Source organism: Rhyacophila brunnea, unplaced genomic scaffold (assembly GCF_057557595.1).
Source record: "Rhyacophila brunnea isolate RB1 unplaced genomic scaffold, BYU_Rbru_1.0 scaffold_5, whole genome shotgun sequence".
NCBI classification, from domain to species: Eukaryota; Metazoa; Arthropoda; class Insecta; order Trichoptera; family Rhyacophilidae; genus Rhyacophila; species Rhyacophila brunnea.
Genome location: NW_028233170.1, coordinates 3,611,365 through 3,855,157, shown reverse-complemented (window position 1 = coordinate 3,855,157; position 243,793 = coordinate 3,611,365). Strand labels below are relative to the sequence as shown.

The window sequence follows — 243,793 nt, the reverse complement described above, 5'->3', positions numbered from 1 at the left end:
TAAAATAATAGAAGTGCCGATTTGATGAAATTGGTATTGACAAAAACAAGGTATGGATAGTGAAACAAATTAAGAAATATCCAGTGACTGTTCAATATAACAGCAGTATGTCGCACCGTGAGTGTAAAACTAAGGCATCTGCAAATTTTTCAATTTCGAGATTAAATGCAAAAGTTGTGAACTTGATAATGTAAAAGTGAAGTAACCCAAAGAACATGCAATATAATGTAGATATAAAGCAAATATTATGGTTTTCTTTTAGAAACTCTATTTCTCCTAACAAAACGAAGACTTCAAACCCTAATATATCCAAAATATTTTTTTTGCAGATGCCTTGGTTTTACACTCACGGTACGACGTATTCACAAGTAAATCAAAAACATTATTTATTTGTGGAAAACTCTTATTTGTAATTTTATTTACAGATTTTTTTCCTAAAACGTATTTACAGTAAAAACAAAACAATGATTCGGTTGGTCGATGGTGTGCGTGCGGATGTTTTGTTTTAGTGCTACTAATTACCTGGCAGCCGATGTACTTGTAGCGCTGACGACGGTATACGTATTTGTACGCATACAATCCACCAACCGAATCATTGTTTTGTTTTTACTGCACATTGACGCAAGAAAATATAACATATTGCATAATTTTTGTCGCTTTCCTTTTGAACCACTTGGATTGTATTTTCAGGTATTTTATCGGACGTTATTGAATGAGAAATGAAAAATGCACATTCATGATGCATCCATTTGGAACACAGTACAAAGGGCAGAGCGATGGAGATGTCAATTTTATAAGTTAGCGCCCCACTCTGAAATAGTGTTAAAATTGATATTGCGAATGCTTACATTAATACTTCCTATCTTATCATGAAAATAATACATAGTTTGTATTTAGACCAAGCCAGTCTTGTCAGTAAATAATATCAAGTATCCCGAATACCATAAGTTTTTTTTCCCGTGCAAATAAAAATAAAACGTTTTATAAAAAAATGTTTTATTGGTAAAATAAGTAGTAAAACAAGTTGATGTAAAAATACACGGTTAATGTTAGTTAAATAAGAAATGGTGAGGAGAAGTCTTTATATACATACAAGTGAAATGATATCATTTTTAACAAGTGAACTCATGCTAAATCATCCGTTTAAATTAATTTAATTAAAACTAGTATAATATGTCAATGCATGTATTTATATTTTTGATAACACCAAAATAAAGTTTAAATAATAATATATACATGACACTCGATACCTATTGCTAAAAATGGATTCGCATAACACATAAAAAATTGATTTGTCTACTTATAAAATGTTCAAAAGTGACTTATTTCAAATAAAGATTTACTTTCTAATATATACAAAAATATCTGATTGTGAGTATAGTTACTCAATGGCACCGCTACCTATCTGAGGGGATTCTAACACCTCCAGTCGCGTAGAATCTGAAAACAAAAACAGAGATCATTTAAAAACTAAATACGTAACCTTAACTTGTTTTTAAACAAAAATTAAAAGAATGTATAGGTAATTTTAAGGATAGTATAATAATTATTAGAGCCGTAGTGAAATGGTAGGCAACAGTAGCGTGTGGTGACTTTTTCTTGTAGGGATGCTGTTGGTACACGGGCGGCTGATGAAGTAACAAAGTAGTACATATAGTATGTGTTATTACAAAGTGGTATGTAACTCTCATATTCAAAAATATTAGAAGAAAGAAAATTTAAGGTGACGCATCAGTGAAACGGCAAATAATTTTCAACTGTAGGCGCGACGAAATTTTGGACTCGCTCGCATTCAGTGAGAGAACGTCGAGCTAGAAACACGTCACTTTGCTTCGTGATGGCGACGGGCCAATTAATTCTTAAATCGTGTAAAGATGACTAAAAACGTTACCCATTTACTTTAAAAAGAAAACATGTCAATGAATATATTATTATTGTTACTAATAGAACAATAAACAGAACATAAAATGGACGTATGTTGGATTTATATGACAAATAATATTTCGTTTGACAGGTGTCATTTGCACCCGCGACCCGCAATCCGCGCATCGCCTAGCAACGATCTTTTTAGACCGTGCCTCAATTGATGTACGGCCTTAATAGAAATTGCTATATTTCGCAATGAATGTATAATGTATATTGCATAGTACTTTTTCGATTATTTCTAGGGATGTTTCGCATCTATAAATCGCACGTCACTGGTAGCCAACTTAGTTGTTTTCCTATAGATTCAATCCATGTGTATGTAAATTTTTTGAAACACTGCAAGCATGCGGGACACCATGAATCAGTCTCAAGTTCTTATCGGTGCGCGTATTTCGTATAAGTCGACATTTTTGTAAGGTTAAAACATTAAAAATATGTACGTGCTGAATTTATTTTTGTAAAAGTAAAATACATAGTACAGACGATTCCGCTTAATTGGACCACCGGTTTATTGGGGAATTCACTTTTTTGGGACAAAACTCAAGGAACGGAAACCAAACCAACAATAATTTATATTGCTTAATTGCGCTGCTCATTAGGCTTGAAGGACTCTACCACCACCATACTGTATTCAGTTACTGCTATACCGCCTCGCATGTGCAGCGTATTGTATAAATTTGCTTACAAAAACAAGACAGATTGCACTTGATACATTTTGCAGAATTAAATTGTGTGATCCTAACAAGATCATATGGGCCTCCACAGGGTGAAGGTTTGTATTAACAGATTTTGTTTTAACGAGAAATGGATGTCAGCCACTTGCTTAACCTATTAGGTCCATACTCTGACTCTACATAAATTGAAAAACAATGTGTACTTGCCAGACGCAGGATTCGAACCTGGGACTCATGACGTTATAGGCCGACGCTTAAGCCTTTGCGGCCATCGCATATGTACCTACTTATTATTTTATTTTAGAATTTATTATTCTCCTGGCTATTGTATAGAAATGTCTTTTTTTTAAAGGAAATATTCCACGAAAATGACAGGAATTGGCTGAAATCGATAAGCATGTCCCACCCGTAGTCATGGATTTAGTTGTAAGTCTAAACCATTTTTTTCCATTGTGTTGACTCGGTGTGCGTCAGTGCTTTGTAATGTTTTGTGAATGTCAATTGAATTACAGTAAACTTGACGAGTTTCAGTTGCATTATTTGTACGTGCCAAACTCAACACTTCTGTTGAATTGAATTGGCTCAATAGTGAAAGCTACAATGTTTTTTTTTTGTTTGACTTAGAATAAGAACCCAATGGATTTGGTAAATAACACACCTTTCCTTGTAAAAAGTCCATTGATATAACTTCCAGTTTTTGAAAGTCCATAGAGATTAAATTTTATCGTTAAATTATGAACTGCCAGAAGCCAATGATTTTTAATAATTAATATTGACTTTTTTTAATAAAGACAAATTAATAAAAATCTCAATTACCTATATCTTCACTCAGTAGCTGGCTTAACTGTTGCTCCAAGGACTGGTGAATTTTATCCTTGTCGGGGATCGATTCGGGTCCCTTCAATGGAAATATTTCTTCCGTGGACATCATGCCGTCCTCTAAATACTCAAACGATTCGAGATTTATATCAGCGGATACTAATGCGGTACGGAAGATGTCCATGCGGCCCGGCCTACTCATGCTTTTGACTGAACAGCTCTGCCCCGAATTGCTCATGGGCTGTGCACTCTCAGAGTCCATCGTAGGGTTGCTTCCCTCTTTCGATCCTTGTGCGCTTTTACTCTTAACGGAAGCTTTACTTAATGACTGGGCGTTGTGTTCGGTTTGTACTTTAAATTTGCTCAAGAGCCGGCTTGGTGTCTTTCCTAAGTCTTTAGATAATACGAACGGAGAATCGTTGCTAGACGAACCCTCATCCTGCAATTGGCTGAGCAACGTTCTACTCGCTTGGCTAATTGACGTATGAGGAGTATACAACTCATTAGCATCTAGAAAAAAAAAAATTTATGAACGAGATTACCACAAATATACTACTAGATGAATAGTAACAAGTCTTATATTTCCAAATATTGCTGTTTGCATTGTAACAAATAGCATTTTTTTAATTGATCATGATTCAATCTTGCCTATGATTTTTAGATATTCTGAAAACTAGATATTAGTAGTATTATAAAAATCAGTCAAATTAAATAAGTAAATTTGGAAATACACAACTCAAATAAGCACACGCATTAATAAATTGTGAATTTGTAATTGAATTTCAAAATGTACTTAAATTTTCCACATAGAAATTATTATGAAATGATTTAAATTAAATATTAAATAACATTTTGATTTCTTAATTTATAATTTACAAACAAAAATGAAATTGCATCTCAAGCATAAATTATAATAATAAATAATAAACTAGGTACTGTTAATAATTTTGTTTGGAAGGTTTCAATCTTGTTTAATTCACACCTGTGTTTACGGGATTCCTAATGAGAGAATCATCACCAGTGGTATGTTGAATCATTTTCTTCTCGCTGTGCTGCGCGGCGGGCATATATTCGTCAGTGTCACTGTCACTCGATTCCTCTAATTCCATATTGGCCTCGTCACTTTTATTGATTTTAGACTTGTCGGTGGCATTGTCCAATTCCATATCCCAGTCGGTGATAACGGAAGACACCGTTTGATCTTCGGATGCTTTATTCCGACTAGATATCTTTTGCAATTCCTGGTCTTCCGAGAAAGAATCGTTAGACTTCATCGTGTCGCTTATGTGAACGGCTCCTATCAAACTGTCGGCCGTAGACTCCATCGAGTCCGCATTGCAGACATCGTCCGGCAATTGATTATGAAATAATACTGGCGTATCTTCAGTTATGATCGTGTGCTTCGCTTTTAAATCTAGGTGATCATTGGGGGTGAGGGCGGCGGTGGCTTCGTCTCCTTCGAGATATTCCTGTCCACCGCTTCCGTGCTCCAACTGATCGTTTCTCAATTCTAATACTATTACATTACCAGGATTTTTACTAACATTTAATGAGCTATCCATGGCGGAAGCCTCTTGTAGATCTCTATGTGAGACGACAGAAGTCGCCTGCGGGACGGACGGATTCGTCCGTTTACCCGACATTACTATTTTAGAGAGATCTTTTCCATTTTTTGTAAACGTGATGGGCCCCTTGCCGAGTGTGTTGCCCTTTTGCACAAGGATAACGTTCCCTTTAGCACCGGCAGGGCGGATGATGGCTTGGCCGGAAGACTTCGATGACATTTGTACATTTGGGGGAAGTTTATTAATGGCGCCATCTCCGCTCATCACGTTGGGTTTGATATGCATTAACGATTCTTTGGAAATAATCTTTGTCGTCAGGATATTTGAAGAGGTAGTTCCCGACATGACAGTGACATTGCTAGATTTGGGAGCGGCGCTGACTGACTGACCGCTGACAGGAACCAGTTTCATGGTTGGCCTGCCGGGGATGCCTTTAACCTGCAGAAGAGGCATCGTCTGGCCCGTTTTGCCACGAGATTTCGCCGGGACGACCACCATCTTTTGACCGCTCTTGGGATTGAGAAGGAAAGTCTTCGTGGACAACTTCATTTCCGAATTGTTTATCGAGACTCCTTTGGAGGGCGTCCCATCATCGCCCTTATGTATTTGGTTACCTAATTCGACATCCTTGACGGCATTGAAAGTATTCTGGCCAGAAATGATGAGGTTTTTGGCGGATGCATTACTCAGACTCCGCTGCAAGATGCCGGGCTGAGCGGGCGAAGGCGCATGGCTCTTGGACACTATCATAATCTTCTCCATCATGGTATTCGTTGAGAGCGATTTCGATGTGGGAGTCGGCGGAGTTTGCGCTTTCTGCGGTATCTGCTGTACAATCTTAGTGGTGATGAGTTTTCCGCTTGAGTTAAACAGTTTTTGGGAGACATTCTGCGGTGGCGCAACCACCATTTGACGATTTTGTAAAACTTTGATTCCGCTGATTTCTGAGGGTTTAGATATGACCTGCATGTTGCTGACTTGTATTTTGTGCGATGAATTGTCCCCGATGGTGTCCCCTTTCTTCTTTATGATGAGGTGGCAAGGTTTTCCAGAAACACTTTGTTGTACTTTTGCGATGGTGGGGGAGGCGGGTAATAGGACGGTCCCCTGTCCGCTGACAGGGACGCACGGCATTTCGTCACGGGACGGGGAAGGAGAGGAGACTTCGCGGGGAGCGGGCGGCGGCTGGGTAAGCAGCTGCATAGTAGGAGATTCTAAAATGTTGGAGGCCACATGGCTCTGTTTGGCTTCACTGTGATCTTCTATATTGACGTTTTTCCCCAGTGACTGTATGAAGTTAGCCTGGAAGTCAGAGGTCTGTGTTTTCATCGCGCCGGTGTCTAGTAGATTTTGAATGTTGAGGGCTTGGGATCCGGCCATGTGGTGATCGTTGGGCGATTTGATGCCGCTCCGGACCTGGTGATGCGGAATGGCGACCTGTCCTGACTGCTTATTATGCTTGCTCTGCAGGGATCTCTGTTTTGAAATGCTGGATTTGGATGCGTGGTTAGATTTCCCTGGTATTTTTCCCGTTTGGCCATATGAATTTTTTCCATATTGATTAGCTGATTTGGCTAGAAATACAAAGTTTTTTTAAATAAGTAAAATTATACAAACATTGTTTACACAGTAGAATAAGTAGATTATTAAATAACTTACATAACGTTACAAATAACCAAATTTTCCAGAAATAATTCTGTTCTTTGGGAAATAATAACCACTAAATTGATTTTTTTTTAGGATGATAATTTTTTCTTTCTCCCTGTAAACTGAGACAAGAAACTGCAATGGTAAATTTTGAGTACCTGACTACTATTATTATTTCAATAGTTTAGATCGAGCTACAGTAAATCCTTTTTTATTTGTAATTGACAGGAGCGAAAATCGAAAAAAAAAAAATTACAATACACAGAATGTGCAGCAAAAAAAAACACTAAAACTTTGAAAAAAGTTTTCTTTTGTTGTAATTCTGTAACAATTTCTTTCAGATTTAAATCAGTGGTTACTATTATGGTTCATTAATCGAATTAAGTAGTGAAAATTGCTATAAATAAATGTTATGAATTTTGGTGAATATTTTGATTTACAGCAAATTTAGAATTAACTTAATATCATGGGGTTTTATTGTATTAATTCAAATTAAGTATTGAAAGCCAAATTACCTGTAGGTGTTTTTGAATAATTATTATAATATTGTGATATGTTAAGGTATCTTTGCTGGGTTGGACGTTGGTGTTGGGTGGAACTGTCGGCACGACTTCTTTTACGCGGTGGTCCATCATCATTCGATACCTTCTAAACAAAAATTATGCCATGAAACACTCAGTACATAACATCTAAAGAAATTTAACTACTACAAAAGAGGGAGCGATATAAAGTTTTGTATTCAAACATTTGATAGCACAGAACGGCGGAAAACTCTCGATTGCGCGCATTATCCGTACATGAAGAGAACAAAATTTCAATATAACGCAGGTATCAATTATTTTCTACTGCCAATCAACCAGAAGGGGACGGGGACACAAGTAAAGAAGAAACTTTCAATTGCAAATTTGCTTATCAAATTGCATTGGACATATCACGGCACTGACTTTATTGGAATACATCATCTAAAATAATATTCCACAAAATATGTTACAGGGGTGGTATTCAAACTTTTTCATTTCACGGCATCCATACGTGTATAAAGTTTATTTCACAGTGCTTTAAAAATATATATTCAATGTTGAAAATTTTCGCTTCAGCATCAGATACGAGAACTTTTTTTAGCTTTTCCGAGCTGCCAATCAAAAGTGTTTCTATTGAAATCAGATGTAAGAGTTTTTTTTTCTCCATATGAGCAATATTATTTGATAAATAAACTTAAAATTAAGGATGAATTGTCACAGAAGCGAAAAACTAGTTTTATTACCACCCGAAGAAAACAAGAAAGAAGCATATGAATTAACATTGTGTTCATAGAACAAGCCGCATTTAAGAAAGATTTTTGGAATTATTATTTTTTAAGCTACAATCGCAACGAGCACTTAATAAGTTACACTATTTTAAAAGAATATAATAATTAACATTTCAGATCGTTTCAGTTTTTCATTTACCCATGCCCTTTCACATCATTAACCTAAATAATCAAAGAATATACAGCATCAAAAAATTGACATTCTCTGGTTTTACGTGTTTAAGCGTTTTTATTGAACTCATTTAGTGGTAACACCGCGACTGGCGCATTTGGAATACTTGGCCATTAGATATAATTAACGTGTTATCCAAGCTTTCATTGGCCTTATACCTTCGTTTACACGTGCATGGATTTACTGTTGACAATAAGTATTATAGCGACCGTAACAAGAAAATGTATGGGTAAACATGTATTATCCTGCAGTTGCAAGCTTGCATACTACATGAATCAAAAAAGAACCTTCCGGCAAAAAACCGAACTATACTCATTTTGAGGTTAACCGATTTTCACTACCTGTCAAATAGTACCATAAAAATAAATGACAACATCGCGTCTCGCTTACTCTTGAAGAATGAGATTGGAGAGACAGTCAGCACTTTTAAGTGTAAACAGTTATTCTCAATAGTTTAAAATACGCTGCCAGTAAATCCATGCACCTGCACTATTAGATAACCTTTCCTCAACTTCATTTTCACTATATATTTTAATAGCTACATCCTTATAGAAGGTTTTCTTTCAACAACTTTGATAAAACAAATTAAAGAAAATGACATGATGAATATTAAACATATAAAAAATTTGCCAGTATACTACTAAATCCCGTGTTATATAAAGGAATAAAGGTACATAGGGATTATTATACCATACTTTTTGAATAAAAAAAATAATGATAATTATTTTACATTTATAGGGACCTATTTATAGATAAGGTCAACGACATTTACAGGGAATATAGTAAGGCGATTTGATATGCGCATCACTTTGTAACAGAGCCAGCATAATAAATAATTTGTTTGCTTGCATTTCATTTCGTTGAACGAATCTATCATTAATACATTGTAAAAATTATTTTTTTTCCCACAAAAAACAAAATGAAATGAAAATAACTCTCGATCCAAAAGCGACGTGAAAAAACCAAACCGACAATAGGATACATAAATGCAGTACCTACTATATTAAAATGACATACTAAAATTCAATGCAAATTGTGGGGTAAATAAATATGCACATCTAACATGAATTTATAATATATATGTTACGCCGAATGTGCGAAATTGACTATTACATGAAATGGGCTAAATTTTGCCTAAATCATGAAAAATGCAAGCCCGCTGCCTTATTCATGAATTGGACAAAATATCTGGTGAGTGCGTGAATTCGCCAGTAATTTTTCTGCCTTGTTCATGCATTGGACAAATTAGATAGTAGCGCTACGGTGGTATTTTTTGCAACTAAACTAAATGTGTGAAATGCTCGTGGATTGGTCAAAATGTATGTATATTATCTATGGTCAAAATAGATGGTCGCGCTATGGTGGTGTTTTTTGCAACTAATCAAACTAACCAAATGTGTCAAATGTCATTGATTATAATTTAAAAATATACCAATCAATAAATACAATGACGTTCATATCCATTTACTATGCGCAAAAAAACTAGAACTATAATATGATAACGGATGAATTTTATTAAAAGGTATTTTCGCGATTTGATTCGTGCTTGGGTATCGAACGTGCAATGGTCGATTGTATGTTTTTGATAGTTTGTTGACACTTGTTAGCTAACCTCAAAATGGACATTCAGTTGAATAATTCAGAATTTCAAAACCTAACCTAACCTAAATTAACCTAACCCAACCTAACCTAATAATAATAATATTATATTATGTCCAATTATAACTAATAAAACCATCCGTATTAAATTTACTTTTTCTACTGTCATGTTGACAGTTTAAGAATTCCATGCCCTGGCGAATTCATGTACTCAGCAGAAAATTTACATAATTCATGAATAAGGCAACAGGCTTGACTATTACATGAATTAGCCAAAATTTAGCCCATTTCATGTAATAGTCAATTTCGCACATTTGGCGTAACATATATAAAATCACTCTGACAATATTAATATTCACAAATTTTGTTTAATTTACTAATTGAACTGGTTTTTACGTGGTACAACTCCATTATAATGGTCTACGATAATTGAGATATCTATGTTGACAACCTAACAAACCTATCAACAGAACGGGCAAAAAATATCTAACCCTAAAATTACCTCACAATCTACAAATTGTGACAGAAAAAGGTATACTCTTGTTAAACTTATCTCTGTCATCCACACAATAGTGGGTAGTTCCTGTTTATTTATTTATTAAATGTTATCATTACAAAAAAAAAAAAAATATGGATATCCGAGTATTATTTGAGGTAGTAGGTATACTGTGTACACACAAAAAAGGTTAACAACCTCATAAAATCTATTTTTTTTTATTGTGTACAATCTAATATTAACCGTCTTATGAAGAGGTTACGGGAAATGAATGTTGGCCACTTGCTCAACCTATTTGGTCAATACTATGGGTCCGAACACACATTGAAAAACAAAACGTGAATATACCAGACCCAGGATACAAACCCAAGACCCACAACTTCATGAGCAGACACTTTACCACTTGCACATCGTGCCACATATTTAACGTTTTGGTCACTTCACTATATTAACACTACATGTTATAAATCATTTTTTAATCACAAAACCATCAAAAACACATTTTTATATTATTTTTAACATACAGTAGAACCTCAAATATCTGGATTTCACTATGATCATCAGATTCAAATTGGTATAAACAAAAAACAAACATGGGTGAAACTTTCAAAAATGCATGAAAAAATGTTCCGGAAGTGAAAACGATTTTTTTAAATTTTTTTGGTTATCTGGGGTACCGTTGTTCTCAATTAGTCAAGATAATCAAGGTTCTACTGTAGTTATCAAAAGATAGTTTCTTTAATGGCTTCATCCGATGGAATAAGCATAATGTATTCACCTTGAGCCATTGATCCCACATAACAACGGGTGGGTAACTTCCTTCGGAAGTGTTCTTTCCTTTGAGGGCATACACATTTGGACTTTTCCCACTTTCTGCAGTGGCCGCAGACGTCTCGTCGAGCTCCATATCTTCGGGCGTAGCTTCTACGGGACTTTTGGGGGAAACGGGGGCAGCTTTACGCTCCGTCTTCAATGAGAACTTTTCATTCTCAACGGCGACTTCTTTAATTGCTTCATCAGCTATCGCTGTATACATCGTCTGAGGTATACCTCGCGGTAAAATTGGTATCTCACGCCTACCTTCAGTGAACCAACCCATGTCGGTGTTCGGGCCTGACAATCTATAAAAAAATAAACAATTTATGTTATATATTTTATGTAAATTTTAATTTTAATCGATTATTGGGAATAGAATAACAAAAGCTAGCGACGGAAACTGCCAAATAACCGTAGATACACGAGAAACGCACGATTTTAAAATGATACCTTCACAAAATATTTCACTTCATACAATGTTTGGTTTTGATATTTACAATAATATTGGCGAAATTGACTTACTGTTGAGCGATAGTTCCAAGTAATTCATCGTTCGAAACGCGTCGGGCCTCCGCTGAATGGCGATCGTTGCTTATACTCAAGGCGGAGCGAATTTCTTCGAGTAACTTTTTTCTGTCATCTACTAAGGCTCCTTGAGCTCTGAATACACTTATCATGCTAGTGTACGCTTCCAATTCTGCATAAACGGGAGAGAAAATACATGTGAGTGACATTAAATGCATTATCGTTTCATATTATAGCGATTTTTAGACATAAATAAAGTATTCGTGTTTCATTAAGTAAAGGAGGGAAAAATGAAATATCATTTGTGCAAAAAGCAATATATTACCGAGTCTTCGAAGCGCCCGCCTGCAGTCATCTCGGGTCATGTCATGCAGTATGGGCCACATTATAACAAATTTTCTAAATCCCTTCGGTTTCTCACAAATTCCATTAAAAAGAATTGGGTTTATTTTAGAAGAGAAACAATTGGCAAACCTCCATACTGTTTACTTCAAACGCCAATCCGTTCATCTTTGACACTTGGGCTTTGGATGCGGAATAATAACGGGATGCGTTCATTTCAAGCGTTATTTACACTTAGCCAGCAATGACGTGTATTACTACTAATATGTAGCCGAAAATAGGCTTTTCTGAATTTTTCTCAGCTTAATAATTTATTATAAAAACTATAATTTATATTTTTAAGTACGAATCGATAAATTTATTATGTTTATCAGATCAAATATGTAATTTATAAAGTTTTATTATTTTATAGGTAGGTATGGTAAATTTTTATTAATTTAGGTGTATTTGGTACCTAAATACCAAAAATAAGTTGTAAAATGTGCTTTTATACTAAAATAACTCACAATGTTTAACAGAAAACAATAAAACCACTGTTTTCATTAACGATATATTTTTTTAAACTGCCTCAAAAATGTTTTCAATGATATTCAAGTAAAAATAATAAAATTAAAAGTTGTAGATAGGTAGGTAGGTATATCTTTTATTTTCTTTGTTCAAGTAAATAATATGCATTATTAAATAATTAGAAAAGGGATTATATTGTAAGACGTGACTGGCTGCTAAAAAGATATTAACGTATCGATTTAAAGTTAATATTAACTAATCGATTAATTAATTATTGACAAGCCAAAAGACCGCGGTTTACCGACATTAATGTACAATCTAGATGCCGGCGCTCCATTGGCACGCAAGTCAGACGATTTACAGTCTTCGGACTTTTTTTTCGCGTGGAGCACCCCAGGTCTGCGGACTTTTTAATCCGCAGACCAGGCTCGTTGGATTTCAAACATGTTTGATATTTTACTCGCCGAGCCGCTGAAATTCGTACGTTCACCACGCTTTACCGTCACATTATTTATATCTATGCCGACGGACGACAGCGCCATCATTATTTTACTGTCATTCAAAGTGTTCGGACATCTCACATCGATAACAACAATGGTAGATCTACGAGTGCATTCTAAAAGTTTCTTGGAAGATTTTATTAGTTGTTTTAAAGACAACCCATCGTTGTGGAAGACGACCAGCCCACTATACAAGAATCGTGATGCCAAGTCCTTGGCGTATGCGGAACTTTTGGAGATTTTAATCAAGGTGGAGCCGCAGGCAAGGGTCGACGATGTTAAAAAGAAAATACAGACATTGAGGTCGGGTTACAGAAAGGAGAGAAATAAAGTAAGGACATCATATCGAAGCGGAGCCGGCACAGACGCAGTTTATCTACCCAAACTGTGGTACTATAAAAATTTGGAGTTCTTGAACGACTAAATGGAAGGTACGTAGGAATGCTTTAAAGCTATTTATTATACACGTGCAGATTATGAAATTGTCGTACCTAGCTCTGAAAGTGACATCGCATTAGATTAGCTACTATTAAGCAATTAAAACATACAGCTATGAATCATTTCTAGTCACAATAAAATTATTTATTCTTTGCTGAGGTAGGTAAGAAATAATAATATATAGGTACGATCATGGCGGTGGAAGCGCGGCTTATTGAGTCGTGGTCGGGTCCCAGGTTCAAATCCTGGGTCTGACAAGTACACATTGAATTTCAATTTGTGTATGAGTCAGAGTATGGACCTAATATGTTGAGCAAGTGGCTGACATCCATTTCTCGTAAAAACAAAATCTGTCAATACAAACCTCCACTCCGTGGAGGTCCATATTATGATCGGACATGGTCGAAAGAAGAAGAAAAGAAATGATCATAAAATCAAAAATCGCTCGAGTTAGGTTCCTTCAGAGACAATCAATAAATCATCAATCAAAATTAATGGTACAGTTTGGTTATGAGGAATACAGCGGAAAACACATTTTGAAAATACCCGATATACTGGATTACACCAATTATACCAATATCAATATTAACCGTATGAAGGAATGGGTACTTAGGGGAGAGATAATAAAAAACAAGTTTGAGTATTATGTTGTATTTTAACAATTTACATTTTGTTTTACAGAATCGAGCTCAATATCCAGCATGGTGGACGATTTGGAAAACATGTCTCCTGATGAGAGTTACTCCAACTCGTTAAACAACGAAGATTGTATTGAGGTAAAACATTTTAACTAAATTGTTACATTGGTTTAATTTATCTATTGCTTATCATACTTTCTTGCCATGTGACAGCCCCGGTAGTATTAAAATATTTTTCGAAATCTCCTCGCGCTTTCTTAGCATTGGCAGTCGAGTTCCAATTAGTCGTTGCTTCCAAAGGCGCTAAGGTGTCCTGTGACCTCAGTCCGAGCTCTATTAAACCTGTCTCAGGATTTTCCCTATCAAGGTCATGAGAAGGAGTATAAGTATGTGTTGATTTGCGACGAAGAAAGTTGTGCAGCACACAGCAAGTTAATACAACTGTATTGATATTTTCAATTTTCATGTTTATTGGAGCTTGAAAAATGCGGAATCTAGCAGCTAAAATGCCAAAAACATTTTCTATAATTCGCCTGGCTCTGCATGTCCGATAATTATATATTCTTTTACTGTGATTTAATTGCCTTTGTGAATACGGCTTTATGAAATCGTTACGTAATGCAAAGGCTTCATCGCCAATATAAACAAATGGCAGTGCATCAGAATTAGCAGTAGGTTTTTTTGGTGCAGGTATTTTTAATCTGCCTTCGTCTAAACGTTTGAAAAAATCAGATTTTCTCAGTACGCCTCCATCAGAAATACGTCCATTTGTTCCAACATCAACATAAATAAATTCATAATTAGCATTTGCAATCGCCATCAAAACAATGCTGTGGAAATGTTTGTAATTATAAAAGTGGGAGCCGGCGCCTGCAGGTGGCACGATAGCAATGTGTTTCCCATCAACTGCGCCCAGGCAATTTGGAAATTGCCATTTACTATTAAATTCTTCTGCAATCGTCTCCATTTCTTCGTGCGTATCAGGGAACTGCAACAAAAAATAATCAACATTTTATTTACAGATAGAATATTCGCCTTCAACATCCACGTTGTCGACTACTCCAAGGTCGAATCTCAATAGAGCACCAGAACCCCCATCGTTCAAACGAAAAAAATCGAATGATAGCGCCAACAAAGTGTTAGAATTAATCACCGACAAACTAAGCAAGACTGAAGATGAATTTGATGTTTTTGGCAAAATTATGGCCATGAAACTACGATCGATGTCACAGGGACAAAGATTGCTGGCCGAGAAGCTGATGCATGAAGTTGCCTTTATGGGACAAAGTGACAAAATAATGCCAGCAACTACTGTTCATACTCAACCAGTTTATCGTATATTAAGCAAAAATGTACAAAAGCCGGTATAATAAATTAATGTTTTTTGTATGAATAAATATCTTGTAAAAATATTTGTTTTTTGTTTGTTTTTATGCCTATAAACCCTAGCTTAAGCGATACAACAAATGGTAAGTATTTGAGCTATGTTAGCAAACCTATATTATTATGTGGCCTCATTTAGAAATCAAATTCCATGCTTGCTTTTCGAAGAATATGACTAGTATTACAATACATTCAACAGGAATAATTAAGCAGCTTGCTTACAGCCTATATGGAGAGTCCTGGCTAGGTACAGCATTCTAATGGTCTATTGAATATTTAGCATGTCAACGATGGCCTTATTTGTGACTATATATATACCTATCTCAAATGCATCTTGTCTGCCATTCTTATGATGTTGCCGTCTATGATTTATATAGGTAAAACAATCCACTAAACGTTCACTTTATAAGACCAACCAATGTCTACTTGTTAATGATATATTTGTAAATTTGCCCAACTTTATTAGATGACGTATAATATAATACACACCTTGAAATATTCTCCTTTCAAAACGTCAATGATGACTTGGCAAGTTTCGGGAATTATCTTGCCCAGAGTTTGTCTTCCAATCGCAGTTCTATAATGCAAGTCAGTGAATGTTCCGCCGGCAGCCAAAAATCGCAGGGTTGCACATAATCTATCATGAGGAGAAATAGCTTCCCTCATCATAGTATTTTTTTTTTTAATAAATGGGGAGACCAAATTATACAGTTCTGTGTATACATCCTCCGACATTCGCAAATAATTGCGGAAATCGCTCGGTTGCAAACGCAATTCTCGTATTAAATTTGTGTGGGATAATGTCGTTCGTTTCCTTATCCAATGTTTCACCCAGTATTTGTGTACCCTTTGCTTCGTTATTACATTATCTGCCACCCAATAACCCAAAAAACATAAATCGTCGGTATCATTTAACGCCATCACGATTTAACTGTCAGATATACGTATATTATCTATGCTGTCAAAGTCGACTGTTTTACTCGTCAAATTAATTATATACTCGTTTCGTTGAACGTCTGTTGGCCAGTAGCAGAACGTAGAAAAATCTGAAGACTTATTGTCGTCGGACTTTTGGCTCGCCAATGGAGCGCTGGCATTAGGTATATTATAGGTACCTATCATAAATGAGAAATGTTGTGTCAATATTTTACGGCAGATGAACATAATATTGTCAGTGTTAGGTACCTATGATAGGAAAACAAATGTTTTTGTGAATATCAAATTCAACAATTTACTAATATTTGTTATGTTGCAAAGTTCGACTTTGTTTGTACCTAATCAAATTTGAAAACATTATATTGATGCATTTTATATTTTCGTATATTGACTCACATCAGTACTCAATTTAACAAAAACAAACAACAAAATCCAAGGCGACAGTAATAGTAGATCGTATCTACATACCCATAATAGATTCATACCCATACCATGTCCGATTTTAAGAAAACCATGTGGGTCTCCACACTAGAGTGAAGGTTGTACCTAGGTACCTATTAACAGATTTTAGCCACTTGCTCAGTCTAAAAGGTACATACTCTGGATCCAAACACATATTGAAAAATAACATGTGCTTTCTTGTTGCCAGACCCGAGATTGGAGGCCGAAACACACGACTTATTAATATATTGACTCGTCATCCGCTCGGCTGTTATGGGAGTCTTAATATTTATAATTATTATACCTAGGTAGGTACCTATTTCTTAATATTTTTTGTGGTACCTAGGTAATTTATATTTTGTGGTTATTTATATAATATTATATCATAGCAAAAATATTAATAAATAGGTGCCTACCTAGCTTGTAGTATTGTTATTCAATTTAGGAATACTCTAATAATAATTATTATTATATTATACCTATAATTTATCTGCGCATGTTGAAAATCTTTCATTCAAGGACATTGATTTTTATCAGTAGCCATCAATGACATTATTAATGGACAACGCACTCAGTACAGTAGCTAGCAAGTAAATTCGCGCATAGCGACATTCGCACATGTATAGGTGGACGTCACGCAATTTCCATTATGCGATATCACGCATCGGGAATTTATAGCAATATCAACTTTATTGTAATGGCGTAAGAACAGTGTTTCTAGTGTCAATGTTCATTTGAGCGAACCCGTTCGAACCAAACCATTCGCCAGACCCGACAAAGAGCGTCGGGAATTTATAGCAATATCACCTTTATTGTAATGGCGTTAGAACAGATTATGTCATTCGGCAGACCCGACAAAAAAGTGAGTGTCATTTTTTTTGTCTAGATGCTTCGTCCATCTTAATGTCATTGGTAGCCACAATATATAGGTAGGTAGGTAGGTAATATGAATAATATTGGTTGTGGTCCATCTAAAGTCGAAAATTGATATGAAATCTTAGGTGACAATTTATTGCACTGACTTAACTTTTATTATGTAAAGATTTCAACATATTATAGGTACATCACCTACTCAACTAATTGACAGACAGTACATATCGTCACCGTTTTAGCAAAACCATCTATGTGCACTTTCTCAAATTGTGCAGGAGAAGGATAAAACTGAATAAAAAATAATGTTACATTTAAACATTAAAATTATGAAGAATGCTTTATTATAATCAGAAAATGGTCTAAGATTATTATTTTGTTTACAAAAATCTTTTATTTTTAATACAAAAATAATAAAAATACAGTTTGTGATGTCACATTATTAATGCAATAGTGAGATGATATTATATTTATAAGTTCGTTTACTTTCTATTAGCAGGTTTAAATGTTAGGTTATCGTAGAAATAGTGGTGATCTTTCTCTATTACACTTTTTAATTCCTGAAGATGTATGTATTTCGACTGTGATATTGGCAATGATTCGTTATATATATTATAAAGGCAGTCAAACGGTTGCACTGATAAAGTTGAGTTTGTAAAAGATTGTTCCATCTGGTAGATACTGTAACATTTTAATATCATATACAACAGGATCTCCGATTCGTTTTCCTGGTCTGATTGAACTTAATCCAGATTTAATCTTATCCATAATTCTTAAAAATTAAAAATCAATGACATTAATTTTATAAGGTTGTTTTGGTCTTGCTAGCCGCATACGTGCTATATAATCAGATGGTGAATATATTGGAGGCTTAAAATACTTTTCTTAGGTGGCATGTGCACTATCGGCCTCTATCATGGTGTGGCCTTTTTCCAGAAAAAGCTGTTGAATCTCGATGTTTTTTCTCTCTAAAGATATAACTTAGAGCAGTAGCGAATAATTTATTTCGGTTTTGATATCCACACCCATCCGATATTAGAATTATTTCATTGTATTGTCTTGCTTTCGATGAGATGAGACAAATTCATTAGAAGATACATTATGAAGAATGTATATGGTGAAATTGTGTAGTTGCAGCTTTTGTTTATAATACATTTGTGCCTGTGTTTTGGACATAGCAGCACACTTTGGAGATCCATTGTGATTACTAACCGTGCAGTAATACTTCTGGTACTCTCCTTCATTTAATTTTTGGTCTTCTAGCATCTTTTTTTTTTTTTTAATAATGTGGCTATTGTATTCCATTTCTGAAACATTCTTCATTTTATAACTACAGCAGATGGCAGTGATGGCACACTGATCTTTACGTGGTTGGTGGATACTGATTTTTTGGTGGTAAATATACTGGAGTATATTCTGCTGCTTTATGACCATTTTCCAGAGACCATTTTTTATATTCATCATGCATTTGTATTTTGGATCGGAAACACAATTCCACATACACCCTGGAGGTATTTTCTCTGCAATAATGGCTGGGAACTTTGGAATTAGATCCAACCATAATGTAACATTTTTCCACAAATCTCTCCGTTTTGATTTTTGGTTGCACTACCAATTATTTATCTTCAGTCAGATTCTTATTACTTGTCACTGTTGCTTTCAATTGGCCACTGTCATCGAGACGTTTGTAGTTGTTTATCCAACTTTTAAATTAATTCTCGCCTATACCCTATTGACCATGTAGGCATCTTCCAGAAATTATTGAATATTTCCTCTCTCTCTTTTTGAGAAAGCATCTTTCAAACCGTCGTGCAAGACCATAATGCATAGAATATAACATAGAAACAAACTATGTGTAGCCAAACTGTAAAAAAACTCTCGATATCAAAATACCATCTATATGTTACTATATATACACATAGTTGTTTTTGTGAACCGTGGTTTTTGAACCTTACACATAGCTGTTTTTTACTTTTTGAAATAACTTCGGAGCGAGTTTACCCAACACATAGATCATTTTACTGGCCTATAGAGAAAAAAATAAGGAATGACTTGGTATTTAAAAGTCATTTTTGATAAAAGTGACACATAGATGGTTTTGCATCTAATAATATACAAATTTAATACTTTGCTTGTGCTTATAAACCTACGGTCTTACTCACATGTCGATCATACGCATTAGCCATAATAAATCGTATTAATGAAATAAAAATAATTAATTCTTTATGGTCAATTATTGTGAAAATGAAATGATAGTCTATAGACAAACTTATTTGAAATTAAATCATTTAACGGAATAAATACATTTTCCTTGTGTCACTTTCATGTTTATAATAGACTTTTAGTTTGTTACTGTAATGATAAAATTGTGATGTAAATTTTCTCATATATTCTGAAATAATCATTATTAAAAATGGGACATGTTGATGAAGCAATTGAATATCTTAATGATTTGAACAGAGGAGTGAAGTTCAATCAGATGAAATTTGAAGAAAGTTTAAAAACAATACAATCATATTCTAAGAGGAAAGGGTTTTCTGACGAACTCCTTAAAGAACTAGTTGAATCATGGCTGAAATTAAATATTCGTAAGTACTTACATGGTTAATTTTCAATGTAGGTATCGTGGGATGGTTGTCAAACATGGAATGTTTATTTTCGTAAAACTTCTACTGTAAAGAAAAATGAAATATGTTTCTTTTAATTTCAAGCTATTGGTAAATGGTCTTCGATTGGATATTCACTTATTCCTGAAAAGAGAATTAGTGATGATATCATTCTGCAAGTTATTCATTGGATTCTAAGCAATCACAAACGCAAAGAAACCTGTCCAAAAGCAGTCGTTGCCTTGAGTTGGATCTTAGGTAAGTTGACTTTAGTTATACTGTTAAATTTCAGATAAGTGCATGCCTACGTACAACATCCTTGTTATTATTGATTTATTTATCCTATATTCAGAGGTTATTTTAGAACACAATACAAACGAAATATCAAAAGTTTGTCGACATATGGAAGAAATAAAAGAAAGATATTTTATTATCGTAATCATATTAATTTACTCATAATATCATAATCATATTAACTATTTAGTTTTATTGATTAATTTCGAGATTGCTATCTAGAACTAATTGATCTTCGGTATTGAATTACGAGACTCCTTCCATTGTTGCCAGATGCCGGACGTCATCTAGCATCAAAAATTTTCACTCGTTTAATTGCGTTTGCAATAGTACAATAATTATAAAAAGATGACTTAAAAACTCTATGCATGCATTCAAAAAGAACCCATTCCAATGAATATGAATACAAGGCAAATCACGATTACTTCAAATTTAGTGTACATATCTTTATGAAACAAATGAGATTTAAAAATTTTCATGTACTCATGAAGACGCCCTTTTATATTATGATAATCGTGCAAAGTCCATGATCAGTTTCGACTCACCTTCATCATAGCAATATAAAATCCCATTGGCTAAAAACCGCTCAGTACTAATTAGCCTTATTGGCTACATACTGATTAATACCATTAGGTCGACCAATGAACAGCCTCGATTGCCTTACGAATTCTCAGATATTATATATGCATCAAACCAATGATAATTTAACTAAAAGCCTATTGTATATTATAGTAAGTCAATGTATGTAACCATATTATATTGTGCATTCGATGGCCGTATGGCTCGGATCATCTCGCGAAAAAAAGAAAAAAGAGAAAAAAGTACATTATAAATATAAATAATATTCATGTCTTATGCAAATACGATACAAATGTTTATAGAAAATTGATGTAAATATCCTAGTCAGTTTTACCAACTAAATTATATCAAGAAATTGCACTTAATTAATATTAATTTATTACTGAAGTAAGTCTTAATTTTTTCCTTATTTTCAGGGTTACTCGATTTTAATTTGATAAACTCGAACGTTCTCGACGTTTACTATGAATTTTTCTTTTCTCTGCTTTCTTCAAAACGATTGGTGAGTAAATTAACCATTGTGTGTATAGATTACCAGTGTAAGTTTTCCGCTGAGTGCGGGCGCTACATGTTAACATCTGGCCATAGCCCCCACATCTTGAAGCAGGCCCCCAGACCGGGATCTTTGGCGGGCCCCCTTACCTATCGCTAGGGTTAAAGGCAGTGGAACTTTTTACAGAATCGTTTTCTAAATGTTGTTTCAGATAAAATTAAAGGCATTCCGTGTATTTTTAGCGATTTTTTTGTATTGAATAAATCCATTTGAATCATGGAGTTGTCGAATATCGACACAATAATCAAAAATTGCATCACACAACTAGACATTTTAAAATGTTAAAACCTTACAAATAAAATAGCGCCGCAGGCGGCTTTTTTCTACATTAGGACAAATTTGTGATGTGTGTTTATATATCAATTATCAGGTCAACCCACCACGCTGGGCCCCCAGGCTAGAGCCCTGTCAGTCCCCCCTTTGTGGGGGCCATGCATCTGGCATATTATCATTTAGTATTTATTATTCTGTGATGAGTTTAGTTCCAAATTCAATCACAGGATGACTTATGTTGGTATAACAATAGATATATGTCGATTCTTGTTTAAAAGCCGGTGGTTACATAATATAAAATATATACACAAAACTTAATCCACATTATAGTCAGGACTGGTTTCGTCTGCTTACATCGGGGATCGGGGGTCAGCAGTAAATTGCCCCACGAGGTTAAGCTCAGTAATTTTGGCAAGAATTAGCTTAGTATTATTGTTCCAACCATTTATTCAATGAACCATCATTATTTTAATTATACATACACAATGAGGTTGAAATTTTTCTCTGTGTTCACGGAGACACCCTTACAAATAAAAAATTGTACAGTTCAGCCGAGTTTAGTTTCAGTTTGGACTCACCTATACATTAGCAATATAATACCATCGGCTGTGAACTGTTCCATCTAATCAGCTGACACTTCAATAGCTGCATACCAATATGCTGATCAATGAACGGCCCTGATTGTCTTATGAAATGTCAGAAATTATGTATAATAATATGTAATTTCATATTTAAATTATACTTATGTGAATTTAGTCAAAAGCCAAATCAAGTACAGCATAAAAATATGTTAAAACAGGCTGCTATCTTTGTGAATATACTTCACAGGTATACACAATAGGTACTGAAACTCAATTCAATATAAATAAAAAGGATTTCAAATTATATACAGTGTATTGTGAAATTTTAGTATTGCAAACAAATATCAGTGCGGAATACATTTTGTTGCAGTTTGTACAATCTTTTCGTTTATTTTCAGAGTCCCCTGGCAGGAAAATTTGTGTACAACTTTACCAAGTCGCAAGACATCTCGCGAGTGAAGGCGTGTCATATCTTGGAATTGATCAAAACCCGTCGACAACCAAAGGTAGTAATTTTGACTTGGTCCTCGGTAATTATGCCTTTACTTAATTTGGAATAGCCTCAGAAATATACCAATTGGAAGAGTCCTTGACTATACGGGATTCAAACTCACGTCTATCAGCGCCGTCTACGCCGGACGAGTGCTTTACCAATTATTCAACCTCTTACTTAATTACAATCAATGTAGATAATTCTTAACAACCAAGCATTCCAACACTATTAAAACGTTTATTTTTGGTGTCCGAGATATGTAACAACTTTGTTACTTATTATATTCACTGTGATCATTCCTGTCAATGCCATTGACGTGTGACTAACCTAAAAATTGATGGCACATGCACAATGCACTGTAATTTCATGTGACATTCAACCCAATGTTTCTATAATATATTGTATAATAGTAATCTGGAGATTCATTCCTGGGATGTTATAAATATAATAGCGCTTGTACACGTGCATGGATTTACTGGCACCAATTAATAGTGTGTAAATTAAACTATCGCGATTATAACTGTTTACACGTAATAATGCTGCTGTCTCGCCAATCTCATTCTTCAAGCGTAAGCGAAACGCGGTGTTGTCATTGTATGGTGCTATTGACTAGTGAAAATTGGTAAACATCAGAAGTGTTCTGCACGATGTAGTTTTTTTTCCCGGCAGGTTTGCCACTATCGTTTTACTGCGCATGCGCATACGTCATGCAAGTTCCAACTATTACGTGAAAATTCAGAAGCTTGTGAACTTTTTTGATCCATGTATGTAATCTTGCACGATAATACAAAATAATGGTAAATGGTATAATTCTACATAATCTCCATGTGGGGTACATTGTTATTGTAAATTTTTGAAAATATGCATATCCCATTGAGGTATTAAATAAATAGAGGGGCAAGGAATCGGCTTTCTCATACAACTGAATGAAGCAGGCCAACAATAGCAGACAACTTACGAGAAATAGTGACGTGATAAAAAAAATGCAGGGCATCACGGTGAATTTACTTTGGTCATTATAACGTACCCATATAATGATAATGTTAACGTGCAAATTGTGCCGCAAATTGATTACCAGCCTGAATCACCATATTTTTTCACCATCGTAGCCTGCTTTACCACACTTTCATATAACCTGCTGCCTCTAGGCATATCCTGTTGATTGGCCTAATATCCCAGGTTATGTAAGTTTTGAAATATGCCTTTTCGAAAAACTGTTATTTAAAAATTTTGTTGTTTACATGTTTTATGTTTTGATTATTGTAGCACGCCATGCATTTAATTGCATTACTGGGTCTATTCAAGTCGTATAGACCGGAATGCGTCCCAGAAGATATATCTTCGGTTTCAATCAATAACGCCTTTCCAAAGATTAACAAATCGCTTTCAGAAGGATTTTTCGAAGCTAATGTGAGTAAGATGGATTAGAAAGTCTTATTGTGAATACATATAAAATAATATTGATTTTATTTACTTATTCATTTAATTTTTTGTCTATGTTTACAGGCAAGATGTAATGCTCATATTAATTTATCTCCTCAGAGTAGATTGACCTGGTGGACAGGGAATTACAGCAAAGTTAGTATTTCAGTTACACAATAAATAATCTATTATATAGAATGGGCATGTCCAAAACATTTATGTGTTTTTCTCAAAGCCTGGGTGTTTGTGATTGTTCAAAATTACTAACAACCACCTTGTACGAAAAAGCAAGGATATGGTTATTAATAATTCAAAAAAAAAAAAAAATGGGCATGTCCAACTTTAAGTAGGCGGCTGTGATCTACTATCTATTATCAAAAGTGGCAGTGATCTAACCACACTCCAATAATTCCCTTTATTCTGCTCAGCTTATAGTAACAATAATAACAAATGATAATTATTGCTTCCACGAAACCTGAAAAGTTTATTTTGGTATTCTTTTGGGCACTCTTTTTTTCACTATAAGACTTAACACAATGCTTGCGGGCACTTTTAATTAATTTTGGAAATAACATGTTATTTGCAATACAATTACCACAAACACAATTTTGTGCGCCCCCAAAACATTGAGTTTTAAACACACACTTATAATTTTTTATTAAATTAACACGGAGAGACCTATAAAATTATTAACTTTTTCGTCATACAGAGATTTTTATCAAACTACATAATGGTTAACAGGAAACTTCACTTCAGTTTAAAATGCGGGGATTCACATTTTCTCTTTCTCTCACTCCTGCAGCAGGCCATGAGTGATATAATATGAATCAAGTGATGCAACGTAGTAAAGTGGGGTTCCAATGGTTAATTTAAAAACGACTTTCACTTAAGTAGGTTAAGAAAATATATTTCAATGAAATCATATTGTATTACAACTGAATGTACACGCCTTTCACATTTTCACGACTCAATTCCTATAGTGCGTTGATGCGTTGGATATGCCTGATATTGCAATATCTTTATAGCTGGTAGTGTCGGAGACTCGATGCTACAATGATTATTTAGCGTCCAATTTGACTTGTAAAGACAGAATTAAATTATGAACATTTTTAACAACGATTTAGTGCCATAAGCTACGCAAATTATTGATTTATTAGCCTGTATTTAAATTAGGTACAGGATTAAAATTTTATGACAAATATTTTCTATGCGATGGTTTTACTCTATAGTGTAATAACATAACATCAATTTTTCTAACAACCCACATCCATATCAAAGATGAGTAGGTATGCAACTAGTTAGGCACAATTAGGTGATCATTGTTTAGTAACGTGGATTAGTTTTACACGTAGATCGATTAACGAATTGTTACGTTTCGAATGTGTTAGGTAGTAATTCGCACTCGCACAACCACACCATATTCTGGTTGGCCCGTATGAGTCATACTTTGTTTATAGGGAGCGTCATGTTCAAACATTACTATGTCAATGCTTGGTGTGCCATGAGGGTTTGACAGAGGGTCAAATATGCCACTTAACATGTTTTAATTAATCAATTTTTTTATTTAATGAATAATAGACAAAATTTAAAACCTACACAATTTCGAACACCTCAGAAACAACATACATATTACATTAATATCTAATAGGTATGTTGATTGTTAGTTAATTTTATGTGTGATTAGGTATTGTGCAGCTGACTAAATTGTTACAGCATATGGGCCCAAATCCGATGGTTCAAGTCCCGCTCGGCACCAACATTTTTGCTATAACATAACTGTTTCTGATATCTTTTGAATGTTTTATAACACGTTTTGAATTTTTTAGACATCTCAAAGCAAAAAGGTGAAGCATCTTTTACCTGATTTGGAATACATTCAAGCGGGATCCGCTATATATTCAAAGAACTCCGAAAATAAAACATGTCTGGACTTTTTAAGGTGAGTTTGAATGTAAAATATGTACTACAGTAAAATCCTGTTAATTCGAAATCGATGGGATTGAAAATCGAAAAATAATCGAAATAACGAAATACAAAATGTATGGCAAAAAACAGTAAAATTTCCTCTTCTGTTTCAATTTCTTCTAGATTAATAATATCAGTAGTGACTATTATGTTTTAATTTGCAGTGAATTTAGAATTAATCGTGTTCGTATTAACATGGTTTTACTATATGTAAAACAAAAGTTAATCTTTAGATTCCTTTGAGGCATCCATTGCATGTGGCCGAGCCACGTACAATATTTCTGTCTTCACTTGTAACCTGATAATAGCTTTTTTTGAGCTAAATTTCCTCATTCCTCATTCCCGACAAAGTCATATCTTTGAAGACATCGAAAATACCAATTTATCGTCATTACCTTGAAAGGAAATCTGTAAATCGTACCAAATATTATATTTATAGGAGTAAGACTGACCTTTGGTATGTTTCATCATTCTGTTTAATATTATTTTTCTTTTCAGTACTCACGAGCTAATGGTCCATCATCTGGGTCGGAATATTGATATTCCTGCGAATATATTATCGCTGCTCGTCAACGATGCCGGCTCGCACATAATTCTGTTCTCACCCCCTGATGTTCAGTCACGATTCTCACAAACATTATACCACGTACTATACAATAGTGAGTGTTTTCATAATTAATTTTATATTTATTTACTTCGCCGTGTCATGCAAACAATCGGAGATGCAAATATTTGGATTAAATGCAGAGCAATAACAAGTCATGTACAACTGCATCATAATAAAACAAAACAAGAACTACTCGGCCAACGATTTCTCATTTTGAAGACAGAATGAACCAGCCTACTTTCAATTTCATTGTTCCCGATGAGGAAGACATATTTTATATAATGAAAATGTCATACGTATAATAAATATACATAATTTGAAACATCGTTTTTGTAGAAAGAAAAAAAATATGACACCCGACGGGACTTGAACCAGTATCTGCTGGATTCGCGCCAATATGTTTTACCATTAAACTATGGACGCAATGTATATCGTATCTTTTTTTCCAAAAACTTGGTCGTAAAGTGACGTATTGGAGTCCGACAACTATAACTTGTCTCATGATGTGAGTATTGCCGGTGTATTGCGAGCTATTAGTTCTCCAAACCGCCGCACGTCAAGTTATAGTTGTCGTTCCACACAAAATTACGCACATAGTTGTATCTTACTTACTCTTTGGATATCATATTGTTTAACCTGTAATTATTTTCAGATTTTCTATGCAGCAAAGCAATTCTGTCATATCAGGAAAAGAAATTCTTTTTGGAACGGGTTTCATTGTTTCAATGCCGCCTCTCGCAAGGCATTCCTGTCGTTTCAAGGTTTTTGGTGCAGTATATTTCTACGTGGAACGGAGTAGATTTCTTTGATGAGGTCAGTCTATAATTCATCATAAGTTAGTCACGTAATAGCAAAGATATTGTACTATGCCTAAAGGGGAGCTTTATGAACGATTATTATTACAACAGTTTGTATTTCTGGAACGTTGTGGTTGAATCGGTAGCTACAGAATATTAATATCTTATCACATTGAATCATATATTTTTTATATATCATATATACCCTAATTTCGTGTTTCCTGTATGGAAATAATTTAAAAAATTCAAGGTTCATGATGGCATTCGATGAAGAAAGTTTTTTTCTCTGAAAACCAATATAGAAACAAAACAATTTTTTTGAATGAGTCATTAAATCGAATGTGGGATTATTTATTTTAATTCTATACAGAAACATATGGGATGATCTTTGTGGAACTGTAATTTATTCATTGAGCCATTACATACTAAATTTTATTAGATTTTATTATTATAATGTTTTAGACATTCACTGCTGTTAATAGTAATAGATTTTTGGGTTGTCACTGTGTGTTCTTCATTCTTCTTGACAACCCAAAAATCTATTAGGCTAAAACAAAAAAATCTCATTTCTATAAAAAAATTTAGGTTTTTTTTAAAATATCTTAGAAGAAGTTTTGAATTATTTCCACAGTGAACTAGGATATCGATATGTGTGTGAAGTTTGATACAAATTAATTGGCAATGCAAAATTATATAATATTATATATATCCGTCTATAATTTAATATTTATTTTAGATCCTGTCGTTACTAGAGTGGATTTCCATTGAATCGTTTGACACTTTCTACGACTGTATCTTGGAGTTTGTCGAATCGCTCTTTCTGACAAACGATGCCTCGTATAGATGCGTTTGGCTCCACACAATTAAGAGGATGTACATTAATATTGTAAGTTAATTTAATCTGCTATCCTTTTTTGCTAAGGACACAAAGCATACACATTCATCCCTCAATTTAATCAGGGGATGGGGATCTTTTTTGGGTGTTATCACAAAATATATTTGTGTACTACGTATTATCCGTATATATCTATATTATATGTTTTTGTTTTTTTAATCTCATAGAATTCGGATAAGTAACTCAAAAGAGCACTTACATTCAATGATTTTTTAAGAGACTAGTCATAAATATGAAGAGTATGCTTACTAAATAATACTTATTGTGCAATTTTATTTATTGATCCTTCATTACCCCCAAGATTTTCATGTTTACCCCACTTGTAGTCCAGTCATATTAGGATTTTTACTTACTAGCAATAACTCCCCTAAAAGGGAGACTTTGTATACGCATATTATGTAGTTGGTGCACACCAAAAATCAACTGCTCTACAGTCACCATCTTGGAAAATGGCTGACGGTTTTTTTGCTTTTCAGCCATACCTCATTAACTGCTGAAAATATTGAAAAATGTTTTAAACAAAAGTTGTAAGTTAATTTTAACGTATGCAACTGTGAACTGTTAAAATTAATTGAAATTGGCATGAATAATGATTAATAATTCAAAATACTAATATGTACATTAGAGTTGGCACTCTCCATCATAGAATTTACAGAGATGGTGATCGTTCAAAATATTCTGCAAAATGACGAAACCATAGACTAAATTTGTCACCGTGATAGCGTGACAGTCGCGACATGCATCTCAATACCATCACAACTTTAATAGCAATACAAAAATATTGAATACTTTATAAACAGTTCTATTTTTTCAGCATGACGCGATGAATTCTGGTAGAAAGCTCTTGTTCTTGAATAGAGATGAAACCATCGATTCTTTGGAATTCTTGAACAAACTGTCGTTAGTTATCGATGAACTCTGTGAGAAATCTGTCAACACTATGCCAGGTATGACAATAAATTGTTTTCTTTTTTTACAATTATATTACAATACATTTTATTATGTATTACCTATATCCAATAATGTGTTAAAATGTAAACAATCATTTGATGGTGGTACTGTACCTACTTAATTCGGTCCTGTACATTGTTCTGTATAAAGCCAATCTCAAGTTGATCAAGTTATTGATATATTATGTAGTTGCCGTTGCAAAAATGTCCCTGCATAACATGCCATAATATACGAACGCTACTTAAAATTACACGGGAAGTGTCATCTGTTGGAGACGTGGAGGGTATCTTCATGCACATGGGTGAATTTTTTCCCTGTATGTATGTTTATTACTTTGGTTAAGAAAAATGCTTAGCATTTGTAGGAAAGTTCACATTATTATCGCCTGCATTTGTAAAGCACGCAAGTATTTCGCATGCGCATGCGTAAATATTTTCCCTGTATGTATGTTTATGAATTTTATCGCCTGCTATACATATGCGATCCTGCAAAACAATGCGTTCTGCCTTCACTGACCACGTTTGTATTATAACGTGATTTTGGTTATGAGTCAAACGTCATGTTTCGTGTTAGAAATGGTTATAAATAAAAATATGTAATAAAATCCGTACGTAACAGATTCAAGTTTTCACTTTTAATAATTGAAGGCATCCGCCAAACAACAATAAGGGGCACATTTCAATAAATTTGAGGAATAAGAAAAACATTTAATCAAACATGTTTACAAAAAAATAATATTTTTTATTTATTGATATTATATTAATATAGAAAACATGGACTTCTATACTTCTTGATTTCATAGAATCTTCCTTTTTCTGCAATTATTTAATTGATTAATGTCACTAAATGCCAAGCTAACACCACTAACATCCGTCATATTTGTTTGCTTATCGTTGTTCTTGGATTAAGCAGTTTTCAAAACCTTGAAGCACCATCTAGGAGTGAAGAACAAACCTTTTCGATTCATTCGATTCAAAACGTTCACTCTACTTATCATTGTTTTATACTTAACTCAATATGCTAAATACGTGCCGCTTATCGTTGTTCGGGGGGCGTGCCTTCAATTTATGGATTTTACTGTTTGAGTGATCTAAAATTGCATTGAAATACTTGCGGGCTTTACAAATGCTGGCGATAATAATGTGAACTTTCCTACAAATGAATTTGCAATGCGAAATGACTTGCAGCTAATTTAACACATTGGATTAAAACATTCCCTGCTACTTGTGTCACGGTGCGAATATATTTCCATTAGATAGTGTCGTATCTTAAGACTTAACTCTTTCTATACATATATCTAAATCGAAAATTTAAAAAATAAAAATTTCAATATGTGTCATATCACTAACATGTATTAGCTAACGAATTCCGCGAATGTGTTAAATATTAGTCCATGAGTTCTTGTTAGTTTCATATATATTTTGGCTTTGTCTAGTAAAAGTTTCCTGTAATGGCTTTGCACTTGATCACGTATTTATGTATCTAATTAAACAATTTACAGAGAGCTCAATGCTGCATCATGCTTTTCTGGATACATACATTCAAATAGCGGAAGTGCAGGAGAAGTCCACTCTTCCTCTTTGGACTGTTGTTCCCACGTGTCTCGCTTACAATACCCTGTGTTCACTGAGTGGATACTCCATCAACAGAATACTTGGACTTCTTTTAAGGTATGCGAATGATGGAAACTTTATATTGATGTAACAATATCAAAAAGTGCAAAATGATTGTATTTGGTGTGTGATCGTCTATTCCTGACACTCCTTCACTCAATGTTTTGCGCTCATTGCAAAAACCATTTTCAAGAAATAATATGATACAGTGTATCAATGCGAATGTTGCTTTGAGGAGCCAATGCGTAGCAGTGGCAAAGGGTGGAGGTAGGCTGTTAAGATCAGCCATAAATAGTGCACACTAAGCTTTGTCAGTCATACGTATTTGTTTTCATTGAAATAAGACTACAATTTACAGACGGTGATGGTTAGTTTTTAAAATTCAATTAAACCCTGCGAAAACAAGCCATAATAAATAATAGTCAAAATATACTTATCTATCTATAAAATATCTAAAATTATGCAATTAATTCATATATAACTTTGGATATTTTATAGATGGAATAATATTTTTTATCTATTATAGTTTGGTTTAAGCAGGGCTTAATTAATTTGAGCAAATGAACCAACAATATTGTGTAATATGTATCCAACGAAAATAAATAAGTATGAATGAAAAAGTGTGCACAATTTTGTCGTATCGCCCAAAGTATAACAAAACTATTATGGTTTGGTTTAGGCAGAGTTAATTTGATTTTTTAAAACTAACCAACACCATTTGTAAATGATTGTAGCCTTAATTCAATTAAAGCAAATACGTATGACTAACAAAGTGTAATTTGCACTATTTATAGCGGATCTTAACAGCCTACCTCCACCCTTCGCTACTGGCGCGAAGTAATACTAAAGTTGCTTTTTCACCCTTTGCGATGACAGGCTGCATGATCCATCCTCTTATCTTCTTGTTACATACTCTTTAAGTCATACCATTGCGCACACCTAGTATCAGCCACAAGAATCTGCGTCTAATGGGCGGAATTTGGGCACGAGTGGGCATTAATTATTTATGTAATGATTTTCAGATACCGACTCATTTACGAAAAAATCAAAGCGAGTCACGGAAAAGAGTTCATAAAACATCAGATAATGGTGACGCAGAGCTACAGCATCGACTTCATCAACTCGCTGTGGTACGGGGATTTGGTGAAAGGAAGAAAGGACGGCCTCGTGCTGAGCAGCTTGCCGATGAATGTTGCCGAATATCTCGACAACAATATAAACGAAGCGGATAAGCTTTTAGATATAGGCCACCATATTGCTTTTGCTGCGTTCACTTACATTCACCTCCCGTCAGATGTCGCCGATAGCATCGATATGCCTTTGTGGTTGAATTCGTTCATCGCGCCGAACTTTGATGACATGTACACTTACATTGTTACCGTGCTGGAGCAGGATAATGCAATGCTTAATGTTTCTGATTGATTCTGCCGTCATTGGATTAGTTCATAGAATAGCTTAACAATATTTTGAATAGTGTATTATTTTTTTTAACCTATATTTCTTGGTGGAATAATCGTAAGACATCTTGACAGACAGATAAAACCGTTGTAAATGAAAAATTGTGGACTTTGCGACCTGTGTATTTCAGCTTCGACACAACTTGTGACCAGGCTGTTCAAATCTTTTCTAACAATGACGAGATATGTTCTGTGATGCCAAGTTTTTACACGATGTAACACAATCAAAATCTTTAATATATGAAGGGTTATCTGTATATATTATATTATAAGAACATGTTATGTCACATTTTAGATTTTTTTAAATTGGCAAGCAGTCTCGTAAGTCGAACTGAGTACTATAATAAATCAATAATCATTTTCACTTCTAATTGCTTGAAGTTGGAATAAAAAGTCATATATAAGAATGACTAATTCTATTGGCAACACTGGTAGTTGATAGTAGGCTTTTTAGTAAGTTATTTTATTTTAGGGTATGTATATCTAGTACATAGCTTATGTTGTAAATATCGCCTATCCAATATCCAAGGTATGGTTTTAGTTGTAATTTTCTATTTAAAAGTGTGTAATTTTAGTTTTATAATTATTAGTGTTAATGATATATCTACTAGGTAATGTATTATTAAACTCCTCAAACGAATGAATTATAAACTTTTAATAACCATGAACCCTCCATCCTTTACGAGACCATATTTTCATTTTAGTAGCTTCAAATTTAATGATAATACCTATGTGACAACAAATCCTAAACGTTTGCCATCAAGCGTTACTTTATTTTATGTTTTACCCTCCAAGTCTTAACACCATAAAGAATGATGGAGTGAGGACTATGGCCCCACATCCTGAAGCAGCTCCCCCTACCTATCAAGGTTAAGGACAGTGATACAAGACAAGGACAGGGATATGATGTTCTACTAGTGTTCCCCAAATCCCGAAATGATTCCGCGAGGTAAAAATGAATGGTATTCTGTGTATTTTTAGGGATTTTTTGTATTTTAAAACGTTTTTATAAGCTCGTATTCTTATTTGTCCGGTGGTTGATTATCTGGTAAAATCTTGCAATCGATTTTTAACTAACTTCCCGACTAGCTAGACATTTGAAACTTTAATATATCAGAACACGGTGCCAATGCATTCTTTAATACTTTTGCCATCTTTAAGTAGAATTGAATTCATTTTCAGCTAATTCTGTTTTTTATGAAAAGTTATTTCGGAAGAAATCCGTAATCCAATCCACTATTATTGGTTGCTAACTAGGTCGTCCTAAATTATTAATATATATCTGCGTTACTATGGAAATCAAAATGACATTTCAGTATTCAGTTTTTCTATATTTGTTTGTTTGTTTGATTTTTATTTACTTCATAATATCAAGTACAAGCTTGAGCATATTGAGCATAATAATTCAACAGATAATTTAAAAACGTTGTATATAAAAAGTTCGTTTTATCTTGTAATTATTTTAAATAAATCCACTTAAGGCGAATTCTTTGCCTCAATTTACGATCAAATGTGACTTCAACGCCATCTAAAGGCATCTACAGGCATCTACCATGAATTTCTAAAAATGTGTTACTAAAAACTTTCGTCGATCACAACCAGATGGCAATAAAATATAAAATAAAATATTGTGTGTCGCCACATATTAAAAATTATAAGCTTGATAAAAATGCATTTAAATTTATTATATATTTATTTACCTATGTAAAAATATTTACAATTAATATTTCCACATAAAATATTTACAATTCTAACATGTCGATTTGATTTAAAGTGTTTATGATTTTTACATTTTGTTTACCGTAGTTATTTTTACAGTGGCAATACAAGGGTATCCTGTCCAGTCAATGAACCAGATTTTTTTACGTTGTCAATACGAATTAATATAAATATTTTTCTACAGTAAAATTCATTTATAGTAGTAAATGAACATTTAAGTACAAATGTTTATAAGATTGAGTTTAATCTTGTACAATTGACAATTACATCGAATTTCTACTAGAGGTGGAATAAAAGAATGATATGAAATGAATAGCAAAACAAATGCCATTCGAATTATTATTAAACAAAATAAGGAATATACAGTTGTACTTGGTTATTACTAGGAAGGTTGGACCGGCTGAATTTGCTCGTTATAAGCGGTACTCGTTATATCAGAGAATAGGTATTTTTATTGTCGGCGAAAACAACAATTAGACACTTAACTAGTGTCATAAACGTAATCTGTCCCCGGCGGCATCCTGTCCGATCGGATTTTATTGCTTAGGGTCGAAATGTCTTTAAACGATCAACACATTACCAGTATTTTAGCTCGGTATATCCGATAAGTATCTCGTTATAACAGTGAATAAAAATGTATGGAGAAAATCATATACCAAATGTCAACGACTGTTTCCTCATTACATCCGAGATCTCGCTATGTCTGAGATTGTAATAACCGAGTTCGACTGTAGTTATAATTATGACAATGTCGATATTATATAGACATCCCAATTCATTTCGTTTCAACCATGTCCGATCCTAATGGGTTCATATGGGCCTCCACAGAGTGGACGGTTTGTATTAACTAACTAACTATATCTGAGATAAGAATAAAGTAAGACACGCAACGAATTGAATAAAAAAGAAGTTGGAGGTAAGAAAAAACGTAAATAAACATGCGAACAAATCTTGATAAGCAAACCCAAGGACAAAATAAGTGACAAATTAAAAAAAAAATTGTAAAACGTAAGAAAAAAATTTAGAATTTGAAGTAAGTGCACCACTGATTACATAATATTCTAAGAAAAAGACAGAACGTTATTTCTTTGAAAAAATCTAATGTCGATTTTAAAGAACAGTGCAAGATAAAATAAAAGATAGTTTTATTTATTTTACCTATAAATGTGTAAGTGAAATGGATTTGGAGATATAAAAAGAAACCTTATTGGCCCAGTGATTTCTAGGTAATTCCCTGAAGATCTCGAATAAATAATTAAAAATTATCAACACCTATACCATATTCCTAGGTATCTACTATGATTGAAAAGTAGATCTTAATTTTTTGTATTTATGATTGCTTCATAAAAAAACAATATTTACGACTTTATGATGTAGCAGATAAATGAGCAACTAAATAGTGATCCAAATATTATGAAAAGTTCAACTATCAAAGCATCACGGCATAAAATTAGTAATACCACGGTTATACACAATTTATTGTACCTACCTATTGTTATAATTTTCTTAGTTCATTTAATCGTTTTTAATTTAATTTATTTTCAAATTCACCTCTTATGTGTTCATTCACTGAATTGTTTACCCTATATTTTATGGAGAATAATAATAACTTCTATTTTCTACATACTAAATTATCAACCTCCACTTTTTGACAGGACGGCATACAGTTATATAGGCACGTAGATAATAATTTTAAGGCCGTAGACAGGAATGAACGTTTGATGGCCCAAATATAGTATAATAGTATGTATGTAATTAAAGTTAGGGTACAAGTCGGTTATCCTGGATACAGCGGCAAAGACATTTTGAAAATAGCCTATATACTGGATTATTTGTTAGGATTACCTAATCTAACTTAAACTAACCCAAACTAACAAATAATCCAGTATATCGGCTATTTTCAAAATGTGTTTGCCGCTGTATCCAGGATAAACATATAGAACAAAAGTTAGTGAAGTGGAAGTTTGTCGAGGCTGTTTTGATCGGGTTAATTTGTCTTTGAATAATATTGTGACTAGAAATTTTAACAATTCTTATTATTTTTAACATTGTATATTGTTCATAATTTTCGCGACTACCACGTGAATAGACGATTTTTTTTTACTTATAACATTTTAAACACTTAACATAAATATGGATAAATTGTACAGTTACTAGACAAAGATTAAATTTGATGTGTGTCAGAAGTATCTTAGGCATTTTCGCTCGTATGCTTTCTTTATATTATTATGAAACTATATTTATTTTAAAATCGCTTTATAAAAGGTAGGTACGTCAAAACAGTAATAAATATCTGAAATAATTACACAACACTATTTCAGAAAGTGGAGGTTGATATATGTAGTCCATTGACATATGCTCCAATATCGCAAACAAAAATTATTGACAGCAGAATTAACACAGTTTTTGTCTTCGTACCTGGCGAACCTTTATTTTCAATGTATGTGTGTGTGTATGTATTTTTTAATCTATGCAAGTACTGTTTCAAAAATAGTTCGATTTATTTCCGCGTTAGCAGCATATGTCGATAAAGTCTTGTCAAATATTCATTTTATTTACAATCGATTCGTTAATATACAAAAATACAAGATTAAATTTAAATAACTAGCCTAAAAATTAATAAATAATATTTTTAATAGAAACGCTAAGCGTTTTTTGCGATAAATTATGTCTGAACCGAGATGTTTCGATTTTAATTGCATGCTTTCTAACCTCTAAATCGATGTTTTTTAAATTTGAAAAAAAAGATATAAGGATATAATAAATTCCAATTAACGTTTAGCGTTTCCCTAGGTAATAGATTTACGTACATTTTTATCGTAATTTTGATAATAAATCTTATGTCATTCATTCTTACCACCCGATAGAAATGTACCGAATTTGACACGTATTTTTGGTATATAGAACTCCACGATACATCTTAATTTTTTATTTTATTTTTCTCATTACTTTTGAATATATATTTACCGATTAATAAACTTTTCTAGCTATTTTTCGATAACAACTTTACATAGAGACATCACCTTAATTATTGAGTTATCGGCATTAGGCATCATAATTATTATGAACCACTAATCGCGTCCCCCTTTTGTGGTAGGCAAGTAACATGCGACCCTTCGACATATTGGATAAATAGCCATTGTTGTTAGTCTAGAAACACGCTACAAAAAGTTATAAAATAAAATTCTAAATGTGAATTATCATTTAGCTGCATCAATCATCATATCACATCAAATTGCACCACACAGACACATGTTATAAAATGTTAATATTCTTTCAGTAAAATAGCCGCCGCACTTAACTGGTCGACCCGTAACGCCAGGACCCCAGGCTGGAGCCCATGGTGCTGACACTGCTTTTCTATATTTTGTTCAAACCTGCCGTAGCTCGCTGTACAATGCCAATTCTTCAATTTTTCTCCTTTTCACAATCTCTGGTGCTTGTAATGCAAGAGTCCAGACAAACAGTCATTAATTTTTGTCTCCAGTCTTTGAAATGTGTTGTTTTTTCGATATATGATCACGATTTTTTTTGTGATACCATCATTTCATCACCTAGGGGTCAATCGGCTTTCCACTTCTGCGTGTTTAAATCTTTTCTATATATTAGGCGTATCTTGCGAATTCTATTTTTCATAACTTTATTCAAGGATGATCTGGGTAATGGATGTACATAATATTATCTACGTGCAAAAGGAAAAAGGATTTAAATCTAAAATCACTACTTTTCAGTAGATCCAAAACGAGATTGAATTTTGGATATTTTTTTATGGGAATTCCTGCGTTTCTTTGTGGTATTTATTAATTCATCATTTTTAGTACAATTTATATTATGCTATTTAATACATTAACATAAGTATTTTACTTGTTTAGAGAGAATTGAAGATGAAATGGACATATACTTAATGTATTAAATGAGAATACCTTTTCAGATACCCTGTTTAAACATCTATCGACTAACTCATCGATATATCCTCAGTTATTTTTTGTGTTATGTCCAATCCATTACAAGAATAGTCTCGACTGTGTTTATTGAAGAGGATAAGGGATTTGTGTATAATGAAAAGAATCTTATTATTTTGAATACATACTATTTTATTTTTCACACTGTTTTATTTGTAGTATTACAATATGGTCATTTAAAACTGTAAATATAATAGTATTACAAAACTTACAAAGGTAAACATTTTTTATAATGACCACACAAAATCTTTGCTTCAAGTATAAATCTTCCACATGTTTAAAAAAATGGTTTTCTTTCTATGAAATCGTAGGTAGATATTCTATTTCGGGGAAATTCTATTATTGTGAATATCTAAACATTGATAATTCATAAAAATCTCTTTATTCGATTAATGCAATTGTTCTAAGCCAAATCCGGCCTTCTGCTATGTATAATTCACGAAAAATTCAAGCTCTACCGATATTTATTAAGTTTTTTTTTAAATTCACAATCAAAGAATGTATTTATTCACCAATTTATCCACCGACGACCACATTTAATTTCATCAATGTTTCCATATCACCAACAACAGTACAAAAATTTATGGCAATCTAATTATTAATACTTATCCAATTAAAACTAGTAATAATAGTAAAAGTATGTCATTAGTATCTATTTATAATATGGATTTAATAAATAATTTCACAGCCTTATAAAATATATACAACACCGACTTCTTATCAAGTAGAATACAAATCAACAGAATATTATATATGATTTCTATTTAAGTATGTGACCGGTATTCTGTCGTTTTTTTTAATAATGTGTATTAGTCATCGTTAATCGAATTGAGAAAAATATATTTAAAAAACACGGAACATAGATATTATTACATTTTGTTTGTGCAGAAACTATTTTTGAAAAATTTAATTATCGAAAGTCTAGTGTACTCTACTAAATAACGAGTTATCCAAACTCCTGTCCTAACAGTATCATTAATTATATCTCATTATAAAATTTACTCAAATACACAATAAGTTATCTACTTATAAAATCCTAAATTATTTCATATCAATATATTCCTTATTCTATTCAGTTGTTTTAAATCATTCGCAAGTAACTTCAGTTGTAATCACAGAGTACAACTTTAGGCCATTCATAATTATTTATTACAAAATTCATTTGGTTAAGAAAAATGCTTAGCATTAAAAATGACATTAATTTTATATCAAAATGAATGTGTTTCATTACTCTATTGTCTTTATTTGGCTGATCCAGTATTAATTATATTATTAAATATCATTGTGAATAATAATTATTATTCCACGATTTTTATTATTCCTGGACCATTAACCGACAGATAATATTATAAATACTATATATTTTCGAATACCATGACTTTCCAAGTCTAAATATAAGTGTGAAATTACATATTATTAAAAAAAAAGATTTTTGGAAGAGAAGAAAGAAGAGGTTTGAAAATAATGTTGTTTTTGCTTTCTTCATAGTAAAGTTGCCAACACAACTTTGATAGGTGAATACTCTATGGTTTTAATTAAAAGCAAAGTTTTTAGTATTCCAATTATAAACAGTGTACAGACCTACAAACTTATCTAAAGCCACTGTTGAAAACTACCCAATCAAGACTCGCAACTGGACAGAATCTGACATATGAATGACGTTTTCAAAATGGCGTCCATATGGTAGTTCGTAGTTCCATTTTTGACCGTTCTTTAAATAAGTTTGTAGGACTGTAGGTATATTATACATCCATATGTACTGAGGACAGTATAATAATGAGATTTGTTTTAAAAACCATTACACTTTCACATTCAGGAGAGATAACAATATTAAATAATATATCTAGGCTGTTCCACATTCAGCATAAGTAGGTTCAATAGGTATACCTTTTATTAGAATGTGTATAATCTTTTTAGCATTAGCAATATTTTGAACTACAAAAATCGTGATAACTGTGTAATAATTCACACTAGAATTCTTTCCTCTTAAAAAATCGGCCTGAATAATATTATGAAATTTAAATAATCTCACATATTTGGTGGGCGGAATATTAATTTGAATTGAAATCATCACATGTCAAGATTGGGCAGACGTGAGTTATTATGAAGGTGTTTCATAAAATTTATTTTTAAGATTCTGTTTTGTGTTCAGCCATTTGCTGCCAAGGGATTGTTAAAAAATTAAATTTCGAAAGCATGAAATTGTTGCCATTTTGTATGCAAATAAAAATAACAATAATGTTATGATTTTGTTATGAACCACCGAATGTTTTTGATTTCTTCATGAAATATGCTATAATGTCATATTTTTATCACAAAATATGAATTTAGCAATTGGAAGAGAAATTCAAAACTGGTGGCACCATATTGTACTATTATTCGTAAATGATAATAATATTGTTTATGGTATTAATGAAAATTCTTTTATTTGTAGAAAAAAGAATGCAATAATAAATGTGTTTTTAAATAATCAAATATTTGTTTTGACGGACTGGTAGGGTATTGAACAATGTTCATAGTTTTTATTTCACATGGCAATCAATTTCATGCTAATATATTTTTCAGTTTTCCTCACACATAATTGCTTTTTAAAAAATTTCATTTCTTAAATCTCATTAGACACTGATAAACCTACATACAAATAAAAAATTTCATTAGTTTAGTTTCTTTAGTCCACACAACTGCGATATGTCATAAGAAATAACATTTTTAACATTTCCGTCGTCCTTTCAAAAATTCAATATTATAATTTAACACATCTAATTGGTCTAAAATTATAATCTAATAATTTAATTCGTATAAAATCTTAAGAGTATTTATTTTTGAGTGCTATAAAATTCTTATTGTAACATCTCAATAGATTTAAGAAGTCACTCCGTTTTATATTTCATCCGAGCTGGGGGGCCATGATAAAACGGAGTAGTACACCTATTATTTATTATCCATTAGTATTACTGGTCATCCGATGGATTTATCCCAAAACGCTTCTCTTTACCCTTTTTCTAATGGTTTGCCATTTTGCTGATCGCCACAAAAATTAAGCGATAATGTTCACAAGCGGCAACCACAAAATCAAACTCGTGCATCGAATTATATCAGAAAATTCGAATCACAACAAATAATATATACAATTAGGTACCTAGCTTTAGAAAGTTTTTGGCATGTATGCCATCATAATTGATTTAACAAATCAATGAATAATAATTATTCTTGGGCAAGGAATATTAAAGAGAATGCCAAAAAAGTTTTAGGTACATTATATTCATATGCCATATATATTTTTGAGTTAGCTATTTGAAAAAAGAATCTATAGGTATCTTATATCAATTTACTCAGTTTAAATAGGTACATTATAAATTTAAGGTTGGTATATACAGTACGTAAATTTGTAGGTGACTGAAGTAGCGTTCCATTTTCAAATATTGTTATTCGATGACAGTTTACATCATAAAGAAGGGTGCAATCGCGTGTCCCGATACGGCGTATAATCGCCGCCAAAATAATTCATTTCTCTCGCAATAAGGTGTACGGTAGCAATTCACGGCACCGGAGTGGCGCAGTGTTCAGCGTGGGCCCCCGCCGGCAGTCACAGGGACGCCGTCGCGGTGAAATTCTGACGCCGCTTCAGGACGCGCGACCGGTGCAGGTCGGACTTGTGGCACACGACAACGGTGCCTCCCTGCTGTTGGTTGTTGGCGTTCTTCCCTCCGGTGGAGTTTCCGCCCCCGATCAGGGTGCCGATCATCTTTGAGACAGAGAATTTTCTTGACTTTGTCGACGATTGCAGCGCTCTGCATTCGGTGACGAGGAATTCAAACGCTTGATAGAGATCGGAGCTGTTTTCTGCTACGCTCACTTCGTAGAAGGGGCAGCCGTTTTGAATTGCTGTTGTGCGCCCCTCGATTTCCTCCACCTGTAACAATCAGAGAATAGAAAATAATTAATTATTTTCAATATTTTTGGACATAAAACTTCATCAGGAGATATAATATTATAGTATTTGTTCACTATAAAGGTAGGAAAGCTCTCGAACTCGAATAAGAATGACAATTTATCGGTTCTAACTTAGTAAGTAGGTCATTCTAGTTCACCACTAGACCACATGATTGCAGGGAAATGTTCTGCAATTTGGTCGCCAACCTTCAACAAAAGACTAGTTCATCACCTTAGTCTGTTTTAATTATATTCTTGTTCTGAGGTACTGACGTTTCAAATAATATTGATTAGGTACCGTAAAATCCACAGTAGGTAATGGTCGTCAATAGATCAGCTGCATTATATTATCAATGTTCCGCAATTATAATATTAAACCGTCCCCATGATAAAAAAATGTTACTTTTTAAGAAGTTTTTAAGATTGATAGTGGCCGTTTAAAATATCAGCCAAGATTAATATATTTGTCTTCCTTTTTACAGTCACCTGCAATTTTTTCGACGTATATTACCGATTTAAAATACCTATACTTCCATTAATTTTACTTCTCATGAAAAGTTGATAAAGATGGAAGCACGGAAGGTAGGTCATTGACCTGTGCTGGCCAGTGAAATATTTATACGCCAGACTCGATTAACAGGGATGGACGTTGGCTGGTAAATTGATTTACCAGGAGAACTAAGTTTTCTCGGAAAATATGGAATGTTTCTGACGGAAAGTCTGGAAAAATATGGCTGGTAGGATTTGCAATGAAATATGAAATACGTACCTACTTACTACATACATTTAAATTAAATATATACTTGAAAACCGCCAAATAATATCGATCTGGTTATGTGTCGCACCATTTAGACATTTAGCAATGAGGAAATCAACTCAAGAAAATCGGAATTCTACCTAACCAATAATAAACATTACGAATTTAGTGAAAATTCAAATATTGTTCTTTTTCTGGTTTGAACTTTCAAAACGTCCCGCTATAATCGAACCCGGAAGTCAATCGTTATGGATAAAAATAATACAGCTAATTTCATTATCTCGTGATTCTAGAATTAATTAAGATTCGTATAGCTATGTACTTATTTGACGGAAATTCTATAAATACAGAAAAAATATTGTATTACGTATATAAATCGAAACTCCTCTCTCGAATCGAAATCATTCCTCCAACAAAATTAATTACATAGTAGATACCTGTTTTATCGACATATCCATGTAATATAATTAATGAATTAAAAGAATTTTAGAATTTTGAACTTAAATCACTATTATTCTAAAAATACAAAATAATTATAGCCTATAATTATTGATAGCGACAATCCACGACTTCATCCGCGTGAAATAAGGAAAGAAATAGTATACTGCTAGACTGATTCGTATTATTAATAATTATTCGATTTCTATGCGCACTTCTCTACTACGCCTCACTTCGTATTGTGTTTTGAGATGTCGAGAATTGAGATGAAAGTCTATTAAAAGTATAAATTAATGGAGTCTGTAAATTATGCAAGTTTTCGTATTATAGGGCCTGTAGTTTTGGGCTAAAGAGACACGCATTCAGACACTATTATAGCAGGAGTTCACAAACTTTTTCGTCAAAGGGACAATTTTTAAATCAAAAGTATTAGCGGGTAAATATTTTCTGTTTTTGAAGAACATAATTAAAAAAAAAAAATTCATTGTGTAAACTTATATTTTTAACTAAATATAAATTATTATTAGTCTTATTTATATACTAAAAAATAATAGGTATTTTAATTAATTTTTCCACCATGTCATTTGTGCAATTGTTTGTTTGAAGCTAAATCCTGTAATCTAGGTTCAAATTTTGTGGTGTGAATACGCAAAACAGATGCGATATGCTTATCTGTTAAGTTTGATTTAATTGTAGAACATGTTTTTTCACAAATACCTATAGATAGGTACTTCCAAGTAAAGAAGCCATTTGATTCTTGCCAGAGGATATTAAATTTTAAATGTAATTTTTAATATTTGATATGAAGAATAAAAAATAATACAGGATATCAAAAATCTCGCGTGAGACGTCATCGAAAAGTCACGCGGAACACACTTTGTGAACCCCTACTCGATAGATATTAAATTATTGTATTTAAGAAAATCATTTATTTATTTACAGAATACGGATAAGCCCAAAATGTAGATTTTAATAAAAGTTCGCGAAAATAATCTACAAAGCCTTATTCCTTGACACGGCAGCGTCTTCACTTGGTGACAATTTGAATTGACCGTAGTATAGTATTAAAAGTTAATTGATTGTTTATGTATGTAGGTATTGGAGAGAAGTGGGCAGATCCACGATATGGTGAATGGATGTCTACAGAAATTGTCTATATTTCATTTTCTCAGAAAATTTCGACGTCTGTAAATTGGAGAAAATCTCTTAAAAAGAATGACTCCCAGCTTGAATAATTTAAAACAACCAAAGGCTGCCTGGCAACAGAAGCGATATTATTCAAATGAGTCGCCTAAAATATTAGTGTCGAAAAATACATTCATTTTTGTAGGAAGCGGCCTGTGAAAATTTTATAAGGAAGTTGACTTTAACTGTTTTCTTTATGTGAATAACGAACAACGGAAGTCTCGCTTTGTTCACGCGGAAATGATTTTTACTTATTATTTTGTTAAGCTCATCTTTACTTGAATTTAAAAAGGCCTCCGGAGCCTATCGTTTTTAAAGTATCTAATTTATTCGTGAAAATATATTAAACCTGAGATTTAGACATTAATTAATATTCCGGATTATAATAATATGTCTAAAACTGTGATGGTAAATAATAGTACTTACATTCCTGTGGCGAAGGGTGGAGGTAGGCAGTTAAGTTCTGGTATAAATAGTGCGCACTAAACTTTGTCAGTCATACGTATCTATTTTTATTGAACTAAGATTACATTTTTAGTTTTTAAAATTCGATTAAACCCTGCTTAACCAAGCCATAATACATAATAGTCAAAAAATATTCGTCTATCTATAAAATATCTAAAATTATGCACATTAAATCATACATAATTTTGGGTATTTTATAAATAGAATAATATTTTGTATCTATTATGCTTTGGTTTAGGCAGGGTTAATGAATTTTAAGAAAACTAACCAACACCACCTGTATGTATGTATTATTAATTCAACGAAAACAAATAACTATGTGAAAAAGTGTGCAATGTTTTTGTCGGATCGCCCATAGCATACCAAAACTATTATGCTTTGGTTTAAGTAAGGTTTAATTGACTTTTAATTACAAACCAGCACTATCTGTAAATTGTAGTGTGCACTATTTTATGTCGGATCTTAACAGCCTACCTCCACCCTTCGCCACTGGTACATTCAAATAGCCGTATATGAAAATAAAACATGTAGATAGGTAGGTTAGGTATCTACACTACCTACTAGTATTTCCCTGCCCAAGTAATAATGAGATGTCAAGAAGTAATAATGTTCCATTTATATTTCGGAGCCATTCATTGGTCGGCATATTAGTATTAAATGGTATGCAGCCAATGAGATATCGACTGATTAGTAAGATGAGATTTTCTATCGGATTTGCCCAAACTGATAGTGGGAAATGTACGATTTTCGTATGTAAGAATGTCCCCATGAACGTAGTGAAAAAATCAAATTTTATTCATACCTACTGTTTGTTATAACCATATAACGGATTATTGATAATTGCGTGTTCCCTGGTGATAATAACTATAAAAACAATGTTGCGGTTTCAACTGTTTCTATGGCGTATGCGATATTGTTTTCATGGCCTATAAAAATGTGGTAAGTACGAAAAAGTTTCCCCTCTCCTAGTAGTCATTCGCGGAACAATAGAATTTCCAACGAATGATATATTATGTATATTTTATAGCATTCACACAATATCATTATTCTGCCAGTTGGTGTTAAGACCGATTCCGAGTATTTTTTTCGGTTTGTTAATAATAATTTTACTAGCCGCCTTACATATGGATCGCGTGATATGAGTTTATTTATTTCCCTCAAAGCCTCAAAGCTTTCATAGAACACCTTAACACTTATTCCCAAAATATGATTATAATTTTATTCTATTCTTGGAAATCAATTTTCTAATGAATTTCACCCAAATTTGCTGTTTATAAATACAGTTTTTTTCATAAATACATATTATATTACTATACGGCACAAATAAAGGCCGGAGTGAATTATTTTTTTGCCAAATCACGTAGGTAAATAAATATACCGGTAGTAGGCCAGACAGTAAAATAATATAATAATATATCACTCATAATGGTTATCGATACATGAATAATATGTAAATGGTTATGGTAAATAGATAGATACAGGTAGATGTTTAGGTATAGATTTTCACCACCAACCACCCAAGTAGTAACAGAATAAATAGCCTGTACATAAAATATACACACATTACATCAACTATAATGCTAACACCAAAATGTTCGATATTTGAATTATTTTCTTTCAACATTGTTTTAATAATTATTAGTGTTGGGATAATCGAAATAAATTTACTTTTGGTTTGCCATAGTGAAAAAAAAATCAGCAGTTGGATAGTATTTAAATTTTAAATTGCAGATATTCACACATAATATTATATTTTATTATTTAGACTAGATTCTACGTAGGTAAACATATAACATTTTACTATTATGTTCATTATGACATAACCTTTCAAAATGCCGTTCATCATATCTAAGACTTGAATAATTCACGTAGAAAGATAATATATAATAAATAATGATGTCTTAGAAAATTTCTGAAGAAAATGCATCGACCCACGCAGGATTATGAGACTATCGTGATGGAAAATTCTCTACGCCATTGCGTGTATTGTATTAATATTATTTCTACCTCTTAATAATAATATTGTTATCAACAACCTTCTTAGAAAATATGACATGTTATTGTGCCTGTTATATGATCATGTAAATGAAAACTAAAGAGAAAACAATATGTCAAATGATAAAATATTATCATTTCTTTTTTGCGGTTGTTTTTTTTTCGTTTAGATTTACGTAATAAATATTTATAATAATTTATATAACATCTTAAGATATCTGATATGATACAAAAAGAATATAATATAGTCCTAAATGGATAAACTTGACATTGCGGATAGAATTCTTAGTTCTAATATCAATTTCCAGGACAATATTATAATGATATTATATTAATTTAAAAAAATAATATGTGTCACAGTCAATGTTATCTATTTAGGTATTTTTTAATGTAGAATTAAGAAAAGTTAATTTCATAAATAAATTATAATTATTATATAGAAACTATTTTTTTATACGATAATTATGTATCATAGACAAAAAAATGTACACGGAAGTATCGTTTTACGACGTTCTCGATTTAGTACTTCCGATGGCCGCATCATAAAAAAGTATTTTATTGTCTTTGAAATATGTATTTCAAAAATCGAAATAGATTATCGCCTCACATTTTTTTTCTCCATTGTTTAATGAGTTGTGAAGTTTGAAGGTATATCAAACATGTTATACATTTTATATTAATTATTAATGATATATCTAATTTTATTATACATATTAAATTGGACGCTTGATATTATAAAAACTTGACATTTTTATCTTTGTATTACCTACGTTAATAGTTAGTTTATCAGTATTAAAAGATAATGACTTTGTAATAACATAGTTATTCAATACTGTAAGAGGGTTAACATACATTTCTTAGACAAAACTAAGTACCCAATTAGCATTATAATAAGTATATGTAATTTAAACATTATGGAGTTATCACTAAACTAACAGATGGTTATTATGTTTTGATTGGAAGTTTTTCTTACCTCTCTGAGGTGTTCGAGATCAGCTTTATTGGCTAGAAGTGCCAGGGGTCCAGTTCCTTGACGAACCTTGTGGAGGGCTGCGAGGGTGTCTGATGCATGTTGGAAACTTCTTCGGTCTGTGATGGCGTAGACCACTAAACATGCGTCAGCCCATTGGACCTGATAAAAGAAGTAGAAATAACACATTAAATTTGTGCCAATGTATTTAGAGTTTATACAAAGAAATGTCTCATATTATTTGATAAAAGTTGTATTTCCAAAGTAAACGTAAATATTTTTTTTTATTTATTTAATGACCTGATCGTAACACCGTTTAGTAATAATTAAGGTAATTTAAACTTTGATTTAAAATAAAAAAGCTGACTGCCAAAATCAATGCAATTTGTGAAGCGCTTTAAAAATGTTAAACCTTCTAGTTGATTTCGTTGTAATTAAATAGGACACACATAGTTTAGTTGATAGAGCACATAAGCGCGAATCCAGTGAACGCATGTTTGAATCCCGCTGAATGTGAATTTATTCTACTTATATACATTTCTCTGAGGTGTTTTCAAATTATGAATGTAATACAGTGAGTGTTGTTATTTTAGTAAAAAAATAATATTTATATTTTCTTCTATTTGAATTTGGAATAAAAATCATTGATGAAATTAACTTTGGGAATTTTTCATTTGATTTTAAATCTATCGTCATACTAACAAAATTTACGGTAATTACATGAACATTGTAAACAACGAACTAGCAACGATGAGTAAGACAGAAAAATCTTTATCCAAGGCTTGATTCGGAAATTACTAATGTTTTGCATACTGTAAGAAGCCATCAATTATTACAAAACTGTAAGTATGCCGAACGATTAAATAAATCTTTCATTACTTAGCGTCTAACACATAGTTTCATTGCTTACAAAGTTTGCTAACTCTCTGCTTCATTATATCAGCCAGCCAATAGAGAGCGATGCGAATAGATGCTAATAAATTATAATTAGTCGATGTATGCGTGTTCTTACCTGTTCGATTGGAAAGCCGTCTTCTCCCTCCCCGGAAACGTCTATGATTTCCACTTCCAGGGGGTTGTTGTTTATGGTAATGGTCTGTCTGTATAGGAGGTCTGAAACAATTGGAAAGAGAATAAACTGTTATTATACGATGTTATAATCCATTAACGAACAAAAGACGACCTTTATAAAACTCTTTGCATGCAGACACGGATCGGGATAGGTGAGTATTGGCATTGATATGAAATGTATCTACGCAGTTTTTTTAATCAATCGAATTATTATATTACGTAGGTTGGGTGTAGCTAAATAATTACATAATATTTTATGCTCTTTCATCATCATCATCAGCCTGAATCTATCCACTGCTGGATGAAGACCTCTCCAAGCTGATTCCACTTTTCTCGGTCATGTGCGTTGCGTTGCCACGTACTTCCGCAGAACTTTATCATTTCATCGATCCAGCGGCCTCTAGGTCTACTTTGCGGACGTTTTGTACCTATTGGATACCACTGGATGACTAAATTTATCCAACGATTGTCCCCTCTTTGAGCTACGTGTCCAGCCCTTCTCCATTTGAGGCTTTTAATGAACTTTATTCACTTCGCAAACCCTTGTCTGCTTCGTTATCCACTCATTCATCTTTTGTCCTTTCGCGTTATGCCCAGCATGCACCTCTCCATACCACATTGTGCCACTATAAGTTCTGGATCTCTCTTTTACGTAGGGTCCATGTTTCACACGCATATATGATTACGGGAAGTACACACTGGTTGAACACTTTGCGCTTTAGGCATAGTGAAAGGTCACTTTTGAAGACATTATTCAGGCGGCCAAAAGCACTCCAGACTGGCTTTACTATGGTACATTAGTAACTAAAAATGTATTAGTAAACGAATTAAACTCATTACATTAATCTGGACAAATAAATTAAATAATTATTGATAGAATAAGATAGTTATCTTTTTTGTGGCAATTGTCGTAAAGCAATCTTTATACCTAATATATTATGATGGATACAAAGTGATACTTATTTTATAAATAAGATATCTATATTAGGTATATTTGACTATGGCAGTTAATAACAATATTATATTGCAGTAGTTTAAGTTAGTCAATTATTACGTACAATTTATCGTGTCTAATTATATTAATAGACATTAAAACGATTAAATATCTTCAGTTATTCCAGAAGGTTATTATATTATAAAATTAATAATATTACTGCCAAGGACTTCCATTTGAAGTACATATATTTTATATTATTACAAACTCATAATTAGATACAAATTTGGCATACAATTAATAAGTTGTTCGTATAAAGCTGTCATTGGCTTAAAACCACCAAGAGTATTTTATTTCAAACAGAAAGTATCTATTAATACACCGATATTGATAAATAATGTAAATTTACTCTTCAGTATTAAAAAATATACCTTCTTCTTATATTTATCCTTGTGATTATTGACAATGGTCTGAAAGAACACTTGCCTTCCGCGATGAGTGCCACTCGACTTAGACGAATGGATACTATGTAAGAGAAGTTAGTGAGCTATTTTAGAACGACTTTCTTAACTGCGTTTCGCCTTTTTCTTTTTCGCTTATCTGTTTGGAATACCTACGTGAAATTCCTGTGTTGAACCCGAAATAGTAATGTCAAACGGTAGGGAAAGGTACTCGAGACGCTTTAATGAATAAATTATTAATAAAGACATAATTGACAAACAATAATAACATGAAAATCATTATTTTAATCAAGGTATACTATATTTAGATTGTTTGTGTATTTTTGGGAAATGTAATATATGGTTTATTTATATCAAAATAACAGGCGAATAACAATAATTCTATAATGATTGTGGAACAATATGTTACTCTCTTGCAAGTGATTCCGTATTAACATTTTCTCTCTTATCGCGATGACAATATTTTCAAATTATAACCCAAAAAGTGATGAAACTTGTGCATTCATGTTACCAATTTAGTATGACTACGATATCTCAAAATCTTACTTCGTGACAAAATAAAACTTTGCAGTAAGTCATTACTTATGTAAAGTGGTCAAATAGCAACGGTGGAGTGGTGAGGTGAGGTGCGGGTTGAGGGGTGTGTACATTTATTCAACGGTTGTCTATGCATGTAGGCGGATAATACGGATTTAAATATATACAATCAATGCTGTATATTTATATTAGTAATTAAGGTGACATTGTAACGTTATGTGTGACATATTGTAATTGATGGTTGCGGGCAACACTAGACGATAAAGTTGTGTGAAATATTGTTTATGTAAAGATTAGGTGGATAATTCGAATTTAAATATAGTATGCAATCAATGATGTCTTGGTTCCTACAAAGGCCAATTATTATCTTGCTTTTAGAAAAATTGCGGCGTCTTACTGCAGACGTGAAGATCTCTTCACATAAGTTTTACAGTCCGCATGATTAGGTTCGTTTGTTAAATATACCTTAAATTCTTTTAATTCTCTCCCCAGCACTTTCATTAAACTCAGTCAGAGCTCACTTAGGAGCGTAGCAACCTTAGTCTTGGGTATTTACTCCCAGGAAATTCCCTGTCATACATTAAATAGATGGATTCACATCGCCACTGTAGGGTCCAGTGATACGCTCTATTAAGACCGAGTGTGGTGGGGGCGGGTTTGGTTTGGACGGATTAACTTCAATGTATATTTATATATTAATATGTCAGTATTGGTAATTGATATGTAATTGTAACGTTATGTATTATAATAATATGTAATCGATGGTTGCGGGCAACACTAGACGATAAAGTCTTGTGAAGTATTGTTTCTGTGGCGGCCTGTGTTGCCATCCGGTGACTGGAATAATAATTCCGAGCATGTATCAGAACGTGCAAGACTATAGACCCGCGGAGATATAATACAAAAGGCGCCGGAAAATGTCTTCCGGGTTTTGAAAGAAACGATCCGGTTGTTGCCCACCTAAGACGTAACAAAACATTGACATATTATTATTTTGGACGTGCTGTGGCATCTGAGAAACGTTGATCTTGAAGGAAACAATGCGGCCGGATTAAACAGACACGAAACGAAGAGGTTTTCCAATAGTAACTTATAAATAAATACGCGGCTATTTTTATTCGAATACCATTAGTTGTACATATTCTATTATGAGATTTTAATTCAGACGATAAATAAGAACACTAAAGTTGTGATCAAATTGAGATGCACGTCATGTCACTGTTACACTGTCACGGTGACAATTGTTTTAGTCTATGGTTTCGTCATTTTGCTGAATATTTTGAACGATCACTACCTGTCTAAATTCAATTATAGAGAGTGCCAACTCAAATGTATCAGTATTTTGAATTATTATGAATTGTTCTTGCTAATTTCAATTAATTTTAACAGTTTCTACGTTTGCGTACGATAAAATTACTAACGATGTTATAAATCCATGGATAATATTTTGAACAGAACCCAACTTGCAGATCATAGATAATATTCTTATAGAAAATACATAGTGCCAACCACTAAAAACAAAAACGTGATTTTGACATGATTTGAAAAAATGTAGACACCTAAAAAAAGATAAAAAACGTTCAAACGTCATGCAGATGTCGATGCAGTGCGGTTCAACGTGAGATAACCTTAGTGTTGTTTTGATGATTTCGGCAGATTTTGCCAACTAACAATGTACGTTTAAATGTTCAAAATGTGCTACGGGATAAGAGCATCAGTCTGATAACATTTTAAGCACAAAGAAAAACGACATTATACACTTTTCCCGTAGCAGCAGCTTACTGTGACGTCACGTGATAGTAAGCAACATGCACCTCAATTTGATCAGAGCTTAACAGTTTTCAATAATCTGTAATAATTATTTATTCTAAATCTCATCTAATATTACTATTTAAAGAAAAATTTTATATATCTTTATGTTTTCTTAATGTTTTTTGTGTAATAGAAAAATGATCTTATTTTATAAAGAACATAATATTATGAAACGATATATGGAAAGGAGTTATAATAAAACTAAACAAAAATATTTGCCATAATATAAAAAATAGCTGAGTTAATAAATATATGGTGTGTCAGTGAACGGAAGAAAGCCTTCGCATATATTTAGAGTAGGAGTTATTTGTGGGGATTGAGTGAAAGTTGGAGGATAAACAGGTCCATAAATTATGCTGGATGATAAACTTTAATAGGCCACTTGTCTTGTATTAACTATTCGTTAAAATCGCCAGGGGTTTTCATTTTTTGAGCCGCTAACTTTAACTAGCTTCTCAAAATATAATAATGTTCAAGTAGTCAAGTTTTCTATTGTTACAGCCAATAAAGAAAGCATTTTAATTTAATTATAATAAGTACATTGAAGAAGTATCTAAACAAATTATGCTAAAAACGGTTTTTAACGAATTCGGAAAACCTATTATAAATATAGAACATTTAATTATTATGTAAGGTTGGATAGTTTGGGTAACAGAAAAAAATGTTGGTAGGGCACCGAATAAGAAAAGATGATACAATAGTCGCGATATATATATATATAAACACCGTCGGAGATAGCGGCCAAAGAACACAGAAAATATATACAGAAGATATTACCTCTGCCAGAAAATGAAAATAAATCATCATAAAAAGAGGTATACTAACTAAATAGTAATTTGTGAAATAGTATAAAATAAACCGTTGAAAAACTATATTTATGTATGTGCTATCGGTATCATACTAAATTTAATGGTTATATAAATAATATGTTATTGAGATAGATCTAGATAATTCACATGTTGTTTTTCAATATGTGTGTTGACTCCAAAACATGGACTAAATAAGTTGTCCAAATGGCTAATATCCATTTATTACAAAAATCTGTTAAGTATGAAACTATTTCGCAAGTCTGCCAAATGCACAGCGGATTTTAGAGAGTAAATTAATCTATAAATGTAAATAAATACGTCGAAATTAGTAATTTTTAAATATTTATTTGATTTATATTGTTATTTTTGCATGTACATACTTTTAATAAATAAGCCTGAAAACTGATTTAAAATTCTTAATTATGGTAATATACATAGGTACTTACTTTACGCGATTTTATTTGACTGTTAAATTATTTCGCGGTATATGTATAATATCTATGACTGCGGTCCACACATTCGTAACCCCGTACAAGAGATTCGAACATGGAACTTCCGCCTACAACGAATGTGTGTCAATGTTCCCGCTGAACTTCGACGGGGTTGGCACTTCTGCGTGTTATGACAGGCGCCAACTTAAAGAGGAGTATCCACCGATCATTTCATTACTTTCCATTTCCCGGAAGCACTTCGAAACGGCGGGAAAACGGCCGGCCGCCATTTTTACTGCGAGGGATTAAGCGGCAATTCGAATTTGATGGTGAATAAAGTTCGATTAATTTTATTGAGTTTGGAGTTTTTCTCCCCGATAAAACGATGAAGTATTTTTATTCGATCATCGTTGGTAAATGCAGCATTTAAAATTTAAATGTAGCTGAGTTAAGATAAAATATTGAATTACTACTGAACTATTTCGTATTGATTTGTTTGTATTGCCATGATGAATGAGGTACGTGGAGGCCCGGGGCGCTGACATGTTTGGAGGCCTTTTAATTTTACATATCCGATAAATCACCAACGTTAAAAATATAGGTAACAATATTGATAAGTACCTATACTAATAATTATGTTGCCATATTTTTTTTCATTTACTCTTTTAATAATTTTGTAATTTCTGATGAAGCGACTGCCTTCATTTGATGGAAATTTGCTATGTCAAAAATCAGATAGTTATTATGTTAAAATAAAATATTATATTTAAATATTATATTTTAAGCTACTGACTGAAACATTGAAGCTGTGATATTATAAAACTGCGCCATTAGATTCTTCAAGTATGATATTCGCAATCTGATCGAAACTATTTTTAATTGTATGTATTTTTTTGTACCCAGATGGACAAATAAAAAATTGTTCATTCTTTCAAGTGCGTAAGTAAATTTTTACTAGATACGACTGGTTTATTTGACAAATATATGCCATCAATCGTATTCATTTACCGACAATTAGGGGTAACATACAAGTGACACAGTATTGTACAAGTATATCCATTCCCGCGTAAATGTGGTATTTTTAGCATGCATCACATGTTAAAAATTTTCGAATTGAGTTGCGTTCCAATTGCATTATACTTGAATTGAAATTGAAAATGACAGTAACATAATCCGTTACAAATACATAATATTCAAAAAGTCAGATACTGCCCAATTATAAACCCGATTTCTCAATATAGAAAATGCCATAATGTGTTGTTCTTGTCAAGGAATATATTTTCTTGATTATTATTATTATCATTAATACAAAAATATGACACATTTAGATCATCTGTCTGTCAATGTCTTAATTAACCATCACATTATTTGACAAATGAACGGGGTAGACTACAATATTTTTATACATACAGTCGGTTATTTTATATGTTGATTGCTTGAATAAGCGTTTGAATAGATTGGCTGGGGAACTTAATTGTATTTCCGGATTCTGCAAGAAACGCTATTTGTTACATAAGAAGTATTTCTTCAACAGCTCAATCAAACCGTCACACTTTGAGTGGGGTGTTGTAAAGGAATTTAATCCACGTCTTTTTGCAAAGGTCTTATCTTATAATATAAGAAAGAAAAAAGAAATGTGAAACTTATCTACCGTATATGTACGATAGTTTTCCGAGAGTTCGTTGACTCTTTGTCTTTTCTTCTTTCGTTCAACTGATAGAAAATTACGGAATTTCGTATCATTTTTCACTCTCTTGTGCTGTTTTTCAATTAATGAAGCCAACTAAAGGTTTTTTGCTCAGTGTTTCCTTACATGCTACGGAATACATATTATAGTATGTTACCTAACGATACAATGTGATCGTAGCACGAAACGTATCGATACGTGACTCATCGAGGGTGAATTTAGAAAAATGAACAAAGACGTTAAAACATGCATAATAATAATACTTAAAGAAAAGTTTTTTAAGCGATCGCTTCGCCACAGGAGTATGTACAAATATATTAAAAAGATTTATATATTCCACAACCAAGTGAAAACATTCAATGAATGTTAGTATTTAATAATTACAAGATAAAAAGAACTTTTTATATACCACGTTTTTAAATTTTCTGTTGAATCATATAAGCTTGACAATTCTATGTATTAATAAAAACTTTTTATTGTGCTTGATAGAAATACTGAATAAATATTATAAAATAGAGGAATGTCATTTTGACATTTCATATTGTTTTCCATAGTAACGCACGTATATACTAATAATTTAGTTGCTAGGATCCCCTTAGCAACGCATAATAGTGAGTAGTAAATATTACGTTTAACATTTTTTTTCCAAAACATACAAAACAGAATTAACTGAAATTGAATTGAATTCTGCTTAAATATGGCCAAAAGTATTAAAAGAATGCATTGTCGCCGTGTTCTGATATATTCTAAAAGTTTCAAATGTCTAGCTAGTCGGGAAGTTTGTTAAAAATCTTGGACAAACAAGAATACGAGCTATTAAAACGTGGTAAAAATAGTTTATAACGTTGCTAAAGGGGGCCTCCAAACCTGTAAGTGCCTTGATCTTCTACACACCTAAAGTAAATGATATCGATATGTATAATTAATGTAAAATTAAATGAATATTGAAGCTATATTAGCAAAATTATACAATTTATTAAGCTATTGTCTACGCTTACAAAGACTATCAATCCATACGAAAAATGAAAAGCAACGCATTTTTATAAAACTTAAATATTTTTTTTCCGAGAAATAATGAAATGAATACAACGTCCTTGTGATGGTGGTGTGAATGAATAATTATATTTAAAAACACGTTGATTTGTCTTGTGACCATACACTGTAATAATAATAATTGTCCGTAATGAAGCCTTTTATGTAGAAAATCTCGTAATGTTTCATTAAAATTGTCCCAGTTTTCTTTGAAATAACTAAATGACCGATGGCATGTTTTATTAATTACCATTACCTATGCTATCTGAGGCATTAATTTGCAAGCTCTACCGGCACATGATAATTAAACATATCCATCGGCCGGTTCCTGGAATCTCACTACAATTAACCTATTTTGCTATACTTGGAGATGGTTATGTTTGCATCACTGTAATAAACAAAACAAAGTTGATTTCGGCCTTGATGTGTTGCGTAATTTCGCTAAAAGGTTTACAACTAAATAAATAAAATTGTCTATGGTACCTATATCCTCGCAATTAGCAAAACTAGTTCGTTCTTTATTTAAGCTGCAGACAAAAGAAAATATAATCCGTTGAAAAACATATCATATTATTTGAATAAGTTATTTTTATAGTAACGGAAACACTAAGTAAAAAAAATAATAACATAAAAAAATATTTCGAGAGATTTGCCATTTAATAAAATTGGTTATACTCAATCATATTGTTGACTAGAATGATTGAAATGAATATATATTTATTTTATATTCCAGAGTTGTAGATATCGTCATGGCGTAGGCCGTAGCGGTTTCCGTAGAGGTCGTAGATCTTAGCTAACATGCAACTTAGCGTTTGTATTATTCTAAAAATCAATATATTCTTATCAGTGTGTGCTTGGGCAGATCATTAACATGTGTTTTATGAGGTCAAACAACATTTTTTTTATTAATACATTGGCTTATCAGCTTATCACAAACAATTATTTATGAAGTTAATGTAAAGACCACGTGAATATAATAGTATATTATAATGTTATTTTTCTATACAAAGATTTCAGCTTTGGAAATTTTATTGATATAGTATCCTAATATTATGATCATTAGATAATAATACATACCAATAATTACGGGTTTACCATAGACAATTTAGTAATCGAATGGGTAATAAGTAATTTTATTGGTAATGTATTAAATGAAACTGTTATATTTTATGACTGCCGCCATTAGCTGTCATCTGTCAACCATTTCATCTAACTTCAGCAAAAGTTGCAGCTATTTTATAGTCACTACTACGAGTATATACAAACGCTCACAGAGAAGATATTCGGAGGGGTAGTCAATTAAAAAAAATATTTATAATATTTTAGGTAGATGTTTATAGGTATAACTTTCAAAAATATGTAAGAAATTCATTATAATGGGGTTAAAAAAGTAAACGTTGTTATTTTTACAATAGGGTAGTTAAAGTCAAATATATTCAATATGTAACTTCGATTATGAGTAAATGAATTGAAGGTGTTGGTCACTTTTGCAAAGTATTGTGACAATCCACAGTGCCAAACAAACAGCTACGTATTGTCATTTCACTTTGTTCTCGTGATAAATGGACATCTTATTCTTTAAAAGGAATGTGTGGTCAACACGCCAAGAAGACAATGAAAGAAAACTAGACAATGCGGTACTTATTTGAAAAGAGCAATGGCCGCACACCACCATTGATTGCCGATTACCTTTTGCTATTTCGTTTATTTTGTAAGGCGAGAAAACTCTCCCAAAATAAACATTCATTTATTGTTATTGACCCGACGGACGAAATTCTGGGAAACCTTTTCAATTTGTTTATTGTGTGTTGTTTATTTTTACATCTGAAGTAGAACTACGTCGAATACACTATTCTTTTAACGATTGATAATTATAAGTAAATTGCTTCAATAACTTTTGAAAAATTATTTTGACACATTGTTTCTCAAATTAATTGAGCGTCATCTTTATATATTCATAAGCGTATCTCGTTTTATTCTGCATTCCAACATAGATATATATATATTTATACTATCGACCGAAGGTACTTGATGGAATTTGAATTTAAAATTCTAATGGATTTAAGTTTTCTACTATTCCATTTGAGTCGTTTTTTGCGACCCGGGTTTCGCCTTTCGGTATCTTCAGGCACTATGTGCACTCACAAAAAGGAAAATACACATTGACAACGAATACAGTTAACTCTAACTTATATAGGTAAATATGTTCAAAGGCCCGTAACGCCCTTTCGGCAGACTTCCCATGTTATGAAGATAAGCCCATCTAAATGCTTTATAAGAGAGTTATATCACTTATTAACAATATATCAATTAAACCTGCAGTCTGAATTTCATTATTTAATCGACGAGTAAATAAAAATCCTCATCTATACGATGACTTATTTATGATATGTATATTATTTAAATTGTATAATATCAGTCTTCAAGTAACTTATTTCGAGATTGTAATCACCATATGTATCTATGCAATGGGGGAGGTATATGTCTTAGTAAACGTTCAAGTTCCCTTATTAAAATGTTGGTAATAATAATATTATCTGTATATAATAATATGTATGTATTACCTCTGAAAATATGTTACCAGGATGAAAATGTTCAATAAAAACTTCACAATAAATAAAAAAAGTTTGTGCTTCCTTATATGGAAACATTTTACTTAACCTTGAAATACATTTCAAATTTCGAATTTTCGAATGAAAACAGGAACATTCAATTTTTATTATTAGAATATTCTTTCTGTGTTTTCTGTTTTTATTAATTTTGATCATCACAGATAAATTTAATATAGTGTCACAAAGTGGAGAAATGTGTTTACCAACACGTTTAAAGAGGACGGACGGCAGTATCGAAAATTTTGGCAAAACACTCGAAGCTCTTTGCCGGGTACTTAAATTAATTTCCCGAAACAAATTGGCGCCCGATAAAAAATACGTAGCACCCACCGCGCGATATTTAATATGACAGAATAAACGAATATGGCCGCGTAAAACGCTCGAATTTGTCACTTTAATAGTTTTATAATACGTAAGTGTTGTGGAACGAGATGACCGTGTTTTTCATATCAACTCTCGTCGCGTTGTCTTGCCTCCGTGGATGGATGATGGCGCCCGGAGCCGTGTTAATCTCTCCGCGGAATAACTCTTTAAAAGACTGTCGCCGCTGTATATTAGTGCCGGATTATTTATATACCGCACTAAATAAACGCGTTAAAAACACACTAGTGAATTCCATCAACGGTTGTATTCGCTACCTGTTTTAAAGCGTCGTTTCTTTGATAGTGGTGGGGTTTCCTGACGCGTGGTAGGCATTTGCTTCATCTGGATTTTTGCATATTTTTTTACAATTTAATTATTAATTTTTATTGATTCTACTCATAGTTACCATCAAACGCAGAAAACTGGCATAATTCAGCTTTATTTTTTGCAATTACATAACCTCGGGGACCTGATATGACTTAGGGAGGTGTGGGTTACTGCAAGTTTGTCGTCAGTCTTCCATAGAAGACGGCACGAAATAAACTATTCATTATATTATTATAATTTATTTATTTTTGCAAATACTACGAAACACTAGAGAATGTTATTATAGTAATGCTATTGACCGAAGGTACTTGATGTAATTTGAATTAAAATTCTAATATATTTAAGTTTTGTACCATTCCCTTTGAGTCGTTTTTTGCGAGCCGAGTTTCACCTTTCGGCATCTTCAGGCACTTTGTACACTCACCAAAAGGCAAATAAACACTGACAACGAATACTATTAACTCTAACTTATATAACATATCAATACAATAAAGTTGGTAAAAACTCCATTACCTACCTATCAAGTCAAGGGTCACAATAAAAAAATATAACAAACAAATTATGAATAGTTTATAAAAAAAAAACCCGGTGCTGTTCGGTTATCAGGAATACAGCGGAAAACACATTTTGAAAATAGCAGATAAACTGGATTATTTGTTAGGTTAACCTAACCAAAACAAACCTAACCTAACCTAACCCAAACTAACAAATAATCCAGTTTATCTGCTATTTTCAAAATGTGTTTTCCGTATCAATAATAATACACTCGATAAGTGTATAATAAATCATCAAAACCTAATAATAGATCATTAGTAATTATAAACAATAAAAATACTACACTCAATATACGTCCTTATTTAATATATTAAAGTAAGCAATATTATACAGTATAGGTAACGTAAACTCGGGTTATTTGACTGTGCAGAGTTATTCCTACTATGTAGCTAATGAACCATCTCGATTATGGTGCTTAACGATATCTTCAAGGGCAAAAGCCTGCAATTTCGCCACTGCGCGCCATTGATACGTCCAAGGATTATCAGGCCTTTTAATGAAAGTGTCAAGTGACAGGCGAGTTTCTGCAGAGCTTAGGCGTCGCTGAACTGGGAGGTAAAGGCCAGCGCCGCGACGCCCCAGAGCGTTCGCCTCTGGTCACACGTGATACGGTTATACACTTCAAAAAGCTCATAAGCACCGCATGAGATAAGTTTCAGTTCAAAGCGCTATCTGAGTAAAAGTCACTTAATTATTGCACAGGCATGTTGATACCAGCATATGAGTGAATTGAACTATAAAATATTAAAACATTGTAAAAGTCATTGAAAACAAAAATATTTGTAAAATTTGCTTCTAAAAATTAAGAATATAATATATCATTTAAATATAGACTATTAATTATTGTAATTGTCTAAAAAGGTAATATAATTCATAATATATTAAGGTTCTAATCAGATAAATCCGTAAACTTTCTAAGAAAGGTGCATTATAATTCCCAGTCTTTTCTCATCATATGAATCAATTTACCATGATTACATAATATTAATGCTATAAAAGAGTATTTTGTTGTAAACGTCGTCGAATTAAAATTAAGAGTAAAGCCATATTTTGATACATACAATGTCCGTGGTTACTGTTTATGACTTTTATACAAATTATTATTTTATCTACGCGTAAATTATACATTTAATTTAAGGTTTATTCTCCGAACTGTCTTTCGGAAATTGCGTATATTTTATGAATTTAAAAATTATAATTAGAATCTATGATTCAATTGTAAAAAAGGTTCCTATAAAATGTATTGGAATTCATTTCTAGTCTATATATATATATATATATATATATATATTATCAAAGTTAAGATTTGTGTGAGTTTTTTCCTACTTGGCCTCAACTTACATCCACATAAATTATTATAAAAACAATACAAAGTTTGTTTGTTCAAATTACCTTTCCTGCCAATTCCAATTTCGAATTTTCACAACAGATACATTTTGCATATTTTGGATTCGATTAATTTTTTTTTTATTTGATTTTGTCATGTCGTATGCCTAGATGAAGACAATATTTTAATATTAAAAAACATAAAAATGTATATCGATCAATAAAACAACTTTGTTCGAAACCGGGTACTTCAGCTAGTAATATATATACATTTTGTAAATGCGGCCATAACACACGCTTTATTTATATTTAATAATGAATTTATAGTTGTTTTTTATTATATCTAGCTATAGTTGATGTGAATGTTAAATACATATTCTTTAAAATAATATGTATAATTAAATTACCTTGAGCTAATATGCTTTTTTCTAAACAACGGTTTTCAGATACATTTGTCAAATGCTTTGAGCTAGAAATCGTTATTAATTGCTATATTACAAATTATTTTGCGGTGTATCAATTTAAAAATAAACATTACCGTTATTAATAAGCAAGCTGTTGAAGTATTTGTTTGGTGCATTTGTGATAAGTAATTTATCACTGCGATGTTACGCCTTTCCAACATGAATTTTCCTGAGATTCTGGCGTCTGCTTAGTAACAACGATGATGTTATAAGATTAATGTAAAATAAACAGTTTTGACGAATACAACGACGAGAAATTAAACTTGGGTGTTTGAGTGACAATGTAATAGTTTTTGAGTGACACAACAAGTGGGCTTGCATTATTAGAATAATAATATTTAATAACATTCTGTATAGACGAACAAAGTTCCACTGAAGATTTTAGAGACCGAAAAGTGATTTTTATAATTACACTATTTTTTATTTAATCATACAAATGTAGTGTTCGTTATTGAACATATATAATTAAGAACACATAAGAAATAACTAATTTACTGAAGTATAAAAAAAATAATTAAAAATCATTAGCAAGTGCAAATTTATTAAAACTAATATTTTTAAAATTCCCTGCGCATGTATTCTAGACTGTTACAATAAGTACTTAATAAATACTTCGATACAAACCTACCCTAGATAGCTGCCGTGGCGGCCAAAAATAGTCTTGTGTATATAATAGATTCGCTGAACCCAGTTTTCGATGCAAGAATATGTTTTCAAATGTCTACATATGGTTTTGTAAGTCTTTTAAACGTTATCATGACGTTTTTTTCTAAAGATTCTGCCACATTGAGGACATTCTGAATTTAGTCAAATCATTCGCAAATGGATAGCGAGCTCTCGTTGCGAAGTTTCATCTCCCGTAATGTTATACCTCCAATTATCTAGAGCTATCGAATTTAAATATATTTTCCATCGCTGATTGTATAATAATATACCATTTGTGTTCTTTGAGTTAATTAACTATCAAACATTTTTTTAGGCGAGGGTTTCCACACGCCAACAATATGACCCAAGGCGAATAAATACGTTATCTTAATATTTTATTATTAAAACATCTAAATTTAGTTACAGCCTGCTGCCGTAAGTCGTGCATTGAATCCTTTTATGTCACCCGGTCCATCAACCGCCGTCGCGCCGATCATTCGACGTGCCGCGACGCCCAAAAATTCCCCCTCGAATCTTATACCAGCGTCCCTTCCGTCTAGTTGTCGTCGGCGTCGATTTTCTCATTTCCACATCCTGTACGCTGCAACTATATAATTTGATAAAATAAATAACACGGCAGTGTGGTTGATTCTGAGATTTATGTCGTCCGTTATTTTATTTACATTCATTCATTATACACTCACGTTTTATGAATTTCATTTTTAGATAAATATTTGACAGTATCATAACACTGTCTTATAAATATCTTATATTTAAATAGTGGTAAGAGGTATTTACATAATATTATACATCACAAAAAATGTATTTATATTAATCATCTACGTAAATGTAAGGCTATTCAATTCTTTTTTCAATGTTTTAACATAAGCGTAGTTAATTACATTATTTTTAAATACCTTATTATAGATAGCATTATTCTAAACTGCCTTTTATTATTTATACTTTATATAACTCCTTCAAATGCGTGAGTCTGTTTTAGGATTTAGCCAAAGGTTTTCTAAGACGAGAAATATTGCAGAACTTAATAATGGAGAGAGCTTGAGAAGACATCTATCCAGCAGTGGATTGAAATAGACCGATGATAATGATTTTTACTTCTTCGTGGGTTCATTTGTTTTACAATCCGTATATAATAATTTTCATGTTCCCACCAATACTATCACTCGTAACTCTACGGTCTTCATGATACCCCGTCGCAGGACGGATGTGATGTTTCATGATGCTGTGTATCGTGCAATTAACTTATTTGATGGCATCATAAAGGTTGATTTATTTTTTATTTATCATGTTTGCGGACGTGTTAAATAGGTTAAATTTATAATTGTATTTATCATTTTACTTATAAGCACCTACTTTCTTGTTATATTGGTTGTTATTTGTAATTAAGTTATTTTTATAATTTGTATGTATTACGTATTAAGACGCATTGGCCAATCGCTGTAATGCCATTATACTCTTTTCTAAATAAATAAATAAATATTTCATGTTTTTTGTGTATAAATATCGTTATAATAGACGGATGAAATTGACCCAGTTCGTAATTAAGTCATATGGATTTTTTCTGATATAATTGGTGTTCGTTAAGAATTGATATTTAACAAAATTGATGTGATCTATAATGATCAATTATTATAAAGTAAAATATACAAGTGGTATGCGGTAGATATAATGTAGTAAAAATAATGTGTTAAATAATGATTTTGTAGAAGTGTATATTTTACCAAAATTCCAGCGATAAAACTATTTTTCGTAGCCGTACTTATTACGTTTGAAATAATGTAGTCGTTGACGCCGACTAAACCACAAAAATACATAAAAAAAACATCGCCGACAAATTTGACTATTCCACAAAGGCTTTTATGTTTATCGATGTTCTTTCCTAATAAAATATTTGCACAAAAACTTGGCATTATTGCCACAGCGAAAAAAGTATCGGATAAAAAAAAATAGTTAGCCTGCAGATAAAAAAGAAACTAGAGATTTTGTGTTGCCATGCCACGATCCACATAAATATTCGTTCCTTACATGTACATTATATTTCATGTCGGTGTGTACCGTTTTGCATTGGCGGATCAAAATTATTCGATCGTAAATTTTATTAGAATATTTTATAAAAAAAATAACGTTTTTACGCGGGTTAAAATATGTGTTTTAAATACATTTATAATATTTAACTGATTTTGTGTCTGTAATTGTCTTAGTTATATCTTTTCATTCTACTTTTCTGTATTGAGAAGCCCATAGTATTGTCTATTTGGTTGGACCATCGTGTAGTAGCCTCACTTTTCCGTGTAGATTATCGATGTTTTGATAGATGGGTGATACTTAATTATTGTGTAGGTAAAGATTATATTTGTAAAGAGATTGAAGAATAAGTATGATAAAAGAATTCACGTAAAAATCATATTGTAACATCGATCAAATAGTGGGTTTAAAATAAATTATGTAAATAATAATGAATGATATATCAATAATTTTTGTAAGTATAACATGTCATGTCTGAAAAATATCTGAGTAGTCTAGATGTGTTGTTCACTGGTAGCGTTGAAGAAATGCGGCAGTGAAGGCATGCGCCATGTGGAGAAAAATTATTAAGTAAGCGACTGAACGAATGGTGACTAATGGACGGTTATTGTTTGCATGGAGATCACTCAGTAATGAGACAATGGATATGAAGAGACATAATTTACTGTTAAACAAAAAATATAGATGATTTCGAAATCGTAACACTCATTTTACATTATACGGTTTTGACCGTACGGCAAAAAATCGAACGGCGACATTCTTTTAGTGGCGTGAAGAAGAGCATGGTCCTTTTCACATTACGCGGCAACGGTAAAAAACGGAAACGGCGCCGTATAGCAGCCGTTTATTTTCAATGTAAGCACGGTGCCCGGACGGTCACGTGTCGGTGTACGTGACATTATGCACGCTTTCATATTAGACGGTTTTAAATCGTACCTACGGTCAGTCGATTCATTATAACCAAACAGCACCACAACTGAGGTTGTGCCGAAAAAAACCGTGCATAAACCGTATAGTGAGAGTGTGAATGTAAAGAGTGTGAATTTGTTGCCGATTCCGATTTTTACCGTTTGGTTTATTTTTTTCGTACGGTCATAACCGTATAATATGAAAGGAGGGTAATTTTCTTCTTATGCTGAAGTCGTCCGATGTGCCACTGTCAAAGTCTAGTTTTGCATAATGGCAACTTTTTTCCCAGCGGAGCGCAAGAGAGACGACAGAGTGGTCTTTTTGAAAAGAAATAAAACGGGGAAACATTATTGCCGCAGACGGGGTAAGTTTTCGCTTAGGCGCCAGGGGAAAAATCACAATGGCCGTCTTCGCCGTAATGGCGAGTAGCAGCCATGCTCGGCCACGGTGCTAAAAGAATGGCGAATGTGAATGCGAGATTTCCCGCGTTTCTGTTCTGGGAAGGCATTGCTAAAATGAATGTAACGGAATAATATGTGATTTTTTAAAGAATGTTTGAAGAAGTTTGACTAGGAAATTCATGTGATTATTTATTCTATAAAATAATTATTTACAATACAAACATTTTTGTGTATTAATATTTATTATAAATGTAAATAAAAAATAGCGGAAAGGGTTCCGAGCGACGCAATGCAATTGCAACTGCTGCAATCGAAACACTGTCGGTGATAGTAACCGGAATATACAATACTCACATTACCACACACCCAGTTGCTTCCTGCGCATGGAAAAATATAAGATCTGCGCAACTTAATTGTAGATGTTGATTCCGTTTCATGGAGTATTTTTTTACAACATGGTTAATTGTCTTTTCATATTGATAGATTATAATATAAACGTTTTAGTTTCAAAAAATGAGTATCGTTGATCTACTTTATGAGATATTTGAGTTTGTAAATTATATTATCTGACGTATTATTATTCGACTATATTTATATAATCGACAAAAAATGGTTTTACGCTTGGCCGATTGTGGTAAGATTAAATAATTCAGATATTCTTGAGCGGCTAAAACAGCAAGATATTTGTTTTATTTTTTATTATTTAATAATCTTCTTCAGAGTCCAATTGTGTGTGTTTTTTGCCGCGTGCATTCCAGCCAGTAATACGACATCGCTGAAAGATGTCCAAGGGTCTAATACTCTCACCGAATTGAAAAACTTCAGCTGTTAAATGTACGTCCGCTTGGCGGTGTTTGTTTAAAGACAAGAATAATAATATGCTCCGTAAATAGTGATGGCTTTCTGTTGACACACGTTATGTGTAGTGTTGGTAATCTGGAAAATGCATTATGCAGGCGAGAGAAAGAATGTCTTCTTTCTTTCAAATGAATTGGGAATAAACGACTATTATAAAATATATTTTCTTTTCAACAGTTTACGAGTTTTAAATTTTGCCACCAAAATAACAACAGCGCATCTATTCTATACACAGCACTGCTTTCGGCCGCTATGGCAGCTATCTAGAGTAGGTTTGTATCAAAGTATTACCATTTATTGTAACAATTAAAATAGGTAAGTTGTAATTGTTACAATAAGTGCTATTTATTAAAAGCACCTCTCTTGGCTATGCTAAATTTTAGAGTGAGATAGACAGTTTTGACTGTTAAGACGGCTAACTTATTGTAAGTACTAGTACTATTTATTGTAGTAATACTTCGATATAAACCTACCCTAGATAGCTGCCGTAGCAGTCTTGTGTACTGAATAGCTGCGCTAATGCAGACAGAAATACAATTATTGTTGTGTTATCCACAAGTGGCATTATCATGGGATTCATTATAATACTGTTTTTGTAATATTTAATACCACTATAATGATATTTTTTTTGTTAAAAAACTAATTCAAAAAGAATTGGCACAAATAGTGTCTTTAATATTCCTAAATAATTTTATTAATACGTTATTTTGTTTCTGAAAGAGTTATATCATTTTGCATTGGCCAGGTTACGTTATTATATCAATGGCGCCTGTTTAAAAATACACGAAAATCTTGAAAAAAGAACTTTTATTGATATTTTAGTTTGGTTCCTTTAGCTAGTGTTGTTTACTGTCGTGTCACATAATCCACGAATTTACGATTTAAGATAAAATAAATTGCAACTCGGTCCTTTATTTTTATTGTCCAGGTAACGACGTATTGACGGTAGATGGCCAGTGATATTATGTATTGCGAATGCGAATCGAAAATCTTGTATGACAAATTTAATTTAGTTATCTCGGTCCAACGCTGGTGGATTTATTATATCTGTAAATCACAGAACATAAAAAAATATAACGTGTATTTCAAATTCTTGAAGTCTGCATCTTAAAATTTATTGGGTACCTGTCGGTTAGGGTTGGCAGTGGTGAAAAATGGTTTAAACTTAAATACCGGTTATTAAAAAAAAACTATTTTAAAAATAGAATTCACGATAAAGCATCACCACGAAATGTGAACCATGTATTGTGAATAATAATATAATTTTATATTCAATATTCCGGTAAAACGATGCATGAACCTTTAATATGTATACACTTTTATTTTATTTGGAAAGTCTATACTTAGTGATAGAAGTTCTGACATAACCAGTTTTGAAATTTTAAAAGGTGCCAAATACCCGGTACAGCAGTCCCTGCTATCAGTGTTGCCATAAATACAAAACAGATCGCGAAATCGTTCAGGGAAAATGTGATTCACAGGTTTGACCTCATTCCCGTAGTTGTTTTATTCAAGATGTAACCTCGGTAATTGTGAGGTTGCAGGAATCGGTTTCAGGAACAAAAATATAATGGAAGCCTTGCCCGAAAGGTAATGTTTCAGTTTGGCTAATGGTTGCTCGTTAACAAGAAAATTTGATAATAATGAACACATTTTGGCTTTCTTACTTTCATTAGTGGGAACGTGCCATTGTGCATGCTTCCACGAATCAATTATCAGCACTACTTGACAATTGTCTAAAAGGGAATACAATAATATATAGTTACACATTTCGTCATTCGAATTTAGAACGAAATAAAATGATATTCATTATTGTTATTTTATAGATTTATTATTCTTGCCGTGGTAAAAAAAAAACCTGCCAAAGAGGTTCCCAGAGGGGGACATCTAATTATTAGTAGGTATATTATTCCCCGAATTTCTACCGTACATTGTTTTTTTATTATTCTGAAACCTTGTAAAGAATTACGAAAGTAAGCTAGCTGATACCTACTTGTATATAATTTATTTACCTTAGGGAATATTGAAGGACACGATAAGAGAAAGTCTACCTGACAAGAAGAAAAGTCAATAATGGAACTTTCATACGCGAAAACTTTCTCAATAAGAGCTTAAGAACTTTTTATATTGCGTAGAGCAACTTATCGAAATAAAGAAAACAGGGTAATAAACAATTTAGGTAGAAAACACATTTTCCCAGAGCCACGTGGCTCTTGAAAACATACTAAAAAAATATTGCGTTTATATTATTCGCGCGAGACCAGAGACAATGAAACAGAGCGGAGCGCCCACGACTGGAAAAAGCTAACGAGGAACTTTCTGAATTAAAAAAAAATTGGCAATACTTAATCATTTTTTAAAAATATATTATGATCATTATAAATAAGTGATGATTATAAATTCATTTGAATTAAAATCATACAGTAGATAATGGTGTTACTGTTATATTATTGGAATATAATGATATTCGAACCTTACTGAGATGTTTGTTTTAAATTTAAAAATATTATTTTAGACTATGTAATGGTCATAATGTCTGTAAGATCAATCAATGTTGCTAGTGCTATTTATATAATACGAATTTAAAAAAAAATTGTATAGTGTTGCTATATCGTCAAGATGAGTTTGGTTTTATAATATACCTATTAATTATTTTTTAATCTTATATAAGTATTACATGAAAGGTTATGGTCGATTATGATTAACTATTCTGCACTAGGCATAACAATTGGCAACGGTTAAAAGAAACTATACACATTTTTAAACGTGTATGTTTGTAGGAAAATATTATTTTTATAATATTCAAACTTGTAATGCGTATTACAATTTGCAGTTATGCCAAGATATTGTCGGAACAGCTGACTCAAAGCGGTTCCACTTCGTCCAAGGCTCGCTTTATTCACCGTGCCGGAAAATGCGAAGCTTTGTCTTATAGGATGTAAATTAATGATTATTCTTCAGGTAATAAGTGTGATAAAATGATTTGAAGCATAAGAAAATGTTTAATATCCAACAAGTAACGGTATGTATATATACTATCGTTTACCGATCGGCCAAAAGAAAGCTATGTGCTTTTCTTCTTTAGATGTATGTTTTATATTTTTCACTGTACTACCATACGTCTGACCATTACACCCGAATAAGATAGATTAACCGCATGGGAGGCGAACCTAGCCTCTGAAGGTATCAAAGATTGGGTAAAGCCAGCAGAGCATCTCCCACCCTGAGCCAGTCTCGGGTACCGTATATGGAAGCCCTAAACAGACTGAGAACCATGGTAGGGCGCACTCGAAACAACATGGTGAAGTGGGGGTTCTCCGATGACCAAACCTGCAAGTGCGGTGAAATGCAAAGCATGGAGCACCTTTTTTCATACAAGGCTTGCCCAGTAAGCTGCAATTTCGACGAGATCCTACAAGCCGAGGAAAATGGTGTTGCCTTCGCCAGCTATTGAAGACCCGAAACGATGAAGAAGACTGTACTAAGAGGCAATTATGAGTATTATAAATGATAATTTAATTGTAAAGACTACGAATCATTAGCCAAAATTATTTAGCTAATTTAAATGCTATTATAAAATGATGCATTTGAGATATCGTGCTGTCAGGAAATGTTTCGCATTTCTTTTACGGTCAGGCGTTCAAATGTTTCTATACTGGAAGGTATCAAAGAACGTTTACCAGCCAACTGTAAGAGGAAGAAACACGTTCTTTAATTCTTAGATCACATAGTAAGAAGAGACCCAAGCAACTCGGAGAGATTGCGACTTCCAGATGGAGCGACTTCACCAAGAAAGCGATCGCTCTAGATAGAAGGAGATTGTTGGCAACATCTGTAATTTTAGTGATCACCATCCTGAGTAATGGGGTAAAAAATATGAAGAGATTATAGTAGTAATATAGATTTATATTGTAGCAAAAAGGCTTGTTTATCTAATGAATTATAATAAGAAAGTAGCCCCCGATTTTATAACTATAATAATATTACTGTTTCTACACAAAATTTATTTGTCATGAAATATTCAACTGTTTTTTATAATGAAATGTTAAAATAAAAATGTTTTCGAGCGAGTTTGATATCTCGTTAGTTGTATTAGTATGAGTAAGTAGCTTTATTAGATTCAAAGAAACCCCGCGCATATTATAATTTAAGTGGTCGTCCCTTTTTTGAAAAAGGGTTTATCATATATTTTGTACTCATGTGTACCAACTAGGGATTCCAATCCCGGGATCCCGAATCCCGGGATCCCGGGATCCCGAGCTATTTTCGATACCTATGAATCCCGGGATTGATAAACATAATCCCGGGATTTCGGGATTGATTTTTTTATCAATTTTTATGGAAAATAAAATAAAAGCGAAAATATAACAGAAAGAATACTTTTAATAAAAAAATAACTACATTAGAAATAAACTGAGTTTGAATGAAGTTTGATTTATACCCATGTGTAGGTTGCCGATTCATTTTATTTTTTCACATAAATTATTAAAAATGGAAAGATTGGACAATGCTTCGCACTTTTAACAAAGTAATTCCACCATGATATCATACGTTTTACGGCAGTTTCATATTTGTCTGACTAATTAGATTTATGAAGCGGAAAGGCCATAAGTACGCCATGATTATTTGCTTAACTATTTTAAATCTCGCTAATCCATTCATTAAGTCTTTACTATCAGAAACAGCAATCTCCTATTAAATTCACATTATTATTTAAATTACAATATTATTTACTCCGTTAAACTTGTGTATTTCCAAGATTGAACGTATACAATATTAACAATAAATGTCTTAAATAGTATAAATTATACTAGATTTATTTTTGACCGATTTCATCAATGTTATTTGTAAATATAAAAATTTTATATTAACAATGGAAAAAATGTCAATCCCGGGACCAGTCCCGGGATCCCGGGATTGTCGAATTGTAATCCCGAAATCCCGGGATCAGAATTTTGGCTCGGGATTGGATTCCCTAGTACCAACCTAGAATAAAAAAAAAACTCGAGAATATAACTCGTACGTTGGTTCAAAGCGAATCGCTTACGCCACTTTTTATGTGAAATTGTCTTTGGTATTGCAAAGAAATGCGACCGCGCCCGTACATTGACTAAATCAGGTTCGTTCACATCATATCGGTTATATTATATTTATTATATTTGCGAGCGATGCTCTTAGATATATGCTTTCGTTCGGTGTTTGTATATGCATAATATGAAATGCTAGCAAAAAGTGGCGTGGCATATTGTAGTATCTATCTAACAGCCAAATAATAGAAAATCGACAACAACAAAAAGAGTTTAAAAATAACTAGAGAATTAAAATTACCAAAAAATAAATCTATTATCAAACAATGTTCTGTTTTGACCTTGTTTCCTTTTTTGCAAGACTTACAAGATGTACCTATGTATATTATATTTATTTGTTTGAAAATGGTTTCATTTAAAAAGTATGTGCAACAAAATCTCATAAAATATATGGTTGCATATTTGTTATTGCTTCATGTAGTTTGTATGCAGAATGTAATGCTAAATTTACGATCGTAGAATGGCATGAATGTTTCCTAAATATGATGGATATTTCAAAAATAGCACTCCAAAACGGTGCTTTCAAAAGTAAGAATTCGCCAATATGTCAAAATATAATATTACCGTCGTAAATTTAAGAAAAAGTTTTTAAAAATAAATGGGAAACGTTGACCCCAGTCAATGCACGCTACTGTTTCTACCGCAGCCCGACCTTTCATTGACATCGTTCTAATTGCACGATGTATTTTTTTTAATGTTTCGGAGAGATAACAGGTGCCAACGGTTGGCGCTTAGCACTTTGCATGCAATTGCATCAATTAGTTAATTCATTATTAACAAAAGATAGCAGTGCATTTTTCTTGACAATTTTAAAGAAAACTAAATTAGAAACGTATAGATATTTGTCTCTCTCGCTCTTATACAACATAAAATAATATAAGCGGTAGCTACCTATAAAATAGTTATCTCAGGTGGTATTCACTATATTCACTGATGCTGTGTATCGTGCGATTTACTTATTTGATGGCACCATAAAGGTTGATTTATTTTTTATTAACTATACAACTATATCATGTTTGTGGACGTGTTAAATAGGTTACATTTATAATTGCATTTATCATTTTACTTTAATATCGACATAAGCACATACTTTCTTTTCTACTTTCTTGTTATATTGGTTGTTATTTGTAATTAAGTCATTTTTATTTGTATTTATTATGTATTATGGCGCACTGACCAATCGCTGTAATGCCGTAATACTCTTTTCTAAATAAATAAAATAAAAAATAAATAAATATTCTTCTTCTTTCGACCATGTCCCGATCCTAATAGGATCATATAGGCATCCAAGGAGTGGAGGTTTGTATTAAAAGATTTTTATTTTTACGAGAAATGGATGTCAACCACTTGCTCAACCTATTAGGTCCATACTCTGACTCATACACAAATTGAAAAACAATATGCGTACTTGCCAGACCCAGGATTCGAACCTGGGCCCTCGACACTATAGACCGGCGCTTAAGCCACGCGGCCATCGTGGGTGATTAATATTGATTGGATAAATATACTTATCACAATTATTGTAAATTTGAGTTTACGTAATGCAATGAAGAGAGGGGGAGAGAGAGAGAAGCTATATATTGTTAGAAAAGGATGTCAGGTACTTTTTTAATATTAGGAAAACGATAATTAATCCGGAAAATATTTCATTTAATATTATTAAACGGAATTAATATTATTGTGATAAAAGTACCGTATTGAAAATATTATATTCATCTCAAGTAAAACTCTCTTCGAGGTCAATTAGTACAGTCAATTTGACTCAAGTAAAAGTATCTTTATCGTATATAACAAAATTAGAGAGTGTTTTAGTGTCATTGTCCGCCATATTGAAGTGTAATAAAGCAATATTTTCTCAAATGTCTGCCCCTTGATAGCTATGACTTCTTCTCAAATTGTGCGCTGGCATTGTTTTAAGTGCACGAAGTTGTTAATTAATATTCCACCTCTCGTGGTACACCCATTTCAAACGGTGTTACAATCAGAATTCTCGAAAATTTGTTAATTGACTACACTACGGCCCAATTAATCGTTAAAAGCAGCCATTGTCTTTGCAATATTAAAACTTGATTGTGTTATGTTGCTCGCGGAATTTTCATGAACTAAATTAATAATAGTATTTGAAAAATGTTCCATAGCTTAAAAATGTCTATGGTAACATTTTTGAATTTATACTTCTTTTGGCGCGTTTGGGAAATCATATCAGAGTGTATTTTTGGCGTGTGACATGTAACACATAATTTATTTTTTCACACGAAAAAAAACGCACTCGATTGGATTCGAACCACCGATTGTTCGGTTATCAGCCGAACGCATGACCATTACGCCATAGTATGATACTGCAATCGTGACGATTATAAAATATAATATTATAGTTTAGAATTGTTCCGTTGTCTAAGAAGCGAATTTATTGTTGTCGGCCATTTGCAATTACTTACGTAAAAAAACGATTAAAAGTCAGAGTTGGTACCTACTTTAAAAATAAAAACAACGAGAAACCATTATATAATTTAGTAATATAAGTTAAAGTACATAGAAATAAACTAACGGCGTTCCAATAAGCGGTCTTTTTTCTTGAGTGTGTAATTGAACAAGATAATTAAGAGCCAGTCAAAGAATCTAGTTTATCACAAGTTTTGTTTTTATTGTGTTACGCCAAAGAAGTATAACTTCAAACGCGCGTACATAAGTACACACATCGATTTTTTTCATTGCTGTGTTACCTACTATTTAAATTTCGAACACGTATTAAATCATCTGGCATTTTTTAATAATTAATACATGGTTCGTTGTACGCAAAACAGTTTCAGATAATTTCATGTAAATATATTATGGCTAAACCATAGATGTGAGGAAAATACTAAAACTGTAGTTTATCGAGTATATAAATGGATCGAAAAGTCAACGATCGAATCCAAAAAGTACGCATTAATTCGCGGGCAACGTCCCGGCGCGAAAAAAAAATATGCTTGAAAAATCTGCAAAGTTGCAAAATGTATCAAAAACTTTTCTTAGTCGTATTACTCTTGCAAATAAATCTGTCGAAGTTTATAATATGAATATTGATGAGTTAAATAATAAAGTTTATTTTGAATAAATCAGCGCTTTTGGTTTGTGGTGATTGTGTGTTGGTACATTACATATAATTATTTATTTTACGAGAATTGGAATTGAATAAAATACACCTGTATTCTTTTTTTGAATCGTCAAGCGGTATTCTATTTAGGAACCAAATTAACTAATAGACGTTACGTATATATATTATACATATTTCCACTTTCTGACATATCGCAGCCATTCATCTAGATTCCGAATTCAAATTGGATGTGTCATCCCAGATGTGTTCCCGCCTCTCAAGATGGGATAGCCCAAGAGAGAGACACGCGTCCGGCGCGTTGGTGAGACAGGGACAGGTGTATTTGACCCGGCGGCTGTCTCTATTTATATTTACGAAAGCACACGATCTATTACGAAACTTGCAAAGCGAAATACCGTCTGCAAAATGCATTCCTCTATGGTCAGCAGGGATGTATCCGGCAACGTCGGGAAACTCGGAAAATTTCATGCTACATCATCGGAATTTTCATATAATATGTTTCGCTCAAATCAAAGTTATAACAGATATTATTTATTGCTGAAAAGATAATTTTGAATAAAAATCCTAACATCTAGTGCTAACAACGCGACCGGCGCGTTTGCAGTAGTTGCTCATTAGATATAATTAACATGATATTTAAATGTGGTAATAATATTGGGGTGGCATATTCAGCATTGAAAACCGTAGATATTACAAATTTACTCAATGAATCATACAAATTTCAGTATAATTTATAATATGATGCAAGTAATCTAAAGACCACCATTATTATAGAATCAAAATATTTGTAGATTTCACGAAAAATTTTTCTGTTAATTAATATTTAAACTAGAAAATTCCGAAATAAAACTGTTGATTGTTAGTTTATGGTTGATAGATTTTTATGATTATTATATTACGCAATATTGATGTTTTAAAATTTAATATTTTTACAGTCTGTCAGTAATTATTAATATTATCATAATACATATTATCATAATTAATATGTAGTAAGTATATGAATGTTGGAATATATAGGTAATAAAACAAAATGATATTACAGTCTGTTTCATGACTAAGCGATATAGCTGCAGCCCTGTTGGTAGTCCCCATGAGATTCTGAGAAACATTTTGAAGCCAATGTCATGACACTCGCCTCTTTTGAATGTTTTCTTTCGAAACAGCGTGCATTATTATGATTTTTTTGACAAGTTTATCATAAACATACGCGACGTATATTAATACAATATGCATTTTCAGTCTAAACGGTATCTCAAAATGCAATGGAAAATTCTTTAACACCATTGCGCAAAAAGAGATTTAATTTACTTACCGATATTTTTTATATTGAAGCAACTTTATCAAACAGTTTCATACGTTATTTATGTTATGACATTAAAAAATATTTTGCGAGCGCGCGAAGCATTGTTAAGTTGGTAAATATAAATATTAAGAGCGCTCAGTTGTCATATCGATTTTCCTACATACGCAATGGCGGCCATTTTTTATGATCATTGCGATTACTTACTAGACAGCAGTTGTAAACGGTTTACGCAAATTTTACATGATTTTTCAACCAAATAATTGTTTTTTTATATTACCTGCAAATTGGCAAATGAATGTCATATCAGTACATAGCGTGAAGTTATTAGCAAATGAATCTGTAATAAAAAGTCACTTGTAGCTAACTTAATTAATGGACTAGTGGTCCTTTTTTTGCTTCAATTTCATACATATATGTTCTATATTTTCTAGGTTTTTCAACATCTTTGCATTTTATAATTTTAGTGTTTTTATTGTACATAACATATTTACAGCACAAGCAACGTATATATCAAAAGTAATATTGGCGCACTTCGCCATTTAAAATGATTTATATATTATTATAAATTATAAAATATATTTACATGTTTCGAAAAATGTTGGCCGAAAAAATTACATAAAAACACATTATATATATATTATGTCTACAAATCAATTTAATTTGCATTCATGGGAAGTTTTCTTTTTGATGTATCTGACTGAGAAATTTCAATGTCGGTTAATTTTAGCCGCCTTTCGTGTTAACAGCATTATAATTTTTTTTACGTATTGTTTGTTAAAATTAATACCATTATTTAAGGAATTTCAAATATGCATTCTCTGCAGTCGGTCTGTATAGGTATTTGATGGAGAGTTTTCGTTTATTTTTTTATACATCTAGATTAGCTGGATGATGTTGCCAGCTTGTTGAAAAGTCAGGAAGGCGCCATGATGGTTTTTTATTCGAGATCGTAAACTTTCTTTTCAGAAGAAGTGGAAAAATGCGGAAATATATTATTTTACTGTTGCTAACGGTTCGCCCAGAATGCATTTTCTTTTAAATATCATTAGTAAGATGAATTATGTGACGATAGCATTGCTAGGAATGTTTTTTTTAAATTTATTTTAAACATACCGATAGGGTTAATTTTCTGTATTAAAAGAATACAACAGGTTTGAATTACGATCTGTCCAATTTAAATATTTAAACATAAATAAGAATATTTCGCATGGCATTCCATTTTTGAATTCAAATATTATTTAACCATTGAAATAAAAAAAATAAAGTTTTTCTTTTATTTAAACTAGGGTGAGTGATGAACACTGTATATGACGACCCAAAAATATATGTGCTACGTACATTAGTTGCATCGGTGCAACAACTTTATTGTCATTATGTAGAGCTTGCGGGTAATTAAATTGAGTCTGGCGCCGACATGCCATCCCAGATTCGTTTTGCTCTTGTTTGGCCTGCTTTAAGGGTGAACTTGCCTTATACTCGCAGAATTTATACGCCAATTAAACAGACCATTAAATTCTAGGATTTAACGACATAAAAAGAAATGCAATTTCGGAATGTTGGAACTATTTTGATCAGTAACTACATCAATATTAAATGTTCAACGCAGTCTATATAATGGAGTACATTATTATAACTTGGCTATATTAATTATATTGTTTATAGTCATTTTTTAAATTAAAATACATATATTTTGGTATTAATACCAAGTTATCTATATTAATAATTAATAATATCTACTTAAAAGAAGAGATAATATTTATAATGAATGGTTAATTAACTTCACTCTACATAACCATTATCCGATGTCTTTATAAAGCCCATAATACTCGTAATAAGTACAATAAAAAAGTACCACTTGTTTCAAGTATGTATAATATAATTGATTATATAAGTTACGGAAAAGATTTTTGTATTCATGGCAATATTTTTAGTATCTGTGATATTATGTGATATATGCAAAGAGATGGGGAGGAGTCCAATCTCTTTGGATATATGTGATATTCATTGTTTTATTATAACGTTCTATTTTTGAAATCAAAGAAAAATCACAGAATATTTCTCTGTGTTGTCATCTATGAATTTCTCAATAACAATAGTGCTGAGATAACTAATTATTGTTACCTCGTGACAATTTCACTGACACTCGTGTATGAAGTTCGCCAAGCTGATCTGACAATAGAGTTATTTGTATTGTGACTGGTCGAATGGGCCGGGCCTACTAGACGAGTCTATCTGGACTCTCTTGCTAACAGACAGTACATAATATAAATTACTATGTCAAACTTATACAAAACAAAGCGTAGGCCAAAGGCGTAGACAAGCTATCCGTCATTTTGATTAAAAAATATATTTTTATCAAAAATTGTAGACAAATGATTTGAAGTGACGACGTAAAAGTACTAATGAATGATTATCTGTTATACTCAAAGACGATGAATAAAGCAATATGAAGGAAAAATATCATTATGCATTGAAGATTCATTTATAGTAATGAGTAAACATTCAAAACATTTAAACGATCAATCATAAAAAGTCGCTTGTATGCTATTACCTATCTATACAGTTTTCCATCATTCTGTTAAAATGGCTCAATAAATACGTCAATCACACTAAAAATGGTCTAGAATCATCATAAAGACACAATATGAATTTATCCAAGGTATGGTTCTCCTAGACTCTAGACTAGAGTATATGGACACCACGCGGCATATCCAAGAATCCCTGTCCCTCGCCAATCGATAGACCCGTCGCCAAAATCCGGTTGGTTTGGTAGGCAGGTTAGGTTAGGTTAGGTTAGGTTTGAGGCATCCATTGCACGTGTTTCAGCTAGCACCAACATGGTTTCTATCCATAGGTGTGATGAGAAATGGCCTCATTACACCTATGGATATTTAATGGGATCATTAAATGGAAATTAATCTCCTCGTTAATCTAAAAGTCACATTATCATACACACATTTGTACCTGCTGCTCTAAGCCAAAGTTTAGTCCCTATATGTAATAAGAGTTTGTATGTAAATCGTTAGAAAATGCTTCGACTATGAATAGTAAAGAGGCGTAATTGTTATGAATAGCTCTCATCACAATATGGTATTTACGTTTTTTCATAAACACAGATGTTTAGCTAATGTAAAAATATTTTGCGATATTAATAATTCTCTGTTTTTCTATTGCCGATTTTCACGGCACACCACTGTTTCGCGAATCCACCTATTAAATTGGCACAATATTGTATATTTTACCGTGTCGGTTGTCTCTGAACATGTAAATAATAATAATAAGATATACACATACAAGCATAATATATATACAGTACACACGTCGGAGAAAATTTAAACGACAGAATTTTCGCATGACGGGACGTAGGTGTAAAAATTGAAATACCTATTGAAGATTTTAAGCAAGAGACATACAAAACACACGCACAAATACATATATATCTGATTTCAAATGTTTACAGTCATACTGAAAAATGTTGTGAGATATGAATCACTTGTGTTGATATATTTTCTACTGGAATTAATTTACGCGAATTCTTATGATGACACAGTATGATTACAGTCCAAAATGAGGTGATTTGATATTTTTAGTACATTATTTATGGATTTGTATATTTTAAACATAATACTGCTTTATTTACAGATATTATGCACCATAGAGGTGCTAAATTTGTCTTTTATATTCTCCGAAGCAAAATATACTATATTAATAATATAATGAGCTGCATATGAATTATAAGCATGGGCTGGTCATTATGTTATGTTATATTATATTTATTATATGAACCAAGTAGCTACTAAGGACGTGGTTATTAATATACGTAATATTTTCATGGATGATATAGGTACAATAGGCATCCATTAAATTGATTTTCCGGTAAATTCTCAGAAGTAATTCTCTCAATTTCATCTTTTATCACACTTGTGAGATAATAATAATAGTAATCATGCAATTAAATAAATTGTCTTGCCATTTGCAATAAATCAATTGACCAGAGGGTGATGTTGCCAATGCTAAGGATTCCCTCTGTTTCGTAAAAGGTCAAGAAAATCTATATGGCTTTGTTGACAGACTAGATAATTTATGGTAATGTCAGAGAAGCTCTGAATAATATTATAATATGGGTATACAAATCAACATGCCATTTTATTATTTGAATATATAACTATAATATCGATTAATAAGGCCATAAACAAAAGAGTTTGTTGCATTAAAATGGTAGAATAAATCATTCGCATACAATTTTATTATTCGAATATAGAACTAAAGTTTCATTTGTTTTCTTTTATTGGAAGCTACAGAAACAAAATAATTGTTATATTTTGTAAAACTAGTAGAATTAATATTACACAGAATATCCAGGTAAATATTTTATTTATTTTTATATTATATACTTACTTAAAAATATATTGTTTAATTGATTGTGATCAGCAATGCCAATGTATGTAGATGCTATGATATTTTAGATGTATTACGATTATGTATTATCTGTCACAATTCATTCATTGATTTTGGTGCCAAGGATTTATCGTGAAATATTTGCTTCAATTGAAGGCAAAAGTTAATTGCACCCATTAATAAATTAAGTAATAATAAATCAAATATATAAATGTGTAAAATTATTGGCGATGTAGTGGATAGGTTGATTTAAAAAGAGATGCTGTTTGTGTAGGAGGTATTTAAGTAGAATGTATATACAAAATGTTGCAATTAAATTTCTAACTTCATAATATCAATCTAATGAAAAATGTCCATACACGTGTTGAACTTTGCACTTTGTAAATCTATTTGATGCCTGGAAACGTGCAGCATATGAAGGAAATTGTTTTCGTATACATTTATGTACATGCCGCCGTACAATATAATATATTAACAAGTATAATATGCTTATAAACTTTAGGTTTAGGTCAAATACATGTTTATATAAAATTGACTCAAATTACACTGTAGAAAAAGTATTCTTCCAAAATGAAGAATTTAGATTTTATTTCTTAATAATGTAAGAATTAATATTTGGAGTTAGAAATTAAGACTTTATAACATGTGTTGGCTATATAAATTATTTAATTAAATAATTATTAATAAATTCACTTTTTAATTCTTTACTGTTTTTTCTATGAACAATAAATATCATTTTCACATACAGAAAAAATATAATATAAGAATAAATCATACGTTTATAGAGCTGGTCTTAAAATAACCCACTAATAATAATAGCTAACTATAGCGTCGTGGGTCTCAGGTATTGTGTATGAGTCAGAGTATGGACCTAATAGGTTGAGCAAGTGGATGACATCCATTTCTCGTAAAAACAAAATCTGTTAATACAAACCTCCACTTTGTGGAGGGCCATATGATCCTATTAGGATCGGACAAGGTCGAAAGAAAGGTAGAAGAATAATTATTAATGGTCGATAATATAATAGTGCTTCATGTATTCATATTATAATTGTGTAATAATTTATGTTATTCTTTTTATGAGCACAATATTATTTTGATCTGTCAAACTTTATAAATGTTTTTGTATCATTTTTTTTTTAATAATTTTGATATAATTCTATGTACGTTTATTATAACGTATTTAGGCTTTGTCGTTACGATATTATAATATTTGGCTCATCATTAAAAAATGCAAATGATTTATTTTTCATGTGCTCGGGGATCACCACCTATCCACATTGATTAAATATTGGCATATCCATCCGTTCTCCAACTGGGGCGTGTCTTTTTGACGGTCCGCGGGATCAGAGACGTGACTCACATCCAAATGCACGATTCCACAACCGTTTATCAAATTTACGATATATGCCTACCAGTTTGAAAGCGGGTTCAATGGCTTGTATTTTAAACAACATATATATATATGTCTATGTTGGAAGCTATCGAGAATTTCCAATAATGAGTTTGCATGCAAAATAATTTCCCGAAACGTGTGATTAGAATAATTGGGAGAAGAGTGTTGAAAAGTAGATCCATCATGTTCGATATTAAAGTCAGCAAGTATACCAACCAAATAATAATATTAGAATCAAACGAACTTAATAATATCATTAACACGTACATCTAATATAATTATATCATTTATGATTTCAGTAAAAATCTATTACCTACTTATTTGGTTGTAAAACAACAAAAAATAAATCAGTTGAAAAGTAAATATATTTATTGTATATATTGCTATACACAACTATACTTTCTTATACGTTATAATTAAAACACAACGTATCAATTTATTAGGATTATTAAAATCCCTTGACATATCATATTTATATAATTTTATATTTTCTAAAAAAATAAGCCTGAAATGCGCACCAATCTTATACGACGTTCCAATTTTAAAAACGTTCTTTTGAAGTCGTTGACAGATAAACAGAAACAAATGAAAATAGTTTTGTTGTCATTCGCATAACACAGTGAAAAAAATGTTGTTAATTAAATTTTACTTGCATATTATTACCTATAGTGTGGTGGTTTCTTAAAATAATGATGTCGGAATATTTTGCAAGCATGAAAAAGATTCCTTGGAAGGTTTTAAAATACGTTCTAGAGATTTGGATATATTATGCATTAATTATTGTGAAAATAATACTTTTACATAATATGCATAGGGCATAAGGTAATCTTTTTCTATTATTTTACATGAGGCACGCTCCAAAATAATATGTATCTGGATAAAGACTTTACATAATTTTATGTTGTCGTACATTTTTGGATGGGTTTTCCATCTAGTGCCTATAAAATTTACTATTGTTTACTTGAAAATGTAAACAATTGGTTATTTCAGACCGAATTAGTAAAGAATTCCTTTAAATAGAATACGACGTGTTCTAAAATTATAATATGTCATTACTTGAAATTGAAAGGTTTCATCAAAATAAAAATAACGGCTATAAATACACGATTAATTTAAGCCGGCGAAAAAATGTCGCTCTAATTGAAGTAAAAATAAACAATGCCTATACTTAGAATAAATAAATCCACGTGGAAAAACCAAACAATCCTGTTTTCTAATTTAACTTTTGCCTATTTTATTAAATTGATATGGTTTCATTATCATTTAAAAATAAGCACAAATTAGAGAACGATAAAAATAAAATATCTATTGTATTTATACTTGCATAATATTATTATGTTTTTTTAAAGAAAAGGTTTTTTGAATTACAAAATTGCCATTGTATTCAGAATGGGTGTATTATTAAATATAGCATTTCTTTTGTTTTATCATGTTTTCATGCAGTTTTTTTATATTATAATATATATTATATTATATATTACACATCTGTTATTGACAAACGTATATTTGATACATTGTTATATTTAGTTTTTAGGCCTTTCAGGATATATCTATTGTATACAAATAAAATTGGGATTCAAGTGATATTACAAAAATATTTGACAAGGGTAAAGTAGGACATCTTTACGACTAGCGTATGATGTCATATTATAATATGTTGAAAAAGTGATATACATATTGTATGTAAAAAAATCACAACATTCATTATAAATACAAATACATAGTAAAATGCTATCATTATTATTTTAGAAAATGATGTGAGTTATTTTTAAAATTACTTATATAATTTTTAACGTTGATTTTGTAAGATTTTCTCGAGAATCAAAGCCTTGAAATGAAAGCAATTAGATGCATAACAGGTAAAAACCTCAGATCCGAGAATTTTGCAAAGTTGAGAATGTATCGAGATGGTAAAAATAAAGTAGATCGAACCATACCTCCTAAAAGAAAGCTGCGTGTCAACTTTGAAAAATATCAATGTGTGAATTAAAAATTATATGGATTGTGATTAAGAATGATATGAGATGATTTTTATTGGCAATTTTTGAGAGGATGACTTATGAGTATAATCCTATCTTTCGTTATTTCACGATAAGTAGGTACGCAAAATACGCAAGATAATATTATGATAGTATTTACAATAAAATTGATCCACTTATTAGTCAATCTACCATAGAATACAAATGATACAAAATGTGTAATTGAATTTTGTCAGAAACAATTTTTTCCATTGTATAACAATCCAGCTATCGTTATTAAAATTTTCATTGATACTGACTTTAAACTGGTAATAAATTAAAATAAATAAAAGTTTTGACAATGATAAAACAGATATCTACGCATATATTATTATCATTATAGAAGCATGCTACTGTGACCTATTTCCGGTCGAGGTGAACATATTATCTGGACCTCGTGTCAAATAAATTTTATCCAATTTGTTAGAAATGTGAAATTGAAACAAATGCATAAATATATTATTATGTTCGTGAAAAATAATTAAAGCAACGGTTCCATACTGAACTTTTGAAAACGTGCATCTATCAAATAAATGGCTCACGTCTGTTGGGAAAACTGATAAATTATTTTCTACCAAATGTTATGAGAATTTTAGATAGTTGATCATTTGAAATTTTTTATATATACATCAATTAGTTAAGTATTAATAAATTTGTGAATTATGCAAATTAGAAAATATGTAATTAGATAGAAATAGACAGGCAAAACTACCCACAGATTATCATTCTATGTGGAAAGGTGGCTGGGCTTCAACAAAACTCTGAATAAAACAGACTTGATGTTCTACACCAAAACTAAGAAAAAGAATAAGTAATAATTACAAGATAAAAAGAACTTTTTATATACCACGTTTTTAAATTTTCTGTTGAATCATATAAACTTGACAATTCTATGTATTAGTAACAACTTTTTATTGTACTTGATAGAAATACTGAATAAATATAGAATACTGAATTGTCATTTTGACATTTCATATTGATTTACATAGTAACGCACGTATATATTAATAATTTAGTTGCTAGGACCCCCTTAGCAACCAACAATAATAACTTTCCATACAAAACAGAATTAACTGAAAATTAATTCAATTCTGCTTAAAAATGGCTAAAAGTATTAAAATAATGCATTGTCGTCGTGTTCTGATATATTCTAAAAGTTTCAAATGTCTCTAGGCGAGAAGTTAGTTAAAAATCTTCAATCGTCCAATACAAATCTTGGACAAACAAGAAAACATTAGTACTGGACAAACAAGAATACGAGCCAATAAAAACGTGTTAAAAATTAGTGACTTGTACTGTTAAAATAAAAACTATTTACTTAACTGTAAATTAATATGGTGATGTATGAGCATCGATCATATAAACACTTAGATTATCATGACGTTAAAATTTTCATCAAAACCCAATGCATGTGGTGTGCTATTTATGTGATACAGATTGTAATCAATCATCGATGTCACTTTTAGTGACTTTATGGTTAAGAATGATAGAAAAAGTGGAGCGGACTGTCGAATAAAATGGTGGAACGATTATCTTTAGGCGGCTAGGATCCGCTCAACGGTGTAGCGCCATAAAAGCAGAAAACAAGGATACACCAATTGAATTAACACATGGAATATCTAGAAAAAATGTTGAAGATATTGAATTTGAGATGTTTACATAATAATTTCAAAGAAGCAGCAACAATCTGCATAGTCTCAGGTAATATTGATTACTTTAATGAACATTTCGCCGTGAACATTTTCAAAATATTCTCAATTAAAAGTGTTTATGGATATACGGACCGGATTATTTATAATTAACGCGTATAATAGTTATTGTATGGAAATTGAAAATGGGTGAATCATATCTAATTTGGTGGACCATCCCAGATAAAATTCTGCAATATAACATATCTAGGTAGGTAACACATTAACGAAGCGTTATTTTCAGTATCAGGAAAATATTTATGGTAAATGGGAGGATAATCCGGGGCGAAAAATACTCTAACGTGGGTGCATCAAAACATAAATTTAAAATTAGATTTTTTATTATCGAAAAGAACTGTGACGCTTGCGTATGCCAACATTTCAAACATTTTTTTGACATAAGCAATTAAAAAAAAATCGGGGTGTGCACTTATGTACGCGCGTTAGAAGTTATACTTCTTTGGCGTAACAAAACAAAAACAAAACTTGTGATAAACTAGATTCTTTGACTAGCTCTTAATTATCTTGTTAAATTACACACTCAAGAAAAAGGACCGCGTATTGGAACGCCGTTGGTTTATTTCCATACACTTATATTACTAAATTATATAATTACTTAAGGTTGTTTTTATTTTTAAAGTAACAACTGCCACTATGACGTTTAATAGTTTGTTTACGTAAGGAATTGTAAATGGCCGACAATCATAAATTTGCTGCCTAGGCAACGGAATAATTCTAAACTATAATATTATACTGTATAATTGTCACGATTGCAGTATCATACTGTGGCGTAAAGGTAGTGCGTTCAGCTGATAACCGAACAATCCGTGGTTCGAATCCAATCGAGTGCGTTTTTTTGTGTGAAAAAATAAATTATGTATTACATGTCACACGCCGAAAATTCACTCTGATCTGATTTCCCAAACGCGCCAAAAGAAGTATAACTTCAAAAATAATTCAATGCATCGATTTTCATTTGTTTATAACTTTACTGACATTCAAAAGTTTTATTTAAAAACAAATGAACTGTACGTTATTTAAATAATGAATTGCGGCAATTTAAATTTTTTAAGTAGGGCATTGTTTTTAAAACGAAGGAAAACAAACTTATGACTCGAATCTGGTTGAATGTTGAGTGTTGCCTGACGTTTGTTATCTTTATACACCATCTAAATGTTTTTTTTGCGCATTTAATTTTACAAACATGAATAATATTCTCAACGAAATAAAACGTGAAAATATGTACTTCTTTGTTGATTACTTTCGAGGCTTCTTCATTTTTATTTTATGTAAATTATACAAAAGAAATTGTTTGGTTATGTTATTAAAAATATATTTAATAGGTACTTAATGTGATATTTTAACATGGTTATATTATTATTATGTGGAAAATGCAGAAGAAAACACTACAAATCCATAAAATATACCTACTAACCAATGTTATTCATTTTACAATTTGAATAAGCAGCCATATAAATAAATACAAACACACATCGCAAATGTCTAAAACTTTGAGATATATTAATATTTTTTTATTTAACTTTTATGTTAAAAAGTATTTTGATAGTTATAGGGCAACCAAAATATTCACCCAGCTTATAAATACCAGATAGCTACGAGTATTAAGTTATAGTTTATCTGTAAGCTTAGATATAATAATATTATAATGGGTCATGAAAAAACAAACAAATGTTTGAAGAAATTCTGTAGAGTATCCATTTATGGTCAAGGGGACACTTTTAACGTGTGATGATTTGTGATTCATGCAAAAAGTTTTGAAGACTCAACCGCGTGCATGTGTGAATGAAGTGTTCATGGAATTATTATGCGGAATAGCGCGGAATTCATCTTTATATCGAAGAAAAAAGTCGGAGAGCGTTCGCGATCCTGTTTATTTTCATTGCTGCGTAGGAAGAGGAATCTCGCGAAAGCCGACATCTTGTTTGGTGCATAGACATTTCTCCAACCGAGCACGCTGCTCTCAAATGCTTGACAGCGGTGACATACCTACTAGTAGTGTTATTACCGGAGAGTTTAATATTGTAATTTTAGTAAATTATATTATTTTATATATAAGTATATAACTTAAATGATTTTAAATAAACATTATTATTATTATTATTAAAAACGATACTATCGACTGAGAATACTGTATGTATCAGTAGCGAAGGGTAGAGGGTATGATGTTAAGATCTGAGATAATTGATGCACACTTTTTGTCAGTCATATTTATTTGTTTTCATTGAACTAAGAATACAATTTCGAGATGGCGATGGTTAGTTTTTAAATTTATAAACCCTTCTTAAACCAAATCGTAATAGTTTAGGTATGCTATGGGCAATCCGACAAAAATAGTGCACACTTTTTCAGTCATACTATTTGTTTTTGTTGAATTAAGAACACATATTGCAGATGGTGTTGGTTAGTTTTTTTAATTCATTAAGCCCTGCATAAACCAAAACCGATAAATAATATTAATACGATAAATACGATAAACAATCGTCTATAAAATATCTTAAATTATGCATGGCTTAATGGCATAATTTGAGATATTTCTCTATTATCTACTGTGGCTTGGATTTGGCAGGGTTTAATTGAATTTTAAAATCTAATAAATACTATCTACCCATTGTAGTCCTAGTTCAATGAAAACAAATACGTTTGCCTGATAAAGTATAATGTCCACTATTTATGTCAGATCTTAACAGCCTACCACCACCCTTCGCCACTGGTATAAATGTATATATGTAGTATGTTAAAATTTTGCGTCTATTGGGGATTCGTTATTAATAAAGAAAATGTATACATATTTTATTTTTACTAACAATGGCATAATATATTTTTTTTATTTAAAGAAGTCAAATATAAAATAAAAGTTTAATGAAGCAGAGATGGGTGTAAAACTGTTGTTTGATATTATTCGCTCTCCCGGTTTTCCCACGCCGTACGTAAGTGTGAACGAGTCTTCAGGACCGAAATAACAATAAAGAATTTGGAGAGAAATAACATAAGCACTGCGGACACTCTTTGGGGGAAAATGACGTCGAGGAAGTAATGTGTGAATGGAAGTTTAAGTAACCGTCCACTAATGACGACGAAGTTATTTGGACAATAATGATGTAAATAATATTTTAATTTTAGACAGAGAGATTTCGATCACAATATACACTGACAACTGTTTTCATAAACAACTTGATTTGGAGTACGTATTTTTTTTATGTACGGACATATTAATACTGTCGTGAAATGTTGTATCTGTAATATATGGCCGTATGTTTAAGACCGTCCAACATCTTTGGGTCGTATAGTACTGACATAAAATTGATGTCTAAATAAAACACGGTTCTTGTCGGTTTACACTTTAAAGGAAACCAACAGCAAACAAATCTTGAAAATAGCCGATATACTGGATTATTTGTTAGGTTAGGTCAGGTTAGATTAGGTTTGGTTAGGTTAGGTGAAGTTAGGTTTTCATTCTTGAATTCATTAAATTTAATTATTGGTCATATTGAATCTAATAAAATTGGAAACCGTATAGTATACGTTCATCTCTTTCCCATAAGAAAGCTCATGGCAAACTGTGCCACGGTGTAATATTTTACGTACAATTTACATGTAATCCATACAAGTACCATTAAATATAGTATATTAAATAAGGGTATTCCTATTAATGTGAACGCATGCGGTGAATCAAACGATAGATGAAACGTAGCCACTAATAATTACATGACGTAGGCACAGACAAGCCACTTCCAAAATAATGTAGTAAAATTATTTAAGCAGCATCGCACTTTGATTGTATCTACTAAAATATTCGGATACTAAACATATGACGTTTATCACTGGTGACGTCAGAATTTTTGGCGCTTCTGAATAACCTCTCCCAACGCGTTTTCCGAAGCACCAACGCATGGAATTAAAATAATAATATTCCAATTTTTTACACTACATTTACAAAGTTATGACACACGGTCTTCATATTAACTACCCAGAATGAAAGCTTGATTTAGTGCTTTTATTTATAATTTATTTATTTTCATGCAGTGACCAAATTGATTCATAATAAATAATGTCGTATTCAAGGATAATCAACTTTCTAGATGACGTATTTTACTATGATTTATGATGGGTTGAATTAGATTTTGTAAATTTTATTAAAAATATTTTTAACTAATCTAGACTACTAGTACACAGTGCTTTTAATAGATATTTGTATCTAAAAAGAAGAGTGACATAGGTCTTAATCTTTTTTCAACACTACAGTAAGTCATGCCCCAATGATTGATTCACTACCTACTATTGGTAGTGAAGCAACAGTGTAAGTAGCAATGGCAAAGGGTGGAGGTAAACTGTTAAAATCGGCCATAAATAGTGCACACTAAATTTTGTGGGTCATACGTATTTGTTTTCATTGAAATAATACTACAATTTACAGATAGTGTTAGTTTTTAAAATTCAATTAAGCCCTGCGAAAACCAAGCCATAATAAATATCTAAAGTTATGCAATTGAATCATTCATTATTTTGAATATTTTTTATAAATAGAATAATATTTTTTATCTATTATGGTTTGGTTTAGGCAGGGTTTAATGAATTTAAAAAAAACTGAACGAACAATATTTGTAATATGTATTCGTAATAGAACGAAAACAAATACGTATAAATGGAAAAGTGTGCACAATTTGGTCGTATCGCCCAAAATATACCAAAACTATTATGGTTTGGTTTAGGCAGGGTTTAATTGATTTTTAAAAACTAACCGACACCGTCTGTAAATTATAGTCTTATAAATACAAATACGTATGACTAACAAAGTTTAATGTGCTCTATTTTTGACCGATCTTAACAGCCTTCCTCTACCCTTCGCTACTGGTAAGTATCAATGAGACAATTAGAGAAACACCAAGGATTTAATTAAATCATATAAATATATTATGTAATCACCGCAAGTGGAATGTCTTATTGGGTCTTTGGTAACTCTAAATAGATGTACATTGCCATATATAGTTGTACAAAATTCAATTTTATATAATTTTTCCTTTCACATACACATATATCTTTTACCTAATTAATAAGCACATAAACAAAATATAATACAGTTTAAAAAGAATAAAATAGAACACATTCGAATCAAGAACATCTGGCGGTAAAAATCAGGTACCGAACCATAAATCTGTTAATATAAATCTAGATGAAATTCGCATTAACCTTTTTAAAAAATGTGGAAAAAATATTAAAATAAAAATTCATGTATTGAGTTACCTACACGTAATTATGATACAATGTGTTTATCTTTACGATTTTCCCATTAATGTTTTTAGTATCTTATTATTTCTGTTAAAGTATCTGTTTAGTATAACAACACATTAACAACATATTAATTTGAAATATTGGCGGATAAAAGAAAGAAGAGGAAACGTTGTTATTGTGTATATATATATGAAGATTAAGACATGTTTAATTTGTAATAATCTTTTAATAACTAATTTAATAAATAATATGATAAAATTATAAATTTTTAATTAAGTACTTCTTTTATTCAACGAATAATTCACAAGATTTAAGAATATACCATTCTAATTATAGAACATACATAATTTTGAAAACACTTTTGAGAAAATATATCATAACCAATAGAAAAAATCTTTTTGAAAAAAGTAAGACACCCGGCAGGAATCGAACCTGCAACTCTTGGGTTTACGCCCCGTCCTCGCATTATCCACTATGCTACAAGGTGACATACTAATTTGGACAAATTTTAATTATTGGCCTTTTAATACCTGCTCATCAGCGCTCCTCTAAATCAAGCTACTATTGGCAATCGGTTTTTGTTCGGCGTTTTTCAAAATTATGTATGTTCAAAATCATAAATATTTAACGTCGCGAAATATGCATGAAATAAATGACTTCACTAGACTAACATACCTACTAATTTAGGTAGGTATAATAAAATCGTGTTAGTTGAAGTATTGTCCGCAAGTCAACAAATCGGAAATGTCATAAAATTGAAATCAATTAGGGTTCGATTTCGTTTTGGCGCCATTTCACGAGTAATGCATCCGTTGACAAAATGGCCGCCCGCTGCAAGGCCGACCGCGCCATTCGTAAGGTCAAGTGCAGCGAGGAAAATAATAATTGAATGAAAATGCTTTTCAAAGACAAAGCGTTAGTCACGAAGTTTTTCGAATGCATACCAGATGATCGCGTTTCACGGCGGACGTTCCCGCGCAGTTGTGTGATTTGAATTACAATATGGTGTTGCTAGAGAATAAAATGTGTGTCATAGAAAATGATCTTAAAAGTTATTTATGATTAGACTAGTGTAGAGAAATAATTATTGTTTGTTTAATATTATTTTCATTAACCCATTGGAGACCGAGTTCATTTTTGAGTATCACTTAACTAAAATCGATATACTTAACTCATTTATTATTCATTTAATTCAAATAAATCCTTTAAATATTTGTAGGTATTGAATTATTTTATTATTTATTTCTATTTTAAGTTAATTTTGTGTATCAGTGGAATCAATAAAACATGTAAAATATACGATTTTGTATTTTTTAGCCCTTTTTTATACAAAATGACAAAAGTAAAAAGTCTATGATAGAATTAAATGATAAAATAAAGATATACTAAAACTAAAGTTTATAATACTGTTATATGTTTTTTACTCACTCAAACAAGTCATACCTACCAAACTGGTCATTATTTGGAAAAATTTAAAAATTTATTATTAACTTAAATAATTAAAAAAAATATATATAGGACTCTATATAACTAACACTATAAAATGATGGCTACATCTATTATTAAGTAACTTCAACTTAAAAAAAATCAAAACATGATTAAAAATAATTGATTTTCACCATGTCCTGCACCCTGTAACAGTGGCGCCAAATTGGCGCCGATTGTCTCCAGTGGATTAATAACGTAAGTTGCCACTGAAAACCATGAACATCAGTTGGAAATTGATGGTGAATGTTTCATTTCAGACTAAATATGAAAATACCAAGAGGACGACCATGAGCTCGATGGATCCATAAGATAATCAACTTTAGTGGAAGTATTTGGCAATGACAGTAAGAATAGCTCTTAAATTTACGTTATTTAAATAGTTATATTAGTGAAATTAGACAGTAAGATAATTATTGACATCAACCGTTTCAAACTATGTAAAACAAAAAATCAACAAGTTTAGTTTGCCCTAATTTTAAATAATATGCTTAGTTGGTTGAGAGGTAAATTATTAAGTGGTTTTCGATATTAGACTCGGCGAACAAGAGTCAAATTATTTCGTATTAAAATTTCATTCCCATTGCCAATAAGTGTCAAGCCGTTCTTGTAGCCTAGTTATGATTCTGTTCACCGGATGCTCGCGAATACAAAATTACAACGGGCATCTCTTTGCAAGTGCCAAAAACCACACAAAAATTCTGGCTCTCACCAACGTCGGCCTATTGAGATGTTTCAATGTTGCTATGAAGCCAATTCTTTGTCCAACGAAAGGATTTTTGAGTAAATTATGAGTATCGGTCGTGATTATTATTCTGTTGATTTCGATTTCTTCGAAAAGTGAATGAATAAGCAAGAATTTGAGCATTCCCGGTTTTATAGCTGATATGTTTGGCTTGCACATGTTTTTGTAATAATCGGAATTATAAACATTATAAGAGGGTCATTAAAATGATTCAATGGAATACAATTTACGACTAAATTATGTAGCGTCTTTTTTAGTTCAAAATAACATCCTCATATTGAATGATTTTATTGATTTTTATATGAAAGCGATGGATTAATAAGAGATAGAAACAATAAAATTGCATGTGAAAACTAAATATTTGAGATAGGAACATTAAATACGAATTGAATCCAAATTAAGCAGTTAATGATTCTCTAGCATTAAAGATTGTTTGGCTATGTAAATAATATTAAAATGGTATTTATAGAAGTCGGTGAGCTTTTTACTAATTTTTGAATGCACCAAAAATCTATTATCGTATATAAAAAATAATATTGTTTTACTCACACATTTCCGATTTCAACAATAATAATAAAAATTTGGACAATTCTGAATATTACATATTATTTCAAAGCAAAAGTGTATTCAAAATAATTAAAAATAAAAGTGTATAACAATTATTATGTTACCTATTAAGGATATTATTTTCCGGAAATCAACAACTTGGAAAGAGTGCGATTTTGCTCGGAAACGTTTGCGTCACTAATGTGAAAAAGAATAAGTAACCTTGTAGAAGTATTTGTAAACATAAACACTATTATAAGATTTCTCTGCATCTAATAAAAGATATTTCTAAAATGTGTTCTAAAATTCTCAGAAATTAAATACTACATACTAGTGTTTTATGCAACGTTTTTCATTCATTAAAATTATCTAAAATCGAATGCAAAATCAATTTAAACAATAAAGGATTACAATACTGTTTTCAGAAGATGCATTAAAATATTCTATTGCAGGGTAGTGGTATGTAAATAATATACTGATGACTATGCCCATACTATTTTATTATATTTTAGTGAGTAGTGAAAAGTGTTGGCATACATTCGCAAACACGTGCTCGTAATAGTCAATAATTTCATATTATTAAACCATAGAGAATGAAAATAGTGCACGGTTCTCACAACATAATAATATACAACGTTCAGTGACTACTGTTTGATACATATAATTTGAAAAATGATGTTCGAAATTTTTACGTGGCGGCAAATTTCATAAATTTAAAAATGATACCTTATTATGATTACAGACCTACAATCTTATCTATAAAATGGTCAAAAATGGAACTACGAATTACCAAAGGACGCCATATTGAAAAACGTCATTAAAATGTCAGATTTCGTCCAATTACGAGTCGTGATTGGGTAGTTTTCGTCAGTGGCTCCCCCATCCCATTCTTCAGATAAGTTTGTAGGTCTGTAAGTAGTTTTTGTTTCAAATTATTAGCGATAATAATTCGTCAGTCATTTGTTTTAAAACAACGCGCGTGACCTTTAAAAACACGCTTTTTGAATTACCAAATAGCCATCTTTTGCAGTACTTATTCATTCTGTGTCAATATTGCTAAATAAATAAGATAGCAGACCGATTTTATTGTTTTGGAAAGGTTGTGACATTTCGAAATCGGCAGATATATCGGTTGGTAAATGAAACATTTTTTGAAAGTATATAATAATCCTCCACGTGTTTTAGGCCCACCACCCGTTACGTCATCATACCCTTATATGCATATATCGTGGCGAAACAAAAGAGATGTACCTACCCATCAATATTGTAATGGGAAGAATTTGAATAAGATCCTGGTTTGAATGACGTGTACTAGAATGTGCGGGTTTTCTATTTATTTTAATATTGCAACTCTTTGGTTGAGCATATATCGAGGGCTTAGTGTCAAACAACACTATCTACAAAAGTACAACTTTACAGGAGAGTAATTAAAGGATAAAAATTGTTATTTTAGATTCTTGTAACTTAACAAGGGAAATGTTTATTTAAAACCTAATGTTAATATTTTATAATTTATTGTGTATTGTACATTTATCTTGCTTATGATGATGTTAAAATGTATAGGGATAGTTTTGAAAAAATATGAAAACAAGGGTAACTTATGTAATTAGCGTTAAACTTTACTGACGATTTAATAAGAAATTAGAAAAGATTGACATAACGTTGTTTGACTATCATGTAGCCGTAAATGTAAAATAACGTTATCTAAAAAAAAGCACTTTTTTATAGATAACGTTGTCTGACTTTAAGCACTCGATATTATACAAGATATTCTCTATTATTGTATGGAGATGATGAAAGTACAATAATTTTAAATATAGAGTATTTTGCATTTGAGAGCGCATTTGAGATATTGAATAGGTTTAATAAAAGAATTAGACTCACCAGTGTTTGATCTGTATTCGCCAATGAATCTTCTGGTCAAATATCGAACTGTCAACGCTGAAAACAAAAAACATTTACTTTAGTTAAGTAATTCAAATAAAGTACAGAGTAAGTATATAAAATATTTTATATACAAATATTTATAAGCCTTCTTTTATATACAAACTTAATTCGAATTCAGAAAAATATTTATTAGAACAAAAAAATATTGATGCATGGTATTCTAGCCAATGTGGTTTACCAATGTAACCAACTGCACGATACCTACATTATCACAATACGAAATAACTATGTTTCCGAGGTTTTATCAAATTTCGGCGATAATATTTTGTGATTTTGAATCAATATTTATTAAAAAGTATTTATATATGAAAGCAAAGTTAAAAAACAGATATAAATGTTAATAATTAAATGAACTGTATGTAATTTCGCATTGCAGAAATTTTGAATGAAACATCATATTATCACAAAATGCGTTATATCGTCTCTGTTCTGGCAGAACACACTAACTGGAGAATAATAGTTTTGAGTAATTTGACTTTGAAGTTGTTAAAATGTTTGAAATGGTCTATAATGTGAGTTTATTAAGTAATCGTAAAAAGGATGACTTTAAAATAAAGACTGTTAAGGTTTCCAGACGGTAAAGTTTGAAATAAGAAATATTTTGGTATAACTAACTCAATATGTATTTTTTCGAATTAGTGTCTTCTGCCAGAACGATAAAGGATATCATTATTTAAATATAAAATCATGAACAATCGCAAATAATAGTAAATAAAGAAACATACAAGTATTTTGATTTAATTATGTACCTAGTTATATTACTATTACACATATTAAATTTGGTCTGGAACCGAATCAAATGTTAACTACAACAAGTTCATTTAGTTGAATACATTGAAAATACTTCAATGTTTCTTATTATAGCGGAATATGTAAATGTAAACAAAATGCAGTTAGTATATTAAAAATAATGTAAAAATACTGAGATATAAAATAACCATGACAGTAATACTTGAATCACCAGTAGAACATGCATGACGTTTTTATCTTTGTCTCAAATCGTGCAAACTTTTCGCTCGAAAAACTTCACGGGATTAGTTTGACCATGTAAGTGGGTTTATTATCTCTTTAAGCAGATATGATAATTGAAGTGTAAAATTTGAGAAACGAGTCAAAAGTAAATCTTGCGTTTTATACTCGCAATAAAAAAATGTATGGCGGAGCACTTTGTTTTAACGACTGCGGGTTGTAATTTGTAACAAAAAAGTTCGGAAAAAGTTAAAATGTTTTGCAAGAGCTTTTTCATACTTTTATTTTTTATTGTCTTATTGTTATGCTTCTTATTGTTCTAGGGAGTCAACATTGATGATAGCCATTATTGTAATCAGCTGTGGTAAATCTAACAGGTCTTTCCACTTATTTGTCACTGCCATTTGTACAAAACAATATTTTTTATTTTATTAGCTTTGTGACATTTGCAGACAATTTATGCTTTAGCGGTTTTATCGACATCTATCATATTGCATATTCTCGTTTATTTCTTTAACCATTGTGTTTTTCCCGTACAACTTACTATTTAATAATATGCACGTTTCTAAGGCACTCATTTTATGTTTGTAGGTCAATTTTTTCAATAAAAACATGTGTGAGCATGTCTCGTGGCTCTCGTAGTTCAATATGTAAGTCGCTGGATTTTCATTAGGGGCTTCTAATTTATCAAAGCCTGGATGATTTTGTGATAGTTTTATTGTAAAAAAATGGTATATTCAAAATCCCACGATAGCCGAACACAGAGGATTTGAATCCCTGGTCTGGCAACATCCACATGTTGTTTTTCAATTCGTGTTCAAATCCAGAGTATGTAACTAGTAGGTTGAGTAAGTGGCTAACACCCATTTCTCGTAAAAAATCTGTTGATATATGTTTGATTGCAATACCGGCATTCTGAAATCCGGGATCCTGGTATTCAATGACACTGAAACCAGAGGAATTAAAAAAAACTGTATCCAAAGTGTCATTAAATATTTATTTTTGGCGGAAATACTGTCGACTTTGGTTTTCAATGATATTTGGCAATAGATACAAAATAATTTCATTCAATTCCAGTTTTTGGACCAAATTTACTTTAATTTTGTGCGAAAAGTTGACGGTTAGAGTTATAACGAATATCGGTATTTATTCAATATCAATACCAAAATACTGGTATTGTTAGTGTTAGTTGTTAATGATTTTCGTAACCTGATATGGCTGGCCAAGAATATGGAGATGTAGTTATAGTAATTTGTTAACCAACCTTTCATAGAAGTCGACACAAAGAGAAGAAATAATAAATTTTCTGACGAGTGTCTCAGAAATAATAAATTCATTCAAAATAAAACATTGAATTGCTGTCATGGATGTACTGAAACGATGTCATCTTAATTAGATGTATAATTTAATGCAGTATTTAATTGTGACAAACAATACTCGAAGAGAATAAAACCGAGTCAAGAGTATATCATATGATTTACACGTTGCCATTAAGAGGAAGCTTCTGCGTTAAAAAGCGCGTATTTAAGAGTGTTTTAAAGTTTGAAGCGTCTTTTAGTGCCAGGTTGATGGCGTGCAATGGGAATAGCTGCGCAAATTAACGACGCCCTCTTGATTAAACGACGCCACGCGTACTTAGGCGCAATTCGGCTGAGCCGTATTTCGTAATGTACGAGGTTGATTATCGGAAAATGTTGGTAATATTGGAAAATTTGAAACAATGTCATATTTGATGACGATTGACTATATTAAGGAAGCATAATATATATTTAATACTGTGTATACATATTTAAAGAGGTTACATGTAAATTGTACCTACGTACAAGATTCTCAAATTTTATTAGATTCAATTCAATTTTCATAGCTGATTTTGGAAAAATTGAAGAATAAAAACCTAACCTAACCTAACAAATAATCCACTATATCGACTATTATCAAAAATTGTTTGCCGCTGGCTTGAAAAATTGTTGAACGCAACGCACAAGACCGAGAGAAGTGGAATCAGCTTGGAGAGGCCTTCATCCAACAGTGGATAGATAGAGGCTGATGATCATGATGGTGATGATGAAATAAAGAGTGATACATTCTTAAGTCTTGTGTATTATTTGTTGAATTACAATTTTGCGAATTAGCACCACAACAAATCGTGGTTAATTTGATAGGTCTATTATTGATTTTATACATAATATATTAGTTTATTTCCATTGCTATTTATAATATTGGAAAATAGTCAATATAAGGTCTAAATTTAAAATACTCAACATTTCACTGAACGTCGTCATAATGTAAGTAAGTAGGCAGAATAGACATGTTTGTATTCTTAAAAATATTGTTTCCCGAGAATAAAACGATAAAACCTTTTAGATATTATGAAATGTAAGAAAAAAACACAATTGAACGAATATGTCAGCAAATAAAACCAAGATAACGTTTAGTGGTGGGTTTATTATTTTCTGAAGAAAAATAACACAATTGTCTATGGAAGTCGTCGAAAGGTCTCGTGTCTATGAACTGGAAGTTATGGCAACCCCACGCATATTTTCCAGCAATGCAAATGCCATACACCCGTATATTGTAAAGCAATATGTGTGAAATATTGCCATGTTGGCATTTTGTTTTCAAACACCGTGTAGGCGTGGGCATTAGGAAAACTAATTTAATGTGTTTCGGAAAAAATTTGTCCCTCTTTTAATTTGAATTGTGTAATTGATGGATTACTGAAGTTTTAAGTAGCCCACTGGAAAACCAATATTCTGTTTACACAATTTTGTATTATATTTAAATGTCAATATACGTGGTATTTACATTTATTAAATTAACTATCACGTATCTTTTGATTATTATCGTGGACGAAATTTTTAGGATGTTATTTTATTATTATTAAATATTTATCGAAATTTATTAATGGTATGTACGTTTATAATAAAAAAGAGTACCTACGTAGAACTCATTATGTTTAGTGTGTATTTGATAATTATTTTAATAAGAGTGACTGAAAGTAGAGAGTTTGGTCCTATATAGATTATATTGTAGTACACTTTCTACCTAGCTATAATATTAGTTTTATTGATAGCGATTCCTGGATATATTTTAATAATTGTTCGTATTATATTTTACGCTAGCAACATTAATTTTAAAAGTGCGGCTGCAGTACTGGAAAATTCAACTCAGAGCACATCATTTTTATTATAAGTTATATAATATATTGTCATATGTTACCTGATTTCCCAACGTTGATGTTTCCTAAAACTGCTATCCTAACCCGGGGTATATTGGCATTCTTTTCTTCAGTCTTCATATTCTGGAAAAAAATAAACAGATAAATGTTAATTATTATATAATATTTGGCTGCAATACTTTACAACTAATAATGTAATGATATTTTGTTGTTTATATTATCAAAGAGTAATTGTAAATTTGGTAATATGGACAATTCGCAAGTGTATTGTTATTGTTTGCTACAATAATTAATGTCTCATTGATAATACAAATGAGGATCGCTTTTACCATACCCGTTGGTGCCACTGTAGAATGATTTCAATATACAAGAGTACCAATGTAATGTGATAAAGGTTTCCAAACAAATGAAGTGGATAATCACTAAAAAATGCACTCATCCAGCAGTAGGTACGCGAGAAATATAAACATGCCAAAGCCGTTTGATTGATGAAATAAATAAGTTTGACGAAAATACGTGGCAATAAACAGTCTTGAACAGCGAATAATTTACAAAAAATGGGGAGGCCTTTATTCAATAGTGAAAGATGACAAATGTATTAATTATTATTGTATGTATAAAATTTAAAAGCGTTAAACACAAAAATACACTAAGTATATATTTTGATTTTGCCTACATAATAAGCTTTAATATAAGTGTAAGTACCTACTAACGATTAACATTATTTGATTTCTTGAGAAGCTCTACAGGTATTTTAACTGTGTCAGTTAAATTTGGAATACGTAGATTAGCGATCTCTTTTAGTTTTCAGAATACTTGGAGTTTGTTTTAGAACGGATTTGTTTTTATTGGTAAGTGCTAATACGCTTGTAACAAGTGCGTGGGATCACAGATTCGATCACCGGTGAATTTTCCCTCCCACTCTGAAGACGGGCCAAAACAGCAACACTGCATTGAAGATGAAAAAGCGAACATCGTTTCAAAGACAAAGTGTTTACGGCGATAGTTTAATTATATGATTAAAATTACAAACTCGCTTTTTGTTGTTTTAATAATAATTAGGAATTTGTACAGAACATATAAATATTGGTTCAGAGTTAGACTAATTAAACAACTGAGAGCAGATAAAAAACTAATTAAAGATATTTTTTACCATTTCTACATTTATTATTTTTATGATTGCTGAATTATTCAAAAATACCTCTACGGGCTACGGGTTTGATACCCGGTGAGGTCAGAATATATTTACGTGATTTTATCGAAGTCTGGGTATTTGTGATTATTTAACTAATATTACTATCTGCTACTGTTTCATTACACTACTATCATAAGGCCTGTTGAAGTGCATAAAAAAAAATAGAAAAATAATAGAGGATCGTACGCAGAATAGAAACTGCTCATGACGACCACGATTCTTAGTATGTCATAAAGTTTTTTTGAATAAGCTTGTGAACGGTTGTGACGGAAAATAACGCAATAATCAATAATTAGTGTATTCTATTTTTTTTTGTTTAGTCTTGAATAAAAAATATTTTGATTTAAAAAATAATATATTATTTCTTTTGTTCAATTCTGAAAGTTTAAGAAATAATTCGCAAGGATTATAAACGGGTGGATAGCTTAAAAACGAGAGCACGTAAATATTACTCAGTCCAGATTTTTGTTTTAGTATTTTTTCTATTGTGCATGTTTCTGAGGTTTTCAAAATTATATTTATTCTAAAAAAAATACGATAAATCAAATATCGTATTTATTTCACCGGTTTCATTAACCATAAAGTAAAAAAAAATAATAGACCAAACGTACAGTATAAAACTACCACACAGCAGTATACACACTATATAATTTTTTATAGGTAATAAAACGCAGGTAAAAATAGACAAATATCGCGAAGCATAGTGCTTTCATGATACTGTTGCCAGGTGAATTTCAGTCTTTTAACGTACCTACACACTTTCCTATTAAATTTCACCCTGCTGACGGCGGGACCGTGTACCCTGACAGGCAGTCTATATACGCAGTGATTGAAAAGACACCTGTCAGTATCGTGCGTACAATATTCGCACGTAACTCTCACGTTTAGAGCTTTCGCAGAGAGAGTGCTGGGCAAGGGGCACGTTTCAGGTTCGGCTGTCTCCGGGTGTCGCCCGCGCGGAGCACGTGTCACCCCGAGGGCGCGCCCCAATTTCATTAAAACTGCCTGCAAGGTTCTCCGCTCGTGACTTTTATTAACTTGGTTACTGTGAAATTATTCATTCGCAGGGTTGTCGATAGGTACTTACAAAGTACACGCGAATTTTTGCGAGCTTTCAAGACGATGTTATTTATAGTTTGAGGACTTCCTCTACACCGCACTTGCATATATAACATACTTTGCTTAATTAAAAATATTTTGATTGTAATCAGTTAAGTAGATACTTTCCAGAATTAGATTAGAAAAAAACTGTATAACAAATTTAACTCATTACAATATACATAATTTGAAAACATCTCATGCATATACACACTAAAAAAAAATCATTTTTTAGAAAAAAATACGATACCCGACGGGACTTGAACCTATATCTGAAGCATTTCACATAACAACTACTAGTTCAAATTGTCGTTATTAACTAAGATGCCCGTAGTTTAATTGGAAAAACATACTGGCGCGAATCCAGCAGATACAGGTTCAAGTCCCGTTGGGTGTCGTATATTTTTTCTACAAAATGATTTTTTCTAGTGTATATACACGCATGAGATGTTTTCAAATTATGTATATTCAGTATATAGAATATTACATTCTGAAATCGTGTGTCTTATTCGTTGAATAAAAGAAATAGTTTAGTAATTTATTACATGCTGAGTTTTTTACATATTATAATTATGTTGTTACCAAGATGTTAATAATGATATTATTTTGTATGCACGTAGTGATTTTGTGTTTAGTGGGGTGGTTTCATAATTTTTGTTTTTCCTCTTACATCATTAATACCCTAGTGTCATAGCATTGAATATGTACCTATAGTTTTTTATGACTTTACCGAGGCTTTGACTGCGACTCGTTGTCATATCGCCTATTCTCTTCTAGAAGAGGATCCGCCGAACAGGCCCTCACTCCAATTTTGTTAAAGAACTTTACAATTTTGCCAAGCTATTCCATCTTACACCGCAAGGGCACCTTTCAATTCGTCGACATTCTCAAAGATATCAGCAATTGTACTATGTGTCGTTCATATTTAGGGCATTGTACTGCTATATGTACAATATAATAATTATATTATACAATACCTATAGTAAAAAGTGTTATTGTTAACAAGTAAGATAATAATAACATAACTTTACAATGTAGAATTTATTAATTGTGAAAGCTCAGATACCATTTCTCATTGTAGTATTTTCAGTAACCTAATTCAGTTATACAAATAATTTAAGATAACTATTTAAAAAAATATGAAAAGTTAAAAAATGCTGTCACAGTTAAAATGATTGACTTAGGAAAAATACGTTACAATGTTATATTTAAATGATCTTGAGAAATGAAATATATTACTACCCAAGGGAAGTTATTATAATATTCGAATATCATTTTTAAAAATCTTATATCTGGTAACCCTGCTCGCTGAGTCAGAAATTAGCGAGGGAAAGCCCTTGTACTTGATTTTACGTTTTATATATTTTTTATTATTATTTTAAATACTCTCTCTCTCTCTCTCTCTCTCTCTCTGTAATGCAGTCCTAAGGATGTAAGAATAATACTTATCGTGGCGAGTGGCCAATAAATGTGGTTTGGGATTTGAGCTTGCGAAAATAATTTCTTTCAGTGCGTAGGTATCTACCGGTATCCCGAACGAAGAATAATTTTATTGTGGCCTACTGTAATAATTTAAAAAATTACATTTTCATGTAGATTTTTTTTAGATTCTGAAATATTTGTGTCTTGTTGAAATTTTTAAAATTCTCTGCAATTAGTCACGTTAATGCCGTTCTTAAAATTTTATTTACGCGTGTTTGCGAATAATTTCAAATTACTTAAATATTTTGCTGTTGTGTAATTTTTAATATCAGAAAGTTAACATAACGGACATTTATACATTTTTAATAAATATATATCTTCCATTGCCGCCTATTATATCATTAAGCACATACCATTTAAATAAAATTATAATTATTTCTTATAATACGTACCTTTCGACTTTTGGTTACCTTCTAATGAACTCCAGAGATATTCGATCAATACAATGAACCCAATTATTTATGTTGATCATTTTTTTAATTCGAGTTCTATCATATACCTATATTCAAAGTATAAGAGGTATTTTCCGATAGTATATTATTATTTCTTAATTTATAACTATTCCAAAATACTAAAAAAAAATATAATATCCATTCATTTTATACAAGTTAAAAAAACAAAAGAACGTCACAAATACATTAGACATATAGACAATTAAAAATATAGTTATAATTAAATTTCAGTAGATTGGAGTGGCAAATGATGATAAAGTAGATTAAAAGATCAGGTAACCGACTATCGTATTTATTTATATGTTAAAGTTAATTACATACAGGGGGGTAAGAAGATAGTTGAATATTCTGCTTAGTCTCCAAATAATAAAAAAAATGTGACTTACATTTAAAAAATATTTATCTATCGCTCGGAATCTGTGATTGATTTCATTAATTATTTATTATAGAAATGCGTAATCTAAAAGTAGACGATAAAACTTATGTATTTATAACAATAATGATTTTGATAGATATTAATAGTACAGTCCTAGGTATTTATTGAAACATTCATTGAAACGTTTTCGATAAGTCAAATTGAATTGAATGTATGAATCAAAATGCAATACTTGAAACACGCTGGAGCGTTTAGTCATACAAATTATAAAAGAAAATTATTACGAAGTAAAAACGCGTCGTCAATGTTACGTAAAACGTTTTTCATGATCAGATATTTTGAAAAGAAATATCAAACAATGTCAATAAACGATGTTTTTCACGACTTTTCCAGGAGTATTTTGAACCGTGAATTTAAAATATTTTGTTGTATACCTTGTTTACACGCCAAAGCGGGAATTTTATTAAGACTGGTTTCCTGTTTTCGATCGTACCTATAATGTAAACAATAAACCATTGCGTATTATTTACGAAGTGGGTATTCAAGTTCATAGAAATTGTTTCATATAATAAGGAAAGCTCCACAACATAGAAAAGCTTTGTCAGAATACAGCTGTTTCCCGAATCATTGAACTCGAATATTATAAAATATTCCTATTAAGATTTTTTTTATAGTATTTGTTTACTTTTGTGTCGTTTTACGACTTGAGAAGCTATTTCAAATTAATAACTTATTTTGAAATCGCAAACGGTTGAAGGTCGGTCGAGTGAAATCTTTGTAAATGCAGTTAACACCTTAATAAAAGTTTCAATGCCGCTATAGTTAAAACGCTTTACATATATCTGTATGCATACTCTGCTTACTGCCTTAATATATTTTTGCAAACAGATTGGGTAAAATAAACAAAAACGTTTCGAAAATAATATGTAATTAATGTACTTTTCATTTAATTCAGTTGCGAAATGTCGTATTATGAAAGCCATGAAGACGTTATTAAAACTAATTGAAAAATAAAAAAAAATCTACTTTATTACTAGTCGTTAGAACAATACATCCGTAATTGAAACGGGTAGCAGTTGAGAAAAAAATGCCCTGATGGTAGCCGACCTCCGTTAAGGGATGACACGATAAGAAAAAGAAGCACACAGTGAACAAGAGTATTTTATACTCGTCTAAATTATGATTAGATTTAAGCATAAGGTTTAGTTGTTTTAAATAAATGTTTTATGTTATTAGCACTACTAAATACAGTATAACCCCTATTTTACGTTTTTTAAGGGACTGAAGAAAAAAAACCTAATTGGAGGGAAAATGTAAAAGAGGGGTATTGAAAAAAAGAACATTTAAATTTTATGTTTCTAAAAAAATAACGTTTTATTAAAAAACAACATTCAATTTAAATTTTTATTGATTTTTTTTATATTTTTTAATAAAAAAATCATGTATATTAGTATGTTGCATTTTTGTTATGCAATTCTCACCTTATGCCGTACGAATGTCACGACCCAATCATTGTCAAGCGCGCGTAACTAGCATATTTTGAATATTTCCGACATAAATCGCGGGAAAGAGAAACGTAAATTCGGGTATTAAATGTACTGAAATACATCGGAACTGAAAAAATTACACGCAATTGCCGGGAAAACGTAAATTCCGGGCACGTAAAAACGAGGTTATACTGTATATAAAAATTAAGCTTGAAAAATACAATGAAAGGTGAATAATTAAGGTACCAACGATGTACATACGTTATAACAAATTTATGCCGCTGTATTTGAATGCTGCCACGAGAAAATAATATATTTTTTATATATTATAAATGGCAACACTATTTAAACCATACTGCAATATTGAAAGAATAGAAACCACCTGTTTGTAATAGAAAAGTTTTTTTACCCGTTTGATGTCCGTTCTTTTTGTTTGTGTAATAAATAATTATATTATATCTTTGTAACTCGTATGTAACAACAGTCTTTGCGTAAATTCAGTTATGTTGACAATATCAAATTTTACGCATTTCCTCAAGTAATAATGTCTTGTATGTTAATATAGTGAATGAAATATGAATTATTTGCATGCTTACGAATTTAATATATTATTATTTTAGAATGCAATTATGGGAGGGTAATAAAGTCCCTACAGCCATCATATTTGTCCGCTAGAAATTCAGATAAATTTGCTGACAAATGATCTAATATATTAGGAGATTCTTTAATGTTTCTGTGAGCCTGGTAATATTAGGAGTGCGAAAGGATACGCGAAAACTTTTATAATTTATTACATTCCATTTCTGGACGCGGCCGATGGCTTGCGAATGTCTGCATACTCCGACTGAAGAATTTACACACAGTGGCATACTAATGGTATACTACCATTTTAAAATGACTTAATTTATATGTAAATATTTTAAATCTACCCTGTTTTCAAATTTGCATTTGGATAGATAAATAAGTCAGTGAAGTAATTGTGTAAAAATAGTCTTGAACGGTTTCTAATCAAACTAAATATTACTTATCAATATTACTTAATATTAAAAAAATATTACTTATCAATAATGAGAAATGAATTTTCTTGATACTTTTTTGGTTTAGCTGTTTTGTTATCATATTAACAGCTAAACCAAAAAAGTATCAAGAAAATTCATTTCTCATTATTGATAAGTAATATTTTTTTAATATTAAGTAAACCATATGACAGCTATATAATCATAACATCTACACGAGATATGTTTACACAAAACCGTGAGAGTACTAATTGGATAATCTATTTAATAAAATAACTAGTATAAATCAAATATATTGAAGATTAAAAACACAAAATCTTCTTCAAAAGGCAGATTGATATTTATGTTTAAAAGAGGTACAAAATTTTAAAGAAATAAATCACTTTGATCTTGAATGTTGAATCATGAAAATAAATTAGTTTGTCCCCCTTTTAAGCACGTCACTGCCAGTATATTCTGATGTATTCATTGCCGTAATAATGTTTAAGAGTTACACTTATAATCCGAAGTCAAAACAGACCCAGAAAAATACGAAATATTTGTATAATAATTCAGAGAAGCGTAATAAACGATAATGTTAGGGGTATGAGTGAAACCGAAGAATAAAAAGTTTTTCAAAGACATAAAGGCATTTATAAAATGATAAAACCGGATGATAAAAACATCATTAAATAATTTAGTTTAATATATAAAGGTAATCATGACAGGACTCGCCGTAGAGGACGAATTTTATTCAGAAGGACTAATCAAATTAAGAATTCCACTAATGGTTGAAACAGACACAATGACGATCTGGTACATATATGCCAAAAAACCCGTTTCTTACGTTGGCGTCCTGTGTCACAGAGTGTAAGTACGATGTCATAGCTGTCATATATGTATGTATAATATGTCGGAATGGTATAGATATGATCATAGACACTAAAACGATCTTAGTATATATGTGCCAGATAGTCATTGTGTCTGTTTGAACCTTTACACCACTAACACAGTCCCGAGATGGTGAGAGGATTGGAGCTGTGCCGTGGAAAAGGCTGCCCAATGGCCAAATCGTGATGGATAACAAGGATGTATATAGAGAAACAAAGCATCTACATTTTGAAATTAAGCAATTATTATTTGTCTATTTAGATTATTGTAAAAACAGGCTTAATCCCATATAAAAAGAAGAAGAATACTGCAAGGATGAATTTTAAGTGGACATTTCATTTTAGTAATGGTGGCAATAATGATTTTCCGGTTGACATCCGTGACAAACTTCAGCTCTTAATGGCCGTTCAGTCAAAGTTAAAATGGCTGCCCGAAATCATATGATTATAATATCAACAGGAATGACGTTTGACATGATCCGTGTTAGTATCTGCATATTTCATCTGCCTCCGTAAACACTGGATGCACTTTCCTGGGATAAAAATAGCCCGCGAACGTCAGTTGTCAAATTTAATATGATATTCAACAGATATTATGGGATTAGAGTAATGGCGGGCGTATCTTTATTGTACAGGAGACTTACGTGTGTGGATCTTTCACAATGAATGACGGTGGGCCGGGAGAAATAACTTACTTCAACATCATTTTGGATATTAAATATAGTATATATTATTATGAACAGACTTCAAAATAAATACTCTTGTTATTAATAGATTGCGGGTTAATTTCATCATAAATGATATTGTTGATTAAAATAACATGACCTTTTCCTTAAACATCTACCAGCTTTGTAAGATAATAAATCGAATTATCATTTCAAATTACTATTTTAAGTTAGCCCACGAATTCGTCGATAGTAATTAAACAGATATAATATAGAATGAAGAAACACAGACTTGATTTGTTTTTTTTCACTCAAATCAATGAGGACCAAAAACGATTTTTTTTATTTAAAGAATAATTCACAAGATTTGAGAATGCAACAATTATGTATATTCAATAAAAGAATGTAACATTCTTAAATATTGTAAATTATTCGTTGAATAAAAATATAGTTTATTATTAAATTATTAGCAAGTAAAAGTACGTTAGCTATAGCTAAAATTTATAGAGATTTTGACACAAAAAAAAAACACAAACCCCGACTGCCAAAAATAATAATTTATGATAATAGCAATTTGTAAAGTATTTATATAAATACTAGTTAATTTCGTCGTAATTAGATAGGAGCCACATAGTTCAATCGGTGAAGCACGTTGGTGCGAATCCAGTGGATGCGGGTTCGAATCCCACTGAGCGTCGTATTTTTTTTTTTAATTCTAGTATCTTTTCTAAATCCGAAACTCACCTAACCACTCCACCAATGCTATCTGACTACTTTAACTGCTCGTGACGAATTGTAGCAAGTGTGTTATTTACCTTAACTTATATCGTATATCAATTTTTATTTTTAGTAAGCTACGTTGTACCTAATATTGATTATAGGAAATCATATTGTTGTAAACTAAAAATGTGAGACACTAGCCTAACAGGTAGGTAACTAATAATGCCAATAATTAATACCTACCTGCAGATAGTATACTCAGTTTAAATTGACAATACTTTGTATACTGTTAAGCGTCAATTACATTGAGCTTTTTTATGAGCTGATTATTGGCAAATTTAAAAGCGGGCGGTTCAGCTACTGCGATTTCATGATTACACACAAAATTTTCCATTCGCTGATAAGCCACAAGCCAGCGAGCGATTTTGACGGAACGTAGTTCGTTTTTTTGCCGGGAGGTCGCTACGCTCCATAATAATGTTTCCATTAAACGTCAAAAAGGTAAATTTCAAAATGAGTAGTTCGTTTTTCCACCACCACGCTCTACTGCGCAGACGCGATACGCCCACAAGCCGGCGTGTAGCTTATAAAGTTGACCGGCTTTCAACTTTTCTCGGTGGAGTGTTTACAACCTGCTTATTAGCTTGTTCGATGATTACACTGGGCGAATTTACAGGCAGATTATAAATTTGCCAATAATCAGCTCGTAAAAAAGCTCAATGTAATTGACGCTTTAAATATACGTAATTGTTGATTGTATCTAAAAATATTTTCCTATAAATGTGTGAACTATATTGTAAACTTTTTTGACCTTGAACAAATAAATACGCATAATATAATATTATGTGTACGATTTGATTACAAAGTCCGTACAGACGTTAATATTTTGATACTAAAAAAATAAATATTATCTGCCATATTTTTATTTTAATTTACGATTTCATATCAGCCTTGGATCAATACCAGTGGTTTGGATAATATAAATAACAATAAAACTGTCATATTCTAAAATACATTCTCCTTTACGATGATGTGTTAAATTTAAAATTTTGCAAACACCAAAGATGTTTAACAGAGTCAGTGAAAGTGAAGCTGAAAAAGGTTTACAAGAAACTAATGATGAAGTTAGCTGTACGTCATTTAGCATTTCTAATTCATTGATTTAAAACTTTTAATGACCATATTATTATCTCTCATAAATCGCCAGTTAAATATGTAGGAATTTCCGAAATACACCCAACATTTTGATTTTATTATTAATGAATGGTTTTGTTTTTGATAATTACTATATACATTCACCATTTCGATTACAAAGCATGTCCGAAATGTATCAAAATCAAAACATTAACATTACAATACAAATTACTAGTTATAATTCGGAAGAAGAGACTAAAAATTATTATTAAATACGGTGAATCATTATTATATTGCATATTTAGAAGAACAATCCTAAACATTGTAAACAGCAGTTTGTAGCAGCAGGCCAACAAATATGGCGGCTTTTTACCAACAAAGTTTATAGCCGCCATCTTTTAATATAAACAAAATTATTCAACAGCTGATAATATTTCATTGACTGTATAGTGTATATTATATGAAAGCCAGATTAATATATTCCTATATATTATACAAGTTTTATGAACAATATTGATATTATAACATAATATTAGAATAAATGGGAGACAATGTAATATTTACGCTACGTATATTATTTGCGAACGTACAGCATTTGTAAATAAATTATGCTGGATTAAGAGAAATTGAATTTAAGCTAATGTTTTAATGGTTTGTAGAATAATTTATGCGATTATTGTGTAGGTGTTTCGGATTCGTGGGAGTAACGTCATTTGTAAGCAAAGGTACACTGTCAGTGATAAGAAAGGTAAAGCCGCTTTGTACCTGAGAGTTTTGGAGAATTAAAAATTACTATACCAATGTTTTAGTGTAAAATTAGATTCCGGTGAAAGCATATGGAAACAATACTATAATTTTTTGATTAATAAATAGTTTTAATGGTGTTAAAACAAACGTGAAGTTAATGTCGAAGTAGATACTGTATATATACTAGAAAAGCGATCTGTGACATTATTGCAATGGTATGACAGCATACTTATTCAATTCTCAGAGGCTGATACGTGATGGGCATTGTAGTACCTAAGTATTAAATACCTTTGGATTGAGGATACTTAAGACGACAGTTAATAGTTACTTACTATGTAAATAACGGTCACAAAATGTAGTATATATGTATTGTGTCACAATAATTAAGTATAAGGACTATGATGAATTGCTAAAACTGGTTCCGATAGAATAGTAAAAAAATATAATTTATTATATATGAAACATCATATTATTTTTTCAACAATTTCACTATAATTGATGTTAATGTTAGATACATAATATCTCTATAAAAGTTAGTTTCATTATTAAATTATTTTGATATCCAAGGTTTGTATGTATCTTTTTTAAAAAGAGGATTGTTAATTCAATGTATATATCTATATAATATGAATAACCGATTAACATATTATTACAATTTAAACAAGCAGTCCAATCGGTAGCTTAACGTGGTAACCTCTGATGTATAATGTTAGGTGTAGGTTTATAAATTATGTACAGTAAAAAAACCGTTTTAATGACGATTAAAAAGCTTGCACCTAAATCGTATCAAGAGCTTAAAAGCATTACATTCTAGCAAAGATAATCATTGCGAATTTTCAACTTTGCGTAGGCTTGAATAATCCCAGTGGGCTTTCGGAATGCTAACCAAACATCTGGTCTCCTTTATGTTTCAGAATACTTTGTTTAATGAAATTATTGATGCTTATATTATTATCATTATTAAAAACAGTGTTTTAAAATAAGTACATTACGTAAATTAATAAAGCATTAATTAATATATATACCTATACATTATTATTCAGAATATAAAATTGCTCTCTGACATTTGATTACCTATTTAAGGGGGGACATGCTCGTCGTAGGTCAAAATTGAGTTTTTATTGTATTTTCAAACCATGATCCTGGACACTCTTTAAACGTTGTAGATAATCTATTTATATAATTTTGAAGCCTTATTATCCCTTATATTTATAAACACGCGCGTCAATATCATTTTACTCCCTACTTCAATTATAGTTTGTCAATTTATGGCTACGGCCGTATGTTGTAGCTTAACCACTGGGGAATGACAAAAGAAATGGCGAATTTCAAAAAACACTACCTTATTCTTAGGTCAATAATTATTATAAAGCAATCATTATTCATAAGATGTTTATCACACTTAAATAATCAAAGTAAAATAAGGAATTATAATAAATATCTTTAGAATCATCTTCAAATGTGTTAATATTGCCGATTTTTTGAATAATAAAATGCCTATTTCTTGTCAAATTTGGGATCACAGAGATTATCAATATAATTTTTTATCGTGAATATTTTACAAAAATTATCTCGTCATAAATTATACTAATGGTTTTATAAATGCGTTTAAAAATTAATAAATGTAAAAAATCTTAACACCACTGCACAGTTATGTACCGAAATATGACTATATTCTAAACATTAGAGCGAGAGGTTTAAAAGAATACTATTTTATGTAACAAAAATACTGTATGCAGTCATCAAATGTTTAAAAATAACTATAAAGAATAATAAGGCTTCAAAATTATATAAATAGATTATCTACAACGTTTAAGGAGTGTCCAGGATCATGGTTTGAAAATACAATAAAAACTCAATTTATACCTACGACGAGCATGTGGGCCGTTAAATACGTTTCTACAAAAACGCTTCAGTAATTGATTTAAAATTAGAATACAATTTTCTTTATAAATATTTTCCTTGGAAATTAAGCGTATACTTATTTTATAATAAATAAATATTGAAACCTGAATGCTTCATAAAATTTGCATTGCAAATATTGTATCCTGAAATAAAATAATGCAAATCAACCTACACAAATTCTTCGGTATTTCTTAAAAACATTTTCTATTAAAATGTCATTAGAAAATTACAATACTTTTATCGTGATGTTTTATAATTCAACTGCTTAAAAATTGGAGTATAGCTTAATCCTTTGGGGAGAAAGAAAGAGATTTTTTTAGACGGCCATAACTTTATTCATATTATTTTGTTTTTTGAGCGTGGGATACACTGTCACTTTTTGGTCGAATAAAATTTTCGGGAGAAGACCGAGACAAGAGATCTAAAAATAAAAATTAAAAGCTTCTAATGATAATTCATGAAAAACCTATAATAAAGTATTATCCTATTGGTAAATATACTTTGGTTCACGTGAGAGACATTAAACGAAATCGTGTTGGCGTTTTTGTGAATGGAAAAGATATGTTTAGATTTGTGACGTAATTATTTTGGTAGATCAACTTAATATAAATGGATATTTCAATTAGTGGACATAGCGTACGTGAGCTTAATTTTTTAATGTCAACGTTTTATTATTGGACCCCATTAGCACGATACAAACTTGACTGTCTTATATTATATAATTATTATAAATCAAATTTGTGTCATATCTCAAATATACATACTTATATCCGATCTGCGTAATGGAATTTTATTTAAAACTCTCCCAAAGTAAAATAGATACATAATTGTGATTTTTATTTAAATTTTTACGTCATTCATCTGATCTGTTAATACCCTACATACTCAATAGTTAATTAAGCATTTTTATTGCAATCCAAATATCGTCTTATAAACCTCACCTACGCATCTATTCTATCCACAATACTGCTTTCGACCGCTACGGTAGCTATCTAGAGTAGGTTTGTATCAAAGTATTAGCACTTATTGTACCAATTACAATAAGTTAGCCGTCTAGTCAAAACTGTCTATCTTGCTCTAAAATTTAGCACAGCCAAGAGAGGTGCTGTTAAAATATAGCACTTATTGTAACAATTACAACTAACTTATTGTAATTGTTACAATAAGTATAAATACTTCGATACAAACCTACCCTAGATATCTGCCATAGCAGCCGAAAGCAGTCTTGTGTAGAGAATAGATGCGCAGAAGACAAAACAGTAGAATTCTTCTGATTTTTGATTTAAATAGAAATAGTAGGATAAGTGAAACATAAAAAATCTAAATATTAAGTTTTTCTTTCGCATTTTAGTGTTAAAATGTGTTGTAATAGTAGATATTTCCGCCAATCTGAGTTTGGTGGTAATTATAGCATTCGACTGCAGATAGATCAGAAGTATTTTTTGTTTGTTTTCGAGTCGGATGTGATGTCTTTTCTTTACAAATCGGGCGGTTTTATTCTACCGGTGATTTTGTTGTAGGTACTACGAATATAAACATTTACTTGAAAATAATAAGAATAATCACTGTACCTACATACATATTAAGTTAAGCTAACTGCAATTATTAATATTACATAATATAATGTGTATTCTGTCGAATCGTACAAATTTAATGTGGTATTACTGGTATTAGTATTTATAAAAATATGATTGCACACTAGCATTGTTGCCTGTTGTCGCAGTTTCAATGTCTTGGCCAACTATTCAGTGAAATATTTACAGATTAAAAATACTTTCATCCGCGAAATGAATCAACCGTCGCCATTGTTTCGCATAGCGCAGTTTCTTTCTGTCACCGAATTCATTAATTCGTACACTTTCAGTTTTGAAATAACACCAGACAGACGAAAATTGGCATGTTGTATAGTATTATGCGAGAGCAACAGAATTCGGACACATCAATCAGTGAAAGTGTTATAACAACACATTAGGTGGATGTTGTATTATTTATGTATTTAGTTATTGATATTTTGAAGTATATATACGATAAATTAAACTTGAGCAATGCGCAGAGTTTCAGTTTCAGGTTAATCACCTAGAAATGAGTTTACTAGTCGAGGTCTGACAAATTCCAATGTATAATATTAATGTATGACGTCCATAATAATATCATGTTTGTTCCCATTAGCAGTAACTACCTACTGTTCGATATTTTTTTTACGATTTTATGTATCTTGTTGTAAGATTAAAATCGTAATTGTTTAATATATTAAGACTGAATTTTTATTCGATGTATGAATGTAATATTCGTCATTAAAAAGCCATTCCATGTCCGATCTTTCGATTAGAGTTGTGATTTTTATGAGAAATGGATGTTAGCCACTTACTCAACCTATTTGATCCATACTCTGACTCCAAATACATATTAAAAATCAATATATGTATTTTATAGACTCAGGAAATGAACCTGAGACCCACGATATTGTAAGCATACGCCTTGGTCACTCGGCTATTGTGGTTGTCAAAAAAATTGAATAATCTTAAAAAAAGGACCGAGTGGGATTTGACCGACATATCTACGATAATTGAAAGTGTTTTTATTTTTATTAATTTGATTTAAGTAGATAGCTTATTTATTAACTCATTCATATTGCAATAGGTTTGATCTTGAATAAATCACTATATTTAGTATATCGAAAATTTAAAAATGAAGTGTCGTTTAAGTAAGTAAGAAACGTTTTTCTACTGTTTTTCTTTTTATTGTGGCGAAACCGCATTTGTGCCAATTGCAGTTTTTGTTTACGATTTTATTGACTTCGTAATAAAAAAAAATGATGTGATTTATATAATAAATATAATTTTTATTTGAGTAAATTCCAATGAGTTCACAATAATTAAATTATGAAATTATGACATGATTTAATTTTTAACAACCGGCCATTTTAATTTATGTATTCGAATACTCAAATAAGAATTATTACGAAAAAATGTCACGCGCCATCGTAAAATCCTGTTTACACGTCTAGTATCAATATCCGATGTCAAAGAAAATATTTGATAGCTTAATAAATGAATTGCCAGAAAATCTTTATGCATTCCCGGCAAATGAAATGACAGATTGCTATGCTATTCCCATGATGCGCTATATATACCGTTCTACCGAAAGATTCCAATCCTCTGTCATCGTCATTATTTTGGATCAATTAAGTTCTATATAAAGGTACCTTCAAGATAATTCTAATATTCTACATTATATTGATTACATTCTACGTATTTTTTTCCAAACTGAACCATTTAGTTCACCACCATATGAATGTTTCATAACATTTAGATTGAACTGGATGTAAGCATTTGTTTGGCATTATCTCTTCTTCTCTCTCTCTCTCTCTCGTCGAACCGAGAGTTTCCGTATGAAAAGTCAGTGCCATATCCATTGGACTACAAAGGCGATGATGATAATGTATATTTATGATATTTTAAATAATTGTTTAACTGAACAACGGCTAGCGAATAGCTAAAAACTACTCCTACCATTTTTCCCACAGATTTATTAAAAATCACATTATAGTATCAATACATAATATTATTAAGGAGATATGGAACAAAATAATTATTTTGATATTAGATTTATTTTAAAATATTTAATTAAATGTTAATATAGTGCGGTAATATAACTAAACCGTCTTAATTTAGATGAAATTTACTTAAAAACTATCGCTGGAATCACTCTAAAAAACAAAGTCTACAATTAATATAATAAAGTCTTATTTTTTTTCATATAAAACCGTCGCATGATATAAAAAAGATGAATTGAGTTATGCTCACATATCATCGGACGCCGACTGGCGGACGCCGGCGCCGCGACGCGCTTGCTGCAGCGTCGCTTTATTTCTGGGCGTCGAAAGCGAGCGTCGCTTTATTTTAGACTTTTCCGTCGACTTGTGTTGGATATCTTATTCAGTCGCGTGCCATTAAGGGGGGCACTTTGTCATTGCAGTGTGTTTTGAATTACAATGTAGAGGATTTACATGTCAGTCAAATTGTACGCGTATGTTTGATTCAACTTTCATGACATATCCGAGCACTTATGTTACTTTAAATATTATATTGACTTTGTGTACGATATTCAACAAAGTGATATTGTTGGATGCCTATTAACCATTTGAGAATTTTTCTTTTTGTCACACATCATTTATTATTTGTATGTTTTTGTTGATTTATTTACAAATACATAGTATAATATTTGTTTTCGATATATTAACTTTATTTTTTATATATAGGTAAATAAACCCGAAAATTCCTTGGACTGACCGAGTGACAAATGTTGAAGTTCTCAATCGAATGGAGAAGGACCGAGAAGTTCTACGTGGTATCAAAACCAGGAAACTACAGTATCACGGCCACATCATGAGGGGACAAAAGTACAGCATTCCCCAACTTGTCATCAAGGAAAGATCAATGGTAAGCGTAGCAGAGGACGGCGCCGCATTTCGTGGCTTAAGAACCTCCATGATCGGTATGACTGTAGCTCCACTGAACTGTTCGGGGTAGCAGACGACAAAGCTAAGATCGCCTTGATGGTGGCCGACTTCCGTTAGGGGATGGCACAATAAGAATAAAAAATGAATCTTGTCGTTTATAAATTTATGACAAGTACTTTGAGGTAAAATGTGTAAATCAAATACTATACCTAGTTATTTTATTAATTTGGTCTATCCAATCTAAAGAGTTTCATAAACTTACTAAACCGGAAATACTAATTTTTGTATGTACTCATCATAGATTAATCCAAGTCCTTGTAGAATTTATAAGTAAAATTCTAGAAGTATATTAACACCAAAATTAGACAAAGTCAAGACTAGATAATACACAATACATAACAATGAAATTATGCAATGATAACTTACCTATCTATATTAGCTAATATTATGTATGTATTTAGTAAGAACAAAACAATAATAGCGATTGAGAGAAAGGTAACACAATATAAATAATATTATATAATATTAAATATAAGACAGTGTATCCAAGATATTTGTATATTTCGATAAAAAGCATATTAACGGAGTAAATTAATAATTTTAAATATAGAACAAGTAGGTACTAGATACAGTTATTAAATTAAAATTGAATAAATAACTCATAGTGCAAACTGAAAGAAATGCTCCACGGTCTTTTTCATATGTAAACGAAAAGTCTTATATAACGAGGTGTTTTTATAACTGCTACCCATAATAAATTGTAGTGATAGTAATTATGTGTAGAAGGAAGGCAATGCACTGATAAGTATAAGTATTATAACTCACAGGTATTTGATAAAACAGCAACTATTATATGACCTTAATATCAAGACAAATAAATATGTGTATTTTGTAACAAACATACTACAGTGTTGAATAATTAATAGAAAAACATTATTCAATTTGGTTACAGTGCTCATACAAGGTAGTTACTTTACAAATTATCTCTAACTGAAATATGAATCACTTTTATCGAATTTGTTTTGCGCTAACGCACAGCATGGCGGCCAGGAGGGCTGGTGTTTATTATCTTCGACCCTGGAGCGAATTAAGTATGGCCGATAAATTTTTGTCGCTTTGGATGCACCGCCATCTTTAATGTCTTTTTAATACCCATAACTGCGTTGGTGTCGCTGTCATCTGGCCGATTCAAAAGCTCTACTGCATCGACTTTGTAAGCTCGCGTATTTCAATTTGATAGATACTAAAAGCAGCTGCCTACCATATTATAATATATATACTGTGATTATCGTATATGGATTATAATCCGATCATATTTATTATAATCAATATGACGTGTAGTTTGAGCACAATTCGAGGCAATTGAAATAATTAGGAAGCTAAGTTTTATCTGACCAATTTTAGCGTAGTATTGTTCAACATAGAATAAGAATATTGTCAAAGCTTATGATTACAGTAAAAATCATTCGCATTTGCGATTAAAATGTTAAAAGGCAACAGAGGTGCATATATCGGTCATACCTTTTGCAATTACGGTTCCTTACAACTCACATTGTAAGGAACCATAATTTTAGCAACCTTCTATCACTAAGTAAGTCAATTTGCAAGGCGTTGGCCATCTGATACGAGTAGCATGTAATACTGAGATTTACTGCAATTTTATCGCCAACCTTCTGATATGAAGAGATATAAAACATTTAAATCTAAATATCGTATAATAGTCGTTTTAGATAAAGCAATTAAAACAAAGTGTTCTGAGCTTTGATTTGAAAATTCATTCAAATAAATCGCAATGGAATGCGTGCACTCAATGTTTTCAAATTTATTATACTATTTTGTATGGGATGAACAGATAGCAATCAATATCGGCTATAAACATCCTGCACAGTGTTTGAAATGGGCGTTTTTCTGAGTAATTAATTATGTTATTGGATAAATTGCGATCGGTAAATATTACGGTATGTTTGTTTGATTGCTGACTGATACTTCCGAATTAGATCTCTGTTAGATTCCAGAGAATTAAATTTCTTTTTTTTACTGTTTTTAAATTTGGATTATAAACAAAAAGCGTTTAAAAATAAAAGAAAACCGGTTAATGTCTGGAATGATTCCGTTTAGTTCAAACATTTCCGTACTATTAGCCGTTTATTTTCTGGGAACTATCTAAGTATTTAGTAAAGTAATTAAAACTTGTTCTCAAAGCAATTGAAGTATGACCATATATACATATTTATATACCTCATATTAGATCTTAAAAAGGTCATATGGGTGTCCACAGAGTGGACGTTGTTTTTATCAGACTTTATGAGAAATGGATGTTGGCAACCTGCTCAATCTACAAGGACCATACTCTGGGTCCATATACACATTGAAAAAAAACAACATGCAATTTTATGTAATGCCCACTATAACGTCATGGATCCCGGGTTCAAATCGCGGCTCTGGTAAACAAATATTGGTAACCATAGGAAAATTGTTATTCTGTGAGTTAAGTTTTCTATTTTTTCAATTGAATAGTTTTTTTTTGCGGCACGGGTTTCATTTTTCGCTATCATCAGGAATTATGCACACTTTCCAACAGAATATAGTAAGCAAATAAGTAACTATATTCTATGGTAAAAGTACAAAACTCAAAACAATTAATACAGTCAATTTGGTTCTAAATGTGCAAAGCTCATCACCTTGATGTTTATCGTGGTGTACAGCAATATTGTACAACATTTATAAGCTCTATTAACTTAATGCAAAAAGAAATTGTGGGTAATGACCATCATTAACCGATGAATAACCTCTTCTCGTCTGTGAGCTATATTTATCTCGATCGTCCGCGATGAAAGGTGACAAATTTGCGTCACAGTCTTCTTGTTTACGAGAAATGTGTGTCACTCGCGGCTCGTTGATTTACATATTATCATTTCATATTGTCAGCGAGCCGAACGTCAAAGTATACTCACAATACAATATTATTTAATTATTTAACTGACCGTTGGTTATAATTAATATGGAGGACGTTAAAAATAACGCGTCCTGAATAAATCGGTCAATGACAAAAGCTCTTCCGTTAAATCTCAATAGCGTTTCGATACAAAGGAAAATGATACGGTAGAAGTTTTTAATGTCGCAATATACCTCACATAAAAAACTTAATAAGTTCAATAAAGACGTTTTTTTAATAACATAGAAAGCATTTATGTTGGTGTGTTGTGTGTTGGTGATGGAAAGATAAATTAGAAAATGGGTCGCAATCAATTCCCAGTTATTAAAAATATAGAAAAAATGCAACGTTTACTAAAATTAATCTATTAATCTAAATTAATTTTTGCATAAGTATATTGTATTGATGCAGTAAAAGCATAAAGCAATGTTAAAGAGGCTGTTGAATGATTTGAATCCTCTGAACTACCAGGCGTATTAATGTATGTATAATTGAAGGACTAAAGATTAAAAAAAATAACGAAATCTTCAGTTATTTGGTGACGTAATTTGCTCATAGCTTGAACAACTTGGTCATGACAAATACTCACACGCAGAATCTTTCTTGTTATTGGCAATTCGACTCCAGAAAAGACAACTGGTAGAAAATTGTATACAAAATATAACTCAGATACTCAGTAATACGGTAATAGAGAAGATACTATAGTTTTCATCGTGGAAATGAAACTAGAACAGTTTCTTATTGTTTCATGAGTTGCTGGTTTGATTATTGCATGTATTTATTATATAAGTGTTATGTATTGGACGAATAACCAATCTTCACATAAAGTTGACGTAGATACCTCCATATCGTAAAGATTTATATACTAATTTTTTAAGTGAAAATTGTACGTAATTTATCCATATTATCGTGAATAGGAAGTTGTAAAAATATCGATGAATTAGGAATAATAATGTTGCAATTTTTAGTCAAGTTGAAATAAAATTGAAACGGCAAATAATACTAGATTTGCATTAATTGCCGTATGTGAGAATGAAAATATGGATTGATCACGTACAAGTGCTACTTTGTTTGATTTATAGCGGTTTAATCGACAACCGTCCATATTATTCTCTATTGATTTGACATATTAAAAAGTAGATCAGGGTTGTTCATACAACTGAGTGAATTTAATAAAAAAAAACTAGTTCAATAATATTACTTGTTACTTTCACTCATAAAATAAAAAAATAAAATTACAAGTATAATACGAAATAATAAAGTAAAGTATTCCTCTTGTATTGATATGTTATATTATATTCGAGCCCACCTTTCATATAACTTGCTTTAAAGTTTTGTTTCATTATAAAATTAAACAACTTCTATATGTAGGTATACGTTTTATGATATGTAAAATATTATATTCAATATCTTCCTGTCCCAAGTGGTAAAATAGGTTGAGAAAATTGGCAACAACATAGTCTTCTTGTAAGTAACAGATCGCTTTTACAGATGCTTGGTATAGAGAAAAGTATGTATATAATTATATATAATATATTATATACCACTTGGAATCTATAACACCTCATATATTAATTATTATTTTAACACGTGACACGTGTTTCTGCTCAAGTATGATTTCCAACATTTAACATTTCGATTAATGCAATGTTATAAATTCTGGTCAATTATTTTAATTATATTTATGACGCATGGTAGCCGAGTTTCTCGATTGGCCATCTATGGATCAAGGTCGCGGGTTTGATCCAGAATTTGGTCAGATCTATTTTTTTTCAATTGTTTGTTTGATCCAGTGGAAATACTTAATGGGTTGGATGACTTGCTAATAACAATTTCTTGTAGAAACTGTTAGTATAACCTCCAATTAATGAAGGCCAGTATGCTACGGTTTGGAGCGAAAATACTTATTTCGTTATCATTGCTGTGAGGTAGGGGTAGAAAAATAACTGTGTATTTACGAGCTCGTACTACTTTTTTTCTTCTTCTTTTTGTACTTGATAATGCTAACAATGTGCAAGCGAAACATGTCTTAAAATAATTTGTATATGTAGTGAATACCAAGTGATTTACATATTTTATAAGAGTTTTAAATCTAGAAGTAATTTACTTTATTGATCACGAAGCCAATCGCCTGCTGATTGTAAATAATTCATTTATAACGTTGTTATATAAAATAATTCGCATGCATCATAGACGGATCGAAAATTTAAAGGCGAGAGCACTCCCCCGAAAAGTAGAAGATGTGAGTTTGACTCCCGCTCGGAATAACCCTATTTTAATATATGTGTTTCTGGAGAGTTTCAAAATTGTGTGATATCTGGTATTGTTACAAGAAAATTGTTTAATAATAGAAATAAACTAAACATGTTGAAGATACACCTCTTTTACCGTATGAAGCTTTCTGTGATTTGCGTATTAAAATCTCTGACGTAAGTTTCAGTTTGTCATAAATGTAAGTTTTATATGAAACAATGACCTGTTCTAATCCTTTATAGTTTATAGGAAAATTGTTAGACAAAAGGTCCATTTATATGTTAAAGCCTCGAGCTATAGATGAAAATTGTATTTAATTTTTATTAACCCGGTAATAATTTAAATACATCAAACTAGATATACTTAAGTATATTGTTTTATTCTTTTTTTGAAAATACTTATCAATCGAAATCGATCATAGATAAAAATATATATAATATATCTGTTTGATGTATTTATTGGATTTTAGTTGAGGGATGTAGTAAAATTTGGTTGGTCTGTTATATATGCGATTATTTTACATTCATCTGGATTCTTGACTGTTGTGTTTTATGTTTATAATTTTGAAATCATTACATGTGTTGCCCTTGACGATCAGAGCTACAAAGATGACACCTCTATATACACAGCATAATTAGATCAAACATTGCGGAATTTTTTGGAAATTAAATAAGCAAGTTATATTGGGAAATATTTGTGAAGGACGCGGCTTGCATTCGTGACAAAATATCTTCGGCGTGATGAATCGTATTTACTTTTAACATGTCTTAGGAATTTCTAAATCGGATCGAATTAGTTTTTAGTGCTTGTTTTAATATTGATAAGTGTTGAGGTTACTTGTTGGTCGTTTTATAGTCGTTTTACTACTCGCGATTTGGCATCGAAATTAATCATAAAATACACAAAGTAAATGCACAGTTTCAATGACACCTCCAGTGTACTTAAATCATTAAAAGTAAACAATCAACAAATGGTATTTTAAAATATAGATCAACACAATAAAATCTCTTGTTATACGCGGATCGTTGATCAGACGTTTAATGTTTCTTTCAAAACCATTTGAGTGATTTACGGACAACAAGAATACATTTTATTATGTGACAGTTTATTGTAGAAATCTTGTAAACCTAAAGAGATTAGCAATCTATTATTTACTACAAGATGCCTAGAAAGAATCGAATGTCAGAACTAATATCTCGATTTAAACAGTTCTTCAAAGTTCCATATTATTTATCGTTTTTAGCACAAAATTTTTATAGACACACTATCTATATGTCATATTTGATAATATGCTGATTGCAAGACGTAGCAGAATATCTGGTATTTGTCAGTTGTTTGTGCGTATAGGTAAATTATTAAAATAAGTATATTATACTCGTATATATTGTGGAACTATATAGGAAAATGAAGAAAGAGCTAGTTGGTCGGAGATTAAAAGAAATATAATATAATATAATAAACAAAATAATAAAAATCTTTAGAATAAAATATAGGAAATTGTAAGAGAGATATAAATAGGACATTTAAAAGGGACACGGAAGCAAATATTCAAAGAAATAATAATTATAAAAAATATAATATTTTTTATGAATAAATCTTTGATTGAAAAAAACAGTGTTTAACACAAAAAAGGTTATACTTTTAATGAAAAAAAATCATGCAAATGACAGAATGACAGGTAGCGAAAAATGTAAAAAGCGAATTCTTAAAACCGCAATGGGAAATGAAGGAAACAGCTGATTTTCAGTCATGCGTATAAAAGCAACGATGAAAATGTACACTTTCAATATTTTTTTCAATAGCGGGCGCCCTGTAATATAAAGCTCTCCGGTCTGACTGTCTCGATCAAGAATATTGCGAAACGATAGTGAGGCAAAGCCAAAAATCACTCAATTAAACAAATCCCGATTGATAGCCTCTGAGGAAACAACAGAAAAATTCTTTGCCAGACGAGATAGTGCATATTAAAATTTAGATATAATTCAGTCACAAGCGATGAGAGAATCTACATTGAACGATTAATTTGGCATTACTTTATTTAACATTAATACATAAATATTATCGTTAAAGTTAATTAATAATTTAAATAATTAATTTCACTTTATAAATAACTGACAAAAATGAATAAGTACACATATTAATTCTGACATAAAACTGTTGATAGTAATGTACATTCATTAAATTAATTTTCAAAATAAGTAAATAAATAAAATATCTCAAGATGATGCATTATTGATTGGTGATATACGTTTTAAAAATGTGATGTACGACAAACTGAAACGAATACATCAACTGTGATGAATAATTGTGAGATTATAATAAATAATATTACTTACCGAGCCTTATTGTTTTCAGTAAATAGATCAAGATGAAATTATAGCGAGTTGCATTCGAAGAGTAGACTGGAGATGTACAAAGTATTCACTTGAAATGTTCGCACTCACGTTGTTCAATGTCTATTCAATATATTACAAAAAGAGTATCTGTGAGAATTAAAACGTTTTTCATCACTTCACAGTTTATAAAGAAACAATTCACTCTCTATGTCAAATAAAACAAACTGTTTTCAGTACATAAAGCGGTGTATTAGTGTTCTGGGTGCACTGTTTATAAAATTGTTAAAATGCAGATTGTTGGCATGTCAAATGGGAAAACACTCGACGGGGTGTCTGTTCCGCTACTCTGACTGCACTGACCAGACTCTCGTTGCTCCAGTCGTATTTATAAAGATGGTCTGGTCGCCATGGTGACGACGCCTGCGCGGGTACGGCGCCGCGACGCTCGGTCAGTGGAAGCTTTTTGAAAGCTCCATGAAAATTGTTTGTTGCAGTGGTTTTGCTAATGACATTAGTGATTATTTTTCACATACATACGTTTTTTATATATACTTCAAAGATTGTTGAAATTTGATGACTTCATAATATATTAAATAATGTTATTTCAGTTCAGGTATTAATAAAATTGATATATTGCTTATTAAAATACTTTCTCATATGTGTTGCTACATTTCAAAATCAGCCAAGTCCACCTTCAGGTATTTTTGACTTTTTTGTGAATTGCTGAAGAACTACTGCTTTCTAACATTTCTGCATTATCAAAATGTGGAATTTATTAATTTTCAATATTCTATACTCGAAATAATATAAACTTTCACCCTTGTGACTGTGTATTTGAGAAAACAAAAAGCTGTTTTCCTCCTATTCATATATTATGGACTTGGCTGATTTTGAAATCTAGTGACACATATTATGATAACAGAATTTAAATATAAACTTAGCAAGATTTAAACTAGAATATATAATTTTGAAAATTTTAGGATATTTATATATAAAATAAAATCGAAATACCTACCTCCAAATCGGAAATAAGTCTAAATATTAATGTATTAAAATTTATTTTCAAACACATAATTCATAAAATAGGAAGTTATTATTTTTGCACTCATTTTGGTCATCTATAATCTAAATGAATATCCATTTCTGAATTCGTAGGTTGCAGGTGCGAATCCCACATATTGCAAATCAACATATTTTTGTTTCATTTAAGTGTGTTTGGATTCAGAGCATGGTATTAATAATAAGTGGAGTAAATGGTTAAAAATCATTTATCTAAAAAAAAAAACGGTGCGAGAGTCGGCTAAGATCATCCACCAGATTGTATAGATAACTGAAACTCTCGAAGGGAACCTACTGGCTTGCCATATGGGGGTTGAATCCTGGTGAGGTCACAATATATTTTGTGATTTTATCAAGCTTGGATGTTAAGTGTTTCACAACTAATACAAGTGCTATAGTGTCACCATTGAAATTGGGTCTAGTAATAATGTTACTTCTAAAGAAAAACTTGTAAACTTAGATTAATATTTCGTAGGTACAACGTATATTTACACCTTGTTGAAGCAGCGATGCAAAGCAGGAAGTAAATACTTGAAAGCTGCCGTAGTCCTTTGATGCACATTATTTCATTCCAGTATATTATGTTCCATATACACATAGTGAAATATTTCCGGGTCCCAAGTATTTCAGAAACTTGCGGGTTCATACTATATGTAGACAAGTATTTAATTACGAAGTGATGGCTTCATATCATTTTGCTAGCGGTAGCTTGCGACTTCGTCTGCATATTATGGTGCGTTAATAAAAAGAAAACATGTCATTCGATACGTTTTTTTTTATTTATTAAAGCAATATCATTTTGACATATACTTAATTGATCTAGACACTTCTTCTTCTGCGTTGTCTTTTATTTATTTTTATAATTATCCAATCGGTACCTTTAGAGATGTACATTCGTATTACATTCCGATGGACGTATGCTCAAGTGAGCCTATTCCACCGATGCTATCTGGCCACTTTACTTTCTTGTGATGAATTGTTGCAAATGCATTATTTTCGAGAAGTTTTATCTTATAACTTTGGAATATTATGACATCAAGATGTTCCAATACTAAATTGGCAATAGTCATGTCATGCTATGAAAACGTATTAATTAAAGTCTAGTAAACCAATCAGGTATACAAAAATTTAAAAAAAAACTCTCAATTAATTCATGGAGGAAATGCATTGTATTATTAATTTAATTAAAAAAAAAAAACACAAATTTGTATAGTAATTTTGTATATATAGTATAGTACTTTTGAAAATGTAACGAAGGAAACCGGTTCAGATTTAATAAATAAAAGTTGAAAAACCACTATAAAAAAATGTGTTTTATTAAATTAAATTAATAACCAACGAGATTCTTCAATCGCTAATCAAAAGGAAAAATTTAAAAATCACCGAAATACATTACAATTTTATTATAATCATCATCATCATCAGTCTGAATCTATCCACTTCTGGATCAAGGCCTCCCCAAGCTGATTCCACTTCTCTTTGTCCTGTGCGTTGTGTTGCCACGTACTTCCGCAGAACTGAACCATTTCATCGATCCAGCAGCCTCTAGGTCTATATTGCGAACGTTTTGTACTTCTTGGGTACCAATGGGTAACTAGATTTATCCAGCAATTGTCCCTTCTTTGAGCTATGTATCCAGTCCATTAAGTATATTATATTCTTTAAATGAGCTGCTATAAAAATATTAATAGCTATTACATAATTTGAGAGTTATGTACCCAATGAATTCTATTATTTTATTTCCGTCCATTTTTATGCTCTTTTACATTCTTTGTACAAAATATTGGTCTGTATATAAACTAATATCGCTATTAAATGAAAAGTATCGAATCTTTTTTGATGTACCTGGATACATTATGGAGCTATAAGTTTACTTAACCATCATTTTTTATGGCTGTTATGTCTTAGGAGCAATTACTCAAGACTGAGGTCACCATGCATAAAAATGTGCTTCGACTGAATTTACATGACTTTAAGTTACGAGTGCCTAAGAGAGGCAGGTGCACGTAAAGGCAAAATCAAAAATTGTAGTAGGTAACAAATGCTAATACAAAACTGCCGAACAATCTAAGTGAAGAAATTCACGTTGGCAATAAAAAAGTTCACGTTGGCAATAAAATGCCGCAATTTTTCTAAATGCAACAAAATTGGCCTTTATGGCCACCAGGCCAGACGGTCCGATAGGCCTACAGCTGGTTGAACCGACTTGGACAAGTTTTCTCTTTCCGTACACATTTAGGACATTCCCAGAGCATGCGGTTTGCATCCTGTATTTCTTCGCCGCATGCACATATTGAACGGGTAACAAGAACAAACTCATGGAGTGTGCCGGCGAAGCCACACTCCATATCTCCGTTTCCCTATTGATATTGGGGGAAAAATATTGTTTGCTTGCTTTTGGTGTAGGACAGGTTTTTAATGTTAAAATTAGACGGATAGTCCACTTCCTCGTGAATAGCTTTTCATTACCTACCAAAGCGGGGAAGTGACGTAAGATGAAAGTCCTTAAGTCGATGATTTAGGTATTTAGAGTTAATAACGGCTTGTGTGTAATATAATATAAATATGTATGGTAGAAAAAAAGGTCATCCGATATATAGAACATGCACATAAAGCACAAAAAATTAACATTATGCCTGATTTTAAATGTCATGTCTAACTTTCAAATTACAATGATTGTAATTTGAACAATGTTAACAATTATTGTTCTATAACATGATTTTAAGACGCAGTGGCGCACCCAGGATTTAATATTGGGGGGGAATGTAAATTAGTCCTATAGGCTCTTTTTCTTCTTCACAGCCTAATTTCTCGTTTATCGGTCTTTTGTCTATTGCACTCGGTGCACCTACACCATGGTCCCCACATCCTGAAACGGGCCCTCAGGCTAAGATATTTGCCCCCCCTACATACCGCTAAGATTAAAGGCAGTGTGAAACACTACATTAACGTTTTTCAAATTGTGTTTTAGTTCAAATTAAGGGTACTTATACAGTGAATTATTGGCGATTTTTAATACATCTACTTTAATAATAGAGCTGTCGAGTATTGATACATAATAATAGCGCCGCAGGCGACTTTTTTATTATTAAAGCTAATTTATTATGTGTGTTTATCTCACTTATCTGGTCAACCCGACACGCCGGCCCCCCAGGCTAGAGCCCTGTCAGTCCTCCCCAGCCATGACCTACACCACTCCGGAATTCGGGTGGACACCGAGAATTTTTTGACAGTTTCATTAGGGATTGGGTTTCTAAAAAAACCTGACTATTGTTTCGAAATTTTTGTGTTAGAAATTAAAATCTAAGAATTTTTTCTAAAAAGGGTGCTGGAGAATTAATACAAATCATTTTTTTGCCGTGTTTTTATTTGTCTTAGCCCAAAGTTATAGTTTATTGGCTTTCAATTTCAATGTTTAAAATCATTCTGATAATTTTCATTTTTGGGGGGTGCCAGGGCCCCTTGCCCCCCCCCTGGGTACGCTACTGTCAAGACGTACCAACTTTTGGCAGTAACCCCACGATATATTTACCTTATTTTAACAAACAATCTTTCTTAAGAATCGTACACACGTAACAAAAGATTTAAAAATTTAAAGACCCCGTACTAAACATACACAAACATAAAACATATACGTTTACAAGTGAATATAAAAGTATAAAACGTATACGCTTCTTATCGTAGATGCGCCACGCACTTGTATGTATGTGCAGATCAAGAGGGGGGACCCCAAACCCCAATAAAATTATACAGTGATATCCGATGGACACTAAATGATCACAGGGACATTCTTAAATCTGCCGGATTGACGAAACCATTATGTACATTTAAGCAGATATCCGCGGTAGGGAGCGAGAATAGTGGAATGAGCTAGGTGAGGCTAAGTCGAAGATAACACTAATAATTTAAATTCTAATGGATTTAAGTTTTGTACTATTTCATTTGAGTTGTTTTTTGTGACCCGGGTTTCGCCTTTCGGCATCTTCAGGTACTGTGTACGCTCACAAAAAGGCAAATAAACACTAATAATTAATACTATTAACTCTAACTCATATAGCAAATCAATACAAAGTAGGTAAAAACTTTATGTCAAGGGTCACAATAAAAAAATATAATAAAGAAAATATGAATAGTTGAAGGTTTGTAAGAAACACCATACCTTATCAATAATATAAACTCGATAAGCGTATAACAAATTTTCAAAACGTAATAATAGATCATTAGTAATTATAACCAATAAAAATACTACACTCAATAGGTGTAAAATCGTCCATTCTGGGAACAATGGTAACGTATTAGGGATAATAGACTTAACTAATGAGATATATCTTAATATTAGTCTTTAAAAGTTACAAGTTAAACAATCAATATTCAATAATAATGATTTAGATAAATAAATGAGTTGATTATTAGCAAGTTTAATGAATCTACTGGCCTTGTTTAGTAATTTAACGTAGGCAGATATTTTTTCATCTAAATAGATACATGTAATATATTTATCATATCGTAATGGCGCCGACTATGTTTTTCTTTCTGTTGAAATGCCATGACTGTATCAATACGGTCCACTCGCTTGGAGCGGCGACGCAGTACAGACGTCGTTTGTGGAGTTTAAAACAAAGCCGACGCCGAATAATACGACGTCGCGACGCTCATTTGTCTGCCTACCGGGAAACTCACCAGATCAAACAGCATGTTGTATTATGAATGAATAAGAAATTCGCAGGAATACAGCTTTGTATACCAGATGTATGAAATTCTCTGCAGAACGATTAATTTTGGAAACATATTTAATTATGAAAATACATAATTTTGAAAATATGGTATGTATTACAAAAAATCTTTACCGAATAGACATCTTTCGCTGTCTAAACGAGTACTCTTATCCCTTAAGGCTTAAACTTTCAACATCTGTGTATCCCTTATATAATTATTATCGTAATACTGAGTACAAAATGCATATATTTTAATAACAATCAAAATATATTTATTTTTTCCCTTTTTTAGCAGGTAGATAAACAAAATAATAATAAAAGAAAAATAAAAGTTATATTATAAATAACATTCATTATAATCAATGAGAAGGATGAATTTTTTTATGTTGAGACAGATAGTCATAATTTGGTTCCCTGGTTGTTAATTTTAATCTGAGATGCGGTTCCTGTTCCTTCTTTTTTGCTGAAAAAGCAACTTCACATAGATATGAAATAAAATTGGAAAAGGCAAGATGTATTTCAAGACTTTCTCTGTTAAAATTGGATACACATGTTACATTTACAACCAGAATGATGTTAACGTACACTCCTTATATTTATTTTTCAAGAATCCGTCTGCAACTGACTTGCTTCTCTTCCGCATGCGATAAACCTTCTAGCATGGATGTCGTATGAATGATTGTAGCACAAGGCGAGGCCAAAACCCAGTGCAGAGCGTACCCTCACCAAACTCTTCCCGTACTCCAGGGGGTATGCGTACCACACTTTGGGAAACACTGTTTTAAGCCACCGTTCCATATATTATAATGTATGTTTCTGGGGTGTATTTTTATTAATAAGAATCTATCATTCTTAAATCTTACATTATATTATGCTTAGTATTTAATGTAAATCATCATAATCAGTCTGAATAATCCGCAGTTGGCTGGAAGACTCGGTGAGCCTCAGAGTAATAATATAAAGAGAGCGTGTATTGTTCAGCTTTATGAAGCCATGTTTCTTGCGTATAACGCACGGTAGAACCTCAATTTTATTATTATTAACTTAACTATCAAACGGTATACCATCATGTTGCTTCTCAGTACGGCTACCAAATTTAAGCACAACATAGTTAACCACATTTTCTACTATATCAACACAAAAACAATAAACAATAATACACAAACACGTGCTCGCAGTTTTTAAATGACTGTAGTCATCCAAACCAATAATTACCGGTGACGTGTACAAAAAATATTTAATTCAGCCGTAGAAATTCTATCTTACTCTAACGCATACTACAGATATATAAGGGTGTTAAATGCTTTCTCACTCGCACTTATGGTTTGTTTTTATTAAGGCCTTCCTACCTAATATTGTGTTTAATTTTAATTACATAATGATTTTTTTCTTTTAAATGTTTTTAGATACATACCTATGTATTGATTATTTACAGTGTAAATTACCTTAAAAATGATATACTAAATTTTCATATTCTGTCATTAGTAACACTACTCTCACTCTTACAGACAGCTTGCAACCAGCCTTGATTCCTGGATTGCATCGGGATCTCGTAAATTTTAGTTAAAGCACTGGTACGTTATGTTATGTTTTTTTAAGTATAATAAATACATAACAACTATAAACGCCCATTACAAGAATTAGCAGTCGTCTAGTTTGTTGTATTAGCAAGAAATAACGAGTGGCGTCAATTAATATTACGAGTATATCGTTAGCACCATTAGAGGTTCGGCGAAATTGACGGACGGTGAAAAAATAATAAAAACACGTTTAATGAAATGTGCCAACCTCGCTAAAGATCAAAACAATCATAATATTTTCGCTCGTAACATTGAGCTTATTACTAGATAATAATATTTATACCGACCGTGATAACAGTGTGCTTATTGTAAAAGTTAAAGTTTACGAAAAGTCGGCAAAGGTCAGTAAAAGTTGTAGAATTGAAAATGAAGTTTGTTTCTCGCCATTATGCTGAACCTTTATAACTTAGAAACAATTTTTAGCATTGTCATAATTCACAATACTGAAAGACACAACTAGGGATTGCAATACCGAATGAATATATCAATACAGGTATTTCGATATTTTTAATTAAATTCCGGTATTCATTATAACACATAAAAAAGAAGTACTTCGTCAATAAATATAACTATTAAAATCTAAGTACCTACATTTATTATGTTGACTTTTATAAATATGTATCTATGATAATATTGTTGAACTGAGCAGGAAAATCTCTCTCAAATTTAACGTTTGTTGGATGTAGGTACTTTCAACGTTGGATCAATGGTTATAAAATAATTGGGAATATTTCCCATGAATGTTTTGAGTGATTTTGTTTTATCGCTATTTAACTTTTGTTGGTTTCATTCAATATATTTGCATTTTGGCAACATACATACTTATACACTAAATTTAATATACAAAGTAAGTAATGAAAATATAACATTAAATTCTTAATACCGCAATTATCGGTATTATAGATTTTGAAACCGGTATTTCGGTATCATTAAATAATTGAATACCGGTTTTAAAATACCGGTATTGCAGTCCCTAGACACAACTCATGGACATTTTGTAGCCACTGCAGTCTCACAGCGTTCGCGTGTATTTCCTGACACCATTAGGCCATCGACGTTGTGGTCATCCCGCTGTTCAATTTCCTTCTGCCCCACTAAATGTGATGCGCTTTGCCGATGCTTGATTTCCATGCGTGTTACGTGACCAAATCATCATAGGTTTTGGATTTTCTGTTCTGTAAGAATTTATTCTCTAACACCTGCAAGTTCTTGGAGTCTTTGACATATTGTATCTGAGTTTTGAATGTGATGGTTTCGGTGCTGTCGACTGTATAACTGAACGACGGACAACTGGGCGCCGCTTTAGATGAATGAAATGCACGAAGAAATTTATGTACAATGTTATAACTTGAACCAACAATTAATAGACAAGCAATGCTAATGGTGTAATGTATCCACCTTTAATAAAACGAGGTTTATGGTTGTTAGAAAAACTCGTATTGATGGTGTGCTTCCACTTTACAATATTGCACTGAAGCCCAGAAAAGTTGTGTATTATGAGGGAGGGATAGTTGATAAATGTTCGATATAATAGTAACACTGGATTAATTAACAACATTGTAAAGTATAATTTATTGTTCTTCATCTGCAACTCGAAAATTATGAATTGTGTTATCATTGATGACAATTAATATTTCCGGCAGGCACATAATATATTTTACATCACAATACACGCATTTGAGTCCAGTTCGGATCCTCATGCCAGGATCTTTGACGAGCCCACCTACCTATCGCTAAGAACAAGAGAAATGTGACGCTCTACAGTAGTGTTTTCCAAATTCTACATAGAAATTATCATTTAAGTATATCAATCATCATATCACATCCCATTTCATCGCACAACCACATATTTAAAATATTCAATAACCTTGAAGTAAAGTAAGCAACTTTTTTTATGCAGTTACAGTAAATTTGTAATGTGTCTTAATCTCACTTAGCTGGTTGACCCGCCACGCCGGACTTAAGCCCTGTTAGTCTCCCCCCATTTGGTGCCATGACTATTATAACACTCTCGGATGTATTATAATATAAACCATATAAACCATTCAGAAAGTGAATGCCTGTTATCACAGGTAACCCGTAATGTTATCTAGATAACACGGATTATACCTACAACTAGAAAATTGATTTTCCCACCCATTATAGCTTATCTGTAAACTACAACATTTTTATCACTTCACATAAAAAATAAATTTAATATTTATCATAATATAATTCACAATAACTTATCTTACTAGATATTCCAATGAAAGAACCTCTCACATTCCAGCAGTTATTTTATCGATTAGGGCTTAAGGCTTTAAGTTCAAGCGCAATAAAAATATCAAGCCACATACAAGAAAATCCCACGCCTTCCTGGAAAAGCGAAGCGGGTTTCCCCCTCCTGCTGAAACTACGATGCAGTCGTTTTTCCCGCGTAGAATATTATTCGTAGAACTCACTGTGCACTCAATTTAATTAACTACACATAATGAAAGAATTTCCCGTCAACAAGTTAGGATAAATACAACGTACTGAAACGATATTTATTAACTATATTGAAATACAACCCTCAACAGGCACTATCATAATAAAGTATCCACCTTACTTGGAGACGTTGACATATTAAGCAGTAGCAAAGGGTGGAAGTAGGCTTTTAATATCCGCCATAAATAGTGCACAATAAACTTTGTTAGTCGTATGTATTTAACATACATAATTTTTAAAAACACCTCTGACAAAATATATTATAAGCAATAGAAACAATCTTTTTGAAAAAAGTAAGACACCCGGCAGAAATCGAACCAGCATCTCCTGAGTTTACGCCCCAATCCGCGCATTATCCACTATGCTACGAGGTGATATAGTAATGACGACAAACTTTAACTATTGGCCTTTTAATTCCTACTCATCAGCGTTATTCCAAATCTAGCTACTATTGGCAACCGGTTTTTGTTTATTAAATCAAAGTAGGTATCTACTACCTACTTTGATTTTACTAGGAAGTGATTTTTAAAATTATGTATGTTCAATAATTGGAATGGTCATTCTTAAATATTGTGAATTATTCGTTGAATACAATAAATAGTTAATTCATACATATTTGTTTTTATTGAACTAAGTAATTTAAAAATCAATTAAACTCTGTCTAACCAAACCATAATAGTTTTGGTATATTTTGGGCGATCCGATAAAATTATGCACACTTTTCATTTCATTAGGTATTAATTGTTTCGTTGGATTAAGAATACATATTACACATATTTTTGGTTAATTTTTTTTAATTCATCAAGCCCTGCCGAAACCAAACTATAATAGATAAAAATATGATTCTATCTTTAAAATATTCAAAGTTCTGTATGATTTAATTGCGTACTTTTAGATATTTTATCGATAGACGAGTATTTTTTGATTATTAACTATTATGACATGGTTTTCGCTGGGTTTAATTGAATTTTAAAAACTACCAACATCATCTGTGAAGTCTAGTCTTATTTCAATGAAAACAAATACATATAACTGACAAAGTTTAGTGTGCACTATTTATGGTTGATCTTAATAGCCTACCTCCACCCTTCTCCACTGATATTTAGTGATGCGCTATGATTATTGTTATTTTACAACGTTTTTCTTAACTCGTATTCTTATACGTCCGGTGGTTCTTTGTCCGGTACAAATCTTGCAAGCAATTTTTAACTAACTTCCCGACTAGCTAGACATTTGAAACTTTTAGAATATATCAGAACACGATGCCAATGAATGCATTTTTAATACTTTTAACCATCTTTAAGTAGAATTGAATTCATTTTCAGTTAATTCTGTTTTGTATTAAAAGTTATTTCGACACCATTATTGGTTGCTAGGAGAGGGGTCTGGGATCCTAGCAACTAAATTATTAATATTAATATATACGTGCGTTACTATGGAAATCAATATGACATTTCAGTATTAGTTCTATCAAGTATATTTTTTTTTGATCGCTTAAGCTAGTCAAGTCAAGTTTATATGATACAACAGAAAATTTAAAAGCGTTGTATATAAAAAGTTGTTTTTATCTTGTAATAATTTAATTAAATTTTGTGTAAATATCTTTTTCTTGATCCCCAAACTTTTTTGTTGAGCTGAATTAAAGTGTTTTGGAAAATCCCAAGGACCTGGATTATATAATATTATCTAAAATGCAGAATGTAACGTGTAACATAATGGATAATGTCATTCATTGGCGATATGCCACATTAAATTAAAACAAGTAAATTATCATTTTTATTTCTTATTAATAATAATTGGACATAGTTAAGGTTATATAAACAGTTTTTTTTAATGAGAAATAATAGTTTTTCATTCACAAAACCTATTGGGTCTCACTCTCAGCACTAGAGCAAGTAAATATTGAAAAAATAATATTTTTTTTAACCAACCGCGGATCAATGCATCTATGTCGAGGTGTTCCTGTGATTTAATTCGCGAACTAGTATTCCATACATTACCTAAATTTGAATTATGTACCTCCTTAAATTTATATTACTTTAATAATCAGTAACCTGGGTAACGAAACAAAAAAAAATGTCCAACATCAGAATTCACCTATAGTATCTACAATTTTTAAATGAAATAATGACAGATGACAATAATCTCGAAATATCAAGGATCTACCTCATTCTAAAGTACAAAAAAACTGAAAAAGTTTAAGATCTTCAATGATTTAAGGTAATTTTCTGGATCGGCCTGATATGCACGGGTGTTTGTTGGCCTATGCTGGTGATTTTTGCCATAATTCCAAGAGATAAGATGATTGATACGATTATCATTTCGTTCAAAACCTAATAACCTGAATAATCTGACACAATCCCAAATTGCTTTGATATTCTGTTAAATCATTGGAAAAGTATAATTTACTGGTATTTGTAATTGGAAGGGCGAACAGGTGAGCAACTATGAAGTGGCAGATAATTTTGCTGGTGTCGTCAGGTCTGCCTATCGTCGCTATAGGCTTGGTTTATCGAATATTCGTTTTTGTCGAAATCGAAAGAATGATGTTTTGTATCTAAATGGACCATAACCATCCTTTTCTTTAAATTACTTTGTAATGAATACAGCATTTATCTGCTGTAAAAATAACAATTTGAATACCTCCATGTATTTAAATATGGGATAGTGAAATTTTTTTTTCGTCTTCTGAACATTTGACATCTGGTTTATTCGACAAACCAATTCTACAGCGACGCTATGGTAGTACGTTTTATTCCAAATCTGGATGTTGCATCTACAAGGTAATCATTATACGGTGCACGCTCGTGCAGAACCTTGGACTAATATGACCGAAAAATTAAAGATTATTCATAGTGGTACCTACAGAGACATCAGTCTATTCACATAATCTCATTGATTCGAATCCAAGTGATTCGCCTATAGTTTCAAATGGTTTAAATACTCGATTCGCCTTGCCTTTGCCATAACAACGAGTAATCAGGTTGATCGTTTAGTGTGACAACAGAATATTTACGCGATGAATACTTTTATCATGGTCAATTTTATGATTTAATTTAGTGTCTACTAGATGATAACAATTGTTTTCAAAAACACTGTCTAGTCAGGGTTGGCGAAACTTTTTACATACGCGTGCCAAAATTTCCCAAATATTATTTTTCGACTGTCTGGCGTGCCGAGCAGTTTTCCATGAATGAAAAATAGTTTTAAGAATGCTATTAAATAAGTTTAAAATTTACAATAAAATTCTTGAGATTCTATTTTTCACCCAGTTTCTAGCCAAATGCATGTCATCTTATATATATTACCTATCACTGAACGGTTTTCCAATTTTAGCGATTATGTTTGAGGTAAAATAACAAGCAGTTGCGTATATTTGAATGACTGCCGATAAATTTTATCAGCTTTGTTGGTTAAATATTTTTATTTTTAATTGCCCGATTGGTCCTAATCATTGTAAATCGGTCAAATCAGAGTGTCGCGGCGCTGCTTCCCCCGTCGCCTGATGAGGTCAGTGTGATAATATTATGTTACGCATAAAGAATAAGGACCCACCTATGCAATTATACATTTACATTAAACGTAATGCTTATTCTTGAAGCTTGAAGAGTATTTTCCTGCTTTTTTATACAATGCGATCTGTTATATATGCATGCATTTCATAGTTTCCATTTCTGCGTCGAATGGTAAAAATAATAATAAAAACCGAAGAAAACACGTATATATATTATGCCGTCATGTTTTTTAATATTATACATATGCATTTATTTGTGAAACTTTTTTGTGCTTTTTTAAATTATTGTAGGTATTTTTTCTCTCTTCAAAATATAACATCCGCGTGCTATAGGTGCGCCATCACTGGTCTACGTCAATGCCTGAATGATTATCTAAGGGAAAAATGTAATCTAACCAAGCAAATGCACAGTCAGAACATTATACGTCTTGACACTCTGGATACGAGAACTATGTAACAAAACATTCATTATTTTCTTTTTCGTAAAGTGATATGGAACAGTAAAAAAACACAAACACCAAGGAAAACTCCAAAGCGAATCTTAATACAAACACCAGTTCTAAATGAATCAATTAGTTAAATAGTTTATTATTTACCATTCAATGAATGCTGCTAAAATTAGTTGTGAGTGAAATGAGTTGTCGAGTCACAAAACACTCTCTGACGGCTTTTCTACCTAAAAATTGTTTTTGTTTCATACTTACTACATAAATGTATATAATTTTATTTTCTCGTTATAATAACTGATATAAAACGATGATGACAATGACCCAAATTTTTGAAATTTTCCAACCAAGTTTAGCAAAATTTCCAGAGCAGGTTTTGCGACTCAAATATCACTTGAATATTAATGAAAGGATTTTTTTCGAATGTTTCAAAAAACGGAGAGGAGTCGGACCACTGATGATGATAACGGTGACGATCTGGAATTTGGCGCTTGACATCTGAGTACCATCGAAAACGAAGGTCAACTACGGGACTCGCCCTGGGTTGTGGAGTCAAAGATGATGATAAATTTCTTAAGGGATTGTTATAACACTACTTTATGTATTGTGCATTATTTATTATTTTAATTTTGACTCATATTTTGGTTGTATTTGTTTTTTTATTCGATCTTACTTCAATTCATAATATTGTTTATTTTATTTTTTATTATACATTTTGACTAATCATAAATATTTGTTGATATTAATGTTATTGTAAGTGTTGATGGTTTAATATTTTGTGTTTTGTTAATATTTTTAAATAATTTGTTTAGTGCCCCTCATGTACTCGTAGTATGAAATATTAACGTCCAACCTCATTAATTTTTTATTGGGAAGGTATTGTTGGACGGATAATTAATTTACCTATTGTTATATTATTTCTGTCGCTTTGGATTTTGTTTGATAAATATTGTTTTTAAAAAAATATATTCAGTTGAAAATGCCCCTCTGAGGCGGACGAAACCGGTTCTTATTTATTGATTAAAAGTAGAATAAGTACTACAAAAAAAAATCGTTTTATTAAATTAAACAACAATGATGATATATATTATCAAACTTATATATTAGAGACTTTGTAATGTTTTGAAAATCTGATAGTGATATTATTGTAAATTTATTACCTATCAGAGGAGTACTGGTTTCTAATATAATACGTGAACGTTATTCTGGGATTCGATTCCTGGAAAGTTTTGACTCTTGGGATTTGAGCAACTATAGGAAATGGCCGATAATAATAGTGAAAATATCTTATTTCTTGGTAGAAGGTCGATACGGTCAAGGAAACAATTATCGTTTTCTTTTGCAAATCAATTATGATTATATATATTTTATATATATTTGTCATTTGTTTCAATGCTTGGGTATACTTTTTAATTAATAGTGTTCCTAAGAAAAAGAATTGATACTATTTATATGAAGAGACAGTAATGCCTGCTCAAAGAAATACTATTGACAGAGGATGTGAATGAAATGAGGGATACCGGATGAAAATATCAATGCAAGTATTTCGATATTTCTGAATGAATACCGGTATTATGTAAAACATATAAAAAATAATTACAAGATAAAAAGAATTTTTTATATACAACGTTTTTAAATTTTCTGTTGAATCATATAAACTTGACTTGACTCGCTTAAACGATCAAAAAAATTTGTACTTGATAGAAATAATACTGAAAATATATCATATTGATATCCATAGTAGCGCACGTATATATTAATATTAATAATTTAGTTGCAAGGACCCGACCCACTTAGCAACCAATAATAGTTTTACTTTTTACGGATTTCTTCCGAAATAACTTTTCATACAAAACAGAATTAACTGAAAATGAAATCAATTCTACTTAAAGATGGCTAAACCAGTGACGTCCCTAGACAAAATGCCGCCCCTAGGCAGCGTCAAAATGCCGCCCTATTTTTTTTATCATCCTTTCATTACTCCAATATCTAAGAAATGTGTTGCATGAAGCATGGCCCCCGCATCCTGAAGCGGGCCCCCAGGCTAGGATCTTTGGCAGCCCCCCTACCTATCACTAAGGATAACGGCAGTGTGACGCTCTACAGTAATGTTTTCCAAATGGTGTACGCGTTAAAATTGATGTGTATATTTAGTGTTTTTTTGTATATTTTAATACACCCATTTGAATTATGGAGTATTTGAGTATCGCTACACAATTATAAATTGTATTGTACAACCACATAATTTTAAATATTACTATTATTGAAGAAAATAGCGCCGCAGGTGAATTTTTTGCTATTAGAGCAAATTTGTGAAATGTGTCTATTTCACTTATCGAGCCCGGGACCCAGGCTAGAGCCCTGTCAGCCTCCCCTTGTGGGGGGCATGGTATGGATGGATACATTACTAACAAAATATATACCTACCACTAAGCTGAATCATAAAATATTAAATTAATATATTAATAAATAAATAAGCGAATAAATATAATATTAGTTAAACACTTACCCAAATCACCAGAGTCTGAGATGCCATTTGGTTGATATGTCTGACACATTTGGTCTGTACCATTTAGTAATACCTACGCAGACGTAATATTTTTACACCATTTTTTCTATGCTATTATTGTACCCTACAATATGTAAACACAATAATTTTCCTCATTATTTATTTAATATAAACCTATTTTTAATCATAAATACACTATTAATTAATAGTCTCAACACTCAATCGTTGATGATTGAAATAAAATACCCAAATCCACACTATTATCAGCACAAAATATGTTTACAAGAAAATGACTTAAAAAGAGGGTATTGTTATTCACAGCACGATAAATACGATATAATCTAGGTAGGTACCTAATAGTGTACATTTTTATTACAATTAGCTGGTACTTAATCTAAATACTATTATATGCACGAATACTAATTGATTATGACAAATGTCAATGGATTAATAATGATTATGAATATCTATTTTGCAATAGGTACATCCGGCAACTTTTATATCTCGGGAGTGACTGGCAAAAATATTTGGATAAATTAAAAAATACGGAAGTATGTACCTACCTATAAATCTCTACCATAATTTTCCTTGTTTCCTCACCAACGTTGAAATCTATATAGGTAATATTATTTTGTTTCAATACCTACCTACGTCGCTTGTTCGGCGCGACTGAGGTAGGTATTGAAACATGGCGCGACGGCTTTTGCGCGTATACCTACATAATATCACTGTTATGAATGGAACTCTTTAATCTGAGTAAATGACATTATATTATTATATTATGACTGATTTATTAAGGTTTTTTGGTATTTTACATGTATTATTCTTAATGTGTCTACGTGCCAAGAGTAGTAAAAATATTTTTTATTGGCATTTGTATACGAAACCGAGCAGTCAAAAATAAAACAAAAATTTATCGCGAAGCGTGGTGACATCATACTATAATATGTACTCTAGTAAGTACTGGATAAAAAAAAACATCCGGAAAAAACATCTCCAACGCTCTGGTTATAATATAACTAATATAGGTAGCTATTTCTATATAATCAGTGTTGCCAACCGTACTATAATTATAGTATTTGTACTATAATTTTCGTCTGCGTACTATGTACGATATAAAACAGGTATAGTACGCCCAAAATACTATAATTTTGATAAATCGGGAAAAAAGTTGCCAATAGAAGAAAAACAACGCCAAAATAATCCGTGAGAAGCAAAAAAAATAAATAATCCCCATGTCTAAAAAAAGGTGATGTTAATTACTTAACACAGCGATTTCCAAACTGGGAGGCGCGGAGTGTTGCAAAGGAAGACGCAAAAGGTTAACACAATTAATGTAGCCACAGGTTTGCAGTTTGCAAATGCGTAGTTTATAAAACGGTCGCTAGTTATAAACTACACAAAAAAACAGTCCTATAAAAGGTTGTCTCCAAACCTTTCTGCAAATATGGAGACTAATTTTATAATCCCTCACTTCTATACTATTGTAAACCGCAATGACTATCTCGTAAAATAAAAGGGTCAAATTAATCAAAATGTTGAAATATGAGGCAAATTTGTTTAGGAACGATAATTTTGTTTTTAAACTTGTCTATTTGGTTTAAATTTTTAAAAAATTGAGTGAATAAATCAATCCAAGGACCACTAATGCATTCACCGATTTAAAACAACAAAGTAAAGGCATTCATAAAAAATTAGAGCTTAGGAAATCAAAATGACAAAAAGAAAGTTCGCCACGTATCCATTATTTTTAAATGATTTCTACGCTAGAGTTCTTGGTTAGTTTGCTAATGCCTTTTTCACATTATTTTATTAATAGCTGCTTTGTTTCGGAGCTATTAAATATTTTAAATATGTGGTTGAAAAATCCTGACCAGGGGGGTCCGTTTCGGGATATGGGGTCCATGATAGAATCCATTTGTCAATGAACGACGATGAATTTGGATTGACTACTATTGAAATTGATTGTGCTAATAAACAAGCAAATTCGTCAAAAATTAATGTAATTTTAGTAGTATTTTTTTTTATTTGTTTTTTTATTCATCATTTGTTTACTTTTTTTTTCATTTTTGTATTCGTAAGTAGGTACATTGTTGACTATTTAAAAAGGTGTCTGTATTATTTAATGAAATAAGGGGGGGGCGCCTAGATCAGATTTTTTTGAAGGGAGGTGTGGTAACATAAAGTTTGGAAACCATTGACATAACATTTGAATTTTGTCTAAAAAACAAGACGTTAATTACCCCACGTTTATTTTTTTGAAAATGTAGAAAATTATTCGTCACTCAACGCGTACTATATTTTTTGCCGAAATACTATAATTTTGAAGGCACTGTACTATAATTTCACTTTCAAAATATGGCAACACTGTATATAATACCAAATAATTCTCCTCGATTTGCCGCCCTTCGAGTATCTGCCGCCCCCAAGCGACGCTCAATCTGCCTACCCCCACGGGACGTCACTGGGCTAAACGTATTAAAAAATGCATTGGCATCGTGTTCTGATATATTCTAAAAGTTTCAAATGTCTAGTTAGTTGGGAAATTAGTTAAAAATCTATTGCAAGATTTGTACCGGACAGTCAACCACCGGACAAATAAGAATACGAGCTAAGAAAAACGTTGTAAAATAGAAGTATCTATCAATAAAATACAGATATAAAAAAATCTTTAAAACATTGATATTAGGGGAAAGGGACAACTGGACGCCAGGACAATTGGACGCCGCACTGTCGTAGACACGTAAACAGAACGTAGGTGATTTTTAACCAGTTTCTATCTACTACTTAGTAGTTTTAATTCATTTTACTCTTAAAATTTAAAATAATGATTTTTTATTGTGGATTGAGAATTGTCATGTCTAAGGCTTTAGATAAAAATAAAAAAAACTCTTTTTTCGATGGAACTTAAAGATATTATGCACGATTAAATCATTATTTACGTGTGCATATTTAAATTCTCATGAAATATTAAATCATAATATAATAATTTAAATATGAATAATAATAATATATATTTTTTGAAGTACGTATAAGTATCAAACGTATATTTATTTTAGAATTGCGTGGCGGTCGGTTGTCCCGGCGCCAAATCATCCTAGACCCGATATTAAATATATAGGAAATCCTTAATAATATTCTATTGGCGTTTGAAAATATGTACAGGTGATAAATTATAGAATTGTTGATTTTTAAAAATACATTGCAAACATTGTATTCGTTTTCCAAAAAGTTAATGTGTCTGCATTCTTAATTACGATAAAGCCTGGAATACCGATTTTGAAATACCGGTATTGCAATCCTTAAATGAAATTAATTTTATATTGTGTAATATACTATAAGTTCTCAATTGAATGGGAAAGAACCGAGAAGTTCTGCGTAGTACCAAAACCAGGAAACTACAGTACCTCGGCCACATTATGAGAGGTCAAAAGTACAGCATTTCCCAACTTGTCATTTATATAATTTATTTTAGCAAATATTACCCTCACAAGAGAGAAGAAAAGAATATATAATAAAAATAATAATAAAAACATAAGTACGATTTTATACAGAAAAATTTCTTTGAAAAACAGTCTTTGGGGAACGCATTGACTAGTTGAATCGCTCATGGTGCCTGATAGGCTCGACACGAGGAAAAGATTCCGATCCAGAATAAATCATGGCTGCGACCATGTAGGTAATTGATAAGCGCGTGCAAATTCAAATTCTTTATGACACCAGAATTGGAAACCTTCTCTCGCGATAACAGGCAAAAATGTTTCAAGAGCAGAAGAAACCTTCGAGATTCAAGAGAGTGAAAAGTAAGCATGCCTTGTAGAAAGACCATGGCCCCCACAAGGGGGGGGGGGGTGACAGGACTCTAGCCTGGGAGCCCGGGCTCAGGAGGGGCCAGGCGAGGCGAGTCGACCAGATATGTGAGATAAACACACATCACAAATTTGCTTTAATAGTAAAAAAAGTCATTAAATTTTTGTGGCTGTACGATACAATTTTTAATTGTGTATCAATACTCAACATTTTCATAATTCGAATGAATGTATTAAAATATAAAATAAAACTCTAAATATACAGATTAATTTTACCACGTACACCTTTTGGAAAACACTACTGTAGAGCGTCACATTGCTTTTATCCCTAGCGATAGGTAGGGGGCCCGCCAAAGATCCTAGCCTGGGGGCCCACTTCACGATGTGGGGCCCGTGAGAAAGACAGTTGGAAAATAATCATTTTACGAATTATCGTAACAATATTATGTAATAATTACTTGAATGTCGTAAGAAGCAATTATTATTTTTTAATTATTATAATTTTTCGTTTGTTATAATAATTAAAAATTTTGTTTGCAATGCAATATAAAAGAGCTTGCAAGGTTTAATTAAATGGTAATTAATTGTTTTGTTTGAAAGCTTTTGATAAAAGTTTTCATGGTTATGTTAACATTCGCCCATTGTCTGGAAAGCCAGTAGAAACAATACATTTACAATATTATATAATTTTTAAATTATAATATTGGAGTGCGCTCAGGATGCTAAAAAAAGTCAAACGAATACAAATCGCTAACTTCTATATTCACATGTTGTATTGTAGAGTTATCAGAAGTGATGCAACATTTTCTCATTAACACATATCGTCTTTAAATGGTACGTGTCACTTTATGTGTTTTTAAATGGCCAAAAATGAAACTTAAAACAGTAGGTAATAAATCAAATACTTATTCATTTTATTGAACATACATAATTTTGAAAACACTGAGGAAATATACCAATAAAAAAATCTTTTTTGAAAAATACGACACCCAGCAGGAATCGAACCTGCATCTCTCGGGATTCACGCCCACGCACATCTAACACAATGCAATAGGGACTATATCTAATTGCGACAAATTTTAACTAATGGCTCTTACAATACTCCCTGAAGCGCTTTCTAAATTCAGTAACTATTGGCAATCGGCTTTTGTATTTTAAATCAAAGTAGATATTAATTACCTTAATTACTAACCGACGTCACGGATCACTTGAAGATTTTTTGTTGTATAGGTATATCATAAAACAAGTTTTCTTGTGTTCAATAAAAAGAATGTTACATTCTTAAATCTTGTGAATTATTTGTTGAATAAAAAAATAGTTAAAACACATTGACTGTTGACTAGATAATTACTTTTTAATTACCACATTTAAATAGCATACTATATATATATATATATATCGATTGGCCATCTAATCGTTTCACGCTAGTTGCGTTTTTAGCGTCCAATGTATTAATCAAATACTTTTGATAAGACTTATTTTAAACACTGCAACTGGCGATTAGGCCCAATGAAAATATTCTAGTAGTAGAAGTGAAACAGAAACACTCCAAACTTGGAGAAAATCTTATAAATGTATTACGTCTTCACCAGGAGTCGAACTCGGAGCCCTCGGGTGAGAAGCCAATGACTTTCACATGAAACTACGTGGGACGCATATTAATCATGATTGAATTATACGCATTAAGTAATATATTTCGTTTTGTTTACCAGGTTCTTCGAGTTTGGGGTATATACATTATTGAATGTCTATTCTTGGATACATTAAGATAACGATGGTGGTTGGAGATTTTTATGGAATCGAAATGTACCTACTCCAACACGTGCTGTAATACGTCCTCTCATCTCCCGCTGTTGTTGGTGTCCCACAGTGAAGGGAAATTAAGCCACTGACGCAATATGGAAGCGACCCTTTTGGCAATCTACTTGCATCAAGTTCACTAAATAATGTGTGTATTTTAAATTTAATTTTCTGCGAATCGTTATACAGGTGATTTGGATATGGGACAGCCATCTCCACTACTTAGATTCAAATATTTTAGTATTCAATAATAGGCAGAGCCAGTCTCAGTGGAAAACCTGAGGGTTTGTTTTTTTTTTAATTTGGTCTATCTGTAGGCCTATTCTAACATATCACTTATCATCCAAAAAGAGCTAATTGGAATAAATATAACACATTTATGACTTTACGTATTCTGGCCGGTAATGCTGTAAAAAAGTCAACCGTCTGAACTGTCTAACTTTTCTTAACACTTACACAAAATAATAATAAACGAAAAATAAAATTCATTCATAATAAAATAAATAAAACTTATATTATAAATACAATTCGTTATAATCAATGAGAAGGATGAAATTGTTGATCATAGTCTGGTTGTTAATTTTAATCTAAGATGCGGTTCCACATCTTAAAGCCTGTTCCTTTTTATGACTTAATGTCTATAAACGCTGAAGAAGCGACTTCACATAGATATGAAGTTGGATAAGACAAGATGTATTTCAGGACTTTCTCTGTTAAAACTGAATACACATGTTGCATTTGCAACCAGAATGATGTTAAAGTACACTCCTTATATTATTTATTTTTCAAGAATCCGTCTGAAGCTAATTCCAACAATAATTGCTCTTTTCCGCATGCAATAAACCTTCTAGCATGGGTGTTGTATTGATGTAAAATTAATGAATTAATACTTTTGTTGCACCAGGCGCAGCCAAAGCCCGGTGCAGCGCGTACCCCCACCAAACTCTTCCCGTACCCCAGGGGGTATGCGTACCACAGTTTGTGTTGCACTGCTGTACGTAATAGATTTCCCATACAATATCTCACGTTCAACTGTCATACAGTCAATTGTATACGTACTAATTTATAGACATGATTTATTTTAGGGTAAGTGTCTTATGACTTTAAAATCACTTGAACCAATACAATGTTCAATCAAATGGGGACGTTTCACTATAGCTGTGGGCAGTGCTGGTATCAGATTTTCCAAGAAAGCCTGACCTGGAGATGAGACGGATTATTTACGTAACGCAAATTCCTCTGCACGAGATAATATTCGAGCGGCCATTTACGTTCACGAGCAAGTCTCCTGCGGCGGCCCACAAGCGGTCGGATTCATCATTATTGTATTTATCGCTTTAAATGTAAATATAGTTACTAAGGTAGCGAAAGGAAAAGGGTTGAGAAATTGTGAAATGTCAAAGCTCTACGGTAATTTAAACATTTTTCTTTCATTGAACAAAATCACTGGGCACGAGGCTCAATTTATTTATTTAAGAATACAAAACATTGTGGACATAACAAATCTAAATTCAAGACGTACACAACATGAGATTTACATTATAATAAATATTACCCACACAAGAGAGAAGAAGAGCATATAGATAATAATAACAGAAAATAAAATAAAACATACTGAAGTACAATTTAATACAGAAAAATAAAATTTTGAAAACAAAAAATATACAATTTTATACAGAAAAATCACTGAAAATGTCTATATCTTTAGGGAGCGCAATTACTAATCTTGCACCCCTCGCTAATGGCTTGATACGAGGAAACGGTTCCAATCCAGAATAAATCATGGCTGCGACCACGTAGATAATTGACAGGCGCATGTAAATTCAAATTCATTAGGACACTAGGATTGGAAACCATCCCTCGCGATAACAGGCAAAAGTGTTTCAAGAGCAGAAGAGACCTACAAGATTCAAGAGAGTGAAAAATAAGCATGCCTTGTAGAAAGGCAGTCGGAAAATAATCATTTGACGAATTATCGAAAGGAAAATAGTTAAATGTCTTAAAATAAAGACATCGAATAAATTTCTTCTGGACGGGTTCTAAAGAAACCCCATAAGGACACCCGATAATCGACCCATATTCAAGAATGCTACGCACTAATGAGACGTAGTCGTAGTAAGTCGTAGAGTAATGAGGATTGTCGCATGATGAATCCTAGAAGCCAATCGAATTCAATATTCCTGCTATTAGAGGCTAATGCCATACGCAATAAGCTATGAGGCTTAGTAAATTCAAAATAACATTTTAAAATATGGTATTTTTTATTAAAAATATACCTATACTGTCTTGGAAATCCCATCCCAAAAATACAGTATATATCTTATTGGTTAGAGCCATGGCCCCCACATCCTGAAGCGGGCCCCAGGGCTAGGATCTTTGGCGGCCCCCTAACTATCGATAAAGGCAGAGGCTCTACAGTAGCGTTTACCAAATGGAAAAAAGTGCCGCAGACGACTTTTTTTTATCATTAAAGAGAATTTGTGATTAAATGTGTGTGAATCACTTACCTGCTCGACTCGCCACGCCGGGCCCTTCCTGAGCCCGGACCCCCAGGCTAGAGCCCTGTCAGCTTCTTCTTTACGGGGGCCATGGTTAGAGCACTCAATGGGAAACAGAGGATGGCCGTCAATAATGTCAACAGCAGTTTTGCCATCTTGTTCTAGGCTGATTTGACACTTTGTGACAAGACATTTTGAAAATAGCCGATATACTGAATTATTTATTAGGTTGGGTTAGTTAAGGTTAGGTTAGGCAAAAATTGGCTATGACAATTAGCGCGGTTCCCGCCTGGCTTCCCCATAACCGACTTTTACCCAATTTTATTCTGTCTTTCGCTTTTTCTTTCTGTTTTGTGTTTTATTTAGACATGAATTTGATCTTAATATTATAACGGCGATCTATTTCCAATACAACTTCTCACGGTGAACTGTGATACGATCAATTGCATAATATTATGTACAAATAATATCCGGACACAATGTTTTTGAGGTGATTGTTGATAATGAAAATAGCACGTTCTTATTCAAATAATAATCATGTTTCTTGTTACCGTGTTTGGGTCACGCAAGAAAAAATCTACAATTGCTTTCTTCATACTCAACATGTGGTTTTCTTTCATATCTTCGGTTTCTTTTATCAAGATGTCGTTCCATTTCTTCAATTAAGGGGAAAGCAGCTTATGAACACTATAATATAGATACATATGAATATCTTTTCAACGTCATTGTCATGTGAATTTTAATCTTGTTTGAGTAAATTTATGTCTCAATTCTGATGGAATGCGTATGTTAATATAATTAATATAAAAAAATGATAATGGATTCTTACTTTATCAGTGGGCCTTTATCGTTACTGACTCCAAGGACTCCCCATTAAACTGCAGAGTTAACTCTGATACTCACCTCTACTTGCGAGAATTTTCCAGCTATTCTTCAGTCTAGTGCAGTATTTCGCAAAATTTCTGCCTACATAGTTGTTAGGAAACTTTTGCATTGTTCCCATAATTATTTTTGTTGAAGTTTCTTATATTGTGTTATTCAATACAATAAAATAACACGCCCACCTTATTTTAGTAAATGATAATTTTCAAAAGAATTTTTTTTTATTAAAAAACACATTACAATTTAAAAATAAAACACACAACTATTATTACCACATTAAATTTACTACATAAAAGGGCACAAGAATGAAAAGTAAAATTGAGCTTATTAATAATATTGATGTTTGAAATTAGAATAAACGTAATTTAATAAAACACAAAAACCAAACATTTTAAATTGGTAGTTGACAAGAAAATAATTACAATTCTATATTCTAAGAAACAAAATAAAACTAATGTAAAATAAACATATTTTATTCTATATCGGCTGTTGATGGGGCAATTATTATCTTCTACATGAGTCTCTAATAAAATATCCGGAACATCTTCCGACATGCTCATGGCCCTATACTCCGCATGGTATCTATCCGGGATCACAGAATTTTTGCATAATTCCATCAAATCCTTGAATTTTGCAGGATTTATGCAAGGGGGGGGGGGGTTGAATATAGATGACTAGGAACAGGACATTGGGCTTGGCGGCAGTTCCGTCTAGTCTTCACATCGAAATCAAATTTTTCTTCTGTTTCAAGAAATGAATAATATAGCCCAACGGTATTCCCCTTCATCAAAAAAACTCGACGTATGTCTCTTATCATTATTTTATTACCATCATGGGATTTGTCATTTGCAGGAAACACGTATTCTTGTGTAGGTTTCCAGTTATTAAAAGATTTGAAATTAAGAACATTCACATAGAACATTCTGACGGCGCCCAAATATTTTTTTTACGGTAATCGGATTTGATGCATGCATGCATTGAATTAACTGGAATCTATGAATGGCACGGCAACAAAGATAATGGGTTATCTGTTGTATACTTTTACTTGAATTAATACAGTAATGCAACATAGACATGACCTATTTTTGTTTTGCCCTGGGCAGGTGTCGCAATAGAGTGTCACAGTTTTTTCATGCCATTATCGTCAATATCTTGTAAATATTTATATATAATTGAGCACATTTCATTCGACCACTGGTTTCTGTCAATTTCATCCCACAAATTACAAATTACAACGCCCTCTTCGTGTAATACTTTCATAGAAGGTCAAATTATACATCGCATACTTGGCGAGCCTTTGCATTCACTACCCAAAAAACTGCTGTTTTTAACCGTTTTCCCCAAAAAAGCATCTACTTTTAGAAAAGCTATAACTTTGAAGGGCGAGACAGAGAACATACTATAAATTGGTGAAAAGTACTCTAATATTGCAATATAAGAGAATTTAAAGAACAACCTCCAAAAAAATACACGAAAAAATCAAAATTTCAACTGGACCACCAAGATTCCAGTGTGAGTGAAAAACGGTTGAAAACAAGTAAAATATTTTGCCCATAAAAGAAAATCTGACGGTTATATTGTACCTAAATTTACGGGTAGACCTAACAGTGAGATAAACACACATCATAAATTTGCTCCAATGGTAAAAAAGTCACCTGCCGCGCTATTTTCCTTAAAAAATATTAACATTTTAAAACATGTGGTTGTGTGATACAAATTTTGATTATTGTGTGTTGATATTCCAATACTCCAGTGGATTTATTCAAAAATATAAATAAAATGCAAAAAATACACTGCATACACAATAATTTTACCTGGAACACCATTTGGAAAACGCTTACGTAGAGCATCACACTACCTTTAACCCTAACGATAGGTAGGAGGGCCCACCAACGATCCTGGTCTAAGGGCCCGCTTCAGGATGTGGGGGCCATGGGAACGTATATTGTATACCTGAGATATTGATTATCGTTTTCAACAGGATAGTGTTGGTTAGGTTAATTATTATTATTTGTGGAAATATATAAATAACTCTCCATTATGTACGCCATTTACCGTATCGACAGTCGTCGTAACAGCCCAGTGTTTACGTAAGACAAAAATATTATATATCACCCCTCGACATGATTAAATTTCATGTTTTTCAGTATTATTTTGTCTTCGTAACGATTCTCGAGTTGTTGCCAACGTAATAATAAGTATTAGCGGATATTGATTTACTGTCAAACTCGCGTGATTGTATCGAGCAGATCTGACCACGGCCAATTGGATAACAGTTTGTTGGGAGAGAATAACATGTCAATGGCAGAATGTTTAATGCGCGTTACGTATATAAAGCGATTCGCAAACGTAGCGATTCTAAACGTACTACGACGTAAATGACCGCTGTAAGTGTGTAACTATTTATTGAAACGGAAATCGATTGTCTTATTGGTACTGACTATTAATTTTATTAAAAACACCTGTGAGAAATATATAATTACAAGAAAAATCTTTAAAAAATACGACAACTAGTGGGATTCAAATCCGCGCCTCCTGGAATTTGCGCCAATGTGCTTGGTTATGGGTGCTATGGGTGCCGCCTAGTAGTAGTTGTTTGTTATATATATTTATTTTGATCCTTGACTTCATAGGTAGGTTACCGTCTAGCGTTGCAAAGAAATTTCCAGGGTTTTTGCAAGGCGGTTTCATAGGCCCTAGCCAAATTCAAATTAGCAATACCGGATGTGGGTAAAAGAATAGTTTTCAGTAAGGCATATTTCTCAGTTGGCACAATTTTCATTTGACTAGCATCAAGTAGAGTAGTTTGCGTGCCAAAGTCCTTAAAGAAACCTTGATAGTAAATGCGAGGTATCCATAAAGGCATCTAAAAAAAATAGGTAGGTAATAAAGTTTTTACTTACTATATTGTATAATTTAGAGTTAACCTTTTGCCTTTTGGTGAGTGCACATAGTGCCTGAAGATGCCGAAAGGCGAAACCCGTGTTACAAAAACGACTCTAATGAAATAGTACAAAACTTAAATCCATTAGAAATTAAATTAAAATTTCATCAAGTACGTTTCGGTCGATAGTATTAATAAAATAAATAAATGTTAGAATTTTTTTGTTATGAAAAATCAGATTGATAAAATACCCAGAAGATAGATAACTTGTGGGAAGCTTCCTCTGATTTTCATTGGACTGTAAAAAGAGTCAAAGTGAAGAGAATCGCTGCTTAAGTCGATATACTATTACGATTATATTGTCAGTAATTGTATAGGTAGGTACTCAGACGGGATTGTTATGAAGACCAAGTTGCGTGATTTTGTTGTTAATGTTCATTCATTACCTAACGGTGAATTAATTTCGCCCTCTACCTGGCTTAGTAATCACGTGATCATTATAATACTGTCACGTGTAGCTAAAACCGAATAGGTTTCAGATGATCTCTGTTAGACTTTACATAAAGCAACAACAGGTATCCAGGATCGCATACAAAACAATGGCTTGGCAGAGGGGTAAATTTTCAAAAAAATATCAATACTGTGTTATTGATTTTTGACGTTATACTTCTTTTAGGGCGCGCGCCGTTACGAAAGTGCGCGACAGTATGAAGTTAGCTGCGAATCAGTCAGCTTTATACAAACGCAAGTTTGATAGTGGAATTGTTCCGTTGCCTAGGCAACGAATTTATTATTGTCGGCCATTTGCAATTCCTTACGTAAACAAACGATTAAACGTCAGAGTGACAGTTGTTACTTTAAAAATAACAACAACGGGAAATAATTATATAATTTAGTAATATAAGTTAAACTGTATAGAAATAAACCAACGGCGCTCCAATAAGCGACCCCTTTTCTAGAGTGTGATTTAACAAGATAACTAAGGGTTAGTCGAAGTATCCAGGTTATTACAAGTTTTGTTACGCCAAATAAGTATAACTTCTAACGCGCGTACATAAGTACACACACCAATTTTTTTAAGGTGGTAAGGGGGGGGGTTAACAAAATCTAACAGCCAGGGACCCACGACATTATAAACCGATTCGTTACTGCTCGGTCATTGTCGTCGTTAAAGATGGCATAAATACTTCTAAAACACAAAGAGAAAAAATAGTTAACACAATTAGTAGACGTACTAACAAAATTGAATCCTGGTAAAGATTTAATATAGTTTTATTTTAATTTTCTTTGTGGGGATGCACGAGTGGTAAAATATCCGCTTATGAAATCGAAGGTCTCAGGTTTGAATCCCGGGTCTGACATATTCGTACGTTGTTTTTCAAGGTGTGTTTGAACACATATTTGGAGCAAGTGGGTAACATAAAAATTACGGTGGCGTAGGGTGGAGGTAGGCTGCTAAGTTTCTACAAAAATAGTGCACACACTAAACTTTGTTAGTCATATATTTATTTATAATTAACTATTTCTTTTATTCAACGAATAATTCACAAGATTTAAGAATATACCATTTTAATTATTATTGTACATACATAATTTTGAAAAACACTTTCTGAGAAAATATATTATATTCTTATAGATATTATTATATACCTATTTTATTATAGATTATTATAGATTTTTTCTATTGGTTATAATATAGTGTTTTTCTCAAAATTATGTATGTTCAATAATTAGAATGGTACATTCTTAAATCTTGTGAATTATTCGTTGAATAAAAGAAATAGTCAATTATAAATTATTAGCAAGTTCAAATAAGTTACATCATAAAAAATATTGGAGAAATCCAAGACGTCGGTTAGTAATTGAAGGAATAGGAATCTACTTTTATTTAATAAACAAAAATCGATTGCCAAAGTAGCTTGATTTAGAAGAGCGCTGATGAGTGGGTATTAAAAGTGGCCAATAGTTAAAGTTTGTCGCAATTAGTACCTATGTCACTGCGTAGCATAGAGGTAATGCGCGGATTGGACGTAAACCCGGGAGATGCAGGGTTTGATTCCCTGCCGGGGTGGTTAATTTTTTTCAAAAAGGTTTTTTATATTGGTTGTAATATATTTTCTCAGAAAGTGTTTTTCAAAATTATGTATGTTCATATTTATTTGTTTTCATTGAACTACAAATAAAATTTGCAGATGGTGCCGGATAGTTTTTAAAAATCAATTAAACACCACACCGTAAACCACACCAAAAACCATACCGTAATGGTTTAGGTATGCTATGGGTGATCCGATATAAATAGTGCACACTTTTCATTCATACTTATTTGTTTTCATTGAATTAAGAATATATATATTACAGATGGTGTTGGTTAGTTTTTTCAAAATATATTTAGCCCTGCTTTCAACCAAACCATAATCGATAAAAATATTATTTTACCTATAACATATCTAAAAATATGATTTAACTTAATTTATATATTTTATAGATATGTGAATATTTTTTGACTATTATCTACTATGGCTTGGATTAGGCAGGGTTTAATTGAATTTTTAAAACTAACAAATACTATCTATACCTACATTATAGTCTTAATTCAATACAAGCAAATACGTTTGATTGGGAAAGTTTAGTGAGGACTATTTATATCGAATCTTAACAGCCTACCTCCACCTTTCACCACTGTAAAACAATATTTAAATAATGCTCTACATAAGGTGGCTAAAATCCTCATCGGATTGTGGAATTGCCAATATAAAATATCTTATAAGGTTTCCAATTGTTCATTATTAGGCAAAATGAAAGACTAAAAAAATAAACAAAATTCCGTACGAATGTATTTTATTGTATTCGAAGTGTTGCTAGGTCATTGGCACTTGAAGAAGAGTGATGTCTCCATGTACCGGAAGTATCAGTTTATTAACATTTTATTTTTTTCCTTATGAAAAGGAAAATCCCGGAAACTGCTAAGATTAATGAAATTCGGGAAAAGCGGCATAGCTAGGTGACCGCAAATGCGGAAAAGTTGGAACATAAGAAAATTCTAAATAACATTGTGTGAATTTTCTTTTTCTGTATACGAGTGGTAGTAATAAAAATGTACAAAGAAAATAGCTCATGCCAATGAACTTAGTTTTTGTTTTTGTGATATCACCAAATGAATATATTTACTGATTAGATTAGTCGATATTATTTTTGTTGTGATTTTACCATACAGTGTATTTTGCAGACATAATACATCATAAGGGATTATGTCAAAAGTTATGAATATGTATAGTTAAGTGATATTCTTATACACTAAATATACGACGTATCTTGGGATAGAAGTAGAATTTCAACTGGGAAATATTACTACATAATATATTGTTTTGTACGCATGGGTTTTTGTTTTTTTAAGTTTATTTGATACCAAAATATCTACATTAATCTGTGATAACCATTAATCGCAAATTTAAATGTATTGATATTGAATAAAATTCGACAAATAAAATGGCTTGTTTATCATTATAGGATTTCTTTTAACGGACTAAACTTAAAATAAAATGTGGGAAAACTAGCGATAGAAGTAAAACTGAATAAAGATTATTCGATTAGTGAAAAATACAAATTTGAAACGTGTCGAAATATAAAGAATATCATAAGTTAAACGTAAAACTAAGTTTTTTTGTTATAGGAAATCGTTTACTTTACCGTTGTATAATTAACATTAAAAAATATGAAATTCGGCATGATTAATAGGTGTATTCTAGAAGTTATTTTAAAGATAATGAGCTCTTTCCAAAATAATTATAAGATAAAAAGAAATTTTTATATACAACGTTTTTAAATTCTGTTGAACCATATAAACTTGACTTGACGAGCTTAAACGATCAAAAAAAAAATTGTACTTGACATGTCATATTGATTTCTATAGTAACGCACGTATATATTGTTTTAATAATTTATTTGCTAGGACCCTAGCAACCAATAATAGTGTCGAAATAATTTTTCATACAAAACAGAATTAACTGAAAATGAATTCAATTCTACTTAAAGATGGCTAAAAGTATTAAAAGAATGCATTGGCATCGTGTTCTGATATAGTATTATAAAAATTTAAAATGTCTAGCTAGTCGGGAAGTTAGTTAAAAATTTATTGCAAGATTTGTACCGGACAAAGATCCACCGGACAAATAAGAATACGAGCTAAGAAAAACGTTGTTATAATAATGATACATCTAAAATGACGGAGAAATGAAACAATTTTAAATAGTTGCCGTCGTGTGTATTTGATTGGTTTTCAATTTGGACATGCATTTGGAATACTATTTCAAAATCAAACTTGGAATTTTAAAAATAATAAAAAAATCCGTCAGATTTAATTGATTTTCACCATATACATGTATTTTATGGTGTCGAATAATAATTATTCGAAGTTAAAATTGAATATTATCCAATTGTAAGCCCACGAATGGCGGCCAAAAATACATTTATGTTGATTAGGTTGATGGCTTAAAAAAGTACAAGTAGTGTATAAAAAGGTTTTACAACTTTTGAAACATTGCTTTATTAAATAATGATTTTATAAAAAAATGATCTTACAGAACAATTAATTAATTATAGTTATTTAGAATGTTCTTTATACATAAGATTGACGCCCATGATAGTCGAACGGCTAACGTCTAATCTGGGCCTATAATGTGGGTTAGAATCCCGGGTCTGACCAAAACTTACATGTTGTTTGAATCTAATACATTGAGCACGTGGCTAATATCCATTTCTCGTAAAAACAAACATCTGCTATTATTACAACCTTCACTCTATGGAGGCCCATATTATGATATTCTTAGTGGATATGGTAAAAAATATATTTATTTATAATACGTTTTTCATCAGGTTCGTTTACCTCATAATCGAACACTGTCTCAAATTAACTTCCATCAGGCGATTGTATTATTTACATAACTTAGTAATTATTTTTTTAGTATCGTAAGTAAAAGCTCTATCATCGTAGAAAGCTTTTCTTCATCGTGCTTAATCTTTTCATTAATACTAAGACCGTTAATGAAGCTCCATTATAAATATAGCGGAAAATTCCAACAAATTTATCAATCAATTATATAATTATACTTAAAAAGGTCGAGCGTGTTGCCATGCTCTTTATTAGGTTCAAGTATCCGATAATTTAGATTTACCCCACATTAGGCTGATTGGTAATTTTATTATTTTTTCAGCTGTTGTCATGCCAAATAGTTTTTTTTTATGTTACTGACCACCATCGGATATCTGATAGTATTTTATTTTTCATTTGATTACAATATTTTATTGTATGGTTTCAAATAATGGTTGACAGAAATGTAATTGATTCGGTTGATTATTTTATGGCACACTGAAATCTATAGGGTCATAACTGCAAATTACATGATCATGAGTAATTTGAGTTTGAATGTTAAGTAATTAACTACAATTTAATTAATTGCAGTAGACTACTAAAAATGCGGTCTAGCACAATAAATATTATAACAAATATGAAATATTTTTTTTAGGCAAAAGGGCCTCATGTAAGATAATGCATATATATAGCTCTAAGTCAAAATTTTAAATATAAAATAACCATGGACACAATTGTGTAGGAGGCGAATAATGCTTCCAAGTAGTAGTTAATGCCTTATAGCATTAAAAATAGATTTTTTTTATCGAACTGCATTCATAAGTCATTTTTTGGGTTTTTTGCAGTTATGAAGCTATAGATCTCAGTGTGCGATATGATTGTACACTCCTGTTTTTACCAGAGGTGTTGGAACCCATATTTTTTGAAGATTTGTTTCAGGGTTCGGTTCCAGTAGAAACATCGAGGTTCAGTTACAGGGTTCGGTTTTGGATCTAGACCAGTGGTTCCCAAAGTTGCCTGGGCTCCGACCCATCTAATAAAAAATTCCAATCTAGGGACCCACCTCTTAGCTGTCTTGGAGAAAAGAGGGCATACATATTGGTAATGCTCAGATTCAGTAGTGGCGAGTCATGGAACTACTTAATGCTGTCTTATTTGTTCTGATTGAAATAAGAAACACAACTTAAATAAAAAAAAATATTACTAAATACCTACATCTGCAAGGTTTTTTTACAAAGTTATTTCAATGGGAAGGATGTATTATTTGTTTCTTATTTTTCTTCATTACAGTTATAGCATCAACTTCAACTTTAGTTACTTTTAATCGCAGTGAGTTTGATATATCCAATTTATTTCGGTATTTAGTTTTAATGTTAACCATAGCCGAAAATCTGACCTCACATAGATATGAGGTAGTAAAGAGGAGGAGGGTTTTCATAGCTTCATCGAACAGGCAAGGATAATTATCAGCAACTGAGAGCCAGAATTTGTTTACGATTGAAACTATTTTTCAGTGACGTATCTTCTGATAAATCAATGAGTTCTTCACTTGCTTTTGTTGACATACTAGTTGGTAAGTCGTCTTGAAATGGGTTACAAATCCAACGCAACGAATCAAACTTTTTCATTTTTATTTCAATTTTTAGGAATTATAAATAACTGAATGAAATATCAAATTTATCACTTCCTATTTTTTACATATATAGTGGCGAGGGCCCACTCAATATTCGCTCGCGACCCACCGGTGGGTCGCGACCCATAGTTTGGGAAACCATGATCTAGACTATACATATTTATATTAAGGTTGTTTTATTTAAATTTAAAGATTCAACAAATAGGTGCATGTCTAATACTCTTTTTTCAAAGCATATGGCACCATAATTTGTAGTCGTTCAACCACATTATTAAAAAAGCTTTTGTAAATCATTACGTAGGAATGTATAATAACATATTATTATTTAATAGTAGAAAAAAAATGCCAGGTGGCAGTGTCACATGACAACATTTTTTTCGATGCACTTAATACTACTATTTAACTATCAATAATTTCACAAACAAAGCAGTATAAGGCAGGGCAATAATATTCATAGCTAAAGAACAATGAATACCAATATAGATTGGTAGGTATTTATTTTGCTGATGCCGGTGTATTTTACGTCACTTTCATTCAATTCAATTTATTTATTTTTACATATTGTGGACATTACAAATTATAAGTTTAAGACGTTCACAACATGACATAAAAAAAGAGATAGATAGTATGTTATTAAACAGTAGAAATACGTACATACAAAAATATTAATTATATAGGTACATGAAAATACACCGGATGAGTTAAGCAGTTCCTATTTTAAAAAAATATAAAATAACGTTCACCTATACTCATCCTCACGTAGGTGGAATATATCAACACCCGAAGCAATTTCGTTGAACATAGTTATCGCCCTCCCAATTGGCATTACCAGTGGCAGGTTGGTTCTGCACCTTGAGAGAATAAACAACTGATGTTCTCTATTTCTAAGATAGTTATCAGGGACACACAGGTCAACACTGCCCAGAATGGCAGAGTTCTCATTTATACTTCGTATAAGTCGAACAGTTCATGAGTGAACGGGTATGCATATAATATGTGACTGCAGCACGCACGAGAGGGATGCAACGTGGGTGTCCTATTTATGCGATCGCGCAACAAAGACGCAAACTTTTTCGCAAGGAAATTTACGTGCGACTGAGATATACAGATTATGACGTACGCTATATGCGTGACAAAAAGAAAGATAAATTAAGAAAAATATATTATTTTAGATATTTTGAATAACTGACTCCGGAGGCAGCACGAGTGAATAATGACCAAAACTAAAGAACGACCTTCGAAACCCCATAAATTAACCCCTTAGGGTTCACACTGATACGATTGAGGACGAGTATCGAAATATATTTACTGGAGAGTTTTGAGTTTGCCTTTCCTATAAAAAAAATCCATTTTTTTCTAGGTGCTACGTATTAAAATTGATCTGCACAAACTTGTGTGTGTTTGTGTCATATTGATCAGCGCCCTCTAAAATTCCAGGACATTCTGTATCATCAATCAGGATTATATAAACTGATTTTCCGGGACGAATTTGGTAAAGGGTGACGATTGAAACCCTAAGGCTTCGGCCACATAGGCAGGTGCCTTGCTTGGTGGCTACGTGCTAGGTGACATATCCTAGTGAACGAACGCACACTACTCTATCGCAATGGCCACACTGCACGCTTCGCGCCTCTCTACGTGATTATGAGTCACCTCGTGAGTCTCCCGGCTATAAAATAGATTTTTTCTATTGTTTATAATATAATATTTTCTCAGAAGTGTTTTCAAAATTATGTATGTTCAATAATTAGAATGTTCTTAAATCTTGTGAATTATTCGTTGAATAAGAAAAATAGTTAATTAAAAATTATTAAATAGTTACTTTTTAAAGTTTTCATTTGGATGCGGCAAATACTAAATCCATGTGCAGTGCTGCATGCACTGATGCCGATACTCCTCAACGGGTTTCCGGTCTACCCGTCGAGCTGGTGATCAGATTCAAATACTCAGATGCCACAGTTGCTGACGATGCCAGTCTTTTCAGTGAACTTGGGATATGCATGGGTGTGGCGGGGCTGCATTCAGTCAACTTGGAGTCACATGGAGGTTAAGGCTGTATTCTGTGAAGCCCAAATGTCATATGTTTAACGCGTGCGTGTTGCATGTGCTCATATATGTCTGTGCTACGTGGCATCTTACTAAAATTTAAAGGTTTCAGCCGAATCTAAGGGGTAGCTACATTGATATGACTGCGTTACAAACACTAGAGTTCATGAGTGGACATGTAACTGAGAGCAGACGTTTCACGTGGCCGGGACATGTGTTTTGGATACCGGTAGAGAGTTACGACACTCCGTCCCCGTGTGGCACAACCTCAAGGGTCCCGTTGCCGTGACACTGCCATGGTTGGCCGTTGAACCCTGCAATGGTGCTAAAAAACGATCTACAAGCTGCAGGTCTTACATGACGGGAAGCGCGAGATTTGGCGATGGACCGAGGGAAGTTGTACGACCTTGTACTTGGTTTATGCCACAATACTGGAGCGAGACAGGGTGCAGTATGTACCTAAGTAAGGAATATTTTAAAAGGTTGATAATAATAATACTATCAACCGAAGGTAGGTACTTAATGGAATTTGAATTTAAATTCTGATGGATTTTAGTTTTATAAGCTATTCCATTTGCGTCGTTTTTTGCGACATAACTTACTTGCTAACTTACATAACAAATCATTTATTATGTAAGTTAGAGTTAATAGTATTCGTTGTCAGTGTATTTGCCTATTGGTGAGTGTACACAATGCCTGAAGATGCTGAAAGGCGAAACCCGGGTCGCAAAAAAACGATTCAAATGGAATAGTACATAACTTAAATCCATTAGAATTTAAAAGGTTGATGTAAAGGTAATAGTATCCAAGGTGTAAAATAGTGATTACTTATTATAATTTTATTCTTTTATATTCTCATAATAACCTTGTTTGAAGGGTATACAATGGGCAAGGTTAAATATTTTTTTTGCGCCGGGATAGATGAATTCAGGAATAATAATTTGTATTTTTTAAACTCTTTTGTGTTTAAATCCCACAGCGACCTTTTTGCTTGACAGTAAATAATGTCACAAATGTTTCAATATAAGCAATATGATCCTCATTAAAATGTTAACCTTTCAAAATTCCGGGTAAGCTTTGATGGTAATGGCAAAATCTCTGTCAAGGACATAAGGCTTTGTACCCAGTAAGTTGTTGAAAACGTTCGTGAAATGGCTACGTCATATTATCCATTTAATGTTAGTGGCCTTGTTGATATAAAACTGACGCGAAAATTCGTCAGCATTAATCTTAATTTAATTGTCAATCACAAAATATCAGTTATCGGAGGCCAGCGTTAATTTTGGCTACATTTACCTAGTCTGTTGACTACTCTAAGCAGAGATGAATTAGTTACTTACTTATTTCACCACTAGTATGAGGGCAGGGGTTTACAAACTTTTTCCTCAAAGGGATAATTTTGAAATTTAAAATATTTGGCGGGCCGCCCTTTCTTTTGTAAATATTTTCGGTTTTTAAAAAACAGAAGACCAAAAAATATATTTTTTTTCATTGTGTAAATTTATGCAATTGTTTGTTTGCAACTAAATCCTGTAATCTAGGCTAAAATTTTGTGTTGTGAATACGATTGCAGATGCGATTTGGTTGTCTGTTAAATTTTGATCTTAAGTTTAATTGAAAGTTTGTAGAATTCAATTAAATTCTTATCACGATAGGATGATTTTGCTTCCACGTTATCTTGCAAATCTATTAATTCATTTTGAAAAATAATAAAATTCATTTAATGAGTCAGAGGATATTTAATTTAAATTAAATTTTTAATATTGGATATGATGAATAAAAAATAATACAGATTTAACACAAATCTTGCGGGACACATCACAAAGTCACGCAGGACATAGTTGGCCTGCGGGACACACTTTTTGGACCCCTATATTAGGGCATGGGGCAAGTACAAAGTCGTGGCATTTCCCTGGGTCCATCGTGAAATATCGCGCCTCCCGCCATGCGAGGCCTCCAGCGCGTAGATCGCTTTTGTAGTACCTAGTAGATTAAGTATTGAGCTTAAACCAGTCTATGAGATTCTTGAGCCAGTGCGTTCTTCGTCTGTTGTAGATGGTATTTAGCTATCTTCCAGGATGCTGGAGTCCGTTTGGCATGAAGCACAGACAGGCGAGGTTGTAATTCTCTTGAACCCTCATAAATTCATACCACTGCATATCCAGTATCCGCCTCAAGTATCTCATCTTAAAGTTCAGTATACGATTACTCTAAACCAGTATTTCCCAAACTTTTGACATCTGTGTACCCATTCTATAATTGTCGTGATACTGAGTACCACTCGTGAAAAAAATTGCATATAGGTACTTTAATAACAATCAAAATATATTTCTTTTTTCCTTTTTTAGTACATAAACAAAATAATAATAAACGAAACATAAAATTCATTCTTAATAAAATATAAATAAAAGTTATATTATAAATAACATTTATTATAATCAATGAGAAGGATGATTTTTTTTATGTTGAGACACATCATCATAATTTGGTTCCCTGGTTGTTAATTTTAATCTGGATACATATTATGTTAAAGTACACCCCTTATTTTTATTTTTCAACAATCCGTCTGAAGCTAATTCCAACAATAATTTTATTGCATTTCGCATGCGATAAGCCTTCTAGTATGTTGTATTGATGTCCTGGTGCAGCGCGTACCCCCACCAAACTCTTCCCGTACCCCAGGGGGTACGCGTACCACACGTTGTGAAACACTGCTCAGTGAGCTTAGTGACTATGATGCCATGATTCGTCACCGTAAAGCAGTACTACCAATGGTTTTGGACATTTGGTTTTAAACAAGTATAGCCGGGAGTGTCAAATATTCCGCATTGAGTTGAATCTTCTGCCACTCCCATTCGGATAGCGAGCTCTTTTTGCGAAGTGACATCTCGCAGGTATTTAAAGCCATATATTTAAAGTCTAATGATTTAGATATTAGTCTCTAATTAACATAAGTATACATTTGTTGTAAACACTGACGTCGCGTAGATGTAGTCATGCGTTGCTTAAGGGTGGCATATTATAAATGGCGGCGAATGAAGTAATGAATACAAATATTACAACTTTTTAGAGCAGAGGCGGTTTTCAATGAAGATTCATTAGAAAGTATTGACGTCTTAGTTAAAAAAAAAATAAGGCATAAAAAATCCTGAAAACAAAATTATCGTTATATTATTGTAATACCTAGTATAACACATCATGTAATGTGGTTTATCGGACAGGAAAAAAATCACAAAGGTGTCTTAAAATCAGAACTCTACGTAACTAAAGCAATCGCTGTTTGAGAGTAGGTTTCATGGAAATATCTAATTTTACAACGTTTTTATTAGGTCGTATTCTTATTTGTCCGGTACAAATCTTGCAATCGATTTTTAACTAACTTCCCGACTAGCTGGACATTTGAAACATTTAGAATATATCAGAACACGATGCCAATGCATTTTTTAATACTTTGAGCCATTTTTAAGTAGAATTAAATTCATTTTCAGTTAATTCTGTTTTGTATGAAAAGTTATTTCGGAAGAAATCCGTAATCCAAACCACTATTATTGGTTGCTTGGGTCCTAACAACTAAATTATTAATATATACGTGCGTTACTATGGAAATCAATATGAGTGTCAAAATGACATTTCAGAATTATTTCTATCAAATACATTTTTTTTGATCGTTTAAGCTATTCAAGTCAAGTTTATATGATTCAACAGAAAATTTAAAAACGTTGTATATAAAAAGTTCTTTTTATCTAGTAATAATTTAGTAATATGGTGTGGGTGTCACTTTAAAGATTTTTGGCGTATTTGTCTGTTTAAAATAGGAAGGTAGCCGCAAATAAATTGTCAGATTGGTATCTAACTAGGTAGTTAACAAAACTAAAAATGAAAGCGATGGAACATGGAATATCAAACGTTGAAATGAAATCCCGAAATTCTAAGATTCCGGAATTCCAATCCTAGCACAGATAATGGTTACGTCTTTATATCAGTATATCGAACCTATTGATCGATACTGAACTATGGTAGTGAGTGAATAGTTACAACAGTTAGTTACACTTCCTTAGTGATTATATTCTGTTGCTATAACTGGCTATTCAAACCTGTTGCCTGTTGCTTCCTTACTCCAACCTCTTTGTGTGAGTGCAAAACCTAATACCTATTAGAAAATGTATTCATACCTTTCTTCATTATATGATCATTTTTCTCGTAGTAACGTCTCGTAACATAATTTTGTTTTGAAAATATCGATTGAAAGTTTTTGTGGTTGCGTAAATGGTAGAAAAAATGTCACGTAACATTGTATTGGAAATTTGTTATAACTATTTTCATGTATTATGCAACTTGCAATTATTTAAACGTAGGCTATTTGTGGACGTGAGCGATATGTAGTAGGTACATATTTATAAGTGGCGAAGGGTGACTTTTGGATAGAGGTAGGCTGTGGAGATATGAGAAAAAAAATTTACTTATGGGCAATAAGGAGATAATCCGATATTACTACTGATGAATAGGTATACACTAATGTCAATGATACACTAAATCGATGAAATTTCAATAGCTCACTGACAATATAAAACTGAACGATGATTTTAAATTATGGATTTCCCTAAACATTCATACACGCAACATACGCTCTCAATATGTCATCTTCGAAAAAACCCTTCGTTATATCTGTATACCAGAGATTTTTCTATAATCTAAGACCAGAGGTAAACTACGGTAAATCCAAAAGACAACTTCACAGGAGAGATGAATTTGTGATTTTTGGAACTTTCAACTTGTGGCATTCGTGAATGGAAAAAGATACAATTTATCTATTTATCAAAACTTTTTTGTGTGTTTACCGCTGTAGTTCGATTATAAGCTTCATGAAAAGAATTGTATGTTTTCTTACTGTTGTTTATCTCTAATAGTTATGGAGTTACAATGACATTTTTAATTTTAAACTTTTATAATAAGAGTAATATGGGTTACAGCTGTTTACCACGTATGCAGGATAAGTAATGAAATAACAATATAACAATAACTCCATTTCACGATGTTTGGAGTTACAATAGTTTACATCTGGTATACAGATATTGTATCTGTTCCAAAACAATTTACAATTTTACCAGTCTAACTAGATATTTTAAAATACTTATATTATATTTAAAAAATTGACGAATAACTTTGGTACAATTTCAGATAATTTATCCACATTCAGAATATACAATAAAACACTGAATTTAGATCACAAATCAAAATAACGTTCATGAATATCATCAACCGACATAACTGACAAAATAAATTACGCTAGTGAACTAACTGATAAATAATAATCACGAGATACAATTATTTTTAATTTTTAAAAACAATTTTTAATTATATCTCATTGAATCCAATAGAAATTATTTTTTAAATTACCTTATGTATTTAGTATTTGCTTAAAGCGATACACATAGACAATAAACATATTCATTAAGAGTGAAGAACCTACATTAACTACAGTAAGCGTATTCTGAAGCGCTTATAGATACGGTTCAAATTTACAGACATGTTTGATGTTATGTGACGTCATAGCGATACAAAATGTAGTTTAGATTCTGTCGATCGGAATCCGAAGATAATTCAGTTGAAAATCGATGGCGCTTGTGGCCACTTATTTTTTATTCGAAACTCACTAAATTAAACGGTATTCTAAATTCTGACGATAGATGACTCTCAATTTATTGTTTTATATTTTCCATGCATATTTTTTATTTACTTATTTTAATATAAATTAAACACTTGAAGATATATTTTTTTCGAATGTAGGCTTTAAATAATCGCCTAGTATGGAGCCTTCGCCACTGATATTTATACTACCTTAATTTAATTTAATTAAGCAAAACATTGTGAACATAAAAAATCTAAATTCAAGACCTTCAAAACTTGAGACTTACACTGTAGCAATTAATATTACTCTCACAAGAGAGAAGAAGAGAATATATATAATGATAATAATAATAATAAAAACATAAGTATAATTTTATACAGAAAAATAAAATTTCAAATACAAAATACATAATCACGTCACCGAAAATGTCTACAAATACATAATGTTAAAAAACCTCAGCAAAATACATTGTATTAGAAAATAAAAATTGAACTAAGTGGAAATTGAACGATATATTTTATATATATCTTCTGAGCTATCGGGATGTCGATTTTAAATCGATAGCTTCGTGACGCAGTCGTATATGGTTTCCATTTACATGTAAAAACGAAAGTTTGGACTTATTAGTGTGAATAAAATTATTGTCAAAAGTTATCGTAGATGACCTTTGAAATTAGTATTTTTAAAACAAATTTATAGTCAGTTTATTTGCCACGATGGTTAGTTTTTTGGTAAATGTCATATAACAGTTTTTTGATTGCATAACCATAAGCTGAAAACAGTGGTTGCCAATGACATGCTCATGAGTAACCTTATTAGATTATTTGATTAAAAATTCAACGGATTGAGATTTAAAATAAAGGTAATAATATCATACGATCGTTATACATAGACAACTGGTAATGTGTCTTCTTAAAATTTTTTTTTTTTTAGAATTATTAATAACCATGTCCTTGCTTTTTCGTACAAGGTGGTTGTTGGTAATTTTGAACAATCACAATCACCCAGGCTTTAAGAAAAACACAACAAATGTTTTTGTCATGACCGGGAATCGAACCCAGAACTCTCGGGTGGAAGGCCAACGCCTTATCCACCGCACCACGAGAGCCGCCTGCTTAAGAAATTGTTGATCTTAGGTTTGAATCTCTCATTAATCAACATGAGTCTACAGTAATAATAAAAGCTTATTTATCTATTTGGTGTTTCAAATTGTAATGTTCGTCGCTGTAACGTGCGTTGTTCCGCGTGTCCTTTGCCCAATCGTGTCGTCGCTCTGGCATTTAGTCGATGACGCCAAATTTGGTACTATGTAGTATTGTCTAGACCCCGTATCAGTTTAAGTACGGCTTTGTGTCGGAGAGGGGTTAAAATATTTTTTAAGACTCCTAATCTTCAGGATGTTTTGATAATATTATTATCTGTTGCCCATTGACATTGACTGATTGTCTCTTATGCATACTGACATACTGTAGTTTTGTTAAGAAGAGATGTTTCTTTAGTCACACATTTTTTTCGACCGTGTAGGTAAATGGAAACTCAAACATTTTTGGCAGTATCGACTTGTGTGCTCCTGATAAATTATCTTAGAAATAAGGACTATCCGTTGTATGAATTACCAAGGTGCAAAAATAACCTGCTATTGGTGATACTAATTGAAATGCAATAACTGTGTTTAAGCATCGCTTTGAATATTGATATATTCCATTTACTTGAGGGTGAGTTTTGGTGGACGTTGTTTTATAAGTTTTTAGGATTGCGTTTACTAAGTTCACTCGGTGTGATTCCATGTACGTTTTTTACTTATATTAATTCCCTATACCACTTATTTTTGTCATATCGTGATCGATTTAATTTTGTAATTTGTGATGTTCATTAAGCATCAATTACATTAAGCTTCTTTACGAGCTGTTTGTTGGCGAATTTAAAAGCGGGCGATTCAGCTACTGCGATTTGATGATTACACACAAAACTTTCCATTCGCTGAGAAGCCACAAGCCAGCGACTATTTGACAGAACGTTGTTCGTTTTTATTTTACCGGGAGGTTGCTACTGCGCAGACGCAGTAGCCCCACACGCCGGCGTGTAGCGTGTAAAGTTGACCGGCTTTCAACTTTTCTCGGTAGAGTGTTTACAACCTGCTAGTTAGCTTGTTCGATGCTTACACTGGGCGACTTTACAGGCAGATTATAAATTCGCCAACAAACAGCTCGTAAAGAAGCTCAATGTAATTGACGCTTTATATTATTTTGTTGAGTCATTTATAATAAATGAACAGCATGGATTTAGAGCAGGCCGATTAAGGGAAACTAACCTGATGGTATTTACCGATTATGTGTCATCGGCACTGGATAGAAGCCTCCAGGTTGACTGTTCTTACAATGACTTCTCGAAAGCATTTGACAAAGTCGATCATGACACCCTGATGGAAAAACTAAAACTTATTGGATTGTCGGATCGATTTTTAAAGCTATTCGGGAGTTATTTTAGGAACCGTCAACAATACGTATCGTACGGCCTTTATCAGTCGCAGACCTTTTACACATTTTCTGGTGTCCCCCAGGGCTCAAACAGGGCCCTTGCTGTTCACGATTTTTATAAATGACATAGCATTGGTAATAAAAAATGTTGAGCTTAAAATGTTGGGCTTCGTCATGTGTACTTCCCGGGTCTTTTCAGATGTTACGGTATTAAAACTTTTATTTAATTCTTTAGTTCGAAGCAGACTTGAGAGTGGGTCTATTGTTTGGGCACCGCATCAGTTGAAGTATGGCCTTATGGTGGAGAGGGTACAGAAAAAATTCTTGAGACTCATTTACTTGAGGTTGTATGGATACTATCCGTGGCTTTATCCAACTGACTTTCTCTTAGGCATGCTTACATACTACAGTCTGCAATTTAGAAGATCTCTTTATTTAGTTACGTATTTTTTTCAGGTATAAATGAAAACTCTGCCATTCTGGGCAGTATTGACCTGTGTGTCCCTGATAACTATCTTAGAAATAGAGACCATCAGTTGTTTATTTCCACAAGGTGCAGAACCAACCTGCCACTGGTAATGCCAATTGGGAGGGCGATAACTATGTTCAACGAAATTGCTTCGGGTGTTGATATATTCCGCCTACGTGAGAATGAGTTTAGGTGGACGTTGTTTTATAAATTCTTAAAATAGGGTCTGCTCAACTCATCCGGTGTACTTCCTTGTACCTATCTAATTTATCTACTTATCTGTCTCTTTTTATGTAATACTGTTTTAAATATCTTTGTTTCTAAATGTCATGCTGTGAACGTCTTAAACTTATAATTCGTAATCTCCACAATATATTTAAAAAAAAAAATGAAAATTTTTTTTTTTTTTTTTACCATTTCCGATCCTAATAAGATCACATGGGCTTCCACAGAGTAGAGGTTTGTATTAACAGATTTTTTTACGAGAAATGGATGTCAGCCACTTGCTCAACTATTAGGTCCATACTTCGACTCATACACAAATTGAAAAACAATATATTGTATACTTGCCAGACCCAGAATTCGAACCTGGGACTCACGACGTTATAATAATTAAAATAAAACGAAATAATTAAATTTGAATATACAAAAAATAAACCAATCATCAATTATTAAGTTGACATTTGTATACAACCTTGAACAGAACGAAGGTTGAAAACATGCGTTTTCAGAATACGTAAAAGTTTTCAAAGGGGAGAAAAAGTTTTTGTTTTATAAATTTAATGATTTTTCACGTTGTGATAAATGGCTGAAAAAATTTTAATTAAACTCAGTTGCTAGCCGCAGAAAAATACGATTTATAATTACTTATGCAAACAACCAAGAAAAAACAATACTCACAACAGTTAGTAGGATTCCATTTCAAAAATTTGAGATACGTCATAAAAAAATATAATATTGTAATCATTATTTCTCGTCGACAAGATGGCAAGCGACCTGATGGTATCGCGATGATTTCATGGATATACAACTACAGTGGACATACTTGTGGCATATCACCTGAATAAATTATGTTCAATCGTGTGGTTCAGTATGTCTTTTAGCTCTAGTCTAATATTTAGTTACTGTAGTTAACAGTGGCGAAGGGTGACTTTTGGAAAGAGGTAAGCTGTGGAGATCAGAGAAAAAGAGCACACTTGTCAGGTAGCTTACGAGAAATAAAAAGATAATACTTACGATATTACTACTGATGAATAGGTGCACACTGATGACAACGACACACTGGTCATAGGTTTCACCGCTGAATTTTTCAAATTATTTAAATCATTTATGGCAGTAGAATTCCACTTTTATTTAGCAAACAATACGCATGACCAACAAAAAAGTTTGTTTAATGTATAACTGCCAGTTAAAAACGAATATTTATTATATAAATTGTTGTGAAAATGTCTAATATAAGTTTTTTTGCTGTATTCAAATCTAAATGAAACCTTAGAAGGTCAAGCTTTGATAATTTTTAATTTTTGAAGAAACGTCTAACTCGGGAATGATTTTTTTTAAATGCAATCTATGAAAACACTAGACAATTTAATAAATACTTATATATTTAAAGAACTGACGAATGATTTCGGTACAATATGAGATAATTTATCCACATTCAAAACACAGTAATACACTGAATTTTGTATTATAAAATAAAACTTTATCACCGTCTTTGAAATGTCAATATGACATGAACTGTGAATAGCATGTTATGTTTGTCTATGACTAAAGTAACCTAAATAATAATCACGAAATACAATTTTATTTTTAATAACAATTTATAAATTATATGTGATCGAACACAATAGTATTTTTTTTAATCAGTCTTATTATTTGCTTAAAAAGATAGTCATCGACAATAAACAAATCAACATAGAGTGTAAGCTTGTCCTGTAGTGCTTACTAGTCTGGAACAAATATCCAGACATGTATGAAGTTGGCAACGGAATCGCGGTAGAGAATTCAGCGAGGATTACGTTCGACATAATCCTAAAAATAGCACTCACTGTGACCTTTCATCATTTATTTTTGATTCGAAACTTGACTAAATTAACGCTCTACTACTTCTAAATCCCGACGATAGATGACAATCAATATTTTTATTATATTACCTAGTCCTAGACAATATAGATATTTATTTATTTAAATTAAATACTTTAAAATATAAGGTAAGCTTTTTAGTATAAGGCTTCTGCCATACTTGTACACATACTGCCACTGGTAGTTAATATTAGGCTAACAAAGCCAAAAAATACGACTGTCTGTCACTTAATTATATCGTCTGTCCTCTGGGTTTCTGGGATTTGGACGCTGGGGACCCTTTGCTTTGAATACGGTGACTGAGGTCGGCCAACGTGGGATGTATTATAACTTTAATAATAAAGTTTATTAGAACGAACGTGAAGATGTGGTAGGCTAAATATACAGAATCACTAGGAAATGGTTATAAAACATTCGTCTAATTAATTGGATTCTTGCGCTGGATCAAACAGACAGCATTTTTGGCTAACATGTAAATTTCCCCGTGGCACAGTTTGTCATGAGCCTTCTTAACGGAAAGAGATGACTATAATTATCTATTTTCATACCCGATTTTGGCAAAATTCATGAATTCAAGAATGAAAACCTAACCTAATCTAATCTAACCTAACTTAACCTAACCTAACCTAACATAAACTAACCTAACTTAACCTAACCTAACAAATAATCCAGTGTATCATCATATTTCAAAATTTGTTTGCCACTGGTTTCCTATAAACCGACAAGAACCGTGTTTTATTTAGTCATGAATTTTATCTCAGTACTATAGGACCCAAAGAGGTTGGACAGTCTTTAATATACGACCATATATTTCCAATATAACATTTCACAGTGAAGTGTGATACGGTGAACTGCATACGTACAAATTTCCGAACACGGCATTTTTGCCCATCTGCGGAATCGAATCCATGATACACGGCTGTAAAGGTGGCCACTCTAGTGACCAGTGCTTCGAGGAAGAAAAGGTCTAGAATACTCTAGAATCTAGAAGATAAAGAGACATCTTAAAAAAAAATCCAATCGTTTTTAAGAATACCAAGTTATATGCAATACACGATTCTAATCACAAAATAAATAAATTAATTCAGTTAGTATGTATATGGTAGCGAAGAGTTAGGGATGGAAGAAGTGGGGGTAGCTAGGGCACGAATTCTTCCAACAGTGGATTGATGATAGGATGATAGTATAGATAGTGATGATGATATCAGTAGCGAAGGGTGACTTTTGGAAACAGTTAGGCTGTGAAGGTCAGGGAAAAAGAGCATACTTGACAGATATACTTACGGGAAATACGAAGATAATACGATATTACTACTGATGAATAGGCACACACTAATGACAACGACACACTAAATCGATGAAGTTTCAACAGCTTACTGACGATATAAAATTAAGCGATGAGTTTAAATTATGCATTTTTCTAAAGATTTATACACATAAAAAATCATAACATAAAATTATTTTTATTTTTTAAAACAATCTATATTTATATGTGATTGAATGCCATAGAAATATTTATTTAAAATTATCTTATTATTATTTATTTTGGACAAAGCTGCTGTCATAGACAATAATATTATGCGCAAAGATTTTGGGCTTCGCCTTTCGTGCCTACCGTATTGCATACATCACGGCAGACAGGACTGAGGTCACGCGAGATAAAGTCCATACAAAAAAAATTGACATTCGTCATACAATAATTCGATACATAGAATAATTAAAGAGAGGTGGCGATGAGGCATCTTTTTTTTTACCTTTGACATATGGTTCTGTATATATTAACAATACATCTTCACATATTCAACATATGTCGTTGACAAATTAAATTATTTTTGTAGAATATAAAATAATCAAGTTATTATTTAAATATGTTACTACGCAATTAAAAAATATTTTTCCTAAGAAGATAGGCTATAAATAATTGCTTAGTATGGAGTCTTCGCCATTGGAAGATATTATGCAAAAATCTATAATAATATTGCACTACTAAGACGTTGTAGGTTGCTATGGTAACATAAAATGGTTAGGTAACGAAAGAAATGGTTACCGCGGTAACAAGAGTTACCTAATAATAATATGTACCTACTGCAAAAGGTTTTTTTTTTGTTGCTACGACAATTTGGAAGTAGGTACTTATTGAAGATTGGTTGTGAAAAAATTGCATGAAAATATTTTTTCATTTAGCCAGACGGAAATAATACCATACCAACTATTCATATTATTGTATGAATGAAAATTTGTCGCAAAAAATGGGAATATTTTCCGATTTAAATATTTTTTCTGAAAGAGTCAACGGAAAATTGACGAAGTGATACCTATTCGTTGGAAAATATTAAATTGTTATAAGCATTGTACATAGAAGTATTCGTTCAAAGAAAACTTTGTGGAAATTTTCTTAGGAACTCAGACATTATGTAGGTAGTTTACATTCGTATGACTTGAATGAATTAGATTTCTTTTCAGAATCTTAAAGGTCATACTGTTTTACTAGCGTTCTACAGAGTGACTGATACATTTATGGGAAAATATAACTCTTATGTCTTATCTTGTTTCGTGAGTCAACTATGCTAAATTCTTATATAATATATTATACTTATTACTGGAAAAACGTCATCTCAGTATCTTTACAGTACATTTTTTTGGAAGATATTACCAGTTTAAATGAAATAACCAATGATTCACATACTTAGTCATTGTCGTAAGAATACTTCGAATACTTAGAATACTAAGAAAATTGTTTTCTACAATTCTTATGCAACTTTAACTTCTTCGCCGCAGAGCATTTAATTACCACATTTAAATAACATGCTAATTACATCGAATGGCCAACTAATGAGGGCACAACAGGTGTGCCAACTGAAAGGATTAATACTACTGTGGGAGTCGTCAATGTGAGGGTCGATGGTGTTGTAGATGATAATGAAGAAGTCGTAATCTTGCGATTCTGATGTAGCGTAACGGTTGGCATCTCGGTACAATGAGATGTTGTACGGGACGATACAGAGAATGAGATAGTAGTGGACTAGGTACTTAGATTCGAGTGACATATCCGATGAATTATTATTCGCTATTTATACAATCAAAATAATATTATTTATTTTGAAATAATCGAGTCAGCTATCTGGCGTTTGCGTCAATGGACGACTGACTAAGTGAAAAATGAAATGCAGAATTTATTATTGAGGTCAGCTCCTTAACGAGTTTTCTATAGTTTGACACTATGGAAAATATATATTTAATTTGTAATTCTGGTTTTATAAGTTAATCCTGGATACAGCGGCAAACACATTTTGAAAATAGCCGATATACTGGATTATTTGTTAGTTTGGGTTAGTTTAGGCTAGGTTAGGTTAAGTTAGGTTAGGTTAGGTTATCCTAACAAATAATCCAGTATATCGGCTATTTTCAAAATGTGTTTGCCGCTGTATCCAGGATAACCGACTAAAACCGTAATTCTATATCTCTATACAACCATTTTTTATATTTGATAAATTTTTTCTAGCGCTTAGAGCATTGCATGTATCTTATAATATATATTATTCCTATGGCTGAGTATCCAGATTATTTACATTTTACCCCTTTAGTGATAAAATTAAATAAGAACTAACAGCATTTTTAGGTTATTTAGCCTCCATGATTACTGTTTTATAATTTGTAATTCAATATACTTACTACAAATGATGATAATTTCACTTTATATTGCGGTGCATTGATAAATATATAGTTGATTTAAATAAATAGGTACCGTACTAATGAAAAACCATTTTCGCAAAAAATACATAGGTATTATTGACTAGAGGTTGTGAGCAAAAAATCTCGTCTAAAATAGTCCAGAAAACGTGAATCTCGAATGTCAATGAGAATTCTAGAAAAAAATCAAGAACAATAATAAAGGAATTTAAAGGCATAACAAAGATGTCTTAGAAATGTCTGTCAAAGATAATTATTTCAAACGGATTTGGCCGACAAAAAAATTAAGCCGGATGAATTAAAAAAAGAAATGAAAATATTTCTCGAGAATTCTATAATATAAAGCAATATCGAATTCCTTAATTCGAAAATTGTTGAAAAACGAAAAATTAGAGAAATCACAACCTCCAATTATAATTTTACAGGTGAACATTTTGAAAAAAAAATGAAACGGTTTGTTTATAAAATATTTTTCACTAACTACCCTTCCAAAGGTTCTGTCGCCGTGGCCTCCCTTACCCTGCAGCGGTGCTACAAAACCGATCTATGCGCTGCAGGTCTTACGTTGCGACGGACCGTGGAAAGTAGAGTGATAATTTGTTTGCTTATACCCAGAACTCAAAATGGACCGGAACGCACCGGAGCGCCGTTCCTGTTCGTGAAATCCGTAAAATTATCGCTCCGTCTCGTGGAATAAATACTTTTGACCGTCTGAACTGGATATGCCATATAATAGAAAATCTGTAACCAGTGATGCCAACCGTACTATAATTATAGTACAATACTATAATTTTGATTTCGCGAAAAATGTAAAATACTATAATTTTACGCCAAATATACCACAATACTATAATTTTAAAGGATTCAAGACAAAAAATGTTCCTGTACTATATATTTTTTAAAAATACTATAATTTTTACGCCTTTGTACTATAATCTGCATAGAAAAATATGGCAACACTGTCTGTAACACTTATTTTTATGAAAAAAAAACACATAAACTTTGGTAACTTTGTGTAAAAATCTTCAGAAAACTATCGAACGCTCCGGTTCGTAAATTTTTTCATTTCGAGTGCTGCTTATACCCCAACACTTGACGTGACAGGGTGAAGTATACATATTGTTTATAGTAACTCTGCTGTAAAATATTTACATCAGAATAACTCTCGATGGAGCACTTTCGGAATGTTAAAGATGATATTCTTTTTAATCAATATAAATAAATTATTAACGTATGTGGCCATCAATAGTTCTCTGAGAACCAAGCAGTGTCAGTATAATCCATGAAATATGAATCGCTTTCAAATTAACGTTAACTAATTTATTAGTTAAATTGATTATTCTTTAATATCTGTAATTTCTTTTTTTACATTTTTCACAAAATCGAATCACTACTTAGTAAGAACTTTGTTTACCTCAGTGATATTCATTAAACGTTTATTATAATTTCTCACCAAATGGCTGAAATACTGAGGTAAGCATTTTCCATCATGACAGGTTCAACAAAAGGCTGTCGGAAGGAAACAAGTCAGTCTCTCCGTAATATTCACTTGATAAACTTGTATCTTGCTAGAGAACTTAGTGCTCGGAAAATAACACCTACCTCTGTTATATTGTACCGATTGTACCCTTGTAGTTATGTAACCATACATAAACTCTCACTTCTCCATCATCACGAATAACCACGATTGTCTTTCATCTACCACACCATCGACCACTCCTACGCGTCTTTAGTGACATTTTGATTTAGAAAACTTGAATTACGAGTATTACGAAAGAGTATTTTGATACCACTAAGCATCGAATCCAGGACTTTTCCCACGTTGCGTTACAGTGATAGTTACGTAAATATGTTAGATTATATTATGTTACTATGGATACCAAAACTTGAAACAATAAAGTCACGTAGTAAGTTGATATCATGACATGTATTACGTAACCTGAATTCATTTTCCAGACAGCCTTCTTTCACTCTGCGGCATAACAACGAAAGCTTTTATGGGAAACTTTCCACTATATTGAATTTCCACGTGACTGTGTTGTCTAGCTGAATGCAGTTGAACGTCGATATGTTGAAACAGTGACAACTTGACGTTGCAAAGTAGTGAAGATTTTACACAATGATGTCTTCTCAACCCAGTAAAAGGATTTAATTACTAAATTTCAACATTGACAGGAACCGCATTGTGTTATTTTATTTTTCATATAAACCAAAAAGTCTGAATTTGGACTATACTTAAAGAGTTTTATATCACGGACATTCAGAAAATATGTCAATATGTCATATCTAAATACAAAATAATTAACATTCAGGGAGACTATACATGTAGCAATTAATTCATACTAAAAAAATATATAAACATTCTTATTGAAGGCGCTAAATATTATTATTTTCATGTATCTATCATAAGCAAATAAATACAGGGTAACAATATTCATACCTAAAGAACGTGTCGATTTGAATACCAATATAAATCGACAGGTATCTATTTCGATGAAACCGGTGGATTTTAGGTGAGATTTATTGGCATTGTCGTACTTTTTTTCTAAAAATAACGAATCTTAAATATTGTGTGCAATACAGAGAATGGGTTAAAAAGCGTGTAAGCGAAATGCACATACGGTGCCTAAGTGATTGTGCTATACACATAATAAGGATGCAACATGAATGCTATACTCATGTGCTCGCGCAACAAAGACGCAGATTATTTTACATCCAAATTTATGTGCAGCAGAGAGAGACAGCTTATTGTTAGTTGTGCACACCTTCGGCATACATGAGATAGAGCATGGATGTGTATGGTGCTGCGCTGTGTGCGCTGCGTTACAGACAGATAAGTGAACGTAATATATTTATAATGTATTTTTTTTCGACCATGTCCAATCTTAATAGGATCATATGGGCCTCCACAGAGTAGAGGCTTGTATTAACAGATTTTTGTTTTTACGAGAAATGGATGTCAGCCACTTGCTCAACCTATTACGTCCATACCCTGACTCGCACACAAATTGTGTGCATGTGTACTGCAATATGTGTACTTGCAAGACCCAGAATTCGAAGCCGTGACCCACGGCGTTATAGTCCAACGCTTAAGCCGCGCGGCCATCGTGGGCGTATAATGTATAATAACACTAAAAAGTGTTTTTTAGTCAATTTAATTGAGTATATGTATGTAATTAAAGACGTTTCAACACGAGGGGCTTAGGTGCAAAATCAAAATTTTGTAGGAGAAAGGTAAATAAATAACAAGGACTTTATGGTTAGATTTTTGAATTGAGTAATAATATAATATCTATAAAACACTGACATTTTTACATTTACATTACAACGTTTTCTTAGCTCGTATTCTTATTTGTCCGGTGGTTGTTTGTCCGGTACAAATCTTGCAATCGATTTTTAACTAACTTCCGAACTAGCTAGACAATTTAAACTTTTAGAATATATCAGAACACGATGCCAATGCATTTTTTAAATTCTTTTAGCCATCTTTAAGTAGAATTGAATTCATTTTCAGTTAATTCTGTTTTGTATGAAAAGTTATTTCGGAAGAAATCCGTAAAAAGTAAAACTATTATTGGTTGCTAAGTGGGTTCTAGCAACTAAATTATTAATATTAATATATACGTGCGTTACTATGGAAATCAATATGACATTTCAGCATTATTTCTATCGAGTACAATTTTTTTGATCGTTTAAGCTAGTCAAGTCAAGTTTATATGATTAAACATAAAATTTAAAAAATTGTATATAAAAAGTTATTTTTATCTTGTAATTATTGATATTTATTTTTCAAAATGGTTTTCCTCTATACTGTTAAATTGTAGTTTTTGCATTATATGACGTATACTTACCCCTTTCATAAAGATTTTTAATTCTAGTGTTTGTGATGAAATTACAGAAGTAAATTTGCCATGAAATTGAATATTATTTAAAAAAAATCATATTTTAAGAAATTTGATTTTTTATTGACTTAATCGAATTGGATACTAATAATCGATCTTTGAAAAAACTATCATCCTATTATACGAAATATACTTTGTTTTAAGTAGTCACTGTGTTATTATGTTTATAAAAGACCTTATAATTATTCTTTTGTGGATAATGTCTATTTATGGCATGTTTGAAACTCCTTCTAATTATACTGCAATGCCTTGACAGAAAAATATCGACAGTAGGGTGGAGTCTATACATAGCACGAACGAAAATAATTCATAAGTTTTAAAAAAAATTATTTGCCTATTGCCTCTTACATAACACAGCCATAATATCAGGAATACTTTACTGTATTCTGAAATATTTTATTGGTTTATATAAGAAACTATTAGGATCGATTTTAGGTTATTTCTATTTATAAATTATTTCTGTTAGGGGAAATAATATGCAATCGCTTTTAATTTAGTATATAAAATGAAGTCTCAGATTTATATGTGCCATATAGCTTAGAACATAGAATATATTAATAAGAAATTAAAAATCCCCGCTATTTAGCAAGATTTTGAAGCCGGATTTTGTTTATGACTATAAGGTATAGTCATGGACCTTGAAGTCAAGGGAGTGGAAGGCAATTCATGCCTTCGAGATGTGGGACTTGTTCCAAGATAATGGGTTTGTATTATTTGCAGAAATTTTAAAGCCTTGATTTTGAGGAAAATGTATGTTTAGTGGAATTCAGTAATGCACAATGAAATTTTACAGTTTAATAAGGAATTAACCGTGTACGAAAAAGCAAGAGCATGGTTATTTATATAAAAAAATAAGGAATCAACCAAGAAATTTCAGTATTTAACTGAATTAATGATTAATCTCTGAAAAGGTTTTTCGATTTAATGACATACCTACCTTCTTATTGAAGACATTTTTGACACCTCGAATGGTATTATTAACTCAAAACTTTGAAATTTTGAGCTGTATCCTTATTGAAATGGGGTATCGAATCGAACGATCGAATATTTTGTAGTATCTTCCATTCATATATGAAGCAATGTTAGACATTCCAATATCTTTCAACATCCGGTAAAGTTTCTGTTATCATCCAATCATTCAAAAAATTCGCAAAAATTTCCGATAAACAAACCTACATCTTCACTGGAGCCGATGAGACAGCATAACAATCAAATTATTTGTTTTGGTTTCATTCAGCAGCCGCGGCACCAGAAACTTGGCAGAGTTGCAAGCTTTTTTTTGAAGATCACCAAACAATCACAATGATGATAGTAGGTTGTAAATTTCATCAGAAATTTTTCCATAACGCAGCCGACATTGTGACTCAATAGCTTTGAATACCAGCTGTGCAGTAGGTACCCATCAGATTTTAATGCCTACAGGATGTTAGGAAAGTGTTTGTGTTAATTTATATAATTAAAAGATTAAATATATTTGTGCAAATTTATTATATTTTGTTGCAATAGTGTCATTTATTATTAGCTACAGCCTGAAGAATTCCGTCCACGTGGCTGCAAGTCTTGTATGGCGATGGACCGATGGTAATGCCATGACCTTGTGCTTGTCCTATGCTCTAATAGTGGGGTGTAACAGGGTGAAGCAGTTAGTAGTAGGTGGGTATTCAAGTTTAAATATTAAATTAAACTAATGTGATATAGTTTTGTATATTTACATCGTTATTCCGAGTGGAAACAAGAAAATCTCTTCACTTAGCGTGTTTGGTAGTTTTGTATGAGATTTAGTGTCTTACAAATCTTACCCTCTACGTGCTAATCTATCAGATGAGCACAATCACTTCTTTTTTGTCGGGACCTCACCATTGAGTATCGCGATCCAGATGATTTTACCGTCTGACAGCCTTCTCCATGGGTTTTCTCCACCCTACTCGGCATTATGCGTAACGGGAGTTTTTCCTTCACCCAATCCAACATCACGTCTTTTTCCAGAATGTCATCTTCTCTGGGGGTCATATGAAAACACTGAAGAATTCGATTATGTTGCTTTTAACTTATTTGAAAACACCTCAGAAATTTACGTACTTACTATCTGACGGGACTTGAACCTATAACCATTGGATTCGCAATCATTGTACTTTACGAGTTAAACTATGGGAATCGTACTTAATTACAACGTAATTTACTAATAGTTCTTACATGAAATGCTTATCAAATTGCGATGATGTTGGCTATCGGTTTTTGTGTTTTTAACTCAGAGTATTGATTGCCTTAATTACTAATTGAAGGTAAACTAAATCCTTCAACATAAACCCCTTCATATCAATATGTAAGTATGACTATTCAGGTGTATATGTAGACATTTTACCCTTTGCGGTCACCTCCTTTCGACAGATAGTCTTCGGATCTGTCACCCTGTATTCATAATTGCCTCATCATCCGAGCGCACCTCATACCAGACCAAACCAGACCAGACGGTGCAAGCTCAAATATGTATTTATTTGTGTATACAGAGAAACGCAGTAGACTAGTTCTACTGACCTAAATAATGTTGGGTCAGACCAGTTGGACTGTATAGGATTCACTTTCTTCCATGGGCCTTTTTGCGAGCTGATACGGCGATTGTGTTATCGCAGGGTGGCAGGGAGTCACAAAAATATTAAATAATGTTTATTTGGAAAGTGATTTAATTTTTGTTTTTAAACATATTTGGGTCTATGCGGGACATTTAGACAATATCACAATTGTAATGAAATATTGATGGAACCCGATGTCTTAGGTACTGGACAGCGGTCAGCTATAAATACTGGGACTATTTTTCTATCAGGGTGCTTGTTGGAGGTAGGTAGGTTATGTTCAGGGAACTCAGAAATAATAGGGACTGAAATACCTAACGGGCAAGCAGAAGCAGGCAACCGATCTCGAGTAAGGAAGAATACGGTATAAATTTAAACACGTGTCAAGAATATGTCGAATACTGAAAATTGCTCTCGGTTTATGCATTTACGCTCATTTAAAATTGGTGTATTACACACACTATTGCACTTGCATAATGCGTGTTTCATTTTCGTAGGACACTCACACATTCAAAACCCTGCATCAACATGTGGCATATTGAACATAGCCTATCGGTATTCTATTTATTATCTGTTCTGTGGTTATGGTAGATAACTGAACAAAAGTCCTAAGTTGGCCATATTTACAGTTCACACTTGTATTTTAATGAGCAATAAATATTACATATTCCATTTTTATAATAGATGTTACACAAAAAAAACGCACACTAAAATAGAAATTTTAAAAAAGTATTGCCCAACCGCGATTCGAATTCGAGCTACATAATTGTACTATCAGTTGGGCGTTTGAGTGTGATACTTTTTGACATCGAGCATAAATATGTCTAAATTATTGATTTTTTTTTTTACAAAAATTGTATCGCTGTATGCTACAAATAATTCACAATAGTAAAGATTATAATATTCTTTATTGAAAATTATATTTATACATAAGCTGTAACATAAGCTGAGCATGTCCCTTCTTAATGAATATCACTGAGGTAAACAAACTGCTTACTAAGTAGTAATTCGATTGTGTGAAAAATGTGTACAAAGAAATTACACATATTAAACAATAATTAATTTAACTAATTTGAAAGCGATTCATATGTCATGGATTCTACCGACACTGCTTGGTTCTCATAGAACCATTGATAACCACAAATATAAATGGCATGAAGCAAATACAATCAGCACCTTATTATAATAATCTCAACTTTTAAACGCTATTTAAAAACAAATAAAAAAACTAAAATACTTATAAGTATATCAGCCCTGATAGTCATATGCATCCTAACACAAAACGGAGGCATCGAGGACGCCCGAAGTTATGACTGGAGCACGTTCGCTCGGGCGTCGGAACATCTGCTCATTTTTCCGACGCCGATCTTATCCGAAAGTTTTTCAATACTGCGTCGTTTATTTTGTGAGTCACGGCGCTGTCATAACAATATTATGAGTGGTAATTAATATAAAACGGTTTTCAGCAATTGATTGTTATAATTTACCTTTGTGTTTTCATATATCTTGGCTTTTCTCTTATCCTGAATATAACAGATACATATTATATGTATATCAGTGGTGGAGACTCGTTGAAAAATGATTATTTAACGAAAAATTATCGTTATTTTTCCTAGATCCACTTATCTGGCATATGGTATTACATTTGGCGTTATTCGACACTGCAAACAGCTTTAAATTTGTTATAAAATAACTAAAATAACCAATAAAATATATGTAACTTAAAATATTTAAGTAAGACCCAATTTTACGACATTATAAGCAAAAAAATAAATACATACTGTTTTTTTCAATGTGTATTTCGACCAAGAGTATTATCCTAATAGTTTGCGGAAGTGGCTAATATCCACTTCTCGTAAAAACAAAAAAAAACTGTTAAATTCCAGTCTGTGGAGACTCATATTATTATCTTCTTGAGATAGAACATGGTAAGAAAAATAAATATTTATATAATATTTATATTGGATGAATTATGTGTTATTAGAGAAACAATAAAATCTCCTTCAACCTCTTTAAAATATAATTATAGGCCTTTTTCACCTTTTTTCGAACATTCCCAGGCTTGAGGAATTTACATATTAGATTGTGTAAATATTTTTTGACATCACCGGGAATCGAATTCGGAACTCCCGGATGGAAGTCCAGCGCCTCGTGCACTGCACCACGAGAGCCGCTAGTCTTTTTAGTATTTTTTTTCTGCCAATTATCTTCTTTTCTTGCTCTACCTGCTATATTATTGTCAATGACAGTTTATAACAGTAAGTACAATCCAGTTTAAGAGAAATAACATCTATTATTTTTTATGATATGTGTCTAGTTTAAATCACCATGCTTAACTCTCGTATATTTAATAAAATTTATTATAAATAAATATAATAAATCAACTTCGTTCTGTCCATTGTATGAAATTATTGGGCTATAATTTGATTTAAATTTAATATGAAAAACTGACACTACCTGGTCGTTAATAAAACTTTTTAATTATGTGAGTATTTGCATTTATACTTGTAAATATAATATACTACATTGAAAGTGATTTTTAATAGTTTGGGTGCGTAACAAGAAATATAATTAGTAGTATAAACACTGCTGGCGATATCGAAACTTCCATGTATTCGGACTTTGCAAGTGTATTTATCAGTGCTCGAAATGGAAAAGTTTACGAACCGGAGCGCTCGACAAATTTTCTGAAGATATTTACATAGTTATGAAATCGTATGTGTTTTTTTATAAAAATAAGTGTGTCATATTTTCTATTATATGGCCTATCTAGCTCAGACGGTCAACATATTTTTTCCACGAGACGGAGCGATAATTTTATAAATTTCACGAGCCGGAACGGCGCTCCGGTGCGTTCCGTTCCATTTCGTGCCCTGGTATTTATTTAAATTACAATATTTATTTCTACTGTTGTTATAAAGTAAACTGATATGATGATTTTAAAAAAAGTCAGTTATTGCTGAAATTATTTGACATGGTTTGAAAGAAAGTGATTTTCCATTTTAGTAAAATTTACTCATTGATATTTTGGAGATTAAATTCTCATTTTTGTTTTGTTTAGTGCCGTCCAACAGTCACTCTTCGTCACTGAATTATTCACAATGAATTGTACCTATTCTTATAACTGATCCATTGAATTGAAAGATTATACATATTTCATGATTAATAGTTTTTATTATTGATGCCCAAAATCTTTGTGAATATGCCTCAATTATAAATATCTATCATATAATATTTATTGAATTGGCGTTTTAGAAGGCTAATGTGATGGTGTTAAAATATTTTTTTTCGTAGAATTAACAAACAAAAATAATTTCGAGTACTCTATTTTATATATATTTATTCCGACCATGTCCGATCCTAATAAGATCATATGGACTTCCACAGAGTGGAGTTTACGAGAAATGAATGTCAGCCACTTGCTCGACCTATTAGGTCCATACTCTGACTCATACACAAATTAAAAAAAAGCAATATGTGTACTTGCCAGACCCAGGATTTGAACCTGGGGACCCACGACGCTATAAGCCGACGCTTAAGCCGCGCAGTATTTATAAAACTCAAATACTATTTTTGGACAATTACGTACCTTCTACTCTCATATTCTCGAGTCCATAATATGCAACACAGTCATACCCACATTTAGACAATCTTTTTCGTATATCAATCAAAAATTATAATGAATATTTACAAATATTACCGTCTGTTTTTTATTTTTAGAATTCCGGATTCATACATTGTAAATATTTTGAAATTGATCTGTTATGAATATCAGGAATCTGTTTCATAAATAATTAGATATGCCATCAGTATACAATACAAAGTAAATTTATTTTGCATTATGAAAGCTAAACATAGCGTATTACTACAGCTGTTTTTCATCGTAATTCGTCATCTTTCTGTCAAGGAAGAAGTAATTGGATATTAAAATGCATTGCCAAAACAGTTTTAAATAAGCAGAGACAATGAAAAAAATATGTTTACATATTGATATGTTACTGTCAAAGCATGAAATGACAGTATTTAAAAAAAGCAACCATTGTATTTTAAGTAAAACTTCATATTTATAAAAAAGCCGAAACCCAGTACTGCATACTAACCTACTTTTGAATCATTTAAAATTTTATTTAAAGACATGACTGTAGGACGTAGGTATTTATAATTTACTTACCTACCTATTTTTTATTGAATTTCTCTTGTATTCAGGTAAGTTTTATTTCGTATTTAAAAAAAAGTATTTTGTTAAGGTATGAATTTGATTTTAATACTATATGGCCATTGGTTTCCGGTACAATAGCTCACAAAGAACTGTGATACGGTAGTTTAACATTAGATATATAATTATATTATAAGCATAATGTAGAGAACCCAAGACAAATTAGGGTAAAGGAAATAGGGATTGCAATACCGGTATTTCAAAACCGGTCCTATTCAATTATTTATCGATACCAAAATACCGCTTTCAAAAATCGGAAATACCGGTATTTTCGGTATTAAGAAAGCATATACGTTTATGTTTTTCGAAAATAAATTTAATGTTATTTTTTCATTACTTACCACTATATTGTATATTATATTATAATATATTGTACACGTTATATTCTGCCAAAACGCAAATATATTGACTGAAACCAACAAAAGTTAAATAACATTAAAACAAAATTTCTCAAATATACTTAGAATTGTCGCGATGAATTAATATATTTCGGAAAAAGAAACATCTGTGGCAAATATTTCCAATAATTATTCAATAACTATTGATCCAACGTTGATAGTACATACACCCAACAAACGTTGAATTTGAGATAGATTGTCCTATATCCGGACTTATTGTATTTAAAAAAAATAGCAGTTCTAAAATATTATGATCTATACATACATATTATTTATAAATTTCAACATAATAAATTAATGTAGGTAGGTACTTTAGGTTGCTATGAAAAGTGTTATAAATAGATTTTAATAGTTATATTTATTGATAGGTACTTATTCTGTTCTACAATATGTTTTGACGAATACCGGTATTGATACATTCATTTGGTATTGCAATCCCCAAATATAAGTATATAAATTGGATTTTTTAAAAGAATAACTATTTATACTATTACATTAAATAATGTTATATGTAATTGAGTATGTAGGTATGTGAATATTAGTTTTACTAGTTATTCAGTAAAATTCCGTATTATACATTTTTTCGATAACATTATAATAACACACGACAATAAAACAACTGGATGTCTTTAAAGTAAAAATGGTGGCGCACGTCCATTTATATTTTGATACAGTACCCGTCTTAAATAATAATAAATTGGCAAGATACTTCGAAAATGTTCGGCTTATTATTTCAATCATCGAAATAAGCCGTAAAATGCAAGATATTTGTTTTCCTTGTACATACTGAAAACAAATATTTAGAATACAGAGTGAAAATTTGGTGGCCATGGAAAGGGTCGTTTATTTTTGATGGGTCATAATATAATTCATCAAGAATGCGGTCTTCTTTTTAAAACTCCATGTGTTAACCAGATGGGATTGTGAGTTGAAGGGTTTTTTTAACGACTAAGAATCAATAAACACGTATTTAAAGGTTGAGTAACTGGAACAATGTCATTCAGGTATTTTATTAATACTATCGATAAGTGATAAAGTTTTTACCTACTTTATTGTATTAATTTATTATATAAGTTAGAATTAATTTTATTCATTCTCAGTGTGTGTATTTATTTATCTTTTGGTGAGAGTACATAATGTCTGTAGATGCAGAAAGGCAAAACCCGGGTCGCAAAAATTTTTATTCTTATTTTTCGCCTGTCACACGATACAGGAGATTTGATTTTACACCGTTTCAAAAATAATATCTTGTAAATATCGCCCCCCGTCTGTGGACGATCATTATAAAAACAATGATTTGAGATAACCTCCTCACCTCTAATTCCTCACCTCTATGTGATCCCCACTAACTTCACCATGCCGTTTAAAAAAAGGAAGTTCCCACAACCCACGTTATATATTTAACAATTTAACTACCAATTAGTAATTCCGAAACTTGATTTCCCTAGAAGTACTTACTACAAGAATATGACTTTATTATTACATTTCAAAACAAAACTTCCGGACAGTACATATCATTGCCACTTACCCACTGAGCCCAATTTACGCACTGTTGAATAAATATAACATATTAATAATAATTATAACACATCCTTGGTGCCTGTGTCCCCTTGAATAAAGGTCAGATATAATGAAAACCTTTTAAAATGCTAGATAAATCAAATGAAAAATTATTATTTAACGGTGGTTAGTTATGTAGTTAATTTGCCTGAGTCGATTTTTAATCCTCAGAGATTTGCGACACAATTTAATCAACCTTCAAAGGAAAATGATATTTTATATCGTAGTCGTCACGGAAAATGCCGGGCATAGGTTTCGTAATGTTGGTATAGCTATAACACTGATGGCGTAGTAAGAAATAACGTGGTGTCCAGTTAATTATCATTGCCTTTATGATATTATTTGATAATTCCCAAGCGAAATGCGTGTTACAGATTCACGAGTGAACACACGTGATTATGAAATCGTCATTAGATTAACAAAATAATAATATTACACCAATGTTTGAGAACATATTTTATAATATTATATTATGTTCATCATTTATCTCATTCTTTACTATTATTCATCTTTTTGATGTCAGGTATAAAATGTATTTTTTTAATGGATTTAAGTTTTGTACTACCTATTCCATTTAAGTTTTTTTTTTTTTTTACTTATTTACTTAAATTTTATTTACTTTTTTTATTTTTATTTTTATTTCTTTTATTTATAAATTTTATTTCATTATTTACTTAAGTTTATTTACTTAAATGGAATAGTACAAAACTTAAATCCATTAGAATTTAAATTCAAATTCCATCAAGTAAGTACCTTCAGTCAATAGTATTAATATTGTATTTTTTTTGTGGAAGAATCCTTATTAAATTATGTAGAATAAGTAACTACATATTATTGTGTTTTATTTTAATCAATCGAAAAAAAATTCTAATATATAATTAATACAGGAAAGCTGGTTGGGCCAATTATGGTGGCACTCATTCGTTTTTCCCCACCTACCTTAAATCTCAAGATGTTGTCGCAATTTCAGGGCGACCAGCAGTTATTTTTGAGAAGTCACCACGTGTTCTCTTTCCTTCTTTCCTCAAGGGCTTGTTGTATAAGCCATTCTTAAGAGATAATGTATTGAAGTGTACTATATGCAGTGTTACCAACTTTACTATAATTTTGATTCCAGGAAAAATGATAAATACTATAATAATTTTGTAAGATTCAAATATTCCTGTGCTATACCTTTTTCAGATATAGCACATCTTTGGTACTATAATTAGCATCAAAAAAAGATGGCAACACTGACTGTATGGTTAACGTGACCATTTATTTTTTCCCTCAAAACGGGACATCTATAAATTTTTAGGTACCTACTTCATATTTGCGGCTCTCGTGGTGCAGTGCGTAAGGCGCTGGCCTTTCATCCCGGAGCTCTGGGTTCGATTCCCGGTGAGGTCAAAATATATTTACATAATCTAATATGTAAATTCCTCAAGCCTGGGAGTTTTACCACTTTTCTTGAGCTTTCGGCCTGTTGTCGTGTTTAATATAGAAATAAATAATAGTAATAATAAAAAATAGTACTTTTGTGTATTCAAGAAAACGCATATTTCTTCATAATTTTTATTTATTAATGACAAGATCAGGAATGAACACGTGAAAATAAATAATTTGTGTGGTCTTATATTTTTCTGAAGAGGTATATTTGGTTTTGATTTCAAATAAGAATGAAATTCTTCGCAAGGCTTCTTATAATTATTTACTTTGGTAATTAACAATGTTTTAAGAACTGCGACTTGCAATAGTTTTTTTGAAGTTATACTTCTTTATGTGCGTTTGAGAAAACAGATCAGAGTGTATTTTTGGCGAGTGACGAAGTTGCACGCACAAATCTAACGCATTAATTTGGCATGGGACGAAAGTTTTGCCCGCCGATGCAACATAATTTATTTTACACGGCGACGTTCGGGTGTTCTAAATGCTGGAGGTTTGTAATTTTTTCAGCTGTGATATTGAGGGCTGTGGCTTGAGCCGGTTGGATAACGACTAATTGTTGCAACTTTTATTATTTTCATTGTAAAGGTTGTGTATTAAGATTTGAGGCTATATTTATGTAAGTATTATTTATGAGTAAAATTATATATCAATAAATAAATAATTTTTGTGAATGTTGAGTTGGTAAATAATTCAAACAATGATATGTTGTAAATTTACAATATTTAGACACTTCATACACAAAAATACATATTTTTACAGTTTAGCATAATATTTGTCGTATATCCCATGTCAATTTATTTATTAGCGATTTATAATAATTGAAGACAAAAATAATTATTATGTTTCATCACAAAAGACAATATCACGTTTCAGTTAAACCATTAAATAGGCTATGTTTTACTTTCGATTTGTAATACATTATTATTGTTAACGAAAATAGTTGTACAGTTATCTGTTTAAGAAAAGATGGTCGAAATAGCGGTTTGCTAAATTTTTCAAACACAGGTTTTGAATTTTTTTTTTGTTCTGTTATTTTTTTGTTTTTTTTTTACGCCAAAGAATTATAACTTCTAACGCGTTTACATAAGTACACACACCGATTTTTTATTTTTCGCGCCTTTTTTTGAAATTGTTACTATGGGTTGCTCTCTTTCGGAAAACGGGACATTTCGGCGTCCCGAAGCTGCTCTCGGGGACAACGGGATAGGCTACCTAAAAACGGGACGTATGGTCACGTTATGTATGGTGTATGAATGCGAACGCCACACCAAATGAAACCACAACAAGAGCATACATCAGTGAAATGGCAAATAATTTTCAACAATAGGTGGGACGAAATTTTGCACTCGTTGCCAATCGGAGGGCGGTAGTCGAGATGTGAGCACGTCAATTTGTTTTGCGATGGCGTCGGAGGAATGTATTCTTAAATCGTGTAAAGATGACTAAAAAACGTTACGCATGTACTCGAAAACGAAAACATGACAATGAATATATTATTATTATTACTAATATAACAATAAAAATAACATTAAATGGGCGCATGTTGAATTTTTATGACGAATTATGTTTTGTTCGGCACGCGTCATCTGCACAATCTGCGCGTCGCGTAGTCACGATCTTTTTAGATCATGCATCAGCTGAAGTATAGCCTTCAGTACTCTGTCGTTCATTAAAAGGTAGCGCACAAGTTAAAAGGTTATATACTTTATATTTTGAAATAGGTATATACCTAAACGCTTTTGCTTACTATAGTAATTTGTCGGTAAATTTACGGCATACATTTTAATACTTTGGACGCGGAAGACGCACACGGCGCGTAATGACCAGGCGGCCGATCGATGTAATTAACGTGCATTTTAAAGGGGGCAATTAAAATCTCATTATCTCTTCAGCAGCGAAAGCGTTAAATAATAGCAAATAGTAATTTTATTTCAATTGACCGCATAAAAGCAAAAACGGTAATGGAAGAATACCATTTCTCTGTCCACATACGATGACATAATGTAGAGTGGCGGCCGAGCTCAATACCTAATACATAATGAATAAACCAATACAAACACCTGAGAACCAACAATTATTAGTGTGAATAACTTAAGTCACAGAACTAAGTATTTTAATATTTGAAGCGACATAATGATTGATTATGTTACTTACTACGCAGTTCTTGGTTTGACTTTCGAATAAAAGGGTCACTATTTTAATTCCAACGTCAACATTGCAAACGGCTTCCTAACTATACGTCGCATTATTCCCCAGGGAGAAATGTGTTTCGTGTTTACCTTATTATTTTTCCAATAAACGCATGCGTCGATTCTTTTTAACTCGCAAATTTTAACTAACTAAATTTTAATTTTAATTACCATCTTATTAGCTGATGGAAACTGCTTATATTATAATATATATATTTTAAATAACCATGCACTTGCTTTTTAGTACATGGTGGTTATGAGGGTTAGTTACAATGATGTGCAGTAATTATGTTCCTCCATTTATATCTAATACTAGCGAGTGCCCGGCATGCGTTACAATGCCACTCAAAGAAAGAAAGTGTATTTGTTTTCATTCTGTTTATTGAAGTACTTTTGGATACACAATATTTTTTGTTTTTCCGTCTGGTGCGTACACGAATAAATCAGAAGGTTTTCCAGCGTGTGAGCAGGCCACATACATCTGTCCATGTGAGAAGCATGGATTTTCCAAATTTGCTATAGTAACGCATACGAATAGAAGAAGAAGATGGTTGTACTAATTCAGAAACATTCGTGGGCGTGCGCACAATAACTCACCAAAGTTTCATTGCAATCGGTTGAATGGTATAGGAACGCATGCGAATAGAAGAAGAAGACGATGGTTGTACTAATTCAGAAATCTTCGTGAGTGTGCGCACAACAACTGACCAAAGTATCATAGCAATTGGATAAATGGTATAGGAACGCATACGGGATAAACAAGCAAACATTCATTTTTATATAATAGATAAATATTAATCAATTGAAAACGTCGCCGGAAAAAATTGATTTGGCTGATTAAAACGTATCCATTTAAAAACTACAAGCACGTGTTGCTGAAGTTTATTGTTTTTGATATAAAGTAAGTGGTAATTATTTTTAGTTATTTTAATAGAACAAATGATAAACTATGCTTTGTTTAAATTTGGTAGTCATACTGAGAAGCAACACGATGGTATGACGTTTCTTAGTTAAGTTGATAATAATAAAATCGTTGTTCTACTATGCGTTATATGCTAGAAACACGGCTTCATTTTGCCGAAAAATAGGCCCTCTCTATACGTTATTACTCTGAGTTGTCCGTCATTTTCCAAGATAATAATATTACAGGGTACTATAAATATATATATTTCCACAGTGGATATATTGTCACGTTGGCGCTTTATCTTATTATATATTATTATTCACCACAAGTCCATACTTAACTAATTGAACAATGTTTCAAAATGGTTGTTTTAGCTCGAATAGGACCCAGCTTATCTACTAGTTAGGAATAAAAAGTAAAAGTATTTGTATTCCATATATCGGCGCACGAGTCTGCGTCACATTTTTAAAACCCATCCTATCTGATACAGTAGTCGGAGACGCACACAATGTAATAGACGAGAGAAGAACCACGCGTCTCTAAACTAAACTAAATCGATCAACGACTCCAGCTGGTCTTCGGCGGGTGTTCTTTCTCACAAAAATCAGAGTATGGCCAAGTGATTCCTAAACAATTACGGTTAAAGGAACCTTTTAAGCATTTTGTAAAGTCTTGCGGAACTTCATACGTTCAACTATAACTACCTATATATTATTTTTATTCTAGCTAACTGTCATTGTAGGTCGGATCGAGTATACTAATATAAACAACCGCTAAGGTATGAAGTATTATAAGTAGGGATTCCAATCCCGGGATTCCGAATCCCAGGATCCCTAGCTATTTTCGATACCTATGAATCCCGGGATTGATAAACATAATCCCGGGATTTCGGGATTGATTTTTTTTATCAATTTTTATGGAACATAAAATAAAAGCAAAGATATAAAAGAAAAAATACTTATAATAAAAAAATACTACATTAGAAATAAATTGAGTTTGAATGAAGTTTGATTTATACACATGTGTAAGTTGCCGATTCATTTTATTTTTTCACATAAATTATTAAAAATGAGAAAGATTGGAAAAAAATAATGCTTCCCACTTTTAACAACGTAATTCCACCATTATCTCATACGTTTTACGGCAGTTTCATATTTGGCTGACTAATTCGATTTATGAAGCGGAAAGGCCATGAGTACGCCATGATTATTTGCTTTACTATTTTAAATCTCGCTAATCCATTCATTGGGCCTTTACTATCAGAAACAGCAATCTCATATTAAATTCACATTATTATTTATATTACAATATTATTTACTCCATTAAACTTATGTATTTCCAAGATTGAACGTAGATACAATATTAACAATAAATGTCTTAAATAGTATCAATTATATTAGATTTATTTTTGACCGATTTCATCAATGTTATTTGTGAATATAAAAATTTTATATTAACAATGGAAAAAAAATGCCAATCCCGGGATTGTCAAATTGTAATCCCGAAATCCCGGGATCAGAATTTTGGCTCGGGATTGGATTCCCTAATTATAAGTAATAATTATTGAATTAAATATTGTTCATACGAGAATAGTACCTACGCCACTGGTATGTGAGCAATATATTAAAACTTTCATCAACTCCATTAAGCCGATGTATTAAAATAATTGATGTAAAGAAATATTGATTTTTGATATTTATGATAAAACTTCAAGTGAAATGACAGACTTTACATTTGAACGAAACTAATTTACTTGGAATAAGTATACAATTAAATAATATTGATTAATTTATCGGGATATTTTTAAGAATTATTAATAACCATGTCCTTGCTTTTTCGTACAAGGTGGTTGTTGGTAATTTTGAACAATTACAAACACCCAGGCTTTGAGAAAAACACATAAATATTGTGTGTCCTGACCGGGAATCGTACCCAGGAACTCTCGGGTGGAAGGCAAGCGCCTTATGCACTGAAAACTGAAAACATCAAAAAAATGCGAGTAAATATCTAAGCACAATTTCAGCTCCAGGAGTACATGCAGTGTAAAATGGTCAGCAGTGCTCGCCTCCAGCTAAAAATGCTTCTAATATATTCTCAAATTGTAAATCAATTCATTGGCTACTGCAATGTACCATGTATTCGTTAAAATAAAACGTACTACATACCTACATTGTATTACATATTCCACAAATGGGTATAATATAAATTTTGTTTCATTCGTTTCAGTTAGCCACGTGACGCCATTGTCCCATCATGGCCACTCCTGTGCGCATGGAAGTGAGTTGCAACATTGCGTCCGGTTTTCAATCATGACTAGGCGAGACGAATAAAAAACAATTGGTTTTTTAAGAGATTTTTTTAACGACGGTTTTTAGGTACGGACCTAAGAAGATCAGATGGACCTCCATAGAGTGGAGGTTGTATAAACATTTTTTTTTTTTTTTACGAAAAATGGATGTTAGCCACTTGCTCCACCTAATAGGTATACCTATGATCTGGGTCCCATTGGGGAGTAACATGTGATTTTTTGTTACCAGACCCGGGATTTGTATTCGGGACCCACAACATTTTAAGAGAAAGTCACACAGGGATAGCCGGAAACGAGGAAGCTGATAAATACGCTAAACAAGCCACAACAGATAAAATACCTTCAAACTACACACACTTCCCTCTACGCAAAACAAAAACTAAACGAAGACACAATAGAGCTATAGAACCACAGATACACAACATCCGCCACATGATCAATAACACAGAATTTTATTCCAAACATAAACTCTGCCATCACTCTTGCCAGGAACATAGAGAACTCACACATATACTAACAGGCCACGGAGCGGTGCGAGCTTTTTTAAAAAGATTTAAATTGAGGGATGATGACTGTTGTCCATGTGACGGCAACCCATCTCAAACTGTGTGGCATGTCATCAACGACTGCCCTATACTAAAAAGGGGGCGATGGACTCTCAAGATTCGGTGTAGACAGCATAATAATGAAATTGACCTCCAAAAGCCTCACGAAGTACTTAGCAATAGAACTACACAAAATATTTGATCCTGGCCATAAAGAAAATTAAAAATATAAATGGAGGAACCTAATTATTCACATCAATGCAACTAACCCACCCAACCACCCTGTACGAAAAAGCAAGGGCATGGTTATTAATAAAAAAAAACATTTAAGAGATACATAGCAGCAATCCTTGAAATAGTAGTTTATAATTTAGAAAAAAAGCATACAAAATGCATAAATTTCGGGAACTTTTTTTCTGTTGTATAGATACGGCTTAGGTTTTAGAAGGTTTATATGGGTTGATGTTTGAAATTATTAGCTGTGTTATGTGTGCAAGAACATTATACACAGGCTATTATTTAAACTGCCGTATTCAATAGACATCTTATTTTACAAAATAAAAAGACGATTAGCATTTATTCTACAACTGTCTATTAAATTGGTTGCATTACGGAAATACTAACACCGATGACCACCGAGATAACATTATTTGTATTCACATATATTATTGTCAACACTTCATAAACACTCTATGTATATATTATGAATAATTCATTACAAATCTTTACGCTCAATACTAGAGTTAAATAATTAGTTGTGTATTTAGAATGAAGAAAAACAAACCACTATATTATTTTTACCAAGTAAAAATGGTTTGTTGAAATAATGTCCAGTCGATTTGTTTACGGAAGAAGTGCATTGCATGATAGATTATTATTTAGTAGCGTAATCAATCGTATAAATGATTATCACAGAATGATAAATGAGTCATTTTATCATTTTTGAGTTAAATATACCAAGTAATTCTAAAGGCAATTAATCTATATAATGAAAAATAGTTGGATATCAAAAATCACTTTAAACTTTAAACCATGTGAAAATCGTTGATAAAGTTGACTATTGGTGTCATAACTCACATTTTTTCAATAAATAATGTGAGTTCTGTCATTATGACCTTTCTAACCAATCAGTGAGCTTTATTTCTCAAAGTGTGCTGTGTGTCTGCAGCCTTAAGGCAAAATGAATTATTTAAGGTATGATTAAGTAAATACAGTTGAAACGAAGAAAACCGGCCCTGTAGATTATTAAACTTGTAAAATAGGCACTATGTCTTAGGTAGGTATATATTGAGTTTGATTTTGTAATTAATACAATATCGTTCCGCCAAAAATTGACGATTTGAACCCATAGTGAGTAGTGACACAACTTGTGGAAAGTATACGACATTAGTGTGGAAATAAGTTATATTGGCATAATGTAAACACCACATACATTTATCGCAATTATTACCTTTGAGAGATATGTACAGGCTGATTTAGTGAATGAAATATTATGTGAATTTATATCAGACACCATGTAGGTGTCAACAGTCTGTGAAATTTAGTGTCAGACACAAAACATAAATACCACGATAGAAGTGTTATAATGTAAACGCACCATTTTTTTTCCGACCATGTCCGATCCTGATAGGATCATATGGGCCTCCACAGAGTGGATGTTTGTATTGACAGATTTTGTTTTTTACGAGAAATGGATGTCAGCCACTTGCTCAACCTATTAGGTCCATACCCTGACACACACAAATTGAAAAACAATATGTGTACTTGCCAGCCCCAGGATTCGAACCTGGGACCCACGGCTAAGGGTATACATAACGGGTAAAGCGATAGCAGGTAACAGACTCGAGTAAGAAAGAATCCGGGCTAAACTTTCACACGTGTCAATAATACGTTTTACGTCGAATACTGAAAGCTGAAAAATGCTTATGCATTTACGCTCATTTAATGTTGGTGTATTACACACACCATTGCACGTGCATAATGCGTGCTTCATTTTCGTAGGACACTCACACATTCAAAATCCTGCTTCACTATGCAGCGTATTGAATATGGCCTATCGGCATTCTATTTATTATCTGTTCTGTGCTTATACCAATACTTTTCTTCTAATTATATTCTTATAATAAAACAGTGCTATGGTCGATTTTTGCGATAATCTAAAAACTCGATTTTTGGAATATGTAAGTTATAACACTAGGCAACTCAAATTGAAACACAAAAAATCGTTGACAGTTACAATAAAATCGTTGACAAATTTAAGTAGAGCAAACGAGGACCGTGCGACATGTTGGCAAAGAATTGGTAGATTTGCATACATATTATTTTGGCCTTGATTTTACTTTGTGATTGTAATCGTATATTGTGATTCAATGACCCAATATTTCTAAAATAAAACAGTATTATGCGATTGTTATATTAGTACACTATTACAGTATAATCTTGACATGCGATTTACTGTTGATTTTTTTAATTTTTTTAATTTTTTTAAATATAGAAATTTCGTGCCGTTTTGGGACTTAAATATGACGCACTTGACTCTATTAAATACAGAATCGAGGTCACGATTTTTAAAATGCGGGAGCTGGAAATTTATTTTTAAAGCCTTCTAGGAAATTATTATGCTAATTGCCGCGCGATACCATGGTCACGCCATGTTTCAGTTTTCAGCCGTGAACTAAACACCTTACTTAGCCTTCCACAAAGCTCCGTGGGAATATTCCCTTATTGGGTATAATTATCAAGGACGCGGTGTTGTTCTGTTATAAATAGATTTTTATATGCGTTAATCAATTCGTTGTACCGTGATTTGATACATTCTCAGTATGAGACTATTTGTAAACTTTAGATAGGTATTAAAAAAATAGAAATCTACTAATAAAAGCTCAACACTACGTCATCATATATTATATGCCTATAATAATCATAAATTGCCTAGATCGATCCATTGTTCACTTTCTTTTTTCTCGGCGTTGTTACTTTAGGTTTTGGGTTCATTGAGTACCTAACAATAAAGTTATTCTATAAAAGTTAACCGAAACACCTGACAACAAAAAGCTCTACATGCGACGCTGAGTAACTGGCAGTGACATCCCTAGGTAAAATGCCGCCCCTAGGCAGTGCCAAAATGACGCCACATTTTTTTATACTTACAGTATTTTTTATCATCCTTTTATGACTCCAATATCTAAGAAATTTGTTGTATGGATACATTGCTAACAAAATTATATATACTTACCACTAAATATTGCTAGTCTACGATTTCAAATAAGTAAATTTTAAAATACACCTAATAACTTCCAAAATTCGCGAGTGACTAACAAACATATTTGGATAAATTTTAAATTAGGTAAGTATGTACTTACCTATAATTATTCAAATATTATTTGCAAATCTGCACGTGTCATTGCTGTTCATCCAGGACGTGACATCCAAGGACAACGGAAGTAAACTAGAGATCAAGAATCCGACAAAAAAAGTCCTGTTAAACAAAATCTGTTAATACCAGAGGGTTGGAGCGGACCCTTTTTGAGTTGCTCAGCTCCAGGTAAAATATTTTAGTAGGTATTATATGTATACAAATGTTAAAACATAAACATAAGTAGTTTTGAAATAAGGTTTATTATTCGTCCTTTTCATTATTAATTCTATAAAAAAACGACAGCAAATCGTCTTTCATTATCTCTCTCTTCTGTCAAAAAAGGAAGATTATTTATCACTCAGCAGTGTTTCAAATAATTCGTGTCGCAAATTAATGTCAAATATAATATTTTCATTGGATTTAAGGACGTAAATTTAATAATAATTAAAACATTCGGAGCAGTGGAGCACTACAAATTGTTGGTGCTCTGGCCCCGCTCCTGCTCCGGGTAAAACCCTATTGCTCAACTGCTCCGTGATCCTGCTCCGAGTTTCGCTCCAATGCTCTGGTTATTACAAAACCTCCACTCTGTGGAGGCCCATATGATATTAATATCGGATAAAGTGCAAAGCGGATTGGTCTACGTTTGTGCTGTACATACGAACAAAGTTATTTTAATTATAACATGATTTGATAAGAAAATTTAATTTATACAAAACACCTACCTTTCTGAAGATATTTTTAACTAAGTTTAAAGAGTGGTTGTTTTCATTTTTGTTATTTCGTAGAAAGGAATGACTCCAAAAATATTTTTAATGATACCCATTATTTCAACCGCTTTATGAAAGCTTTTGAATAAGTGAATTACTAAATTATAATAATAATAATAATATTGGTAGTTACATCCAGTTGAAGGGTCGGCAACTTTTTTATCATGGAGGGCGTATTATATATGCTCAATATATACACATTTGAATGCTGTCAGCCATTAAAATACCAACACAACATTATATAATTGCCTATTTCTTTTATTCAACGAATAATTCACAAGATTTAAGAATATATCATTCTGATTATTGAACATATATAATTTTGAAAAACACTTTCTGAGAGAATATATTATAAACAATAGATAAAACCTTTTTTGAAAAAAAAGTAAGCCAACCCGACGGCGAAACGAGCCCCGTATCTCCCAGGTTTATGCCCTATCCGTTGCATTACCACTATGCTACGAGGTGACATACTAATTCCGACAAATTTTAACTATTGGTCAATTTTAATACCTACTCATAATGCTCTTCCAAATCAATTCCAAATCAAATTCCAAATCCTTGATTTGGAAGAGCACTAATGAGTTGATATGAGTTGTGACGAAGTGTAGTGTAGGTGTGTGAATGCAAACGTCGCTCTTATAATGCCGAAAAGAATCCGATAAGCTAAGGACACACGTTGCTCAAAGTAATGTGGCAATCACTTTTATTTTGTTAACCGTCAATTCATGGTGGAACTGCATTGTATTGTTGTTTTAATTTAATAAAACGCATTTTTTTGTAGTACTTATTCCACTTTTAATCAATAGATTAGGGCCGGTTTTGTCCGTCTCAGAGGGACATTTTCAACTTGAGTTGAAAATGTCGTTAAAAATGTCCCTCTGAGGCAGACGAAACCGGTTCTAATCTATTGATTAAAAGTGGAATAAGTACTACAAAAAAATTGCGTTTCATTAAATTAAAACAACAATAATGTGGCAAACGTTACGATCAGAGATACCGGATCGAATATTGGATTTTGCTGACAGTGCCGGAAGTCATGATGTTTTTAACCGTAATCCAGCATCCTTATTATTATTTTCAGTGTTTCTATGGATACGTTGAGGAAAGAAGGAAGAAATACACACGGTGAGAACCCAAAAATTTATTACGATAAAAAAACAACCGTGAAAGTCTCAAACATTATAATTAGGATAAAAAAGGTTTTAAATTTGTGTTTCAATTTACAATTGATTGGTACCACTAGCGAGGGCACATTATATTATCAGTATGCGCCGCATTGCCAATCCCTGCAGTCTTCATAATATAATTATATCTTCATATACAACATTTTACACGCGTCTGCTAACAAATTCAATCCACGTGTCTCCAATTACTGTTATTCTATTTGCGTAATTCTCCAATGTTGTTGTTCTTCCAAAAAATTGCTTTATTTTTCCCATATCTTCAATGCCATATAATTATAATAAGCATTAATAAATATAAATAAAAGATAATTTGATCTGACGTACGTTGCAAAAAGATGCATGATTAAGATGTTCAGTCCTTCAGAATCCAATGCATAGTCACTAGCTTCTCATCTGAGGGCTCCGGATTTGATTTCCACAATAAGTTTTGTGCGTACGTTTCGTTTATGTGTCGCATAACCCGTTGTAGTACTAAAAATAATAAGCACAATATGTTATATAAAAATTATGATATTTATAAATATATTTTAATAAAGGAGAAAATTATGGCATACGTAGGGTAATGTGGCAAATAATGTAAAATGTTGGGCACAATGCGGAAAGACAGAAAATATAATAGGTAAGGAGGCAGACAATAGTATGAAATATAAAAGACTCTGATGAAATAGTATTGTCTGTCATTGATCTGGACATGTTGTTGGGCGAATGGACAACTGGTGGTCAAACGCTGTCGTGCCATAGTATATCAAAGATAATTAACAAAAGCATGTAACAATCATATAAGTAGTGGTAAATGTAAAAATATATGTCATCAATAATAATTGAAAATTAAATCTGAAGTATCAATTTTTTAACTATTTAAAGATTAAATTATCGGTTTTTAATAACTAGAATATAGTACCTACGTAACTGATATTATATTATGATAAATATATCTTCAAAAAACACGTCCACCTCATTCAAACCGTATCAAACGACTAATGCTATGCGATGCTGACGTTATCCAATCCCTCTACTGACTAACACTGCAAGTGCGACAGAGAGAGCGCAACTCACATTCTTATCGCAACAAGCATATGGTTTTAATTTTCGTTTCATTTCAATTTCCATCAAACAAACGAAAACATATTCACCACAAAAATAATAGGGGTAGAGGTTTTTTACAAACACTTCAACTATATAATTTGTTTGTAATATTTTTTATTGTGATACTTGATAAAGTTTTGATCTACTTGTCTGTGTGTATTTACCTTTTGGTGAGTGCACACAGTGCCTGAAGATGCCAAAAGGCGAAACCCGGGTCGTAAAAAACGACTCAAATGGAATAGTATGAAACTTAAATCCAGTAGAATTTGAATAAAGATAATTTAATAGCTCCTGGATTAATTGAAGACATGAATGGAGAAAGAATATAATATTGACTGCCAACTTTACATATAAACTGTAATCGAGTAAATTTTTACGATTTTACTCGATTCATTGTAAAATTTGATAAAAATATTGAATAATATATTTTGATTCTAATGGGTTCGGCGAATGCAATAATTAATATTCATATTAAAACTCCCACTCTACTTATTGAAATACATATTATTTCCTGTAAAATTGTCTTTTTGAACTCACATTCGTCAGTCATCTCACAACAGATACGTGTATTGTTTTAGTATATTATGAGATATTATTAAATTTATTATATTATGTTACAGAATATGTTTCAGAAAGCAGATCGAATGTTTCTGTCCTCAAGGAAGGCCTCAGCAAGGTGAAAAGTCTATTCATTGTGTCCCTGAATTGTATTTACCAATGGAAGCTTCATAACATGATATATCGGCATTCATAAATTTGTTGCGTTTTAACAAGGAAAATAACACGCATCATATAACCATTTTTTTCACGTTTATATCATACAAAATATAATTCATTAATAATTCTGTTTATAGATTTTGCGATGGTACAGTGCAAGGTTTACACAATATAGTAGTACCTACGTACATGTAAACATAAACGTAGTTTAAAGATATAAAAACTACATTGGTTAAAACGTCTATTAGTACCTATGTACGAATATTACATCAGTGGCAAATTGTGGAGGTTTAAATAGTGCACACTGAATATTGTCAGTCATACGTATTTGTGTTCATTGAACTAACACTACAAATTGCGGATTGTGTTGGTTAGTTTTTTAAATTCAATTATACCCTTTGTCAACCAAACGATTATAGATTAGCTCGGTCATGGTTTCTCTCAGGGCAGAATGAAAGTCGCCCCAATTAAACTCATTCATTTGGTCATTCCAGCACGATTCTTTTCTATATGCTTCACCTTTAGGTAGCATTCGTAGTCTAGTGCATAAAACGCTGTCCCGGGGACCCCAAGCTCGATCCTCGGTAAGGTTACAATATATTTATGATATTTTTTATCATCGTCTGGGGGTTTGTGATTGTTTCTCTTCTAATACTTAATACACTATTGTTATTCAGTTTCATGTCCTATTATAGTATTTAATAAAAATAATATTATAACACCTTTAACCAAAATGAGAATTTTGTTAAAAAGCATGTTTTCTATCCTCACACAAAATTTCAAACTTCTAAATCTATAAATAAATGCGTTAAAGTGCTTCAAACAAAACAGCCAACTGCAGGTGCAAAATTTCCAATATCATAAATGGAACAACTCCGCTCTTTATATAAATTTTCTTTATAAAAATTCTTAAAAGGGAAGCTAAAATAGTGTATTAATTCATAGTGGAATTTTTTTCTAAAAAAAAATCCATGTGTATTTTTAGATTTTTTTCCGCTCGATAGTTAAATTATTATATTTTGTTCTCCTTCCTGGACAATTTGCCCAAATGGAGTTAGCCGGTTTGCAGATTCAGCTGTCGACATATTATATTTCCTGAAAGCTACCCAAGACCAATTGTCTCTTCAGATTGTCTATTTTACTTCAAGCAATATATTAGGCTTCTTTTCTAGAGCAGACGGTTTTCTTCAGTCTATTTAGCGTTAAAAACGTGAAAACGTTTTATGTTGATACTCGAATATTGGAAGCTGCATTCACTGCATATTTAGATTTTGCTCTAAAAAATACCACACATTCTTAATTTGTTACCTTTATGGCGCCAGCTTATTACACCGTTAAGTATTTACAAAATAATGTCTTGTTATTCTCTGGGGTTTACACGTGTTTCGATTCAGTTGAGGCTTCTAAGCGATGTACGCTAAACTATTCTAAAGTCAGAAGCTATTTCTGTTATGTCATGCATTTTCTCAGTAAAAGACAAACTTACTTTGAAATACATATTATTAAAAAAATCGTTGTGTGTACTTATGCACGCGCGTTAGAAGTTATACTTCTTTGGCGTAACAAAACAAAAACAAAACTTGTGATAAACTAGATTCTTTGACTAGCTCTTAATTATCTTGTTAAATTACACACTCAAGAAAAAGGACCGCTTATTGGAACGCCATTGGTTTATTTCTATACAATTTAACTTATATTACTAAATTACATAAGTATTTATCGTTGTTTTTATTTTTAAAGTAACAACTGCCACTATAACGTTTAATAGTTTGTTTACGTAAGGAATTGAAAATGGCCGACAATAATAAATTCGCTGCCTAGACAACGGAAAAATTCTAAACTATAATATTATACTGTATAATCATCACGATTGGAGTATCATACTGTGGCGTAAAGGCAGTGCGTTCGGCTGATAACCGAACAATCGGTGGTTCGAATCCGATCGAGTGCGCTTATTTTTGTGTGAAAAAATAAATTATGTGTTACATGTCACACGCCAAAAACACACCCTGATCTGATTTTTCAAACGCGCCTAAAGACGTATAACTTCGAAAATGTAGAAATCGTCCTAGACTCTTGACAGTCGTTCCTTTAATTCGAATTTATGGATGATTGATTTATTCTTTTGCGTAGTTTATCAAAAGAATTAGACAACTCTTCATAGATACCGAAATCGTTCTGTAATATTATTGTCAAATTTTGTTGTAAGAAAAAATCTTCTTTTTATAAATCAAAGTCTTATATTCCAACCCAGTAAAAATCGACTTTATATACCTACTATATCAACCACTTTCACTATAGCGTTTACTTTTGAAACGATTAAGTTAATGTTTCGGTCAGCATTGGTCACCGAGGTTAACCGATAGGTCGTCCCAAAACAAATAGATTAATCTTAAACTAAACCGATATATTTTCTTGCCATGTAATACTGCCTTGCACCAGAGATTCCAAAACTGTGTACGTCGATAGCTTTATATATTTTCATAAATTTCTCGACCATGTACCATCAGTAGATGTTCCAAGCATCGAGCCAAACATAATATAATATTGCTATTATTTAAATTTGTAATTATTTTTAATGATTGTCAAAAAATGTTTACCTATTAAATATAAGTATGTAGAATTAACTATTTCTTTTATTCAACGAATAACATTCTTAAATCATGTGAATTATTCGTTAAAAAAAAGGTAATAAAATAAATTTACGATAAGTTTCGACAAGTAAGTTACGATAAAAAAATCTTGGAGTGATCAGTGACGTCGGATAGTAAATAAAGTATAACTACTTTGAATTAAAATACAAAAGCCGATTGCTAACAGTAATTCAATTTGGAAAGCGCTTCAGAGAGTATTGTAAAAGCCATTAGTTAAAATTTTTCGCAATTAGATAGGATACCTATAGCATTGTGGTCGATGTGCGTGGTCGTGAATCCCGAAAGACGCAGGTACGATTTCAACTGGGTGTCGTATTTTTTTTCAAAAAAGATTTTTTCTAATGGTAATATATTTTCTCAGAAGTGTTTTCAATATGATGTATGTTCAATGAATATATAGGCGTAATTTTTATTTATATTAAGGAAACTGAACCGTATATGAGCGGTATCGAGAGGTATCTGATATTAGGGACGATTTGGTTTTCACCAGTTTTTCCATCTACTTTAAAGTTCAAAATCTAAGCTTTTTGTTTACGTTGCAATTTATAGAAAATGTTTAAAAATCTAGTGTGTACGCACAATTTTAATTTAAAAAAATGTGATAATACCAATGAAAGTGTATATCAGTGTCCTGTAAAGATTTTACAGATTGCATAGTTTCCTATGATGCTAAAAAGCTTGGGAAACACTGCCTCACACGTATCGTTGTTTTGGCGAGTTTATTGGGCCTCGGTTGGTTTTAGTGATGCAATAAAGTGGTTAGTGGCTGAGGGAGCAGCGAGGTCCATCAGCGTCACCGTCCTGCACTGAGGATTGATGCGACTCTTCGCGGAACGAGGGGGAAGCCAATACGTTCACAATTTCTGGGTTACCGTGTCACGGTTTCCCTGCGTCAGGTGTCTCCAAATTTAATACCGTCTCATCACATGATAATTTTGTGAATTAAATCAATATTATAATATCGTCATGGAAATCTATGAATATATAGGCACATACGAAATATACATTTTGTATTTAATTGAGATGGGTAGCCAAATGGGACATTTTCAAGCACAACCTAATTTTATATGTATTATTATTTATTACTTTATTATATTATTTATTAAAAAAAAAAAGTGGACATAACAAATCTAAATTCAAAACATGCACAACATGAGATTTACATTATAACAAATATTACCCTCACAGGAGAGAAGAAGAGAATATGTATATAAAATAATAATATTATTTTAATACAATTTTATACAGAAAAATAAAATTTCGAATACAAAATACATAGCACGTCACCGAAAATGTATACGTCTTTGAAAAGTGCATTGACTAGTCATTCACCCCTCGCTAATGGTGCCTGATAGGCTTGACACGAGGAAACGCTTCCGATCCAGAATAAATCAAGGCTGCAACCGCGTAGGTAATTGGCAGGCGCATGTAACTTCAAATTCATTAGGACACCAGGATTGGAAAACTATCCCTCGCGATAACAGGCAAAGTGTTTCAAGAGCAGAAGTGACATACGAGATTAAAGAGTGAAAAGTTAGCATGCCTTGTAGAAAGGCGGTCGGAAAATAAACATTTGACGAATTATCGAAAGGAAAATAGTTATATGTCTTAAAATAAAGATATCGAAGAAATTTCTTCTGGATGCGTTCTAAAATAAGCTTATAGGAAACCTCTTTATAGTAAGCATTCTATATAATAGTCTATGCTGGATGACATTACCTACTGCTTCAGAAAATCAAGTGTGAAGTATTATAAAACTCTCCCATGTTCGTCACAGTGCCCTACGTGACAATGAGCGATTTAAAAATATAGGAGGCAACAATGAGAGGTCTTCATCTAGCAATGGGTCAGGAGTGACTAAGATTGCACCATTTTACGGAGAGCGAGAAGGTTATTTCTCATTATATCATAATGGAAATTACGCACTCGAGTGCACAGCTCTTTTAGCACAACTTTGAAGGGAGCCTAACGTTCGATACGCCATGGTATTCGCCCGCATAATGGATGTGTCGGAATTGGACATCCTACCATCCAGCATGACGTGTCAGAAAACCATTACTTTTTAACTATAATATATATCACAACACCTTATTGTTTAAAATCGCAAAACAACACTTATGGTGAAACAAGCTATTTATGTAGGCGAGTAGAAAGAAGAGCAACCTAGTTTAGTAGAGTTCGCTGGAGAGAGGGCGAAGTCGGCTGAGTAGTACATAATCTGAACGCGAATTAATGTAGAGGAATTTGGTGTTCTAGGAGTAAGAAGACAAAAAAAATTATGTTCCATATACTTAATATCATGTTGGAACGATATTGAATTGAATAAAAGACACGTAAAAATAAACTGATTTGCTAAAAACCTTAAATGCGTGTAGACGCCTGCCTACTCGGTTGAAATTGCTGCTCGGCCGAATAGTCAACCGAGGAGTCTCGCCCAGTACTTATTAGTTGTAAACTAGACAATATTGCCATCAGTGGCAAAGGGTGAAGGTAGGCTGTTAAGTGTTAGTGTACACTAAAATTTATCATTCATATTTATTTGTGTTCATAGAACTCGGAATACAATTTGCAGATGGTGGAGGTTAGTTTTTAAAATTCAATTTAACCATGTTTAAACCAAACCATTATATTATTTGATTAATTATTTGTTTAATTAGATAAAACACAATTTTATAGTACTTATTCCATTTTATTAATTACATTTTGTAGCGGTTTCGTCGTCTCCAAAGGGACATTATTAACTCACTTTGAAGACGACAAAACTGGTACAAAATTTAATTAATAAAGTGGAATAAGTACTATAAAATTGTGTTTTATTTAATTAAACAAATAATTAATCATATAATACATTGCAGTTCTACCATGAATTGACAGTTAACACCATAAAAGAAAAAAAACAAACCATAAAAGTTTAGATATGTTATTGGCGATCTGACAAAAATGGTGCACACTTTTTCAGTCATACTTATTTGGTTTTGTTGAATTAAGAATATATATTACACATGGTGTTGTCTAGTTATTTAAATTGAATTAATTAAACCAAACCATAATCGATAATAATTACAAGATAAAAAGAACTTTTTATTTACAACGTTTTTATATTTTCTGTTGTATCATATAAACTTGACTTGACTAGCTTAAACGATCAAAAAAAAATTGTATTTGATAAAAATAATACTGAAATGTCATTTTGACACTCATATTGATTTCCATAGTAACGCACATATATATTAATAATTTCCTAGCAACTAATAATAGTGGATTGGATTACGGATTTCTTCCGAAATAACTTTTCATACAAAACAGAATTAACTGAAAATGAATTTAATTCTACTTAAAGATGGCTAAAAGTATTAAAAAATGCATTGGCATCGTGTTCTGATGTATTCTAAAAGTTTCAAATGTCTAGCTAGTCGAAAAGTTAATTAAAAATCGATTGCAAGATTTTGTACCGGACAAACAACCACCGGACAAATAAAAAAACGACCTAATAAAAACATTCGAAGAATTTACTTCTATCTATAAAATATCTAAAATTATGAATGGTTTAATGGTATAATTTTAGATACTGTATAGATAAACAAATATTTTTTGACTATTATCTAATATGGCTTAGATTAGACAAGGTTTAATTGATTTAAAAAAAACTAACAAACCCTATCTACACAATATTATAGTCTTCTTTTTCCGACCATGTCCGATCCCAATTAAATCATATGGGCCCCCACAGAGTGTAGGTTTGTATTAACTATTATTTGTTTTTACGAGAAATGGATGTCAGCCACTTGCTCAACCTATTAGGACCATACTCTGACTCATACACAAATTGAAAAACAATATGTGTACTTGTCTGACCCAGGATTTGAATCTGGTATCCACGACGCTCCAGAACGACGCTTAAGCCGCACGGCCATAGTGAGTATCTTATTTCAATGGAAACAAATATGTTTGACTGACAAAGTTTAGTCTTCACTATTTATAACGGATCTTAACAGCTCACCTCCACTCTTCGCCACGGATTGCCATCAATAAATGATACATTGTCGCGTAGAGTATCATAACAGTGGAAATTAGCTTTAACTGAGTATTTTATAAAAGTTCCATAGATATTTTATATTCAATAGCATAATCAATAAATATAAAATTTCTTTGTAAAAAATAACTTACGCTGCTTGATAGCTTCTGGCTGTAGCACCGGGTCGTGTTACTGCAGCCGGTCTGCCCTCAAATCTAGTTACTTTATCAACAAGGTTTTCTGTACTCCCCTTATCAATAACTCACTGAACAAATAACCCCAGAAGCGCCCTGGAAAACGCATTACTGGAGGTTCGGTTCAAAGGAAAGTCATCTGAGACTCACCTCCAACTGAAGGAGACTCATTCGTATTATAACGAAGGACATATAATAAATTACAGTTGACTAATTTTATGACAGTGTGAATGCTGCATTATTTTTATTTATTAAATAACACTAGTTTCATCATATAAAATGATAATTTTATCCCAGTCGCGCACACAAGGGGGGTTTTCAGGTCTGGACACCCCCCATACTTTTGTGGCTGTCATCAGATTCCCAAATCTCAATATTATTTATTAAATATTTATTGTTCACTTACAATCAGTCAGTAATATAATATATATATATATATATATAACATGATTTCGTAATGTTATTTATTTCAATTTCAATTTATTTATTTTTTTAACATATTGTGGACATTACAAATTATAAGTTTAAGACGTTCACAACATGACATTTAGAAACAAAGATATATAAATATAACAGTATTCATAAAAAAAGAGATATATCAGTAGATGAATTAGATAGGTACAAGGAAGTACACCGGATGAGTTAAGCAGACCCTATTTTAAGAATTTATAAAACAACATCTACCTAAACTCATTCTCACGTAGGTGGAATATATCAACACCCGAACAAATTTCGTTGAACATAGCTATCACTCTCCCAATTGGCATTACCAGTGGCAGGTTGGTTCTGCACCTTAGGAGAATAAACAACTGATGGTCTCTATTTCTAAGATAGTTATCAGAGACACACAGGTCAACACTGCCCAGAATGGCAGAGTTTTTATTTATACCTTGTATAAGTCGAAAAAAATACGTACCTAAATAAAGATTTCTTCTAAATTGCAGACTGCAGTATGTAAGCATGCCTAAGAGAAAGTCAGTTGGATAAAGCCACGGATAGTATCCATACAACCTCAAGTAAAGGAGTCTCAAGAATTTCTTCTGTACCCTCTCCACCATAAGGCCATACTTCAACTGATGCGGTGCCCAAACAATAGACCCACTCTCAAGTCTGCTTCGAACTAAATAATTAAATAAAAGTTTTAATATGTACCGTAACATCTGAAAAGAGCCGGGAAGTACGCATGACGAAGCCCAACATTTTAAGCGCTTTGTTACAAATGGTAACTATATGGCTAATAAATGTCAGTTTACTCTCAAACGTAATGCCAAAATCCCTTACAGATGATATTCGTGACAGAAATCTTCAAATTATAATTAATTCATAGTGGAAATGTGTATAAATAGCGGGTCAGAATCGATTGGACATCTCACTAGATTACAAGTTTCCGCCAAAGACACATCGCACCGAACTATCATTATATTTTATTATATACTATTGTTGTTATTTAAAACAGTAAATAAAATCTCGCCTCCCCCATCATCACTAACAAGTACCTACTACCGTCTTTCATCCGCAATACGTATCCTCTATCTAAACAAAGTATATCACAATATATATAACAGAATGCTACAACGAAAGAATACAACACTTTTAAATAAACGGAATATTACTTTTTTTATTCTTTGTCAGGACCTTATGACTGAAAATCGTGACCTGGATGATTTGACTGTCGAACAGCATATGAATGGGTTGGCCCCACTTCTCAGGGCATTCTACGACACGCAATACCTGTACTCGTAAATTGGTGGAATTATCTGGGGCATCCAATGTTTGATTTAATACAAACGACAAGACAAGATAATGCGGATGACACAAATGGACACTCACAATCCTGATAATAATTATGACCGCATTCGATAATCACTTGTAGAAACGACAGCTCACAACAATTCGTAGGTTTAGTTATACCTGCAGCCCAGGTGTTTTTTTTATTAATAACCATGTCCTTGCTTATAAATATTGTGTTCCGACCGGGAATCGTACCCAGAACTCACGGGTGGAAGGCAAGCGCCTTGCGCACTGCACCACGAGAGCCGCCGTAATCGCTACAAAGATGCAACATAAGCGTGAAGTTCGATAGTTTTGCCAGAAAAAATTACGTAGTTATAACGAGGCCGAGCGAGAGAAAACAATGCAATAGCTTTCATGTAAAAGCAGTCGGAAATAATGGTAACAAAAATAAATTTACTCTAAGTTATTCGTGCGCAGTAGAAGAAATGGCAATCTGCGCAATTTTAAGGTTAAGTTGTTCCATTACAGAGTCAAAGTGCGGAGTGTCTGGGTATGGTGAATGAATCTGAAAAAATGCGCGGTATTCCGCGGTTGAAGCTTCGAGAATCTATTCGTAGTAGGTAGTTGGAGTAAATCGGAAGTCAGTGTCACCTGCTAGATTTTAGTAACGGTTTTGAAAATTTTCTCTGAAGCGCTTTCTCAATTGGCTTACTTATTTCTTTTGGTTTTTGTATTTCAAGTAAAAGTATTAAATTGCCTTAATTACTAACTGGTGTCAGGTTCACTCCAAATTTTTATTAATATATAATTTAATAAACTAGGTACTTAAATTTGTTGCAATTAGATAAAATACGTATACCATAGTGGCCAGTGCATGTGGGCGCGAATCCCGAGGGGTGCATACTTAAAGCCAGCTGGGTGTCGTATTAATTTTTTATCTAATGTTTATATATTTTCAAATTATGTATGAAATATAATATTTTATGTTTTTCAGGTGAGGGCTTTATCCTAATTATCATGAGGATATTTTTTTAATTAAATAATTTCCGACATTTTTTCAATGAATATTTGTTGCATTCTAAAAATCTTCTGTATTGAAAAAGTAGGTTTCACATTATTTATACAAATTAACTATTAATTAGTCTTATAATTTTGAGTGGTTTCATTTCAACGTTTGTATGAATTTATTATGTTAGTTATATATTACATGATAATACTTATATGTTATATGGATTATAGACAATACACGTGTCTTGTATGAATGAAATTCAAAATCACGTCATCCGAATTATATAATTAATTTTAATATAATAAATTGTCAATTTTCCTTGAACTAATTCACTGTATTCATTGAAAAGATTATATAAAATCCATTATAATGGCAGTGTAAGCTTTAAAGCTGGGCTTCATAAAGCTTTTATGAAAATATTTAAAGAGCTTTCATTTTTATGTAGAAAAATTGTCTTAATTTTTGGCTGCACGTGTCTGAAATGAGCCGTCGCTGTGATCTAACCAAATTGAATGTGAAAGGGTATGAGCCTTCAATCACAGTTGGCGTTCTGAGCTTTGAAGAAAGATATATTTTTGAATAACAAGGATAATTTCAACTTTTGAATTTTTATGATTGTTTCTTTTACGGTCAATATAAAGTAATACAATTATTATCATTTACCACAAAATAAGATATCTAGTTTATGAGTTATGATAGTATTGTGTTGAATATGTAACCTTTCCTTGTCGTAACCTTCACTCGGAATTAATTGGTACTGCGAAACGATGGATAAGCTTTTTCGAACTTTCGCTGTCCACTGCAAGCCTTGTGGTCGATACTATCGGTTTTCCAGTAAATTCAATTAATTAGTAATGAAATTCAGAATTCGGGCCCGTTTGGCCACGCCCTTCATATGGAGGACGGAATAATTCTGATCTCTCCTTAGATTTATCTCTTTCAACTTCTGACTCCACTGTTTCGGCAGAGTTTCAATATACGGGTACAGAGGACACTTCATGTCATTTATCTATAATGAGCACGTCAAGGTTATTTTTATTTTCTAAAACTCGTTCTTCAAGCGCTAAGGTACATGGTTACTACATTAGTCCCGTGCAGTATCGCTTCGGAACAAGGGAATGTGGCACTAAAATATTTTCTTTTTGATACGTTTACAGTGTCATGGAAGGCGGCCGTGTACAAACCGCGGCTGCATGGCGGGTGGAAATGGGGCAACTCAAATCATTGCTCCTTTTATCAGGCACATTGCCTAAAACACTTAATATTACGAGATTTTGTAGACTACGGCAAACAAAGGATCATGGCCCCCACATCCTGAAATGGGCCCCCAGGCTGGAATATTTTGCGGCCCCCCCTACCTAAAGGAACTGTGACACTATACAAGCATTTTCCAAATGGTGTTCGAGGTAAAATTATTTAGCGATTTTTGTATTTGTGAAAACACCTATCTGAATTATGGAGTTGTCGAGTATTGACACACAATAATCAAAAATTGTATTGTATAGCTACATATTTTAAAATACTAGTATTTTTCAAGTAAAATAGTTTCGCAGGCGACTTTTTTACTATTAGAGCAAATTTTTAATGTGCGTTTATCTCACTGTCATCTGGTCGACCTATCACGCCGGGCCCCTCCTAAGCCCGGGCCCCCAGGCCAGAGCCCTGTCACCCCCCCCCCCCTTGTGGGGGCCATGCAAAGGATAGTGTAGTATCGTGCAGTATCGTTTATTATTGATAGAAAAAAAATTATCGTGAAATGATGATTTTTGGGATGAGAAAAGATAGGTAATAATAATGGCATAACTAAATATAATTACTAAAAAAATTACAGATTATTCAGATGCAGTTATTAAAAGTACTCAACATTATTAATATTCGAATTTTACACGGCTCGTTGCCTTGACAAGCGTACATGGGCTTATCGGAAATGTCTTTTCGGAGTATCATTTATTTTCGTCTATTAATAATCTAAATAATATGATATATAAAGCATGGTTCATATTGTATTAAATGATATTTGTAATTAAATAATAATTACTTTCCTACATATAAATAGAATAGAGACCCTTTGTAGCTTATATTAACAATACATTACCAAAATATAATTTCTTCTAGCGATTTTCCCATTGTTCTTTGTTCTTTGTAACACAGAGAAAATTGCAATATTATGTTCTTTTATCGTAAATTTAATACACATAGCTAATAAGAAATATATTTCTAAAAATAACATAATATGGAATATTATATTACACACACATTACGTGTGGCTGGCATTTTGGTGGTGGCATGCCGAGAAAAACCTGCAAGAAACGTGGGCGAAACCTGTAAGAAAATAACAGCAAAAAATGTAGGTATTCCTACTTCAGTTTTTACACATCGATACCCCCCATATTTTTACACTCATATGTGTTTAAAAATATTTTGATATAATCTTGTATTAAATTATCGCTGATATTAATTCATAATTTAAGCATTTTTATTACTAATCTTCTACATCTTGGACGATTCGGCGCCGAGACAACTGTACGCCACGCAATTCAAAATTAAATAGACGTTAGGTACTTATAGGTACTTATTATAAAAAAAATATTTAATTTATATTTATATTTTTATTTATATTTATATTTTAATTATTATAGTATGATTTAATAGTTGGTGAGAATTTAAATATGCACACTTATTAATGATTTAATCGTGCATATGTTTAAGTTCCAACGAAAAAAGAGTTTTTATTTTATATAAAGCCTTAGAGATCGTAATTCTCAATCCGCAATAAAAAATACATTATGTTAAGAGTAAAATGAATTAAAACTACTAAGTAGTAGATATAAAACTGATTAAAATTTCTCATCTACGTTCTGTATACGTGTCTACGACAGAACAAAAAATGGTTTTTTGTCTCTCTTGTAAAATTTGCGCAATTTAAGATAAGTGTTTCCGTGGGATTCCGGGCATTCGGGATTTTGGCCATTCGGGATTTCAGCGTTCAGGATTTCGGTATTCGGGATTTCGGCCTTCGGGATTTCGGCTTTCGGGATTTCGGCCTTCGGGATTCCGGCCATTCGGGATTTTGGTATTCGGGATTTCGGCCTTCGGGATTTAGGTTTTCGGGATTTCGGCCATTCGGGATTTTGGCCTTCGGGATTTCGACCCAAACCCTCCAGGCAATAATCTTATGAGGGTGGAACTTATGGACTCTTGCGCAGCTATTCTACACACAATACAGCTATCTGCAGCTATCGAGGGTAGTTTTGTATCGAAATATTAGTACTTACTGTAACAATTAAAATAAGTTAGTGGTAACGGTTACAATTAGTGCTATGTTTTAACAGCACCTCTCTTGGGTGTGCTAAATGTTAGAGCGAGATAGACAGTTTAGACGGCTAACTTATTGTAATTGTTACAATAAGTGCTAATACTTCGATACGAAAAATTAAAAACTACCCTTGATAGATACCGATAGCGGCCGATAGAAGTCTTGTGTATAGAATAAATGCTCCGGAGTACTCATTTTATGTATTGTTACGGTTGAGTTAAGTTTATCATTCGTGCTGAGTGTCTCGTGTCACCTTGTACTTTAGGTGTGTTAATTGATTGATTTATAATCTCAGTGGGTCTATTCTATACTTATCGAACACTAAATTGATAAATAGTATCAAACTTAGGGTAGGTTTGTATCAAAATATTAGCACTTATTGTAACAATTACACGTAGCCGGTTTTTATTGTTGCAATAAGTGCGATATTTTAACAGCAGCAAGATAGGTGCTGTTAAAATATAGCACTTATTGCAACAATAAAAACCGGCTTCGTGTAATTGTTACAATAAGTGCTAATATTTTGATACAAACCTACCCTAAGTTTGATAATATTTTTCACTTTATCACTTTAGCGGTCGATAAGCATAGAATAGACCCACTGGTGGGGATCGATTTGACACTTGTATGAAAATGTATCCGGGGATATAAAGGATCGGAAGGTGAAGAGGGAATACGGACGAATTGGCTCAAACAGTCCTAAAGAACGAATAAAGAGTTGGATTATAAATCTTGCATACCTACTCTAGTGGAGTCCTAGGCAAACTTATAGGTAATCAGGAGTGAATATTAAAACGGTAGTATGTAAATACTAATCGCGAGCCGAATACTACAAGGTTCTAAGTGTTCGTCCTTGAAAAAACAAACCCAACAATGAAGTAGTATTCTATGCTGCCTCATTGTTACTTTTGTTTCTCCAAGGACAAATACTTAGAACCTTGTAGCTCTCCACTCGCGTAATCCCGAAAGCCTAAATAATAAAAACAATAATAATAAATTCTCAATTAGCAAAAAAATATTACTCACTTAAAAATGCAATAAAATAAATAAGTAATTGTTTCCTGTAAAGCTATTAAAATGAACATCTCATTATAAATTTACATCAAAGGAATAGATGTCGTATCCATCACTACTTATATCGAGTTTGTAAACGTTTTTCGATAAAATTCAGATTGAAAATCCGACAACTAAGCTATTGAGTGTAAAAGGAAATAGCGCTTTTAAACCTGTGGAGAAAATTTCAGGTTTATAGAACTGCTTAACAATTGTTGATTACGAGGTGGGTTCGATCTAGCGTCTGATAAAAATGACATGTTTGTTTAATCCAGAGCAATGACTCAATGGATTGGACGGATGGGTAATAATCATTCCAGTAGAAACTAGACTAGACCTGTTGTAGTGGTAAAAAGAAGAATATTTTCGCATTTTTTAAATTGTAATAATATACTCTTTTTTAATAATTATTTTGTTCTCAAACTAACAACCTGTATTTCGTTTTTTTTGTCTTATTGTCCATCATATAATATTATCTAATTGTAATAATTAGTTTTTAATATAACATAATATATGATATATAATACTTATATATATAATTTTTTGACTTTTTATTATTATTATGATGATTGAAGTATTTTAAAATAATTTTCATGCATATTTTATTCTTCTTCTGCCATATCCGCCCCTTAGTTGGAGCATATGGACACCGCGAGGCGTCTCCAAGAATCCCTGTCGCTCGCCAGTCTTCTCAGTCAGTAGCTCTGCCGTTCATACTCTATAGATAGTATTTAGCGGCCTTCCAGGACGTCGGAATCCGGTTGGCTTGAAGAACAGGCAAGCCAGGTTGAAATTCTCTTCTGGCATCCGCAGTATGTGGCTGAGCCAGGTCCAACGTCGCTTATTCACTCTCCTCGTTGCTCCTGAAGTCGTACCATCGCACACCCTGTATCCGTCGCAAGCATCACTGTTTTCAAAGCTCAGTACTTATACGGTTGCTCTGAGCCTACGTAAGATGCCATGATTCGCTACGGTAAAGCAGCACCACGAGAATGCAAGCGTCGAATAAGCAGCATTTGGTTTTGACCGAGTACAGTTGTGAGTCCCATCGCATCGAGTTGAAAGTTGCTCCAGCCATTCCCATTCGGATAGCGAGCTCTCTCTGCAAAATGCCATCTACCGTGATATGTACCCCCAGCGCTCGAAATGGAAAATTTTACAAACCGGAGCGCTCGATGATTTTACGAAAATATTAACATAGTCATCTAAATTTATGAGTATTTTATAAAAATAAGTGTTCGGTTTTTTGTTTTATGGACGATCTAGCTCAGACGGTCAAATTATTTTCCTACGAGATTTTATTAATCGGAACGGCGCTCCGGTGCGTTCTGGTCCATTTCGAGCCCTGTGTACCCCCAGGTATTTAAAGCTGTCGACGCTCTCGATGTTTTGCCCCTCGATAATCAGAAGAAAATCTGGATCAGGACAGGTGCTGTTGCATAAAACGTTGGTTTTCTTCGCGTTGATTTTCAAACCAATCCGAAACGAGTTGTCATGTAATCTATCGATTATCTCCTGAATGCTCTCGATTGAGTTGGGGAATAATATATGCATATACAGATATACATAATATAATATATAAAATGAATTAAACATATCAATTTCCCATGGGACATGATAATTAACAGTGTACGAAAACAACAAATCGTCATTATTAGCAATCAAATAATGTGTGTGTTTTTCACGTGAAAATGAAACCCACGATATATATTTGAAATTGCGATAAATTAATTGTTATCAGTGATGCGGTGCGTCAGTGTTATGCAACAGACTCAAAGGTCACGCCATGAGATCGATTTCCTCTCAATTCACGTTTTCAAGAGCCTTTGAAAGGCATTACGTCATCGTACGTATTATTATATAAATAATGTAAATGTTAATTAATTTAGAATCTCTTACATAAGGTAAGGGATAAGACTGATTAATAATTTGTATTTGATTTGTATTTGATTGTAATTTGTACTTGATTAGTAGTTAAAAAAAACGATTTTTTTCCGGTTAGGTACATGTTCAAACACGCGCGTTAACATATTACTTCCTACTTCATTAATCGTTTGTCAATTTCTGTCTACGGCCGTATGTTGTAGCTTAGCAACTGGGAAATGCCAATAGAAATGGCGTATTAAAAAAAATACTACCTTATTCTTAGGTCAATAATTATATCAATCATTATTCATATGATGTTTATCACATTTGAATGATCAAAGACATAGCTTATAATTAGTATCTTTAGAATTATCTTCAAATGTGTTAATGGTGCCCATTTTTTGAATAATATAATGCCTAATTCTTGTCAAATTTGGGATCATAGAGATTATAAAATATAATTTTTTATTGTAAATATTTCACTATATAATGTTAACATTAATTTTACTAATGGTTTTATAAATGCGTTTAAAAATTAATAAATCTTAACACCACTGCACATGGATGTACTGAAATATGACTATATTCTAAAACATTAGATCGAGAGGTTTAAAAGAATACTATTTTATGTAATAATGATACTTTATGCAGTCATCAAGTGTTTAAAATAAATATAAAGGATAATAAGGCTTCAAAATTATATAAATAGATTATCTACAGTATTTAAGGAATGTCAAGGATTATGCTCTGAAAATACCACAAATCTCCATTTTGACCTACATGGTGAACGTGGGCTGTTAATATGAATTAAGAGAATAATTATTGAAAATCATGTCTTGTTATAATATACGGTTCCGACTACCCCCATTCTGAAAAGGTCTATACTATGGTTATTTTATAAACAACCAATCAAATTGTGTTAGAGATTATTTGCAAACGAACAATACGTAAGTAGGTACATTATTATTATAGAATATTTTTTTAATATCATAATTAAATGTTGATTTAGCTTATATTAATAGTATCCACTGAGGGTACGAATATGAATTAAAATTATAATTGAAGAGTTGAATGTCTAGAGGGTTTAAGTGCCAAAAAATTCTATAACAAGTTTTTTTACTTCAATATAAGCCTTATGATATTCTGAAGGGTATATGTTCCTAACTCTACCATTTTGGTCACACAAATACATTGAAATATGGGCGGGGTCTATGTGCCCCTACATACCCCTCTACATAGCACGTTTCAATAGTGTCCATGTTTAAATATTCTATTTTTCCTTTCTTTAGAATTATGTAAACTTATCATATTATACTGACGTTCTTCTGTAACTTAAGTTTTCATATATTCATGGTTTTATTCTCTTTCTTGTAATATCTCAGTTGCAAATTTTTGGCACTTAGACCCTATATAGACTTACATCCCTTCATTTGATTACATTTTTTGTAAGTGTTTTTCCATTTGAATCGCTTGTTGGGATCCGGGGTTTGCCTTTTAGTACCTTCAGGCACTATGCATATTTACCAATGGAAAATGTACATCTGTCGAATAACATAATAACCAAGTATTAAAATATGTACTAAATTATTATTAAAAAATATTCCTGAAAAAAATACGCAGGCATTGGAAAATCTACATTATTTAGTACCTATATACCTACATAATAAGTGCTGATTGTACATTTGTAATTAATTGGTAAAAATGCATAGTATCTGAAGATGCCGAATGGTGATACTCTAGAGTCTAGACACAAGAACCTATTCAAATGGAAAAGTATGGAACTTTAATCAATTAGAAAATATTATTATATACGCAATCGTAATATAATAACACAACGTAAAAATGCTTTTAAACTAAAAACATAATATAAATGACGTCAAAATAACTGTACCATACTATACCAAGCTTAGAAAAATATCATCACTAGAGAAGAAGGAGATAGAAGGCCTTGCCCTGGTACTCCATCCTGAAGATCCTGAACAACAACAACTGTAAAACTTGTAAGTTGCAGTGTAAACTATGTGCTTTTTATGTGAAAATGGGGTAATTCTTCAGTTTACTTAGTTAGTTAATTTTAGTTAGTTGCATCATTTCCATATATGTAGGTTTCTTCTCTAGAGCAGTCGGTTTTCTTCAGTGTATTTAACGTTAAAACATTTTATGTTGACACTCGAATATTAGACACTGCATTCACTGCATATTTAGATTTTGCTCTCAAAATACCACAAATTCTTAATTTGTTACCTTTATGGCGCCCACTTATAAGTATTTACAGAGGTCTTGATATTCTCTGGGTTTTACACGTGTTTCGATTCAGTTAAGGCTTCTAAACGATGTACGCTAAACTATTCTAAAGTCAGAAGCTATTTCTGTTATGTCATGCATTTTCTCAGTAAAAGACAAACTTACTTTGAAATACATATTATAAAAAAAATCGGTGTGTGTACTTATGTACGCACGTTAGAAGTTATTCTTCTTTGGCGTAACAAAACAAAAACAAAACTTGTGATAAACTAGATTATTTGACTAGCTCTTAATTATCTTGTTAAATTACATACTCAAGAAAAAGGACCGCTTATTGGAACGCCGTTGGTTTATTTCTATACACTTTAACTTAAGTTACTAAATTATATTATGATTTCTCGTTGTTTTTATTTTTAAAGAACCAACTGTCACTCTGACGTTTAATCGTTTGTTTACGTAAGGAATTGCAAATGGCCGACAACAATAAATTCGCTGCCTAGACAACGGAACAATTCTAAGCTATAATATTATACTGTATAATCGTCACGATTACAGTATCATACTGTGGCGTAGAGATAGTGCGTTTGGCTGATAACCGAACAATCGGTGGTTCGAATCCCATCGAGTGCGTTTTTTTTGTGTGAAAAAATAAATTATGTGCACACGCCAAAAATACACTCTGATTTCCCAAACGCGCCAAAAGAAGTATAACTTAAATGAGTAAAAGTTGAAGTATATAATAATAATATGCAGTAGTTATAAACAGAACAAACAAAGAAAAATGTTATTATAAGCTATTATAAAACCATCGAAAAAGGTCCCCTAAATAATATTATCATTATGCACTATTTTTTATTAATAAGTTATTACGGCAGGGATTTACAATGTGGTCAATATGTACGGTGACTATACATTATTTCTTGTAGAGGACAGTTCTTCATATATATATTTAGGCTGTTTTCTTTTAGATTGTTTTCTCTCAAAACCCTCTTTATCAGTTAAACTGCTGTATACGAAAGTTATATTTTCGAATCCATGTAATTTGCTGTGATTATGTGATGTGTCCAAAAACAGATCCCAGTGCGATTCTTTGGAGGAGGCCTTCACCCGAGGAGGGGCTCTTGCAAACCAAACTAACCAGTATCTTAGCATTAAAAATATAATTTACGATACAAATACATAATATATGCTAATATAGACGTTACATATCACTTTTTAATATATAAACCTTATTTATTAATATTATATATATTTTTTTTATTATATATATAATATTATGTGTTATACAAAACTATAAAAGTAATAATAATTAATATTATATAAACTAGATAGAAAAGGAAGAAAATACAATCATAGATAGATATATATTCGACCTTGTTTATTAAAAAGGATGTAACCCTCACTGAACAAATTTTATAGGAGAGGCAAAAAACGTTTTTTGAGAGTTTTTAGTTTAATATTTTTTTTAAAATATGTACCAACATTGGGTGCATGATGATTGATGATTTGGTGTAATATATTTTCGATCTAATAATAATTAAAGAAGTTATTACAGAAAAATCATTAAAATTGCGGATAAATGCTTTTTTCCATAAATTAAAAATTAATTAATCTCAATTAAAACCTGAATTTAGATAATAATTCGGCATTTGCGGCTTACTTCCTTTTTATAGAACGTGTACTTAGTTATATACATTGTTAATATCTAATAAAAGCACTTTTCGAAAAATCGAGGGTTACGCCCTTTTTCCTAAACACAGTCGAATACAGAAAAGATATAATCATAGGTTATATATACATTACATTAGATTTAGTCGATTCACTATTATCTACTTTTTTGTTTGTAAGAAATAAAAGGTTTTTTATTTTAATTTTTTATTTTTATTATGTGATGTGTAGTTTATTTTAGCCAGCAGTGTAATATTTGACAGTGCATTTCATTGACTGGTTTCTCACAGTTCGGGGTATATGATGATCTTCGAAAACGTAAGTAATCATCAAGATTGACATGGTAAGTCAAGATCTATTTATTTTACTTTATTTTATTATCACCATCATTGGAAAGTAGTGGTAGTGATTCACATAAATAAATGGAAGAAAGCAGGATTTGATTTTATAAGTTCTATTTTTGAAGAAAGCATACTTTTATCATGCGACAAGCTAAACCATTCAATAATCGAAATGTCATACGTACACTCTACGTCTCATTAGTGCGTAGTATTTTTGAATACGGGTCTATTATCTAGCTAGTTTCCTACAAGCTTATTTTAGAGCGCGTCTAGAAGAAATTTCTTCGGTGCCTTTATTTTAAGACATAATATAACCATTTTCCTTTCGATAATTCACCAAAAAAACTATTTTCCGACTGCTTTTCTACAGGGCATAGTCGCTTTTCACTCTCGTGAATCTTGTAGATGACTTCAGCTCTTGAGACACTTTTTTATGATATCACAAGGGGTGGTTTTCAACCCTGACTTCATAAAGAATTTGAATTTATATGCACTTGTCAATTACCTATGCGGTCGCAGCCATGAATAATAAAATTATTATTCTAGGTCAGAATCATTTCCTCGTGTCAAGCCTATCAGGCACCATTAGCGAGAGGTGCAAGACTAGTCAATGCCTTCCCCAAAGGTATATACATTATCCGTGATGTACACTGCATTTTGTTTTTGAAATTTTATTTTATTGTATAACACTGTTGTTTTTTTTAATATATTTTTCTTCTCTCTTATGAGTGTAATATTTGCTATACAAGTATGTGTTTTTTAATTTTAATCTCATGTTGTGAACGTTCTGAATTTAAATATTTCCACAATATTTTGTTTTTTTTTTAAATACATATACAATATTTCATCCGTAGTTGGGATTTCAATATAATACCATTTTATTGTAAAGATATAAATTTTCTTAGTACTTATATTTAAACGAGTGTTGCTATTAATTTAGCCATTCATATAATCACTATTTGTGAATTAAAAGGATTCGTAAAAAGACACCATAGTATTTTTATGTTTTTTTTTTAATTTTAGTAAAAATCACAATTAAAATGTAAAATTAAATTATCATTTTTAGTATTATTTAGCAATTTACAATAGTCGACGTGTTGAAAACTCCTGCAATATACTCGTATAATTGTGAAAAGTGCTTAGAATGTAGCCATTAGCATTTAGTTAAGCATGAAATATTATCTCCAATCCCATGAAAATATGGTCGCCGTACCAATGCGAGAACAGGACAGACCCGTCGCTCACTCAGCACCAGACACCAGATCTGTCTGACATTGGGAAAGTATAACCATAACAACTCGAAGACGTCCATAATATACCGTAACAGCGATAACAATTATTATTTAGCGAATTATTCGGAATTGTTTGTTATCTTGCGTAACGAAAATTGCTGTGGAAAGCCTTGTATAATGATTTTGGGTGATACAAACTTTGATTCTACGTTGTGTAATATTAATTGGACAGGTGGCGTGCTTTTAAAAGTTCATAATCAATGATCCGAGCTTTTATTTTCAATGTATGTATGAGTAAGTTTGTTTGAGATTTTCGTCAATCATTCTTAATTTGGAATAAGTATATTAATTATAAAACATATTTTTGAAAAAATATGTAAGTAGGTATATAAATATGTGAGAGATTCGAACTTTTGTTGTATTTCGGCAAATAATTTTTTAATATTAATACTATCGACCAGGGAGGTACTTGATGGAATTTGAATTTAAATTCTAATGCATTTAAGTTCTGTACCATTTGAATTACCCATTATAAATATTTAGGTACATGGGTCAATGAGAAATGAGACCAGTCTCAGGAAATAAAAACTAGAATTGAGATCGCAAGGAGCGCCTTTCTCAAAATGAGACGCCTCCTTAGCAATCGAGACCTTAACCTAGGTCTGAGACTGCGTATGGTAGGTTGTTATGTTCTCTCAATTCTTTTCTATGGTATGGAAGTATGGACGCTAAACTAAGAGATGTCACGGAGACTTGAAGCTTTCGAGATGTGGCTGTATAGACGCATCCTCAAAATTCATTGGACTGACCGGGTGACACATGTTGAAGTTCTCAATCGAATGGGGAAGGACCGAAAAGTTCTACGTAGTATCAAAACCAGGAAACTAAAGTACCTCGGCCACATTATGAGAGGACAAAAGTACAGTATTCCCCAACTTGTCATTCAAGGAAAGATCAACGGTAAGCGTAGCAGAGGACGGCGCCGCATTTCGTGGCTTAAGAACCTCCGTGATTGGTACGAGTGCAGTTCCACTGAACTGTTCCGGGTAGCGGATCACAAAGATGAGATCGCCTTGATGGTGGCTGACCTTCGCTAGGGGATGCGATAATAAGAAGAAGAACATTTCAGTCGTTTTTTGCGACCCGGGTTTAGCTATTCGGCATCTTTATTGCTATAACTCAATACCTAACTCCATTAAACTCCCAATACGTTGCCAATCTTTTCATAATATTGACGATTTTACACCTCTTGAATGTATTATATTGAGTATTATCTAATAATCTATTATTACCTACGGTTTTGACGATTTATATATGCTTATCGAGTGTGTTAGTGATAAGGTAGGGGTTTTTTATAAACACTTCAACTATTCTAATGGATTCAAGCTCTGTACTATTCCATTTAAGTGGAATTTACTTGAAGTACTCAAATGGAATAGTACAGAGCTTGAATCCATTAGAATTTAAATTCAAATTCCATCAAGTACCTTCAGTCGATAGTATTAATATTACTTCAACTATTCATAATTTGTTTATTATATTTTTTTATTGTGATCTTTGAATTAATAGGTAGGTATGTAGGTGATAAAGTTTTTAGCTACTTTATTGTATTGCTTTGTTATGTAAGTTGGAGTTAATTGTATTCGTTGTAAGTGTGTATTTGCCTGAAGAATCCGAAAGGCGAAATCCGGGTCGCAAAAAACGACCCGAATGGAATAGTACAAAATTTAAATCCATTAGAATTTTTTTCAGTAATTAAGCAATCTGTACCACATTAAATTTCATGATGTTAAATTTTACTAACTATACCTACTTACGACCGATGCATTATCTCGAATTTCGTTAAGGTGACGCATCAGTGAAACGCCAAATAATTTTCAACTGAAGGCGCGACGAAATTTTGGACTCGCTCGCATTCAGTGAGAGAACGTCGAGCCAGAAACACGTCACTTTGCTGCGTGATGGCGACGGGCCAATTAATTCTAAAATCGTGTAAAGATGACTAAAAACGTTACCCATTTACTTTAAAAAGAAAACATGTCAATGAATATATTATTATTGTTACTAATAGATCAATAAACAGAACATAAAATGGACGTATGTTGGATTTATATGACAAATAATATTTCGTTTGACAGGCATCATTTGCACCCGCGACCCGCAATCCGCGCATCGCCAAGCAACGATCTTTTTAGACCGTGCCTCAACTAATGCATGGCCTTAACATTTACGATACACCAATAAAGCAAATGGATACAAATACATGTCCAGTTACAAATGAGTACCTTGGTATCAAAGTGGGACAAACGCCACCTCCCACTAAATCCATGTTTTAATTGATTATGGTAGTGCAAGTGATGCTCTTTTAAAAAAATCTACCAAAAGTATTAAAAACGGTAGTTTTCATAGAGATTTTTGAGTTTAAAGTTGGTATGTTATATGAAAAACGGACACTTTTCACACATGTTTGTGAGTCTCCTGTAAAATTTTGTAAATGGCTTATGTCCCACTTTGATACCAAGGTACTCAAATATATTTTTAATACTTATCTAGTGTGTTTCTGAGGTATTACTAATTACGTTTTTTCAAAAATACGACGTGTTACATTTAAAAATCTTTTATATTATTCACTGAATAAAAAAAATATTAATAATTTTAAATTATGATTATTCAAAATTTTGTGCTATTCCATGAATAATAAACATTCTTGTTATGAGTGTGCCATATCCGTTATCGTGCGAAGGGAATGATTTGGCACTTTTCGTATGACGGTGATTGTTTGCACCTTTACCCTTAAAAGGGGTGTCGTACTCGGGGCCGTTGTATTTATCAGATATAATAATGTTCACGGGGAAACTACTGCAGTGGGTTTTTAGTACCTTCTGAAAAATATTTCTTCTTCTTATTGTGCTATCCCCTAGCAGAGGTCGGCTACCAACAAGGTGATCTTAGCTTTGTTGTCTGCTACCTGGAACAATTCAGTGGAGCTGCACTCGTACCAATCACGGAGGTTCTTAAGCCACGAAATGCGGCGCCGTCCTCTGCTACGATTACCATTGATCTTTCCTTGAATGACATGTTGGGGAATGCTGTACTTTTGTCCTCTCATAATGTGGCCGATGTACTGTAGTTTCCTGGTTTTCATACTACGTAGAATTTCTCGGTCATTCCCCATTCGATTGAGAGCTTCAACATTTGTCACCCGGTCAGTCCAAGGAATTTTGAGGATGCGTCTATACAGCCACATCTCGAAAGCTTCAAGTCTCCGTGACATCTCTTGGTTTAGCGTCCATACTTCCATACTATAGAAAAGAATCGAGAGAACATAACAACGTACCATACGCAGTCTCAGACCTAGGTTAAGGTCTCGATTGCTAAGGAGGCGTCTTATTTTGAGAAAGGCGCTCCTTGCGATCTCAATTCTAGTTTTTATTTCCTTAGGCTGGTCCCATTTACCTGTACCCATGTACCTAAATATTTATAATGGGTCACACGTTCGATTAGTTCGCTGTTAATGACAAAATTTCTGTTGGTGTCTGGTGTCGTTATTTTTGATACTAGTAATAGTTTTGTTTTCTTGAGGTTCACTTTTTTTTCTTTCATTTTTTGAAAAATATTTATTATTGACTTTTTAGTCTAGACCTTCTGTTTTTAATTCATTTTAATAAATTCACCTCTTGACGGCTGCGGTGATTTTGCTGTATAAGGACGATCTTGAGTATTAAGAGGGTAAGGATCTTCTTAAGTATTTTTTACAATATTATATTTGCATCATCTGTAACGTAGTGGATACCAACAACTGTTAATACTTAGTTATGTTAATATTTTGAAACAACTATAGTTACCTATATATTTTTGTAGAAGAGAAAATTAAATTAATCATTCTATTTATTACATCGTTATTTCATGAATTGTATTTATACGTGCCATTCTTTTGCAAGAGCTTAAGAGAAAGGAAGTGCTATTTTCACATCCGTAGATTTCCTGGGATTGGAAAACGTCAACGATAAAAAAACACCGCGCGAGGCAACGAACGAATCATCTCTTTATTACGGAATCGCGTAACAAAACTTTGCGCGGATAAAGTTGATATCGCAGTATCCAAACGATGTGAATTAAGTGAGACAGTAAAAATAATATATAGAATATATATTGGGATCGGCTATTAGAATTTATTTTGATTATATATGTATATAAATTGATTCAAATAATATGTGATAATATTATTATCTAATTATTTTTAACAACAGCCTAATAAGAAAGCTTAATAAGTAATTGTGAAATTGGTTGGGCCAATTATGATGGCCCTAATTCATTTACTCTCACCTATCTATGTACTATGTACTTTCCAAGACTTTGTGAATGACGCTTCGCTAGGTACATCTCCATAATTTAAGGATAGCCTCTACTGTGTTTTTACTCTAAATTGCTGCATATCGTCATATTATGCCATTTTTAAAGTTAGGACTACATGGATTTGGTAACTGAATGAAATGGGAATAACTTACCATAGCATGTCTAATAATATGCTGTTTTAATAAGATCCTACAAGTTGAGGGTAGTGGTGTTGCCTTTGCTAACTTCTGGAGAGAAACCCTATAGCCATTAAAGACTCAACTATACTTTGACAGCTAATTCAGACAAATTCAAAATAAATACATATGTACTGAAATAAACTAGGAACACAAACGAATGTAGATGTGTACTGTGTAGGTAGGTACCTAAGGAATGATAAAATATATATTTATAATAAATTAAAAATGTATGTACCGGAAGAATATTGAATTATTTGAAAGTAGGTAGGTACTTGTATTTACCTATCACAATTATGTATTTATTTATTTAGAGAAAAATAGTGATACGTCTAGATGGGGCTCATTAATTAGGTACTGAAAAATATAACAAAAAATATATATAAAATAGTTATGTATATTATCCAATGTTTTACAGATTTTAGACAAACTTTTAAAGATTTAATATTAATAATATTATCATTAACAACCAAAATAATAAGAAAGTAGAAGATAAAGTATGTTGTTGTCTAAACGATAAACTGAAATGATAAAAAACAATTATAAATGTAATCTATTTAACACGTATATTGAATATTGTATAGTTAAAAAATCAATATTTATGGTGCCATTATACAGGTCAATCGCACGACATACAGCATCAAGAAACATGAAGACAAAAACCCACGAAGAAGTAAAAATGGTGTGAAAAGAGCAATCGCTCTTCGGGTGGACAGAGGTTGCATTGATAACATCCCCTGAAGAAAACGAGTCGGATTTTTTAAAATGTCATTATAATAAGGAAGAATCCGTATGTCATTAAGTAGAGAAATCTAAGAAATCTATTGTGTACGCGATCTAACTTCATTATTTTGTGGACGGACCTGTACAACTCCAAATTATTATAAATTATAAACTACTATAAATTAATGTCAAATTATATATTTAAATTCAATTGTAACCATATTCACTTTTAAGAAAAACGAAATGCTTCACGAATAACACCACATTTTGACTTAATGCCATACTGATATTTTTTATGGCACTAAAGCTTACGGGGATAAAAATGTATACGGCAAACAGCATACATTAAATTTACCGGATTTTCCGGACACGTATGTTGTTATATTGTATTTATTTAAGAATGAAATGTAGTAATATGGTTACACTAAACTCGTGCAAGGATTAAGGGAACGTAAGATCGTTGCACTGGAATAACGATGCACTTATTGGAAAGTGCATCTCACTTTTACTCCTTTCTACTTTCCGAAATGAAATGATCATGGCAGGATTTCATGCAATCTTCTATCGCCATTTGTTCCGTTATTGCAAATGATGTAATTATAAAAAAGCTTTTCCTTTCAAAGACTTTAGCATTTGACTGATTGAGAAGAATCATCGTTACAGTAATTGTATATTATATCATAAGATAAAAGTGAAATATCATTTGTGCATATTCACATTTTTAAATAACTAATATATTTTTTTAAATAAATGTTAAATGAATGTAGAGGTAATAAACATTTCAGATTTTTACGGTTGTTTGTTTTCGCAATATATTTTTGGAACACATTTGAATTTGGAACCAATATAATAGGCCTGAATAAGAGATATTTTTCATGCACAGTATAAGAGACCATCAAAATTTACCCCAATAATATGAATAGGAATAATTGGCTAAGTTAAAAAATGATATGTCTTCCGATGTCTTCAGAAAAATGCAATATCCGATCTGGTATGTTTAATCATCGCAACTGACTACTGACACTGCATTAACGTTTTCTCTCAGCTAAACAGACCCATTTTCAACAAAATTAGAGTGAAGTTCGCATTCATATACCTGACAGTAACACTTAAATACATTATCTCTTGAGAATGGCCTAAAACATTGAAGAAATAATGACGAAGACATTGTAAAAACTCAAAATCTATGAGATGTAGATGGTTTACTATACTTACTAACCCTTTCAGGGGCAAATTATGAAATACGTTAATATTTTTGTCATGACTTTTTCTATTTGCTTGGTGGATGAATAAGACAAAAATATTTTGATAATCTGGAAAAAGATGTGTCCTCATATGGGGACTCAGAGCATCTGAGGTTGTAATGTATTTGTATGTAAAAAAGTTATATCCAATTAAAATAGTAAACAACGTTAATGGATTATATTTATTTTTAAAGAATACTCTCTAATCTTTAAAAATCATATATGTTTGGAACGAAATAAAGAGTCTACTCTGTCTGAAAAGGTTCTACACATTCTGAGCAGAAAGCAACCTTTTATTTTTTCCCATTGTACCTAGTCTTATCCTTGCAATTTTTCTCAAAGCATATTGATGCACAATTTACAGTGAATTTTCCAGGGTAATTGCCTTTATCATCACACCTTAAATCAAATGGTGTTTTCAATACATGACAACGCTTTATAGGGAGTGGAATGGTTAAACTTGAACGTCCCCGATTACTTCTCAGTATGTGCTTGACCAGGTAAATAAGAAACATTGGTACTTCACTTCGAAATTCCAACAAATATGTCTTACTATCATGTTATGCAATGAGCCATTAGACAAGCATTTGCAATAGTGGTATTTAACATATGATACAAAATGCGCAAGGACCATCTTTTCCTTCTATGGCGTAGGTAGATACAGTACAAGGTAATGAAGAAATGAAAAAGGTCTACCCTCCCATATTTTTATTGTACTTTACAATACTCGGTCATGATACTTTTATTATTTTCTTCTTCTTACTACTCTATCTATGAGTTTCATCTGTGTGAGGCCCGCTTCAGGATGTGGGGGGCATGGGCTAGATTCCACAGTACGTTGATACAATATGAACCACATAACGTCTCCACATAACGTAATGCTCCTTTTATTCTATCAAAACTTCCTCATCGGCATCAATAATAACATAATATTACAACTTTCCAGTCATGATCAATGATATAGTCGTCATTAGACACATTGCCACCCTCAGAGTTCTCAGGGTTACAATCTCTTCATCCTTACTCTATGTTAGAGGTCTATACCTACAATATACTTTTTTTCTTCTTTTTAACTCTACAGCACAATGACAGTAGGTTTGTGAAACAGTAGAGTATTTTAGTAATAGTAAGAAAAACAATCACAAACAGAAATCACATAAATATTGTGACGTCACCAAGAATCGAACTCGAGCCCACAGATTCACTGAACACGAGGACATCATGTTATAACAAAAATAAATAGATAAATAATAGCTGCAAACATTTCACATAAAAATATATAGATATGTATTCCACAAATAAATAGGATTTTTTCTATTATGAAATTCATCTGTCCTCATATGTGCACTCAGCTCATTTGAACATGTATTACCATTCATGCTATGAGTCCTCATATGAGGACAGATGGATAAAACAAGATTTTATATGAAAAAATGAAATTTTCAACAAAATTCAGATAAAAATTTATGTGATAATAACATATAAAAAAAATTCTTACTTGAGTAAAATACGATCTTCAGAGAAAAAATGATAATTTGTTGCACGCAATTAGCTTTGTGACGGGTTAAGTCAAAATCTGAATGTAAATGGTAACAATATAAAAATACCATATTGTCTTACCTCTATCCATTGATTGAATAAAATACTTAAATGGTTCTACAATCAATATGTTTGACTACCTATTCGGATATAGAAGCATTTTTTAATTTATATAATATATTTTTATAACCGTCCCCATATGAGGCCGAATCCCATAATCTGCTATCGATTTAGTTTTTCAGTTATAAATAACCTAATAAACGGACAGATACTCATAATTTAATAAATGATTTGAAATTAAATAGGAATTGGACGATTGTCTGAAAATGAATGATAATTTATGTGCTTTAATGCATTAATAAACGAAAATTAATGTTAATAAGATAATTCTTAGATATGATGTATAATATAGATAATATTAATCATCAAGGTGCTACAATATGTTCATTTATAAAGAACTTCACACTACTTCTATGACATTTATTTGTTAATTTGCAAAGCGTATAAAAAGATAATCCATCACGACCAGCGCTCGAAATGGAATATTTTACGAACCAGAGCGCTCAATATTTTATGAAAATGTTAACATAGTTATCTAATTGCTTGTGTATTTTATAAAAATAAGTGTGTTATGCCGTGTCCACATTGGCAACAAGTTACAGGCAACCTCATTAATCTTCGATTAAAATAATTTTTGGTCAACAAAATTTTGATAATTATGGTGAAATTTAATGAGGTTACCAGTGTGGACAAACTTTTGGATTTTTACATTAAATGGCAAATCTAGCTCACCGTCAATTTAATATGTCCACGAGATGGAGCGATAATTTTGGGGATTTTACGAACCGGGACGGCGCTCCGGTGCGTTCCGGTCCATTTCAAGCCCTGATCGCGACGTGTTCAGCATTATTACTTACTTTAAAAATCCTGCAAAATTTGTGCAAAACCATTTATAACTAATAACTATTGCACTTGAGTAAGTGATCACGGGTTTGCTAAATATTTTTAATTGTCATTACAGAAATAACGTATAACGCTCCTTCTATTTATAGTCAAAATTAGTTGGATTTAAACGTATTATAACGGCAATATATGAAACGACATAAATATTTTCATAAGTGTATACCCAATGGACATGGTAAATAAAATTTCATTATTATTTTCACATCAACCGTATTGATTATGATTTTTTTCTTGATTAATGGTTCTCTTTCAAATAATGACTATATATCAATATTTTTAAAGGAATACTCATTAATAATCGTTTAAAAATGAGACCTCATTTATAGAATGTTGAAAACAGTTATCTAAAAAATATAATTGATTAACTTAATTTGGCTGCTAGTATGTTTCTCTTGGTTCAATCCTCGGTACAAACATCAACTATTTAAATATACAGATACGACTAAAATCACAAAGGATATAATATTATTTCTTATAAAGAAAAATACAATGAAAGTGAGGTTTTCTATATTAATGAGACGGCACATCATTACGCAGTTGACATTTTTCTTTTCTACCGAATTTCACCAAAATGTGGGCGTTTGACGGCTAGATTTTAGGAAGGTTCCGAAAATCATAACAGTTCCACGAAATAATTCTGGCAGACTGCCAACCGGACATTTTTTATCTGCTTGTCTATTGATACGAGTGACGGGATGATAATATCGTAATTCAAGGAATAAATGAATTTCCAAAGGTTATAAGTTCACAAACAAAATATAAGGTATAATAAGTAGTACGTTCATATTTTTTGCAGTAGTAAGGTATTATTTATCAATGAATACTCAGTAACAGTGCATGACGAAGTATGATCAATTTTAATTGAGTTAGTATTTTCTAAAGATGTTCAGAAGAACCTTCTCTAGAACAATATTTTTTCGCAACGCGTCAGGCTATTCAAATAATATAAGACATTCATGGTACACTAAGAACATACGTATAATTTTAGGCTGTTTTTAAATAAACATAGTATGTTGTTAAATACAATGATTTATCATCGTACATAATTTGAAACACTTCGGAAAGCGAGTGTGATATGATATGAGCATGCATCCATCGCATTCCGAGCAGTGCGCTTTACCAATTTGGCAATCAATGCAATAGTCGGCACACTGAAATTTCCTAACAATTATGCGTCCGAGGTGTTATTATATTCCATTTATACTTCGAAATATGAATAAATTCAAATTTTGCATTGATTTTCATATTACAGTCTGGTGGTCAATGCAGATATGATGAAAAATAGAAACTGGAGAGTGCCATGAACGAGTTAACTAGTTAAGTGTGTGTCAAGCCACACGTGGGATAACTCGCGACTTCATTGTCATAATCACGTATATTCTCTGCCTATTCATGTATATTTTCAAGGCAATATTTATGAATGACAAAACAATTAATGCTTACTCAATTAACAATATTCAAATGTATCATTTTAGTCTGAAAATGTTCACTGAAAACCTCTAGAAACATGCGTTTTACATATTTATTTTACAGTTATTTATTCTATCCACCTAATAAAATTTGTTTGACAGTTTTTTAGATATTTTTAGCTGTCAATGAGATATAGCTGAACAACTGAAAATCATTCACCATTTTCCAAGATGGCGGCCGTAGCAAAACACGAGTGTTGATGTAAATTATGCTATTATAGGCAGTGTTGACCTGCATGTCCTTGATAACTATCTTAGAAATAGAGAACATCAGTTGTTTATTCTCCAAAGGTGCAGAACCAACCTGCCACTGGTAATACCAATGGGAGGGCGATAACTATGTTAATCAAATTGTTTCGGGTGTTGATATAGTCCACTTGCGTGAGAGCAAGTTTAGGTGGACGCTATTTTATAAATTCTTAAAATAGGGTCTTCTTAGCAAACTCAGTGTACTCATTTGAACTTCTATAGATGAAGCATTGTATTTTCACTGCTTTTATTCATTTTTTGTATGTTCTCGTTTTATATTTTCATTTTTATCGCTTTTATCGTTTTTATTACTTTTTTATTCTTCTTAATAATAATGTTTCATGTCGTGTTGTGAACATCTTAAACTTATACGCTGTAATGTCCATAATATGCTAAAAATAAATAAATTGGAATTGAATTGAAATTGAATGTTTGATATAAATATTGTTACTGGGTACTAACACTATAGGTACTTATACATAATTAATATAATGCAAAGTTGCCCATTTAGGGGAATTATTCACAGATTAGGTGTTATTTCGACCTAATATGATTGGAGTGTTAGTATAAAATCGACAATTATGATACTGGCCTCATTCTGTTAATTGTACACATAACCATTTCATAATGTAGGTAATCCAAACAGGTACTTACCTTTCCACGGAAGCGGAAGCTGTTATAGCGCGGATATGTGTATGGTAATGGCAAACAGGAAAAACAATCAGGGCGGCAGAAGAGGTACATACCGACAGAAAAATAAGGGCAGCACATGTGTAAAAGCAATCAGAACACGAGCCGTTGAAGGGGGATGGATATGCGGAAGCAAAATTATTATGTGGTCACGTACCCATTCTAGATTGATTACAAACGCGTGGTCAACAAGTATTCACCTCATTTATAAGCGTGTCCTGTAAATTTTACGCAAACACATGTACTAGTACAATATGATAGAAAACATCGCAAATTGTATTTAACACTTTAAAATGTTACCTAATGGAATATATTGAGTTTGACTCGAATTTTGATCGAGGTAATAATTTTATGGTAAATTCTCCAATTCTTTAACGCATGTCGCATGGCGCCCATAAGGAGAGGGGGGGGGGGGCTGACAGGGTTCGAGCCTGGGGGCCCGGCCTGGCGAATTGACCAGCCAAGTGAGATAAACACATCAAAAAATTGCACTAATAGTAAATAATTACAAGATAAAAAGAAATTTTTATATACAACGTTTTTAAATTTTCTGTTGAATCATATAAACTTGACTTGACTAGCTTAAATGATCAAAAAAATGTGTACTTGATAGAAATAATACTGAAATATCATATTGATTTCCATAGTAACGCACGTATATATTAATATTAATAATTTAGTTGCTAGGACCCACTTAGCAACCAATAATAGTTTTACTTTTTACGGATTTCTTCCGAAATAACTTTTCATATAAAACAGAATTAACTAAAATGAAATTAATTCTACTTAAAGATGGCTAAAAGTATTAAAAAAATGCATTGGCACCGTGTTCTGATATATTTTAAAAGTTTTAAATGTCTAGCTAGTCGGTAAGTTAGTTAAAAATCGATTGCAAGATTTGTACCGGACAAATAAGAATACGAGTTAAGAAAAACGTTGTAAAATATATTGCCTGCGGCGCTATTTCACTTAAAGCATAATTAAAAATTAAAATTATGTGATTGTGCATTGCAATTTCGTCGAGCCGTAAACCCTAAAAAACACAAAGTGGATTAAATATTAATGCGCGTTTCGAATTTTAATATACATTATTATGATATAAATATAATTATTATTGAAAATATCATATTATTTAACACGTGCTTAAATTTATCCCATATTTTTCCACATTCAATATTTAAAACAACCGCACCCAAAAGGTAACACATAAGCTTTTCGTTTACGTGACAAAGTTTATTATAAATAAAAAAAGCACAGTGTGTACATAGTACTAATTCTACTTATTTTAATATTAATCAGGAACGGTTTTAGGAATACTCTCTAGTATCTACACTTTTAAGGGAGCCCACATGATATATTAATTGCCTCACGTGAGGCTACAGTACATTTACTATAATTATGTATGTTTTTCAAGTAAATGTATTTCTGTGACGTATAAAAAATACTGCACAGGAAGGTTTCACAGTACACCTGTCTACAAGTGTACATAAAATTAGAGGTAACGCTGTGTAGAAGCCTTCCACCCCTAACTGTTTAACCCTTCCAACTTCTAATACTGTTCAAAAATAGAATGATTATAATATTCTATTATTATATTAGTGATTTATTTTGATGACATCGTTTTTAGTTTGATCCGGTTTGCGAATAAACACGGATAAATTATTATCTCATTTCCGAGTAATATTTTAACGATATTGTCTTTGGCGCACGCGTCAATAATCTTCAAAATAACTCATCGTGAATATTCTCGATCGAAGATTTGAGGGGATGAGGATACAAGAGATTCAAATGCGGAAATGACTAGGATAAATAAAGTCTTCAAAGCTAAATTAATATGTGATTGTTTATTCTATACAACTATTTTAAACACACTGCAAATAAGATCATATTCTTAAAACAACATATTAATATCACTATGCTAAGAGAAATTATTATCTATATAATATTAATACTATCGACAGAAGGTACTTGATGAAATTTGATTTTAAATTGTAATGGATCTACTATTCTAATGGATCTACTATTATAATGGATATACTATTCTATTTGAGTCGTTTTTGCGACCAGGGTTTCGCCTTTAGGCATCTTCAGGCACTATGGACAATCACTAAAAGGCAAACACACACTGACAACAAACACTACTAACACTAACTCGAACTTATATAACAAATCAATACAATAAAGTACGTACAAACTTTATCACCTACCTATTAACGCTTTCGCTGCTGAATAGATAATGAGATTTTAATTGCCCCCTTTAAAATGCACGTTAATTACATCGATCGGCCGCCTGGTCATTACGCACCGTGTGCGTCTTCCGCGTCCAAAGTATTAAGTCAAGGATCCAATAAAAACAAAGTGGTTGTAAAAAAACCCTCTACCTTATCAATATCATACTCAATAAGCGTATAATAAATCATCAAAACTATATCAAATATTGTTTGCCTTTTGGCGAGTTTACACAGTCCCTAAAGATGCCGAAAGGCGAAATCCGAGTCGCAAAAAAATGACTTCGATAGAATCCTACATAATTTAAATCCATTAGAATATTAATATCATCATGCTAAGAGAAATTATTATCTATTTAATATTATAATTATAAGTGTTTGATTTAAGTCGTAGTTGGTAGAGCTCCCATCTCTGAAGCAATAGGCGAGGGTTCGATACCTCATTTTAAAAATAAAATAAAAAGGTTGAACGAATGGTTGTGGTATTTTTTTAAGAGAACCTAAATACTGTGAAGATGCATATTTTGCGAAAATGATAAAAATAATTTCGAACTATTCCACGAGATTCTATAGAAAACAAGCGATATTTATAGAAAATCATTACAATATTTTTTAATTGACAATCCATGGCACACAAAATATGACAACTGCACAATATAAATTGAATTATTAAAAAATATTAATACTTAGTTAATAGTTACCCATATCAGTGTTTTATTTGTAATTGCATGCACTCCTCGAATAATTTTTATCCATTATTAAAATAGCAACAATGTCTCTTTTATATGTAATATTTTTGAAATCCATCGGCAATCGACAATTATAATTGCAAATGCCTTTTTTTGGCAGTTGGGTAGAAAATTGGTATTAAATACAATATTTTTTTGTCTGGAAGCAACCATATTTACTATGTCTGTTTATAAAATAGAATTATTAACTATCAGTTTTGTTTCATTTTTACGTTAGTCATTACTTAGTTACTTACTTCACCCTCTTACACCCCAGCATTGTGCATAGGGAAAGAACAAGATCGCCATGTCTCGCACCTCCGTCAGGTGAGACTTGCAGCGCGTAGATCGCTGTTGTATCACCGCTGCAGGATGAAGAAGAATCGGCCACTCATGTCACAGGCACGTGGAAGCATCTCTTCATGACTACATTATTCACCAAGGGCTTCCATGTCCGCTTACGAATTCGAGTGTTTATACCATGGTCGAACCAATGTATTCCTATGATTATGCGGAGACATCGATTCTCAAAGCTCTCAATAATTTTTAAGCGTGGTAAGGTGTCATATTGTCTCACAGCCATTCAGAATCATAGGTAGCATGCAAGCATTGAACAAACAATTTAGTGTATCACAGAATATAGCCATAACTCCGATGCGACATACGACTCCAAGCTGGTTGAATGCAGACTCCGCCACAACCATGCGCATTCCAAGTTCACAGGAAAGACTACCATCGTCGGTAACTGTGGAACCTGGTCTCTAACACAACTGTCAACGTTTACGTTAGACATTAGTCACTAGAAAATCCGTCAACTGATGATAGAGCCGACTTATTTATTGGTACGCATGTTATGTATGCATACGCCGTTTAGTTGTCACTTCTACTCTTTTGCCTTTTAGACCCTTAATAAAATTATGTGTTGATAGTTTTATAATGAAATCACATTGGCCCGTTTGCTATTAAATGCTGCCATATGTGCAATAATTAATTTGTTTTTGTTTACGGTGTTCAGAACGTATTTTTAACCCGATTGTTGATCAACATGGTGGGCGTTAAATTTTCGCAGTCGTTAAAAAATATTTTAGCCGTTGCGGATACCGCTAAAAATAAATATTAATATACCTACATATCGAAAGATTTATGATTGATCATACGTTTATAATCATACAGAATTAGAATTACTATATCGCTAGATTTATGAACTCATACATGGGCCTGGCGCCAAAACATTTTTCACCTGCCATGGGCTAAGCCGGGTCACAGCTCACAAGAACCACAAAGAGCGTTGATTATCCTAAAACATTAGTAATATTAAATGCTCTTTTTGTTTACGTGTCAAACCTTATTGTATATTATTATGTTAAAATTAACGTAATCATTGAAAATAACATATTATTTACACGTGTTTAAGTGTATCCCATATTTCTCCATATTCAAGATTTAAAACATTTTGTTACGGTGAACACAACATCAATGCGAACTGGCTTACGATACTGAGTGTGGTAGCAGTTTTGAAGCAGGGTTTTCTATACTACTTTAGGCCATAAAGCGCGCCGATTGTCCTCAAATATTGAATACACGTTATGTACACGTGACAGATTTTAATGCATATTATGAAAGAATACATGTTTAAGTTTATCTCAATTTTTCCACACTTATACTTATACCACACCCAATAGGGTAAGGCAGTTTTCATTAATTTTGTTTTCTCTATATACGTTTTATAACTTTTTTGCACTTTTTACTACACTGATACGCCTCTTTTCTTGATTACCTTGCATAAAATTAGATCAAATGATATTCACTTAAGAAAATAAATATAATGTAGTAATAAGGAAATAAATAGGTAGATAATATAGGTAAAAAAATATTTAAAAAATATATTAGGTACATACTTTTCATCATAGAGCTGGAGTGCAAAGTTATGAAACATATACTTCAAAACGCACTTCCCATTATGTCTATATTCTCTGGCTCTAACTTTAAGAATAAATATTCGGCTAACCAAAAGCTTGGTTGTACTGATATTGAATATTGTATTGATATTGATACAAAACATATTGTATTGCTGTGGTTTATAAATTATAAATTTATTTTCTAAATACTGACAGTAAAATATCATTAATACTTTACCGTAAGAGTAATTGAAACAACTGGTAGGTATTATATGAATATAAAATTTTTACGTCTTCACTATTTCATTATATTATGTAGGGAAATCTCAAACTACAAGATACATGCAACTTAATGTTATTACTTGTTAAAGTTGTAAGTATTGCCTTTTAAAAACAAGACAAAATAGTATATACTATTAGTGGCAAGTTAGTGTCTATTATGTATACGTATGTTTTAGAAGGAAATTAACAAATGGTAGTTTGGACTATTAAAATATTTTATGTCTCCTATTATCTCGCCGAACTAAAACACTCACAGTTTATAAAACACTCGCGTATCCTATGGCCAACTACATATACAACATTTTTGTCATTTACCAATATTTTGTAAATAATAAAAATTGCAATTTTTACTCTCCTATGGGAATTTTTTATATGTAAATTCTGTCAAAGCACACTTGAGTGCATGGCAATCTAAGTCTTGGATAACTGCTCCTGTGTCATTCCCATTCATAAAAACACAGACACCAAACAAGACCAGATGTGGTACGAGGCGGTTGTAGTTGTACATGTAAATTGTACGTATTATATTTCACCGTAGCACAGTTCGCCGTGAGCTTTCTTATCGGAAAGAGATGACCGTATACTATACGGTCATCTCCGATTTTGACAAAATTCTAAAATTCAAGAATGGAAATGTTACCTAACTTAACTTAACCTAACAAATAATTCAGTATATCAGCTATTTTTAAAATTTATTTGCCGTGGCTTCCTATAAATTGACAAGAACCGTGTTATATTTATACATGCATTTTATCTCAGTACTAAACGACCTAAAGAGGTTGGATGGTCTTTAATATACGACCATATTTCCGATACAACATTAATTCACGGCGAAGTATGATACGGCGAACTGCGTACGTACAAATTTCCGGACACGGTGGCTTGGTGGGGCCATTAACTTCAATGGAGCAGAATTGGGTGGAATACTTCAAGTTGGTCGCCGACCTGCGATAGTAGACAGCACTAAAATAAGAATAATACAATGAATTAGGCGGCTCTCGTCGTACAATGCGTAAGGCGCTAGCCTTCCATCCCGGAACTCTGGGTTCGATTCCCGGCGAGGTCAAAATATATTTACAAAATCTAATATAAAAATTCCTCAAGCCTGGGAGTTTTACCACTGTTATTGGGCTTCACGGCATGTTGTGGTTTTTAATAAAGAAAAAAAAGCTACACATTTAGTGAATAAAAAACAATTAAACTATGGAGATACACAACTCATTCCGTGTCAGCATATTGATCGGCGATATTATATAACTGACCGCAATAATTCATTAATATCAGTAAATAGCTTATTGCAATTGTAATTTCCGCAATATCCATTTTTCCACATAGTATATATCCAATGACGTAAACTCCATATAGAGTAGCTGACTCAATTATAATAATTATTTCCTAAATATTCTTTTCAAGATATTATTTTGATTGTGAGTAGGTACGTCAAAAAATAGCGGATCACAATTCATTGGACATGTCACTCAGATATAAATTTCCGGTCTGTTACTATCTCGGTCTCTGTATCGCTCCGCATAACATCTCATTATACCGGACTCGGACCTCGGAACAGTTTCATAAGTATTGTAACATACTCTAGTACCGACTGCTTACGCTGCAAATAAATCTCGACTTCTTCATCCACAACACCATGAAACCCACAATTGAAATAAAAATAATTTATTGAATATATCATTTTGAGGACTGTTTGTATTGTTAACTTTCTCAAGTGCGTACAAACCTATGTAGTATGCATTTACTTTGATGGCTTCATTGGGTTGTAAAAAGAAATTATGTCGTCATTTCACAATAGTATAAACATGAAATGCTACAATAACAAGTTTATAGCGTCACTTGTGTACAATTTTAGTACGACTAAATAATGTATTACGACTAAAATGCACGGAGGGGTTGGTCTGACGTCTGACGTCAAGATACCGACGATGGCGTCATGAGCCCGTCATTAACGGACGTCGCAGGAGATTTTATGCACTTGTATGACAGTTTGAAATCTCTGTGCGACATTCGTAATTAATGGTAATATTATTGTATATTATTTTTTTAGTGCGACACCATTTTGTTTGATGACTTGGTAGCAGGAGC

General features: G+C 32.1%; 3 protein-coding genes across 4 annotated transcripts; 1 reads left to right on the top strand and 2 right to left on the bottom strand.

Annotated features, from left to right (window-relative positions):
• Positions 1–392: 392 nt before the first annotated feature.
• Positions 393–12,052, bottom strand: LOC147065915 (uncharacterized). 2 transcript variants are annotated; one of them, XM_085955505.1, is made up of 7 exons: positions 11,874–12,052; positions 11,546–11,720; positions 10,986–11,328; positions 7,147–7,279; positions 4,402–6,558; positions 3,417–3,929; positions 393–1,440 (listed from the first exon to the last, which is right to left on the bottom strand). In XM_085955505.1, exons 1-7 carry the CDS (start codon positions 11,932–11,934, stop codon positions 1,382–1,384), a joined length of 3,441 nt encoding a protein of 1,146 aa, XP_085811631.1. In that variant the 5' UTR covers positions 11,935–12,052; the 3' UTR covers positions 393–1,381. The 2 variants fall into 2 exon arrangements, with proteins under 2 accessions (XP_085811631.1, XP_085811632.1); XM_085955506.1 differs by having other exon boundaries at positions 7,147–7,276.
• Positions 12,053–19,862: 7,810 nt separating this feature from the next.
• On the top strand, positions 19,863–33,331 carry LOC147065914 (centromere protein I-like). The gene is made up of 13 exons (XM_085955752.1): positions 19,863–20,191; positions 20,315–20,467; positions 21,499–21,584; positions 22,888–22,995; positions 24,249–24,392; positions 24,489–24,560; positions 26,231–26,343; positions 26,868–27,028; positions 27,629–27,789; positions 28,510–28,659; positions 29,483–29,615; positions 31,121–31,289; positions 32,255–33,331. Exons 1-13 carry the CDS (start codon positions 20,017–20,019, stop codon positions 32,652–32,654), a joined length of 2,025 nt encoding a protein of 674 aa, XP_085811878.1. The 5' UTR covers positions 19,863–20,016; the 3' UTR covers positions 32,655–33,331.
• Positions 33,332–39,804: 6,473 nt separating this feature from the next.
• Positions 39,805–125,989, bottom strand: LOC147065913 (ras-related and estrogen-regulated growth inhibitor-like protein A). The gene is made up of 6 exons (XM_085955325.1): positions 125,633–125,989; positions 100,542–100,623; positions 96,291–96,347; positions 49,126–49,226; positions 48,117–48,275; positions 39,805–42,283 (listed from the first exon to the last, which is right to left on the bottom strand). The coding sequence occupies exons 2-6, from the start codon at positions 100,618–100,620 to the stop codon at positions 41,957–41,959; spliced, it is 723 nt and encodes a 240-aa protein (XP_085811451.1). The 5' UTR covers positions 100,621–100,623; positions 125,633–125,989; the 3' UTR covers positions 39,805–41,956.
• Between the last annotated feature and the right edge of the window lie 117,804 nt (positions 125,990–243,793).

Bases quoted from the DNA above. Each gene is read 5' to 3' on its own strand.
- LOC147065913 (XM_085955325.1), bottom strand. From the start codon at position 100,620: ATGAAGACTGAAGAAAAGAATGCCAATATACCCCGGGTTAGGATAGCA. The intron at 49,227-96,290 runs GTGAGTCTAATT...CAATTGTTTCAG, and splicing joins CGAATACAGATCAAACACTG to ACCTCCTATACAGACAGACC. The intron at 48,276-49,125 runs GTAAGAACACGC...TTCTTTTATCAG, and splicing joins ACGGCTTTCCAATCGAACAG to GTCCAATGGGCTGACGCATG.
- LOC147065914 (XM_085955752.1), top strand. From the start codon at position 20,017: ATGGGACATGTTGATGAAGCAATTGAATATCTTAATGATTTGAACAGA. The intron at 24,393-24,488 runs GTGAGTAAGATG...CTATGTTTACAG, and splicing joins AAGGATTTTTCGAAGCTAAT to GCAAGATGTAATGCTCATAT. The intron at 26,344-26,867 runs GTGAGTTTGAAT...TTTTCTTTTCAG, and splicing joins ACATGTCTGGACTTTTTAAG to TACTCACGAGCTAATGGTCC.
- LOC147065915 (XM_085955505.1), bottom strand. From the start codon at position 11,934: ATGTGGCCCATACTGCATGACATGACCCGAGATGACTGCAGGCGGGCG. The intron at 11,721-11,873 runs GTAATATATTGC...CCGTTTATGCAG, and splicing joins GCGGGCGCTTCGAAGACTCG to AATTGGAAGCGTACACTAGC. The intron at 1,441-3,416 runs GTAATTGAGATT...TTTTGTTTTCAG, and splicing joins GCTACTGAGTGAAGATATAG to ATTCTACGCGACTGGAGGTG.